The sequence below is a fragment of the Haliotis asinina genome, chromosome 2, assembly GCF_037392515.1.
Source record: "Haliotis asinina isolate JCU_RB_2024 chromosome 2, JCU_Hal_asi_v2, whole genome shotgun sequence".
Classification (NCBI taxonomy): Eukaryota; Metazoa; Mollusca; class Gastropoda; order Lepetellida; family Haliotidae; genus Haliotis; species Haliotis asinina.
The window spans coordinates 87,061,718-87,350,075 of NC_090281.1; the positions used below are offsets into that span (position 1 = coordinate 87,061,718).

Consider the following 288,358-nt stretch of genomic DNA (forward strand, 5'->3'; position numbering starts at 1 on the left):
GGTTACCCAGCCATGTAGGAATTTCTAGGAACACAATGGCCGATCGTGCCGCCAAGGCAGCACTCAACAAATCTGTGACACCACTTCTTATCCCTTATTCTGACTACAAACCTAGTATTAGATCTTACATCCGTGACCTTATGCAAAAGAGGTGGGACACCCAAGTAGGTATACATAAATTACATGAAATAAAAGCGTATATTGGTTACACCTACTTGGGCTGTCAGTCCAGATTTGAAGAGGTCATTTTGCGACGATGTCGTATTGGCCATACCAGATATACTCATGCATACCTGTTAAAAGGTGAAGATCCTCCGTTTTGTATCCCTTGTGATCAGAGAGTCACGATAAAGCATATCCTGCTTGACTGTGTTGAATTCTCCATCACAAAGGAATAAATATTTCAATCTCAAAACCATCAAGGATCTTTTTAACAGTGTTAGTTCTCATTTACTTATTGGTTTTTTAAAAGAAATTGATTTCATGATTGAATTGTGATAAATAAATGTTGTAGATAGATATATTTTAATGATTGGTAGTGTAAATTAGCAACTGGTATTGTTAGTGGCTGTATCCTCAAAGGGGGTTAAAGTATTGTAAAATTATTGTCCTCCTGAGAGGTTACGTAAGTCCCAAAACTTTCACAGTTTAATTTCTGCTTACCCGATTTTAAACGTAGTATATTTGGTCTCTTAAAATTTGGCTAAATTTTTTACCATTCTCTATTACGTATGACATTAATGGTTCTCGTCACGATATGGCTGAAATATTGCCGATGTGACGTTAAATGTTAAATCACTCACTCACTCACACACACACACACACACACACACACACACACACACACACACACACACACACACACACACACACACACTGCAATGTAACAAGGAATAAGCTCTAAAAAGAGCCCTTTGGTGGAAGATGGAAGATGCTAAAAGATGACAAGTACCATAAGGATTATGTCAAATTTATGGACACTATCTTGTCTAAGGGATATGCTCGTGAGATCCCAGAAGATGAACTGCACAGGCATGATGGTAAAGTTTGGTACTTGCCACACCACGGCGTCTATCACCCCACAAATCCAATACGATTCGGGTCGTATTCGACTGCAGTGCTAAATTTGGTTGTTCACGTAATGATGTTCTGCTTAAGGACCAGCTTGACTTGGTCAACTCTTTAGTTGGTGTTCTTACGAGATTCCGTTCAGACAATGTTGCTTTTATGGGTGATGTAGAAGCAATGTTCCACCAGGTAAATGCCCCCAAAGAACAGCAAATGTTTATGAACCCATAGAAAGAAACTTTGATGTGGACGACTGTCTCATGTCTATTGAAAATGAGCGTGTAGCTCTTAAGTTGATAAATGACTTGCAATCAGCATGCGCAGAGGTTGGGTTCAATCTTACCAAATTTACCAGTAACACCAAAGCTGTTTTGGTATCCATTCCCCCTGAACATTGTGCTGAAGAAAATCAGACCACTGATTTGAATTATGACGACATTCCAATGGAACGGGACATAGGGCTTGATATTTTCAAATGTTCTGTAGATTTGCCTAAGAAACCAATGGCAAGGACAGGAATTTTATCCACTATGTCTTCCTTGCAAGATCCTTTAGGCCTTGTATCGCCAGTGTTGCTACATGCCAAAAAGATTCTTAAGTAAAGATAAGTCACTGGGCTGGGACGATGAACTTAGCGCACAACAAGCATGGGAACATTGGCTTCAAGACTTGGAAGCATTACGAGACTTAAATGTTGCATGAAGCCTACCTCTGGAACAATTGTTTCCAGACAAATGCACCTTTTTCTGATGCTAGTACCACTGGGTATGGATGTGCAGCTTACCTGAGACAATGTTATGACAAGGATAACATACACACAAAGCCAGGTTAACTCCCTTGAAACCTCTGACCATTCCAAGACTTGAACTGACAGCAGCAACAACTTCGTTGAAATTAGACCAGATTTTGTTGCATGAGGTGGATATTGGCATTGATAGCCTCACTTGTTACACTGACTCCACAACTGTTTTTCACTACATCAGTAATGAATGCCGCAGATTTCCAGTGTTTGTGACAAATCGTGTCAAGATGATCAGAGATTACAGTACGCCCCAGCAATGGAAGTATGTTGACTCAAAGAATAACCCAGCAGATATTGCTTCTAGAGGCTCATGTTCCAGGCAATTTCTCCAGTCAACATTCTGGTGTAATGGACCGCAGTCCACTAAGAAACATTCTTAGATTTATTCAAAAGAATGCTTGCAAGGACGAAATAGAATTTCTAGAGAGCACTCCAAATGGACGAAATCAAGCATATGTCAAAGGACAAGTTCCATTCAGAAGCTAAACTCTTTTGTCAATGAAGGTTTACCCTAAGTTTGTGGTCACATAAGCAAGGCAAATGTGCCTGATTTGATCAAACATCCAATTATCTTGCCTCTTAAAAGTCATGTGGCTACCTTGATCATTCAACAGATCCATGAAGCAATTGGCCATGCAGGTGGCAATCATGTATTATCTGCCTTGAGAGGAACAAACTGGGTTACTAATGGCAACTCTGCTGTTAGGTCAGTTCTCAGCAAACGTGTTGTGTGCAGAAGGTTCAAATTGTCGACATGCGTACAATTTATGTCAGAACTTCCAGGCAACCATGTCAACCCAGCACCACCTTTCACATACTAGTATACAGGTACTGACTTTTTTGGGCCGCACATTGTGAAGGAAGGGAAGCATGTTAAGCGCTATGATGCACATTTTACGTGTCTAGTCAGCAGAACTGTTCACATTGAACCTGCCAATTCTTTAGACACAGATTCTTTCATCAGTGATCTTCTCTTCTGTATTGCACGTCGAGGTCCGGTTAAAGAAATTTACTGTGACAATGGAACAAACTTCAAGAGTGCCGCCAGGGAACTGATTTGGATCTGTCAAAGTTACATTGTCAATCCTTCTCCGGCAAGCCACATGAGCGGAGTCTGTCCAAAGAGTCCTGAATCTACTTCATGAGTTCAGGGAACAGCTGGATGATGGAATGTTCAGAACTCTTTTATGTGAGGTGGAAGCAATTTTGAATTCAAGGCTTCTTACTCCGGTTTCTAGTGATCCGGATGATCTCGATCCACTCACTCCAAATGACCTTCTCGTGATAAAATCAAAAGTTTTCATTCCCCAAACTGGAGAATTCAGCATGATGATGTTTATACTCGTCAACGCAGGAGACGCATTCAACACTTGGCAAATGCAAATTATTTTGGTCACGTTGGAAAAGGGAATATCTTGTTTTGGTACAAGAACGTCAAAAATGCGCAATTTCCAATTAAATGATATTGTGCTCTTGAAGGATGATACACTTCCTCGAAGTGCTTGGTCGATGGGTCTTGTTACTGGAACTGAGTAACACTGAAAAACACAACACACAACAGTTTGAGCTGAGCACGAGTTATGTGAAAATGTACTGGTTCCTGAGGAAATCAGTTTTAATGATGAAAATGTAATGCACGAGCATCACATGATCGAAAAGGTAATGGGTGTAAACACCCTGCAGTCAATATTCCAAGACTATAAACACGAAGAATACTTTAACTGACATGCCGAGAATAACCGCAGAACAGCGAGAGAGGGAGATTGGTGTGCTCCAAGTTGGGGCCAGGCATCCTCATGTGGCAAGAATCTTTGGTTCCACTCGAACAACAATAACAAGGCTGCAGACAAGACTGGGGCAAACAGGTAGCACTGCTAACAGGCCAAGGAGTGTCAGACCACGAGTTAACACTGACGATGAAGACCGGCACCTGCGTTTATTGCATCTTCGTAATCGCTTCGTCACTGTGACGTCATCAGCAATATCGTTGAATCATGTGGTCAGTCGAAGAACAGTTATCTGACGACTGAGACATTATGGTATTCGTGCTAATCGGCCATTCCGTGGGATGACCTTGACCCCTGGTCATCGACGTGGCAGTCTGAGGTGGGTCCGCACTGTGCAGCGTTAAAAATATCGGAATTGGCAACGAATTCTGTTTACTGATGAAAGCCGTTTTCAGTTATTCCGTGCAGATGGTCGGGTTCGAGTCTACCGTTGTAGATGTGAGAAAACAGCACCCTGCTGCATTCCTTCTGGGGGAGAGAGTGTCAAGGTTTAGGGCAGCATATGCAGAGATTTGAAGACACAGCTAGTAGTTTTCGGTGCAAAGTTAACAGCCCAGCATTACAATGATCAAGTGTTGCGTCTTGTTGTGCTGCCATTCTTACAGTAACATCGGCGTGTCATGTTTCAGCAAGATAACGCCAGGCCCCACTCTGCCAGGATTGTACAGGCCTTTCTCCAACATCATAACCTGAATATTCTTCCATGGCCATTTCGATCGCCACACCTGTCGCCGATTGAACACTTGTGGGATCATTTAGACAAATTCGTTCACGTAACCTACCACCTGCGAATCGTCAGGTCGTGGTAGATGCATTGATAATGGACTGGCCACTGGAAACAGCGTTATTCGGCGATTGATTAACTCTGTTAGACGCCGTGTTCAAGCATGCATCGGTGCATATGGAGGACTCGTTACTGACATTGAATTGTGTCTGATAAAGACTCTTCTGGTCTGATCTGAGCATTCCATCAAGATCCAATAAGTCTCTAACCAAACTGGAAATTTACAAATCACACCATCTTCATTTCAACTTCTGTACATTTCTCATGTCAACCCAAAATTCTGTAAATGTTATTAATATCCATTGACAAATGATTGGCTGAACAATGAATTGCATAACTTTTGACATTTCTTCTTGTTATATTTTCCCAGAGACAAATGTGTTTTGGTATAGTTTCTTTTGCCCGTCCGTGTGTGTGTGTGTGTGTGCGTGCTTGCGCGCGCGCGCGCAAGTGGGAAATTCCATCGACCCCGTTAGTAGCCTCTTACGACAAGCACAGTCGCCTTTTATGGCAAGCATGGGTTGCTGAAGGCCTATTCTACCCCGGGACCTTCAGGGGTCCATCCTATCACAGTTGCGTAGATCGATGCTCATGCTGTTGATCACTGCATTGTCTGGTCCAGATTCGATTATTTACAGAACTCAGCCTTAAAAACTGGCACATTGCTGAGTGGGGCGTAAACCTAAACTCACTCAATTAACATCCACAAATCCGGTAACTGTGTTTGCATTCGTTTCATAGATGTAAAATCCTGCTCTTTGCCACGTGTATAATGGTATGTTTATTTTGCAGCTGAACACTTCCAACGCCAAACACGTCAGTATGAGACCACTGAAATATTAATCGTCTCGGAGGAATGAAATTTCAATAAATCTTAAATCACCATTCTTCCCTGATTTGAGGTGAGAACAGAAGTACAGCCCAATGTAATAAAATGACAATGACGCATGTTCTCTTGGGAACCTCTAGCTGATGACAGCTCTAAGCAACACTGCCAGGACTGATGGGACGCCTATTGAGGCAGTGTTTATAAATGATGAGTAAAGCAGAAATCAAATACATCACTAGGGATAGATAAATGGGATTCACACATTGTATCAGTGTGAATGACGGTGTGTGTGTGTGTTGGGGGATGGGTGGAGCGTGGGGGGTGGGTGGGAGGTGGGGGGATTTTGAAACCATTAGTCTACACAACCAAATCCAAATTTAACATCCTAAAGTTCCGAAAGCCCACAATCGACAGTTCTACTACAAAGGCATCGAGTAAACATTACTCTTTTTTGGCAAGTGTTTGTTTGTTGCTGGCAATGTATTTTGACACGTTAAAGAACAGTCACCATACGATTTGCAGTAAGTATGTAAGTAGTCTCACGCAGTAAACAAGCAGGACACTCAAAATCACGTGTGTGTTGCAATAAAAAAATACTTAGGGTAAGTGACAAAACGTTAATCAGTTACTACAGCAACAAGTAGGAAATAGCTCTAATTCTTATGTGAATGAACACTTGTCGAAAACATTTAAACTGTTAAATCTCTTGTCAAATGGACTGAATAGTGAATAGTGCTGGAAGATGACAGGAATCCGGTGTTTCAAAATGGGTATCCAAGCTGCACAATTTGAAGCAAGTCAAGTCGCGAAGTCCTCGATTCTCTGTCTTGTCAATGTTGAATTCAAGTTCCGTCACTGTTTTAGAAAATATCCTGCCTGAAACCATTTTAAAGGTTCAGGTTTCCGTGGTTCAATTACACACAGTGGCTGATATCAATGTATATCAATTCATTATTAAAGTACGTTTATGCACCACAGTTATCCATATAACATAATCTCCTCAAATGTGGTGTATCTGTTTCCCAATCAGTTGTAAACCTCAACTTTCTGACTGTACATAATACAACCGAATCTAAATACAAGAAAAATTTCCATCTTTCACATGTATCGGATCTCCATTTCTTACTGGACGTGGGGCAGATTTCAACTAGGTTGCTTGCACATGCCCTTGCAAATTAGTAATGTTTAACGTAAAACAATAAGATATTTTACGGTGTTCAGGTTCGTTTTCTGCACTTGTTTTGTTCTCACAAAGGGTCACATAAATGGAACTGAACTCATCCATTCTGCGATCATTTTGAAATGTTGGTTCCCCAACTGTTTAAGACCGCTTATGATGTGTCGTATTCGACTAACGCGATTTTTAACCGAAATCTCACAGCATTCAAATGCAAATAATGAACGTTTGAACCTATTTCGAGTGACGCCGAAGTCCTGGCTTCCATTACCAACACTGGTACAACATGTGAAGCCAAATTCTATTGAACTTGATATGCAGACGGATAACTTACTATGTACATATATGTTGGGTGTGTGAGGGGTATGAATGTTATGAGGAGGTCATTCACATGTTACCATTTTACATGCTTCTCCACATCGTCACACGTGCACATACACGCACACGCACGCGCACGCACACGCACACGCACACGCACACGCACAGAGCCATAAATTATGACCGGTGCCCAGTTGCACGAATAAGTGAATCAACATGGGTGCATGTCATAAGCGAATGAAGGAATTATCAGTGAGTGAGTATCGTTTTACGCCGATTTTATCTGCAGTCCAGCAATATCACGGCAGGGACACCAGAAATGGGCTTCACACATTGTATCCATGTGGAGAACCGAACCCGGGTCTTCAGCGTGACGAGCGAACGCCTTAACCACTAGGCTACCCCACCGCCCCTAGAGGGATTTCAACCATATAAGCGTGACATCTGGCCTTTCTCCTACCCCGGCAACTATCATTAATGTCCTTCGTGAATCAGAGTTGTGTTGTTTTCACAACTTTTATGCGTAAACAGTGGTAAAAGTGGCCAATCAGAAGACGAGCCGTGTTATCAAACTATACTCACTTGGCTCGGTTAAACAGGTGAAGGTGGAGGCAGCCTCCATGGCAACACAGGTCTGTCCTACGTCCTTCACATGTTTGATGCTTACTCTGTGGACAAGAGATACATTGATGGACAACATGGATTTCTGCATGAAATAAGTACTTATTCTGAGTACAAAAGGTACAAGAAGGTACAGGTTTTTAAGATTAGGAAACTGTGCGAAATGAATAATTTTACATTTTCTGAACGTTAGATTATGAGAGGTATTCAGAAAAAGGATTGACTGGCCCAGATTCGATTATTCACAAACCGCCGCCATATAGTTAGAATATTATTTTGGCAACGTTAAAAAAAGCAACACACATATTTGTATTTGGATGTTGCAACTCTGGCAGATGCATTAGCGTTGTAATCAGTTCAGTGCCGAGGCTAATGCAGAACAGCGCAATCCTATTCAAGCTATGAGACGGGACTTCCAAAGATCTTTCCTCTTTTTGTGGTACTCTCTTTGTTGCTGTATGCAAATAACACTGTTGTGTCGTGAAATATGAACTGCTCTTAAAACACCACTTATTGCATTTACTGTTATTATAACAAATGGAACTTAATGCACATATTTTTAGGCTTCAAAAGGTTATGTTATTGTAGTAGACATGCAGATGCTACTATTTTTTCAAATGCATCAATATGGTCTAAACGAGACTCGGTGTATCGCTGTCTTGTTTTACATAAAAACAGACGCAAAAAACCTTTTCCACATATATAGGATGTCCGCTACAATCAGAGTCGATCGGACTATATTATGAATATGTGTTTGACTTTCTGGCATCTTTCTGTAGAAATCGCGCCTGGTACAGATAGTCCAGTGATTGACGTCATACGATGAAATATATTGAACATCAAAATAAAATAAGAAAAAATGAAATTTCACAATCTCATGTTTACGTCTATTCAAAAACTTGACAGAAACGAGAGTTGACAAAAACAGCTTTTGCTGTTTAGTATACTATCAAATAGTTACGTCATCCGTCTTGTTTTGTTTTTGTCAATGATTTTCTGATGCAAATACCCCAAGACCAACAATTCAGATCAGTTGATCACACCGACTGTTAATCATTTGGAATAAACAAGAAGCGACCACACAGCCGGGTGTGTCATAAGTTATCTGATACAGGTGAAAGGACGGTCTAATACACACTCTTCCTACTATTTAGTCATTACGAGTATTTACACAGAATGGTATTTGTCGGGATAGATTTATGACTATGACTATGTACTATCAAGAACACATATCTTTTCTGCCCGCATTACCTTATTACATACATTTCATGGCACAATTCATGTTTTGAAAAGCTAGTTAAAAAATTCAAGCTTTATATGATATGGCATTACATCAGATCAGAAGTCAAAAATCAAAATTAATTTTATTTTCATAAAAAAACTTTCTGCCAGAAATTTCTGGCACATGAACGTTTTGGGTTCACCTTCTCGAGATCTGTGCAATGATATAAAATATGCCCTTGTAGCTTGCTCCTTTATATTTGTCAAGTTAGGACTCGCTGGCCATTCCTAAGCCTTCCCACCGGGCCTTCCATGCATTGATCAGAACACGACACACATGACGCAAACCTATTCGATCCCTATATTGGATAAATCAGGGGAAGAGTATTGTCTATCTGATGGTTATTGAACGGTATTAGATCGTTGATAAACCCAAAGCATCAGTTTGGATTGTAAAAAAAATTAGCAAATCCCTTGGGATTTTGAAACTCCACAAGGGATTAAATACCCCTTTTTCTTAATTATGTGTTCTGTTAATATGGAGGAAGGCTTCCTTGACAGTGTTATGGACTATGACCAATCTTTGAGACATTATCCTGTTGAATCAATAATAATAATAATAATGTACACCTCTCCGTGGTGGGCCTAGATATTCCCTGAACCAAACCTACATCATCCAGTTAGGGCTGATCCCCCGAAGCTGGTTATTTTACTGGGTTACTGATAGACAAGAGGAAAATATTCTTTCACTTCCGCAGCCCAGTCAGCCTTCCTCCGGTAGTCAAACCAACCACATTGGAGATACGACTTGCCCCCAGGGAAGGCATAGAACCAGGCCAAATATATTTTTGTAAAAACATCTCAAATCCACACTACTTGAGTGTGCGATGGCGACTGGATGGCCTGATAATCCACGTATCAATGGCAAGTTGCTTAAACTGCATTGGGACAATGCCTTGCCCATATATGCTTACCTGACGGAGCAAAATCTCAGAGACCAACTCCGGCGGCTTAAACATCTTGTGCCCCGTGAGCCAGTTCAACCCACAACTGGTGCCCGTCAGGAATCTTTGGTAGAGCAAAGTGCTCAAGTGGCAGCAGACCCAAAACGTCTCATGAACGTCCTCGTGAACCTCTTTCCCCTTCCCGAAACAAACTCTTCCGGCGTAGAGCCAACTGACCCCGAAATTGTGGACCCTCACTCTTCCTCTTCTTCAGCTGCTGATCATTCCGAAAACCCTGTGTATAATTTGTGATTTACCTTTAGAGAAACGTAGGCCAATTAAACAACTAAACGTGTCTTTTCCCAAAAATGAAATTGATTTACTTAATGAAATTATCTCTTTAAAACTTCCTGCGGACTGTTCATTACATGAAGTAACTGTCTATGCTGCCGCTCGAACTTTGGAGGAACTTCACAGTTTCCAAAGAACAATCTCCCAATACTAAGAACAATAAGCCAAAGAAAAACCGGTTTCAAGTTAAACTAACAGAAACAAGAAAACATATTTCCTGGATAGAGCTGTGCCTGAAATTAAGATCATTAGGGAATCCCATGTCTAAACGACAAAAGGCAATTTGGAGAAAATTAAAATTACAGTACAAAACAACAAAAGAAAAGGTACTGCTCCAAATTGTCGATTCCCTTAAGGCAAAACTAAAAGTTTGGACTGAAAGACAGAAAAAATGGGAAAAGAAAAACAAATTTATCAAACAAAATAAACTTTTCAAAAATAATGAAAAGCAGTTCTATAGGCAACTTAAAACAGGTGGTGATGGTGAGCATGATAAACGGCCTCCCATACCTGCCAATGAAAGGTTCTGGAAACAGTTGTGGTTTGTACCCGGCGACTCTAACCTGGAGGCACCGTGGGTCAGTGATTATGACCATACAATGCATGAGAAAGTAACTAGGTCGTTTGTGTGTTACATCTCACCAGATTGCCTGAAAAGTGTCATTAAAAAGTCCAAATCTAATACAGCTCCAGGGCCTAATGACATTCGAAACCGCTATTGGAAACTATTTCCCTGTGTCCAAGCATCATTACTTCACTGTTTCAATTCTCTTGTGGACACAGGTGATGTTCCTCCATGGTTCTGCAGAGGTCGCACAATACTCCTCCCCAAAAAGGGAGACTTGACTGATCCCAAAAACTTCCGCCCTATCACGTGTTTGAATACTCAATATAAATTATTCACAGGGTGTTTGACGAACCTCGTGTCATCTTACTGCTCGTCCAATGAGATAATTTACAGAGAGCAGAAGGGGGCGAGAAAGGGATGTTGGGGGTGCAAGGATCAACTTCTTGTATAGAAAATGATTTTGGAAGAGGCTAAAACATACCACCGCAACCTCTCCATGTGCTGGATAGATTACAAAAAGGCATACGACTCTGTCCCTCATGAATGGATTCTGAAGTCTCTTCAGTGTATTGACCTCCCTGAGCGACTACTTGATTTACTCAAGTCTTTAATGAGTTGCTGGTCGACTCAACTTGAGATGTACTCGCAAGGCAGGTGCAGACTTCGGAATCTATTCCAATCAGAAGGGGAATTTTCCAGGGGGGACTCCTTCAGTCCTTTGCTTTTTGTCTGTCTCTAAATCGTTTGAGTTTCCTGCTCAATAGGGAGGAAGGTTACCATCCCGGACCTCCTCAGCACAGATCCCCAACACCTCTTACTCATCTCCTCTACATGGGTGACATCGAGCTCCTTGCCAAAGGAGATACCAATTTGAAAGAACAGGTTCTCCTTGCCGAGTCCTTCTCTAATGATATTGGCATGACTTTTGGACTCGACAAATGTAATACTCTTCATTTGAAACGTGGCAAGGTAACTAGTGATGCATCAGTCAAATTACAAGGGGGAGGAGTTATTGAGCATCTTGTGGAAGATCAGGAATACACCTATCTTGGAATGCAAGTTCGAGACAAGCTCCAGAATGCCCAGATTCAAGATAAACTTCGAGCCGAGTATAAATCTCGTTTAAAGAAAATCTGGAGTTCAGAGTTAAATGCTCGAAACAAGATCAAAGCCACCAATACCTTTGCTGTACCAGTCCTCTCCTATTACTTTGGAGTAGTTGATTGGACAAAACAAGACATCCAGAGTCTTGACCGCCTGACCAGAAGGATCGTGTCTGATAACAGAGCACATCACCCTCGTTCCTCTCTTAATCGTTTATACATGCCAATCAATTCTGGAGGTCGAGGTTTGATTAATGTGGAAGCTCTTCATGATAGAATTCTATTGTGAACTTTTGCACATATTTATTTATGGGATGATCCTCTGGTGATGTACATCAAGACTCATGATGAAAGCAAGGAATTCCACAGCTATTTTATGCGTGCCAAGGTTGTTGGACACAATCTGAAATTTGAAGTTGATTTTGCTCGTGGTGATGTACTGCTGGACGGTACAGCGAGGGGTGTAAACCAGGTGAAGTCTTTCACCAAGTCTGCCCAGAGTCGGTCCTTTGTGGAGAAGCTTTCTGAGAAGCCATTGCATCGAGTGTATATGCAGTGTGTGGAACAGAACAGCAATCGAACCGACTCCTTCGCCTGGATGAAGTCAGCTGGTCTCAAATGTGAAACTGAGGGCTTCCTTTTTGCTGCTCAGGACCAGTCACTTCCCACTCGCAATCGCCAGAATGTGATTCTTAAAGAAAATATCAATATGAAATGTCGTCTTTGCAATGAATTCACAGAGACTGTCCAACACTTTGTCAGTGGATGCCCTTCCTTGGCACAAACAGCATATCTTAAAAGACATGATGGCATGACTCGCTGCTTTTACTATCGTCTCCGCCATGCCTGTGGCTTTGACCCCGAGGTCCATCCATGGTACGACCCTGAACATGTCCAGGGCGTCCTGGAAAATGATGCTTTTAAACTTCTCTGGAATAGGCCAATATACGGCCTGAGACGAATTCCAGCTAACAAACCTGATCTTGTTCTTTTTGATAAAACCAATGAAATTATTTATATCATTGAATTTTCTGTCCCTTTTGACAGCAATGTGATTGGCAAGATTCAGGAAAAGCATGACAAATATGCGGACCTCGCCTTTAAAATGTCTCGCTTGCATCCCAAGTACACTGTCGTCAGGCTCCCCATTGTTTTCGGTGCTCTTGGTTTGTTACCTCCTGATCTCTTGACGCAGATGAGGAGAGTACCCGGGTTCTCCACCGGGAGCACAGCCCTTCTGACAATCTGGGTAATGCAGAAGGCTGCAGTGTTGGGGAGCCTCCATATTCTCCGAAAAGTTCTTGGTGGGTTCGACTAGGCAGTGTTTCCTGGGAGAAGTCCCATTCGCTGTCTGGTCTGTGTGTAGAGGGGGCGAGGGCCCTGAGCTGATGATGAGCCCTACCGACCTGACTGTGCCAGGATCACCCAAACCCTCTCTACTGCATATCAATCTTAATCTGTAAAATATAATAAATATAATAATGATTTTTTTCTTAATACACGTTCAAAAGTATTATTACTAGATGTCCAATTCATATTCCAAATTACTGTTAGATACTGGAGAGGCCCGGGTTCGGTTCACCACATGGGTACAATGTGTTAAGCCCATTTTGTGTCCCATGCCGCGTAATTGCTGGAATATTGCTAAAAATAAACTCACTCGCTATCATTACATTTACTGAAATGTCGGAAGCGCACGTAGAATCTCCAAAGCATGCCCGCAAAGCGTCCGAGAAAATACTTAGTTGGAAACTAAGCAGAGCCGTTATGTAAACAGACGTATGTGCGTGTATTTAAATCTCTCACAGTCCATTATTCTGATTAAATAAATTACATGAGGCAACACAATTCCTTTAGCTACGTTCTTTGTACTTTCAATATGACGATATATGTATCTCATAACTTTCTAAGCAGTGGCCTATTGCCATAAACGATTTAAGTACCCATAAGTATTTTTATCTATTTCGATGTTTTGATGGCCATGCAACTGCCTAATCAGCGCGGATTTACATTTCCTGATTCTTTTTGAAATTCTTATTGACAAGAAGAAAGAGATCAATTGTTTATAGTCGTCGTGCGCACTCTCTGATGCGCAGCCCTTTGTGCGCAACAGTTTGCCTGTGGTTGTATAAAGCAACAGTTGAGAGATTGGGTGTAAGGTGAGTGGGTGTGTGGGTGTGCATGGACAAATGAGAACTTGAAACATAGGGGTGGGGTGATGGGAGTGAGCACATAATTGGTCATAAATAATTAAAAGTCGATCATAAAAAGGTAATTATCCAGGGACAGGCTCCATACCATGTTAAAATGATATGTGAAGTATGGTTGGGGTGCAATTTTAAAAATGCCACTTCAATGCTATTTTTGTACATGGCAGCATTACACATCAATGCCTAACAGCCTAAATGTCACTGACCAAGACTGAAAAACTCCACTGGGCAATCAGCTACCCCAAAACCAAGAAGGTTTACATCCTCAGGCTACTGATCATAATCGCTCTGTTTGCTCGGTTATTGAAAATAGAAAATGTAAAAGAAAGCATACTTTTGCTGCTTTTATTGATTGTAGAAGCGTATGACTGTATCGGTGGAAATGTGTTGTGGGAGAAAGTAAGTGATATTGGTGTGAAAAGGAAAATGCTTTTAGCTGATCAACCTCTGAATAATAAGGTGAAATCTAGTGTTCGCATCAATGGTATGATGATATTGTGGCTTAAAGTAAGGATGTCTACTTTCTCCAATATTGTTTATTTTTTTCATTAATGATCTAGAACTAGAAGAGGGTGGTTTGGTATTTCTGTTAATGGTACTGCTGTTGTTGGCTTAGCTTTTGCTGGTGATCTCAGAGAGGCAGAGGCATCAGAGAATTTAAATCATTTCTTGTACATTTTATACAAACTGGTGAATGGATAATGGCATATGCATTAATAGCGATAAATCTAATTATAAGATTGTGCATTTTAGACATAGCAGTACACATAGAGCAAGTGCTGATTTTACCGGTTGTAGCTCGGTTTTAGTATTGTTGACAGTCATAATTATATAGGCCTATTGTTCAAAGAACATCTTGACTATGATTCAATGACTAAGGCAATAGCAAAGTCTAGCAACAGAGCTTTAGGCGTTCTTATCTGTAGATATAAAGCACTTGGAGGAAGGGAATCCGCATTGTTATATGGTACGATGGTGTGGGCAGTTTTAAGTTATGGGGCATCTATCTAGAGACACCGTGAGATTTTTCTTGGGGATGGGTAAAATATGCTCCAAACGTTGCTGTGAATGGAGGCATTGGATGGATTCCTCCAATTGTTAGACATTGGGTGTGTATTGTTGGACAACATTGTTGCTTTACAAAAATGTCTTTTAGAATATGTAAGTGTGTATTTATGTGATTAGAGAGATGTGCGAGTAGACGTGTGAGAAATTGAAATTCCCGAGTGAAAGCAAAGTTAAGTGAATGGGGCCTTAGAGTGGAAGCTTAATGTGTTTAACAGGAATGTGAGAATGTGCGAGATGTTTGTATCCAAGGGTATATGAATGGGTGGTACGATTCAGGCGAAGCGGTAGAACGGTACGTGACATATGCTCTTCAAAAACAAAAGTAGGGGAACTGTACTTTCAATATACGATTGTCGAAATCTGGAGGTATATGGGATTGAATGAATGTTGATACAGTAATAATAATGGGTGTTCTGAGAATGAATCACCGCATGGATTTCAAAGCAAAGCTGTTCGTTCAGTTATCCCCCTTGCTAGGTGACTTGAGTATGACATGGAAATTTCAGGTTTGCAATAATCTTGTTGTCAGTCAGTGGTGTGTGATTTGACCGTGAAGAGTCACACATTCATCCAGACGTCGCGGCATAATGCGTATGAGTTTCCCAGTAGCCCTTTAGTGGAGTCTGTTCCATTCATCCTGTAGTGCCAGGCTGAGCTCATCCAGCCTAGTCGGTGGCCGTTGACGTTGGTGCACATGTCTCCCTGTCATGTCCCAGACATGTTCGATGGGGGAAAGGTGATGGCTCAATGCTGGCCATGGCATACGATAGATGTTGTGTTGCCGGAGGTGGTCATTGACGATACGTGCACGGTGTGCACGGGTATTATCATCCTGACCGATCTGCCTCGCAAAGTGGACAGCAAAGGGTGTCAATATGTTGTCTCGGTCGTATTGCCCTGTGACCCCTCCCATCCTTGCGCAACATGAAGAGGGGTTCGGTCAGTGATAGTGATAGCACCCCATACTATTACTGGGCCACCTCCAAATCGATCGTGTGGTTTCAAGTTGATGTTAGCATGGTGTCCATTTCTTCTTCGCCAGACCCGACGACGCCTGTCAAGGAAGCCCAGGTGAAAACATGACATGCGACCAACGACGACTTCTCTAGTGTCTATGTGCCCTACACCGCTGTCGTCTTTGAGCCATGTGCCGTGCGATGCACAGATGCAAGAAAATCATCGGAAAAAAATGGTCTACAGTGATGTATCAACCTGCCTGAAAAACGTGAAGGGTTTATAATGAATGCACGTGTAGGAGGCTCCCACGTTGTGCACGTGTTTCTCATGCATTGTGTTTGCGTGTGGTGATAATGCAGTAAACAGTGAGTGGGTGAGTTTAGTTTTAAGCCACACTCAGTAATATTCCAGCTATATGGCGGCGGTCTGTAAATAATCTAGTCTGGACCAGACAGTCCAGTGATGAACAACATGAGCATCGATCTGCGCAATTGGGAACCGATGACATGTGTCAACCAAGTCAGGGAGCCTGACCACCCGATCCCGTTAGTCGCCTCTTACGACAAGCATAGTCGCCTTTTATGGCAAGCATGGGTTGCTGAAGGCCTATTCTACCCCGGGACCTTCACGGGTCAATACAGTAAACAGGAAACGAGACTGTTCTGTGTACCCGTGAATTGCACTTACCAGAATTGCGTATGTAACAAGTTGGTGTGATGATGATATCCGTCGATTACTTATCCTCAGTTTAGTATGTTTAAGTCGAAATCATCGTAGAGACATTCAAATTCTGTTTTGTTGTGGTAGCCGTCGCCTTAGAGAAATCTTTGTATAGCTCTCTCTCTCTGTCTCTCTGTCTCTCATTCTCTCTCTCTCTCAATCTGTGTCAGATAGTTCAGACTCTTTAAGTTACAAGTTTTCTTTAAAAAACAAGGAGAGTTCTATGGATTTACAACTTCTTCAATATAATATGAGCGACTTTTGTTGTAGCTTCTAACCCCATTATCAAGCAAGTAGTGTACAATTCTGAGTGCTGTCTTTCATATGCATGCATGGTATGGTTGGTAGAGTAAGTGATGATGTTTACACAATTAATGAAGTTGATGTACAAGGTTGTTAGGGGATATTTACACTGAGAGGCCATTGTTACACAAACAGAATAAGCTGTGATGGGGAGTTTTCTTTAACTGCCCGAAACTTGACTCCAGCTGGCAGCACAGTGGGTGTTGGTACGTTTAGTTACATGACTGGAGTCGACCACTGTGCTTTTGCACTCATAGTAACAAATTCAGGTTAATATACTGGACAAAAACAGTTGAGGATTTGCATAAATTTTGAAATTTAGAATAACGATGTATTTATTCATTGACACACTGATAGAATATCAGTCATAAAAATACAATATCATCATCCCTAACTTATTTTGTCCAGCATACAATCCGAGACTGCGTTGGGCGTCTACATGTCTAGAAGCAGTCGTGCAGCCTTCAAGGAAAATATTTCCTGTCATTTTGCTTTGGTTTGCCAAACACTTCTGAGGCTGCACTACGCAGCTGTATACACTACATTACTTTAATCATTCTACAGACGAATGTGAAATCTGAGAATATCTTTTCAGTGTCCACTTCTACAACTGTTTTCCTTCATTAGTTTGTATGAAATCACAACAACATAGAAATACGTGATTCCGTCATGTAGATGTAAAATATCAATGATGGAGAATGAACAAAAGGTCATGTTGTGTAAATCGCAACTACGGTCCTGGTTCCCTCAGGCATGGTTGTGGCCCTTTAATGTGAGGGGATCCTGTGGTTATATCGCATCTGAAATCATTAAATAAGTTGTTATTGTGTCACAGAGAGAGAGAGAGAGAGAGAGAGAGAGAGAGAGAGAGAGAGAGAGAGAGAGAGAGAGAGAGATGCCAGGCACCGGAGACGTATGCTAACCAACATAACCGAAACGACGTTCAGCACAACACACAACCGACTCATCCCTTAAGCTATTCAGCATCGAGGTTTCTCAACTATCGAGAAGGAAGTGCTGGCGATTAGGTGCCAGACTCTGAGGACGTAGGTTCGAATGCCGGATGGGACTCAACCAACAAAAGTACTCGAATCTGTACTTTACTGAGAAAGTGTACTCCCGAATGTAATATTATGTGATATGAACATATGTGAATACATATCGAAAAACATTTCAGTAATATTGTAATGCACTGATTTCCATAAAGTCGAGATATTGTTTGTGATGTTGCAGCTGTCCGGCACTCACAAACATTGTACAGTCGTTTAATCCAGTAACAATTGCAAAGTTGAACAATGCCTGGCTTTTCATGCCCTACTCGCAAGGCCTGTACCTACTGATTATAATACGTGGTATAGTCCCTCCAGTACTGGGAAGTATAGTGACGCTGGAAACCGCTACACCTCACCGCTGACATACGTGGACGAGCTGAGGCCATTATATACACGTACTACTAGCCAAATAGAGTCACAAATTCATCAAAGTTCAATTTCCCGTCACCGTCGACGTCTACACTGGCAATGAGTCTCTTCACCTCCAATAACGTCAAGGGACGTCCACATTTCAGCAATACTTCCCTCAGCTCGTCAGCGTCAAGCAGACCGCTGCCATCTGTGTCTGTCTGGTCAAATGCCCACCTCATCTCACCATACCTGAAATGTTAACACGGTGAATACAAGCGACACCTTCCTGTTAATGCAGTTGTAAACATGAAATCAACGATAACCTTATGTAAAGAAGGTAATTGTTGAATAGGACAACTTGATTTTGAAAGTCTGAATATATTTCTACTGAAATTTCCTGAAATTTCTTCTTCCAAAAGCTCCTTTATATTTATGTGGAAACATAACGGAGTTTTTGCAAGAGGAAAAACACACACACACACGCACGCGCGCGCGCACACACACACACACTGAAAAAAAACGAATTAAGTCTGGAATGGCATCTAAGCTTCTTTTTTGTGTCTTGTGTCTCAGCGTTTCCGAGTATATGCTGGCTACTGTTGAACGACATTCTCATCCAATGTCACTAGTTGGCCTCACAACGATGTTGACGTTCTTTATGAGTAGTAGTTTCTGTGGTGTAACGCCGTAACGCCTCCACCCTTTCAGGGCACGACGTCTCCTGTTTCCAGGTATGATTGATTGCATGATCCGTCGAATGACACGATAATATGTTGTTATTTACATTTATATGCATCACTCTATATGAAGCTATTTTTTTCTGTTATTGTATAATCGCCATTGCTAGTTTGTCTTTTACGGATAATTAAATCTGTTTCGCCATGCATTGAGACTCCTGTTTTCTCTGGCTTTATTACACAAGCAGTACACATGTCTCCACCTATGCACCCGAATAGGGCCTAAAGATAAAGGAAGATTAACAGGCACTCACGAGCACTTTTCACTTTCAATGTTTGGCATTGCGGCCAGAAACTCATTTAGGGTAATGGTCAAGTTGCCGTTGGTGTCAATGCGCATAAACAGGTCCTGTGAAAGGGAGAGGATTGCTAGTTAATATTGTGCGGGTTTGATGAATGAATTCTGTCAAGGTCCTTTATCTCCCTGCACACATCACCAACAAACTGGTGTGTGACGTGAGGCTATTGGAAGAGACATCTCCTTAGCATCATGCCATTCCCGACAAGGTGTTTTCTAAGTGAAATTATGTTGTATAATGAACCACCATGAGTGGTGATACCGTGATAACATAACACTACAGAGTTTTGAACAATGACAATATAACATTAACGACACTCAAACTAAGGTGATGTAGCATCCCCTGTCTTTAATAATCACGTGAAAACATTAATGAATCAGAATAGGATATATACCATTTACTGCATCATTGACGATATAACATGATTTAGTCATAAAGAATGACAAGATAATATTACTGATCAGGATGAATCTAGAACAATCACGATCTAACATTACTCTCTACTGAGTCACAAACAATGCCGATATAGCGGATCAATGAAGATCCAGGTTAGAATTGGTCTTCAGGGCCCAGATTTTCGAAGCTCGTGCCATTCATTAACATTAACTTACGACTATCTTAGCGCTAAAAAATCTATGTTGTTGTCGACACTCACCACAATCTGTTGTCGCGTCAAGTCGAGCTTTAGTTTTTTGCACAAAGCTGCCATTTCATCCAGGGTGATGTAACCGTTCCCATCGATGTCCACCTGGTGGAAGAACCTGGTATACAGCTCATTCCTCTGAGTCAGATTGGACATCGTGCGGACTCGGACAGACGTACAGATATGTTTCACTGTTGTTGTTCAGCAAGAGACTCTAATGCGCCGTTGTCTGCTAAATATATATCTCACTTCCTGGTTGTGCAGGTATGTCCGTAACTGCAGTTTCTTGTACTCGGTAGATAACACGTACGCGCTGGTTTCTCGGAACAGCTTACTCAGGGACTTTTTCAGCAGAGTACCTATTCTAGTACATGTAGTTTCATTGTGGCTTTGTGGGTTAGACGGCTGACTTGGTGTGCCTGACTCTTATGATGTGGATTGGAATCCCTGATGGAACTCTTATCCTCAAGGACATTTTTCAGAGAATTGTTTGAACGAAAGTAAACAGGACCAACACGCTTTGTCACAGGCGGAGAAAGATAAGAGAATGTATTCACAGCAGTTCAACCCGCTGACATGTTGACAGTCTGTTGCGAACACAGAGTAGAATACGTGGGTTGAGTATGTAAGTTCAACCCGCTGACATGTTGACAGTCTGTTGCGAACACAGAGTAGAATACGTGGGTTGAGTATGTAAGAAAAGTCAACACAGACACACAAAAGCTCATTTCGCCGTTCCAGTAGGTCATAGAAACAAGTAAACAATCATGATCAAGTAGGCATATATATGACTGCATATGCCCGCCTGGCCTGCATATATGAGATCAATACACAGCCAACAGTTGGGCACAATTTAGAAGTTAAATCCTGCTTTGGCAGGCTGTATGTGTAGAGTTAAAGATTTACAGACGCTTCCAACAATTATGAATGTGTCAGGATTGTTCTTGCAATTTGTGATACAGGGGTGACGTAAAGTCCCAGTGCACGGCAACAAACGCTTTACCATAGAATGTATGTATGTACGGCGTCAACTTGTCCTGTTTATATCGTGGTTTTATTTGTTTTTGTTTCACCTCTCAATACAGACATTATGAACAGAAACATATTGATTGGAAAACATTACACACAAAATGGAGTGTCGGCGTCTTCGTCTGGAGGTTTACGAAAATCCTATGAGATACATGGCTTGAACGTGTGCGTGTTCTATCTAGCTGTACCTTGAAACTCTGAACACTCATATCTGTGATTTCTTTATTTTGATTATTGTATATGAAATTCTTGTTTGTTTGTTGTTTAACACTCGCCAATACTACATCTCTATGGCGGCGGTCTGTAAACAATCGGGTTTGGGCCAAACAATCCAGTGATCAACAGCATGAGTATCGATCTACGCAACTGGGATACATTGACATATGCCAAATACGTCAGCGAGCCTGACCACCTGATCCCGTTACTCGCCTCTTACGACAAGCATGGTTTGCTGATGACAAATAATTATCCTGATCCGGATATTCACAAGTCCTGTAATTAAAAAGAAGTGGGAGCATTACAGTACATATATTAAGCATGAGGTATGGTAAGTTTTATATTTGGACCCAAGAATCTGCATTCATAAAAAATCATATTACATGATAGTAGTTTGTGGGTAGTAGTAGGTATAGTGAATATCCCCATAGCAACTGTCGATAAATTATGTAAATACGACACTGCTAATAGAAAGCCAACACACGTGTTCAACGGTGGCTGGAATGAAACAAAAACCATTCGGTACTCAGATGGCGTTTTGTAAACTGGTGGCATAGTTCTGTTTTCGATCATAAAAACGCAGAATTCTTTATGCCTGATGGCGTTTTGGCGTTACATTTTTGTATACATTCACAGATTTGATTTCTCCAGATAAGGCGCGAAGTGGCAGATGTCTCTGAAGACATGACCTTGTCATACCAACATATCAAGGATTCTGCAACTATACCATATTGCAGTTCCGTACGGGCAAAGTCGATTATCCAGCTTGGTGTGCTGTGAAATCGAAGCTCATATGATGTAACGCGGAGTATATTGGATGAGAACAATCAGGACATGATCCTTATATATAGTACAAGTGTTTGTCAGTATTCAGTCTGACAAATACAACTCGCAGACCAGATCATAGCCGCCTCATGAAAGAGTCAGGAAACACCATGGAACTACCGTTGTTTTTAGCCATACGTATTACACGAACGCCACTAATACTATCACCATCGATATGTGATTCGTATTGAAAACGCACTTCTATGCCAAGTCAATCACATTCAGGAATTCTTCATAATTCAGGCGTCCATCGCCACTTTTGTCAAGTTTCTCCACGACACCCTCGACCATCGACATCCGGAATGGTCGACCAGAGTTCATGATGACGTCATATAGCTCCTCCGTTGTCAGATAGCCGTCACCGTTCTTGTCCACTGTCTGGAAGATCTGTCTGAGGTGGGCACAACTGTAGATTAAAGAGCAGGATAGTCAAATCCAGATGGAAGTTGAAATGATAACAAACTGATGATATTTAGATGGAGCTTAGCTGGAATACTTTTAGATATGAGAACAGTTGCGTATACACAGAGCAGTTCTACGTTTATATTATTGATTGGATTGCCACAAGCTGTGATTTGGAACCACATGCTCTTCCCAAGTCTTTTCAATAAAGTTATTACACAAAATAGTCCAAACCCCGTTGTGATTTCTACTTATCCGTGCGTTCGCCACATCCCTCAGCATAGAAATGTACCACCATGGCCAAGGTACTTACAAAATCGTTTTGCTACAGTAATATTTATTTAGTAATAGTTAATTATGCTATATCCGGCTAGCGGGTTCGGAGAGAGCAAAGTTTTTACTGTTGAAAGGTCTACCTACGTCCTTTGCCCGTTGCTGATGTTGGGCATCCTGTTCAGGAACTCATCCAGGGAAATCACCTTGTTCCCATCCACATCCAGAGCACGGAAAAGCTTCTGGAACATGAAGTCAGTTCATCGTCAGTTCAACATTCAAGGCCCCAGTAAACCTTTCACATCCGCGGTATGTGTGGACCGATAATACCACACCATAGTCCCTAGTCTAAATTCAGAGACTGGCAGGAGGCTATATACAAGGAAACAGGTAAAGCACCATTTACCACATGTTTATATATCAATGATAAATGCCCATGTCGCAATCTGTGTAGAAATACAGAAACCAATCATCTAATCCCATGACAAGAGTTACCTCCCTTCCACCTGCTTCCCCGCCTTCTAATACTACATGATATCACTCAGTGCACGCAACCGCCTAGAGAAGCATAGTATTCGTAAACAAGCGTCACCATCAGATATAAGTCACGTGTACATATTTATTGGTACACATTTAATGGTACATATACATAACAACGATGAAATCACAAGGACCAATTTCATGAAAGAATATAATTTTATTACTATTAATTAATGCTTACTTATAGCAGCACAACACCAACCGAGTGACCAAACATGAACATCGTTGTTTAACCTCAGTATTTCCAGTTGGAGGAAAGGTCTGTTGGCAAGTTGAAGAGACATGTGTAACTTGAGGACTAAGTCTGGTATCTATTGGTTCACACATAAAAGAACAAGTGTGAGAGGTCTTCCAAAATCATTTATTCCCAGACACAAGGAGGTATGGGTCATGGAATTCTGAAGGCTGTGTCTCCTAGCAATAAAACACCTATATATCTCTGTGAAATTACTTTTTCTGTCTTCTCGGGCATCCAAACTCTTTTAGAGCAAGACACAATATGGCGCCAAGCAAGGGAGTGCTCATTAAAGATATCTCTGGGAGAAACTATAAAGACCAAATGTTATCATAACTATTCAGTCTGTGTAAACCTAGTCTCGGTGTCATTCCTTACACTCCACCACTGAGTCTAACAAACCCTAGTAGAAGGTCGCGTCAGCTAATCTTTGAGCGACCTATGACCGTCCAATCAATAGCCAGACGGTTAAACATATTTAACCAATCAGACAAGCGCTACTACTTAGGGATCGGAGGGACAAAATATTCCGGTCACTGACACAGATCTCTCCACAAACGAAAATCCGCATAAAGCACAAATATTTGACCTGCAGTATCAGCCTTTGGTGTTTCTGTTGACATGGTTACCATTAACTAATATTTCCGCAAAATGACATTTTCGAATATTGCCAAAAACACTATTTTCAGCGACTGTTTGCTCACATGGTTGTAACGTGCGCAGTGTGCGATCGTACGGTATGTAGCATTCGGAATCGTTCGTGTACGAACCTTTTCGAAAGAAAAAGTTCAAACGGTATCTGCGAATGTCCACTAAAGCGATTTGGTAAGCTGTGTTCTGATTGGTCGAACTCAAAGGTTACCTCACGTGACCTCTCATAAGGTTTTGTTAGACTCAGTAGTGGAGTGTAACGAAAAGTGCTGAGGCTAAGTTTACTTAGACTGCATGACTCTTAAAAGCACCTGTATTTTCAACACAGAACATACGTTGTTAGTAACTAGAGCTTTATAGCCTCGGGGTGGACGGACATACAATTACCGAGCCAGTTAGGACAGAGGAGGATGGAAATGGAACATCACGACATATTTATGTCTTGTCAACATTCTGAACAGGCATGTATGATATCACGTCACATGTCCTTGTGTGTACCGTGAATAAAAGAAATAATTGTCAAGCCTATCAATATCAATTTGTCTGTTGATTCTGTTATTGAACATCCATGGCGACCAAATCCAGCTCCATTAAAGTTCTGAATCGCTTACGAGTCACTGTTGCAGAATTTCTGCACTTGTGGAGCTGGAGATTTGCCATTTTCAGTAACCTTCAGCCCAATCTTAAAACAATGTTGTATCATCGCCATGTACCCGTGTATCACGTGTGGGAGAGTGATTGCTCCATCGCCCTTTTCCACAAATTTATGTTATTTCGTGGTGTGTTAAAAGGAGACAACTACCGTTGATCAAACTCCGTATGAAATATTGATCCATCCAACAATCAATGGCTCATCGTGCCTCAGGGATGCAATTCGGTACGCATCTGTCTGCACATTTGATACCGGGGCCATGTGGCAAATGGAGACTAAAAGATGTTTTGTGTAGTAGTAAATATGTCAACCAAGTAAAAATAGTAACACTCATTAATGTGTAAATATGAATTAAAGTGAGACCGGCGCATACACAGTTTCTCCAAACCGCCACATGTCCTAGAATTATCACCAACCTTTAATTCCTTCCTACTGAGTTTAAATCCGAGTTGTTGACACAAGCCTTCGAGCTCTTGAAATGACAGGCAATTGTCACAATTAGAGTCCGCCTTCTTAAAGAAGTCCGTGTAAAGCGCCACCTCGTGGTCATGAAGGCGACAAGATGCAGACGACATTTCTTCAGACATTGCTGCTATCAAATCCAAATGGTCAGTAAATCCCAAAGTCCAAAGTTCTGATATGCGAAAAGCCCAATATGGCTTCGAGCTCATGCATACTACCTCATGCAGATTTCACAAGGCCTTTACATACGATCACACCAGAACACACATACACAATGACAGGTCATTTCAGAACCTGCTCAAAATCCACACCTTTAGCTATTGGCAATAAAGCGAAAAGGGACATAAATAGTCCAGATGGTGAAAAGTCATACATTGAAAATACTCTGTCCACAGAAAGAACTGTTGAATTCCTTTGAGGTGCAACCAAATGTGTATAATTATCATGGTTTGATCTGTTAAGTGCTGTCATTGTACGTAGCAGTGGCGTTGGTCATTGTACACAGGTCATTGACAGGCGTGAACGAGTGGTTTTCAATATTGGTTTTATACTCAGACTTGATCAAATGGCGTTACAAATCATTTACTAAGGTCAAGTAATGCTCATTCCCCTAGGCCACTTTCAGCAAGGTGTCTCTAGAAGACTGTCGCACGACTTTTGCTCTGCGGTTGTTTCACAGTTCAACTTCAGTGAAACTGTGTTTTATTGTACACATGACATTTGGGAATTTATTTCATCAGAAATTAAAATGGTGTCCGATGCTGTTCCGTTTTGTGTGTTTTTGTTGTGTTTGTTCTGTTGAATACATGACCTGACAGATTTAACTTACCTATACTTGACTTATAGGGGTGTATAGGGTGTTTTTTTACACTCGGACAGCAAATGCAAATATAGATCTTGCAATTACACAAGTATTGGAACCGCTCGTGCAATCTTTAAAACACCGATACGTTTATACTACGATCTGTTTTTTTATTACAAGGGCATGATACAGTTCACGTAGTTTCACGAAGGTCAGTCGGTTTACCGTCGATCGTGCGATGAGAAACACATAGATATTTTTGTCCATGTGCTTTGTTTGGTGTTGTATGGTGGCGCTTTGGACTTATAAGCCTATAAGGGTAGTATTTCAGCAAGCTTTGAGGTGTACGGATCGTGCCCACCTATGACCGGGTGTAAAAACCTGTGTGTTCAGACTCTTTCAGTGTTGTCACAACCCCAAGTGTGCAGTACACAACCAGGGGCACTTAAAAGTACCCACGAATCTGTTGGTATATGACATATAGTGCAAGCACTTACTTGCAGGTGCATCAACTTGGACATAGTATCGTGACTGTGTCCCAGTACATGCAGCTGTGACTGGGTGTCTCGTAAGGATGGGCAAGCCATATTAACTCGGTGCCCCAAGTAGGCAGCAAAAGTTGTATGATCCCCAACGAGTTGAGATTGAAAGTACGATTTACCGTTGGGATGGACATCCAGTGATCTAGTCATAATTGATACCTTTGTTGTTAATTTAACGACACATTGAACAATATAAATGAGAGTAGCCAGCAAGTAATCGAGTCAGGACGAAACAAGCAAATGAACAATGCCCGATATCAGACACGCAGTCAACAAATTCACTGAAACTGATCGTAGGATCCATTTACTATTGACCATTATAGACCTGTATCATGTTTGTGGCATGAGACCATGAACGGTTAATCGAGTCGAGCTAAATGACTTCGTTCATTCATGTCATTGCATCCTGTTTGCTCAGATCGATGCTCGTGATATCAGTCAGTCGTCGTATTGTCAGATCCACTCAGTTGTTTAACAGACTTTCGACACATAGCTGAAATATTACTGAGTTTTTACATATCAACGAAGGTATTTTAAGCATTTAGTAATCATATGTTAATACGGTAATGTCTGATGTGGTTGGAAACTTAGTGGCCCTTTCTGTTCATGTTTGTCAAGGCGACAACCGATAAAAACGATGTTATACCCGACACTGTTTTTACCCAACGGTGTAACCATACATATCTCCCTGCGGGCGTCACGTAATCTGGATAGAAACACGAACGAGCATGTCTCAACTTAGGCATGCTGGCAAATAATCGCACATTGGCGTGTAGCTTATAGAAGGTTATTGATATGGGTTTACTGATGTACACGTCCTGAGGATTCCGGTACATTTTGCACGTCACCGTCAGATGACAGTAGTTCCCTCTTCAAACAGCACGCCAAAAAATCCCCTGAATTTGAGTGAGCACACTCTTAGTGGAATCTATTTAGGTCAATATCCTGTGAAATTGCTGGCGTACTGCCAAAAGCGACGTAAAACTAAACATATTGTAGTGATTATAGCTGACGTTTCTATGACATTATCGTGTGATATTATATTTAGGAAATACATTCAGACTTTCAAAATCAAGTTCAAATCAAGTGATAACATGTGATAGATAGATAGATAGATAGATAGATAAATAGATAGATAGATAGATAGATAGATAGATAGATAGATAGATAGAGAGATAGATAGATAGATAGATAGATAGAAATTGATGAATAGTATAAACGTTGTGACACTTTAAGGATCAAAAAGTATTTACTATATTATGATGCAACTTTTCGGTATAAATTTTTATACCGTTGTCAAACAACGGTCAAAATACCTTTATCCGATTTAGTCGCTCCGATCTGAGTTTTCATTGACCTACCTTGAGTTGGGACATAAACTTTTACTACTGAACTACGATTGCCTCTTCACAATTCAGGAATGTTCCCCACACATGGAGAAATTGGATCACTTCCAAGCCACAGACAGATACACCCCGAGTTTGGAAGAATGACGTTGAGGTTAAATAACAGGTTATATTATGTATTGACAGTGCAGGAAATCCACGCCCTAAATCACACAGAAAGCACTGAATATCACACAAGTTGGTAGATCTGGATTGGCATTTTGAATAGAGACTAGATTATTCTTTCAGTCATAGATACAAAACCTAATACATTTCTAAAATAAATACATATAGCATGAATCTACACTTGAGTTTTTAAAAAACATCTTGCAACAATGTACTTTGGTGGTAAAAAATGTCACCAATATGGATATTAATTCTACACATGTATGGGACAGTTGACCTTTTTGCGAGTCCGAAGTCCAGGTAAAAAGAACCGGACCTCTCTGTAGACAATGTAGGAAAGGTACAGGAGGCGGAACTATAATGTGGATTATAAATAACGCTGCATCGTCTTAACTGTATATTGAGTAATATACTAGTATATGGTCGTTGGGCCTGACTATAGTCCCTGAAGATGTATAATTGTAAAAGGTACCAAGACCCTTGGTAAATCTAGATTTTGGCCGTTGTCTTTGGTAAACCCGAAGGACAAATATGGTTTCATATTATAATATTCATAATCTATATAAAGATTAATTCTTTCTGTATACAATACAAGTCATATATCCTGCAAATCGAAATGAACATATCGCAGTTTGCTAAGTTGTATAAAGCAACATTCCTTTCATATAGTATCAAGCTGATAATTTCATTCTTGCTAACAACATAAATAGACCGACTGTACGAGTCTGAGACAAAGCTACGAAGCGAACAGACTATATACCTTATACTTTGAAATTTAAATTTGAGGATGGGAAAGATGATATGAATTAATTTCAAAGGCTGGAAAATTCGGTTTAAAATAGGTCCCTAACAACCTATGGCTGTCTTACAATGTGACGTAATGTGCCGCCTGTCGTACCCAGTGGTTTGATTCTCATAATATCAATCACTGGCTCATTGGCCGATTATCAGCATGCGAACGTGATGTATTGATATGTTGCTGTGAACAGTGTTAAGCAGCAAAGAAAACGAACACCCTGAGTTTTATCAACATTAATCATGTTTGTCTGTTTTCTAACCATACATTTGGAACATTTCCAGAAAAGAAACACTACTGATACGCGAGTTGTTAAGACTGTCCATCATGTCGAGATTGTAATGGTGTTCAATATGTATAGCTCCCGGCATGAGTAACTCACGAACAGATCGTGTTGATCGAGGGCATAGTGACAAGGGTTTTGTCTTCTCGACAACAGTAAATTGAACAATGTTGCCACATGCATAGCTCTTGTGTTTTGATTTATTGCTCTTCAAACAGCCTTCCTCGTAGGATATGCATGTTTACATTGTTGCAAGCTGTGGACAGACTGTGCTTATAAAACCCTTAACGCATGCTTCAGATAGCCAACAATGTTCATTCTAATTCAATCTTCTCGTGGTTTCTGAAGCATGTGAAAATGTAAGGTAACTACCTAAATGCACAGGGTGTGGAAATAACAAAGAACATGTCCTGGTTACCTTGTCAGACTTGCCAAAGTCACAGATGTGTGTCAGTGACATGTGGGAGATATTCAGTATTACTGATTGTAGGATGAGTATAAGTTGCATAAGTTCACGTAGCCTTCACATAGAGGGAGATGTTCCTGTGTATTATATACACTGTTTAATGTATGTGTACATATAGTTGTATGGAATCTGCTCCCCAGCCACGCCTGGTATCTCATATGTCATAGTCATGTGTAGTCATGCTGAACAGTCTCCTCAAAAACATGTTCCAGATTTCGTGTCAGTTTCCACACCAAGCTTAACATACTCTATTGTGTTCAGTTTTCCTCTTCAGTCACACCACACCCAGATTGTCCGGTGTATGTATCAAGTTCATGTGTCAATGTAGACAAATTTAGCTAGTTCAGGATACACACTTATCCGTCAAAAATATCATATAATTTTTCAGTGTCTCAATAACTGAAATATGGAAAGCACAGATGTTTTGTGATCACGTCCCAAACGCGAAGAAACATCGACTCATCCGTGCTAAGAAATAACTGAGGTTAAGACCAAGGCGTCCTCAAGGATTCTATCAGTGTCATTAAAATTTGGTAAAACCAATTTACAAAAGTGCATGCAGTTTAATACATCCCGACCTAACTAATTACTCGTAGTTGGCACACTGCCTCGAATAAGTGTCTTAAATATTACTAACTGCCATGTTAGGGGTATTGTTCTTAGCCAAGTAAGCTTATACGAGAGTATATTGACTGTGTACGCCAACGGCAATGACGGACGTACCTACCGACCAGGAAGTAAGATATATATTTAGCAGACAACGGCGCATTAGACAGCCGCGCTGTGCAACAGAAGTGAAGCATATATGTAAGTCTGCCCGAGTCCGCACGATGTCCAATCTGTCTCAGAAGGAGAAACTGTTGTATACCAGGTTCTTTCACCAGGTGGACATCGATGGGAACGGTTACATCACCCTGGATGAACTGGCAGCTTTGTGCAAAAAGCTGAAGTTCGACATGACACGAAAACAGATTGTGGTGAGTATCGACAACAACATGTACATGAAGGGGAACTGACGTGAAGCAGCCAGTGTATCGTACATCGTGCCATTGTTATACAATTGGTGTTATATCAGTAATGTTACATCAGCATTTTTAGATTTAGTAGTGTTTCATTGTCATTGATAGAACAATCACTGGCATTATATCGTCTTTTGTTAAATGAAGCACTGGTGTTATGTCGTCATGGTGAAACGAAGCACAAGTGTTATATCGCCTTTGTTAAAAGCACAACTTTCATGGTAAAACTAAGGTGTTATATCTTCATTAAAGAAAGCATCAGTGTGTCGTCGTCTTTGTGACAGAATTTGTTACTCAAAGCTAAACAAAGAAGGGTGACAATATACAACTTCTTGACATTATCAACCTTCCTTGCTAACTTCTAAATGCGTCTCAAACAAGTTTAACCAAGAAAATGTTTGATTTCCTAGGATCTGTTCTTGTCCATGGACACAGATGGAAACTTCAAGATAACACTGGATGAATTCCTTGCTGCCATGCCAAACATTACACCAGACAAACGCTCGTGAGTACCCTTTAATATATCATGAGGGGTGGTCCACTCATATAGAAACAGGCTGACTGCGTGTTTAGCGAATAGGGTAAAGTGGTAAATACGAAGCTTATGGTGGAGGCTTTGGTTGATGTCAGTGCCAACGAGCTGCAAGGTTAGGTGGATGGCGCATAATTGTCCAAGGCATCCAATCAATGAATTGTCTGGTCCAGACTTGACTTGTTTACAACACCGTACGGTTGTAATACTGCACAAACACATATATATTCATGACATGGCCACAACTTTACAATCTCTGCTTTTAGCAGAGATTTCCTCTTTCAGGACCCTGTTTTTGACAATGTTTCATTTCACTCAAAATCAACGTTACTGAATCAGTTGCTTCACTGCAACAGTCTTGTAGAGCGTCCCTTAAGCACACAGAAAGTTGTATTTACCTTAGAGTTTACATGACCTCAACGCGTATACGTTTATATCTGACTATCAAATTTTAGGTTGTTCCAATAATTTTGTTTGTAGAATACAAGTTGTATTCCCTCGTGTTATACAGTCTGATGTACGCCCCTTTGTTACCCGAGCCGGTACCTTCTACACCAAGGCGAGCATCAGACTGTATTACCGGGAAAGATGCATACAACGAATTTATCTTACCACCCTTTAAAATGTACAAGGTCATTTTATTTCATTTGGAAGATTTGCTACCGACTATATGATATGTAAACAAATGGCGTCTGTCTCTCGACTGGATTTTTAAAATCCGTGAAACATATTCTGACAAGCTTAAAACTGCTATGAAAATGTTAAACTTTAATTATGTTTAATTTAGGTCTGCAATCGAATCAATGCAAAACATAGTAGTGATCAGTCAAAGCAGTGAAAGGCGATGAAATAAATATGTACACTGTGAACCCTAGAAAGTTAATCGGGTTAAAAGTTTAAAAGTTAAACTCCGGGTACTGCATGCGTCATATCATGATGTCATACGATTGTTAGCAAACCAGCTTCTCGGCGGGGAGTTATTCCGACTGGCTAAACGCTCTTCTATTACTTTCAGTGTACCCCAATTACAAGCGAGGTACATTTCAATGTATGTATGTATGTATGTATGTATGTATGTATGTATGTATGTATGTATGTATGTATGTATGTGTGTGTGTGTGTGTGTGTGTGTGCGTGCGTGCGTGGATAGATAGATAGATAGACAGACAGATAGATAGATAGATAGATAGATAGATAGATAGATAGACAGATAGATAGATAGATAGATAGATGCATGCATGCATGCATACATGCATACATGTATGTATGATGTTAAGTTTGTCTCGAAATATATGGCTGGTCGCTTCGTATTTCGTTGCTTCGTTCGGTTGTGTAGAACCTCAAGTAACTGAATATCTGAGTGGGTCTCTTCAACTCCGACTATAAATGCAACTCCTGAAACATGTATGCGGTACTCCACACTGTCACTTTCAACAAAGACGTCTACTTTCCACAAACACCAGCTCCTGCACAACTGCCCTATTGACGGAATCCACTGACCGTAACCACCAATAAATATGTTCCATTACCCAATTAAAACGACACTCTTGACAGTACGTCCTTACCTGTATACAGTTAGAATATTTAAATGTGTTAGGAGAAGTAGTCAATTATACAATTATGATCATGATCATTTAATGTGTCTGCACGATCTCTTACTTTTGTGTTTGAGTATATGTCAACATTTTCTTGCCATTCTTACTTTTTCCATTCTAAGGCTTGAGAAAATTAATTGTCAGACGTCAAGACACACATACTTAAGCTGTATATAGAACAACAGTTTGAGAGTTAGACGTACTATTGAATGCACCGATGCATAAATGCTTTCGACACAGACATTACTGTTTGTGTTGCCTACAGTCACATCCCTACAGGCTGTCACTTTGTGACGTATTGATACTGATAGGTATGAGGATAGATGAGTAGGTGCGACTCTTTCAGTACTATTAAAGTATTACGTTTGCTATGTCTGAGCTTCATTAGTCTACAGTCACTATGATCAGGTGGAATATTACTGTGGAGTCCATCAACCTACAAGCTATTTACACGTGGCATGTATTCATCGTGTTTCAAGTTATTTTGTATTACTGTTCTGGGCCCCATTTCACAAAGCGATTGTAGCGCTATGGTGGTCGTAACTCCCAAACTTTAATCTAGACTTACGACAATCGTAGCGACTTGATCGCTTTGAGAAACGAGTCTTTGGTTGTTTGGTATTTTCACACAACAAACATTTCATTGTTTTACCTCATACTCCTAAAAGATTAGACCCCACCCATTTCCACGTATTGGGTATTTAAAGTCTCAAATCTACTCACACAATAAACCCCGCGATAATGCACCACCAAGTTCGTTGTGGCTGGATGGAGATTACGTACAAGGTCAATACAGGGCTGCGTTTCGCAGCGAAGTAGTTTATATTGAAGACACAGCGCTGTCAATAAAGTTGAACCTTTGTTATTCATGTTCTCGTAAACAAGCGATATTGCACTATAGGGTTTACCTCTGCTGCCAGTCGGGTAAGTAGTTTATTTAAATAAAAGGATCATGAGGCGTTGTCGACTGGGTTTGGCATCGGGTGTGTGTCTGTGTCTGTGTATGTGTCTGTGTCTGAGTGTGTGTGTGTGGTGTTGGTCTGGGTGGTGGTGGTGGTGGTGGTGCGGGTGACTGACTGACTGACTGAGTTTGGTTTGGTGCCGCTCTTAGCAATATTTCAGGGACATTCATCAGAAATGGGTTTAACAGTATACTCCTGTGGGGATTCGAATCCGGGTCTTCGGCTTGACGAGTCAACACTTTAACCACGAGGCTACTCCAACGCCACCGATAAAATTGAAACAAGAAAATGTCTTCCTGTTTCTTTCTCATCCTTGATTTTTATGTTCTTAAATATAAAGACTCACTTTGAAATGTTATTATGCTGGTTTACAAGGTTGATCTGCCGTTGGAATTTTAGAATATCCTCAACAAGAATATCATAACCAAATGTAAAGGAACACTCAGTTTTTTTCTCAAATGTTTGTGATTAGGGCAGTTTACCATAAACTTCTATTACATTTAACCATTGGATTCTGTTGATTTCATATGAAAATCAGCTTCACTTTTTAGGATAATGGGGATGTCACCAGTCCGACAGCACTGTACAATTTTACCGAGGACTGACTAAGGGCATTTCTAAAGAGAAATATAGCATTTTATCATTTCAGTTGCAGGGTTTGAGATTTCACACAAGGTATTAAGAAATGACAGTATATGTGTATGGTGCAGGTAGTTCCAGAAGGAGTTAGTATGGTTTTACGCCACTTTTAGCAATATTCCAGCAATATCATGGCTGGGGACATCGGAAATGGGCTTCACCCCTTGTACCCATGTGGGGAAATGAACTCGGGTCTCCGGCGCGATGAGCGAGCGCTTTAACCACTTGGCTACCCTAGTTTGAAAGGAAGGGGAGGTGTGGGCAGTATTTACTCTCACTGTGAACATGACTTTTCAGGCATGGCGAGATGAGGCAAGCTTTTGACCAGATCGACAAGGATGGCAATGGTCTTCTGGACGCTGACGAACTTCAGGCCGTGCTGACCAAATGTGGACGTTCGTTGTCGATGGTGGAGGTGAAGAGTCTCATTGCCAAAGGTGACGTCAACGGTGACGGGAAACTCGACTTCGATGAATTCGTCACTCTGTTTGGCTAGAGCTCGTTGTTCCGGATAGCGATCTTGCACTGAAACGACCGTACGCTTTTGTTTAAGACACGGGAGTTACTACGTCTCCGTGCTAAGATCTCTATGTGGGATGAGGCCATAGTGGTGAGGACACTGCTGTGGTCAACAAACACTGACCATACCACACAAAACAATCAGCAGATTTAGGTCTAACTGGTACACTTATAGTCCAGACTATAAGTGTTTCAAGAGAGAGACATTTCGGAGGCAGACAAACCGAAATTGGCTTCTGTCGGCACCAGTTAGAATAGATACATAAATAATAGCATATGAGCTTAAGGGGGTTCTTGTATTGGTCTATAGAAATGTTACTCTTTCACCGCTTTAGGAATATATATGATACTATAATGCTGTTTGTTATATAGACTCATAATACTCAAGTATTGATAACAATATTGCATTCTGATCAATATTACGTATATGATAAATGTTATTCCCCTTGATCAAATCAAAACGATTTCCCTGGTATGAATAATTATGTGAGTACATCGATTATGGTACCTAAAGGAAAAGTTTAAAAAGTGGCAGGCAATGTAATATGATCCACCTCTGTATTAAAGCTTGTATTAGAGTGCAGCAGTGAGACGAGAGACGCGAAGTCCAAACAAAATGTTTTGTCACTGCAGTCGTGTACAGTAAGGGCATTCAGTAAGGATATAGTAAGGGCATTTCATTTTGAATCAGAACTGGATTTGAATTTTATAACGTGGAGTGTAGATTCGTGCTATTATCAGCCGAAATGACTTATATCCTGTCGGTTAAAACACATTTTTGTCTTCACTTGGATGAAAACAATAGCCGGAATATCAGTATACCATAACCATACGAAATCCATCATTATTGCATAACCACCATAGCAAGCATTTAAATGCCAGTGGATAGTACTGCTTGCTTTTTCCGGCAGCGTGTAAATTTCAGAATATATTTGTCAAAAGGATATTGTGTTTGTAATATATGTTATGTCACTAAACGTGCATAAAAATACTCTTGCTGACACCGTCAATCTGCCCAGGTTGAAGCCAAAGTGGGAATGACCGTCTGATAATCTTTAAAGTATGAAAATATGACTGTTATCGCCAAGTTAAAAACTTACATACATTTCTATATATCCCCTAAAAATACAGGTAGAATGGAAGTCCAAATAGAATTTGGAGTGACATCAGTATTATCACGTGATTTACTCCAACAACCAAATAATAATCACCTGCTACTCGAGTTGAGTGAGTAAGTTTGTTTTTGTGCCGCTTTTAGAACTAAACCAGTATATCATGACCGGGTACACCAGAAATGCTCTTCAGTCATTGTATCCATGTAGGGAATCGAACCCGTGTTTTCGGCGTGACGAGTGAACGCTTTAACCACTAGGCTACCCCACCGCCCCTGAGTTGAGTATGTTAAGCAGCAAAGAGAGCGAGTGAGAAAATAATTCCTTAATCTGTATCAGCAATATTACATTACAGAAGTAAACGGCACAAAAACTCATATTCACTGACTTTAAACCTGTAGCGTATCAGAAACCTTTATTCCCTTCAAATAATTACGACAGGTAACCAACAAGGACTAACGGAACGATGACCTGTGTGTTAGAGAGTACACTCCAGCCAAGATTGACAGGGGGCTACGAAAAGTGATGTTTCACGGTTTCAGCGGAGGAGAGGTCAATGGCATGTTTGATAGTGACGTCATGGCATCCAGTCACTGGAAGAGCAGAATCCATGGGCGATTTTAGTTGTGCTTCCTTCGAGCAACAGAAGCCGCCACAGATGTACGAAATTGGCTTGGGTGATTCGCTCCCGTGGCACGTTTTCCTAGCATCAAAGTTTAAACTATTGACATCACCGACAAAATGCTATATACCATGGGAGATACACACTGTGTACTGGAATCACTCGAAATATCACTGTGTTACAACACAGACTTCCTGATGCAATGCATTTTCGCAGGCCTAAAAACTGATCTCTGATTATGTCTGGTACACGTGTACTCCCAGTATATTCGGCTTTCAGGTAAAGGGTCTAGTACACGTCACTGTTTACGGGCAACATCCATCCAAATGCTAAGTGGTGCAGGGGTTGAGCTGCACCACATCGTGCTCATGGGAGGACCGACATACGGCCTCGGTCAGGGGTTACAGCAGAGATCCTCAAATCAGACACACAGGCGACACGTTAGCTGCATGAGTTCAGTTCCTGCTTCTTCAAGTGCACGTTAGTGTGGTCAGCCCTAGCTGTTTCTTGGCTAGAGAACTGCTGTCTTTCGCAGACGCTCGCAGACGTTGATCAGGCTCTGATACCGGCGCTGATAAGGATGTATGTTCCGGCACGTTTTGACTGCATGAGCTGGCGTCCACACCTCAGTACTGATGAAGTATACCCGTTTCACAGTCTAAAAATCTGTCTCCCTATAATGTGTCTTGTGTGATTACTTTAAGTAATAAAGCTGTACGCCGAATAGCACAAGATGCGAAGCATATGAATTACACGACCACACTGCTAACAGACATACATGTGTTTCATAATGGTCTCCCTTGCAGTAAATACATAACACATTATCTACGGCTTAAGCATGTCGCAAGGCAAGCCACGGGACGTACGGTATGTTTATTTAGAAAGGTGCCTTGACCACATCATCCGTAACTGTGGAGAAAGTACCACTGTTAAGAAGACATAATATTTCGTTTCTGACATTCAACTCTTCATCCACAAGTTCACAGATTCTGCATCATTCTTGACCCCGAGTTAGGTACACAGTGTCTCCGGGGGGATTCGGTTAGATCTGCTAAACGATCAGTGATGTGTCTGGAGTAAGAAGCTAGCCCCAGAAGCGCCAAATGTCTCACAGAGGCCATCATGGGGCCAAATGTCTCACAGAGGCCATCATGGGGCCAAATGTCTCACAGAGGCCATCATGGGGCCAAATGTCTCACAGAGGCCATCATGAGGCCAAATGTCTCGTGATAAGTTCACATGCGTACATACCTCATCTATATGTAAGATTCAAGCGGACGTACCCCAAACTAGAATAGATTTTCCACACACCAGCCTGTGATTACATTATCGACAGGCACATATTACCACATACTAGTGGTCTGAAGTTCTTTGGGACTCTATCTTTAAGCCATTTACTCACAATAGACACATCCCAGTCATCTTGAAACGTTCCTAAAATCTACCAATTTCACTCTGGCGTTTTGGCTGGTTGTTATGAAGTCGGTATAACATGTCTGAGCAAGGTAGCCGAGATCGGCAGAAATGAGACAGAACATCAAAACTGGCTTTGTGTTTGGGACCGGTACAGACAACCTCACGTTCACACAGACACACATAGACTGCAATCGTGTTCAGCCTAACGTTAAATCTGACTCCACAACTGCATTGCACTTTTATTAGAGATAACGGCGAAACCGAGTTTCCTAATAGTACGTTGATGTTCACGTAAAACACCCTCTAATTCCAGAACGCCCCACTTCTGGGAAAAAATGCCAAATTCACTGAAGCGGTCGTATAATATTCATATTTAACCCCTGCATTGCAATACTGCTTTTGAAGAAATAATCGCTTCCTTAATATGTGACAGAAAAGTCGTAAAAGTTTTATTTTGCTCAGACTCAAAGATGAAATGAAGCCGTATGGAAGAAGATTTGTTACTAGTACTATTGATAGAGCTCGGTCACAGTACCGGTTTATGAAACTTCAGGTTTCAGGGATCAACGTTATATTCAATTCCTTTTACGGAGCGACCGATCTGTTCACTCTTAACACAACACAACACAAAAACACTTTCCCCAGGCCGCCTCAATAGACTACACTACCCAGGGCCGTGGTTCCATTCACGACATTGTCCAGCTATTGGAAACGGTCTGTAAATAATCGAATCAGGACACACAATCTAGTGATCAACAGCATGAGCATCGATCTACGTAACTGTGACACGATGACATGTACCAACCAAGTTAGCGAGCCTGACAACCCGTTTACATTAGTCGCGTCTTACATGCATGGGTAGGTGAAGATCTTCACGGGTTGACCAGTGTAGATGCGTTTACGTAATATCTGTTGAGGTCACGAAGAAAATTCGTTTAAGAATCATGTTGTAAATCTCTTATGAGGAAGAAAAATCAGATCATTGTAAAACGTGAGCAATTCGTTTACAGTATATTTCGTTATTCAGAAAGACTGACTAATACCAGATAAACAGAGCTCCAATCAAAGAGAGAAAAAAACCCAGCATACCTAAGATAAACATGGAGTACATTTGCGTGTGGGTATATATGGTAGATTATAGTAGTATCAACATCTTCAGGCATTTATAGTTCTAGAACTTTTTTTCAGGAAGAAGGGGAAATGCTATTCCATCAAAAGCGTTTTTCTAATACAGTTAGTGCATGTCGGTGTCTCGTGCTTTCAGCGAGCTTTATATGTAGTACTAGCCATGTCATGACATCGAAGGTTCGAACTGCAGTAATCCATGCTTGTAAGAAGCGGGTGGTCAGGCTCGCTGACTTGGTTGACACATGTCAGTGTATGTAATTTGCAATGTTCGTGATGCTGATCACTGGTTTGTCTGGTCCAAACTGGATTAATTACAAATCGCTTCCATTTAGCTAAATGTTGCTAAATGCGGCGCAATACAACAAAATGCAGTTACGCTGAACAGGGGAGGAATATGCACCTGCTGGCTCTCTCAGATGGGCATCATGCTACAGGGTTATAACGGTGTTCATGTATATCAAACATACATAACTCACAAGCTGTATGTCCTCATCATATCAGTGTTGCAAGGAAGATATTACAGTCATAGGCAAGTACACGTGAGCCGGATTGTACCTTGAGCCAAGCAAAGAAAAGAGATGTGAATATGTCCCGTAATATGAAATTCAATTCAACATTGCGATCATTATTTATGTAAGGACATGTAGAAAGCTAATCAGTACTATCCACGACACGAGCGTGAAAACATTCCATCTAAATAATTTCCTTACAGAATGTGTTTAAAACCTAAAGCTAAGCAGCTACATTGAAGACTGTATATCAAAACCCATCTTTTCCGCCAAGCTTTCTTCTGATCAGTTCTCACTGTGCTTACGTGATGCTGGGTTAGGTGGGAAAATCTATAACATGTTAAAAACAATGTATTCAAACGTAAAATCCTCTGTGCGATGTGGCTTGGATGTAACGGATTATTTTGACTGTCCATTGGGACTACGGCAAGGATGCATTGTAAGTCCGATTTTGTTTTTCATTAACGAATTTTATTATGATGTTATGGAAAATGGCAAACATGGTGTGCAGTTGCTTGCAGATATGATAAAACTGTTTATGCTTCTGCTTGCAGGCGATGATATCACCTGTTATCCGTAACTATTACTAATTTGCAAATTCAGCTAAATATTCTTGAAAGTTGCAAACTGCAAACTGGAAACTATCAGTTAATTTTGACAAAACTAACATAGTCATATTTAGAAAGGGGTGGTGTCGTTTGTTTTCACGGAAAACCTGTTGCTGTTGCCAATCAATATAAATATCTGGGAACAAATTTTCGCATACGATGAATTTAAAATGCTGTGTCCATGGCTTGTTTCGACGTGGAAAGAAAGCTACGATTTCAATTTTATCCTTCTCCCGGGAATGTAAAATTTTTCTCCAAATATATTTTTCAGACTTTTTGATGCCCGTCTTATTATATGGATCGGAAGTGTGGAGATTTCAACGCTACGATTACTTGGAGCGATTACATCTTATGGATTGCAAAAAGATTTTATTTGTCGGACCCGCTACTCCAAATTGTATGGTTTATGGTGAATGCGGGAGACACCCCATGTATATTCACGCATACGATGCCTTAAATCGTAGTTTAAAATTATGATAATGCCTGAAAGTCGTCTACCAAAAATATCGTATAATATGATGGTTCATCTAGATAATATTGGTAAAACATCTTGGGCATCACATATAAGAAATCATCTGTTTTCTCATGGGTGTAGTCTGGTATGGATAAGCCAGGGTGTTGGGGATGTTTTTACGTTTTTAAAATAATTTCGTGATCGAGTGGTAAATATGTTTTATCAGGAATGACATTTTACTCTAGACTCAAAGATAGAGTAAACACCCCCAGGCTCCGTTTAAACAGTCAGTAACTTGTGTACTCTGTATGATACGAAGTATCGTGTGTTTGTTTCATATCTTAAAATTTTACATAGTGTGACAGAGATCAAGCTTCTTGAAATCTTCCCGCACACGCCTGGAATTATGCTGATAGTGAATCCATGTTCGTTTGATCGCTTTGTTGTTAAACTCAGCGGCGGCGGTCTGTAAACAATCAAGTCTAGACCAGACAATCCACCGATCATCATTATTAACGATGACCCGTCAACCAAGACAGAATACCTGACTACCTGGCTAGCTATTCTCGAAAAGTTTGTAGCCCTACGAACTTCTTTAGCCCATTCTTAACACACTGGCTACGATCAAAGTTAAGAACTCGTAGGGCGACGAGCGTTTCGAGAATAAGGGCCCTGATCCCGTTAGTCGCCTCTTATGACGAGCATGACTTACTGAAGATCAATTCTGACTAGGATATTCTAGACATTCAAGCCATTCAAGAAACGATACTTTGTATTTGAAGACTGCATGGCAAAAAGCGACGTATTTCTTGTTGATATTTTCGCTATTGGACCACCGACTATTACCATAGCAGTTTCTCAAGAAATTAATAGAAATGTGGCATTGCCATATACTTTGTTACCTGTCATAGTTCAGTAGCCTGTTGTGTTTGGTTTCTGAACAGCATCAAATGATACACCACGTAAATGCTATATTTTACAGTTCAGGGCCTAGATATCAGCGCTGATAGTCATAGGGTTATGGCACTTACGACTATCTTAGTGCTAAGAGAACGTCGAAATTCTAGGCCGAGGTATCTAACATGATATAATATATGAATCGCCGGTTATGCAACTGTTGCATATATTTCATGCCATTATGATCAAATGAGCGAATGACAAGGGCAGGTAAATTTTAACACCAACAAATGTCGACTGGTCCCTTGCTCTCATCTTTCGGCTATAAACCTGCACTTTGCGGAGCGTGCTCATCTGATACAGAGAGGTAAAGTACATACTGCATGCGATCAGAATTTTCCCGACTATCATCACTCGTACACAAGCTGACGACTGAAAAGAACCAACTGTATTCGAGGTGATCCGAGTGACTTTTTACTGAAATGAGAAAAGCATTGTTCAGCATCATCGGTCCATTGCTTCCACTGTACATGACGTCATGTGTCTTATGACGTCATATGTAGTGTCCTGTACTTCCGGACTGTTGTAAATATGGCTGACGCTGTTCTTGGAAGATTTTTGTGAGTACAAAGGATTATTCTCGATGATACTAAACACCGCGGATTCTCTATTTTGATCTGAATGGGTGCCAACATTTTCCTAATCATTTTCCTTCATGGATATATCATTTAGGACCACAATCATCTTATTTTTTATTTGCAGCCAATGCCAATGATTTGGGGGAAAAGTCCACCATTTTTCCCAGCACATCCATTGCTCATTTTGGTCCGGACTCTATCAGTTATGGTTACCTTCTGAGATGCACCTTGACACAAAGGCATCAAGGACATGTTTCCAGATGATGTGGGATCAGGCAAACTCATTCTGTAAAGAATGAATTTAGTTTTATGCGACACTCAGCAATATTCCTGCTATAGTATGGCAGTAAAGAAAATCAAACATGAGAGGGATCACTTGTTATCTTAAACAGGTTTGGAATGCAGAAAACTTTTCCAAAACAAAAAAGAAAACCAACTCTCCATTTGCTTCCTTTTTTTTATCATTCTGTTCCTTGAAACCTCTCATCATGAATAAAATTTGCATTCATTATTTTACTCTAGACGTGGTGATTATTCGTTATACAAATCCTGAAAAAAAAAATCCCAAACAGCAACAGTAACTCATTGATCAAAAATGTTTACAGGTGGCATGGCTGGGTGATTAACACCAGACATAAAGGTAAATAGGTTACAATTTCAGTTCCTGAATATTCATTCAGTTTCATAACTGACATATATTAATGCAAAAATCAATGTAATCTTTCTTCCTTGAAAGGGTAATGAAATGTAAATAAGAAACCCTATGTGAGTATTATTGATCAAGGAGAAGCTCATATTGAGTTGTAGATTTCAGAGCTCTGTTAGATGCTGATTTTTCACATTTCAATTACTTGATCAGTCAAATTACTTCTTCATAGCATGACATGATATATGTAGATACTAAAATAAACGTACAATATTGACATGCATGTTCACTTTTTAAATATTTCTTGTTCATTAACTATCCATGGACATAATGTACAGAATGAAAATAACCATGCTGTCTTCAACACCAAAATATCACTATATAATTTGCACTTTCTTCAGTGCTGATACATGTATACAGAAAATTGATTAGTGAGTGCATGAGTTTTGTTTTATGACATTTTAGTAATATTCCAGCCATGTACCCAAGTGAGGAATCGAACCCGGGTCCTTGGTGTGACGAGCAAACACTTTTCACCACTAGCTTACCCATCTGTCCTTAATGAATACTGATGAATGTAAGAACAAAACCAAGAAAACAAAATAAAGCAACATTCAGTTGAGGATACAGAAGTATATATTATTCAGTAATGCAGATCGGTACTAACATTTTATAAAATCATACATTTAAAAAAACAATAGGGGCTTTTGAAAGTTAGGATCGTTAGAATAGTTAGAACAGAGAGGTATGCACAACAACAAGACGTGTTGGTGAGTATACAGAAACATCACCAAGTTCAATAAACAGTTCATGAGTTTGAGCCCTCTAATTGCTTATATTGTTTGATGTAAGACATTCATAATGTTGTTAGACCTCTAAGCATGGCACACAAAAGAAAGTCTGAATTTTTAAGTTTTAGGTGAATCGAACTATTATTTTCATAGAAATTCAAGTGTAGATGGCTTTCAAAGCTTACCTTTATGATAGTCATATTAATTGTTGTGACAGCATGATTAAGCCAGATTGCAGCTCCAAGTGGGGTCTGACTGTGCAAAGGAAATGGAAAGTTATCTTTTCACCTCAGTGTGAAATTGCTTTCTGTCAAGAGTATACTACTTTTGGCACATTTTATCTGCAGAATCAAGTTGTCGTTTTTGAAATGGTCTATTTTCTGCTCCAGTAGTAAACTTCAGTCATACACTGTAATCAGCCATGCCTCTGTGTTGTATTCAATAAGCCAGGGCCTATCATGTAGAGGTACATTGCATGTTTGTGGCAATCATTTCTGAAATATGATATTTGATACCCTTGCAGTGAAATATTATACCGTCAGCTGTCTCTGGTAAAACAACTTAATGTCATGAATCATGAAAGAATTGATTGGTTTGTCTACTCTCTTGGATGGTCTAATTTTATGACCTTATTCACACTGGATATCTACCTGTCTACTAATTGTTTTATGAATATATCTATGGAGAAATGTTTATGATTTAGAAGCCATTCCAATTCCTTTTTCACAGTGATGATATGCTAAGTAGTGCAGGACAGTAATATCGTGGTGTAAAACATTAAAAAGGTTAAGTGAAAGAAAAATGGCGCTTATAAAATCTGTTTAAACCTATGGAAAGATATGATTATTTAAATGATAAACTAATAAATATATCTCATGTTGGTTTTTTTTTTTGCATTTTTTATTGGTTTGCATAAAATTGTTGGTTTCATCTCAGAGATCTGTGAAATATAGAATAGTTATCCAGTAAGTATTGAACAGTAAGTATTGAAGATGCTTGAAATGGAATCACAACTGTCATGTAATTATGTTGTATTACTATTATTTGAGAAGATATAAAACAATTCCTAAATATGAGCAAAAATAATCAAATAAACCCTTCTGAAGAAATAGGACCTTGTGTGTATAAACAGTATTTGACATTTATTACAAGTATGAGGAAATTACTTCTATCTGTTATGTCAGTCTCATGAATGAAACTCATTAGACTTCTAAGACAAGGTTGGAATTCTAATCCTTGGCAGTCACGAAGTACAGAACAAGTACATTGCAATCTTTTGATATTATTTCCATATCATGGATTACCATCTCAGCGGAAAGTTCACATCAGTGACGTAGGAGAGACCCAGGAATCAGGGTGATAAATTTCAGTGTTTGTGCGTGCCTAACTGGTTGCACTGTGGGTATTTCGACCAGCTGAAATAAATAGACGAATACTGGTGACATGGAATGATATGTTTGTTGGGAAACAATGTGCCTACCGGATTCAGTTTCCACATGATCATTGTCTGGTTACTTTCCTAAGAATTAATAGTGATAATGAGGGTCATAGGAAGTCAATAAATGTGAGTCGATAAAGGTCGGATTCGAATCTTTTGTCAAAACCACCACCGTTATCAACAACAACACTTTGTATACTGTTTTCATATTTGTGAAGAGTAAGATATAAGATTAGATGCAGCTGTTAAAGAAAGCCTGGGACTAAGTAGTGCACCCTGTTGTACACCATGTTTTACGTTGTCTGAGTTTATGTATACACAGGGAGGGGTGAGTACATTAATAGGAGAGTTCCTTAAAGTGTTCAGTCACTTTATATGCTTAGAGGACTTGGAAACACTGTCAATAAGTGTAAGTGTATACAATAGATTTGGGGCCACTGGCTAAGTGGCTAGTTACATTTGTGTTTGCATACACAAAGATGTTGAATCCTTCTTCGTCAGTACCTTTGTAGAACAGATAACTTTGATTTACTTTGACCCTCCACAAGGTAAGTTGGACCTTTTTGTTTTTTCTGTGTCTCTTAACTGTAATTACTAAAATTTATATTCTCGAAGAGTTTATATTTTTAAGACCTTGTGTCTTTGGCTGATGTTTTTTGCAGTTGATCTTATACAGCTTGGAAAAGATTTTCTTTCCTTTGTGTAGTTTTACAAATTGTTTCATGAATATGAAAAACTATATGCTATATGACTCCAGGCAATTTATTATCCTCCTCCTGCCCAGTGATCCTCCTGTTGAGGATTAATATAATTTGATCAGACGCGATTCTTTTCACTGTCTGCTCTCAGTTTCATTGCTAATATAATGTCAAGTGTCAGCTAGACTATTCTGTAGAAGGCGACATGATGACTGACAAACTGGTTAACTGACAATGGGGCATTTGGCAAACAAAGTGATGTGTAACTTGCAAAGTTTTCAGTGGTACCCTTCATTCAGTGAATAAATTGATAGTGTGTTATTGGATTTTTCCCTCACCGAGACCCAGTTACCAAAAGTGATATCAGGGCTAAGGTGATCTAACTCCTGTGCTTCAACATAGAATTACAACAGTCATAGCATAGCACTCTGGTTACCATAGCAAAAAGTGTGCTGAGCTTATTTGTGCTGCCATGAATTTTAGTTTCTTTGATGAATATTGTGATGCCAAATATCCCTGTCCAAGCTTTGTTGAATATAGGTGAACATCTAGGCTGTATTTGCTTCAGGTCTCACCTGTATTCAGTATTATAACTGCGAAGGTGTCTGTCTGTCCAGCATGTACTGAGTATAGGTCTCTATCCAGGCAGTATGTAGTACAGGTGTCTGTCCAACTGATTTTGAGTCTAGGTATCTGTCCAACCTTTACTGAGTTTAGGTGTCTGACCAACCTGTATTGAGTCTAGGTGTATGTCCAACTGATTTTGAGTCTAGGTATCTGTCCAACCTTTACTGAGTTTAGGTGTCTGACCAACCTGTATTGAGTCTAGGTGTATGTCCAACTGATTTTGAGTCTAGGTATCTGTCCAACCTTTACTGAGTCTAGGTGTCTGACCAACCTGTATTGAGTCTAGGTGTCTGTCCAACCTTTATTGAGTCTAGGTATCTGTCCAACCTTTATTGAGTCTAGGTGTCTGTCCAACCTGTATTGAGTCTAGGTGTCAATCCAACTGATTTTGAGTACAGGTATCTGACCAACCTGTATTGAGTCTAGGTGTCTGTCCAACCTGTATTAAATCTGGGTGTCTGTCCAACCTGTACTGAGTATAGGTACAGATGTGTATCCAAACTGTATAGGGTATAGATGTGTATTCAGACTGTATTGGGTATAGATGGCTATCCAAACTGTACTGGGTTTAAATGTCTCATGACATGTGTCAAACAAGCCAGTTGCCTCTAATGACAAGCTTGGGTTGCTGAAGACCAATTCTAACCCGGATCTTTATGGGTTATTGTGAATATGGGTGGTTTAACAGTTTCTACATGTTTCTTATGATAGATCAGTGTACGGAAAGCCGACATCTAGCTACATAAGTAAATATTGTATAAGAGAGCTGTTTTTGTAGTCCATACAATCAAACATTTATGCACCTATTGCCAGATGCATGACGTCTTTACGAGAACTGACAATATCCTTTCTGTGCTAAGCTTTACACATTTGAATATGTTTGTATGAATCTCCTTATATAGTAATAATTAATTCTATGGCACCTGTTCAGCCTTCTTAAGCCTGAATTGAAGCAGTCGATGTTCCACAAGCTCATTTGTTGGAGCACAATTCACTTGTTATTCACCGTTATTCACTACTTTCAAGTCGCTATATCCACGGAGATGATTGATATAGTAAAAAGTTCTATAGTGGCGTTTAGTGAGGTTTACAGGGTCATTGTCATCTCATAACAGGTGCTTGTCTACAAGCGATATTTGATGGTAGAGGACAGATTGTTGGGAGGGTTTGTTTGCTGTCTCATTCAATTTGTGCACGACATTGTGATTAGTATTTGCAATCTGAAGAACATGCATACATCTGGCTGGTTGTTATGTACTTTGGATGGTGTGATTAAAAATGGAAAAGAATGTGTGGTGACTTGCTGGAGCGGTTTAACTGGGTATGTTAGTGATTGTTTATAACGTTTTTTGCTAAATTTCAAATCAAGGTGTCTATTGTCCTGAAGATGTTTTAACCAAAACCGTATGTAGAATTTCAGTGTCTATCGGTTCACAATACATGTATATGTCTTAATGTTTCTCTGAGCCTTATGTAATGTGTGAGTCTCATGAAATATGTTGAGTCTTTAATATATTAGGGTGTGTCAGGTTGACATGGAAGCTAGAACTTTATTATGAAACTGACGGGAAACAGATCACATACCAAGGTTTGGTATCAGGTGATACCTGGGATGAAGGTCAGTTGGTGATTAGTGATTAAAAAAATTACTTTCTCGTGATGAAGGCATGATTTCCCACCTTGGTACTGTGTCAAGCCTGTTTCTGGTATTCCACAGTGTAAGATATTGCTGGAATCAGAATGTCAAATAACTATTTAATTATTTGTGTTATCAATGATATTAATATATCGTCAGTATTTTATGGTTCCTGGTGGAATGTTGTTGAAGCAGTATAAGACAACAAGCACTCACTCACTCTGGGATGAAAATCTGAAATCATGCCCCGCAATCTAAATTTGTTGTCATTTTATGTTTGGACGCTCTAGTTATTGTGTGAACCAGAACATTGTTACTGTATCATGAAGATGATCTGATGTACTAAGATATATCACAATGATATGCTGAGATATATCACAGGGGTTTCTAGTCTAGCTGTAGGCTCAAACTCGTAAGTGATCATAGCAGTGATTGGTAGTTTGTGTTTGCACAAAATACCATTTATTCTCAGTTTGACATCCATTAGGAATCCTAGATCAGAAGATAAATGCCTCATTCATCACATTTTGATTTAAACTAGTCCCCCTTTAATTTTTTGTGAAACATCTCAGAGAGGTTCAGCGTGTAAATCTTAATGTTTTCCATTTATCTATTATCCAATACCCTGATATGGCTTGAACAAACCTCACTCACTCACACACTCACCCAAAGACAGTGCTACATTTTCACTGTTGATGAAAGGTTGCCATACTGATTAGCCATAGATTCATTTGAAATGCCCTGGTTATGTAGTTATTTATTTGTGGTAGCCCTAGGAAAGAGAGAGATCATTTCTCGACACTGTTTAATCTGTACCCACTCACTCCCTGAATAATACAACTGATCTTTGCACTTACGGACCAGGCAGAAGACTGTGATAAGTGTTCCATGTTAGAATCAGATGTAAATCATGTCGCTGTTTGTCTTCATGGACAAATCATATGAGATTGACACGTTTTGATTGATATCATGTCAGAGCAAAAGTACGGTTACTCATGGATTATCTCCCTTGATTGCACAACATCAACACCAATGGTAAACACGCCTAAGACTAAATGTTTTATTTTCAGTTACGTGTGAATCCTGATTAGAAAATGACGACCAGTGATTCATATATTTGTGTAGGTAATGTATTTGTAAAATATTGGTTTATCATGACTTGAAGATTTGATTTGTTACAACATTTTCAGTTTTGTTGTTTGTTTAAGTGTATGATCAAAAAGAATTAGTTCACTGAGTATTAATAAGCCAATGTTGTATACGTGATGATGCAGATACAATTGCTGTTTCAGTAGAGATTTATGTTTTATCAATAGTGCTTGATTAAAAATCAATTATTTTTGGTGTTGTGCTCTAGTACTTGTTTCATGATGAGAGCTTATTTGTGGCTACAGACTCTGGTACAGCTAGGTCAGAGTGGATTGTGAGTGGGGAATGAGTTATGGAGTGAAAGAAGGAGTGATAGGTGAAGGGGGTGGATGAATGAATGTGTCACAGATTGAAGAAAGCTCACAACTTTATGAATAACAACTTTTTGTTTGATGCATAGAGCATATCCATGTAGATCATTACACTGTTTTAATTGTTAAAAGTGGGTTAATTTTAGCCTAAAAATGATGTAAGAATCTACGCTGAAGTGTCACTAAAGTGGTTATCGATAAAGTTGTAAGTTTTGTCACTGACTCACCAACTTCGAAGATGAATGAATGAAGAATGGAGTGAATGAGTGAAGGGAAGTGAAAACAGGAGAATGGATTGTGAATAAATCTTCCATTTTGTGAAGGAGGAATCTTGACTTGTCATGACATATACATATTGAAACAAATGATTCTCACAAACAAAATTATATTTTGAAATATGTCATAACACATTTTATGGATTCAACCAGTTTTTTTTACTTGGTTCATGAAAGTACTTATTCCAGTTCTCTCTATAAAAAATGTCAGCTTTTTTCTTATTTCATACAGATACATTTGACAAGTCCTCATGGGGAGGGAAAATATATTCATAGCAGTGAAATAGTGCTTCGTTTGTGTGCCATGTCACAGTAAATGTTGTAATGGCTAGGAAATATTTTCAGTGTATCCTGGTGGCATGCATAACATTATAAATATAATAATATGAACACAGCATGATTCATTCAATGCAAAATGTGACAAATTTGACAAACTGAAATGATTCCAAACCTATTTCTAAACCCCACTGAACTGTCTCACAGCTTAAACAATACCAGTGTATGAAACAGGAAATCCTGTTTTGAATGAGAACATATTTTACAGGTTACTTGACAAATGAGACTGAACTATTCATTTCAGTGTTAAGGAAATCCATCTCTACAGTTTAAAGGTTTACATGATCTTTACTGATTTATTAAACAGTAAATTGAAATGGAGTAATTGTTTAATTGGATTATCAAACGGTATGGGCACACATTTTTTCACAAGGACATTCCCAAAATAGCTCTTTGCTGAGCTATAGTACTTTTAAAAACAAATGCATCATATCAATATTAATCAACCTTAGCGTTCAAGTCTTAGAATCAGTATGTTTCCAAAACATATTTGTTTGACCACATTAGGTAAGAGTATCTTGATAAACATATAAAGTTAATGGAAATTAAGATTTCACTTTTATAGCTGTTGCCTAGTCTATGTTGGTGCAGCTGTGTGAGTTTGCTTCCCTTTGGCATGCAAGAATCCTGTGATTGTGGGCTTAAACTCCAGATTCCGTATGTTTCTGTGTTTGTTATTGAGGTACTCATCAATGTAATAAAAGTATCTACAATCTGTGTCATTTTGACATTCTTTTCACATCATAAGCAAAGATCACTCACTGCATAAGAAAACACTACAGGCATTGAATGTGAGAGTGCGATGAAAGTGAACAAAACATCTAGCATGAAGTTTCTCTTTGACAGATAAAGTATCGTATACCTTGTAATATGTTTATGTGCATGATTCTATTAAAAAGTACTTAACGTAAATATAGTTTGATCTTTGTATACCATCTTACTTTTTTGGACATAATTATATGTATTAAAAAATATATTGATAAAAACGAGTATTTACCCCAACATTGCAGTTTAAGTTGCAGTATAGCACATGGCCGTTTTGTTATCAACCATCAACCAGCACAAGAAATAAATTCTGATAAAACATGTCTCTTGATGTTTTGAAATAAAAAAGATGGATTTCATTAAGATTACTTATAATTTATGAGGTTTATGTGGACAAATTCCTTTACATTAGATGTCAAACGGTTAAATGAAATGTGAATGATATTATAATAAGCAAAAAACATGACATGAACAATTCCGAACAATTCGAATACATATGTCAAGTGGTTTTATACTTTTAGAATTTCTTTCTCACACTTTCCAGATTTCCTTGCACTGGATTATCTCTGCCTGAAACACCATCTCATGTTAGCGTGATATAGCTGTTTGAAGTCCTGACAGATAATAGGTGTAATGTGATCGTTTTTAACGCCAGTAATTAACACCTCTGGACCATGAAATAATTGAGTCACATGTTTTTCATCCCAATGGGCTGGGTTTATTCCTCAACACGAGTCAGGTGTTGCTATAAAGACGGTGTTGTGTTTGGCTCAGTCACAAATGTTACATACAACTGTAAACAATTACACTCTTACCTGGCCTGACAATTGGTAATTGGATCTTGTTTTCTCTCTATTTGTCATGTGTTGTCAGAGAGTGGTCAGGACAAGAATGACCGCTGACTGACCTGGGTGAGTCAAGAGTAGGGGTGGTGGGAATTAAGTGTTATTTGAAAGGTACATATGCTAAAGGAAAAGTCGTCAAGTTTCATATCGTTGAGAGAGTGAGTCTGACAAGACAGGAAATTGCTTCTGGGCATATGAGGTAAGATCTTTCAGTTTTAGATCTTTCAGTTTGACACCTTTGTGTCAAACTTTGATTTGTTAAGCATTTGCCTGGAAGTAAAGCATAGTCCCAGTGTAATGCTTCTTTAGTCATCATATAGTGCTTGTGACAAACTATGGATAATGAATAAATATTCATGTCTGCCCCTTCATCTTTGACACAATGGTATTGTCTTGTATTTTTCTGACAGATTAGGGAAAATATGGAAAAACAACCTGTCCATATGAATATATCCCTTGCTTTCTGTGTGGTTTGTTACAGCATTGAAATGCTTTACTTTTCTTTTCCACTGAATCCTTTAGTAAATGTGTTTTAGGAGTAAATATCAATATATGTGCAGTATTGATAGATCTTTGTGAGTGTATGTGTATGAAAGTTTCATTTCAAGAAATTCTTTCTAAAAAAAATCTCAAGTCAAACCATGAATATCCATCAAAGTTTTCTTTGTCTGACATTAGTGAGTTTCCTTTCCATTCATATTTCTTGCCTTTCAATAGGTTCCATGTACCTAAAACAAGATGGTTATATGTATTACTGCAAATGGCTGTGATGATGATGATGATGATGATGATGATGATGATCTGTTCTTTCATCATAAATCCCACTTTAAAGAACAATCTATCGTGCACAACAATATCAGTATGACTTCAGTAATTCTTTCATGACGCAAGTGGGGAGGCAGTATTTATAGGAAGGATAATAATCTTGGCAAAGGGAAAAATCAACCATAATGCCAAAGGAGGACAGCCAGACACCCGTAATATTGCTGATCAGTGACGTAAAAGCTTCCAGACCTGGCTGTTAGTCGGCTCCCAGATGATTGATGGATTGGCACCATTATTAGAAAAATAAGAGGTTTTGCTCTCGGTCTGGAGGGGTATGCCATCTGTAGGCAGGATCATGGAGAGGAGAGTCAATACACTTCATCAAGTTTTATCTTACCCCTGCCATGACGGTACAAATGCCAACATGTTCATAATGACAAATTGCAGGCTTTGAAAACATGTGAACCACCGCTGTAGTTGTAGATAACCAGTTGTTGGCAGTGTGTGTGTGTTAGTGTGTTAGTGTTAGTGTGTGAGTTAGTGTGTTAGTGTGTGTTAGTGTGTGTTAGTGTGTGTGTTAGTGTGTGTGTGTGTTAGTGTGTGTGTGTGTTAGTGTGTGTGTTAGTGTGTGTGTGTTAGTGTGTGTGTGTTAGTGTTAGTGTGTGTTAGTGTGTTAGTGTGTTAGTGTGTGTGTGTGTGTGTGTGTGTGTGTTAGTGTGTGTGTGTGTTAGTGTGTGTGTGTGTGTGTGTGTGTGTGTGTGTGTGTGTGTGTGTTTTCTTCATTGGTAGTGAGTGATGTGGATTTTACTCAACTCTAAGCTATATTCAATCGGACTTGCAGCAGCTATTGAACAAAGAGCAGGTGGCATTTGTATATGATATTTGTATCGATACACTGTATGCCATTTGTGTTCAATATGAGCAAGGATATTGGTTACTGTACACATTAGAGTCTACTAGCCCTGTACTCTTGTTTCAGTAATTGTAATTTTAGGGTGGACTGTTACCAGAATGAAAGGAATGTGGTTACACCTTGTCTTGAGGCTAATGGCTAATGTCAGACTGTTTTATGATCATGTATATCAGGAGTAACCAGTAGGGGTTACAAGCAGGTGCAGGTTATCCCTGAGTTGCAAGAACGTACACCCTTCTGGGAATCAAGTGTGTGTCACCTTTCTTCTTGAAGAAGACTCGCAATCAAACTGGTAGACATGACTTCAGCTGCTGAAAATGAACACCATAAAACCAATATTTACTGCCAATATTAGAGTAGCAGGGCGTGCAGTCATTCCACAGATCACACCCTTACCATGTCAACTTTGCTGATGGTGTTAATGTGAACGAGACATCCAGCTTCGGATTAGAAGGTCCCAGCTTGGGACAGCTACATTTGGTACAGTTCACATGAACCCTTGAGTACCTTGAGGAAAATAGTTCTCATGTGCACCTTACTTGTATCCCCTTGAGGTTTACAGGTTTTGTAGCCTAGTGGTTAAAGCATCTGCCATGCTGAAGACCAGGGTTCAATTCCCTGCATGGGTACAATACATGAAGACCTGTTTTGGTGTCCCTTGGCTTTGATGTTGCTGCAACATGGCTTAACAAGGCATAAGACAAATTTTATATCTTCTTGGAGACTTAAGGGCCTGAAAAGGTCTCATATTTTGCTTGTGTCATTTCAAGATTTCAGTGACGTAGGTTTCTGGTTCAAATGTATCCCTTTACTAGGCAACCAACCAATGAGGAACTGAGATTCAGGACATGATGGACTTAGTGTTTTCAGACCATGATACATCTCATAATGTTTGACATAGTGTATTCAGACCAGGATACATCTCATAATGTTTGACATAGTGTATTCAGACCAGGATACATCTCATAATGTTTGACATAGTGTATTCAGACCAGGATACATCTCATAATGTTTGACATAGTGTATTCAGACCATGATACATCTCATAATGTTTGACATAGTGTATTCAGACCAGGATACATCTCATAATGTTTGACATAGTGTATTCAGACCATGATACATCTCATAATGTTTGACATAGTGTATTCAGACCAGGATACATCTCATAATGTTTGACATAGTGTATTCAGACCAGGATACATCTCATAATGTTTGACATAGTGTATTCAGACCAGGATACATCTCATAATGTTTGACATAGTGTATTCAGACCATGATACATCTCATAATGTTTGACATAGTGTATTCAGACCAGGATACATCTCATAATGTTTGACATAGTGTATTCAAACCATGATACATCTCATAATGTTTGACATAGTGTATTCAGACCATGATAAATCTCATAATGTTTGACATAGTGTATTCAGACCATGATACATCTCATAATGTTTGACATAGTGTATTCAGACCAGGATACATCTCATAATGTTTGACATAGTGTATTCATAATGTTTGACATAGTGTATTCAGACCAGGATACATCTCATAATGTTTGACATAGTGTATTCAGACCAGGATACATCTCATAATGTTTGACATAGTGTATTCAGACCAGGATACATCTCATAATGTTTGACATAGTGTATTCAGACCAGGATACATCTCATAATGTTTGACATAGTGTATTCATAATGTTTGACATAGTGTATTCAGACCATGATACATCTCATAATGTTTGACATAGTGTATTCAGACCATGATACATCTGATAATGATGGACATAGTGTATTCAGACCAGGATACATCTCATAATGTTTGACATAGTGTATTCAGACCAGGATACATCTGATAATGTTTGACATAGTGTATTCAGACCATGATACATCTGATAATGTTTGACATAGTGTATTCATAATGTTTGACATAGTGTATTCAGACCATGATACATCTCATAATGTTTGACATAGTGTATTCAGACCAGGATACATCTCATAATGTTTGACATAGTGTATTCAGACCAGGATACATCTCATAATGATGGACATAGTGTATTCACACCATGATAAATCTCATAATGTTTGACATAGTGTATTCATACCAGGATACATCTGATAATGATGGACATAGTGTATTCAGACCATGATACATCTGATAATGATGGCCATAGTGTATTCAGACCATGATACATCTGATAGTGATGGACATAGTGTATTCAGACCAGGATACATCTCATAATGTTTGACATAGTGTATTCAGACCAGGATACATCTGATAATGTTTGACATAGTGTATTCAGACCAGGATACATCTCATAATGTTTGACATAGTGTATTCAGACCAGGATACATCTCATAATGTTTGACATAGTGTATTCATAATGTTTGACATAGTGTATTCAGACCATGATACATCTCATGATGTTTGACATAGTGTATTCAGACCAGGATACATCTCATAATGTTTGACATAGTGTATTCAGACCATGATACATCTCATAATGTTTGACATAGTGTATTCATAATGTTTGACATAGTGTATTCAGACCATGATACATCTCATAATGTTTGACATAGTGTATTCAGACCATGATACATCTCATAATGTTTGACATAGTGTATTCAGACCAGGATACATCTGATAATGTTTGACATAGTGTATTCAGACCAGGATACATCTGATAATGTTTGACATAGTGTATTCAGACCATGATACATCTGATAATGTTTGACATAGTGTATTCATAATGTTTGACATAGTGTATTCAGACAATGATACATCTCATAATGTTTGACATAGTGTATTCAGACCATGATACATCTCATAATGTTTGACATAGTGTATTCAGACCAGGATACATCTCATAATGTTTGACATAGTGTATTCAGACCAGGATACATCTGATAATGTTTGACATAGTGTATTCAGACCAGGATACATCTGATAATGATGGACATAGTGTATTCAGACCATGATACATCTGATAATGATGGACATAGTGTATTCAGACCAGGATACATCTCATAATGTTTGACATAGTGTATTCAGACCAGGATACATCTGATAATGTTTGACATAGTGTATTCAGACCAGGATACATCTCATAATGTTTGACATAGTGTATTCAGACCATGATACATCTCATAATGTTTGACATAGTGTATTCAGACCATGATGGATCTCATAATGTTTGACATAGTGTATTCAGACCATGATAAATCTCATAATGTTTGACATAGTGTATTCAGACCAGGATACATCTGATAATGATGGACATAGTGTATTCAGACCAGGATACATCTCATAATGTTTGACATAGTGTATTCAGACCAGGATACATCTGATAATGTTTGACATAGTGTATTCAGACCAGGATACATCTGATAATGATGGACATAGTGTATTCACACCATGATACATCTCATAATGTTTGACATAGTGTATTCACACCATGATAAATCTCATAATGTTTGACATAGTGTATTCAGACCAGGATACATCTGATAATGATGGACATAGTGTATTCAGACCAGGATACATCTCATAATGTTTGACATAGTGTATTCAGACCATGATACATCTCATAATGTTTGACATAGTGTATTCAGACCATGATACATCTCATAATGTTTGACATAGTGTATTCAGACCAGGATACATCTGATAATGATGGACATAGTGTATTCAGACCAGGATACATCTCATAATGTTTGACATAGTGTATTCAGACCATGATACATCTCATAATGTTTGACATAGTGTATTCAGACCATGATACATCTCATAATGTTTGACATAGTGTATTCAGACCATGATACATCTCATAATGTTTGACATAGTGTTTTCAGACGCTTGTCTTGTGGATATAAAGTTTTCTATGATAATGTGAGATTTTATTGACCTATGAAAATAATGGAATCGTGATGGCTGTTAATGGTCTACCCTGAACCACATTTCTTGTAATGTGACGGTGTATGACTCCGCAATAAAGACTTTTTTTCAGCAGACTTGTAAATAAATCACTTAACCTGAGGCTAATTGAGCAGGTGTTGGTCTAATATCACCAAGGCATTGTTTGTTTTATTGACAGGTCAATCAAACCTTGTATTTGGTAGGGTGGGAGCCATAACTGTGGTATAATTTCATAATCCAATGAGTGGTTTTACTGATTCTTCATAGCCAATTAAATCAAGTTGAATTTATGGGTAGGGTTTGATGGTTTATTGGAGGTGAATATGACTTCCTGGATACTGGCGGAGAGCATTTCAGAGTTCTTGTCATAGTTACCATGCGTGGGGAATGTTGGGTAGTTATTGAGAGTGTGTAGTTTGTATGTTGGTTGATTTTCTTTGTGGGTAAAATGTCTCACGAACTTGATTGGTCACTCACCCACTCATCCACCCAACAAGCCACTCACTGACTCATCCACTCACTTACCCACCCACTCACTCACCCACTCACTCACCCACCCATTCACTCACCCACTTGCTCACTCACTCACTCACTCACTCACTCAACCAGCCACTCACTGACTCATCCACTCACTTACCCACCCACTCACTCACCCACCCACTCACCTACCCATCCACCCATTCACTCACTGACTCACTCAACCACTCACCCTCCCACTCACCTACCCACTCACTCATTCACTCACACCTCATTTGCTTAGTCTACAAACATGCAAAATTTGACCAAGTTTTTATTCTTGTTATATCATGAAAAATAATCATCACTGATGTATTGTCCTGAACCATAATACTATATATAGCTACCAGTAGATTTGAAACTTTCCCAAATACTCCCTAATGGCAGTTTAATTATTCAGCTATTAGACTTGATAAAGAAACTCATGGTGATCCAGAGTTAGAACTGGTCAACAGTATCTCATGCATGTTTTAAATGTGTCTGGGACCAGTTGCAAAGACCACAGATGACCTTCATTAGAGGGTCACAACTTTACAGAGTCACAACCCGTCAACAAAATCATCACATTACCCATCAACACCTGCGAGATCTGTTCTTGTCAACTCCTTCACCTTTCCAAAACTGATGTCATCAGTGTTGGCAGCCAAAAAAAATTAAATTAAATTAAAAATTACACAGCTTTATACTTGACTTGCATTACTTTTGTGTGTGAGTATATTTCTTTATTGAAAGAGCCCAAGGCACAGTGAATTGTGGCATTCAACCCTGTTGTCATGGACAGTGCTCATAATATCAATCACTGGTTTATTGGCTGCGGGGTGAGTATTTTTAGGCTGTCATTACTAAGCTTAAGCGTTATTGCCTGATGCATTAAATACAAGCAAATCATGGATATCATAATACCTACACGCCCACAGACCATAGTGCTTATCTTACCTGAGTCATCATACCTGTATAACAAACTACAGGTAAACTGATGACTATTTGCTGCCATGCTGCTCAGTCCCAGAGCCGTCAGGTAGAAATTGACTAGGTATTGATCCCATTGCTCCAGTAGTATGTGTGTAATAGACGTTGTGCAATGAAATAAACATGATGCTGGCCACGTTAATTACACACGTTAATTACACACCAGCTCCTGTGTTATTGAATGAGGGCGGGCTTACAATGGCAAGGAAGGTATTGGTTAATGTACATAGTGATTTATAGACGTGTAATATCCGAGATCCAACTAGGCAGTGACTGTCGCTTCTCTCTATGCCCAAGGTTGGAGAATGGTTCTGCTATAGTTTTTGTGGGTGTTTGCATGCTGACTTGGTGTAAAGTATGGCATATATCACCTTGTCGACAGCCATCTTTCAGCTGTAATGCCGTGTTTGAAACTCAGAAGAAAATGTCAAGACGCTCTAGTCATACTGATGAAGTTAGTTTAGTGATGTTGAGATATCGGTTTTATTTAGTGCTGCATCTCTTGAAGTAGAAAGCTAACAGAGAAGCATATATATTTTCCTGTGTCAAAAAGTCTCCAAATGAATAATTAAGTAACATTTCAGATCCAGTATTGCTATTTTAGCCCAGATATGTTCCTAAGATAGAAATGCAATTTTTAGAAAATAAAATCTGAATTAACCCATTATCAATCACATAAGTTTTATGCAAGTATAAATCAGAAAATAAAATACCAAAGAGGGTCCATAGACAACATGTTTATCTAGCTGCACTTGTAATATAATGGCATAGATGCCTTGGTGCCAGTCTTTCAGAATCATAGTTAGGCTTTTATTTCCAGGATTATTTCTTTCACATTAACTAGATATAACACGCTAAAGAACACAGAAGTTATACTATTTTCACCCACACCACCAAGATGGGTGTTTTAACCTAGTGGTTAAAGCATTCACTTGTAGCACAAGATCTGGGTTCAGTTCTTCTCAATATGCAATTCCCATTTCTAGTGTCACTCACTCACAATTATTTTGTAGACCGATGCACATTTTGTCAATCTCTGGATTGTATGGTCCAGACTAGATTATTTACGAACTGCTGCCATTTTGCTGGAATATTGCTGAGGGTGGAGTTAAACAACAGACAAGCATAGAAGGGGGCACCAAACTACCCACAAATCTCATTTGTATGAGCAATTAAACTCAGATGTTCAGTGCTATGAGCTATACAGTTTATATACAGGACTCTTCAGTTATGTTGGAGTCTGTATGTGTGCCTGCTGTGTGTATGGTGGTCCCTCTGAGGGGAATCAAGGAGGGATATATAGATCCTGATATGCATGTATATGGGACTAGGAGAAGTGTTTGGGTTTAATGTGGAGCAAAGGTCAACATTTATTGCTGTAAACACCTCACTTGAAGATTGAGCTGGTGGATGGAATGTGAAACAAGCTTGTCCTTGTTTGTCACAGAAAGAGTGCCCCATGTATGACAAGCTTACAGGCACAACAGGGGAGCATGCTTTTCACTGTGTGCAATCCTGCTGGGTCATCCACCTTTACAGCAAGCATGGACAGAGATGACCATACTGTCTGTGACTCATGCCACAAAGCTACTGGACGATATAATTTCATAGTTTACAATGCCTGTCATGATCTGAAAGGAATAGAGAAATATAGGATTGAAGTTGATATGTGGGAAATCTCCTTAAAAATGTAAAATGTTCGAATAAGAATTGTAAAAATTGACTTTAAGAAGATTTAATAGTTTTGTGAGTTTATTTGACTTCATGCAAAGTTAATGGTAGTCTAACCAAACCATCAGGAAATTTATATTCTGTCATGTGCGTGTCCATGTGTGTGTGTGTGCATCACTCTCCCTCGCTCTGTGTCTGTTTCTCCCTATCCGTTGCTCTCTCTCTCTTTCTGTCTCTCTTGAAATGATAAAGGCAGAATTTTGGGTATTTCTGCTATCAATCAAACTTTTACTGTTGGTATGGACCAGAAGGTGGTGTAAAGAAAGGAGACATTATTTTCACTAGCATATATCTGTCAACTCTCAGCTAATGTAACCTGACTGACCTGGGCTTGAATGTCATGTCTATAACTGGCTTAATCTAACTCAGTCGTTAATGGTCTGTAGCAGATTCATCTGTAGAAATGATAAATGTTTCTCCATTCGTTGATTTGATGTGCATGTATTCCCACATGTATACTTGTTGATAGCATGGGTTAAATCTGTCAAGAGTCAGTTGATATATTACTTGTGGCTTTTATGCAATATCTGGAAATATCATATGAACCATTGAGCTTGCTTCAGTGCTATTATTAATATTGTAATTTGGAGGGGATAAAATAAGATATAAGGCAAGGCTGTCACAACCTTGTAATCTATCATATTGTGAAATTCATACTGAAATATTTTCAGGAAATTCTGTGTAACAATTTTGATGAAGTAGGCTTGAATGAGGTTGGTGATAACAATTTCAAGAGAATAATGTACAGGTAGGTTTTAAAGTTGATGGAGGTTTCTGAGGGAAACTGTACAAGCGCTGAAGCACTCAAATGTGTGTGTTCAGCTTATTCTGCTGTCAACAATATAATCCAACAATATCACAGCTGGCGACACCAAAAATGGGTTTCACATTTTATATTCATATGGGGAATCAAACCCAGGTATTCGATGTGACAAGAGAACACTTTAACCACTAGGCTACCCCATGGCCCTGTTATGTGTCAAATGTACAGTCATCTCAAGTACTCCAGAGATAGAGAGAAATGTCTTTGGTAGACATCAAAGGGTGTGGAGAGAAGTCCATCCATCAACAGTGTAGCAATGGATGTCTCAGACACTTTTAACAGGTAAAGATTGATCCCAGTGTATTATTTTTCCAGTTAGGTGTCCATCCTCACAACATTCACCAATTTTTCAAGAATTTAATATATATATCTATATCTGTGATGTAACCACTACACTACTATTGTATCTTTTCTCAGTATTGCCGATGTGATGTTAAATATCAACTTACTCACTTAACACACTATCTGTAGACTTTAAAAATGATACTAGTAAGCAAAGACCAATATCCATAGTTAGGAATTATTTTGACATGTAAGAGTTTGCAAGATTCAGACATTTTTTACAGATATACTTCCTGAAAAGAGACTGATATGTTTCAAAAGTAGATACAATTTCTTTTTGCACATACATTTTCAATACTGAGAACAAGTTCTGTCATTTAATATATTAAGTGTACATGTACCTACTTCTAGTTATAATACTTGATACATCAATGAAAGAAAAACTTGGACAAGGGTAGAAATGTGTATAGCTGGTTTGAATCTCATATAATCTCAAGTGATTCTTACTGACTTGCACTGTACACAAATACAGACAGTCAGGGTCACTATATCACCAGTGCAGTCACATTGATTGATGAATAAGCGGATGGAATATTCGTGACCTGTCGTTTCAGAAAGTTAATCAAGGTTCCCAACAAGGTGAAGATTGCATTGTCAACATAAACCAGATCATAACTCAAGCCCTCTTCTTGTCCAAGATTGAATATGAATTGCTTATCAGTGGTTGTGCTTTTTTTTAGACCTATATTTTGTCTGAGTGGTGCCATGTCCATTCCGTTTGAATAATTGTGGAAGGGATTTTTGTTTGGATGTAAGACTTGGATATGGGTCGGTATGAAATGTATACCTTTTGTCCTGTTTCTTTACTTGAATGATTGCGAGAGAAAAAGTCACAGGGATTCCTTCTTTTGTATTGAGATCAGACTGAATGAAAATATAAAAGTGTTTTATTGGTGAAGTTTGATTGGCAGTGAAATTTCCTGTGAGTTGTATGTATGCTGAGGGTTGATTTACAGCTTGTTGTAGCGAAGCTGAAATATTGCCTATTGTGGCTTTAAGCAATACACAAACAAATGAATAGGGAGTGTATAGGTCAGATCAGAGCAGCATGGTAGGATGGTGGATCAAGCAAGGATTAACCTGTAGATTATTGTGTTTTGTATTATGAGGGAAGCATGCTATATATTTTGTATTACTCACTGAACAAAACTAATAGTGAAGTGAGGTAAAGTGCTGCATTCTAGTTGATTTATGATTAGACTGGATCTGGAAAATCTTCACTATGTATGAATCATTTTCTTTCTCTTGTATCTCTTATTTTCCCCAATATTATACACAAAATATGCTGTAGAAAGTGACTAATGATCATAAATAATATTTGACTTTGCTGTTTTTTGTCTGAACTAGTTGCTAGGGAAGCGTATGATGCCATCCATTGTATTTGCCATCATATTTGCTCAACAACTATATACAGAATTTGGTACTTATTATTATGAACTTTCTTGTACATGCTATGGGTTAATGAGTTTGGAAAATGATCATAGTGATATAGTGATATATCCATTGTATTTGCCATCATATTTGCCCAACAACTATATACAGAATTTGGTACTTATTATTATGAACTTTCTTGTACATGCTGTGGGTTAATGAGTTTGGAAAATGATCATAGTGATATAGTGACGTTAGTTTTACGCCGCAGCAATATTCCAGCTAGTGGCAGTCTGTAAATAATCAAGTTTGGACCAGACAGTCCATTGATCAACAGTATGCGCATCTATCTTGCACAACTGGGAACCAGTGACATGTGTCAGCCAGTGAGTCTGACCACCTGATCCTGTTAGTCTTACGACAAGCATAGACACCTTTCATAGCAAGCATGGGTTGCTGAAGGCCTGTTCTTCCCCCGACCTTCATGGGTCGAAAATAATCATATCTTGTACGTATGTTAATATGGAAATAAATGTGAAACAAGACTTTCTTGCTCATATATTTAAAGTAATGCATCTATATCTTGACATATCAGAGTTTGTTGTCCTGTCAGGTGCACAACATGTCAGAAATAGATGTATACTACAAGCTGCAGAGTGCTTTAATTAGTCCTTATAGAAAAGTGTAGTGTTCTGCATGATCAACTTGTTTACACATATTTCAAGTGGATCAAGCAGTTATCATAGTCACCAACCATGTGTAAATATGCTTTTGTTCTTGTTCTTTATCTTGTAATTAGAAATAAACATTTATTTCTGAAAATCTCAAAGGTTGGTAGAGTCGCATTAATTTCATTATCCAGTATATGAAAATTTGAGGCTGGCACAGTGATTAATTAGGTGACATGTATTTGATGGTTTACTGTACCTGACTGAGTAAACAAATGAAAGAATGTTATCCTTTAATATCATGAATGCTAGACTAGTCTTACTTAGCCAAACAACTTGGATAAATCAGAATGTCCAGCAAGGCATAAGTGACACTAATTAGCTTCTTTGGGAGGGTTTCCCTCACTGGACAATAATTACAGCCCAAGTTTACTGATTAGCTGTATACATAGTTAGTGAGTGAGATTTAGTTTTATTCCATGTAGAAATAGGCTTCACATGTTGTAGTACATGATTTTTTAAAGTTTTACACTGCTTTTAGCAACATTCCAGCAATTTCATGGCAGATTGGACTTCACATATTGTACCCATGTGGGGAACTGAACCAGGGTCTTTGGTATGATGAGCAAGCACTCTAACAACTAGACTACCTCCCACCCAATGACTTGATAGCTCAGCAGGTAGTGTGTTTGACTGAAATTGATTTATCAAGTCTGATTTGTTTTGGAACCATTAAACCACAAGACAGGATGATTTGTTTTGAGGTCCCTGCCTCATGTCTTTGTTTTGGAGCTAAATGAAATTTAGAATTTTATTTTTTTTTGTGCAAAAATGTTTCTCAACGAATTGAAACTTCTCATGGTGCACAAATCTAGTAGTCAGAATTAAGTTTCTCAAAGATGAGACCAGGTGTTCTAATCTCAGCAAAATCAAGTCTTCCACTATTAATCGATACCTGTCTGTGAAGTTGTGAATAACCTCCCCTGGAGGTCATCTCAGGTGAACTTTTCGATCAGATTCATGATGGTAGTTTCTGATTTCTTTGTATGAGAAATATTTCTGAGTTCTGAATGTTCAAAGGGTATCACATTGGAGTGAAAGATCAGATTTAATGAGATACTGGGTGCTCTTATTTTAGATTTAGTCCTGAATTTATTAGTTAGAGTGACAGGCTTGTATTATTATTATTGGAAATGACTAAGTTCTTCTATTCTAGTGATGTCATAACTAGTGAGTAAATAAATCTTCAGTCCCATCCTCAAATCCCAGCATGGACTTATACTAAAGTAGGCTTACTTCACATCTCTGCAGCATGAGACTTAGTCCTACAAGGACTAAACCGAGAACCAATCCAGTCATTCAATAGCCATGCATGTCTCCAGGACATATTTGGACATAATTTCCACCAAATCAATTATTCTTACCCGCGCACACTAATGCAAACATACGGTGATCCTCTTTTTCTTGGTGTAGCTATTGCCGTGGAGAGATTACCCCAGCTTAAAGCACTCTACCTGTTGGCTGGAGCAAGAGTGAGCTGGGGCCTGGTGGACTAATCCTCTTGTGAGGACGGCTAGTGAGGATTTCGTTTGGGGTATTATGCTTGGATTTGTTGGTCTGGAAACAGTATATAAAGGAAAGTCACTTGGCAGTCTGTTTGAAGGATTTTGGTCGCTGTAAGTGGTTGTTGGTCTCATCTCTGAGGAAATATAGTCTGTAGAAATAGCATGGCTTTGTGGAAACGGCAAAATCTGATAAACGTTCATAAGATGAGGTTCTTAAGGTGTGTGTATGAGGTCACTTGTTATTCATTAATCAATATATTTTCAATATTGAATGGAAGTTGTTCCACAACTTTGGCAAAATGTATTGATGATAAGATTTTGGAATATATATGTAGGTTATGGTTTTGTGATAAAACTGATACTTGTTTCAGGGGTTTTCAAAGGAAACCATTAGAGCAGTAGAGCCCACAGAAAAAGTAAAACAACAAATAACATTGGGTTTTCCTTATTGCTATACATCATTAAGAACAAATTTACTAATTCTGTTCTGGAATGTTAACAGTTAATATGAAAAATGTATTATTCAGTTTTTTTCTAAAGATTTGGCCAGTAATTATCTATAATGAATGAAATAGTTAAGTTTCATCACTATTTCATAATAATTACTAGCAAACTGTTCATTAACTGTAACTAGTTTTGTTAATATACATAAAATTTGTGAAGTTCAAAGTGATTTGACTGTTGCCTGTTTATGACACATGCATTGAGAACGCTTTTTCTTATGACATGGGCTGTTTTTATACACATGTGCGGAGCAATATTCTGTAGGCTCCAAGCTTAGCGTAATCCCTATATTTTCATCAATGTCTAGTGTCAGAATTTCAATTGATCCCATGCAAGCCTCGTTGATACTTCTGAGAAGCGCACCAGTATATATTCCTTAAGCCACACTTGTACAGTCAGAGAGATTGCTTTGTATGACGGGGTTCCACTATTAGGGTATATTACTTATGAAGTGATAGTGTATATTCTACCCTGTTAGCGACAGCTTCACTGGAGCAGATGACAGTATGGACAATGGACAGCTTATCGCTTTTTGTGGGTTAAATGTCACGGTCTGACAGTAGGTCTCTTGGGGAACTTCTTCTTGTCTTAAGGATTGTTGTTTGTTTTCTTGTAGATAAGGGCAGCTGTATTGTGAATCACCAAGCGACACGCTGCATCACTGGGTCGTATTGATTGAGGAGCTACTTAGACTTGACTTAATTCACTCCAGGATCAGGCATTGACCCACCCGTCTGCCCCAGCGATTGAAACGCACTTGATTGAATCACATTGCCGATTGCTCGATGGTCTACTGAATACTGATTGACACAAGTGGCCAACCCTTCTGACCAATCAGCTTCCAGGCTATCATCACCTTCGGGAAAAACAGGTAGAGGTGTGAGGGGATGTTGAGAATATAATGCCACCTACTACAGAGAATGTTTCCTACCAGCAGCAGGGGTACAGTGGAAACAGAGGGCACCACTTCCAGGGTTCTGGTCAAGGAAATGACCAAATTTTAAGAAATGGAAGAACAGTGTTCCCAGATAGTGACAGCCAGGCGGAACATCTAACCAAAATGACTGACACTCCACAGAGTCATAATGGCTACATCTCGGATGAGAGTAAATACCGCCAGGAGTTCTTCTACAAGGAACCTACTATTTACTCTCATCGTATGTTTGTTCGTGGGGCTAAAATATACTCAGTGTTGAAGCAGGACCCCAATGAAGGAAGTCCCTACCTTCGCAGGAAGCAGTTGGCCAATGCTCCCATCCAACCACCTGTGGCAGATGAGGAGTTTAAAGATGAGATTGAGAAGAGGAAAACTTACGAGCTGGCCTTTGCTGCACTGAAATGTAAGTAGAATATATTTTCTGCGTTTAAACATGTAAGACAACTTTACAGGTTTCAGATTAACTGGAATTTGCTGCCTTAACTAATATTGTGTGAGTATAATTTCTGCGACAGTCTGCCTTATTGCACGCTTTTAAGTACAAGAACCATTAGTTGTTTGGTTCAGAGGCTCATGTATTTGTGTGGGTCAAGCTGCTGTTCTAAAACAGCAGACAAAAAGCTTTATTTAGATTTATTTGTGAATACAAAATAGTTTTGATGGATGTTTGCGTACATACTCTGAAAACAAGGGAGATTCCTGGGCATTATTGCAATTGTAATAATGTTGACTACCTGATATCGGAAGTAATCTAATTGATGATAATCTTTAAGTGTTTGCAATAAAGGTGAAGGTCCTTGGAATATTGACAGAGATTGAAATTCCTTGCATTCACTGCTTTCAGTGACTCTGTTGGAAACAAAATGGCAGTTTGGCATAAGTTTCTTATGCCTGAAGGCCACACTTAAAAAAGCTGTAATAAGAATACAACACATTTTACAAGTGTCAATACTTTTTATTGGAAGTGGGGATTCACACATTATGGTGATATGACATTCACTGAGTACCAAGATAGCTCCACAATGTTGTTCTTGTTCCAAACGTAATGTCACAAGGGAACATGTGTGTTGACATCTTCATGACTGCCCTCTGGTACACTTGAAGAATATTCAGAGAAAAAATGATTGAAGGTCAAGGTCTCATTCATTCATGAAGGAAAGATGTACTGGTAGGTTATTCTATATACTTACTACTCTCTGATACTTTTAGAAAAAAAAATGCTATCAGGCTTACAGTAGTCTTGGTGCTATAACAGTCATAGCTACAATACTATCAGGCTTACAGTGGTCTTAGTGGTACGACAGTCGTAACTACCATACTATCAGGCTTACAGTGGTCTTAGTGGTACGACAGTCGTAACTACCATACTGTCAGGCTTACAGTGGTCTTAGTGGTACGACAGTCGTAACTACCATACTGTCAGGCTTACAGTGGTCTTAGTGGTACGACAGTCGTAACTACCATACTGTCAGGCTTACAGTGGTCTTAGTGGTACGACAGTCGTAACTACCATACTGTCAGGCTTACAGTGGTCTTAGTGGTACGACAGTCGTAACTACCATACTATCAGGCTTACAGTGGTCTTAGTGGTACGACAGTCGTAACTACCATACTATCAGGCTTACAGTGGTCTTAGTGGTACGACAGTCGTAACTACCATACTATCAGGCTTACAGTGGTCTTAGTGGTACGACAGTTGTTACTACCATACTATCAGGCTTACAGTGGTCTTAGTGGTACGACAGTCGTAACTACCATATTATCAGGCTTACAGTGGTCTTAGTGGTACGACAGTCATAACTACCATACGTCAGGCTTACAGTGGTCTTAGTGGTACGACAGTCGTAACTACCATACTATCAGGCTTACAGTGGTCTTAGTGGTACGACAGTTGTTACTACCATACTATCAGGCTTACAGTGGTCTTAGTGGTACGACAGTCGTAACTACCATACTATCAGACTTACAGTGGTCTTTAGTGCTACGACAGTCGTAACTACCACACAAGGCAATAGTCTTAGTGCTAAAACTGCTTTGTGCATTCAGTTGATTCCGTGAGTTGGTGGAACATGAACATTTGCTATGTTATGACAATGACTATGGTTGGTGTCATATATATTTCTAATAAAGCACTGTCATGTATTGTGGTTTCTGCAGGCCATTATGTGTAAAGATTGGGGTCAACGTTGGTTTTCTGTAGCCCATGCTTGTCATAAGAGGTGAATAATGGGATGGTGTGGTCAGGCTCACTGCCTTTGGACACGTCATCAGTTCACTACTATGCAGATGATGACAATGCTCACGCTGTTGATCACTGGATTTTCTGGTCAAGACTAGGTTATATACAGACTGCCATCATATAGCTAGAATATGACTGAGTGCAATGTACAACTAAACTCACTCACCCTACTGGCCATTCAATACTGAAGAATGCCTAAAGAAATTTCATATATTTTGAAAGGTTCTTACACTCAGGCAGTGTATCCTCATGAGTAGTATTACATTTTGATCCATTATTGATTTGTGTATGTAGATACTGTCATAATGGAAAATATGATAAAACTGACCACATAGTTTTCATTCTCGCACTTGAGATGAAATATTTCCACATGAGTCCCGAGACATTACTATGAGACAGTGTTCTGTAAACAAAGAGAACCTCCATGTCATGTTTGTCACAACCTCTTCAGACTCCATCTGGGAGAATGGGGTTTGATAAGGATAACCTCACACTGTGCTGCAGGATAAGCTGCTTGAACTGATAATCCAAGTTTTCCTCATATCTCTGTGACTTTAAGTGTTTGTGTTATTTATGAACCCTTCTGTATATCTGGATCTATTTCCACATTATGATATATCCATGATATCCTTAACTTGTTGTCCTTGTTATTCCATTGCAGGGAACGTTATTTAGTGCTTGCTTTCTTCTTCTGAAAACGACACATTGCCCCAGTAGCACCACAAAACTTTGTCTTGTTACTATATGGCTGAGAAAATGGTGATGCAATGTAAAGCTTTCACTCATTCACTCACCTTCCTGATAACTTTGTCTTAATATCTCATTTTTATCCTTGTATGATTTTAAACTGCCACAGTTACTCTCCCAACCCTCAACCCCCATGCTCACAACTCTCCCAGTCCTACAGTACCTTCATCGAAATTGAGATGCCCATTTCAAACTACTGAATCTGCCTCCATGGGACAAGTATAGACAGATAAACAAAGAATGAAGATTATTCACTGACTAAATCTTTGAAGGTGTTTAGGTATTGTTTAATTAATGCTAAGTACGTTTTTCATCCATTATTGGTTCATGGCACGTCACAGCTTGTATGTTGGACCTAGTTTACAAGGGCATAGCTAGCCCGACTGGCCAGCAAAATTTGGAAACTATTTGACGCAGTATGTCAGACTGTGCAGACCTAGGATAGAATTAGTCCCAAGAGGTTACTATTGAAAGAAGACTCTCTGACTTGATTCATGCATAACCCAACTACAGTCAATCACTGGATCAGTTGATCCAGAAAATTTATGATGTACTGACTGTCATCCTGCGGCTGGGTACAATCCCAGACAAACAAATATACATGCTATAGTGAAGCTCTTGGTGACAGTCACTGACACATTCACCAAAGCCAACAAATTGAAAATCAAAATTCAATAGTTTGATAAATTTCTGTTCAAATGGGACAAACCAATTAATTTCAAGAAAAATAAATCAATATCAATGAAGATGTATAGTTCTGTTTAAAACCCTAACCTGAACATGCTTAATGAAAGAACATGTATGAGCGGATGAATTTTGTAACTTTTATAACAAGTGAGGTTGATCCTGGGTTTAGCTTCCCCGAAACCCAAACAGACTTATGTGACCTTTTTGTGTTGCTAATAAGACATGAGAGGATTACAAGTGCCAGGGGGACAGATATTGGTGGGAAGGTTCCTGAACAAAGGTACTCCAACCAATCCCTGGGGCGTGCAGGGCGTCAAGGGTACTTGACGACATGTTATGTTGCTGACGGTGATCTACAGAATACACATTGAAAGTGACGCAGCAATTACAACAGGAGAGAGATTATCTCAATGGAATCCATTCATCAGTCTGTAGTTCTTTAAGGATAATATGATCTAAATTAAGGCAGAATAAATTAGAATAAAGTAATATTGTTATTAGATACATAAAATAGCATAACTGTTTTCATAAAAAGATTATTATAGAAGGGTTATGCAGTCCAAATTCTTCAACACATTAAAACAATAAATTAGAGTAAAGTATGTTAGATATATATGATAGCATAAATGGTTTTATGAAATAATGTTAAAGAATGATAAGAGGAAATAAAAATCATCTGTTTATCTGTGAACTGATTGAGAACTAGTTGTGTAAGACCCATCATCTTGGTGAAGGCTCTTCGATGGTAGTTCATATTGGTATAATAACCTTGAAGTCTGAGTTAAGTAAGCAAGTGGTGGCTATATGTGTATGTCACAATAGCGGGCAACAATATTGGAATTCATGCTTTTCGTACAATCCCCGAGAGCAAAATAATATTTTGTCATGGTGACATGACATCATGAGCAATGCTATGATGTAATGTTTCTCCTGTGACGTTGCGTTCTACATGTGGCTATAGCGGGTAGCCAGCCTATTTATGAAAGTGGATCTGTGTTTTTTTTTTCTTCAAATTTAATGACTTTGGTTAAAAAAAAATTATTATATTCGTGCCTATTATATTGTGCCTAAATATTAGTTTATCCCTCTCTCCTGCTTGGGAATACCAACATTTAGGCACTCGTTTCATAAACATAGTATATGCGCACTCATATAATATCCTCTATTTATATCACAGCAACGTATATCACTGCATACCAGGTTAGCCAAACAAGTGACTGAAGTGATGAGCAACAGTCAATTCCATCATTTCACAAGAACACACTATTGGCAAGTCACTAAACCTGACCAATTCATTTTGGTGAACTCTTTCGACAATCACGTGTTAATTGCTACCAGATCTACAAAGGAATGTCCTTGGATGGTTATATGAAAGGGCAATGTTGTATTATCAAACGATGGATGAGTATGCTGAAGTGTTTTAGTGGGTTAATATCTTTGGCCATAATATCCCGAGTGTCATGGTCTTTACTTGAGGGAAGTTAGGAATGTTTGTAGATCACACTGAGATGTTTCCAGTGGGATTCCAGTACAGAGTATAATTACTTGGTGAGTACACACTCTCTAGTTTATGGTTGTGTCCTTGATGTGTCCTTGAAGGCTATATGTAGGTCAGGAAAGGTGACTACAGACAGAGTGTCAGTTCTAAGTATTTATCGTATATTTTATGTTCAGCTAATTGGAGGAGAGATTGGTTTGATATGGGAGTATACATGACAGGGTGGTTAGATTGATGTCGCCCCATCACACTGTTGATTGTGAGAATATCCGCAATGTGTACCAATGCCAGAGCAGGTACAGGTCAGTGGGGTGGCTTAGTGGTTAGAGCATTCGCTCATCATGCAGAAGATCAGGGTTTGATTTCCCATACGGGTAAAGTGTGAAGGCAGATTCTGGTATCATCAGGTGTGGTATTGTGTAATATTGTTAGAATATTGCTGAAGGTGGAGTGAAACCACCCACACACTCAAAGCAGGGACATTCACATGTGACCATGTTATGGGTGATATCAATGTTGATTTTACACCTTGAGGATAGACCATTTAAACAGTTCAATGTTAAAATCAAAGTTAAAATCAATCCATCAAGTGTGAAATTAATTGAAAAGGTCACATTCTGGAATTAGTGAGTAACTATGGTTTTATGTTGCTTTTAGCAATATTCCTGCAATATCACGGTGAGGGACACTGGAAATGGGCTTTACACATTGTACCCAGGTGAGAAATCAAACTCGGGTCTCCTGTGTCACGAGGAAACACTTTAACCACTAGGCTGCCTCACCTTCCATATTGTGGAATGAGTGTAGATGGGAAGCAGGTGAGGTCATGGCTAATTTCATCCAGCATTTTGTTATCTTATATATATGTCCAGGGAACAGTTTTCCAATTTGCTTCAAACATATGACTAGAATGCTTTTACCATTGTGTTCTGGAACAAAATAAACCAAGATGAAATGGTCAGTCCTGATGTAAAGATAGTCATGTCAATATATATGTATTGATTCCGGTTTGTTAGCTGCTCTTGTTAGCTTAACAGCAACCTCCCACCAAGAAATTCACAATTCAAAAATGTTTTGCCAGTTTTTACGGCCACCATGACAAACTAGAATCATTTGAAGTCTTCCACTGAAACAGTGACTCAGTATCCATAACAAATGGTGTTGTCCATTAGGCTGGTCTGATTCATGGGTTACGGTGTTGGGAGAAGGCAAAACATCCCACTGACCCATCTCAGGGTCAGCTGGTGAAAAGGGACACATAGCTGAGCCATAATGATTTGTTTGTTGACGACTGTTGCGTTGTTGACGTTTAGAAGTAATTGTTCAATGGGCAGGAAGCTGTTAGGGGTTGACTATTAAGTGCAAATCTGCCATGTAGTGCTCAGATATTACGTATGTATGTAACAGTCAGTGTTGTGAGTGTGATTTACTTGGTCAGTTTATGTACAAATTGCCCAAACAATCTATCTGTTTATTTGACAGGAGGAGGATTAGACGCCTTCTAATCATACACATGCATGCACAATCACATGCACCCATGCAGAAATGCACGCACACACAGACACATGCAAGAAACACATGCATGTGCACACACATACACAAACACACACTTTTCATTCTCTCAAGGACATAATCCAACATCCGTGTTTGGAACATAAAATGGAATATATTGGATATTTTAGTCAAATAACAGCTGAAATCCATTTAGTAAATTGCCTGGTGAAAAATCAGTCATTTCATACATACAGATATGGGCTCATTATTATACCTGAAATTGTATTTAGTGATGAAATATAATATTTATCTGAAGATATGAAATAAATATTCCACTGGTATTAGACAGAATGTTGTTTCAGATACAATGCAGCACTTTTTGTCAGAACTTTCGCTGTTCCTCTATGTTTATATTTTTGGCCAATGCAAAGCAGGGAAAATTATTTTATTTTTGTCTTATGCTTGAAAAAATATAATCAGCAGATCTGTAAAACAAGAAGTAAAGTTGGTCTGATCTGAGAGAAATATGTAAAAAGTACATTAAAATGGCCCGAAGAATGTTAACATTTCTCAAAACCCCACATATTCTTTGTATGTATGTATGTTCACTCAACATCACCTTATATCACAGGTAACACAGGTAGCAAAGTAACACAGCGACACAAGTAACACAATTAAAACAGATAACACAGGTACCATAGGTGTCACAGGTAAAGCAGATAGCACAAGTAGCACATGTAACATAGGTGTCACAGGTTAAACAAGTAACAGGTTACGTAGGTGTAGCACACAGGTAAAACAGGTAACACAGTATCACAGGTAACACAAGTGATACAGGTAGCATAGGTGTCACAGGTAAAACAGATAACAGAGGTAATACAGATGCCACAGGTTAAACAGGTAACACAAGTAACACATGTAACATAGGTGTAACAGGTAAAACATATAGCACAAGTAACAGTATCACAGGTAACACAAGTAACACAGTAAACTAGGTGACACAGGTAACACAATATCACAAGTAACACAGTTAACATAGGTATCAAATTATGTAACACAGGTATCACAGGCATGTCCCCACCCATTCAACATTCTCCTTCAGTCAGTCCATCGGTCAGCTGTGTGTGAAACTGGTCAGCTGAGTATAATCTCACGTTTCCATCATGTCTGACTGGCATGTTTAGAGAATCACAGGAGTCGATTTCCTATGAGAAATCAACATCTGGCCATCAATAAACAATACTCAAGTCACACTGGATAATAAAACAGACCCATACAGCAGTGAGAGCATCTCATCAGCTGAAATAATGGACATTTCATTGCAGCCCAGTGGGCTATCTGGTAGATAGTGATCGACAATGATAGCCAATCAGCAATCAAATATGTGCATTTGTGAGTAACAGTAGATATGGTTTGGGTACCTTTGATATGTGATATGTGATTATACTCCCTTTTACCAACTTAGGAAGCATCTAAGTGTGACTGGTCACAGGCTGTGAATTTGCCAGCTTGACTTATTCCATGCAGACCAAATGACAGGAATGGGTTAATTCATTTCACACGATTCAAGCAGGGACATGCAAAATATGGATCTTGTCAGATGACTGATGCTGTTGTTTTGTTGAGATGAATACATTTAGATTTCATCTTGAAGAAATACTGTTATACATATATTAAGAGGAATTAACAATATAAAGTTATTTGATTTATTCCCAATATTTTCAGGAATTTTATTTTAAAGCTTTAAAGTTCCACAGTATAACAAAACTGAGAATAAAAATTTCATGAGACATTGATTTCAGTGTTTTTTGATGTGTAAGGATGTGTCCCTTAGGTAGGATGTTAGTAGGATGTGCTGAACGTAAGTTTGAATCCCAGATTATCCCTGAATATGGTCCTTATACCTCAGCTGATAACTCTAAGTAACAGCTTGTGACATTTTGGTTTTTCCTTTCCTTGCATTTCCTTTCAGTTCCTTTCATGCATGCACTCAAAACCTATTCGTTAATACTTTACTTGCCCATGAAGATCCAGTTTGGAATTGATCTTCAGTAGCCCATGCTTATACAATGTCATAAGAGGCAACTAATGGGGTAGGGTCATCAGACTCACTGATATCAGACATGTCACTGTATCCCACTTACACAGATTGATGGGTACACTGTTGATCACTGGATTGTCTGGTCCAGTCTCAGTTATTTACAGACTGCCGGAATATTGCTCACTCACTCTTTCCTACTCACTTATTCATACCTAACTGACTCACAAACTCACTAATACCCTACTCACTCATTCAGTGACTTGCTATATTTTCTGATGACATTGAGCAACAAGCCAACCAGCCAATCACTCTTCCCTTCTCAGGAAGTCTTATTCATTCCCTAGTGACTCACTTGCTTATACCCTACTCACTATATTTTCTGAATAGCTGATTTCCAAAGTACATCCACCTTACATTTGTTTTTATCAAAGGACACATTCACAACATGCACTGGGCAAACATCTCGCTGTTGGAACATGATTTGTGATGTGGAGACATGTACAGTGTTTACCATTCCAGGACCTGTCAACATTTTTCAAGTGTTTATTTTATTAGACATGTACTTTTTCCATGCACTTTTCATGCACTGGCTCAAGATATCCTTAATGGAATGTTTTTTTCCTGCTTAAAGGAGGTCACGTACACAACATTACAACCTGTTCAAATAGATGCATGTATGAGTAGCTTTGAAAACATTTAATTAATAATTCTAAAAACTGCATTTTAAATCTTGATTGCTGTTCACCTACATTTTAAGATGTAAGATTTACTGATCTTGAGATGTGGCAATTGAAAGTAACAGACTAGTCTGTTTAATCCTCTAAAATGGCCTATCTAAGCTGTAGTTAAATATATCCAACGGATCTTAGAGTGGTCCCATTAAAGAACTTATGATTTAGGTTCTGACTGGGTTCAACCTGCACTTGTATTATCATGTTGGCTACCTACACTTGTATTATCATGTTGGCTACCTACACTTTTATTATCAAGTTGGCTACCTACACTTGTATTATCATGTTGGCTACCTACACTTTTATTATCATGTTGGCTACCTACACTTGTATTATCATGTTGGAATGTTAGTGATGAAGGTGGTAAATGTGTGCAGGGGATTACCAATTGTCACAGTTTGATGGTGGATACGTCCACAAACAAACCTGCTGTTTGAAAACGTATAATTGTGTGTGTGTACATGTGTGTGTTTCTGTGTATGTAGGTGCTTGTATGATGAAATTTTGACCCCAACTCAAGCAGTTTTGAGCTCTGAAATAAGGCAAGATATGACTAGTTGTTAGTAGGCATCGCCAGTTTGACAATAGATTTCATTCTGAAAAAGCTGACTCCTAAGAGTTATGTGAAATCTGATGTTTTTACATGTACGAAGAATCAAAATGAAAAGATCGAATTGTTGTCTTGGTGAATCGTTGCAGTCCTACCCAGTATAGTACATTCTGACTGACTAGCCTTTGGTTAAACAGGGGTCCTGAGGTAGCCTAGTTGTAACAGTGTTTGTTCATCATGCTGAACAGCTGGATTCTGTGTGTGAAGCTTTAATGTGTGAAGCCCAGTTCTTGTGTCCCTTGCTGTGATATTACTGGAATTTTGCTAAAAGCGGAGTAAAACTAAACTAACTCACTCACTTGTTTTAACCTCTTAAAGCCGAGTTACCAGTCAGGGAAACATCAAGTACCATAATTTAACCTCCATCTGCATGAAGCAGATGGGTACTGTCAATCCCTGACTTTAAACTCCTTCCCATAAGTGGTCTAACCTTATACGCTGTACACTGTAAGCTCAAAGTGCACTACTGCTGTTTCAGATCAGAACATTCTGGAAGCAATAACGGAAGAATCCAGCTTCTTTAGCTACCATCCTGAGGTGAGTATATGCAGAAAGAATTTGTGCCACAACTGTTATGTTAAGTCATCCCTTGCCACAACATGGGGCTTGGGGCCTGTTTATTACCTCCCTGTCTTACACATAACATGACATAATGGCCAAGTAAGATCTTATTTTTCTTGTATACAGCACCACTGCTTTTTTTAACTGTAAGCCAGACCCATTATATTTCTTGTTTTATGGATATGGCGGTCATATTTTTTGAAGAATAAGAAAACAAAACATAACAACTTTCCCTGCTTAAAAAATAACATCCAAAAGTTTGTATTGGCCATAAATATAAACTTACCTAATTCTTTTTAAGATCTCCCCATACACACTTAATAACTTGCCAAATGTATGATACTTTTAGTATTTAAGAAGGAATATTACTTTGACCGGTTATGTTTTTTTATTTTTTTCCTTCCTGCATTTGGTTTTCTGAGGGCAAAAATCCATGAAATAAGAAATAAAATTGGTCTGGTCTTAGAAATGAACGTAGTAACTGTAACAACCAATCACAACCAATCATATTGTACTGTGAAATATACCTAAGTTGAGGTGTATCACCTGACAGTGGTCGTGTGTCCGACTTCATCCCCAGGGGAATGATACTGCCATGTCCATACTTACAAGCTAGTTACTTTCTTATGTGACTGCAGTTTGATTTATAAGGAGGATGTATGTTCTTTTTCACCAAGTACTGTTGACTATGGGTCAGTATATTGCCTAGTACAAGATATGGGTGGTAGTGGTGGTGGTGGTAGTGGGGATGATGATGATGATGATGATGATGATGATGATGATGATGATGATGATGATGATGTGTGTGCTTATATAGCGCTAAGTTCCATATACCAAGTGCATGCTCAAAACGCATACAAATTCAAGATCATAAGATAATCTGAAAAGATGTGTCTTGAGGTGAGTTCGGAATAAATCAAGTGATGGGGCATACTTAAGTTAGAGGGCAGTTCATTCCACAGTTTTGCTGACAGGACAGGAAAAGAGTTTCCACCGAAAGTTTCATTCTTGAAATCTGGAATTGTAAGGCACTGGGATTGATCTGATCTGGATTCAGTGTTGGATCTGACTGAGCTGCCCTTAAGTCTTGCCCTATCATCTCATTCATTCACAACTCAGCTCAAGACCAAAAGTTGCTAACTTGATATTTGGAACTGTATGACGACGCTGGGCTTGTGAGCTGACAGGAGAGGTACTATGCATCTTCACCATGCTGTATTGTTTGGAGTTGAGGGAATCTTCCCTTTTGAAGACAATGTCAAATGAATATTGATAAATGACATCATAGAGAAATAATGGAGATTTGGTTAAATATTGTCTTGATCTTTTGAACAAGAATCAGTCAGTCTATCCACTATATCAACAACACTTTCAGGCATTTTGAAAATGGTCTTAATTTAGACACTGACTTGAGTATACAAGCTTCAAATATGTTATCTTTTCAGTTTGGTCAGCACTTAATTGAAATATGTTGATGATCTTATCAGTGGATCGATCTTAACACTAAGATGAACATAATCAGTGTGCTAAGATGGTAGTAAATCTGATATTTGACATATCCTGATGATGATCATAAACCTAGCATTGCTTTGTGGGACAGAGCCTAGATCTAATGGAGAGTTCTCATTATAAATAAGTCATAAAAATCATGAAGAAAACAGCCATAGAATTCGATTGAATTTTTAATATTTGAACTGGATCAAGTCTTCTGGCTCTATTTATTTGGTTCTCTATTACAAAGGATCTCCTGTTGTGTCTGTGAAGCAGTACTATAGACAAGATACCAGAGGCTAATATTCAAGATGTGTCTAGAAGTCAGTACAGACTAGAATACGACACACCAAATTCATATCTTCTTTGAAGCCACACTGGGAGTTAATATGGATCTGTGACAGTTTAGAAAGAGTCAGTCATCACTGGCTAGACACTGATGGATTTATTACAGTGACTTGGTCTTTGTGTTGGTTTGTAATTGGTCCTGGTGTGGCCATTGACGGAAGAGTGCATGGACTTTGTGTGTGTGTATGAATATAAATAAAGGATTTATGATGGGATGGGCAATAGGTTCAAAAGGGAAGGTATATATGTGATTGTGTTTATACAGAGTATTATAATTCTTTTATGGGGCATAGTTTGTGATCAGTTTGAATAGCATTTGGGGTGTTTTCAAGAGCAAGTGTTGTACCTGGGATTACACTTTCACAGTGAGGTACAAATTCTTGTAATTTGGGGGTTAAGTCATATCATGGAATCATAACTGTACTCACAATTGCATCTAACCCACTCAGCCTAAAATCCACTACAGTTATGTAAGTCTGACAGCTTATAGTTGGGTGTATGCTGGGTGAACTGGCTATGGAGCCAGGCTTGTGATTCAATGAGCTTTAGGTGTACAGACTGAGCCCACTTGTGACTGGAAATGAAAACCTTGATGTCAACTTTGTGTGCAGACTTTGTGTGTTCCAGTGTTGTCACAACCCTTAGTGTGTAGTACGCAACCCTGTGCACTTAAAAGGACCCACAAATCCATTGGTAGATGACCAGGTGGTGGCCACATGCACATGTGCAAACATTGTGGGTACATGCAGTAAACTTGGATAGAGTAGATTAACTATGTGTCCTAGTCCACCCAGCTGTGAATGGGTACCTCATAAGGATGAGAAAACCACAATAGCTCATAGTGGTTAGAGTTGCAAGAGTTGCATCATCCTCTTAGAGTTGAGATTGTTAATATGATGTGCTATTGAGACTGACACCCAACGATTGAAGGGAAACAAAAAACCAATGCCTTGAGTATGTATTAGTTGCATGGACGTGTGTGCTATGTTAATGTCCTACAATAATGGTCAGCACAACTGTTCCAGGGATAAACAAAGTAAATGTCCCAAAAAGTTAAACTATGTTATGACTACAGGTGCAGTGGGGTAGCCTTGTGGTTAAAGCCTAACTTGGCTCAACACGTAGAAGAACTGGGATCTCCCTCCATGAAGTGAATTTTTTAAATGAGTTGGAAAACTGTTCTCAGTACGGAAAACATGCTAGATGAAATTAGCCATGACCTCAACTGCTTCCCATCTACACTCATTTCACAATATGGAAGGTGAGGTAGCCAAGTGGTTAAAGTGTTTCCTCGTGACACAGGAGACCCGAGTTTGATTCCACACCCCTGTATAATGTGTGAAGCCCACTTCTGGTGTCTGTCAACATGGTATTGGTGGAATATTGCTAAAAGTGGTAAAAACAATGTTCACTCACTCACTCATGACTGCAAATATGTTGGTATTCATATACTTGAAGAGGAACACATTTTATGGAATAAAGAAGTTGTCTTACGCTTAGGTATAACGCTTCATCATACTGACTTCTGAATGCCACGTAAGGAAGAAACTTGTATGCTTTTATTTTATCTTGAATACTTCCTTGACTGTGCAAGACAGAATTCTTTGTATCGGGAACCCCAAACAGCCCTTTTGGTTTTCATGTTTGGCTGTTTGAGACAGACCTCATTGTCTGCAATTGAATGTCGTTTTTAGGAGCAGTTCAAATTTGTCACAATTTCTTTGTCACTTTTGGTTTACAGTTCCATGTAATTGACTTGGTTCTATAGAAGTAGTCATGCAGACGGGTATTTGTGGCAGTGGCTATCATGCAGAGACATGCATTCCTGGCTATTTCCAGCAATGTACAGCATTGTTGTAGGTGTACTTGGACATGGGTCTGTAAACACTCCAGCAATCAAGGGGGACATGTATTCAATCTTATGTTATTTACAGACAGTAAACACTCATTTATTTCAACAATGGGAGTTTGTGTTTGTCATTTAAGACCAAGGGGTGACAGGTTCATGCCTGTTGATATCATTTGTGCTCAGACCGTTGCTGATCCTTTGAACTTCCTTTTCTTAAGAATGAAAGTAATTCTAGTCATAGCCATAAATTGTGTTGAAGTGTATTTCTGTTGTAATTTTGCAATTGTGTCAATAATGAATACACAATGCCATTTCAAAAGTGGTCAAATGTAACATATTTTATATTTGTGATTACACTTAATTAGTAAAGTACAAATTCTAGTACTTTTGTTAGTTTGAGTCCCATATGAGATTCGAACCCACACCCACACCCCTAATCACAGGCACTCAGTTACCTAACCTGCTCAGCCACTTATGCTTCCACTACGGAATGTGACCCCAAATATAACAAATGTTGTGTCAATAATGTCTCAGAAAGGAGGGAAACAAACTAAAAATCACATTTTTTTAATGTGGCCTGCCATTTATTTATTGTTCAGTAAATAAATGACAGTTTATTTTTTTCAGCAGCTTTGGAGACCACTTATGTGTTAAGACATTGTTTTTACCCTGAACGGAAAAACTTCATTTAAGCGTTATTCATTGTACCCAAATGTTCCTTAGCGTATCAATCACTGGATTGTCTGGTCCAGATTATTTATGGCTGTTATCACATAGCTACAGTGTTGCAAACAGTAAACAGACCTCAGTAATACTGAGAGTACATCAACGTACAGAAACAAAGATTGGACATATTCAGTTCTGCTTACCTACTAATAAGAATTGTAACAACAGGCATACAACTTTGAGGGAATGTGTTATAACTGTTGTAACTTTGTGCATGAGAAAATTATTTATGTACTTATTTCTCCATTAACGTCAGATGTTGAAATATACCAGTCAGAATTCAAGGTGAATGTTTCAATTTCCAAACAAACCTGCGCCCCCTCTGTCCCAGTGATGTCAGGTGAGGTATAAAACTGTCAGCTAGGACCATTTGTCACGGAACTGATTAGATTGTCGATTGTTGTGCCCACAAGCCTAGATCTCTATAAACAACACTAGTGAAGCGAAATTGACAATACCAGGTGTCAAGTTGTATTGTAGTGAGGTGGCCTGTGGCGTCATGTCACCCCAGGTGTGGGTTATGGACATCTCGAGTGGAAGGAATTACAGGCTCGATTGCCCGTCCCTTGGGATGTAGTGTATCAGTCAGCACTGTGTCTCTATACCAAGGAGTGCCATGATGGTAGTGATCACTATTGATGTCTTAGAGCAAGCACAGTGAAACATACTCCCATTTCTTTTTCATTCTTAATGGACATGTTGACCATTGTTGTCTTTCAGTATCTTCCACACCATTTGTATCTCCAAAGTTTGATGAGAGAATTTGAAAAATATTTTTGGGAAATGATTAGGTTTGTTTATTGCTGTGAGGGCTGATGATCAGCATGGCAGTGTGCAAGACGGATGATACAACAATTTTTCTTTTAGTGCTTGAATTAGATGCTTGTATGAAATAGTTTGTGTACTATGTGAAAAAAAACCCCACCCAGCATTTAATTTAAACTAAACGGTTAAAGAACGCTTTGCTTATTCCTTTGTTTGGACATGGTTAGAATATGTCTCCAACATTCTGTTGTGTATTGATGATCTTAAAAAGCAAAGTAAAATCCACAAAGTGTGTGTAAGGTTAGGATTTGTTGTAACTCAGTAGTTTATCACAGGCTTATGAATGTCCTAATGTTTTATGGATGGGGACCCACACTCTTTCACTTGGTTTGTTGCAGGTCATTGTACCCTGATGTCAGACATTGCTCATAATATCAGTCACTAGTTTGTCAGATATGACGTATCTGCAGGTCAATGTAATAAGCCTCCAATGTTGCCTACTGTCGTGTAAAATATTTTCCAATATATTCCAGGTTAAGCATGACCAGAGTCTCGTCATGGTCATACTCTTTGACTTCCAAAGCCGGAAGTTTCAGCACCGTTCACCCTTCCCAGACGAGGAGCTGGACGAGGTATGCCAAGAGGTAGAACGTGCAATACTTGACTTCAAGATCAAGCTAAATGCCTGTCTGGCTCGACATCGCATCAAGGCCAGGGCACCCTCTATAGAGTTTCTGCTACCAGAACAGGTTCGGCAACAGGAGGAAAATAACAAGCTCCAGATGCCAGTTTACATGTGGATCAACCATCACAAGACGAAGTGAGTCAACAGGGACAGATTTCAGTTCAGCTACACGAATGGCAAATGTTTGGTCACCAGCCACATTATACCAAAAAAAACACAGGAAGATGATACTAGTTGTTAACATGGGCCTTGTTTCACACAGCAGTCGTAGCCGCAAGTCCTTTTCACAGTATAGGAGGTACGACGGTCATAGCACGACAATAGTTTTCGGAAACGGTCTATTTTCTGTGTTTTGTATGTCTCAATGGCAGTGAAACAATGTTGAATATGACACATGATATTGTGGAGTGTATTGGACATTTCATGAGCAATGTTCAGGGACCACAGTGAGCTTGAACGAAGGGTTCAGTTACATTATCTACTGTAACTTCTCTCCCTTGGTTTCATATGCCCCATATAGAACTCAAACATTTCCTAGCATGGACATTCAGGAATAGATGTGTGTGTGTGTGAAAACAACTGCACAAATTCACATTATGACAGGTGCATTATGAGCTATGAGCTATGTGCTATCTAAAGATGTTGCTGATGTGATTTCTGTTTCTCACCAGTTTGACGGATGTGATCAACAAATTGAACGAAGAGGGTCATGAGCAAGTGTCGTGTTCAGTGCTAGATTTGAAGGACAAGAAGTTTGTGGTCGACCATCATTGTCCAGATATGCTTGTGTTCGCTCCGGGTGCTGCTGAATCCCTCCATAGCCATCCGCTAGTGACTTCAGGTCACATCGTCATGCAGGTAAGTGTTGTCAGCTCACATCATCTTGCAGATAGGTGTTGTCAGGTCACACTGTCATGGAGGCAGTTGCTGTCATGTCATCATGTCAGTTTTGCTCAGTGGTAAATGCCATCAGGTAATATTGTCTCAATAATAAATGTTATCAGGTTATATTGTCTCAATAGTAAATGTCATCATGTTATATTGTCTCAATAGTAAATGCCATCAGGTTGTATTGTCTCAATAGTAAATGCCATCAGGTTATGTTGTCTCAATAGTAAATGCCATCAGGTTATAATTTGTCTCAATAGTAAATGTCATCAGGTCATTGTCTCAATGGAAGGTGTTACGAAGTTATATTATGACAATACAAGATGACATCAGGACCCAGTGTTAGAGGTTATCACATCACATTATCATAGAGAATGGTCCACATTTCAAGACTGAGCCCACTTCGATTATCTATCAGCGGTAGGTATCCCAGCCACATGGCATATGACGGCTGTCATGCACACATCACATCTGATCACATGTCTGTGCTGATAGATCCCTAGATCATTATCCTGCATTAGAGACTAATCGTCACAGAGGTGTCAACTTGGGCCCATACAATGTTTAATTATAGATCGCAGTAACATCCATGTCTTTACGATGTGGTCGGTAGTGACACAGCTTGCAGTGGGGGCTTTAATTACTCACATATTGTCATTAAATATAGACATGGCCATTAGTGCTGGTTTGATTGACTCTGGTGGTATGATCCCCCTGAAGATCAGATGGCACCAGTGTACTAACTGATTCATGAGCCTGTCAGTTCGATTACGGCTATATCAGATAGATCCTTATGATGAATTTTTTATGATTCTCTGTTTGAACCCAGGTAAAGTCTGTATGCTTATATCACTGTGTGAGGTTTATTTAGTTCAAATCAATGGAGAGTCTAGCCTTTAGCATCATAAGTATGGTGTCAGATGAAGGTAGCAATTTGAGGTCCAGGGGCTTTATGAATCAGCCTTTACTAAGCTTAACCTCAACTCCCATTCTTTAACACTGCACTGAGGTTGCCTTAGTAACTTATGATCTCCTTAGCGCGTCGTGAAAGGGGCCCTGATACAATGCATGAAGTCATATGTGTAGAAGTGTAGAATGTTGACAAAACTGTTGTTCCAATTAAAAATTTATGAAATGTGATATTTGATTGACATGTCTTTCATTTAAACCAGTTACTGTTGCAAGTGTTTTTTTGTAATTTGGGATTGAGAAAAACTATTTTGAACAGAATCCACAATGAATCATCTAAAGCACTTTGTACATATATGAAAGAGGATATCTGCTTAAAGGTATCAAAACTGGAGATATAAATTTCAAAATTGACTGATGCTTTTATGGTTTTCTTCTGATTTGAGGCATCCTGGTCATGCTGATTTTGTACAAGTTTAAGGCGAACTGAATTAGGTTTTCAACAAGACAATGTGTCGTAATTACTGAAATAAATTTCCAAGGAAAGTAAAATTCTACAAATGGAATCCTTGATGTCCAGTCTGTGAAATATTTGGGGCATAAAATAACTCTGTTAAAAATGCAGTGCAATATTTACTGCTAACGGATGTGAAAATCACCATCTGTGCTTGAGTTCCCTGCACACCTCTAAGGGCAGCCAGTGTTGACTTGGTGCTGTTAGCTGCCTCACGGCGTGTGCAGGTCGATACGACTGAAGATTAAGTGACAAGAGATGCCGGTATGACACAGCACCATGCACACAATTTGTACTGATAGCTGATGAAGGGGCCTGTTAGATCTTTGATGACGCAGTTTTGTGGTATTTTTGGAATATTTATTTTGTCCTTGATAGATCAGTTAGTTTGTTTTTTATTATTTCAGACTGGTTGATTTCCTTTGATATTTTTAAGCAATCAGATATGATTTAGTTGTCAAAGGTTGATGCAGTACTTTGGTGCAGGATGGCAAAATATGGTTTGCAAGAGCTAGTTCTGTTGGTTAAAGTAAAGATAGGCTTTAGGATATTGTAAATTTGTGGCTCCATGAAAACATGGTGACATGAATTACAGTGAACTAAAGTAAGTGTTACTCAGTTCACCAATGCACAGTCAATTTCTAATCTGGCCCTGATTTCTTGAAACAAACTAAAGTTTTTGCTCAAATTTCAAACTGCGTTTGACAATATGAAACAGCTGAATTTTTAACTCAGCTGCATTTTTAAAATATAAAAGCCCAAACAGCTTAATTGTTCTATTCACCAAACTCGAATAGTCTACTACATTTAGAGTTTGATATTAATTTCAGTTCATTCTCACAGAGAAATGTGTGTTCTCAAGTTTGAGTGAAAACTCCAACTAGAGCAAAACTCACACTCAAGTTTGTTTCAAGAAATCGGTGCCTGCTCACATATGAAGGCTACTCACTTTGTTTTTTTAGCTCCCTTTGTTAGGACTATCACTTGTAATTATGGGTTAACTAGGACAAACACAACCAGTCAGCATCCAAATATTGATCATGGACTCACATCAATAGTCATCAGGGTTTATGTTGCTGTGGGCATTATTCTATTAATATAATAATAATGAATGCATAAAGTTAATATTTATGCAGTTCCTGTTTAAAGAAATTACTCAGAGGCGCTCATACCAAGGCTGCTGGTATCCCTTGAACTGGTCGAGTTCACATATGATGCCTGATCCACAAAGTGTTGTTTGTTGTTTGTGAGACTTTTCAATAATATCGATCATGATATACATGTCCTGAATTGTCTGGGGTTATGACTGGTTTCACCATTTACTGCCCAAGTGTTCCTTTCGCTGTCAGTCAGTTTTAACAGGATTTGATCTTCATTGTCTGGAGCACCTCCGCAGACTTTGGGGCTGGTTGTTTATCAGATATTAAAAGATGGTACTTCCTGTTATCATTTGTGGCACTCGGCATCAAGTAATCACACACACATGCATGTCATTACAATATAAATGAAATCACTTTGAATGTGATGTAAAACTGTCAGTCACCTCACCTCTTCAGTATTATGTATTATTGTGAAAATGTCTCAGTTAGACCTGCCTCAGATAGGGGCTTGTCACAAATCTTGTATTGATGAGCTGATGTTCGATTTCATGAAAAGTATGAATGCTGAAAGTATATTATCAGAATATGAGTGAAATATTTTTTAATGTGAGGTTAAACTTTGTGTCACGTCACTTCTTCATTATTTTTATTATTGTGTGCAGATCGTAATAACATTTGCCTTAGATAGGAAATATACTGCAAATCTGAGAGCCATGGACCTTCAGTGAGCATATTCTATGTCATGAAACATAAAGAGGTTGAAAAATATCGTACTGCATGAGTCTTGATCTTGATGACGTTCTCATATTCGAATCTTACTGCATTGGTTGATTAATAGCAAATTACCTTTCCATGTTGTAGGTAATGCTTCATTGCCACTCGGTATCCCTCTATTAGATCAATCAATCAATATTTGCTTATCAATTTCACAAACACAGCACCACAGGAAAGATCTGGCATGTGATTGATGAGTGTTATAGACATTCTACCAACAGTGCCATGTACGGTATTGCATACGTTGATACTCATCCTCTGTCACCATTGTTTGCCAGCATGTAAAGAAAATGGTGGTCGTGGCAGACAGTGATCTGGCGGCATTGGTGTTCAGGGGACAGGATGACAAATCAGAACCTGATTTGTTTATGTGTTAATAGATTGGTGATGTCAATTTTGATTCTGTCTTGTCAATATCTGAAGGGTGTTGTCACATGAAATGCAAGACCTGTCAGAGCTTTGTCCTAGCTGTTTAACACAATAGCGATTGATGATCAAAAGATCAAATTGTGTTGGGCATCCACATATTTCCTCTTTACACAACATGTTAAACATTGTGAACAATTCAGTTCACTGGCAGAGTATTCTGAAGGATTGGTCTTGTGCCATCATGGGTTTTATTTGTTTTTATGTCTTGATGAAATCATGTCAAGCATTCGGTTTCCAGGCCTTTCTACTTGTATTGGTGAGGAAAAGAATTGCATTTTAATAATGAACAAAAATGCAGACGCAGAAATATTTTTGCAATGACATAATTCTAGGATTACAAAGTTTATATGCACAAGGAGGTTCTTTTAGCAGTAATTTTTGACAATTTACACTGATTAAGCAAAAAAAAATGTTAGGGTCTGTCACACCACAAGCTGAAATTGTGTAGAATTTTAAATACAGACAGCATAATGTCATTATGCAGTTATGACTGTAGATAGCCTGAAAAATATAAAACATCAGGGATATCATTGTTATGATTTTGAGAGATTATTCTGAACAAGTCATAGTTTTTGTCCTTGCTGTCAGCATTTAAGCTGCCTATGCTAATAATTTTTGTAAGTATCAGTGTTTGTAAATGTCTGTCTGTCTGTCATGTTTTTCCTGAACAAATGGCAACAAACGAATGATATGTAATCATTAAAAAGTGTAAGTAGATTTTCATCTGTTACCATTTACTTACTGTGATCATACTTGTTACATTGATGTTATTTTGGAAAAAGAACAATGGCAACTTTTACTGATGTGAAGTTCTTGTAAGAGAAACTATTGGCGTCTGTCACAGTGGCTTTAGTCTTGCTGGCTGCATGCCCTAAATTTCATTGTCTGCCTGTATTATGTTACCTCATACTTAAATCTCACTTGTTGTGTCCTGTATCTCAGCTCCTGATAGAGACCTTCCATTGCTCTGCCAATTCACTAACTTACCCTAAACCCCACTGCTGACTAAAATCTTCTTTGTTCCTGGTTAAAGATGTTGAATATCACAGCCGCCTTAGTTCCTGACACCCCGATGTTTATAGACTGTATGTTGTATGTTCAGGACAAGTCCAGCTGCTTGGCACCCCACTCGGTCAAGCACCTGCTGAATGAGGAGGACGATGTCATCCATGTCAACATCGGGTCTGGTCTGACCACTGCCCATTTGTCCAGTCTCCTGAAGGGGTCAGGGTCCCACATCTATGCTTTTGGTGCCACCAGCGATGCCGACTCATACAGAGTGCATCACAACTTTGACCATCTTGGAGTAAGGAGTATCCTTGTCTCTTGATTGCGTATGGTGTTATTGGCAATCTTTAAATATTTTTCTAGGAACTAGAGTGAGTTTGGTTTTACGCCACACTCTGAAATATTCCAGCCATATGGTGGAATGTAAATAATCAATTGTCGAACAGACAACGCAGTGATCAACAGCATGAGCATCAATCTACACAATCGGGAACCAATGACGTGTCAACCAAGTCAGCGAACCTGACCACCGGATCCTGTTAGTCACCTCTTATGACAAGCATAGTCGCTGTTTATGGCAAGCATGGATTGCTGAATGTCTGTTCTACCCCGTGAACTTTAGGGGTCATAATGATGAGAAAGGATTGGTTGGTTGGATGCACTAACTTGCATAATGTATGTCATTTTGTCCCTGTTATGTAGATAAATGCTCATGACATCAATCACAGGTCGGACAAGGCTGTAATATAGCTGGAATTGCGCTGAATTGGCATCAACCAAACAATAATGATGAGGACATGATGCTAGTTCATGCGTCGATCAATGTACACACGAGTAACATTTACTTGATTCAGATTCCTTTGACCTAGATTGATAGTCTCTGAAATGAAATGAAAGGTTTAAAATGAAAATCAAGTAAAATAAAAAGGTGTCAAGAGACTTTCTTCATTTTCAGAAACTCTAGACTTGCCACACATTCTAGACTTGCTTGGGCTGCAGTAGGTGTATTTGTTTCTTGGTCTATATGACAGACTACCATAGCCTCTATGAATTCCTTACGATGGTGTGGATCTGCAGATCGTTTGCTGGAATCTTAGATTCTTGATGGTTATGAATTTTGACCTATGCTTGCCATGTGGGTTTTTCAAAGTATCAAATCCCATAGCATTGGCCTATTTCCTTGACCAAGAATCAGATATTCGCATGATGGCGGATTCCTTCATGGATGTGGACACAGATGACAGCCGCTTCAAGAATGTGCGTGTTGTCCTGGTAACAGCGGAATGCAGCAAATCCGGCATCACCAATCCTGTTGAATTTGTCATCAGCGAGGGAGAAGGTAGGTTTATACTACATACCCCCACTACCACGATGGCAGACATCCCATCCTGCAGCCATTGATTGACTTTTATGTGGTGTAGAAGCTCCCATAAGAGACTTATGTCTGTGCATATCAGAATTTAGAGCAAAAGCAATAAAGAAGTTGCCCTGTTTACCCCATAAGTGAAAAGACCTTGCTCTTTCAAAATAGCCATCTTGATTCACCAGCTGATTGCTGAAGTTATTCTACATTCCTGGGGAAACTGTTGGAAATAGACTTATCCGCAAGTTCATTATTTGGTAATGACGTGATGAAGGATATACAAACTCCAGTTCTGAAATGTTGAAATAATAAAGTAACTAAAAAATATCACTTAGTCTTTAGTCAATATGCATTTCAGTCACGATGTCTACACTGGCTTGTCTCCCTTGTTTCAGATATGAAGATACTGCGAGACCTGTCACTAGGGGAGTCTAATTCATCCCGACTTGGGGAGTTCACATCACGTCACAACTTGTGGCTCCGGCAAGCCATGAAAAGTAATAATACAGCATTGATAAGAATGATATTTTCTTGATTGTGTTTTATGTGTCCAAGTACAGCGACATGGTTGATGGTGTCTTTGTAGCATGTGCCACTGTTCATGATATCAATCACTGGTTTGTGGAGTCCAGACTAGTCTGTACAGTGCATTAAGCAACAAACAAGCTTCAGTTGCTCTGTGCAAGACAATTCAGTGTCACATCCGTAAAGAGAGGAGACCTGCTTGAGTGTGGGGCTGGTTCTTTAGGATGACACTCATGCACCTTGATAATAATTAAATACTCCTCAAACTGATATTCAACTATCCCCTTTAAAGACCCTTGATTTTGACTGGTCTGTCAGATGGAGGCTCCAAAACTAATACAGTCATGTCTCGATAATCCAACCTCTGTTTATCCAACAATAAGCTTTATCCAAAGCTTTTTGGGGTAACAAATTGAATAAATGTAAGTCCAACATTCTCGTTAATCCAACAATTTGCTGTGCAAAAGGCGATGTTGGATTAACAAGACTTGAATGTATTCAGCTGATTGTACAGCTGTATTTTGATAGAAGAAAACTTCTTTTCAAAACGTGCCTGTCTGTCGGCATTTTGAAATACATGTGATGAAGGTTTCAGATTGATCACACAGTGGCTTACTGACTGGTAAGGTATGTGAGCATCAATGACACGCAAAGACTATACTGCTCAACTTTTGATAGGGATCTATGCATTCTGGTAAAGCTGGTGATGGTGATGACCAGGGTCTTGAGGCGAAAGATTCCTTTCCCATGTGGGCACATCATGTGCCACCCATTTCTGGTGTTCGTGATGTTGCTGGAATATTGCTAAAAGTGGTATAAAAGCATTCTCATTCACCTAGAAAAATACAATTTCACTTATATGACTTTTTATTCTGAGAATGTTTATTGTATGGTGCCTGAAGAAGCCTCACATATTCACATGCTCATTCATTTAATTTGTTCCAGTGCCGAAAGTGCAAGCTGTTGTGTACGTAACCCGGTCTGTGTTTGAGGCGGAGAATGATAATGTGGTACTGAAAGCCGTGGAGTACATGAATATGGTACAGAACAAGAAGGCTGTACCATTCCGCCTTGTACCACCTGTCTTACCATTTAATGGGGAGGAGATTGAAAACAATGAGGGAATTGTGGGGAAATTCATGAAATTCAAACCGTCTGCCAAAATGAATGGCTGTTTTGTTGCAGTCATTACAAGAGAGGTAAGAAATATTCTCTATATTTTTCATAAAGTAATACCCACAATAATACAAAGATTTGGTCGTAGTTTACTAAGTGAATCTGCTTACTAGTTAAATATATAAAATGAATAAAATCAACAAATATACTTGTTAATAGTGGTAACATTTCTATGGTTAAACAGATGATTTTGTAGAAATATACCTTGATATGACGTTTTGGTTGCACCTAAAAAAAGCTGTATTGAGTTCTGAATACAGAGTGTCATTTAGAAATGGTCAAATGTAACTTTCGCAGTCCTTTTGATGGGTTGAGTCCTGTCCAGGATTTGAACATGCACTCTCAGAGTCAGGCTCCTAGTCACCAGCACACAAAGTCAGAGATCTAACCCACTCAGCCACCATAGCTTAAAGAAAGGTGCAAGTTGGACAACTGTTGGTCAAAATCACAGACTTTGTTTACCCCTCTGACAAGTGTAAGTTAGGATGACTCCCACAGTTGACAGCTGCGAATACACAATGCCAATAAAAAGAAATGCCATTTACCAAGAAAGTGTAATCTCAAATACAAGGTTACATTTGACCACTTTCTAAAGATGAGAAAGTGTAAAATACATATTGTATTGAGTTGATTAATATTACCATAATTGATTTAACGTTTATTCTTAAGTATTTGGTAAGTACTGTATGCCTAGAAGTGAACTACTGTAGTTAGATAGTTGATTGAAGGGTAGATGGATGATCAATAGAAATGACATGCAGTATCTGAGTCAGTTAGGTTTTACCATGTAGAATCACTGTATGTTTACATCACTCTTCATGAATGTAGCATGTTTCATTAAGCACTCATGCATGTTACTATGGTTACATTATTTTTATTGTTTTTAAAAGAAGTTTCTTTTGTTTTTCACTTGGGGAAATCTTACATTATGGTTCTGTCCTGAAAATATTAAATGACCAAAGGCGGATGTTTAGAGAAAACCGAATGGTAATTCAAACAGGTGCTTTAGGTTGTTTAAGTGTCACATATGGGTTATGATAGCAATTACGATTCGTCAGGCGATTATGTTGTGACATGTTCTGAAGAATTCTAATTTACAGATTTGATCATTCCTGGAAATTTAAAGACATTCTCACAGGGATTCAGTATAAGCATGTAACTGGTACTAAGGGTAGGTGTGACTGATTGGATGGTCAGGTTTGGTGACCTATTCGATTATGTATGACATGTCACATTGTTCATTATATCAGTCAGTTTTTCTCCTCCAGACATGACGCTATTGGTAGTCATTACGTAGCTGGAATATTGCTAACTGTTCAAGCTGTAAACAAAATATTTTAAATTTATCCAAGTGAAGTGAATTATTTCTTGAAAGACTATCACTACTGACAATGTTTTCTATGTCACTAGCCGGAAGAAGTTAAAGAAACTGCAAGGGATATAATTGCACGTGCTGCGGCGAAAGGACTTATGGGTAAACCTGCCCTTAAAGGGGAAGGGGCAGAAAATGGCCGAAGACGGCGAAAATCACCAAAGAGAATTCGGGGCACAACTTCAGCACCCAATAGTGTCCCAGCATATCCAAAGCACAATATTTCTGTCAGCAGTCCTGTGTCAAAATATATCAATTCTGCATCACGTTCACCTACACGCACCAAGAAAATGTTGATCGGAGAAAGGTTGCATGCCAGTCAGCCACGGTTAGTGTCACCAACATCACCTCAGAAGCCACTCAAATCACTTGTTCCTGAATATGCACGTGTGGTGAAACATCCTGCACCTTTTAGGTGAAGGTCATTTGGTTGAGGTGAAGGTCATAGCCTTTAAGGTAAGGGTCACATGCTTGTTGGAGGTCATGTGATTATCCTTTTTATTCTGTTTTTACAGTAAAATTATTGAAGTCTATTTAAATCATTGTTTGTGTACTGTTGTTTTGGGTATACTTTTATATTCTGTACATTCACATAACAACCAACAAGTCATGTGTCTCTTTGCCAAGAAATGCAATATGTATTTTTGTACAGTTAGATAGATCACAAAGCAAGATTATTGCTGAAATTTTATACAATTTATGTTTACCTCAAAGACATTTTTTCAAGAAATTGTATTCTTTTTGAAACAGTTCATGCCAAATGCATGTTTAAGCAATATTTGTGATAACAGTAAAATGTTTATCTAACCAAAACTCCACATTAGATTCGAACTTGTGGTTTCAGTAAATCTTGCTTGCATGCTATCACCACTTGCGAACTGTGCATGGAAACTTAACTACATCTTTACAATATTTTCAGATTGTGTGAAAAATGTAACAGTTAACAGTTAACATGTGTATTGATAAATACAACTATGTATATATGTGTTGTTTGCTAGGACAGTCTACCTTACCCTACAGTAAGTGCTATGTATGTGTAACGTAACGCAATATTCAACAAGGCCACGCATTTCTTGACTTTCCTCCTGCGCAAGACGTTGATGTTGTCATGTGTTTGTGTGTTGTATATTTGACTATCACAAAGGCTTCTGTCAAGATTTGCTCGTAGATCTGGGTTTTGGTCATAGTTCTGTAATTTAAAGCTCCCTATCTCCTCAAATCATTTGTCAGGGAAGATCATGTTTACTCAATAATTTTAGAAAATAAAATAATTGAACGAAGTGTTATTTATTCAGTGTATTCGATGATAGGCTATTAAATTTTGATGGAATATGTACATCATTCAACACTCTTGTACCAGGTCAGGATAGGAGTTTTAAACTGCATATTTTTATTTTTTAAAGGGTATATGGGAATTTCAAAATGTAACATTTTATGAAGCAGAAATTAAGAAATTTTCTCTAGGAGTGCCATTTGAGCCAGCAGAGAAAATCTGACAGAATCCCTTTGTTACAAGATGTTTGAATTCAACTCATTCTCATCACCTAATACACATGCTTATTCGGAATTATTACTGAAATTAAGTGGATATCTCAATTTTTCAGGCAAAGTGACTATGATAAGGTGATGGACTTGCAGTTTGTCATCATTTTCTTGTAATATGCATCATGTTATCCTTGTTTAAATCTATGGTTTAATACAGTGAAACCAGTATCTGATAATTATCCGTACTCAGGGCCCAATATGAAATCATCTTGGCCCTGACGAGGAACAATTCCAAATATTGGTCATCCTGAAACGATGAATTTGTCATTTCTTTCACAGTTCATTTTTCATTCTGCACAAAAACTTCTATTTTTAATTCAAATCTCCAATAACAGATTTTCTTTCTTCAGTATATGCATGTGGTGACTTCTTCCTCTTCTTCATCTATTGCTCTTCCTCGAGACTATGTAGGCACTACGATGATCATACATTTATGATAAAGCATGGGAGTTACGATGATCGTAGTGCTAAGATGTTTGTGGAATAAGCCCCTTATCACTTTACATATGTTTACCTTACATGTGGCTCTGTCTGTAACGCCATCTGTTTCCCTGTAAGGCTGTTTGCTTCATGTGGGACTCTTTCCACAACTCCATGTGTTTGAAATCTATTTTTATCCTACATCTCTACGGGATCTGTTTCTGGAAGTTTTCTTCAGATGTTGGTCATATGCAACTGAAATTGTTCAAAATCTCAAAATTGTTCAGTATCACAACAGTACCAGATTATTGTTGGGCTGTACAACTGTTCTGTGACTAGGAAATGCCAGGATTCATTCCCATGGTTATCATGATTTCCTGATTTCCAGGACCAATCACATGTTGAGCCACTTTTGGTTGGCATGTTGAAGTCTTTTTCTTCAGAAAGAGGTTTTAGGAATTTTCCTTCAATGGAAATGAATGGAATGGAGAATGGCAACCCTGGGAGTGAATCTGGGGTTTGTGTAGATACAGAGATATAGAAGATGGTGTTATTTGTAAGCAGTGACAAAAGTTATATATCACAGAGTGACATTTATACAGTTTTATCACACTGAGTGACCAAATCTGTGTTATTTTCACCCAGATTTATTAGTGTTTACTCGCCTGTCTGAGTGAGAATCCTGCACTGCCAACATGAAGACACGCCAAGTGTCTTCTCAGACAACAGCGCTCTGCATGTTTGCTTCAAACTATACTCAACCCTACATTCATGCACAAACTTTGAAAAAAAGAAATATAAAGTATTTTTGATATCAAGTGATTAAAAGTAATATTTCAGCAGTAGTATATGTAGACTTGTGGGTTCTAACTTCAATGATCACTGAATGTGGTGCTGAGACTAGATCCAAAAAGTGTACAAGCACCTGTATCAAAAGTTCATATTGAAAGAAAAAGGAAGTGAAAATCCCAGCCTATGTCAAAATTTAGTCCACAAAATTCTCTTTTGATAAAGAGACCATCTTTTATTGCAATACTTGCATGCCCAGGGTTTTCATGGGAAAGTATATATAAACTCTTTATTTCTATGTATTGTAGATGCAGGGAGGAAAGGTTTATCTTCATTCTCCCAAAACTACATGAATCAAAAATGTTTCAGAAATTTACTCACCAAGGATAGTTTTTGACCTTATGAGTTCAGTAGAGATATTCCATCGTAAGTGTGCACTGTAATATAGTTGTCAACGGTGTATTGCGCAATGTACGTTCACCAGCCATCTTATGCTGTCAGCTTTCTGCGAATAAAACTTGGTAAAGTGCTTTATCAAGTTTATGAAGCATGCACAACCCCAAATTTGCCAATAAAGATTATCATCATATGTTTAAATCTGTCGAGGCACTATATCATTTCACTCAGTAATAAATTATACAGTTTCTTCATTTAGAAAAAAGGGACTTTAGTTTTACATGGTTTTTCAAATATTTAAAATATAATTTAGTTTTTGTTGAAAATTGGTTTTGAAATTCAACTTGAAATTGGGTAAATAAATGAATGAAAGTTTTGTGAGAATGTCAAATTGATATTTCACTTTGTAAAAATATGGTAGATTGAATAGCAGGCTACAAGTCTTTTTATGAATATTTAAGAAAGAGAAATAGCAGAATTGTAAATGACCTAAATATATGATCTGTCTGTGATGTCACCAACTATTGCTGTACAAAAGTGCCATATATATTGTTATTGCCTGTCATTGAATGACAGTCAGTGATGTATACGGGTTATATCACACATGCTTCATGTTGGTGGTTGGTGGAAAGATGTTTGGTAATTGGCAGAACCTGTGATAGGCTGATATCTAAAAGTGTCTTGTCTATTTCAACTTATCATGATGGCTAGTATATTGATTTAATATGTAAATTTGTTAAATTGTTTTAATCAGGTCCTTTTTGCACAAAATGATTTTAGGGCAATAAAAAGTAATGATTTTCATAGCACTGTATAGTTATTATTAGTATTATTATTGCACTAACATCACTCTGTGTATGTGGACTGATCTGGAAAGTGAAAATATGCTACTCAGAAGATAAGGACTATTCTTCGTGTCACTAAAGTTAATCTGTCGTAATAGTATGGTGGTTCTTATCTTTTATAATGTAGTATGATTAATTGATGTTGATTTCTTTAATGTGATTGAGTAGGACCTAAATCAGGAGTTGATACTTTAATCCTGCCATGATGATTCATGATTACTTTTCAGTCTCAGATATTATATTGTGTCTCAGTGGCTTCATTCGTATTTATACATATTGATTGCCAAAATACCTCTCTCTGGCAATAATGTAGGTGAAGAGGAAAATCTCTTACAAACCTCTGTATCAGTCTTAATTATAAGTTGTAATCTTGTGATAGCTTGTAATGAGTTTTGGGTTGGGTATGGAAAAGGGAATTGAGCTAGAAACAGGTGACTGGATGAGAGGGAGGGGACTTGAAGAGGGGGTAGGGGTTCATGGTTTGTTTACTGTAAAGTATGTAAAGTATGTAAAACATGTTAAGGACGCGTGGGGTTTGGAATTTGAGCTAGGATGCAGGATGAGAGGGTTTACGATGAGGAGCTTCATAATAATGGGTGTTTTATATATTTTGGGACATTTTCAGCTGTCTTATCTGTGTTGACTTGACAAGTGAACTGCAGGTGGTGGGTGGCTGGTTGATAATAACAAGGCATGACTATAGGCTGGTAATAAATAATAGAGGGTAATGTTTATAAAGGGGCTGGATTGGTGCCTGAAGTCAATAACTGTGCAGCATATTCCTGTTATTATCTTTGTTTCAACACTGTTCTTTTTCTGTTTAAATGATTTCAGGTGATAATATTGGGATATGTTGTTGTCTGTTTGAATTACCATGAGCACTTAATGAACTAATTTTATTACTGAATAAACACATGAATAATTTCACCTTGCACTGTTGTTTTTGCACATATTCTACTATTTACACTAATAACAGAGCCCTGTTGATATGAAATATGACATGTATTCCGTCTTCTGTTTTTTTCATTTTGATTTAGTCTTGCCAGTGTGGCTTTGTGGAACTATGGGCAAATACAAGTGTCTCGCACTTCCGTAGATAAGTTACATGCGTAAATGGGGGTTAGTACTGCTTTGTGAAGATGGTTCAGGGGATGTGGTATACTCAAAAGGGATGGTATGTCAGCTTAACTATAGACGCAGGGCAAATATGGGAGTTCCTTATTTTCTTTTGCGACGTATGACGAAAAAGGGAATTTTTTAGCTTCTGTTGAGTGTCATACATCAGCGCTATAACAATGGACACACCATGTGTACCAGACTTGAATACTTTAAATGCATTATGCATGATATAGTGAAGCCACCTTATAGGTTTTACAGCTAATGTAACTCACATACATCAATAGCGCTAGGGTGCTTAGAAAACAGAGAAGGAGCTTATTTGAATCATACAGAATGAGTTACGAAGTTTCAACAGTTTTAGTGGTCATAAACAAACTTGGGTCCAATTGCTATTCTCTTTCCACATTGCATTTTTCTGCAAAAAGTCATGTATTTATTTTAAATGTATTCATACATAAGAAAATACAGACTGTAAGGTTTCAATCTTTGTAGGGAATGTTTATGATGACTAGTCACAGACTGGTCGAGACGTTGGTTATGTGCTCAATGAAGAGGCATGACTAAATCTAGCCAATATGGACCTGTTGCATGGACGAGGTGCTTCATTGCTTTGGGAGACAAAGGTCCTTGAAAAGTCAGATTGACACCAGTTAAAAACACCTTGTTGAACTATGTGACAAATGAAGATCAGATATAAAGTAGCGCCCAGTGTACCTTTTACCAACCATTGATGTACCAAGTTAGGGATTTATGTTTGACATATTTGTTTAACAAAGATGTTATTATTAATCTTAATTATTTTTTTTTCTCTTAAAAGAAAGGCGACAGAAAAGGGAGGAAGTAAACCCAGGTGAGGTTCATTATGGTATTGTTTGTGTTTGGAGTTCAACACTAACTTTTGTGGTGTGGTAGTCACGGATATATCTGAAAAAGCTGAATGTGTCAGGTTGCAACACTGGTGTTGCAGTTTATTATAATGCATGAATTCAGTGGTTATTCCCACTTTATAAAACCAGCCAAATAATGGGTCATTTTGTAAGTGAGTGAGTTCGATTTTATGCCCTTTTTTAGCAATATTCCAGCAATATAATGGTGGGGGACACCAGATATAGGCTTCACATATTGTACCCATGTGGGGAATTGAACCTTGGTCTTCAGTGTGATGACCAAACACTTTAACCTCTAGACTACCCCACAGCCCTGGGTCACTTTGTGAAATCATCCGGCATGGATATAGGTCTGTTCTTCATAGGAATAGTTTTAGTCTTAGATGAGGCACAAAACTGACTTGTGGATGATGTGTCAACTTACTGGAGTGTTGCTCATAAAACTGATCACTGGATTTTCTGGTCCAGACAGTATTATTTATGAACTGTCATATGGCCAGAATGTTGCTTCATGACATGGAACAATCATGCTGGTTCATGCCTTTGTTTTCCTAATATTTGGAAAGCTATCTAGCCAATCCCAAATTTAAAATCATGAAGAAATAACTTAGATTAGCACAATTCAGAGGTGGGTGCTTGAAACTGCTTGCTTGAAGCTTTCGCACATCGTTAGTATCTAACGGGAGAATGGCCAAATGAATTAAGAGAGTTGGTTCAAATTAAATTAGTTTAAACTGGTATAATTCTGAAACTGAAGTCTCTTGTGGTGGTGTGGTTGAAGGATTGCTTAAAGCATTGTAAAATATTTGCTGACATGACTCAAAAGTGGATGAGAAAATAACTTGACAAGAAGCAGTGAGCAGCACAGTGTATCCTAACTCTGGTGTGTGTTGTCTATTGTGACTAACTCATCTGTCCACTGTTGGTACACAGGGGCTGCAGAAGAATGAGCTTCTGACTCATACAGGTATGACATGTTATATCATATGCAGAGGTGTGACAGGTCACATGATATGCTCTTGCATGAAGATTCACGTAATATGCACAGGTGTGACAAGTCACGATATGCACGGTATGACACTCTATACACCTAAGGCGCTTCATATGACACAAAGGGATATTTAATGACATATATGGGCAGGTATCAGGTCACATCAGGTCATATGCTCAGGTTTGTCACATTACATATGTGGGATGGTATGCATGGGTACAATGTATATGACCTGCACAAGTATGAAGTCACATGACTTGCACAAGTATGACTTGGAACAAGTATGAAACAGCATAGGTATGACACATCACATTACCTGCACATGACATGTAACATCTTATGAACCGATTTGAAACAATACATGGACTGCATGTGAATTACATTTCAGATGAATGTGCACCAATATGCCATGCTACATGACGCATGCTGGTTTGACATGTCACTGTATACTGGTACACTGAAGAAATCAAATGGGTGCTCATTCAGTTTAAATTTTCTGTTAGCAATACACATCAATACATAAATGATACATCTTCATAAAACAATATAAAGATAACTTTATAATTGACTCATGACAAAACACTTTTACAATCGACATGGTAGAAATAACAAGTAAACTTTGACCTTGAAAAGAGATCTAAGTAATCAGTAACTTTTCCTCTCAGTGCTGGTGGACCACATACTGGAAGATGAGTTACCTCCCTTGTGCTGGCTGACGACATGTTGATTCTTGCCAAACAACCTGACGAAATGAAGACAAAGGAGTTTCAGATTTCACCTCTGGATAAGACTTCTCAATCACTGTACACTAGACGGCTGTTCTCAGTTATTTTTAAGTCCTTTCACATTAATGCCTAGAGACGAGACCTTTCTTTGTAACAGAAGAAATGGTGAGATTCCAGAGTTGAAATCACACATCATTTTCATGTTAATAGCTCATGTTTATAAACAGTGTTCAAAGTCGCAATTACACCTGTGAATAAAATTCACTATACAAAGATTGGTGTTATTTATGTTAATGTTGAAAGGTGTATATCACTAAATGGCATTCATATGGTGTGATAGAATACAGAACAATCTTGATTCTCAAAGGGTTTGTAATGTTACGACCTATTGTAACCTCTTACTTTTCTAGCTTACAAATGGTATACTGCTACAAATGTTTTGTAGATCAAGCCCCTGCCCCTTGGAACAGTATTTTAGTCATTTCACAGCGTTTCAGATAGAAGTGGGAGATAAAATTGGAGAAATGTGGTGTGGTTCATAAAAAAACAAAGTAAGTCTGAAATATGACTTAAGACTTATGTTTTGACTTAGCAAAATTCTTAGATTCTTCATGAATACACCTCAGGTTGTAGATACCTATCATTTACACATGGTGGCAACAAACCCAGAGACATCATTAGGATGAAAGGGCACTCGAACACATGACCATATCTTTGAAGAGTGAATTGCAACTCCACTGATAGTTGGATCATCTGGGTTGTTTCAGTTCACAGTCATGACAAACATAAGCCTGATTCCATCCTGCAAAAGTCTGTTTCATACCTGAGACTTGTCAGCATTACCTCACTTTAAGTGTAATTGAGGGAATCGTTGTCTAAAGTGTGAGGTGTGTCATATACCAGGCAGTTTAAAGAGGCAGGTGTTTGGTTGAAGCCCTGTTGCTGCGGTCTGGAAAAAAAAAATTCCTGCATTATTTGAAACCTTGTTGATCATGTCTTAGTACGAAAGAGGTGTTTGGTTGAAGCTCTGTTCCTGCCTTCTGTGACATCACTGTATAAGAGTTGAAGCAGGCATGGATAAGATGCTGATTTACCAAGGATTGTGTAATGGGAGTGAACAGGAAGCCAGCAGATCCTGGGTCAGCTAAGGGATCCAACTCAGTGCTACCTATACCAATAACACTGATAATGCCTGACAGTGATATCCTATTCAAAGCAGTGTGAAACCCAACTGACTCCAATGACTATCACATGGCAGTTAGTCCACATCGTACACAAAACACAAGTCATCATTGCATAATATATTTATTAGCCTCTGTCATCCTCCTGTGTTGTGACTTGCACAGGTAATTATCAGCAAAACTCAGATGCCAACAGACCTGCAAGCCATACCTATAGGTAGATCTACTATCCAACATTTGCAAGGTAATGCAATGGACAGCAACCCTTTCTCTGCTAAGTACTGGATGAGAATGTGTGTAAATTTAATTGATGTTGTGAGTTATACAGCTCCTTTTCCTTTCAGAAATCAAAATGCTGGTTAAATTCAAACAGTCTAAAATTAATTTGAAATTTGTTTCTGGAACAAGAAGTTTTGAAATTTGTTCTTAGGTATGTTACTTTTTCAAATTAAAGGTGCAAAATCCAGACACAAGATGGGTTTGTTTAGATAAGGTATCTGTTCAGAAGATGCAATTCCTTAACACACATTCTCATGAACATGGATGATGCCTGAGTAAGTTGAAATAGAAAACTTTGAAAGTTTTTCTGACATAGCCACATTAATAAATTGTTTTCTAAGAGGCATCTATAATTTTGCAATCACAATGGCTCACAGAGTTTCCTTATCAGAAACCTGTCACTACTGCAAATTTTCATCTCAATAAAATGTACCTTATGAAAGTAAAGTTTTGTAAAACGTTCACATGTACATACAAATAATGTACCATAATTCATCAAGTGACAAATACATTTTACCCAAACCAATAAACCATCTATCAAATTTAGCAGAAAAAGGGTTGACAATCTCTTCTATTACAAGCTAAATTGTATCGACAACTGTGAAACACTTAAATAAAACAGTTTTTATGCACAAACATATTTGAGTATTTGAAGAACAGAGACCCATGGACAAGCTAAAACAGAAATGCGTTGTAACGAACTGTTCAGAGCTGCTGATGACACAAAGTAAGTCCAGACAACATCTGATCATCAGTTGGCTGTGTTATAATCGTAAATACAATACAGCATTTATAGCCATAACACTTCATAAAGTGCTGATATTATGTGTTAATAACTGACATCTACCATAACTATATAACTATTAATGATTACACCACTAGAACTATCGATATTGTGACTAGAATACCTATAGAGATCAAGAATAGTACTGGTATTTTCATAGTATTGTATTAATATGCATGATATGCTTAAAACACAATAATTGATGATACAAAACATTTGAGTTTTCTTTTGATGTAAGGTTTTGAAGAAATAGTTTGTTTTTTTGAAGAACTGATTCTAATAATCGATGAATGGAATCACATCTTTGTTTCTGGCAGCAGAAAGATTTGAAAACAAATGGTACAGTCTTAATAGCAACAAATGTATAACATTCAAAACATGATAACGTGCTTCAATTATCACAGAACACACACACAACCGACACTGACTTGCTGTAGCAAATAAATTAAATAGTTCTAAAATAATCAGGAATGTTAGATCCTTGTATGGTGCAAAATGCCTGGGTACCACCAGCAGAGTCTATCACGTAAAACTTGATTACTAACACTGTTTACATACAAATACAGATATGTTAAATGTAGTAAATATCTACACAATACTCATATTTGCGAAGGCTGGCATGGTGAATTTCATCCATTTTCCTGACTGTAAACTGGTAGAAGTGTAAAGCTAGTCTGGTTCAGTAGACAATATTCATTTCGTTTGATCTCTTTTGATGAGTGACAGGGGACAGGTTTATGTAAGTTTCAGCAATATTCTAGCAAATATTACTGTGGAAACATCAGGACTTTGGAGAAGCAAGGAGAATTAAACGTGGACATTTGGTGTGACAAGCAAACACTTTAACCACCAGCATACCAAAATGCCACCTCTTTAGATGTGATATACTGTTTTGATTTTAACTTATATAAAATGTGGCATACATTTTGATTTAAGAGGTATAAGTTAAAAAGAGATGTGTATATCTATGCAAATTCATTTGACCAAATTTAAAAATTTGAATACTTGATCTATGAAAGAAACATAAGTATTTGTGAAATGTATAAATACATACATTTTCATGAACTATATGAAACAATCCATTTGTCTGTGACATGTTTTAGGCATATAAATAGTTGGACAAAAGTTATCTGAAACTAGAAAATGGATAAATTCACAGAAATTGCAAATTGCTGATGACTGCCAGATTCTTTCTATAGAAAATGTGACAAATTTGTACAGTTAAAGGGACTTGCATGTTAAAAGTGCTTCCTACACAGAAATTACAAACAGGTACTGTTGAAAGACTCAACCTGTAGTTCCTAAATACTAAACATCTTCATGCAGTTTGCTATAAGTGAAGGCTGAGAAAGGGACACAGAAACCAACAACATTGGCACATTTCACAAATAGACGTGTCACTGTCACAAAGCTGACATAGACATCCCTTCTGCAGCTAATATCATATTATTGCTTTGAGAGGACACAGAACATGAGACAATGTCAAGGACACAAGACAATGTCAAGGATATGAGGCATTGTCAAGGACAGGTGAGACACACAACTTAACAGTAATTAAAAAGCTGGAACTTGTGACTAAATTCATCACTGAAACATCTTGAGCAAAGGTGGGGAAAAAAAGGCTATACAAAGGAATGGTAAATTTTGAGCAAAGTAAGTCGAAGCTCTTAAAGACAAAATGCACAGTTCCAACCACTTTTAAATATGATCTACATATGAATTTTAATGATAAATACTGATATTAAAAATGTGCATAAATTTAAATAGAATGTAAAATATAAATGCACAGGGATGGGAACTTTTGCTGCAGAAGGGATCATTGTCACCATGGACCAGCCTGCTAAACAGACCAGTGCACAACAGCATCTACTGTTTGTACACACCACACAGCCAGAAGCAATACTGGCTGATCCATTAAGCAAATTGATTCAAATTACAGCTTCAGACAAGACATATGACCATTGAAAAAAGAAGAAAATGAGTGTTAAGGCCACTGTGATCAAAGGGGGCAAAGTCAAAATTTTAAGAAATTCCATATTCATATATTTTAAAAGTCAATTTGATTTTCTCAACTGATCCACATGGTTCAATTACAGAGTATCTTTAGGAAAAACAATCACCTAGAAACAGTCTGTTCAGCAGAACAGTTTTCTCATTTGTTTAACTGCTTACACATATAAATCCTTTTCCAAGAGTGGGGTTCCAAAGTTCTTTAAGCCCATGATATCCAGTTTCAAATAAAATTGGTTTGATGAAATTGAATTCAAAATTTAAACAATGTCCCTCTCAAACGCATGCTCACTCATTGTAAGTTAGCATGAGAGGGTAGGGTTCATTTTCTTATTAATTTGCTAACATGGACACAAAACAATGACAAGACGAGACAATTAGGAAAGGGAAAAAGCTCAGAAAAAAACATTTATGCATGAATGCATGAAGATGCAGGGAGACATCTACCATTCATAATAATCAAGTCTGAAAATGGTATTAATTTTAATGTAAGTAAATTCTTCAGCAACCTTTACATGTCGACCATAGCTGGTTTTACTGAAACTGGGGATGTAACTGTCATTAACAACTATTCAATGACGTATATTGGTTGGATACCTTTAGTTAACAGAAATCTGGTTATGTAAACCAATCATTCATAAATATTGTCTCCAGCCATGAAGGTGGTTTCACTAATAGCCAACATTTCCCTGTCATATGTAACACAAACTTAAGATGGAGAATAGTCTCAGATGCCAGACCAGTTTAAATGTTCTCATATATATTAATTTAAAGCAAGTTTTCTGTTTTGCTTTAAATTAATTTGACAACTTTCATATGTTAAAAATAACCTCAAATTAGTTTCTGAAAAATAGATGCTTAGTACTTCTTTCTTCAGTTTGGTAAAATCGACCATATTAATCAATTGTGCTGAACTTATACATAAATGTAAGCATTCAGAGACATACTGTTACCAGTTAATCCAAACAGGTTATCCAGATATATGTGTCTAGTTTCACTGCACAGTGATAATACTAAGACAACAGCAACACCACATCTGGATTAGTTATAATTATGCAAAGTTGCTAATTGCTCATTGAGACATCTTTCATTCAACAAGTTTAGACTATAATTTACATCTTTAGGATTTCTAAAAAAAATAAATGAACAGAAAACAAAAATGTGACTGGTTTAGTTTTCAAAGAACCTTACAATACAGAACTTGATATATTTCATCTTTGAAAATAACTCTGTAACCAAATACATTGAATATATTTTTAACACAGAACACTGATATGTGTATTTCAAAGAACAAAATAATGTATATTATAAAAATGGATATAAAAATCAATTCAAAATAAAAGTACTAAAAGGATAAAACATAGCTAACAAAAATGCAGTGATCAATAATCGAGAGATCCCTTAAACATTATGAATAAATATATCTGTTTTTCTATGACAGAAGTGATACATCAAGATTTATAGTTACCATTATTACCACAGCTACAGAAAATACCAGCAGTAACTATTGTCATATACACATTGCATTTTCACAATTACAATTTTGATTTGATGAACAAAATATTTTTATAACTATTCATCAGCAGGAAACCATTGATGTGAAGAAAAGCAAAATAGTTTAGATGAATGGCAGTACCAGGAATATGATGCAAACATTCCTATTAAACTTTAAATGCCTTGACACAAGAACATTTTTAAAAACATTTCAGTTGAAAAAAATGGCTAATACAGAAAACAATACTACAACTGAAGAGACCTACAACTGGAACAAACTAAGGTTTTATGACATCAGTATAGTATGAATGCAGTATCAGCACATGGCTGTTATCATCTATACAATATTCAATGGTATACCGTCCTTACATATAAATTCTGTCGAAAGTTTGTCATATACTAGGTACCGCTTGTCCTGAACATACCCAATGTGTTGCAACCAACTGTTTTGTGGTCTGACTTGGTTGCCATTACGATCCCATCGAAGGGGTCTGCTGATGTACGAAACATACCACTTTGATATCGATATACGGGTCAAGTTAGGGGGTCGGCTTATCTATGGCATATCTACAGTAATATAAAATACCTTGTATTTTGTGAAATGGTTTGTAAGCTTATGAATCCGATGCAGCACCTGATACACTGACAGAATAACATGGTACCGCAAACTTGTGACAATAAATGTGTTCCTGTGGTGTGTGTACCCTGCTTAATAGAATGAAAACCTGACCCTACACAACATCAACCTCTAAGTAAATGCACAGATCATCTTTCCCTAAAGCTCCCAACCTCTCATTGCACAAGCCCATGTACAACCCAGGGCAATATGTAGGACTTTGGGGTTGCTGTAGCACTATTACTGCCATGTTTCAATGGCACAATAATCCAAACATTTACAATTTTACCGCCTTGAATTTATAAAACTGGTATATATACAATCACAAAAGAAATTACATCCACTTTTTGTCCCTCCCCTTTTTAATCCTATCTAATTGTGTCATCAAAACATTTCATCTTAATACACATGTATAGATTGGTATGTGCAATACATTGTATTATGATATACGTGTGTATTGTTAACAGGAACGGTCTTACATACAAATACAGGCGACAGCCATTTATCTTGGAGAGTAAAAGGCTGGCAACAATATATCATGCTTTGTTAAAATCACACACAAAAAAATTTGCATTAACTTGACAAAGGCATAATGAATTGGTTTTCAGGCCTAAAACAACAAATAAAGTATTATCACATTCTAGAGTTAGTTCAGCCATTTTGTTTCTAAAACATTGCAAAACAGATTGTAAAATACTGTGTCAATTCTAATATGACCAACAATATACATAAAATAACAATTAACTCTTACTACTGTCTTACAATAAAACATATATTAACATACTTGAGTAATCTTTCAATATATCTGAACAAGTGGTTTGGAAAATCATATCCACTGAACAAGCTCTAATTACATGTAAGTTGGTTGAGTCCAAGGCAAGTCAAATGGGGGTGTCAGGATCTCACTACAGCGAAACCATGCTCACATAGGTGGAGAATTCCAAACGAAATTATCCCAATCTAAAAATTTCAAGATGAAAGAATCATGGTCACTGAGTTATGTCCCTTTGTATAAATGTAACTTTTCCCTGTACTGATCTTTTGGAAGGTGGGTTTTCACATGAACAGATTTGAAATAACATGGCTTCACTGAACATCCCTCACATGAGACTTTGATTGACTTACAGTACATAAGCAAATACAGTCAATGTTGATTTGTACCACAGGCTAATGGTGTATGTATAACACAATATGCAGGTGTAAACGGAGACACTGACATACACACTTGTCAGTTGGAACATTTGCAGTGATGGGCATCTTTTAATCTTGAACATGTTTTAAGAACAAGCTCATTTCAACAATACAAATACCACTTATATCTGCCAATCATCCTGACTGACAGTTCACACATGCACATTTCAGCCAATCAGATCAGTAGTGTATTAACCAACCATTATCAAATGTACAAACATGTAAGTTTCATATCAGCAAATGGCACTTCCCAACACAAATCGACAAGCTGTCAATCACTTTTCATACATGCATATCGCTTGAGTCAAAAGCTTCTACCCAATTAACTACAACTGAAATAAATAAATCATTTTGGGCAAGATCACCATTGACGTAGTTAAAAATGGTCGTAAACAACAGTGAATGATTGAAAAGAAACGTGTGCTCAGCTGATATCAAACGGGGAGAGTTTTCCACCAGTCTCTACACGAGGTGCTGTCATTAGTGAAAGGCTTTGTGAATGTTGTTGTTCTCAGCATAATATAGTGACGAGTTTCATCGTAACATTGTTTCTCCAGCCCTGTCTCCTTGGGGCTTCAACACGTCCATGTGAACAACATCACCTCACTTGGGTGATGCCAGCTGAGCGATTGACCCGAGGACTGACTGCATACCATTCTTGAGAGTGGAGCCAATGTTCTGGAACACAATAACTAAAAGTTAGACCTAGAACCAATGATCAATAAAATAGAATAGTCTTGGACAAAAGAATCTTACAAAGCGATAACATTCCGCATTTATTGGATATAAGTAAAAACTACAGAGACTTGACACATAGAGGAACCTTGTTAATTTAAACTATTTGACTGCCCACAAAATTTGCCGGACGGACAATGTTCCTGAATTTTCTTTTCAAGGAATCACAATATGTAGACCCAGTAAACATCTAATATTTCAGGCTTAAATCAAACATTTCTTACATACATGTCTCAATAGTGATGTTACATAAGTGTTAATCATCTACATGATAAGATATACCATATGATACTCAAAACCTTGACAACTGGTACTATATTGCACCTTCATCAGTTAATGTCCAACTAAAAATTGTGAGTAAAAACATGATATCAAACCAATGGCTCCAACCCTCTTGTACCTAAAGGGCAGAAATATACTTTACAACCGTATCATACATACGTCTCTTAACATACAATATCTTATTACTCATACCTTTTCAATAACTTATTACATCCTTAGATCTCCAGCAAGAATCACTATCATCTACAAGCTGTTCAGCTACAGCCAACCTTTAATCCCCATCGGCTCTAAGGATGAGATGGGTAAGTGATGTTTCCAGTAGAAAGAAGATTAACAAGGCTCCAATGACATTAATTACAGAGTAAAAGCAATGTTAGATGGATGAAACTATAGGCACTAAAGATGAATCTGACATTACTGAAAAGCAGTCATAACTAACCACAAAAACTCAAAATAGTCTCAAAAACTAATTCAAATTCAACTACAGAAATGACTCAAAGACTGAAAGAAATTCCTTTCACTTAAAAGCTACAAATACAAGATATTACATGGAACATAACAATAATCAAATCAGTCTGAATACACATGCTTAATGAACTTCAAACAATCAGTTTCTTTCCACTGATGGATAAGTTTCTCCACAGGATATATATGGGTCTGAAGAATGAGGAGAGTATAAAGAGGGAGATAACCCTTGGTAAGGGAAGTAACTCTGCAGGCACCCAGCATTCAAGTGATAGAAGCTTACATGGAAGGAAGTTAGCTTCTTTTGCAGCTGGCAGTGAGTGGGTACAACATGGAAACAATACATGCACATGAAAAGCAGTGAATAGAAGCCAGGAAACAGTTTAAGCAAACACTTTAAACACTGAACAGATTCTTTTATGGATGCAAATTCAGCAAATTTGAATACATTGAATACATTAACGACAACTGGATATGTGAAAAATAAAGAATGTAAAGATTTGATAAATACTGCTTTTTTCTTGGTATGATAGCTTCATTACAAAAATTCACAGATCCAGTCAATTTTAAGAGTACTCAGAGCAAACAACAAAGACAGATGCTGATCATATATCCATCTAATCTGTTCAGCACTTTTCTGACTGAGCACATATTACATGTACACATTAAGTCAAATATGAACACAGATGAGTCTATGCATATAGGCTTATAACTGCATGCCAATCAGCAAAAAGCATCTTATTGCCACAACACTTCACAAAAATATGCTTCACTCAAAGCCTTCAATGCCCACTGATAGCTGCAAAAGGTAGCCAAAGGTCAGACAGTACAGTCTGTCCTTCTGACTGTTACCTAGACAACAACCTCAGCACTGTCCTGCTCTCTTGCTTTTAAGAATTCCGATGACATTTTGAACACTTTGCACACTGGCTTTAACTCCAGCCTTTAAGGTTGCCCCTAGTCCCTGGGAGAACAAAAGAACGTAAAACAAGAAGCAAATCAAAGAAGTCTACTATGGTTTGGGAAGTCTGTATATACAGTCTTTGCCTCATACCTTGAACACGCAAAATACATCAATTCTCAATCTCAAGATTGAATCCTTTTCACATGAGCCATAAACTAAAGGACTACAAACAATAAAGATTAGCTTCCGAGTTTGATTAATTATGAAAATGAAAAATCCAAAGGAATTTGTTTTTTACATTTTCATTCTTGTTAAATAATATAAATAATTGATTCAAGAAAACAACTTTTTATTATATGATTCTTGACATAATTACACACTCCATGTGCATTGTCCGAAGGAAACAAGTAGTCTTCCCTGACATCAAACCTTGCACACTGCAGTGTCTGCGTTAAAAGGTAAAAGCACAGACTGAACAGACATGATTCAAATGGAGTTCTTGTACAATCATGTTTGAAGTAGTTAACTTTCAACAAGGACAATAATAAATGTATTTTCCATGATAAGATACAACTGTGACTAGTTACTACTGTGTCAGTGTTCCATGGAAAGATGGCGGTGAGATATCTGTCAACTTGTTGCCACTTTAATGGAACAGTAAACAGTAATATCAGCTAGCCACACATTACAACAATACTTAGGAGATGTATCGTGAAACTGTGAGCAGCAAAAGACATCAACAGAGTTACATTTATCACGGTTGTCACTGGAACCTATTTCTTTTTATAAGTATCAATACTGACAGGTGTCCATGTCAGTCACCAGGGAAATGAGAGAAAACTTTTTCATACATGCAACAGGGTATATATTTCAGGATCTTAAGAGAAATAATGTTTACTTTTAACTGTATTAGAGTTATGTCAATAGTGTAAAACAAGTATGTTTATATCTTATTGTATAAGGTATTTCTGTCAATAGTTCCACACAATTCATGTTTAACATTGCTTAGGAGAAAGACATTTACAACGTTTGATCAGACAATCTTTGTGTGAGTGGTTTTTATATCAACTTGAACATATTATCTCAATATGCAATTACATATATATATATACCAATGTATAATAATATCTACATGATGCATGATGCAGGCCGAGAGAAGATGATGCACACTGAATCCTGGTTACTATCCAGGAAAGGGAATAACATATTAAATTAAAAAATGAAGTAACAAAAGTGTTTCATATAAGATGACATTGGACCTGTTTTAAAATGAAGCTAATGGAATCACTGGGAATGACAACAGTTGAAGAAACATCAAAGAGGAACTGATACCAAATGACATAAAAAAGATATGAAAAACATATGATAATAGAATCTTTGAGAAGGACCAACAGACTATTGTATTCTCCACACAAATGTATCTCAGTGATGTTTCCAATCTACATCAACTCCAATATATTCTCTAAAATTAAACATATTTGTGTGATCAGAAGAATATCATAGAATATACAATCAAAATATATATGATTAATTATACTTGTTGCTGCACATCTTTTAGTAAACATTCATGTATTTTTTTTCAAGAACTGACCTACTTGTGTGGAAATGTATTTCAGGCATATTAATCTTATAATTAGCACTTGGAAACTTTCTTACATTATTGTGTTGGTAATTCTAAACAAATTCTATCATCCATATGATGTGATTACAGAAAACACACAACCTTAAACAAACAAATAGGTAAATAACTGAATAACATGATAGGAAAAAAATTCTGAAACTATGCGACATGCATCTGTAGCACCAGGAATGTGAAGTATTTGATGAAGCATAGTTGTCCAGGAAATAGCATTGTTTAGAAGGAATATGTAAAATGTAAGCAACAGGCATTATGCTGGAATGATTCAAGAAGTTTTGCATGACAACACTCTCCTGAGAAAGTGAATAAAGCAGTGACACAGAATTTGTGGCTTGCTTAAATCATGTTATCTAGTCTCTAGTTGCCATACTGAAAATGTTGGTGACAAACAAGAGTTCTCTTCCTTACCTTTCCACCCTGTGATGGTGTCTTTGGCGTCTGGGGATGTGCATCCAGACATTTCTGGTAACGGAGCTGAGGAAAATCAGAAACATATCCTATTTAGCTTCACTTCTTAACTCTAAATATCTGAGCCCACTTGCAAGAAGCCATCCCAAGTATGGAAGCTACAAAGGCAAAGACTGCTTGGAGAAAGTTAGCCCAGAAACATTTGGAAGGATGGCTAGCTCAGGCCTATTAAATGAGAAAGCTTTCCCCTGTGCAGAAAAATACAGAAAAGTCCACATTAATCATGGAAATAGCAACAGAAAGATATTACCTAGCTAATGAAACAGTTAAAACAGAAACGAAAGACTGTGAAACTGAAACATTTCTACATCAGTGAACTTTGACCTATATTGCGCACATGCATCACGATCCGGGCTTCTGTCAAATTTCTGAGCAACTGTGTGTTGCCTAACGTAGAAAATGGCTTGAATATGTCGAAATAATTAAAGTCATTCATTTCATATGAATGGAAAGTAAGCTAAACAAGTGTGCACACAAGCATGATGATGATATATGAAAAATAACACAACAGGAATACTTTTAAAAAGGAAATGTAACCTTTGTTCAAATTGGAAAATGGCAGCATGTGGTTGAAACTTCCTCTTAAATGTGTACATGCGCAAAATTGAACTTGCAGGCTTTTAATTTTTTGCTAGAGTTTTAACGAAGTTGCTGTTTTTCCTCTTTCAGTAGTGAGGTATTATGTTTCTGCTTCTATTTCCATTAATGTGGGTTTTCTGTGTTTTTCTCAACAGTAGGAAAGTTTTCTTTGGAAGTCCTGTATATATTCTTGAAATGTTTGTAGCCCACTCTTCAGCTCATTTTCAACACATATGATCAAAGCTAAGATTTCTTGTCGCTATGAAAGTTTCAAGAATAAGGGCCCAGCTAACAATGGCCAATTCCTTACAATTCTAAAGGAGGTGATATCACTCGCACATATTTATTACTCAAAATGCTGGTTGTGGTTTGTTGTTTAACATCATACTCAGCAATATTCAAGCTGTAAGGCGACGGTTTGCAAACAAGTCAGTCTGGACCATTGAGTGATAACCGCATGAGCACCAATGTACACAGCTGGGATACAATGACACTACTGAGATCAAATCTAACCTGGATCTTTGGGACCTACCAATTCTTCCATATAGTCAGTCATAAGGTTCTAATGCACAATGAAGGACATTGAAGAAGATTGTAATCACTCTAAATTATGTGTCCAATGATCCTACCTTGCAAGCAGCTTCAATAGTTTTACACAGAGGACCAGCTGAGGGCTCACAGTGGAACACATGGGCGTAGAAGTCGTCCTGCGCATTGTGCATTATGAATGCACACAATCTGGTGAACAAAGAAGGCTTCCTTAAAAACTATATTTGTGAAGACATTTTATCAAAGGCAACTGTTTTTCTATATATCATAACGGTATAGTGGACAGCCAAATAACCACAATTTTTTTAAAAAAGAAAGAAGAAATCTCATAGAAGTGAACGTTCAACATCATGTCTTCTATTTAAAAACTTGACAAAAACAGTTGTTTCTTTTGCTGTTCAGTATATATTCAATTGATTCTGTATACATTTGACTACTGAGTTAGAGAGTTTGGTTTGAGTTTTCACCCCCATTTCAGTCATGTCATGGAGTTTCAGTATGATGTGATGGGGTAGTCTGTAGCACTCTTATGAGACTTTCCACATTGGTAAAACTCACAATGTTACTGCACTGACACATTTAGCAATGTTTGAACCTGGTGTTCAACCAAAAATGACAGATTTCAATGACATTCTTCTGAGTCGCATGCATCCGGCTGCAGTCAACTACACAGCACAAGTTCAAGCCCTGGGCCACATCCCCAAAAGAGACTTCTGTACTTTGACTGTTGTTAGTGTATGATCAGTTAACAGATGATATCACAATATTTCAGCAATAATTCCTCAAAATCCCAGCTTGTCAGATGCTGGTAGACACCAGAAATGGGCTTCAGACTCAGTAATCTTGTGGGGAATTAAGCCCGAGTCTTCGGCATAATGAGTGAACATTTAACCACTTTGCTACCCCACCATACCTTGCCAATTTGAACCTTAATGCTAAACAGTTAGTATCAGACACTGTTCTTCAAATGTTTTGTGAACAAGTTAAATAGTTAATGAATATAGAATGTGTCTAAACTTTAAAACGAGTCTCAGTTACTCACTTGACATTGCTCATAGCAATACCCATGAAGGACAAGAAGCGGACACGACATTCATCAATCTTATTCTCTGGTCTCTGAAAGAAGAAAAAGATATCTAATGTGAACACGAAAAGGATGGCTGGATCATCAATAACAAGCATCATCATATCAAGGTCTCACATAAAAATTCATTTTTACAGTTCCAGGATACTTACAGGAAATATGAGGCTGATATTTACAGAACAATCAATACAATTTCTTCCACGATATTAAATATTCTAATCTATATATCGAAGAAAAATCCAAGAGTAAATTACTTTCTGGGGTGAATATAGGTGTCAAAAATGCAGCAGTCTTTTTCACATACCCCATGTTCAGAGATGGTGAGTGTTGAGGGAGCTATGGCAACATTGACAAAAAGCCATCTCTCAGGGGGCACCTTGCGATATGCTCGTTCTATTGCTTCATTCAATGTATCCATACCTGAAAAATTAGGAAGAGTTTTAAAGTTTCCCCTTTACACAAACATACATATAATTATAGGATATCAAACAAGCTTCCCCTTTCATATCAAGTTTATGTCCCAAGTGAAAGGGGAATGAGTTTTGTATCCTATTTATTATCCACGTTCTAAAAAATGAAAATATTGTTAAAATAATGCAATATTTTGCTTTCCTATATAGAACCATGTAATGCGGATTAATACATCATATTGGTGATTGGAACATCAACCGCTTCACTGCAGGAAAACGTACGCTGCGTAGAGGCAATGTATTTCCCATATGGTGCCTAATCACAAGAAAATATACAAATTAAGACAGAATCAAGTCGTAATCAGAATTTAATTCTTTTCAGTTGAGGATTTGTTTTCAAAAGCAATAATGTAATTCATCAAAACACTTGTGAAGTGTAAATATTTTGAACTTGACTAAGTGACCTAAATTTTGCCTGAACGTCGGTCGGCCATCACTGTCGAGCTAGTCGTCATGTTGAGAAGTGTTCACAAAGAAGAGGATTATAGGGAGCATTTAATTAGGATCGGCAAAATCAACAGCAAGGATGAATGTGAATAACAGGGAACTGTATGTCTCAAATAGTTGAGCTTAATGTTCTTCATCGGAAGACGAGTTACTGTAAATAATTTGGCGACGCTTTGCGCAGGATGCCAGTGATGCCTTCTCATCTCGACTTGGAATTCCCACTTGTCGAGATTTGATGTTTATGTTGAAGACTCCACTGAAAATTCGGTCTGAAAACACAGCCTTCAACCTCGAACGAAGACGATTTCAAACCTATTGTGTTCAGATTCTGGGAAGTGCTTTTAACCTCTACATAAGAAACCACGGGAGGCATGGCAGTGACAATATGTTTGTGCGGGAGGATGCGATTGGAGGAGGCAGACAGTGGCAGTGATAGAGATACAAGAGCGCCGCTCATCTTTTGATGTTGTGTGTTACTGTGCAGTCCTGACAACATACACGCAGAAGGTATTCAATCTCTTGATAATATTCACAACTCTTCCAACCAACTGTCCGTCAATTTTGAGGAAATCAGTAACTTTTATGGGCGACGCCATATTTGGTTAAACTCATGAGAGACTTAATAGACGTATTTGTTTACTTATTTTTACGGATTGTTTAATCTTCGTTTTTATTACAGAAACTTGAGTTATTATAGAATTGAAAATAATGCTATAAACCACAATAAATGAAATAAATTTTATCTAATTCCATAGAAGTGTTTTCGTTTTACATGCACTCAGGTGTGAAAACTTTTGAATGAAAATCATGAATGGAATGAGTGATGAAAGTAGTACCAGTAATGTCAAAGTTCACGTATTAGCCAAGCAAATCACTTGAAGGTGTTATGACACATATGTGTTATAACACTTTGTTATGAAACACCTTTACGAAGTACCACGTGGGTAATAACAATGGATATGGTATAGTTTCAATCAGTAACAGTGTTTCTGGATCTCCAGTGTTTTGCAGGTTGAGATAATTATGAAGATAATGGCAAGCCATTAGCACACTTGTCAATCTCTGGTTTAATCCAATATGATGCATACCTGAACAGCAAAAGAAATGCAACTTTCTAAAAAATGAAGTCTCTTAAAAGTAAGTATTCACATTTATGTCATCTCTTTAAATAACCTGACAAAAAAAAAAATCCTCTGAACCCTAAAGGTCAAGACTGATATAATCAACTAAAGAGAACATATACCCTCTGCTCATCAATGACCTTATGACCACAATAATGAAATGTTTTATGAAATGGTAGCATTCTATGAAACTAATGTCTCGTAGAATGGTACCTGTGGCTCTGTCGACTTCCATCTGGCCCAAGTAGTGGCACCGGATGTTCTTTTTTGGTTCCTCCATTGGGGTCGGGAACGATGCATCTGCAACAATGGATGGTCAAATGGTTGCACAATGATCCCAAATATTTCTGAGAATGAGATTTTAAACTATAGTACCCAATTTTTCTCATCTTTGACATATACCTCAACTGTTAGATAACACAGAAAAACATTTTCAAATAAAAACATGGTTTCTGATTGGACAGAAGAATGTTAAAAATGTAAGAAAAATTAGAATCTGTCCCACTGTAATTTGTTTTAGAACAAGTTACTGAATAAATACCATTCCACACGTATTTCAAGATTTTTTTCCCCAAATATATAATAAAAATGGACGTTTTTCTCAAGGTTTATACATCTAGCACCATTTACACTGGCACTCTGCAATCCTCATCTCTAAACTGAAAACCACTTATTACTAATGGCCAAACACAAGATTCCAGACAAGCCCCTACTGGAGTAAAGACTTTGGAAGGAAAGCTTCTGTCCATTTGGCTGGTTGGTCTTCTCCAGATTGGGCAGGTCCGTGGGACGACTGAGTCTCTGCATAGCTGTCCTCTCCACCATGATCTTCTTGCAGATGTCCCTCAGTGTGTTGGCTATCTGCCTTGCGGGGGTGTCGCAGCGGAACACGTGGCACATGTGGCGCCGACTCATCTTATCCCGTGCGACATACGCAAAATCTCTACAATTCCAAAACAGTAGACCATTAAAACTGAAAAGACACTGAAGAAGCAAAGGTAACCTGTTTCTGATTTGCATTTATTGAAATAAAAATCCAGTATCAGGAATGTTTTTAGGGGAACCGGAGTAAAACAGCATAACTGGCAAGAGTCAATATTTAACATTTACCATCAGGCAGGACCACACAAACCAGAGGTTGATAAAATGAGCACTACCAAACACTAATCTACTTGGTCCCACTATTAGAGATGATTCTTCCCAGTGGTTACACATGCACAGAGCTTTCATTACAAACTAATTGTATCAAGGGGTCAATAAATGTGATTACTGTCTCTGTTACTTCATATTTGATCAATCAGGCTATAAATACTGTCAACAGGTGTTCCTTGGTGGTCCGAGTAGTAACTGGTCCGGAAACTGAACACTGATTCACATGTAGCAGATAAATGGAATCACTGTCCCCAAGGTCATATCCCCAACTACATTTTTTCCTGAAGGTCATCTAGGAAAGCTCAATGCAAATTCAGCACCAAGTTGTTGAAAACATGAACCTTCCATCAATGTATTTGGCTGTGATCAGGTCAGTTACAATGACATAACCAGTCAGTCAGGTCATTGCGGGGAGATGACATACCCTGCCCTGTTGCTCAGTAGCCATAGAGTCCATAGAAGGATCATTGATCTACATATCCAGACCATGACACACACTGCCTATAGTACTATGACAAGTAACTACAGAGTTTCTATCTGGAACATAACATACCTGATCAGTCTAGTCATAGCCTAGACATGGTATCTATCACCTGCCATGGAGCTCAGCAGCTATAGTGCTTGAGCATAAATTCACATAACTTATGTCTGAGACAAGTGAAAATCAACACATTGTTTTATTTCAAAATCTTGTCACAACTTTACATGACCACTCACTCAAAGTAGGCTCTGGATGAACCTGACATGACCACATGATAATGAATCCAAAATAACAAATAGAAGCACATCCCTACACTGCACATGAAGTGAGAAGGCACTAAAGCAGATGTTTGTGGGTGATGGATAAATGATTGCATGAATGTAAGTACTCAAAGAGAATGCAAAGAAAACACTCAACAAAAGTTCACAAATAAATGTTCACTTTCCAAATCATAGTTTTCACCTTGACACCAAATACTATGAATTAAATGACACTATATGAATACAGTAACATATATGTCAATTTGCCTAGTCCTGTTCTTTTAACTGAGACTTTTTCATTAAAATGACATAAGTATAATCATGAATGCTGTTTGGCAATGAATGAACTTTTAATTTCTTCCAAAAAGTTTGGTCACTCACTTGATTCTGATTAACACACCAAACTAAACACATGAAGATTTCTTTTCATGTTTTTCTTTTCACTAAGAGATACAGCAAGATTAATACAAATGAATGAATAAACATGTTTCATCAGAAAATAAATGAATGCAGACAGAAATACTGACAGGCCAGACTGAAGAGCTACGCAAACATGGAGTACATCAAGAGTTACCTTTCCCTGACAGATGAGGGAGAAAGGAGACAAAAGAGATGTTAGAGACCCAAGAAAACAAAATCTGTAATCTATCAAATTTATCATCAATTAAAAGAGTTATAATCTACATATGAAATGAGTGATAGATTAATACAAATTAATTTCACATTCCAAATCAATTCATAAGTAAATAAATACTGAAAAATGATTTCAAGTTGACATGTACTGATGCTGACTGATTAAAACTAAGTCTGCAAAGTGTGGGAATTGTTAGGGGAGGTACACTGTTTACTAGAAGACTAGCGATAAGATGGAGATAACGATGATAACAAAGGCTTTACTAAAGATGACTGGTACCAAAGTGAGAGAGTGACTGAGAATGGATTATGCCGCTCTTAGCAATACTCCAGCCGTATCACGGTAGGGGACACCTGATATGGGCTTCACACATTGTACCCATGTGGGGAATTGAACCCGGGCCTTCGGTGTGACCAGTGAATGCTTTTACCTTTAGGCTACTCCCACCATCCCTCTGGTACCAGAGATCTAGTAAACATTCCAGAACTACCAAGAAATATAGATCCTGTTCCGGGAACAAGGGATGTAACAATATAGTGAGGTGCGTTTTTGATAAACCAAAAGTACACATACATGCCACTCAAGAACTGCAAAACACCAGATTAGTTTCTTATGACAAAAGTTCACATAACGACTCAAAGAAGTGACAGCTAAACTTCTAGTGAGCATTATATTTCATTTTAGAATGATGTTGTGTTTCTTAATAACCCGAAAGTACAAGACATGATGGCAATTACAAATGATAAAAATGATTAGCCTGACTGTTGAATTTTTCAGTGAATTGTAGCTGCTTGATTTCAAGAACAAAAGTACATGATCAACATGCCCCCAAGCAATGACATTAACAAAAGGGGTAATTTGTTTTTTTTTGATTTTTTGTTGTTGTAGAATAGACCTTCTTTTTTACAAAATTAACGTCATGGAATAATGGACTCTGGCTGACCAATGGCTGATCATGACCAATAACAATAAACAAGTAATTTTTAAAAAAAACAAAACAAAACCCCAAACCCCCAAAGATGAAAAAACAAAATTAACATGAGTCACTGCCTCAGATGGACTCTAACTGAATTGCTCTGATAGGGGTAATGTCAAAATAATATCACACTCATGTAGCTCCTTGGCAAATTGACCAAGTAAAATGTCAGCATAATCTCAGCTGTGGTTTGATAATCAATACGCTTTATCAGCAACTCAGTATCCCGGTACATCCTCTAAGTTGTTACATCCCTATAAGGAGCAGGTGCTTGCTGGGATGTTGGTGGGAGACTGGTGCCCAGGCTTACCTGCCATTGTCCCGCCCAACTCCCCACACTCTGATGGAGTGGATTGGTTGGCAGTTGAGGAGGCTGTAGTCCTGGGTGTCCATGAGGCGTAGACTGGTGCTATCCAGATCCATGAACAGGTCTTTGCCCTGAAACATTCATCATGTGCCCTGAAATTTCAAGTTCAGCCTGTAGATATTCACCAAAAGTTTTGAAATACTGTTTAAAAGTCTTGAGTATACAGGGCTCCAGATAACTTTTAAACCTTAGGAGTATGTACTTCTTATTTATACAAGAGTACTGGAAAAAGTGCACACTTTTACTGAATAGAATTAAATCTTGTGTTTCGCGTCATACATGCACCACAAAAAAGTTAACATTCCTACACTTGTGTAAACAGGTCACCAAACACACAGATTGAGGGACTTATGCTTTCTACAAAATGGTCTAAGTCTGGCATGGTACACAGGACCATACTTTTTGTATCCCTCTGATATTTTGGGGGTTATATAATTTTACTTCCCACTTCGTTAAGTGATGACCTTCAGAAGTCAGGGATTTTGGCCATTTGATCAAAATCTGAGTCCAGCAAATCTGAGAATCTGAGAATCCTACCACAATCTGAGAATCTGCTATAAATCCAAATCCTGTTACAGAACTGAAAATCTGTTACAGATCTAAACCCTATTACAATCTAAAATCTACTATATATCTAAATCTAGATAAAGATCTGAAAAACTGATGTAACTCAAACCACAGTTTGAGAATCTGCTAAAAATCAAAATTGTGTAAGAATTGAGAATCTGCTATAAATCTCAATCCTGTTATAGAACTGAAAATCCCCATAAATCCACATCCTTTTACAGATCTGAGAATCTGTTGTAGAGCTGAATTCTGCAACAGATCAAAAAAAAATATCTACCTAAAGCTGAAAAGAGATATTCTCAAACACAAATTTGAAACAAAAAACAAACAAGCAATACATTTTTCAGACTTCAAAGAAACAAATTATTTTGTTGTAAAATGTGGGACATGATTAGATTATGATTGTCAGTGCTGGAAGGTCGGATTAAAGATGTCAAGTGTAAAATCTTGGAACTGTGAAATTTGTAAATTTGTCAAAATGGTTTGAAATCTGTGAGTCTTTTCAAAGCACTTAAATCTTTGGCTGTCATGCAAAGTCGTTATAACTTTCATTTTATCAATAATGTCTTTAAAATGAACACACAAAAAACGTTTTGGATTCTAAAACTCTTTTAGTACTGGAAATATCAAAAGTTATCTGCACACATCATAAAAGTACATCATAATTATTGAAAGCATAAATAATCTCTAGAGCAGAGTGAGATCGATGCTATGATGCTTAAATGTCACTCAGCACTTTAAGACTATGATAAAACAATGGAGTGATAAGGATTGTTCTGCAGCAAGCATCGTAACACTCCCAGTGATGATCAATAGTGTTGTCAAACTATCAAGATCACATTATTTTATCAAATTTTACGATGTGATTTATTCCTCACAATTTTCTGATGATAAATAATGCCATGTCAGTGTGGGAGTCTGACCACAAATACAACCACTGCAATAGATCAAACATGGATGAAAAACCAACAGATGTTCGTCTGTTTATGTGCTTAGAAGATCACTTGGCCCGACATGGGGTGGAACTAACCAAGACAGCAGATGGCAGACATTTGCCATTATATATATATGAAGTTTGTTTGTTTGATGTTTAGCGCTACACTCAGCAATGTTCCATTAAGCCACTTTAGAAATATTCCAGCAATATCTCTGCAGGGAAAATCAGAAATGCATTTTTCTCACACACAGCACTCATGTTGGGAATCAAACCTGAACCTTTGGTGTGACAAGCGAACACTTTAACCAGTCAGCTCACTGCCCCTCCCACCTGGTAAAGCTGTATATGACATTTTGTGTTAAATTAACAATTGGAGCCTAAGAATATAATGCTTATAAACATATCAATAGGAATGTAACTCCACTATCACTGTTTTCTTGCCTGAAGAGGGATAAACAAACTCCCCATAAGATGCTTGAAATGCTGCTAGCCTCTGCATATTTTGAACATCTGATAAACTAAGGCAACAGGTATCCTTCATGAATTGTCTGGGTTTTAAAGTGTCTGAAACATGTTAGTTCAGTTTCCTCAAAACTTAATTGGCCTTTTGAATGACAATCAAGTATGGCATGCTTATATTTTTAGTTATGAAGTCCTGCTACATGTGACTACAATTGCCTTATATTTCGACACCAAATCGAAGGGTAAATCCATTAAACATTTTTGGCAATTCTCCTGGATAGCTTCAAAGCTTTTCTTGATATTTCTAAAAATGAATGGTTCATCAAAATGAACTTTCTGAGATCCAGTTCCTAACTATAACACCAGAATATAAAAGACCTCTCTCCAAATATATTTAGGCAATAGAATGCTTCAACAATGGGCATGATGAAGCCATTCCTGTGGTACAACAATATTAATCCCTACCATGTTAAAAAAAGAGCCATTTTTTTTTTTCGTATGATTCATAACAAACTGTTAGTATCAGTTTCAAGTTCGATACATTTATAATGGATGAATCTTAATCACATTTGTCACTTCAGGGTTGCCAAATGTTGTGCTCTGGGAATCAGCAAAATATTCCAATCTTGGGTGTCAGGTTTCAAAATTACTCACATCTCCCCATCTTCCAACAACATCGTTAATATCGTTCCTCCCCAGGGAGAGATCAACAATACATTTGTTGACAGCTTTGCTGCTTCTTTCGGGCGTGAGGTCTTCTTCTGCTATTCCCACCCAGCCTAATGACCTCACCGCAAATCGGATCGGTTTCTCTGTGAGTTCATCAGGCAGACCTTCTTTTCTCTCCAGAGGGGAGCACCTGTCAAAAGATTAATCAATATCCTAATTGACACAATCAGACACGGTGATTAGAAATGAACCGGAGATATCTCCGACCCAGCTCATTTGCATACTCATATTTGGTGTCCAAGTCAAGTCTCTAATATGAGAGGCAGAATAAAAATTGGATTTCATTTATAAAGTATTGAGCATTGACCATTCTCGGAACTGTCATGGACTGCAAATGCTCCTTGAAGGAAATGAAAGATCCTTATCAAATTAAGATGTCGCTTTTTTCCCTTCGACTTAAAAAACAGATTCCTGAAAGGCATTCTGATAAGGGCACAGTTGGTCGTTTCATTGGGGATCTTCGATCAAGGGAGCCAAAACCTTCAAGTCTTGTATTCCTGTCAGTCATGCCCTTGCCTCCATTGAGACTTCTCATTGCCAACAATTTGAACCTGTCCAAAATACTTTATTTTTTCCTGGACTGAGTGTGAAAAAACTCTAAGTCTGGATTAGGCTTTCAATTTTGGGATTTTGAGAACAAATCCCATAGGAAGTCATGTAGAGAGCATATTATTCATTCTTTACTGCAGTTTGATCGACAAAGGTCTCTGCTCATGCACAATGACAGGAAACATATTTTGGGTTTCAGAGTCGAGTATTAGTCAAGTCATAAACACAGGTGATGAATGTTATTATTTATCTTAAATCTACATGAGCTGTATGCTCAACATTCTGCACATATGACTTTCAACTGTAACGGTTACTTGACAACAACACCTCTGATGACTACATCAATTGTCTGCAGAACACTGGGAACAGGGACTCAGAAATGTTGGCCAGTGGGCAGGATAAGGACTTTGTGAAACACTCATATCTTTACAACAGTTCATTGTTAAAGTTTTGCTATAAATTTGGAAAACCAGTTAAGCAAGAGATAGTATTTTGATGCAAATGCCCGTCTTTTATACCCTCACAGTGATTGCAATATGAAAATATGCAGTTCTGACATGGAACATAGCAAGTAAACATGGCGCCCAATGCTGTGAGTTTCTATGACCATGATCAGCCACAATCCATGGCCATTCCTGCCCATGAAGAATACTCCCTCAAACTTAACAAAAAACAGAGAGACATTTGGGTCTGTTGTAATCCTCACTATGCCAGGATCATATTAGGGATATATGTAACAGTTTTTGTACTCACAAAGACTGGAGTGACTTGGCGGCGTACTGCAGGGCGTGGCCCTCGAACTCCTGCAGGTGCTCCTCAGTGTTGGAGGTGACACTGGTCGGGGTGGAAGGGATGGAACTGCTGGTCCCCAGAGTACTCTGAAACGAGACAACAGAGTTAGTGTGGAGAGTTTGAGAGTATGTGAAGCTGAGAGGTCTGACGGGAAGACTTAGTGTTTAGTGTTTTTGCATTTGTAAAGGTGATGGAACTGGTTGTCCCAACAGTGCTCTGAGATGGGACAACAGAGTTAGTGTGAAGGTTTTGAGAGTATGTGAAGCTGAGAGACTTGATAGGAAGACCTAGTGTTTGTGAGTTTATAATGGTGATGGATGGACCTCATAGTTCCCAGAGTGCTCTGAAACAAACAAGAGGGCTAGTATAGAGGGTTTCAGAGTATGTGAAGCTGAGAGGTCTGACGGGAAGACTTAGTGTTTAGTGTTTGTGCATTTGTAATGGTGATGAAACTGGTAGTTCCTAGAGTGCTCTGAAAGAGAACAGAGTTTGGTGGATGGTTTGAGAGTATGTGACTGTGATAGTGTACATGAGGTTGTGATGGAGAAAGAATGACTCTATCTGGCATGGATGTCACTTGATATAATGGCTTGTGAGAATATGGCCTGATTTTTCTTGTGATTGGATAAGCGTGCATGTGAGAACATATAAGAGTACATGTGAGTGTGAGTGACTATGCAATCACTGTGGGTGAAAGTGTCAGTGACTGCATGTGAGTTTATGTGAGTGCATGCAATTTCATGTGAGTTTGTTCTGAAAAAGAACTTCCATGTCAAATGGGGATGCTTTGACACAATGCAAGTGTATGTGAGTTTACGTAAATCTGCAGGAATGAAATTGAATGAAAATTGCTTTGTTAGATAGTAACAATGTTACAGGATGGAGGTAAAGAAGTGGAGTAGTTCTGTGAGCACTTCCCAAAGAGAATATATCAGCTAATGTTCTGTACTCAATGTGAGTGATTTTGTGAGGCTGAGAGTTCAAGTGACTGCATAAGAGTATATAAGAGTTCATGTGACTATGAATGTGCCAGAGTTTATGTGACTTGACAAGAAATGATGTGACTCACTGACTGTGAATGAGAGTGGATGTGAGCTCATGTAACTCCATGTCAGTGTATGTGATTCTGTGAAAGCATAAGTGACTCTGTGAGAGTGCATGGAAGTGTATGTGATTCTGTGACAGCAAATGTGAGTTCATGAGTGTGCATGTGAGTATATGTGAGTTTATGTGACTCCAAGAGATGTATGGATTGGGAAGTGAGAGTGGTAAGGTTATCTGTTAAATAAAGCACCGACATCCATATATCATGAAACACTGTGTCTCTGACCTCTCCACTATATATTAATAGCAACATTTTCTCCATGAATGGTCCCTGTTGAAAAAGTCAGTGACATTGGTTGAACTCCTGTTTCAAACAGAAACCACTTTTCTCCTGAAAAATCATTTTAATGATTATAAATAGCTACAGTTCCATTATCTGAAATAAGATAACAACATGCAAAATATAACCAATTTTATTCAGTTTAATCATTATTGCTAAAGTTTTGAAATATTTGATGAATATTCATGAAGATTCTCTTGAGAAAATGATCTACCAAATTCCTTTTGTTGAAACTATTCATGAAAATAATTCCGGTTCTACTTTGAAGTTGATCTTCCAAAAACTGTCAGTATTGGTCATGATTCCATCCTGGATGAAGAATATGAATGTTACAGATTCGTAAGTTTGAAACTGTAAACTAGACTGAAAGTGCATCAGACAACAAACTGCATCTAAAAAATATTCCATGAACAATGATTTATAAACCTACTGGACAAAATATGTCAGCAGAAAATATGGGCTACAACTACCTCTGGTGCCAAACAGTCTCAGTAAAGACTGCTTTGGCAAGAAGAATCTATTTGAGACTATTTCAGGTGCAACTCTAACAGGGCCATTTCAATAATATGACAGACTTCAATAAAAAACTCTTTTGTCCTGGACAGCATGGAAAAGGAAATGTTTCAAATTCAGAAAAATATGGCCTTTTTCTCCCACTGAGAACAAACATTCAATTATTCCCTGCATCTGCTTACACACTGACAGGCTTAGCTGTTAATCTTCTATGTCTATGCACCATCATTTGCTCGTTTGCCGTATGTCAACTCTGGCAATAGATCCTTTAAATTTTGATTTTGCTCAGACAAATTGCCGCAATATTCCGGTTTGGTAGGAGTCAGTGTGTCAGTTGCTAGTTATAACGGAGGGTGATTACTAGCGAAGGCTGGACGCGTTGAGTGATTAGCCTGGCACTGAAAGGGTGCAGGCATTGATGTTTGAGCTTCATGGTTAGAATACAAGCTATGAGATTACGAGGGGAGAATTGATCCTGCTCTACAGCTTTCTATCCTTGCCGACATAACCTTGTCTGGTGATAGGCCAGTTTTCAGGCTGGTCAGTGCTGTAAGGACTGTGTTGGGATTGTGGAGGCAGTGTGCATGTAGAGAGAGGCCTACAGTCACCGCTAAGGTGTCAACACAACAAAGCCTTTGCTACACACTGCTACATAGAACATGTGTTTAACCGAGATGGTGCAGGAGTAGGAGCTCTAGGGGAGAGAGAGAGAGAGGGTTGGAAAGATGAGGGGGAGAAGAAAGTAGGTAGAGGGAGAGGAGGGAGTAAGCATGGTTTTACATCACTTTTAGCAATGTCTCCACAGGAGAACACCAGAAATGGAAGGAAGGAGAAAGGACATAAGGGAAGGTAGGAGGGAAAAGAAGGTATAATGTGAGAGGCTTGGGATGAAAACTTTGGAAAGGAAGTGGGAGATAGTGCTAGGTACTTGGGTCAGTATTGAAACAGAGAGGATATGACGATTTAGAGAGGGATGAGAATTAAGGTGTGGGTGGGTGAATGTTAATATTGGAGAGGCAGAGGACAGGGCCGTGGATATCTTATACCTTGAAAGAATTCAATGACACACAGCTACAATCTTAAGCACCACAAAACTTGAAAAGAAAAAAAATACATCTAGGAATCAAAGTTTTATTAACAACTTTATGAAGCAACACACAAGGGTTAACAAACTCATTTAACAATGTTCACTCCAGAAAGATGCCAGAAGACCTAAACAGTATTCTTCTACAACATTTCCAATTTACAATCACTGACATGCATACCGACAGAGATCAGACCAAAAATCCAACCATGATAACAAAAGAAAGAACAAAATCAAGATTGAAACCGAAAAACAAATATGGTATCAGAAATCAAATTTCCAGATTTATTAATTTTTTATTCTGACAACACAGCAGCCTCAGGCATCAAGCCACTGGGGCTTAAACTAGCACTATGGAAGCTTAATTACAAACTTGTTGCCAACAATTCTGGAGAAGAAGCCAGAAATTGTTCACCGCATTTCTACGAATATTCCTGTCGACCAAAATCCTGCAAGCAAGTAATTCGTTCAAACGAACAATTATCACAAATAAAACTGGCTTTAGTTGCAAGTGGTCATGACAAATGATGGATTAGCATGATGAATTGATATCTAACTTAAGAACAAACTTTAGAATTTGGCAATTAAAACAGCAATGTTTGTATTCAAAACAAAAGCTGGAAAAGCCATTTTACATCTGAGAAAGAATCTTGAAAATGCTTTTGAAAAAAAACAAAAACAAACTTTAATGACAGACATTGAGCCTCATTACAAGGCAAAAGGGTGAAAAAATTCACTACATCAGCTACAAAATCAATCTGTTATTACACCCCAAGCTTGAAAATGGTGACGATAAATTGCTGTTCTGAGCAACAGTCCTAATTTTACCCATGTCGTGCTGCAGCTATTACCAACAAAATACTGTTCCATAAACATCTCTGCAATGGCCATTACCCCATCGGCTGTGAGAAAAACCTTTTATCTGACAAATATTTCAAAGAAGGTGCTGCAGTTAAACCAAACCAGCACTGTCCCAAGACAGCATTGTGTAATTCAGCAGGGTATGTTATTTTCAGCTAGAGCAGACCCTCACAACGAGTTGCATTTTATCTCAAAATCCTTCTGTGTTTGGATTTGTCTTGTCTGCAGAAGCCGCAGGGATTCCTTTTTTCCCCTCATTTATCAAAGTGAACGTGATACTTAGATTATCCGTTTCAGACACTGTATTTCATGTCATCTGTTTTGTACTTTACACTCCCCAACCATGAAGACAATTTGTCAAAGACATTCTTAACAAGAAGTCATGTGATGTAGAGTTTTACTGTGTACTTTAATGACCTACATAGACTTTTGCTGACCAAATTCTTACACTGAAGCTCAAACTTGCTGGGGCTCATATTTAGCAGCAGTCTACATATGGCTGTGATTAAATTCTAAGAAAACATAGGAACTGTTTGTGTATCATAGAAAGATGAAAACATTCCTATCCAAATATGAGAAGTATTTGTCACTCAACTTCAGCTAAAAAGTGAGATGCCAGAAAAATCACCAACAGTCAGCCACTGCTTGTGTTGGATCTTGCATGCAATTTGAATGATTTCAAATATACTTAGCAACTGCAGACTGACTTACTCCATCAACATTTATTGAGTTTCAAAATATTTTCAGTGTCCTCTTAGATATTTAATTAGCATTATCAACAGAAGTCTTTTTCATGGCAAGAGAAAAACACTGTCACTCCAAAAGGAGATTCAAGTCATATTCAGATGGTTTTGTGTTTATCATAAGATACTAACATTTGCTGCATACCACTCCTTTCACTGATGGAACATTGAAACATAAACAAGGTTACAATCCCAACTTACCGATTCGCTGGCAATGGAGATGGATCTTATTGTTGTTTGCTCAGGGGTCAATGGTGAAGGTGGGTCCCGCTGAATGGTCCCACTCTTGATGTGCCAGTAGTAGGCGCCATCGTCATCTAGGAACACACAACATCTCATACAGCCAAGCCCTCTCATTGAAACTGTGTGCATTAACAAACTTCCTGTGGTATGTAGCAATGTCCAGTGTGCGTAATTATAGGCTGGTCCTGTGGTCCCTGGCTAGTAAAAGTTCATCATGAAATTAAATAATACGTTTGTAGTGGTCCTGGTGGCCTGTGAATTTTGTTTTGATAGTTAAGTAAATCTACAAATGTTATTTTGGACCAGTGAAGTACAGATGGGACCACTTATTGGTGTCCACTCATTTGTCCTGTGGTGTAGTGGAGCAGTTTGAAGTGCTCTTTTCCCTTGAATGTCCTTTGCATGGATATTACTCATATCAAGTTAAAGAACGCTAACCACTGGATGGATGTGTCAGATGCTTGAAGGGCATTTAGAAGCTGGAAGGTAACATAACAAAGTATAGTGCTGAACAACCACCATCCATCACACCGTTATCAAGCAAGTCACTTGCTTGATATCAGTGTTTGTAGCTACACCAAAACATCACTTGTCTGATAATGGTGTCAGTACCTACACCAAAACGTCACTTGTCTGATAATGGTGTTACTACCTACACTGAAACATCACTTGCCAGATAATGGTGTTACTACCTACACTGAAACATCACTTGCCTGATAATGGTGTTACTACCTACACTGAAACATCACTTGCCTGATAATGGTGTTACTACCTACACTGAAACATCACTTGCCTGATAATGGTGTTACTACCTACACTGAAACATCACTTGCCTGATAATGGTGTTAGAACCTATACTGAAACATCACTTGCCTGATAATGGTGTTACTACCTATACTGAAACATCACTTGCCTGATAATGGTGTTACTACCTATACTGAAACATCACTTGCCTGATAATGGTGTTACTACCTATACTGAAACATCACTTGCCTGATAATGGTGTTACTACCTATACTGAAACATCACTTGCCTGATAATGGTGTTACTACCTACACTGAAACATCACTTGCCTGATAATGGTGTTACTACCTACACTGAAACATCACTTGCCTGATAATGGTGTTACTACCTACACTGAAACATCACTTCCTTCATAACAGTGTTTGTACCTACACCAAAATGTCACACTCACTGCATTGAAGCAGCTAACTATCCACTGAACTTGGGTTTCCCACCCAAAAGAAGTTACAGAAGACTTTATTGTTTCAATATCCTTACAACTTCTAAAATGCCCCCCCAAAGAAGTCCTCTTGGGTATTATATGTTGTAACTCAACAGTAACTGAGGGCTTTACAGGTGAAATGGCTCAGGACTAATTGTCTTCCTTTCTTCACAGAAGTAAACTAGTTTCATAAAATACCCATTCATCAAAGAATCTGTAAGAGGTTGAAGGTTTTCTGATACACATCATCACAAAGACATGAAGATGTGTATAATTTCTACATGTGTTTTTGCAGCTCAGGTCAGGAAAGGGAAAACATTAATTTTTTTCTACAAACATCTAAAAGCTAAGAAATACCCAGTACTGGCAAACAGTATTAAAGTTATTGGCTGTATTTGTCAAAATTTATCAAAGTTTGTTTGATGAGCATGGGCTGCACAATCTCAAATCTTTCATTGATACACGTGTCTTCTCTTATTGTTGTCAGAACTAAGCCTTATCTTGAAAATATTGTGGATCCTATAAGAGAAAAATTTGCATATTTTTATTTGTGCAGGTTTATTTTCTGGGAGAGTCTTCCAAGTAAATACAGTTTCTGTTTGATGATAAGTAACGCTGAGGCATTAGGAACACAGGAACGGCTTTGATCCCTGTTTAATCTAGCTCAGTCTGTCCCTAGAGGCCATAGTGTTTCATGTCCAGGTTGAAGATTAAAAGAACACAAAAATAACAAGTTTACATGGACATATCAATATGAGGAATAAAGAATTAAAACAATAAATGAACTGTCTTATCTGTGATTGTAAAGTTAAGATACTGACTATATGTTCATAACAATTGCTGCTCCTTCTGTCGGAAGGAATAGGAAAGAATTACTGATATAATTAAGTAACTTGGTAATGAGGAAGACTGTATAGACCAGTGTGTTCATGTTTGTGAAACAACATTCTAGGCAGAATTACTACATTTTCATATATTGCCAAATTCTATATTTACAGATCGAAATTAGAAATGAAACCCACTATTTTCATGTTTATGATAAGGAAGATTTTTCTATGATAATACAGTGATGCTTTCAAGACAAATATTCACCAGAAATTCTACGCCTTGTCAGAAATATTTTGAAAATAAGGAACAGTCTTTACTAAAATATAGTTTCAAACAGGGAAAGAACCCTTTACAAATTTAACACTAGACCATAGGACCAGTGAATCGACAATAATTAGTGGTCCTGTGTGTCAATGTCTTTGACCCAGCATATCCCAGCACAACATAGCTGAGATACATGCAGTATATTTGCATTACCTGAGAGAACATCATCAGAGAAAGAAGCTAAAAGAAATCTCTCAGAGTCACTGACAGGATGTGAACCATTCTTCTTATGAGATGAGTTTTCTGCATCCCTGAGCTAAGTCTGTTTTGTGTGGCAAGTACTTCTTTTCACACACAAAAAAACCCCTTCCTCCCCCAAAAATACAAGTAAAGTATATTGCATTGAAACTGTAATCCCACAAACAACCTGAAAGGAGCACATTATATATACTTAAAGGCATGAAATGGTGCAAAAACTGACATTAACAGGTAACATTTTTACACAAAAAATGGCACCACAGCAGATCATGCTACTTCACTAAAGCATTGCTCGAATAATTTCATTTATAGAAAATTGACTGGAGGCTGCATAAGGTAAAATTTAATTTTTGTCCCTTTTAGAAATGGAAGTCAATAGTAATTCTGGACTGAAAAGAACTTGACTAAATACAAGTCCATGCTACACTCCTTGTCACAAGTAATGAAATGCTTCCATTTTGGGCCAAAAGAAAATGTCAAGAGGTATTAATGGACTTGCAAACTGTTTTCAAGCCCTGTTGAGAGAGCTTTTTGTTAGTGACATTATGCTAGGGCACTTGCTAGGAAGACTGTTCCAATAGATGCTATAGCTATCTTAACAAAATCTTTAACATCCGGCAGTCTCTCAGACAAAAATCAAGAAAGCTTGACATTGCAAGCTTCGATTCTAATGCTTGAAAATCTTGCTTACAAAGTTACAGAAAACCTGATAAAATATTAACTAAAATATTCTAAAGCCGAATTTATACTCAAAACGATTTTGAGATTTTTATCGAAAGGATTGTACGTGACACTCCCTTCTCAAGCAATGAGTATGGATGGCCCTGTAGGCTATGAGCTGAATGTACTGTGAATGCTAAGGTTATGAGTTTGAGTCCCATTTCACCAACTGTCTCTAGGTTTATAAGCACCTTTCTCTTGTTTGCACCATTTCACAAAGTGATAAACTTCTAGGAAATGAAAAGGGGTGAAACTATATACCGTGGCATTAGGTATTTTCAGTTTGGCATTTTAACCTTTTCTAAAATGTCTAGAAAATGAATCATGTTGTCAAAATCTATGCATTTCTTTGCAAGACAGAGGCATTTTTCCTGGAAGTATGTTCTGGTATACCAAATCAAAATGGAACCGAACCAAAGACTTTGTACCATATTACGAGCCGTAACGTGGTAAGAGCATTCTATTTCACCCCTAGACGCAAGCTACTTCAGTCACTGGGACACCATTCAAAGAGATAATAAACCATCTCACTCACTCACTCATGCAATTTCCTAGACTAACGCGAGGCTTAGTGATGAGGTTGTTTCGTGGGACAGGTCTGGAACAGACTTTCATGGCACTCCTTAAAAACTTCACCTGTGTCTCTAGGGCCCATTGTCCCCTAAAATAAATGAGAGGCCCTAACCATCTCCACTGCACAGACATTTGTTAAACTAATACCCCTCATCTACTGCTGTCTAAATACAAACTCCAAGCAACATATCATCAGTTGTGATTAATGACCCCGAGGTATACCTCCCAAAAAACAAATTACCCATCACCAAACAAAAACATGTCGTTCTTTCTTCACAGAAGCCACGTATTGACTCTTCTTTGAAAGTGTTTTCAGTAAACAAGCTACAAAGAAGGTTCACACTGCTGATCAAGAAGACAATGGTATGATCAATCTTTTCTAAGTACTAAAGCATAGTCAATTACAAAGAAAACCCTTGGGCGGAAAGATTTCTCATGCCATTATTGAACTCTAAGGTAGCAACATCCTATTTCGTTGTCGGGTCTCCTATCACAGTAGTTCATCTCAATCTCAAGGTCCATGCATCAAAAGGGTATTTTTTCAGGCTTGATACAGACAAAGGTTGTACGTCCTGGCCAAAATGGTGAGCAGAGATTTTCGCATTTGTTGATTCATCAAATTATCCAGCAATGTGATCTGATTCACCTTCCTTTGATAAAAAACATGGGCTTACACCCACAGGCTTTGTTTCAATGCAGAGATTAGAATCTAAAAGCCTTTTTAAAATCTTGGAATTTTGGGAGGTACAAATTATATTGATCACTATTTCTGGTGTTAAACAATGGATCAGATCTGTCTAGTTGCACTGACTTCCCCAAACAGCTATTTGTAAATGTCTGTGAAGTGACATAAATTCCACAAATACAGCCTCTAATTATGCAAGCAACTTGCAATGAGGATTGAGTGTTTTATTTTATGTCACTTTAACAATAACGTAGCAATACATTGACACAGGGACACCAGAACTTCATACATTGTGTGGGGAGTCAAACCCAGGGGTTCAAAGTGAGGGAGATCAATCTATCCTTGAAGGTGTAATGGCATGCTATTGTTTCATGTCTGGACAAAAATGTGTTTTGAGGTGGCAGAATGGTATTGTATTATTTCACTCCAATAAAAAAAATTCCTTTTTCTAGAAAACTGCAGTTCATGTACTTAAAGTGTTCAAAAAAGCCCTTAAAAAAATATTTAACAGTATGGTAGTTGTTTTATCCTAAAAATGTGTCCTGTGAAAGTGTTAACAAATTTTATTTATATTACATGGTAAGATGAAAAGAAGCTCTTCACATTGGTAAAACAAAATTCTTACATAAAAAATAAACATAGATGTCAAAATAAATAGGCCTTTTGTGTTCAACAATAATGTAAATTAAATATTTTACACAAAAGTGTCCTTCACTTTGGTAAAAAGGGATTCTGGGTTTTTTTAATGTCTAGACAACAGTTCCTTTATAATGTTAAACCACATTCCAATATGAATGATACGTCCTCACCTTCACACTTCTCCCAGCCAGGGGGCAAGATCTCGGAGCTGCTCTCGTCTGACTCACTGGTACCCGATTCTTCCGTGCTTGCCTAGCAGAAACACAACAATGAACATCAAAATCTCCATCTTTGAAATTATTAAGATCAAACATTTTGAATAGCATTGAATTATTCACGAATACATTATCACTATCAAGGAATGTGTGGGAGAGTTGTTCGTGAACATCTGATCCTAAACCATTGTTCCTTCTCCTTCCTGAAAAACAATCCATATTACTGGAGACATCATTAAATATTAACGTGAAAAAAAAATATGATCCCCACCATTTGATTACTCACATCCTGAAAACCTGAATCTTGCTTAGTTTTGTAATGCAATTTTGGAATTTCTCGCCCACAACCTGTCCGAGGTCCTAAAATAGGCTAAGGTAAACATCATAATAAACATTTAAATTAGACTGATTAGTTTCCATGAGGGTAAATGTCCATCAAGGTTTCGGTCTGCTGCTCTTGGCACCATGCCTGGAATCTGACTAAACATCTAAATCCCATTTACGACAACAACAAATGACAAGGTCGTCAGCCGAGGTCTCCACAGACTCGTTATGTCTGCTTGACAACGCATCAAGTCTAATTGTGTTTGGATTCAATATTTCACTCAGGACATACAAAAACATGACCATGTTCTTAAAGAACACATATATTGGTAACTTCTGTTCCCAGTGACATGTTCAATTTCTCTTGAATAATGAGGTGTAATTGAGGCATTTGTTTATGATCCAGGTCGAACAGTTTTCTGTTATTTCCTGGAAACTTTGTTGGTTTAACACACCTGCCTATGTTTAGCCAAAAAAGGTATAACCATCCTAACGTGTCTTTGAAAAGAAATGAAATTGAATTCATTTGATTAAAATAGATTTTTTAAAAAAATTCTAAAAAAGGAAAGTTTTTCATTAGGTGGAAACGACAGCCAGTCTAAAGAGCATGAAATTCATATATATCATTGACATGGAATAAAAGGAATTATCCACCACGTTGAGACAGTAAAAGCTGTTTGCTCCAAAATCACTGGCAGGTTAGTACATGCTTACCCTTTAGAAGGCCTGGTATTCAAGGATACAATCTTACAAAATTTCCCTGCAAATTTGCTGTTGGAGTCTTGTTTCCTTAATTATTTATGACTGGCTATTCTGTTGTTTCTTGTCATGTTACATTCACAATGCCTCCTTCTGTGGTTTGATATTTATTCACTCAAGGAAAGAGGATATTATGAAATTGATGCAGCATATATCCATTTTTTGCTGTCTGTACCTGCTGTGCATGTAACAGACATTGACACAGGGATCATATTCTTAAAGGTTAAAATTTCATCTTGTTTTCCATTTGGGGGTTATTTCTTTGCTGGACTGCAACATGAATCAAATTTCTATTAAAAAAATCTAATGACAAATTTCATTCATGGTTTTACTTCTTGAAGTGTAAGCTTAACACAGATTGTCATAAATGATCATGACCATTTTCATAAACAATCTTGAGGTTGGCTATGACAGTACTTTTTCTCTGTGATTTGCTGACAACTTATGGTTTATGATTTCAAATATACATGGTTGAAGATGCAAATAATATAATGCAAAAATTGATTATTCCTGGTAAATAAGTTAAATAACTGTTCTGGATTCAGCTTCTTTCAATCACCTGAATTCTCCTCAGTTCAACTGCATACATGTGGATCATGGAGAAGATGTACCACAGCCTATTGTGGGTATCATGGGCTTAACTGACACTAGACTAAAACCACATCATGAAAGACAATAATTAAATACAAACTGTAAATAAAACACTGCCTAACATTACGAAAACGCTATATCATCAAGTCTGATGATGTCATATCAGTCTGATGATGTTCAATTATCAAAAAAGGTGCCATTTCTTGTTCATTCACCAGAAACAATGTGATGCAATATCTTACTGTGCACTACATATGGAAAAACACTTTTCACCAAAAACTGGTTACTAGACATAGGTTTTAGGTTGCACTATAAGCTAGTAAATACAGAAAATTGTCCCTACTGGTGAAGTGGACTATTTGTACTGTCCTGATTTACAGCTAATTACTGGATCACATTTCCTTTAAAGTAATCGAATATTTTGTCTTGTATGGCAAAGACGCATTGTTCAAATGATCAGTCAAAACTGATGATCACTGTACTTCCCATTTGCGATTCAATGATTCATTTTATAGTTGATAACCATAGTTGACTTTGGAAAGAAAAATACCGAATATCATTTAGAAAATTCACCCAAGGATAAATTTATCAGATAAGAGGGTGAATGATAAAACATAAAAATCAGAATATAACATCGTCATTAATATATTCTTAGATTTTTAGCATCACAATAGGGTAAAAGGGTACAAAGGTTAAGCTGGTGCAAAGAAAACTTAAATAATTAACCAATAATTAATGACTGCTTGAAGGAAAAACCCATATCTGACTATGAAATCTAAGCCAACTATAAAACTGGGGTTACTTTTACTGCCAATTTGTGAAACGTCTTACACCAATGTAACCAATTCTATTAATCACCTTGATGATGGAGCGCCAGTCTATTTGCAGATGCCATACATCTCTACTGTTGAGCATTGGGCACTTCTATCTCCATCTAAAGCTACACCATGAGATGATATTTTAAAATCTTTGACTAAAGAAAACACATGGGTTAAAATGTAATGCAATTTGTTTCAATCTGTCCTCTGAACTCTGAAACAGTTCCTTTCTTAATAGTGACAGATCACTACTGCATTTATCACCAAAACTTAGGGCCGTCCCCCAATACAAGGCTCATTCTTTAGAAACAATATCAACCTCTGTGCTCCAACATTCCATTTTGTCCCTTGAAACCCCTCAATTCTTACTTCTTAAAATCAGTTTGACAATACCTTTTAAAAATACTTTTTTAAATAATCTCAAAATCTTTGGCATTGACTGAAACCATGGACTGAAACTGCCTTAATACACGTACTTGAAAACTGAAATAATACATGACAACTTCAGTGTGAAATTTTATTTTACTTTTAAAAAATATTTTGTTTAAATCTTGAGACTCTGTCAAGTCCTTCAGAAAATCTTTGACAGCAATTTTTTCAGTGTGACAGAAACATTTTTTTTTAACTGAAAAAAAATACAAATTCCTCGAGGAATCTAGGAACAAACCTTTACTTACACTGACACTCTTTGTTCCCTTAGTGACTATTGAAATTGGGAACAAATTCCCCAGCAGCGGATGTACAACTTGGAAAAGTACACATACATTCACACTGTCTGAATACAGGTAAGCAAAAAAGACTTACTAACATCAACATGTTCTGAAAAACACTGACAGCAACTTGTGTACAACTCTAGTAATGAATATGACCAAATGCATCCACACGTGAATATACTTCTTCAATTCTTGCACATTCTTTCTTCAAAAGTTCCCACCAGTAAACAACCCAATCATGTAACAAAGCATTTGCTTTGAGGTGAACTTACATGCACTAGATGACAAGTTTTTTTGCTACTTCACACTAGAGTTGAATCAGAACTATTGACATTGAGCTACTGGTATTTTGGTGAAAAGCAGGATCGAAGCAATAGCTGGAAATATTCAATGCTTTGGTAAAAACTTGAATGTTACCCATTATTAGGTTCCATGTCCTTGAAAAGAAACTAGGAATATGCAAGTAAGAATTTAGAATAATGTGTTTCCTTCATTTAGGATTCAGTGTACGAAGAAATAGATGACTCATTACACTATGACTTTGAAAAACATTGGCTTGTGAAACTGTGACACCGGACCGGAGTATGGTGATTGGACTGAAGGGTAATACCTCTGAAGTTTTCTAGCAACAGAGTTTTAACATTGTTCAAGCCTTGTTTTTGGTGTTGATTTGGGAACATCTATTAACTTAACAGCATAAAATACAAAAAGAATAAATCTGAGAAAAGTTTTTAATTTTTGATCCAGATTGCTCTTGTTTGCTTCATTTGCGGTCTCCTGTAAAGAATATTCAACGGCAGAGGGAGAAGGTGTCATGTAATGATGAGTTAGTTTATGGAATTACGTAGTTATCAAGGCTGATGTATTTGTTCTGTTACTTGCTTTATCCACCACTGTTTTGGCTATCAAAATGTAAATGCGTTTCTTGAAAGTCAAATAAATCACAGTGATACGTCTTGCAATCATAAACTACTTACACTTACTGACCTATGCTTGGTTTAGTGTTGTACTTAACATGACAAATAATATAGCTTGATACTGAAGGAAAACAGTTGCTTTGTGCCATTCCAGTTAGATTTTTTACTTTATAGCTATCACTATGGCAGGTTTTGCCAGATTAGCCCCCAGAAAGCTTTGACTGAAGCATTAGATCAGATATTTGATTTCTAAAATAATAAGGATACGGCTTCATTTCTTCAACACAGGGTTTAAGAAGTTTCTTTCTGACAGTTAAAGAACACGATTCTAATCCTATTACTATAGTTAATCTACAGTTATGCCGAAGAATCATGTGTGCCTTATTATTTATTGCATAATATATCTACAGTAAAGCTCAGCAAATTTGTGATAGTGGCATAAAACACATATGCAAGACACATTCCATAACAGGATGAACAATGAGAAAATAGGAGCTGGGGGCTCCAAATTAGAGTTGGTTGACAGCCCACTCGGAACATGTCTTTCAGGTCTTGGAGGACCAATCGCACATGAAGCTGCTGGTCCTAAATGGCTTCCTTATCCGAGTGTCAATAACTTGTGAAGTGTTAGTTACAAACAAAACACAAATTTCAGTGGTTACTGAAACATCTCATAATAACCAAAGGGACGACAATTATCAAAAACATCTGTCACAAAACCAGCCATTAAGTACGCTTGCCTCATGTTCCAGGGATTGCTAATTGATCTGATCAACACACTGCTCATGTCTAATCATGTGGAAATCAACAATTACCAGTTGGATATTCACATCCACCATAACCAGACCTTGCAAATTAATTAGGATCAATTTGGTGAGATTAGATTAAGGACACATGAGCCATTATAGGGCCAGTAATCTGTAATTGATGATTTGGGAGATGGTCATTTAGAAGAACAATAACATCTGTTCAGGAAGCTGGGCTGATGAAGGATTAATCAAAGGACCAGCAGTGTTTGAGAAATTAACATTAACAATTAAGATGTTGGTGGACAACTGTATGGAAACATTCACATAATTTGGCCATTTTTGACAGTTTTGTTTGACAAGATCACCTGTTGTTATAGACCCTCTGACATTTTTTACACTTGGCAACTCTCAAGTGGAAACTAATGGAATGCATAATGTTATAAACACCATTCAAGGTACACTAAAATTTCTTGGCTCTTAATTTCAACTAAACCACCTCTAATCAGAGTGGGTGAGTGAGTGAGTGAGTGAGTGAGTTGAGTTTTATGCCGCTTTTAGCAATATTCCAGCAATATCACGGCAGGGGACACCAGAAATGGGCTTTAAACATTGTACCCATGTTGGGAATAGAAATCTGGGTGGAACCTGAGGAGTTAATGCTTTAACCACTAGGCTACAACACCACCACCGATCTCTCACCAGTGGACATGTTTAATTCCCAAAACACTTCAGGAGAAGTCCTTACGTCCAAAACAATTCTGTGTGAAAAGGAGTGATAAGACACACTGTCTTACATGGAAAGAGTAAAACTGATGACAACATGAATCAGCCATCCGCCATTAAGAATGGACCATCATGGCCACAATAAATTGTTTGTCCTTGAGATACTAACATCCACTGATAGAAATTATGCCAAAAACAGTTTTGTGAAAGAAGGGAATCTGGCCAGGGAGTATAACGTAGACTTCAGATGTACTGAGACAGTTCAATAATGATCAGATAGCTGATTCCCATCCACTGAATCACCCACTTGAACTAGGAATAACACAGATCAATCAGTGCAACACCTGATGTGTTACATGTATATTCACGTCAATGCATATAGACTGAATGACAAAGGGACGACTTCAACTTTCCCTTCATGTTGAACAGTGCAGGTACATGTTTTGGTGTTAACATTTCACAACTATTGAGGTACAACTCAAGTTTCTTTACCTGGAACTTGTTTGATCAGGGTAACTACAGTCAAAGCGGCACTGTAAAGCTTTCCAAAAGTGACAAAACATTTCATGTTTCACACATCAGTGAAACCCGAAATAAAGTTGATGTCATTCCCTATTTTTGATTGTTCCACATTTTGCTAAGATTTTCCAGGTGAAGAATTGACCTTCCTTTGCATGTGTTTGTGATGGGTGCTACTGGTGGGACAGAATATGCTTCTGTTCTCCCAAAAAAGTTAATTTTTGTAAATATTACTTCAACTACTAAAAGCAAATAGGCTCACATCAGTATCGACACAGGTACATGATGAGGTTTACATTGTTCTTGGGTCGACAAAGTATTGGGCATAACTGATAGGGTAAATTCATCACTATTGTTTTTCAGATCAAGTGAACACCTCACCTCTCCCTCTGAAGAATCCTTCTGTGGTTTGTCCACCACAAGATTATCATCATTGACCGGGCCCGACACATGACTCACACCATCGTCCGAGCGGGCATCTGATTGGATACCACTGTCATGGGAATCCGGGGAGTTGATCATGGTGCTTTCCTCGAACCTGAACAAGCAGGAATGAATGTGCCAGTTTTAACCTTACTTCAGAAAAACTACACCTATATTAGGTAAGGAACACCACACCAAGCTTTAGACTCTGAAACATTCTGCAATTTGACCTGGGTGATACGCTCCTGAAAACCACCCTGGTGGTCCAGTGATTACTTACTAAATTAAGCTGAAATTGTTTTTTGACAAATTACTTTTCAAAAAAGTAATGCCAGAGCCAGCCATAACCTCTTTTCCCTTCCAGATAATGACTACCCAAATGTGAACAAATTTATTTAATCTGAGACGCTAAAGAATGACATAATAAAAACATTTCTGTTCACAAACTTCTGATGTACTCAAATGTGTGTAAACTTATACAACCAAGAGTGGCTTAATTTAACAGATAACTGAGATATATTCAGAACATATATCTTACTTTTCTTCTGGAGCCTTTTCTTCAAGAGGAGTTTCCTCATCCTCCACAACATCCAAGCCATCATCAGGACTGTCAGGGCTGTCTATCTGTGTGTTCTGCCGCTCACGAGCCTTTGCCTCCAGAAGGGAGTAGTACCCCATGAACCCTTTTGGTTTGGAAGGGATGTTGGTGTAACAAGTGATCTCATCATCTTCCTTGATCTCGCTCCCTTCCAGCAGGTCGTCCGACTCATCAAAATGTCGACGTCCATACGTCTCATCGTCGCTGTTCTCATCGCTGTCTGGCGAGTTCAGCTTATCTAGAATGAAGGTTTTATCCGGAGACAGTAGTTTGACAGGGCTGGTGATGATGCCCATGTCAGATAAGTCCATGTTTGCATATTTCTTCCGGTTCAGGGTCACCTTGGTGTCAGTGAGGGAAAGGTTCTTGTCATTTTCGCTATTGACGTTTTCATCCTCGCTGTTGTTGTTGTTATTGTTGTTGTTGGACAGGTTGGAGTTGAGACGATCTTCAAAATGGTAGTTGGGGTTGGCAAAACTCAGATAGGTGGCGTCAGAGTCTGAAAATAAACCAAATCAATGAAGCTTCATGCCCAATCTAGTATCCTTGTCTAGTTTATACTGCTTAAGATTTATAGCTTGAAAAAAAAGTATGTTGTTAATCTTTGCATTCCATCCTTCAGGGCTGATGTACAATTTGGTCCGACTTCTCTGGGGAAAATCGACTTGACGGTAATAATTCATACGAAAAGAACTAATGTGATAATCATGTAATATCTTATTATAACATGAACAAAACGTTATGCAGTTGGTACAACACATGCAACAATGATGAATATACCAGCAAGATGAAAACTAGAAAAAAAAATGAAAGAAAAATGCTAATCCTGCCAGTGTGAACCTGACAAGATATGTTTATGACAGTCCCCTGGGGAAGAGACATGTATCCATGACTTTTTAAATACTTCAGCTTTTAAGCATGTACAAAAGGATAATGAAAGAAGACACCATCAGTTTTCCAACATCAGGCTAAAAACACTTAACCATATTAAAGCCAGAAATAAATGAATTTTTGGAAAATGGTGGTGACACAACTGACAGCAACCTATCTGCACCAGCTAACTCATTTTATCCATTTTGTCTTCCCACTCAAAAATGGCATGCACCCTGAAGACTGATCTTTTTCAAATAAAGACTGCTCCTTCTGAATTTACTCTTGAAACATGGATAATACGAAACTGAAGAGTACAAAGCAGTTATATTAAGGCACAAAGTAATGTCTATCATGAACACTGGGTGAGTCTGGTTTCAGCAATATCCAAGCAAATATCACAGCGAGGGACACCAGAAATGGGCTTCAAACATTGCACCTATGTGGGGAATCGGACCCTGGTCTTTGGCATGACAACAAACACATTAATCACTTGTCTACACCACCACCCTCATAAGCATTGTAACAAAATACAAAATGGAAACTACTGACACATTACACAGAGTCAGGTTTTTATTCCACAATGTCAACCATTCTATAACAACTTGAGTCAAGTGTCAGGTCACTTTGCCACAAACGTGACTACAATAAGGCATGGCTTTTCAACACAGCTATCAACACAAGCTGACAGAAAAAACACAACACATCAAAGGACCAGCCAGAGTGCTGGTGATGAGAAGTTTTGGCTCTATTTTCATACAGACAGATGCCGTTGATAATAAATGACACTCTAAAATGAATCCTTTTCGGACAACGATGGATTTCCATTCCAATTTAAAGAGCACAACCGATTCATCTGCAAATCAGTAATCCTAAATCACTATGCTTCCTCAGTTTATTTCTCTATTTTCAATGATTAATGAACATGATGTTTTCCTCCTGTCCTTCACTCCATCAATCATAACATGCTACCATCGAACCAAAGCAAAACAAATCTCCAGCTGAACAGAAAAGCGTTGCTCTACCATCCTTCCCATTCCACTACAGCGCCAATTTTGGTTTTATTCCCTTTGGTCACCTTTGGCTATTTAGCCAATAGACACAATTTCTGATAACACGAGCGTGAAACTCAGTGAGTAAGCGCCGATTGGTCATTTATAGCCAAGAGCGTGAAATTGCTCACCTTTAGCGATGGCGTAATAGACAACAGGTCGGACGAAATGACAAGTTGAGTGTTTCTGTAACGACACTGCAGGACGTATTAGACCATTGGATGACTCACAGAGTCAGATTACATTTAACCCTTTATGGTTTATAGCCTTCCAAAGGAGAGGGGGATTAACCACATGACAATAAAAGTCACTCAGACACAACTAATGTGTCACTTGTCCCCAAAGAAGCATGATGGCTATGGATCTGCACTTCACGGGATCTCCATGGCCACTTCAGAAGCTGCTGTGTTCTGATGACTGCTGCAATGAACTGCACTTCACAGGATCTCCAAGGCCACTTCAGAAGCTGTTGTGTTCTGATGACTGCTGCAATGAACTGCACTTCACGGGATCTCCATGGCCACTTCAGAAGCTGCTGTGTTCTGATGACTGCTGCAATGAACTGCACTTCACAGGATCTCCAAGGCCACTTCAGAAGCTGTTGTGTTCTGATGACTGCTGCAATGAACTGCACTTCACGGGATCTCCATGGCCACTTCAGAAGCTGTTGTGTTCTAATGACTGCAGCAAGGAACTGAAGAAATTGCTGTGCAAGCTATTGGTATTCAAATTTTGCCTTTCATGGCAGTCTGTAATTTGATTCTCAATGTACTGTGACAGAAGTGATGCTACTCATGAAATATCATCCAAGGAATAAATGCACCGACTTCAAACTTTCTTTGATAGAGTTACAAGAACAAGAACTTATGAGTGAGTGAGTGAGTGAGTTTACTTTTACGCCGCACTTTGTAATATTCCAGCTATATGGCGGTGGTCTGCAAATAATCGAGTCTGGACCAGACAATCCAGTGATCACCAGCATGAGCATCGATCTGTGCAACTCGGAACCGATGACATGTGTCAACCAAGTCAGTGAGCCTGACCACCTGATCCGTTAGTCATATCTTACGACAAGTATAGTAGCCATTTATGGCAAACATGGGTTGCAGAAGGCCTATTCTACCCCGGGACCTCCATGGGTAACAAGAACTTATGGTGGAATTGGGATAGGTTTATAGGACATCATCAGAAACAATGGGTATGCACTGAAAGCACCAGTACATCTGGTATTAACACCTTCGTAACAAACAGAAGTCTTAAAAATGCATGATATGGTTGGAAACAAATCAAGTCTGAACCCAGCAACCCAGCGATTGTCAATGATAGAGGATGTATTTTTGAATCAGTAAGAAATGCAATGATATCCCTTTAGACCCGTGAAGGTCTGGGATGGAATAGGTCTTCAGCAACCCATGCTTGCCATAAAAGGCAACTATGCTTGTTGCAAAAGGCAACTAACGATGACAACCAATGTCATCGGTTCCCAACCATGCAGATCTATGCTCAAGGTGTTTGGTACCAGTTTCGATTATTTACAGACTGCCACCATATAGCTTGAATATTGCAGCATAAGACTAAACTCGCTCACTCACTGATATTCACTTAACCACTTGAAGGTCTTCAGTCAGTCATTCAATACTTGAATATGTGAGGTTTGTTGTATGCTGCACATTCCAACATTTCATCTACATGTACTAAATCAGATGAACCAGAAGTAAAACATATTCCTCAAAGAAAAAGTTCAGATTCTGTTTTAAGAAACACAATCTCTTCAAACCATGCATCCACTTGAAGTATTGAAACCACTTTCGACACATAAGAACAGCATTACAGTAAAGCGAAACAGACATTTTGCAATGAAAAAGGCCTGTGTTTCAGAACAAGTCATCAAAAGCGTATTACATTATCAGAAATTGACACGCAAATCAAGCTAAATCACAGCTGAATGCCAACCGACTGTTTTTAAACCTATATTTGTCTTGGTGTGGATATACAGCCTGTCGTAATAACTCATGTTAACTGTCAAGGCAGCGGCCAATAATGTCAGAACAGGCCCACTCCAACTCAGGACAATCTCATTAGGGCTCATAATGTAGGCCCAGACCTAGACTTGTTTGCATCACTGGACTGCTTTGTAAGCTTCAGTTGAAATGCTGATCTAGCACAGTCCTTGCAGGCAATAACATATTTTCCAAACTGACAAAATGTCATTAAACACATAATTATCCTGATCAATTGTGTGGACTAGCAACTAACTAAGGATTCACTTGCATTCATACAAAAAAAATTTGGAATTGGAGGAAATGTTCAGATTAAAGTAAGTCTCCCCCTACTGTTGTGAGTGTTGCTTATAGTAATATTCCAGCAATATCATGGCGGGAGACCCTCCTTCCACAGAAATTATGCAGGTGTACACTCTTGGAAATGTAAAAAATTGAGAATAATTACCAGAAAATGGTTCAAATTGTATTATCAATTTTGATGATGATGATGGTGATGATGATGATGGATGTTCATGGAATGGGGATGAGATTGATGGCAGAACATATACAGGTGGTCAAAATGGTAATGGTTTTCAAGACATTAATTGTGAAGTATAGCACTATATCTCAAGACATCAAAAATGATTATGTGAACCAATTTTGAACCAATCTGAAGTGTAACTCCTGCTAAAAATATTTTGAATTTTCCAGTAACCACAATAATTTCGCCAAAAAATAATTTTTGACATCCTCAAAAATGTTTTTGTGAATCTCTTAAAAGAAGCTCCTAGTGGCAGAGGGACGCAGCTCTTCACAGAAAGATCCACAGTAACAAATAATTCACAATAAATCAACACCACAGCCAAAAACACCTGGAGTGGAACATTTCTTGACATGTCAAAAACAAAGATAGGTGGCATCAAACTATTCCGAGATAAGCTTCAAGCTTCCCCTCACCATTTCAACTGTCAACCACATGGCAAATGATCCTAAAAATGCCAACCATTTTAATTTCAGCAAGTGACAGGCCTGATTAGACAGGTATTTATGCCATGTTACAGCCACAGAAAGACTCCCACTTTTGATCCCAAAATGACAAGAAAATAGTGAGCATGCTGGGCGCTGTGCTGCCAAATTTACTGGAATCAATGATGACTCTCAGATGGAAGTGTCACTTTTAATTAGCATACCATGTTTAACTACACAGGCTATAAACCACCTGATCAATTGAAAATTCTTCATTTAAACCATATAGAGTTTCTACTGGTGAAACTGACACACAAATAGCAAGGTGGTATATAAAATCATTAAACTTTTTGGAACTATAATTTTGAACAATGACGCTAAAACGGAGTTTAGTTTCATGCTACTTTTCGCAACATTCTCACAATATCAAGCCATGGCACACCAGAAATGGGCTTTACACATTGTACACAATTCACACAGTCATAATTTCTACTTCATCCATGATATCTGTTTATCAGTAATTATAAGATCTCAAGGGCTCAATTCTGAAAAATACTAAGGTAAGAAATAGTGCCACAAATCTGTAAGTGAAACCCTTCATAAAGAACTTCACATGATGTTCAAAACTGTACGTTACTGCTTGACAAATATTCAAACATCCATCACTGTCATTGACCATTCCATGTAGATTTTAGCTTTGACCTGCAATAACATTATTAAAAAAAATATGATAAATACATAAAATATTTAAAACTCCCTTCTTACATCGCCAGTATTCTTTTACTTAAAAGGGATAAAACAGTGCTTCGGGTCAGATATATGTTGGCTGGAATATCTTTTGAGAACTTCCTCATTCACTTAAAGGTCACATGCAACGTAAAACACAACTTTGCAGATTCTGGTACCTTTCGGTATGCACTTACCGAAACAAATCATAAAAAATGCCAATTCAACCTATAAAGTTGAAAAAAAAAAGCAATGGAAAAAAAGCCTGCGAAATCGGATTTCAAACGTTTCACTAAATTCCCCCCAGCGCTGGGGGGGAAAACCGGTTTCAACAGCTGCGCTGCGTCCATAACGCATGCGCAGTAAATAGGTTTGTGGAGCTTGAAACAGTATGCATGCCCAGCGTCTGAGGTCGTGAGCAGTAGTCTAATCTTGGTTGTGTACACAAACAAGTAAATAATCTACTCGTTACGTAAAAAAACTTGCTGATTGTGGTAAGCAGTCTCTGCCACAGAGAAAGCTCAGTGTCTGGTTTATTCACACCTATATGTCTGTCTGCCTGTCTGCTAAAGACAACATGCAATACACAGCTTCAATCATTAACCACGTGCAATTTGAACTTAACACCTATCAGACTATACGACATAAAGAAAATCAGTTGATTTATGACTTGTGCACCCGAGTCCCGTGTCTGCCACATTATGTAATTAGGCAGGTGTGATACACATGACATGTTATGTCTGTGGGTTGCAAACAAACTACATTCATTTTTTTCGGATGACTGGATTTAACGGAAACTGGTGCAAACTCTTGTCAGTTTCAAGTCCTGCTTTTGTACTTGGACGAATGACAGATTCCAGCCACGCAGTAGTTTACCATCTCTACTGACATGATTTTTGATTGGATCGAGCGCAAATTCAGAGAACATGTATTTTCAAAACCCAACATCTCTATATACATTTTTCATGGATAACGACTTCTTTTAGTGTATATGATTTTGTTTGACAACAGTATATGAATCCATACTGAAACGACGCATGAAGTACACAAAAAGAAGTTGTTATCCATAAAGAATCTTACTTTCTTGTGACTTGTTATACTTCTAAAATGCCCATCAAATAGATCATCTTTCTTTACACACAATGAACCCTCAGCATATTAGCAAATGAACCAGCCAATATCATCTCTAGTTGATCCCATCAAACTGACAGCCATACCATCTTGAGCAAATTTCAGGGTAACTTCAATCCCAAATCCCAGATTTGTCAAGATCTTAACACTGTTCACTTACTTCCTGGTCTATGCTTACAGAGTAACCCAGAGTAAGTATTCTGTAAATCGTTTCCCATCTATCTGATGAGAGGTCCATTCCCACAATGTCTCAGTCACTCTCTAAAAAGTCCCAGCAAATTTGCTCTTGTAAATCAGGCTTGTCAAGGACTCTCAAAAAGAATTGGTGTTAAAACCTAATTATTCATCAGTTATTTGAGATGTGATCAAGAATTGACAGAAATGCCACCATGATGGACAGCCATGGGCATTTGATGACCAGGTCACTGCCGAAAGAGCGTCCATTTCCCAACAACCACTTCGACCTTCAATTGTCTTGACAGATCACAGCTTCAACTGCCTTTAATAAAGAGAAAGATTGGAAGTCCTCCACCCTTTACGAGATTGCTTCTTTAATAATGGTCACCAAGAGGCCACAAAGGATGGAACCATGAGCAAGCAGGCAGTGATACCTTGGGGAAAACTGTGTAGGGTGAAATCAAACAAGACGAAAGAGGGAGGGACAAGACAGTTTGGACCAAGTGAAGAAAGTCTGGAATGGGTTCGTACAGTGGCTGACATCACCACCAGCCAATCAGGTTACAGCACTATTGCTTCGTCTGTACCTGTGGCTTGACAAACATTGAAATCAATATCTTTGTAGCAAGCCAGAGGCCTTATGATGCCCTTCAGCCTGTGACCGAGCAGAATCTGTTTTGGAGATTGACTCTCACTTTCGGTGGTATTATTACAGCCTTGAGTGACAATAAACCAACCTGTGCACCTCTCGCGAAATTCTCATACATGACTAGCGAGGCATTTAGACGAAATCCACAGTGGCGGAATCGAAACTGCTCGTGTCCCTAAGGGGCTCTAAGTAATGAATGCTTGGAAATTACTGTGGGATGGAAGCAGTGCAGCGAGACGACAGGATCACGACATAAATTGCATTAAACACCCTCTGCATTTGTGAGTAAGCTCCTTCAAGATGTATTCGGAGGAAGTTTACGAGCTTCAGCTTGTGAAAAAGAAGCCCAGTGCATGAAAAAGTGGTGTATCGATAACACTGAACTGTTTGAAATGCTCTTAACAAGACTCAGATTGTTCGTGTTGAAGAAAAAGAATCCTGATACTTGGCTCACACAGGATTACACTGATATTCTTGTTACTGTAAATATTGGCAGAATTACATCAGCCTTATGAATCATACAATAGACTCTGAATCAATAAGAATCCAAAGCTATAGAATTCAGTATAACAAGGGCACTTTTTTTTTATCCTTTCTGCTGAGATATTTCCAGGTATTACAGAAGAGAAGTTAAAAAACATTAACACTTCAATAAATAGACTGGATAACAAAACCATGTACCTTTAATTATGTTTTCCGAAAAATATGCTTGTCTTGTTCATTTGATGAAAAAATCATATGAATCATAGAAGATCAAAAGTAAGATCATGAGTTAAGCATTGTCTAGTATAGTATTTGACATATATCACAGTGATGTCAGCTTGACATGAGAGGAAAGCTTGAAGCGGAGCAGTAAATCTGTAGAAACACTTATGGTGCTTACAAACCTGTAAAGACGGTAAACTGGGATTCAAACATACAATCATAGGTTCCATTGATGCTTCAAGAGAGGCAACTCTGCATGGCAAATAGTGACACTTGGGCCAACTGTGCCCAGGACTATAAAATATGCTCTCCAACATATTGGATCCATAGGGTGACTACATCATATAATCCTTGACATAATCTGGATCTGAACCTGAACACAGAAGACAAGATAATTCAGAGGAGTAAGAATGATTGTAAAAGGAAGATAAAAGCAGCTACGAAAAGACGATGAGTACATGAATATATCCAACAGACTACAAGACTCCATGTTATATCCATTAAGCTACACGATGCCACATTATATCCAGTAAACTACATGACTCCACATTATAACCAGTATTCCACATGACATCATGTTATATCCAGTGAACTATGTAATACCAAATTTATCAATGCACTCCAAAACAAAAACCAAATGAAATCTGTTGATCTGTTTGACTGGCATTTTAGAAGTTGACAGATAATAGAAAAGTCTAATACTTTATGGATAACAACTTCGTTGTTTCTATGATGTGACGATTCGGTATAGCTTCTTATACCAATATCAAGCAAGACAACATAAGGGAATGCATCAAAGGGATTAACAATAATGACAATGGGATAGGTAATAACACAATAAAAATGTTGAGGAAGCAGAACAAGGTATACATAGCAGATAGAGAAGGTAATACTCAATACCAAGTGTAATCCAACACAATGTAACCCTGACCTATAACATTTGTAACTTGAAGAAGTAACTGGAATGTGAGGGACACTCAAAAAACACTGCCAAATGCTAAAGTTCTATTTTGTATTACAGGCAGAGAATACTGTGTCTCCCTGAAGTTTTCCAGTAGTAGTAAAGGTGATGCCACAGGACCAGACAAGGACAGACAAAATGAAGCCTCAAAGGAGTTACCATTGGAACAATTTGTAGACAACATTATTCTGGAAGGAAAGCAAAGGAATTTATTCCTGGTCTAATCTGGCAATGTAATGTGTAAAGGAATGGTAGTGTTTGACAGGTTTAGGCAGGAATGTATTAACCTGTCAACAAAGTTAAGCAAAACTGTCTACACTTTCTATAAGCACAGGAAGCAGATAGCGGAAGGCTCATATTCAAACATAACAACCTGACAGTATGACGACATTCAACATTTACTGAATGTGTTCCATATAAATTCATGTATATGAATAAATAATTGCTTGCTGGACAATGTTTGCTTGTGATTATGTTTCTGAAAGAAAAAAAAGACCCAAATGTCAGACAGAATGTATCGCTCCCCAATTTCCTGAGCTGCTTGAAAATGGAAGTATGGTGATGGAATCCATGTAAACATAATGCTTTGGAAAGTGCTAATTTACAAAAATTGTATGCTCACATAGATTCTGACATCAATCTACAACTATCTGTAAAACTTGACAAGTATGAAAGTGTCCTCATATCTATGAGTACAGAAGCATTTATCACAATATGGAATCTGCCAAATACCTCAGAATCAGCCCTTCATATTTTCTCACACAAATCTAAAAAAGATAGGCATATATTTATATATACTTTCTGATTAATACCAGATAAGATATGAGGAAACATGACCCTGATAAGAATAAAAGACAGCCTAGACATTTAAGTATGCATGTGCAAGTAGCACAAACTCTGGTGATCTGGGCTCTGGGCACTAAGTTCTGGTGTTATCCTGACAGGATCTAAGTTCTGGTGTTATTCTGATGAACTCTAAGCTCTGGACTAAGCTTTGGTGTTATCCTGATGGACTATACATTCTACGCAGTAGGAGTGACAGGTCTGTAGATGCACTATGTGGTGGGAGTTTACAAAGCAATCAGCAGCCTCATATACTATGTTCTTAAACAGGATCTACAGAACTTTGTATTTTTACTTGTCTGAAGAAACGGGAGCTGTAACTGCCAGTACAGTTTAGATCTCATACATCAGCAGACTCTGAGTTCAGTCAATAATCTGAAGCACTGCAGCCAGTAAAATTCTGTTCAGTCTAGCAGGTTTGTCTAACAACCATCCACATAAAACATTGAATTCTACAGGAAGTGAGGCAAAAATCCACATGAAGGCTTCTAGTTTCAAAAGTTTTGGGTACAGACATTCTGTAGACTCCATTGGCACAGTGACACTCCAGAGTTAAATTCATTACTTCTTAAATGTGCAAATGCAATTCAATTTGTTTGCTTATTAACATAAAAAAGTATCATCTTTTTGAACAGATATAATCCTATTAACATCAGAGAAAACAATTTCTACCTGACCCTGTCAACAAGCACACAATTCATAGCTGAACTATCCTAACAATTCTCATCACCCAGGTCTTAATTCATCTGCCATCAATGGAGGCATTTCTATAGAAGAAAATAACCCATATTCAAATTAAAGTCAATATGAGGCTACAAGGACACCTTAAAATCAATGACTAATTCCCTATTTCAGAGGAAAATCACTGGATATGGTATAAAACACAACTGAAAATAATTCCAGAATACCCTTCATGCAATTTTCCACACCATTCTTGTGGATAAAGTCTACAGTTCAAATATGTGACTTTCACTGCAGCTAACGATATCGATTTAGACCAGTGAGATAGCTGACAATCATATTCTTTTAATACAAATTTACATGCCCTTGCTATGCTATGATCCATATTTCAGTAGTGTGATGTATTCTACATGGAAGCTAATAATCAGTTAACGAATTCAAAGTCAGATATGTATGGTTTTAGAACTTGGAAGGTGTCTACATATGTTTGCAAAAATAGATTGACAGAGTCTTATTGTACCACCAGCTACTCCAGTTCAAAAATACTCCTTTTATACACAACCACTTCCTAAGAACTGGGTATCCACCAATGTCTGAGGATTGTAGAAGTACAAGAAGTGTCAATAACTAATACGGCCAGGTTTCATATTCATATTGACATGGTTAACACATGTCATGGTATGCCCAATTACTGACATCGATGTTCATGATGTTGATCACTGGATCACTGGTTCAGATTCAGTGACTTACAGTCTACCACCATATTGCTGAGTGAAGCTTTAAACATCAAAAAGACCAAACAACTTTTGGGGGGATAGAAGCCCGCTGAAGAATCTTTAACGATACCAAGAATATTTGAGAGGCGGGCAGCAGAAACACATCAGCAGAACTTCAATCAGACAAGTCCCTGAGGTGATATGACCACCTTATCAAATCAGTCACTTTGTATGAATATCAAAGAAGATCTTCAGCAACCCATGCTTGTCGTAGGTGACTAAGGAGGAGTGGGTGGTCAAACTTGTGCACTTGGTTAACACATGTCACATTCCAATATGTCTCCAGCAGTTTCAATAAATCACTCTCTCCATCACTTAACCTTCACCACTGAAGACAGTATCTCATTTAGTTTATTTGGGTCACAACCCTTATTTCTCAGTATTAGTCTACATTTAACCACATGTACAGTCCGTTTGAGTCTGAAATGGACAGATGAATTGGAAATTTAATCATTGTACAAAATTGCCACATAAATATATATAATAGTACACATGTTTATCATTTACTAATATCCAACAGCTTTGTGATATTTAAACATTTTTAGGACTCCACCTTAAAGGTTGTTTATGAAACTATCATCAATGAAAACGCAAAAGTTGTTGTCTGTCAGGCAGGGTGAAACCACAGAATTAATAAATGACATGTGTCAAATTTGTACAAGATTCACTGGTCTGTTTCTGACTCAAATGGGTTGTAAAGCAAAAGACATCATACAGGTCTGTAACAGTGGTTCCAAGCAATGAACTCATCGTAATATCAAACACAAACTTTTTCCAGCTATAGGTCCATTACGCCATTAATGAAGTAAATTTCTGCAACCATATCTTTAATTAAATTTGTAAGAAATCCAATCATTTCATAAATCTAATCAAATCTAAGTAACTGAACAATATTTGAAACCAGGTTTTAGGGAAATGATTAATTCTGTAACTTCTTACCTCTCAACAGCACTATATAAATTGGTTTGTTTCCATTCCGCACAAAAAGAGAGTGACATGTTTCTTCCAATATAGATTTTTCATGGAAAGAACTCACACACTTAAATCATAAGTGTCAGAATTCAAATTGGAAAATTTGATTATTTAGGTACATGATGTTTTTTTTTTATTTGCCTGTTTCCTACAATATGATATGAAGATTAACAATATTATCAACAACATACTCAGCAGAGATTGTACAGCCAGTGTGGGCAATGATCGATATAACATGCAGTGAAAGCAAACAATTTTAAGATTAAAATCCAGAAATACTTTTGAGTAAAAATTTACAGGAAATTTGTTCAATACAAATATGCCATTCAGTGATAAATTATGAGGGTAAGACAAATGACAGCAAACCATGAGAGCACAAACTGCACGAGAAATATGTCAATTGATATGAGTACAAGGTCCCCAGATCAAGAAGTAAATCCATGAAACTACCAAAGAAATATATGAAGAGGCGGTGATCACATGCAGTCAGCGGTGGACAAATGCAGTCAACAGTTTAGTTCAAAATAGTTGCATCCATTCAGCAACATGCATACAAGACGATATGTTGATGCTGGTCTAGGTGGAGTAGCCTAGTGGTTGAAGTGTTCACTCTTCCCACCAATGACCCAGGATCAGTTCTCTACAAGGTAAAATGTGTGAAGCTCAGTTCGGGTGTCCTTCGCAGTGATTTAGCGGGAATATTGCTAAAAGCAGCGTAAACCTAAACTTACAACTAATACTGACTTTGAGTCATAGTTCTAACCCTCAATGCAGTGGAAGGCAGGGCAAGAACAAGTTTCATCTTTTACAGCTAAGATGTGGATGAGGATAGAACCTTCAACAGTTTGTTCTCAATGCAAATGCTTAAACAATTAGTGACGGAGTTGAGTTAAATGCTGCTTCGAATAATCCTAAGGTACTACGAATTTAAGGTAGTACTGACATCAAGACTGATAGCTTGTCTATTCATGAAAAGAGTTTTTTTTCGTATTATGCAGCAGATTATTCTATGTACTGAAAGTTAATGAATCTTTTCAAATGACTGATCATGTACACTGACGAGTCAAAGAAATTCTGTACTTTACTGACAAAAATAAAAGACAGAGAAGTAGAGCCTACCCTTGAAACCTGACCAATGTGATGTTGAAGAGACTTGTGTCTGTCTGTGGAATTTTTCACAGTTGAATGAAAAAAAATACAACATATAGTAAAGAGTGAAGCATTGGTGACTGGCAGCTCTTCTTTGGAGAAACAAACTGATAAGTCTTTTTAGATGAAAGCTCTTCAAGAGGTAATCCATATATGATATGAACCAGATACACTGGTGGTACTAACTCAATACATCAGCCAAGAGACAACAGGCTGCCAGTTTACCACAGCCATGCAGACTAAATAGGAACTTTCTCTATCTCTATGCCGCTAAGCATGGGGTATGAAGTTCAATACGTTGTGGTGTTTGAAATTGAGAGGATGCAGGGGAAGAAAGTGATAAAGAATGAGAGGGTGAGAAAAAGGTGAGAGGAGAGTGAGCAAAGGGGAAGAATGGGGAAAGTGGTTTGGTTGATTTTTGATGTCATACCCAGTAATATTCCAGCTATATGGCTGTGTTCTGTATATAATGATTAATCGAGTCTAGACCAGACAATGCAGTGATCAACAACATAATCGTTAATCTACACGTGGGATATGATGACATGTAAGTAAGTGAGCCTGATCATCCGATCCCGCTAGTCGCCTTTTATGACAAGCATCGGTTACTAAAGGTCAATCCCACCCAGATCTTCATGGGTCAAGTGGTAAAGAAAGAGGAAAAATAGGTGTGCTTTTAATCTGCTTATTTCCTGTTTGAATCTTGTGATTCCTTAAACATTTTGATACTGGAGCAAGGACCAGTTGATGTTTTGGGTTTATCTCAAACACAACCTTGCAACAATGTTCAAAAACAACTACCCTGTGAGTAAATATAATTCATACAAGTTGACACAAAGGTGAGGGTATCAAATGAATGAAAGCAACAGGGGTTCCAGTTCAGCTAAGAGTCCCAACACAATTGCTTGACAGTGTAAGGAATGAAAGACTCTTTGGAACTTACAACAACATTAAAGAATTTATTGACATGGATTAACATCCAAGAGAATCGTTTCTGATGCGATTATGGAACTGAAATGCCAAATGTCTGTTCAACATTGTTTGATTCTCATAGAACCAACATCAATTTGACAATAATTACATAAAGCCATTTCGTTCCATAATCATATTTTCTAATTCCTTCTGGGCCCAATAAAAGAAAGAAACAGACAAGAGAGAAAGAAAGGGTTTGCTGCTAAAGTCTTCAGATGCTGACATAAAATGTGATTGCATGCAAATTGAATTGTGACAAAAACTGCTGCCTCAGGCTGGATTTATGCATCATGATGTTTTTAAAGATGTGATTAATAACCAACAGAATGAATTATTACAAAATTCCATCAAACAAATTTTGCAAATATGATGTAAAGGAAACCAAACAGCTAAAGTCTGTTTCCAGCAACATAATTATTTCGTAACATTGCAAAGGTGCAGATTACACATTGAAAGTACTTCCTAGAGAATGCGAAAGAGAATGTAAAAAAAAAAGTTACAGAGTAAACAATATTCTGACAGTAAATATTTCAAAGCCACCAGTCTCTGCTGAATATCCATTTTAAAAATTCTTTCAGTCATGTTATGTCATGTCAAAAGTTGGAAAGCTTTTATTTTTTTCATTAAGGGTGCTTAACATGCCCCAATAAGCACCCCTGATGCTTAAAAAACTAGAGGGGGTGGAATCTATTACATCTATTTTGAAATGGAGAAAAACACAAAGGCAAAACAAAAATCTCGACTTAGTTATCTCCCTTGTCTCCGTACAACTTACCCAGAATTACCTGTCACATTCAAATGTGGTACAATCTGTTTTGTCTCATCTGCCATATATTACCTTAAAAAATCAGTCACAGCAGACGTTCGTTTTGCAAGACATCTGCACTGATGACTCACAACTACAACATATACAGTTATAGAAAATTCTGAAAGACATCTAAGAGTAGGACTGAACAGTTGACTAGACGGACATTATTACATCAGTCTGGGGCTGATTGATTGACATGTCTCCAGTAGTATAGAATGGTCGTTCCTGAACAGTAATAACTACCAATTACACCACTGAAGGCAACAGGAGAAACACAAGCCAGCACTTCCCGATCCAAGAATACACTTGATGGTGGCTTCCTTGTGGATCGTGGTTCCTTCATGAAACCAAATACAGTTTGTCAGACAACCACAGATCACAGTCTGGATCCTGTTGCACAAAACAATCTTATGACAACAGTGAGTATGGGTTAGTTCACAAGGAACTTGGGTTGTTTTGTAGAAACAGTTTAGATTTCAAGGCCTGTGTGCTCTAACTTGATGCCAACATTCAAAGAACCAATGTGGCAAGAAGGATGCCTGCATCTAAAATGTTGAGCATTGTATTGATAAAGATATTACAAGATGTTCAAGAACTCTATGACAACATACTTAACACTGAGAAACCTGTACGAGTTAGCCCTGTGTGATGCTTGTGCTGTGTGCTCCCTCAGCCTTTCCCCAGTGCATCAAGAAATACATGTCCCGGGGTAAGTATGCATTCATCCAGGACCTTTTAGTGTATAATCATTGACCTCATAAACATAAATGTGCTCTTGTTCAAGGATCTGTTAAAAGCAAATGCAAAGTACTGATCAAGATAGAAGCAATATATTTTGTAACATATTTTTCCTAAGAATACATGTACAAGCAACGGAGAAAGCCATATGACATACTGTATAAAACATTTCCTTCATCATCTGCATTTATACAAATGACCAGTAAGTATTTAGCAATCACATTCACCATGACAGACTTAAGCTTCCTTCTGTAGCTATTGAATCTTGAATTCTGCTTGTGAGACACATTTTTCATGAAAATCTTCCATCATTAAAGACAATAACCTAAAAAAATTCTATCGCTGTAAAGCTGCAGTTGACGGACAGTTCAGCCAGTTAATGGCTGGACAGAGATAAGGGAGGTCTGCTTTAAGTTTGTGTTAAAGGATGGGAGTTCAAGAGCAAACAACATTGGTTCTACAGCATTTAGAACAGTATTATTGAACATTACATGCGCTGTGAATAAATATCAAGTTCATATCCTCAGATAAATCACTGCAACTTTGGCCAAAGGCTGCTCAGTGCAAACTGAAACATTCTTAGCAAAGGACATAAACTTGATATCAAAACTGAAGTGAAAGTAATATTCTGTTTATTACCACAGATGAAATTTGAAAAGCAGTCAACATTTTCAAACTGTCTGTATAGCAACCCGGAGAAAGGTCAAGGTTACAAAGTTTGTGCCCATATCACAGTTGAAGTCACTGGGGTCACTGCTCTGTGTGGAATTGTTTCTCATTTTGTTTCTCCATGTAGTTGGGGTAAACACCAAAACTGAGAGTTGTTGGCTTACAAAAAGTCTATATAAATGTCTCAATACTGTATTGTCTCAATGTAACTGAGAACATCCACAGTAATGCAAGTCTTGAACAACAGAACTAAGAATATGAGCAATGTTATTGACCGTACTGCATCTTTATATACAAAAGTGAGCTTCATCGCATCTATGTTACCAGACATGGTGGAGGGATGGTTGTGTATTACTCATAAGCTTGACATTTCATCTGGTGGAACCAACCCAAATATACATAAGTTGGAATTCAGTCTTGAGGTCTATTTACCATGCAGTCAATCTACCTATTTGTCTGCGCTCAACAAAATCTCTTTATTTCTAGACACAGACAACTTTACGCAGAGTTGAAAAAAAATGGAAGATCATCAGAATATTGCTGTTTCCAAAATATCATGCGTAACATTCTGATTGTTTTTCGCATTACAACAAAATTGAGTCTGTTTAATAAGATTATTATCATGTAAAACAGAAAAATCTTTTAACATGCTTCCATTAAAAACTCACTCAGTAATGGATACTTACACCAGAGATAACACATATAAGTCAAAAGGATTAATCTTATATGCCCTTTGTACCCAAATTGGAAAATCGGCTTTTATTTCAAAATTGGTATTTATTTAAAAAGTTTCTTTCACTTGATATAGGATTTATCTCTCAACTCTTCAATGGAACAATGCAAAATAAAATGTCTTGCACTCTGTTGGTCTTGTCAGTCTACTGGGCCAATACCTTTCTTTAAAGTGTCCATTGATATTTGTTCAACACTGAGGCTGAATAGTGACCTCTGAGGCCTGAATTCATCCACTTACCAATTCCTTCAAGCTATCTGGCTGTTTAGCTGCGTAGCCTGGGCAGACCTGAATTCACTTCATCACTAACAACTGTATCTATTGGCTTCTCCATGTCCTGGAGAGACGCGAGACAGACTGCCTGATGGTTACTACTGCAATGTTCAGTAATTGGCCTTCTCCTGATGTTTTCCTATGTGATAAAAGCAACATTTGTACGAGTTTCATCTGTCCATGATCTGTCAAGGGAAATGCCCATTCATCAGCTTGGACAAGGCTTAATTCAATACTTGGTCAGTTTCAAAGAACCATTTCTGCACTTCTTCCTTAACACAATGTTGATAAGGGTACACCACCTGCACAGACTTGCTTATTGGAGAATACTCATTGTAGGTACAATGAGGTTTAGAGAATATCCTCACAGTAATTACCAACTGAAAGTACTGTCAGGCATACAAAGAACTTTTCAACCGTCTGAATGATCTTCAGACAACTTGGAATATACATTGCCAATCTGACCTCTCTCAGGTGCTACAGGAAGACCTTCATCAGAGCGTTGTCCCCAATGAATTAGACTGACTAGGTTTGGGTGGAGACAGAGGCTCTAATTGCTGGATGATTTGCGCCAAGCTGTGGCTGTCATTAACACTCGAATCACCTCTTATAATATGGTGCAGAATTCCAGAGCAATTTACCTTAAGATACATTACCTTTTTGAAAGAACTTTTATATTATCTCATTGATAATGGGTAAGCTTTATTGATTACTTTCATCTCAAATTTCATCTTATGTTGTGTAGCTGTTTCTTGATGCGTTTGTGTTTTCCAAAACAGATACTGGCTAATTATAGCTCAGGACAATGTGGAGATAATATCACACACAGTTATATGCTGGATTTATTACCATATGTCAGAAGACTTTCGATATCCAATGCATGCTTCAGCGGAAGTAATATACAAAGCATGCACATCAGTTGAAAGAGACACAAGCTGACAATAATCAAATGAGTGAGGTATCTAACTGGATGTAAGGGTTTCATGGATGTCTACTTCTTTACTATGAGTAACACAACATTTCGGAGTATTTCTTTACTCCTTGGCCTTTATATTCTGATATGTTGTGCTCCTCATAACACGGAGTTGACATCCATAAAACACCCTTCCTTACCTGCATCATTTCTAAATGCCAGTCATAGACCTCACTGGATGTGCACAACCACACATTTTGTCTTCTTGAACCACAAGCACATGAATATTCTTACATCTATTTTTGACCTTGCAGTGACACAATATGATCGCGAAAACCTTTCATAAAGGACTACATGTATTGTGTTTCATAATGTCCCTTCAGCCTTAATACAGTCTGGCACTGGGTTTCCAGCACAGGACTATACTACAGCTGTTCACTCGCATATTGTAATTGTATCCCTTTGTGAATTCAATTTGCTATTCCTAAACATTACAATAGAATATGTATGACGGTTTTAAAAATCAGGAAGTTTCCTACTTGGACTTATCTGCTATCTATCACAGCGAGACATACGAAATCAAAAATACAAGTGGGAGCATAACTTATGTCACTTTGAAATGGCCCCTAATATGGTCCTGTTGACCTAAATATTATTCAGCAAGAAGCAAATTTTAACATTGTGATACATTAAAACAACGTTTTTACCATAAATTTTCGTTACTGTCCCAGTGAATATGATAAGTAATACATATACTAACTCAATATTGTAATCGTGAATATACAATAATGTATTCATTACCCTACATTCATGACACACATAATATTCACCTCATAGTGTATTTGCTACACTCCTAGACAGTATGAAACAATAGAGATCACCTTGAAGGCAGGGCAACAGGCACATCTTAAGGACAGGTCACAATCTCTCAAGAAGCCATTTTAGGTCAAACGTCTCAACAACATATATTCCTGGCTAAATTACGGGTTCATTAGTACCAAATGCCCGAGGAACACCACAGATAACAACCTTCTTGGTTCTACACACTTGCAGCTATGGTGGCATGAAAAAAATACAGTTAACTGTTTGTAAGTAGCCTATGTTTTTGCTAATTAACTGATTTTTTTGCAAATAATCCCTAAAAGGTGAGTGAGTGAGTATGGTTTTATGGCTATTTTAACAATATTCCAGCAATATCGCTAGGCTATCCGACCGCCCTTTATTGTCATGAAAAATTAACACTGTCAACAAGATCTGAACAGGTCAGAGAATATATTTTGTTCTTGTTTCACTGAATACAATGAGTAATGCATACACTGCTATTGTATCTGTTGCCCAATAATTGTGACAAGTATCATATTTGCCTCATAGTGGATTCACTGCATTGTGACACTAATCTTTATGCTATCACGAAATAGTCTGTTCCCAATTGTATTACACTATATTACATACAGACCATATGTGTCATTGAAGTACAGCTTAAAATTTACTAACTGTGACATTAAGTGTCAATCAGACAAACTATACGATTCACAGCGCTTAGAAAAAGCTCATCAATAAAATATTCAGATTCATCCACTGTGTTGCCGCAAGTACAGGCAAACCTACCCTACATTAAGTTTGAGGTCATCTCTGTGCTATCCCTATGGTACTTAGCTTGGTGATCCTAGCATTAGCTGCCTTGATGACAAGCACAGGGACCAAGGGACTATTTCCTCACGTGAAACCTCAAGGGGATGAAACCCATTTTGAAATGTGAATAAATGATTCTTCATTAATTTGAAACAGACAGACAATTACATATACTACTCTGGGTAATTCTTCATAAAACAGATGTCCACCATTATGGAACCAACTACCCACTTTCAAACCTTCAAAACCAGCCTGACCTGAATTGTACAAAGCATTGATCAACTAACATTATCAGAAGCCATCAAACGCTGAAATTCTGAGTATCACTTGCCATGTCAAAGAGCAATTACCCTATACATCCTGGAGATTTTTTATGTAAATAATGCGAGCTTGGAATGCAAGGACAGGCAAACACATGTACTGCTGCCATAAATGAGAGGATCACAAACAAGGCAGCAATATCACACAGCGACATTGGAACTGATGTATTGGCAGTGAGCATGAATATTCCTCCCCCACACCAGCTCTAATTCCACCTGATGAGATGCTTAATTCACGCCGAATCTTCCATAATGATGTCAGTGGTCACCTGGTGGCCATGTTTTCTGGACGTGGAATGATCGGGGAGGTGCTGGACAAAGGTCATTAATCACAGATTAGGAAAGAGGTCATGACTCTCTGGGTCAACAACGTTTCTCCTTTCGTTACCAATAGTCAAGAAATGGTTAGTTCTAAAACAGAAAGGATTAGGTCATGGTGCTGACCTTTGATGACGTGAGAGGTCATCAAATTCATAGAGCAAAGGGTTACAAGATTTAATTCACTGCAGTGTAATGACATCAAATTTTGGCAACTAATTGGTAGAGTACAGGAGGGACCTACAGTAACATTAATCAGCTTACATCCTGAGAAATGAAAGGCTAAATGGTCTCAGCACCCAAGCAACTACTTAGTGAAATATTGTTTTTCATGCATTTCAAGTCATTGTTAAGTGATTTGTATCTTGTAGGCAAGACTAGGCAAATTCAATGACAGCAGTAATAGAGGATGAAACAGGGCCTAGTTCCTAAAATTGATCACAGCACTAAGGTGATCATAACTCCCACACTCAACATATACTTAAATCTTGTTGCTTTCTTATTATTTCTACTAATTGTTTTCTTAATGAATAAAAACAAGTAAGGGGGATGAAACTGAAGGCTTATTGTTTCTTACTTGAACAGAAATGTTCTATATACATACATGTCTCTATGATAGGATCCGGTTTTAAATTAATTACTGCATATTCTCAGGTTCACATGGAAGTTCAAAATCGTAATCATACTAAATCGTAAAGGAATTCAGTCGGTTAAACTTGTAAAAACAGTTACAAAATTGGTGAAAAGAGCTGGTTTTAGGACCTCTATGTTAAAGTTCAGGTGAAGAGTGCTGATACTTATATGGCCATGGCTTGATGCAACCTCTTGCTCTTTATTTCAGAGAGAAAACTTTGTACTTTTGTTAAACCAGATTGTCACAAATGTGCTTCAACTTTCTCCAGTTGAACATTTACACTGTGTAAATATACTTGTACCATATAACTTACAAAAACACACAAATTCTTGGCAGCCAGTTGTATGATGCCTTGATAGCCTAGGAGGAAGTCTAATAGATCTGACATCAAACATACTTTTCTTGCCAAATTGCTGCAAGCCTAATCTCACAAATTCAGGGACATTTCATTTTGTTCAATGGAACCTAGACAGATAAGAAATAGCCATTAAAATATGATCTCACATCAAACTGATATACAAAAAGAAAAGGACATTATCCTTTTTAGCCAAATAGAGTCTCAACCAGGAGGTGAAGACCGAATAAAATCAAAGGTTCAAGCTGGCCATCAGAAATAGGATGCTTTTAGTAAGAGGTGACTAACTGGATTGGATGGCCAGGTTCTCTTACTGGTTGATCCAAGTCACTGTACACCAGCTGTGTAGATGGATGCTGAAGATATCAATCCATCAACTGTCTGGTACCGACTCCATTATTTCCAGATGGCTGTCATATTGCAAAGTGCTGAGTGTGATGTTAAAATTCAAAATTAATACAGCTTGCATTTTATTTCAAACTAAAGGAATGGGGCTGCTTTAAAGTAAAGAGCTAGTACTTCAGAAGTCAGGGAATAAGTGAAAGCTGTTTAACTGTGCTGTCAAACTTAATAAATGAATTACAGGTTGTACTAAGAGAAGCTATCTGAGAGAATAAAGTCAAACAATCTAGCAAACTGGTCAATGACACCATTGTGTAGAATAAACATGGGATGTCTTGGTCTTGATGGAACTATCTTACATATCCTTCCTCAGCTCAGAGGGCAGTAAGGTCAAAGTTCCTAGATGTTGCTTTGAAATATATTGTTAACATAAATCTTTACACTGTAAAATTATTTCATAAAAGTATTTCTGAATACATTTGAATTCTTTTGATGTTGATTGTTTCACACTGTTACCTTTTAATTCAAACTTGAGTCAGTCATATCACATACATTATCATAATTTACATGAAATTCATCAATTCTACAAGATTTCCTGTAAATAAGAATCTGCGGAAGCATGCGTTCATTCTGTCAGCTTTTCCCCATACAATAATGCAGCTACGGCCGGGTTAAGCTGTATGTATGTCTTAACTATTACTTGTATTGCAACAACGTGCATGTCGCTGATGCCCCAGAAGCCCCATCAAACAGCAACATGGGCAAACTATGCCTGCAAGCAATGTATGTTTGGGTCATGTGCAAATTAACCTTAGTTGAGTGAGATTGTCAGATCATGTCCAACAGCACAATGGCTTAGATGGGACACGTCCCAAAGCATCATGATCAAGCAATGTCCCACAACAATCTAGACATGTGACTTCAAACAGCAACTATGTCAGATCATGTCCAACAGTATGATGGCTTATTAAGTCATGTCCCACAACATTCGGGACATGTCAGTCAAAACAGCAACATTGTCAGATCATGTCCAACAGTATGATGGCTTATTAAGTCATGTCCCACAACATTCGGGACATGTCAGTCAAAACAGCAACATTGTCAGATCATGTCCAATAGCAACAACGTCCAATCAAGACTGATAAGAGTCTTTTCAAGAACTATATGTTCTTGGAGCTGCTGGGTTAAAACATGAATCACCTTAGTGACAAATGGGACATGTTTCTCATGAAGCATTCCCCTAAGGATTAAACATGTTTTTGTTGCAGCAGTGAAATGTAAGATGCTAAGAGACGAGTTCAGGAAATGTTTTTCGTAAAAACTCAACTGTTTATCCTGAGGCATAGCAAAATGTTAAAAATTCTACACTGCTCGGAATTGTAAATCTGTTTCAGAAACTTAAAGACACTAAGTAAAAAACCATCAACCTTCACTCAAATTAAATGTCGCGTGGCAAAGCCTGTGCTTGTATTCATAACATCCTTTCCTGTTCATATCTGAATCTGTCTCCAGAGTTTCCTTGTGTTCCAAACAATGCGTTAATTATTACATACGTTTATTTTTCTCAGGATGAAGATAATAGCCTTTATTTGTCTGTGTCAGCTGGTAACTAGCTCCACTAAATGTATTCATGCCTCATCAATCAGTTCCGGAGATGCAATTACACCACAATGGAAAACACTCACACTGGAACAAGTTCATGTTGAAACAAGAAACATACATAACAACTCAATCAATTGTGAAAATAGAATATGCTAATATTGATGTATTAACCGTTGACCTTAATATGAATTGCACAGAAAATATTATGATAGAATCTGCTGATGTGAAAGAGACCTGAGTGTGTCAACCAAACACTGCAATGTATAATGGTGAAAGCAGGCATAGACATGTATAATCCATCACAAAAAGGTCAATGACGCCATTGTGTAGAATAAACATGGGATGTCTTGGTCTTGATGGAACTATCTTACATATCCTTCCTCAGCTCAGAGGGCAGTAAGGTCAAAGTTCCTAGCTGTTGCTTTGAAATATATTGTTAACATAAATATTTACACTGTAACATTTTTTCATAAAAGTATTTCTGAATACATTCAAATTCTTTTGATGCTGATTGTTTCACACTGTTACTTTTTAATTCAAACTTGAGTCAGGCACATAACATACATTATCGTAATTTACATGAAATTCATCAATTTTGCAAGAATTTCTGTAAATAAGAATCTTTGGAAGCATGCGTTCATTCCGTCAGCTTTTCCCCATACAATAATGCAGCTACGGCCGGGTTAAGCTGTATGTATGTCTTAACTATTACTTGTACACTGCTCCTTGCCTCTGTTCAGTCACTGTATCACCTTATCGTAGAGGAACCCAGATGGTCACCCAGTACACTGTGATAGCTCCTGCAATTTACATTTGCCAGCAGTTGACAGTCAGTGACATATGACATACACCATGACACCTGAAAGCCATTTACCAGTGTCATTTGTCTTCCACCCACATGTGGAAACTGGTAAAAGAAGAAATACATTGTTATTGCTGGCTTGTTGCCAGAGTTACCATCTGATTTATTTTTAAAAATTCTGAAGACAATCGTGATGGTTAAAATGACTAAATTATAGCTCAAAACAACATATTTTGATTGGTTAAGAGGTATCAAATTACTCCAAATGCCATCTACACCTGTCATTCTTTCCCCTTTGCATTTGAAAAAGTAAAACAAAAAGAAACACGGATATTGTAATGCAATCATTCCAATTTGATCTTCCAACTGGAATAAAAACTGATTTTTGTGGAATAAATCAAAGCCTTACACTTAAAACAAAAGACACTCTAATAGTATCTTATCTAAACAAGGAGCTTGCAAATTACATGTTTCTGACTGTCTGATCCGAGGTGGCACATCAAGGTTCATTATGTCTTCCTGGTGGTTAAAAACTGCACCTTCAAGTTAAATGTATCTGCTACACCTCATGTAATATACCTTTGCATGAACAAATTTTCAAGTAACAATACGTGAACAAGCCTTTCTGATCTAACTTTTCATGTGGGGGTGCATGTCAATGTGCATGTGTGGTAGCATGCATATCTTGTTCTGGTCACTTGATTAATAAATACTCTGTTCTTTTCAAGGACAATTAAATTCTTTGACTGTCAATAAGCTCTCACTTACTGAGAAGGTTATCTACCTTGAATCCAAATGTTAATTAACAAGTGTTCTCCAAAGAGTGACAGATCCTATCTGTAATCAATTATGGAATCACAAACATGCTCCTAATTACATTCATAAAGTGTACTTAGGAAGGTTGTAAGACAGTAATGTTCTTACAGTTTGATCCTCTGTCCCCAAATGAGGAGATAATACTGGCCATTAATCAATCTTTTGTCTTTTAATTACATTTTAAGTGACTTAATGAGACAGAAAGCATGGAATTTGGGAGCAAATATTAGCTTTAATTTGATTTACTGTAAAGTTATCGCTTAGCATTTAAAAACAGTTGCATAAAGTCTGACTATCATCAAACAAAGAATATAAAAAAATCCAAAGATCATGTCCAACAAGGGTTTTAACTGTTGCAGGAGTATGTCAGCAATCAAAACCATGACAGTGACAGGCTTTTTTAACATCTTAATTACACACAAACACTGCTCAATAACGTGACACTACCCATGCTACATTTCTATAAATGTTTTTGTCGTTCTTTAATGCTACACACAGCAGTTTTCAAGCCTTATAACGGCGGTTTGTGAATAATTTCATCTGGAGCCAATAATCCAGTGATTGAAATCATAAAATCAAGTCATGTTGCAGATTTGATAACCCAATCATGACAGTCTCCACAAGCATAGGATGAAATAAACATTTACCTGGATCTTTACAGGACAGGGAACATACAACTGATACTAACAAAGCTTTGAAATGTGAACATTTGCTTTCAAAATAATCACTAGCAGAAATCAGGATTTTCAGATGTTTTGCATGAGTAAACCATTTAATTTTGCAGGTAATCGATCAGCAGTTGACACTGGGCCCAGAGTAAACGGAGATGTAATGTGTTCAATTTTGATCACATATGCTTGTTATACAATACAAGAGTGGTTTATGACAGTAGGAGCGTTTTAAGCACGATTAATGTGTGTCTCAAAGGTCAACATGATTGTGTGTGGAAAACACTGTAATCACTCATACCATTTTTTCTCATTCTCATTATTTTTATTCATTTTCGACAAAACAGAACAGAACATATACATAAACTGGAACATTTACATTCAGCCACTTATTACTTGGAATTCTCTTGGCAGCTGTAAGTAACTGCTTCATAATTGAATCTCAGGCAGTCTAAAAACATTGGCAGCTTGAAAGCATTTTGTAATGAAGTTGCTTGAAGATGAAATGATGAATTTAACTTTTAATTCCAAAAAGTATTGATATTTTCTCTCCGCAGATCTCGAATCTCTCCTACTGTTAAAACATAATTGATTAGGCTAATTTTTTTCACATAGCACAGATTTTTCAGATTTTCCAAATATAGTATTTGTTTGCTATTCTGAGTGAAGAAAGAGTTCAGATTTCCTGTTTGTGAGATCATCCTGGGGAAGGTTTCCAGATCAGTGAGTGAGTTTGGTTGACGCTGCCTTGAACAATATTTCAGAGTTATTCCAGAATGATTCGGGACATGACAGTCGCTACTCAGAGCTTGGATATTTACCGCTTTAGTGAAAGCCTTATGCATGGGTATAGTGCACTGCTTGTTGGTTTTTTGTTTAATGCCACACTCCAATATTCCAGCTACTTGGTGGTGGTGTGTAAACAATCAAATCTGGACCAGACAATCCAGGATCAGCAGCAAGAGCATTGACCTATGCAACTGGGATACACTGATATGTGTCAGCTAAATCAGCGAGCATGACCACCTGATCCTCTTAGTTGGTTCTACAACAAGCGTTGGTTACTGAAGATCAATAAAAACCAGCATCTTCATGGGTGTACAGTGCTGATATAACCAAGAAACGTAATCAGGGCAGATCTGGGATTCGTACAAATGATCAGGGTTTTTTCAGTTTTCAAAGGAAACTTTACACACAGGAAATCAGTATCTTGGAGACTGGTCTTCCCATAGTGTTGGAAGCATTCCAAGACTGTATCACTTCGTCAGCAAAAGTTTCAAAATCACTTTTTCTTGAAGTTTTTCCAAATGCCTGCAATCAATCAGTTGGGTGTAGTGTCAATCTTATATCAAACTTTCTTACCTTTGTCTCGCAAATTTGTCATCGATTCATTTCAATAATGGAACACTGAGAAAACTTCTGGAACTTGCTCACCCAAAAGTTCTGAGAAAGATTTTTTCTTAACTGGAATAAGCAATTAATGTGTCTAAGCGTAACTGTGGCTGACTTCAATGGCACCTTGCTTGTCCTGAATTAAACTCTGCTGATGATAATAACATGCATGACCTCCTACTTTCAATGCATGTAAAGTTCATGGTGACATAATGATATCGCATGCAGTGAAAGCATAATAAAGTGCTTCCCTCACAACTGATTGCCCTTCTCATCAACAGATGTCTCCTAGAACGTCAAGTGTGAACCAGGATACATAAAAGTGGGGTTGGGATTACAAACAAACCATATTGACAGGATGAAGGGGGATTTCGCTTTGAATCAATCCTCAACTTATGACAAGACACAATTCAGGATTCCAATCCACAAAATGTTTATATTTATAAGCTAATGATATAGTTACAAAATCTTATCACATTATGAATGGTTTGTGGTTTAAGAACCAGTACAAGTAAGATAATAACAATAATTATCATACTGTGCTCTTTGAGCAGGATACGTAGTCACTAAAGGAGCACTATAGATATTCTTATTCTTCTCATTCCTATAACCGTTGGCATCCTGTTGTAACAACCTTCAGCTTTCAGTACAGGGACATATCATTATTTGGTCACCACCTCTGGACACCATGCAGAGGCCACCACTGTTATGGGACTACAGCTTAGATGAAAAACAGTTCTGACTATTGACAAGACATCTAACCTGAGCCAACATTTTGATACCTCATGTCAAGCTCATCAGTGTGTGTAATTGATCACTATCTTTCCAACTGATGTAAGCTTTGCCATGAACTATAATAGACATATGAATATGGCATGATGCTAGTATTCCATGGACGACACAGACTTTCCTCTTCCTAACGTGATCAGACATTCAGTGTTGTATTCTGATCAGTCTATATCTCATTGATTACCTACTGGTAATAATGTTGCCAGACACCTGATAGATTAGGTTACTACAGACTCAGCCATAACTGATTTTGACATTGAATGATGGCCCTGTTGATAGCCTAAATAATGCAGAGTGTGTGAGTGAGTGAGTGAGAATGTGTGTGTGTGTGTGTGTGAGAGAGAGAGAGAAAGAGTGAGTGAGGTGTGTTTTGTGTTGCTTTTAGCAATATTACAGCAATACCACAGTGGAAACCCTTCCTCTGCAGAAATTCTGCAGGTTTACTTTATTGGAAATGTATTTGAAATTGCAATACCACATTGGGGTACATCAGAAATAGGTTGAACATACTGTACTCCTGTGGTGAATTGATCACAGGTCCAAGGCATGTGTGAACACATGCTTTAACCATCAGACTACCCTACTGCCCAACACACCAAAGAGCATGAAAATCAATCACAAATGTTTAGGTTGTTAATGCTGGCAAACATCTTAATATTTAATTCTGACTTTCTAATTTCAGTCAATATGCAATGGTATGAAAACCTTTTTTCCCACACTATTTGCCGAAGAATCATGTTTTGACCCTATCAAAACATCTAGTTCAGCTTATGAGCCAACAAGAACCAACTAAACTGAAGAAGTCCTTAACACAGACATTTGGTTGAAGTCACACAAACTGTAATGTGTTTCTACAGAGGATCAACATACTGAACACTGGGTGTTCTTCGGCCAGCTGAAACATTTGATCCTGAAAAAAATGAAACAAGATTTTCTTATGTCAACTGAAAGATTTTAGCCTCATGTCAACATTGTTGCCCAAAGCTTCACTGAAAGGAAGCCATGAAGTCCCATGGTCTACTGAAAGGGAACCATGAGGTGCCTTGGTCTACTGAAAGGGAATCATGAAGTCAACTGGTCTATTGAAACATGCTGTGTGTGTGAATAGTGAGTGAGTGAATTTAGTTTTACGCCACACTCAGCAATATTCCAGCTATATGGCAACAGTGTGTAAATAATTGAGTCTTGACCAGACAATCCAGTGATCAACAACATGAACATCGATCTACACAATTAGGAACCGATGACATGTGTCAACCAAGTCAGCGAGCCTGACCTCCCGTTCCTGTTAGTTGCCTCTTACGACAAGCATAGTTCCCTTTTATGGCAAGCATGGGTTGCTGAAGGCCTGTTCTACCCTGTACCTTCATGGGTCTGTGTGTGAACAAATGATGCACATTGGCCTAAAGTTCATCAAAAGTGAAACATTAATGATTTGTATTAGATAACCCATTTTACTATGGTGAACAGAATAGATCTTGTCTCTAAATATGTTCCTTAATAATGGTGTTGCTAAGTTCCCTAAATTATGCAGTCACCATGTTACCTGTAACATTTTCTTACCACAACAAAAATGTTGTCCTCTGGCAGAAATTACGAGAGGCTTTCAAAAGCGCCATGGTATGTCCATACAGTCTGTTGAATCACCTTGCAAACATGATTTAACCTGTGTTGCCCAGTTAACAACATGATTCCAAGCAGATAATTTTGATATGACTGATTTGTGTGCAAGTCTCACCACAGGGGGCACAAGTGAAACTTGAACAGAATTTGAACAGCGCCACTGATACAACAGCCAGTATCAAATCACGGCATCAGCAAACGTGATAGGTGGCAAACTGAAGCATTGGTAACACCAACATAACAGTTGCCGGGGAACCAGTCACACATTCATCACCCATCTGCCGTCTGCAGGTGTTTAGTGGACACTTGTTGACGTGTATTCCAAGACATTTCTTGTGATTATGGAATGTAACTTTGCAGCTTTTTTCACATAAAAAGACACTTGTGGACTTTATTTTAACATGTCAAATTCAGATTCTTGTTTAACACTGCCAGTATAGTTATTTCATTTGACCAGTACACCATGATGGAGTTAGATTTGTTTATTCACAGTACTGTACTGAAATAAAGTGTCCTCACAGGCAGGTCTGACCATATGATATGCAGAAGTCCAAGTCTTCTAACTTTTGAAAGTGACTTTTTGAACAACAAAAAGGCGGGAAAAATATATTCCATGATAGAAAGAAATCTGAATTAAAGCAAATTGTATCATTTCAAATGAGCTGTTGATTCCAAAGACATCAATGATTCTTAGTGATCTAGTCATGTCATTTTCCTTTTTCTGCACAATGGAATCTGTTCCAATGGGTAATCAAGACAGGCTATTCTCTGCCATTGCCATTTCTTATTTGTTATAATCTTGGAGATTCACAGGGTTAATTTATGAGTACCTGATGTACAGAAACTAGTTCATGCTCACAAACCAAACAAACCATTAGCCTTGAGTCTAGCAAAACTGCTCCCGAGTCATTGTTTTTGCTCGTGGTCTGTAGAGAGTGCAATTTAATTCAGACAATTTCAGACCAGAAAACTGAAAAGTGTTCGCCAAAGAGTGTAAATTAGTAAAAGTGGGAACGTAAAAACAATCAGAAAGATTTTTGTCCAAAGATCAACAAGATTGAGTCCACAGCAAGTAGATAGGTCCTTGTGTTTCACTTTCAGGGTGTCATCTAAATCACTATTACCTATAGGATGGTGGACACAAAGGGGGAAGTACAGTATAGTCACTATCTGCATCACAATGGCCTTAGTGATATGACCAGCAAGACAGATCTGAGGCTGCAGTTGTAAGTAAAGCTACAGGACATCAGTATCTGTGATGACACATGGTCAGCTGGTGTTCCCTCGAGGGCAGTAGCCCGCACAAGTACCGTACATACCACTACCAATGGTCCCAAAACATTCCGTTAAATTACCTTTTTCAAGAAAAATTGAACCACCTATTCTTACTGTACAATATGGCTTCATCAGATCATCTGTGTGCAACTTGTTATCTGCTACCCTTATATTATCCTGCTACAATGTTGTTACCTTTAATCATCTCTCACTACCTGATTGTAGTCACCCATTTTATAAGTTGGCAGGTAGAGGTGCTATCTCATATCTTTCTGTTCGGTTCACTCTCAGTTAGTCAGACTCTAACCAAAAAGGTCTTGTTAAAACAACATTGCACCATGGCTGTTAGAGGGATATGAGCCAGGTGATTAGCATAAGCCACTGAAGCGTGAGCCTTTGTTTGAGGGCTATAGTCTGTATCTACGGTGCGACACGATTTAGGATGTATGCAAGTGTTTGCGCGTTTGTTTGTAATATTAAAATTCAGTTTAAACATATTTGTTTCTGATTTATTGTTCACAAACTGGATCGGCAAGAAGCTTTCTTTAGTGTCTATCCAGACAAAATAACATTTAAGCAACTTGCATTCATAACATGATTACAAAAGTACATAACATAATAAATAACATGAAGGATACAATGTACATGAATGTCAACATCCATACAGCATACATACTTTTAGTTGATTGATTACCTCTTCTTGAAAAGTAATAAAGTTTTTGCATAAATAATCCTGTCACTGATATCACTAACTGAGCATTTCCTGATATCCTCCAAATCAGAAAATATATAGTCTATTTTATGGTCTCTGTCCAAATTAATTCAACTAATGACATGTCAATGTGCCTCACTTTCACACAAATGTCACTAATGCCACCATTTGAGCATTTCTTCAAATCCTCCAAAAAAAATTCAAATATTACTATATCAATGTACATGTATCTCACTTCAATACAAATTTAACTAATCTTACTAACTGTGGATTTTGTTGATACAGACGATGGCTCATCTGGACTAAGTGTTGTGAGAACACTAACCCTAGTCAGCCAAAACCCTCTCTGGCTGTGAAAGACCTGTCTTGACAGAATCTGGCTAAGTAGAGGACACCTGTTCTGCAAGTAGCTGCTTCATTCACAATGTAAACACTTCTAACACCAAAACTGTTAGATAGTCTTTTTTGAGAAATGTATGACATTGGTCCAAGATTAATAAACCTGAACTATACAGTCTACACCCAAATTGATACTATTTACCATGAATTCTCTTGGAGATTAGAAAGAATGATTCAAAGTCTACCCTCTCTTATTTTACCTAACATCACACAATTCATACCATTTGTGGAGCCCCTATAACAATATATTCATATCAAAGAGACATCATTCTGACCAAAAAAAGAGAGGCAGCTGTTTTGCACTCTGCCATGCCATCTACAAATGTACTGCCAAGAATAGACATTAGTCACCAACATAATACCTATGTTTACTGGAAACTGCTATGACATTACCGGGAGATCTACATGGAGATAACAAACAAAGCATAAATCACAGTTTATCATACACATCACTCAAAACTTGCACTGGAGTGATTTACAGAATGTGACAGAAACTCAGAGAGCACAATATGAAAAAGCAAAACACTTTTTGTACAGGAAAAACCAATAAATATGTCAGGAATAGCCAACTTTGTAGATTACTTGTCCATTTCTCACTCATCAATCATACACAGCTGACAGCGTAATTGCAAACAGAAGCCAGGAAGGATCTCAATGCAGGCAAATCTGACTGCTATCTCGATAAAGTATGGAGCTTGTGATTTCACATCCTTTAATGATACCATTATATCACTAACTGGCTCTTTTCTTCCCCCATGTCTCAGAACTCCATACATGTAGCAAATAATTTAGAGCATTTTATGTAGATCCAAAAAGTTTTAAGCAAATTTTGTAACTTTGATTTTCAGGATGAGAGTGAAGTACAAACATTTGGAAACTCTTTTGCGTTTGATCATTAAAGATAAAGTTCAAATGGCATGTGGAGAAATCTGACGAGATTGAAAAAAACTAATGAAGAGTGTAATTTTTAAGGATAAGCTAAACCTGCAAGAGGCATCATATATATAAAGGGTACATCATCTCACAAACTATTTAGATCAATTATGAGTAAGAAAATATTTCATATTAAGATGACTAATAGATAGAAAAAGTTCATAAGACGACATAAAAACATGAACTATTTCAGTAACTGTGGTAAAAAGTAAAATCATCAAAACAAATTTACAAGTTTGATCACTCCGACTTCATACACCAAGTGGTTAAAAATACTGATTTTTACATTTTTTTTAGGGCAATAAAGATCAGAGTGAGGCCATTTTTCATGCCTAGTCAACAACATATAAAGTGTTTCTTGGTAGTCCCAGAATAGATGCGGTGCTGCATGTTTCTCTCTGGGGAGAACCTACTTCTTGCACTCCCCCCTGGCAGTTCTAGCGTTGATCAGTAAATGTACTTCATAGTGTAGCTCACACTTCAGATAATAGTTTCGCACACAGAGGTTGCCCGGTCTGGAGGGAATATCACTACATTGCACATGCGATCACAAGGATGTAGATAGAGCTTTAGGCTGAAAATGACTTTACATTCTTAAAGCCTGATTAAATATTAAATATCAAAGTCCTCGAAAACATTTTGATGAAACCCTATGAAACCAGCAATATCTTATATGAACAGAGGGGCAAGTATTCATTTCTTTTTCTCTGGAACCACATCTTTTCTCATGGTCGTCTTATCTCTTTCAATATTACTTTCCAAGGTACCATTTATCTAGTAAGTGCTGCTGCCATAAATGTACATATTGATCCTAAATTCGGCTGAAATTGTGCCAAACTAAGAAAAGTGCTATCAAACGTTTGGGACACAGGCTGCTGTAAAGCAGACTCTTAAGACTGATGTAGCTAATAATAATCTCAGCTCCTTTTAAAAAGTGACTTAAAGTAATTTCTGTTTTTCTGAGGAATATTTTCTCAACATGACTGAAAGTATACTATATGAATACAATAAATTTGCTGAAAGTCGTAAACCTTATTCTGTAGCCCTCTTTCCATTATGTATTCATATACAACATATTCACACATGATCAATAATCACATCACACCTCTTTCAGACAAATGTCATAAAGGTCGGGTTTTCTCACCCACAGTTCACATAAATTTCAAAATTATAGTCTGATATTTCTTTTAAACCCCCTTCAAATGATGGCATCTCCACAGACAGAAATTGTCATTACAATACCTTCCAAAAATATTTGAAATTCTTGCCCTTAGGATACTTTGAACATCAAAAAAAATTCACAGTTCTTGTGGGTTTGTGCACATTCTGTTCCTGAAACTTCTTCATATGTGTTTTCAGAACTAATCCTAAGATGATTCTTCAAATAAAAGGTACACTTGTCAACACAAACACGATAAATATAACCTATTTTGTCCTAGTGCTTAAAATGTTTCTCAATCAAGATGGAGAAAGTTTTAAAGGAAAATGAGAGTCAGCATGAAACATTTATCTGAAGCATTGTGTCTGTATGAATACTCATGCACCAGTAAAACATCAACATGGGAGAAGAAAAGGCCCACAAGCTTAATACTGTTTCAACCCTCGAAGGGTTAATTAACCTAGGCATTAGCACTAGTGAGTGTCAAATGAAGAGGAACGTACGCCTGAAAGGGGAAAACATTACCTTCAAGTGGATTATGATGTAAAATCCAACAACTTTCCCATTGATTCAGCTTCCGGTATAGAGCTCCATACATAAACAAGCTCAGATTGAACTTGGAAGCCTTTTGTCGTCGATGACGCCTCTGGTACGTTTCCGCAGTTGTAAAGTTGAATTTTGGCTTTGGTGTGTGCGGCATGAGTTTATTTTGCTCACTCATCAAAGAAAGGAAATTTCCACATGGATTAGATTAAATGGCTTGCCTGGATCATAAATATTTTGGTTCTGGTCGAATCTGATCCATTATTTCCCAAACTGCTATGCATCATGCAGTAAATTCAGTTTTTGCCCTTCTGCCCCGTTTATTCTTTCTCCCAATGAAGATGGAGAGTCCAAGGAAATTCTTTCTCAAATTCATGTAAACCTGCAATGAAATCCTCTCATCCCAGACAGATCTGTTTTCATTGCCTGTGAGAGAATGTATCAAAGAAAGGGTTTGTGCAATGGCCACTTGTTGCTCTTAGCAGACAGAAAAATTCTAGAGAGCAGACGTCACAATGCCCAAAGGATCATTCCATAGCTTTCTTCAGTAGTTCTTGAAAATCCATCACTTACAGGCAGTCTTGGTTATATGTAGTTTGAATAATGCCTTGAGACAGTTTAGTACCGTCAATCATCACACTTCTAGATATCTCTACAAAAATATGTTTCACAGCACCATTTCTATCATACTTTTAGAAAAATAGTGTTTCATAATCAAAATAAAATATATCATTCATATTCAGTCCTAAATGATACATGGGTTACATCAAAATGTATGATGACTTCTATACTCTCCAACTGGGTTTTTTTTAGAGAGGCTACTGCTTTTCATCTTTGTGGATATCGCAACTGCGATCGAAGAAGTCTGTCATACACAAGTAAATAGTATGGCGGATATCTCATTGATATGCTTTAATTGCTTGAGAACACTTGGAAGAACAGGGAAGTGGACACAGGGCCATCCATTTGGAAGACAAGAAACCACTCAGTACATCAGTTCTGACAAGTCCAACCTTCAACAGTTTATCCAAGAATAAAACATTCACATTCAAGTTACGTCACACTTCTTGAAATTCTGTATTCCAACTTTATCCACTTTGATATTTTGGCAACACTCCGACATAAGGTTTCAAACAACAGTATCTGGACACAGAGTCTGCTGTAACACGAAGCTTCAATAAATAATCTTCAGAGCTTCCAACATAAGTTTTTAGGCCAGCACTTCCAGTCCGACCAACAGCGACAGGAAATGTTCAGTCAGTATTTAGACCAGTTGTCACCTAAGCAGTATCCGTGCCATGAATCCAACTGGAAGCCAGCTCCGATGGAAGCAGACACACTCAGACTTATCAGATCAATAAATAAACTTCTATCAGTTACTGATCACAACGGTGAAGCCTGGACTGCCAAATATGCAGGATCGGACTGGACACACAGCCATTGATTCTCATGTTTTCTGTGACAATAAGCCTTTTGTCTCTTGAATATATTAATATGGCATGTTGACCAGTTGTCTGCTCTTCAAGAAATGTGACTGAATACTTTCAAGGGTTTTTAACAGCCTGGGAATATTGCCAAATTTCTGTTCTTAAAATTTCAACTTTCTAACTCTCAGTACAAGAAAAAAAGTTAATGCAATTTCCATTAACCAGGTTTTACTACAAGAAGAAAACAATCATTCAGTTTTGTCAGAATTTAATGCCTGACAGGACAATAATTCTGGAATGATTCAAATTATTGCACATTCAAGAAATGTGCCCATTGAAACCAGATTTAGCTGTCACAGCTGCATCAGTACTCTTTGCAAAACTTGCTACTTCATCAATGCCATTTTTGCAATCATGATCAAGTATTAGTATGTCCGTCTGAGGTCAAACTATCAGATAGAGACCAGAGAGTTAAGTCCATAGATAGCCTCTGTCATTTACAACCTAACTCAATTCCTCTTAAGACAGATTCAAGATGGAGGTTGTGATATTAAAGCTGCAGATCAGAAGACTCTCACACACAGGACTTCTCATCTCTGGATCACGCCATCAATTGATCACTATGTCACCTGGAAGAGTCTTGTGCTTGGTCAGTTACTCCTAAAAGTCATCAAAATTAAATCCCATGTATCTTCCGGCTTCTGCGTCTGCTTCTCCGTTGACATCTGCTTGAGGTGGCGTTTTCTAAACACTGCCGTCTACTTGTTACAATGACACTTGAGGCTTTTTTAAAACAGAGTGTGTAATTGAGGAGAGAAGTTGTGAAGGACATAGAGAGCCGACAAGGAAGTTTAAAGGACTTCATCAACGTTGAAAGGCGTTCATTCCTGTAATAAACCCTTCTCAGTTGAACAGATCAACATGAATAGCAGATGAAATACGTACAGAAAACTTTACGTGAAGTTGATAAATTTTACATGGTGCAATCTATTTCTAGTTTTCTATGGTTAACTATGCCTACTGAGGCAATGTCAGTTCAATTAAGGAATCACATGATTAATGTTGGTCCCTGTCACATCTCTGAATGAATTGTCGGCACAATAATGTTCCTGACACGACTACCATGAACACCAATTTCTATCGCAGTAAACACAACGACATGAAATGAGAACAGTTTCTCTGCCACTTTCACAAACACTGTGATATTCCTGGGAGAGGACCTAACAACCACCTCGTCCCGAGAAACCTGTTGAACAAACGAGCGGACGGCATACGCGTCACGCACAGATCAGGCGTCTGGTTCCAGTGACTGATCAGGACTGGGCAGGCACCTCCCCTGTAGCTCTCATAGCACCAACACACGCTGAGTTCAACACCGATTCTGATTTGCTCCCAATAATGAAATTATTGCTGGAGCCGGCAGCAAATACATTTAAACTTTCTGACATCATACCAGTTCTGCAGAGTTGTGGCAGACACTTGTAGAGTGCTATCACCATGTCATTCTTTTCTGCCAGCTTTCAAAGTTTCCTTCATTTAGAGGATTAGGGATTGCTGGTGGACCCTGTCAATTAATCACTTGGTGTGATCAGCTGTCCATGCATCGTGATCGAAAGAATGCATTGATCTGTGTTGGTATTGGCTGCAGAGACTAGGCAGATTTGAGGATCAATCTTCCCCTAAGCTCTATCTTCTGACGAGCATCAAGTGTAGGGTCCTCGCACGTTTTTTTTTTTCACATTACCAAAGCCATGACAGCACTGTTGCTCTAGAGTACTGGATAGGTCATTGTCTTCTGGGAGAAAGATGATGAACGGTTCTAAGGTAGATTACCTACAGAAGTACCATTTAGCAAATGCGGCAGTAACATTTATCTCATTGGAATTATGTCAGTCTGCTTCTGGTGTTCTGACTTTGAAAAATAAATTACTCCCAGCTTCCTGCTGTGACAATAATTACTATCATTAAGTCAGGAGGGTGTATATTATGTATGTATAATATTATTTTATTACTCACATCATATCATTTCTGGTAAAACTTATCCCAAACATATGCACCTAAATTATAACAATGGGGAAAAAAACACATATATTTATTCAGGTAATGTGATCTGATGGAAAGGGGATACAGGCAGATGTCTTTCCTCATTTATATCATGTATATTTCTGTTTTCATATTGCCTTTCCCCAATACATGTCCAGTGCCTAAACAATGCTCAGATGGGAAAGACTTCCTCCTGTACCCCCTACATTTTATGATGGGGAAAAAGACACATACATATATATTCAGGTAATATGATTTGATAGATGGGGGATATCGGCAGAAATGTTTCCTTAAAATATTATGGATATTATTAAATTTTCATATCACCCTCCCCCAATAAATGTCCAGTGCCCAAATAATGTCCAAATGTAGAATTTTCTTTTTACTTGAAATAATTTTTTTTTGTTTTCTCATGGCCTCATGTCCCTTAGTCTAGTGACAATTTTTTTCTGACCCTTCTTTGCTGTCATATTTCATGACACACTCATTAATCACACAGGACCTCTTGGTGTCCCCCTGCTAGCCACCCCCAATTATATATGACAAGCTCTTTACCAATTCCATTATTCCATTAAAACAGAAAATATTTAAAGCAGACTGATCTTAAAGAAAGAGAAATAATCACTGACTTTCACTTCACACATCATTTCATGAAATACAGAAAAAATATTTCTGCATCAAATAATGGCATAAGTGAGCTCCAAGAGACAAAGTCACCAAGACTTTCACACTACTCTTATTAATATTCCGGCAATGTCACAGTGGGAGACAGAAATGGGCTCTACACATTGTGCCCATGTGGGTAAGCATGAAAAGCAAATGCATAACCACTGGGCTACCCCACTGTCCGCTACTGTTTGACCCATGATTCAATTCATGATATATAAAGGGTACTTGTGAAAACAATGACACATCTAATTATCTCTTTCAAAAGAGAATATATTCTTTTGACTCACATTACAGTGGACAGAGAAAGAGCTGGATCCTTAAACACATATAAAAATTTCAAAATGTCCACTATAAGACAAAGGCGCCAACATTTCTTTGAGAAAACGTGATAGTATTATACTATCAAAGAGCAAAGGTCACCACTCTTTAAATACTGATTTGATATGACATTTAAGAATAGGTCACAAAGATATAAAGCTTCATGCCTCAACAGTATCACCAATTCTTGTTCTTGTACAATACATCCCAGACACTTTAGTGATTCCACATAGACATTGCCAGGAATTTACCAAACTTGCAAATGGTGAATGTCTATATTCATCTGTCAAGGGGAGTTATGTCAGGTTAACATCCTCTTGCAAATCTTATAGAAATGTGTTTTTCTATTACAAACAATCTCATGAAAGTCCACGATCTTAAATCAAACTCTGCTGGTTAATTCCTTCCAATTACATTGGTAGACAATGGTTATTTCAACAAATGGATACAATTTCTTAATTAATGAAACAAACCTACATTTCACTCAAGAAACCATATTTCAAATTCAATAGATAATTGTAAATAAACGAGACAAACAATCACTGATAGAAAGAAAATAATCTAACTGCTTTTTTCCCCCAAAAAACGGAAAATTACTTTCAGTTAATCACTGAGGAAGCATGTTTGTGAACTGAATATCAAATAATTAAGTATAACAAATCATTTTAAGTAACAAATTAAATAAAATGCATTATGCAAAAGAACTCTCAAGACTGCAATAATGACATGGTTTAAAGGCCTGCTGCTGTGGCATGACAATTATGAAAAATTTGTCTAAGTTTGCCATAAGCTTCAGCTTTCCTATTTCTAGGCCCAGCTGAAGACTCACTCATACAGTGGAGCATTCAATCTGTAACTGTTGCTCGAGGTGTTTTCCAAGAACTGATGTACTTCAGCACTTTGGACCACTAATTATATTATATACCACTTATATAATTATATAGTTCATTTCAATCAAAATTTGTTCACAATATGTAGTTCAACCCAAACATAACACAAGTAGGCAGGACATTTAAAGCAGTTCATCTGTCATTTTGTTTGAAAAAATCTTGTTTACTGTATTATTTATCTTTCACACTAAAGATGCTGTCATATATGATTCTATTCTCATTCATGGACACATAACTGTTATGAGTGTGGTTTTATACCACTATCAGCAATATTCCCTCAATATAATGGTGGGGACAGAAATGGGCTTCACACATTGTACCCATTTTGAAAATCATGATGAGAGAACGTTTTAACATTAGACTAACCTATCACCCCGACGATGATCACAAGGAACCTCAAACACAAAATATTATATACATGATATGATAGCGTTTTTTTAACAAGCATAGGATGAAGACTTGTCGAAAAATTATTGGAACATGTTCTGGTGAGAAAAGTGAATGTATTAACCACTAGGCTACCCACAACTACAAGCCAAGATGCTTGATGAGTTTTGGTATAAATTTCTAGAAACATTTTACTGCTGCAGTGTTCATCAACACTCCAAAACTAATTCTCTTCAGCAAGAATAATAACCTCTGTATTTCCACATGGATCACAAACATTTAATAATTAATTAATCAATTAAATGCTAAACGTGATTGGATAGTAAAAATCAAGCACAACATTTAAAACAGCCTTAATGAAGTCCTGATGATATAACACCGTCCCTAGATCAAACACAGCAGACGTAACTTAATTACACTTTGTCAAGAACAATAATTCGCCCCACAAAAAGAAAACATTAATCCAAACGTATTTCATTCCCCAGATGGGTCAGGACTGAAGTTAACACCAGTTAAGGTCATTAGATAAATGGGAATAACAACATCAACTTCTGACCAATCGCTATGTCGGATAGAAGGATGAAACAATGAAGGAAAGACCTATCGGAAGTTCAGCTGGAATCTCTGCCTATCAAAACCTATTAAAACCAACCCACTAAGTGACATCCCGCCAAATCAGGGAGTCGAAGAATGAAAACATGTAACAAACCCGTCCTATGTTTGCACAGACTGCTCCACAATTCCCTCACTGAGGTTTTATATTTACCTTCGTCAACTCGGGTCAGGTTTATTAAAATAGGCCGGAAATTAGAAACTGAAGCCGTTGTTCATCCCAAGACTAGATTGAACTCAATGGGGCTAGTACAAATGGAGTTTACTTCTGGGTTGGAGAACCAGTTTCATGACACTTTCTAAACATGTTTTTTGCTCAGCAATATTTGATTTGCTGATGTGGTGATTTTATGAGTGGTTGAGTCATGTTCAAGTTGATTTAATCCAGGAGGCATTTGTAAATTGCATGTTCATTTTGAGGCAACACGGACACTTCTGCTTAATTACAGATGAATAGATCTTGTTGTCATATCTAATTAGGGTAATGTTGAAAAATAAAATTGAAAAACAGCAACATTACAATTAGATATGAATGATGTCTAAGGTTTGGTTGAGCTTGTTTCAAATCTTAGCTGATCAGCTCCGAAGTGTGTTTGACATTATCATGATGCATGTGGTTTCTTTGGGTTTTCAATCAGTGTGCTGTCATCTCATGGAAGGAATGACTCCTGTCACAGTTACCACTTTGGGTACAGGTACCAGAATTGTGCTGAGGCAAGTGGACTGCTTTTCTCAGAAAGTTTTACTGACAACCACTCAACCTCACCAAAGAGAACTGATTGTGTGTACAAGTACGTGTGCATGTTCAGGTATGAGTTCACATGAGTGCACATGAGCATAGCTAAGTGTGTGAGCACACTTGCCTCTGTTTGTGCCTGTGAGGTTCTTTTTAAGGACCTGTTTCTCTTGACAGCAATGTAGAAGATTGTTATGGTTCGCACGTGGGGAAAAGAGCAAAAATAATTAAAGGCAACATATTTGATCTGATCAACAAAAATAATTAAAGGCAACATATTTGATCTAACAATCTCAAAGTTTCATCTGAACTGTTTGCTGATAGAGTCCTTATAAGAATTGTAAAAAAAAAAATAAATATCAGATTTCAGAATTTGTGTGTCTGTCATCTTGGAGTATGTTTGTAAAGTGGACTTCACCACAAGGGGTAAAAAGAAACTCTGTCCTGGGTTTACATCTTACTTTCTAACTTTTCCAGTTTCACAGGTGAGAAATCTGTACACCAGGCTAAGTATACAGCCTGATAGCAGTTCAACAAAGACTAGCAGTAACAACAAGCCCTAACTAGTTTGATAATCCCTATCTAAATCTGATCTATATAAGATGTGTCAGAAGAGGCAAAAATCAATTCATTTTATGGATTCAAAGACTGTTACACTAATCCACTCTTCGGTTCTGATTTGTTATAAATCAATTGCCTGAAGCTAAAATTATATGCCCCTGACCTGCTTTGGCTACAATCATTACATCAATTCTTGGAGGCTTTGATTCCTCAAGTGGAAAGTGTTTGTTAAATGATTCTGAAAATGGGATAACATTTAATAACAGCCCAACCAAGCTCTTTATTTGTTCTTCCTCTTGACTAAATCTGATGAGCTCATTAATTGATTAATTGCAAACTAACCCTTATGTTCAAAATTGTGGGAATCTCCTCGTCACAAGTGAATGAGCACAATGACTAATTTTAGAAATACATTTTTTTGTCCTTTTTTGTTCCCAGGAAAATAATTGTCAATTATGTGTATGTCATGCAAAAATGGTGCTTTTTGAAAGGCGTATGACTTTCTGATTTAAAGCCAAACACTGGGGTTTCTGGTCAGATCAGCAATCATTACTGATGTAATGCAGCATCATGAACAAATGTCTGAAGACATCAAATTTGAATAGTTTCTAGTCTGGAAGGCCATAATTTGTATTATATATGGGGTCACCATCACTATTCATTCAAATGAAATTGTTTTATGCAGCATTATGCAATTTGCCAGCTGCATGAGTGGTCCATAAGTAACACAGTGCTGACATCATGGACATTCATCTACTAACTGTGATAACATGACATGCATCAAACAAGTCAGCAAGCTGATATCATCATTCATACAGACATACTGACTCAAGCTCCTTGGGAGCGGGAGTTCCATGTACGACACATGTCTCATGGAGACAATGTCACACTCAAATACAAAAGACATGATATGATTGTTAGGATTCACACCAGACAATAGATTAGCAGTCTGTCAGGACATTATTTAAGGTGTCTTCTAAGAAAACGGGAGTTTCTGCAAAATGTGCCCTCATTGGTGGTTAAAGCATTTGCATGTCATCCTAGAGACCTGGGCTCAATTCCCCAAATTGGTGCAATGTGTGAAGCCCATTATTGGTGTCACCCACCATGATACTGCTGAAATATTGCTAAAAGTGGCTCCCTCATTCTGAGATGTGTATTGATGCTTAAGTCATGTGAGCCAAAACTAAATAACACAGCTTCAAGGATTAATACAAAATAAGTCATAGTTTCACAGGCGCATGACTAACGACAATTCACCATCTAAAATACTCCTGTCACTATCTTAGTAATCAGTAATGTCATGACTCACAGCCCTGGTGACCAAATTATTTTCAAATTTCCACCCTCAAAGAATCAACTTAGAAAGCAAATTTGTAATCTGTACTGCCATCTCAACTGAAAATTGTTTGATAATACCTCATCGTTTCTTCACAAAATAACTCCACAAAAAAATCTGTTCCAAATCTCTAAGTTAAATGGAGCATCAGCTGCTGTTATTACCCCCAGCTTTGTTGTGAGCTTCGATAATGCCAGTCTTAACTTTCAGAAGAGGTCTTGATTGGAACATTGTACAGCTATCACATACTTGTAATTCATTCAAATCGTAAAAACTTCATTGGTGTATTTCTATTTCTGAAATTTATTGCTGAATATTTGTCCGCTTATTACCCTGCTTGGTGAAGAGCTTCTTACCTTATCAAATATATCAGTTAAACTGACACAATGAAAACTTTTGTAGCTCAAAACATATATTCAGTGTCTGGCAAACAATGAAGATAGTTACAAATTGTTTAGTGTAAAAATTTCACCTGATCTTCACATATAATTTACATCCATATCAGATTTTCAAAATGTGCAATAAAATCCTTGTCATTACTCAAATTTTAACTAATATATTATGGGGATTTCAAGATTCAAATACTCTAGCAGGAATACTAAAGCATTCCTTGCTTCATATTAATGCAGTTAAAATAAAAATATTCAACATAATTTTCACCATCAAAAGCTGTGGGGCTGGGGTTTTTTTGTTTCAGAACAAACTATAAAGTTATTAAAGCCTGTGTGCTAGTTTTCATATCTACTCAACTGAAAAATTGCAGCTAAAACACAAACAGGACCGACAATATTCATGTCATGTTTCGAAAATCAGTTGCTAAATGAAATCAGACAATGCAATTGATTTTATTTCAAAAATCGATATGTTATCAGCAAGTCTTCCCATAATGTGTCACCATACCATTCCTCATTACGGGACACCACATAACCAAGCGTGAAACCATCGTCTTGTCTCGTACACGTGAATCTGATTATCTTCATCATCCCCAGCCTCTTTGATTCGACAGGTACACGATTATTATCATCAGGCAGCCGTTATTCATGAGGAACTCAATCAATTAAGATGATTATATTTCATTAATGACTACGCACAAGGAGGCTCGCACTGTCTTTGATGTAGCTCACGAGACATGAGATTGGACCAGGTTTGAGCCTCTTGTTTTTGCTCTCCGAGTCAAAGAGCCATGCATAAGGACTTCAATATCTTTGAAGTGACAATAATTCCTGCACCTTGCCATACAACTCCACATGCAACATTCTGCAAAACAGTGAAACAATTAAAGTTCTGTCAGGATAATAGTAATACAAAGCTTAGCCATTTCTTAATAGCAAAACCATGGCAGATCCTAATCTGGGCTTGTGTTTTTCTATGAATTAATCTGTTTCTGAATGTTATTGCTAAGTCCTCTTGACTGATACCACTATATGAACAGATCCTGTTAAGGCATGTACTTCTCGGTTTTCATTTCAAGAATTCTTGTCATCATCATAAGAACTGTGTGCCAAGTGCTCTTCTGTGACAGTGGAACCTGTGATCGCCCTGACATAGAAGTCTTCAGCATATGTTGAAAATACTCAGGTTAATCTGACACAACAGCAAGTCAACCGATTCTCAAAATAAGCAATGTGAGTGAGTGAGTGAGTGAGTGAGTGAGTGAGTGAGTGAGTGAGTGAGTGAGTGAGTCTTTATACGCAGCTTTCAGCAATATTCCACCAATATCATGGCAGAAGACACAAGAAATGGGCTTCAAACAATGTACCTATGACCAGAATTGAACCCGTATCTACGGTGTGACAAGCAAACGCTTTGACCACTAAGCAACCCCATCGTTGCTTATAGCATGAACAAAAATGCTACAAGAAGTGCTCACATGTATGCATACATGCATTTGGCTACTAAAGTGCACTCTTGGCCATGACCTTAAAACTGCACTTCACCTTATCTCATGTTCTGAAAACATCCTTCTAGTATAAAGTTTTACCAGGTTCTATTTTGTGTTTTTAGTGAAACAAATCACGATAAACCTTGCTATTTCATGCTTCTGCAAAAGTTTAGATTTTTTGACATGAGACAAATGCCAAGTTTGAGAGAAAACTTTTGCAAACTGCATGAAGTGTAATGACACAATCACATGCAGCAGCCCACAAATGTCACCTTGCTCTACCACATTCTCCACTGATGCCAATATCCCGCCCATCTGCCCACAGTCATCAACACACTGAAATGGTTGAAACTACACCAAAATCACTGAACTGCCAATAAAGAGGATAACTGCTCATCACTAAATACTACTTAACACACCACCATTTACAAACAAATTGTGTAACTTGGGCCAAAAGCCTTGTTTGCAATGAGCCATCTCCATCAAACCTGGGAACTACAAGCCAACTTATTGCATGCCTTTGCCCATAAGATTATCAAATGAAGAGTCATTCTGTCCTTTGGCCAAAATCTCTCATTAAAGTCCACTTTACACGGGTGCCTTTATGGGCTTTGCCAGATAGTGTAACTTCATTATAGACTGTGATTGTTTGCGGCATCTCTCACTAGCAGACTTTTACGATTAATGGAACAGTAAATGTTACATGTCTTTGCAAGAAATACCACAAAAATCAAAATTAACAAGGCAGTAACAATCAAGAAATGGTAAAAAGATGTGATAATGCTGCCCACATACCAATCTGACTTGTCAATACCAGTCATGCTTGACACAATAACATCAAATGTTATTACTTTCCTGAAACTTGATATTACACTGAGTAAAAAAGGTGATAAATCTAGTTAGACCTGTTTTGTGGGGTAATTATTATTCACATAAAACCTAATTTACAATGAACATGTTGACTTCTTGTTTCACTGACAAATAAAACCAAGCTGATTTTGTCAGAAGGTATTGGATTTCATCAGATATTACAACATATTTGCAAAAATTCATGGCAACATACTGTTCCAATTTCCCCAAAATACCACTGCTCTTTGCAGTTTTTCTTTCAAGGTGTCATTGACACTCGAAGTAAGATTGCAATTAATTGTATAGTCAAAACACAGATTATTAGTTAACGTAAATAGTTGTAAGTAAAGACACCATCAATGTCAGATCTTCCTCAGCGAGTGAGTAGGTTTTACTCTCTCCATTTAATAATATTCCAGCAATATCATGGCTGGTAACACCATAAATGGGCTTTACAAATCGTACCAATGTGGGAAACTGAACAAAGGTCTTAACGTGACCAGCGAACGCTTTAACCACTGGGCTAACATATCCTGACATCAGTTATATGATGGTGGACATACCAAAGTGTTGCAAGACTTAGAAGTTTACAACTCTGAGCTGTCACTCGGATGGAGCTGAAAAACATAGCAACATATTCATGGCAAAGCAGGTTTCATCATGGGTCTTTCATTCATCACCTGGTCTAATGATGAACAAATACTTTAATCATTTAGCTATCCTGCCACCAACAGTGACCATTCACAGACAATAACATTGCATTGATCTGGTCAAAATGCTTTCCATCCAAATGTGAACAAGTGCCAAACAAAGGTGTGTAGACTCCAAAGTTCTCCGCATACACTGCAGGGATTGGCATTCACACTGAACCAATGTGAGAATCAAACCAGGGCCATCAGCTTGATAAGCAAGCACTCCATCCAAGCACTGGCCATACCTAGGAAACAAATTCATGTATGAGGGATCTATTTCCCGTGAATCCCCACTGAACTCCTCATAAAATGCCTTCTAATAACGAGTGTTGTGTACTGAACACTTACACCACATTCAATCCCCCAAAGGAGCCATTTCAGAGTAACAAATCTCTATACTATGGACCAGTATCATATAATGTTTCCTATAATCAAACACAATCAGATCTTAGGTCCACAAAATTAATAAAGTGTAAGGGGGGAACTTTGTTTTAGGAATAAATCAAAGAATTGGATACATAAATCTCATTACAACAGCCATAAAAGGAAGGCAAGCATAAACACCTATCAACCTACCGGTGAGAAAAGTCATTTGATCTTCATGTGATTTTCCGAGGTTAAGTGTGATGCCTGGAATTCATTTTTCATGCTTGGCTCTGAACAGTTCACGATAGTGATACAGATTCTAAAGAGGTGTCTCAGAATAGACCAACATTGACCATTACTGCCGCTTGGCCAAAAATGTAATAACGGATACATCATGACCTTCGATGTGATAGTAGTCTACAGTTTACCTCCAAGACCAATCAAGCTTAAAATCACAGCATTAGGTTTCATGGACCAGAAGAACCTGATTGCCAGCATCAGACAATTCAGAATTAACCATGAAATTGTCCAAGTTGCCAATTGTTGGTATTGTTGAAATAAACATGATCTTCGTGAAGCAAGAGGAGCATTAATCTTCCGGGATGGAGCATCATCAGTGTAGGTATTCCATTTAATCTGATGCAACTGATGAAGAATTGAGTTAGTCTGAGATATTGGATGAGATCGTGTTGTATCAGAGAAATCAGCAAGGGACAGGCTACACTATTCCCTTTGAGAGAGGTAGAAATGGAATAATGTCCTTTTCAAGCAGGGAAATTGGTGTCACGCTATTTTGCACTTATGATCAATATGATTTATGGTGTTAGTCATAATAGCATCCATTCATCAAGTTCTCTGGCAGAGGTATCTTATAGATATATGACAATTGCACCAACTTCATTTAATGAACTGACCTTGAATAATGCTTGTAGTTTTTTTATTCTCTATGTTGGAATGAAAATGGGCCTGTGAAGATCTGGGTCAGAACTGATTTTTAGTAACCAATAATTGTCAGGTGGCCAGGCTCTCTAACTTGGATGACACCCTGTCAATGTATCAAAGTTGTGTTGATTGTTGCTCATCTTGTTGATTACTGGATTGTCTGGTCCAGACTCGATTATTTACAGACTGCTGCGTAATAGCTGGAATATTGCTGAGTGTGGTATAAAACTACACTCATTAACTCATAATGACACAACAGATGCCTACCTTTATTTTTTATTTATGAATAAGAACGTGTATTAGAAACAAAATAATCAATACTTTAAGAAATGAATGAACAGTCTACATTTTTTCAGAAAACAACTATAATCCACTTGTCAGTTTACACCCAAAAACTTTGCAGGACAAATGCCCTTGAAGAAATTACCCTTGAATTCCTTCGTCTGTGGCGCAAAATACTAAAACCCAAGAAGCAGTTAAAAGTACTTCTTATTACCCTCACAAACCATTCAGAAACTCCCGTAATTTCATTACATATAAATCTCCATTTAGTCATTCAAGAGACACAGTATTTAATCCCTCAACGAGCACGAACAATAAAAAAATGCAAAAAGATATTAATTCGGTGTAACATGTGATATATAGAGTACTTGGAGCCCTGCCGAGAGAAACACCTTCTGATACTAAAATCTTCTCAACTTCTCTCAATGTAATTGGATGACAGTGGCCAACTCTTTGGCACTGAATGGCCATGTGACCTGCTCCGAACAGCGGCAAATTTTATTGAGCAAAGCCCAATAATTGTCCCTAATCAAATCAAGCTCAGCGAAGCAATGGAATACAGATTCACTGTCCTTTTCAATTAATTACACCTGTGAAGACGGTACTTTCCCAAGTCGGATAATCCACTTGGAGAATTCCGAGCAGGGGTTGCAATCAAAATCAAATCCTCCTTGATCTTAAGTTGTTCTTCAAACTGCTGAGGAAGTTTCTTGATGGTTTCAGCATTTTGATTGGTTGGTACTCCTGTACAGTAAATTTGATGTACCTTCATCAACTATTAGACACGACGACATATTACCGAGTACTCCATCGGCATCTCTCTTGATCAGGTTTGGAGGAAAATTATCTGGATAACAAGTTTTCTGGGGACAATTACCTGGATCAGTGGTACAGCGATCGCCACCATTATCTGCACAATTCATCACTAATTGTTTACTTCTAACCAAACCCTCAGAAAAATCAATTGTTCAATGGCTATCACGATGCAATACTTTTTCATAAAGTTTCAGAAAATCGTTCCATTCTTTAATTCTTGAACACAGTTGAAAGTCCTGTGAAGCAATTCTGGGAATTGAACGCAATTTCATACATCAAAAAGATCAAAGATACTTAATTAGTCATAGAATATTTTTTATTCATCAGAATAAAATCTGGGATTGAGACAAACGAAATGAAAGCTCTCAACTGCAATGAGTCAGAATTAGTTATCAATTCTCAGAAAGGCTCTTGAAAAGAACCTTAATGGTTTGAAACACAATACAGTCATGAACTAATGATGACTGATCAGGTCTGATATTGACAAAACACTGTGTGCATTGTAAATCGGATATCTAAGACTGCTAAATAACAAACATAATACCACTCTAAATTGTTTGATTTCGTAATTTTCCTGAATTTTTTTTTAATTTTATAAAACAATATTGAATTAAAATTACTTAATCATGAAGAGATTGGTTTGGCGTAACAGTGCTTTGAAAAACATTCCATTTTCATCATGGTGTTCGTGAATGAGTTTACTTTCACGCTGCTGTTAGAATATTCTAGTAATACCACGGCAGGGAACATCAGATATAGGCTTCACACATTGTACCCATGAAGGGAATCTAACCCAGGTCTTTGGCTTGACGAGTGAACACTTGAAACACTCGGCTAATGTATCCTGGTGTTGGTTTCACAGTGGACAAATTTTGAAGTTTAAGACAATTACAGCTTCAGTGAAACGGGAGCACAGATATGGTGTTGTCCATCCTAGCAACATGTTCAAAAACACAACAGGATTCAAACTCATCACAGATTTCTAGAATACCAAGGGGCATAAACTCTTCACAGAAAATTATTGCATCTGAAAGCACAAGTTACACATGTTAAAGTCGTCTTATTTCTGTTTATTTAAATATCATACAGAACTGGGTACAAATTTGAAGCAAGTGATATCAACTGATCAGTTCGAAGAATATATCAGCTGCAAGAAGCTGAACCAGTACAGCCTTACAAATGAGAAATCTAAACTGTGTTGATTGATGCTCATGCTGTTGATCATTGTCTGGTAAAGTCTTGAATATAGGTGGAATATTGCTGAGTGTGGCTTACAATTAAATTCACTCAGACTACAACCATACAGACACATCAGCCTGTACTTGGAGACAAATAACAAAACCATTACATATAAGTTACTAACTCATTTTGTCAATGTTGACCGAAATATGACTGTAACAATGATCTGAATCTTAATTTATCAGAAATAAATGTCACTGGAAACACTTGTAACACCAATAAAAACTGCAATGGATTCTGCCCTGTACTGTAAAAGATTTTGGAGAAACATATCTATAACCATCACCAAGTACATACTAAATAATACTGAATGACAAGAAAGACTCATCAAAATCATCCTGGACAAATTCTGGCATGGAGATAGGAAAGACCAGACACATTTAGTTCCAATTGGCCGGAAAGTGTGGGCTGTTGCAGTCAGATGTTGCTGTTTCAAGATTAATAGAGTCATATTTCAGACATTCGGCAGCTTTCAATGTGTGTTTGTACACATATATATAGTTTGGATGACAATAAAATGTCAAACATCTACTGGTAGAATTAGAAAATGAGTTTGAAAGAATTAATCAATTCTGTACAGATATTCTGTATTTATGATACCAAATGAAAAAATACAAGACATATATTCTGTCATTTATAGGTTATTGCGTGTGTTGGTTTGGGGATGGTAACTTACTAAGGCTGTATCAGGAATATTTTAGATTCAACATAGCAAGTCTTGGTAAGCTAGGAACACAGGCTATAAACCACATTAAGACACGAAAGTTCCATGTGTGTTGTACGGCTCATCTCCTGTTCGTTTCTTTAGGGGTCATCTTGTAGTGTACCCTTGTTACGCCTAAAAATATTACATGGCCCACTGAATATAAACGACTATATTTACACATGGTGCAATAAAAAACCTAGGTGCTCACAAAAATATTGATCTTATTTAGGCCAGATGAAATATATTTCTTACTGTTGTAAAGCTATGTTAAGGCATGTGAGTTTCCATCACCTTAGTGCTAAGTCTGTGATGTGTAGGAGTTACAATCACCTTCTTGGCACTAAGACTCATAAGTCTATGCAGAGGTATGTGAATTACGATCGCCTTAGCGTTAAGAGTAATACGACAGCTGTGAGTCTATGCTGAGGTATGGGAATTATGATCATCTTATAATGCCTGTACACCAGCATAGTTTTGTGTGGTATACACATTCCAAATACTTCCACAACTGTAGATCTGGCAAGGCTACCTTACCAAGATCATGGCTCAATTAGATTTTCCTTAGGGTACAACTAACAGTAAAGTCTTGTGAACACCATGACTGAATTCTTCACCTTCATGATGCTGTAAAATTACTCAAAGTAACCAAAAACCACACTCGGTTGCTATTCAGCCATGCTACCTCTCCCCTGGCTAATGGCCTCTATTTATTTAGTCGCAAGCAGACGTACTGCCATAACTTCTCCTGCCGTCCCTGAAACAGGAGACCTGCACTAATGTACACACTGATTTATCCTGATACTGCACTTTGAGCTGCACTTCTTAAACCTGTATACTGCAGTTAAATCATAAAATCCATGTTTATCATGGAGGAAAGTGCGAACGGCTAGTTTCACCATTAGGTAGCTGCCACATCAAATCTGATTCATGGAGAAGACAGTGATTAAATGCAGTAATTATGAGGTGTTTTTTCACTATCAATCAGTTCTATATGTCACAGAATCGACCTCAAGGTTGTCTTCAAAACAGTCTGTGATGACACAATACCTTTAAAGTCGACCAGTTGTCCAAATAACTTCACACCAAATGAACTTTTTCACCATTAACAATCACATCAGAGTACAGGTCATCATAAAATTCTTTGCTTGGATGAGGCTTAAGAAAAGATCAGCATAATCCTAACGAGGCAAATTTCTGGCTCCTGAGTTCTGGAAAGGACGGTCCCAAGGGGCCATGATCTCACATGTAGTGATTATCAGAAGAAATAAGTTTGCATTGACTAACTCAACACGGAGACAGAGGGAGCTGGTGGTGATTAAAGCATTAACCAATCATATGCTAAGATATTCCCATCCAACATCAAAGATGTCACACAAAATACAGCAAACAAGGCTCAACGTGATCAACATTATTCAAAAAAGACATTTTTCATAAAATCTAAACACCCTTGGGAAAAAGTCATATGTTTTTATAAACAACCCGCATTGTAATGGTTAAGCTTGTCACAATGACAGTGGTGACACTGGTCTACAAACCAACAAAGCATACTTGATAATGAGGCCTTGCACTAGGAGTGGGTGTGAAAGTGTGATATACTGTGGCGATCTGCAGAGCAAGTAAAAGATCAAGATGATCTTTCATATATGGAAAATGAAAATTCAGGTTTTTTTTACAGCTTGTATATTCAAGGCCTTATAAGTGCATTTCCTCAGTTAGTCAATATATTTTTTAAAACCAAGCATACTTTACATCTGGAAGAACCAAAGAACAGTATTAACATTTCAGATTTTCCAAGATTTTCCCAAAATCAACAAGCAAGATATACTTAGTCTGTCCTGACCTTCAGCATTAAGTATACACAATTTTGTACCAATTCAATGCCTTACCAAGAAAAATTGGTGATTTTCAAGGTTCTTCAGGCATAAATCAAGGTTTTTCAAATGGGACTTATAAATTCCAAGTTGTATAAATTAAAGCCTGTATGCACCATGGTCATAGATAATTGTGTTTTCAGATTCATCCCAAACTGACCCAGCATATACTTCCCCAGTATGAGAAAAGGGAGTTAAGCCACTGAGTGCATGGACAGAACTTCATTGGATCTTTGAGAGCCTTAGCTGTCAACAAAGTAATCATTTGTTCAGTGACCAAGTGACCTTTGCACCTCTCTGAAATATACTGTGCGATTGAGTAATGTCCATACTATTTCCAGATGACAACTTACCATATCAACCTTCTACAGAGCAAACACTTGCTGGTATATATTTCAGGACAGATGAACTACTAAACGTGATGTGATGTTAGTGCATGTTATTAGATCAAACATTACCTGCTCAAAATGGCTACCTAATAAAATTTCAGTGGTCAGAGGATTAACACGATGGATAATTCACTTGAATCAGCCTTCCTAGTGCTGACAGTTATCTCAGTCAGCTTGTCAGAGTTTAAAGTATTCTGAGGCATTTCTGGTTTAAATACCTCAACAAATTGTTGTCAAATTTCTTGCTCAATATTTAGTATGGTGGTCACATGCAATAGCCAGGACAGAGCCGGTGAGTGATTTTGCTTTTCTGACACTTTGAGAGTGATTGAGTTTTGCCCTTCTTTCAGCTATATTCCAGCAATATCACGGTGAGTGGTGCACACCAGAAATGGACTTCACACATATACCCAAATTGGGAATCAAACCTGGGTCTTCAGCATCATGACTGAATGCTTTAACCACGAGGCTAGCTAATTGCACCTGACAATTTGAACAATATTCAAACTTGAAATTTATTTGTGATGATTTGAATGAGTGGGTTGAGTTTTATGCTTCTTTCAGCAATATTCCACCAATATCACAGCAAGGGACACCTGAAATGTGCTTCACACATTGTAAACATATAGGGGAATCAAACCTGGACCTTTGGCAGGATAAGAGGACACTTTAACCACTAAGCTACCCCATTGGCTCTCGTGATGATCTGAATCTTTACATCTGTTTCCAAACCAGAGAGACTAGGATTCATTCATCTTAAAGTTTTGAAAGACACAGTCTCAAACAATGGACGTAACAGACAAAAAGGTGATGATGGTAATATACGGGTCATGTGGATGGAGAAAGAATACCAGCTTGGAATGAAACAAAATAAAGATACACAAATTTCAGACATCTTTTCTTGTTCATCAAAATGATATCTAAGAAGCCATGAGTAAAGTGGGACACTTTCCTTGCCAAGACTTCAGTCTAACCTGTTGTATAAAGTGAACAGGCAATTTTGCTTTTACTGGCACAAAAAAAATCACTTTCCAAATTTATTGTTCTTCATTTCTTTAGGATCGACAGAAATCTGTAAACCAACCCAAAAAAGTCTAGCACAAAAGGTCATTCCAATTAAGATTCTACCACTGTCTCGGTACTTGTACCATCAATGAGCAGTCCTCGACAGACTAACTCCACATCTCTAGATCACAGTAAATACTATGTTCTCAGAGGAAAGCACCAGTCCAGACAAAAAGTAGCCTGATTGGTCCCCAAGTCAACGACTGTAGATCCCCCTCCATTACAGTGTCCAATATCCCAGGTCTACTGAACACAACTGACATTTAAGTTGTACAGCGTCTGGCACCCATCATAAACAATGATGGAACGAGCCCCCAGAGTGTGTTATTCGGGCATTGCAATAAAGCTGGTCGGATATGTAAGTTCTAATTCCAGCAGTGTGGTTCCATTACGGTAAAAGCAGGACATTAAATAGTTTGCCAGGACGAAATTGAAAACCGGTACTTTTGCTTGGCGTCTTTCCTTTTTTATGCTATCAAAACTCAACCATCAACTTGGTCATGGAACGTATCAATTTCACAATGATGAACATTGGTTTGGATTTATATGACTGTCAATTTAACATGATAGTCTGAAGGTAAGTTGGTTTGTCATAAAAACACATCTTGCTGCAGTGTACAAAGTTGGTTTTGAGACCCTAGAGGTTTGCAACCATAACATTTGGATCAATGGACCTCCTAAACTGTTAGCATTAGAGCCAAGACATGAACCCCATGACACCATGCTCTACCTCCACACCGCAAGGTGTGTCTCTTGTCCACAATGGTGTGACTTGGTGGTCACAAAACTATGTCTGTCAGCAGTGTTCGAAGCTGGTCTTTAGACCCTAGGGGTTTGCTTCTGAAAAATCTGAATCAATGGACTGCCTAAAGCTTATAGTGTTAGTCATGACACTGACCCTAAGGTTGTATATGTTTGTCATCAGTGAATGTCTGCATCATGACACTGTGTCTGACAAGTCAGGAGACAGATTTGTTAATTAGCCATGACATTCTACAACAGTGAATGAGTTGAGTTTTATGCCACAGTCAGCAATATGCCAGCTATATGGCGAATCCAGTCTGGTCCAGACAATCCAGTGGTCAACAACATGAGCACTGATCTGTGCAAATGGGAACCGATGACATGTGTCAACCAGGTCAACGAGTCTGACCAGCTGTTCCTGTAGTCGCCTCTTGTGATAAGCATAGTCACCATTCTAGAACAGTGAGTTAGTTTTTATACCGCTGTTAGGGAATGACAGCTGTCCAGGAATATCATGGCAGGAGAAACCAGAAATGAACTTCACACACTGGACCCATGTGGGGAATGAAACCTGGGGCTTTGGTGTGACAAGCAAATGCTTTAACCACTAGGCCACACTGCCCCCATAATAAAATAGTCTTGCTAGGATAGGAACATGATCAACGAAGAACCAGATGCATCACACTAGGAGTTCAAGAATAGTGAGTGATGTCAATGGCTGAACAAATTGTTCACTGGCTTGTGAGCCAAAATTCTTTAGGGAACTGGATGTAGGATTTTATTTCCATTTTGCCATAAAATCATCTGAGCTAACACCAAGCAGCTTTGGTGTCTCAGAAGTCAGAATTTATTACTAAAGGATATCAATGTCTTACAGGTAATACCTGTGGTGTTTGAATTTATGGACGCTGTAATTGTCTTTATATCAGGATCATGGTAAGGACACACTGACATTCAAGTTTCAGTTCAATGTTGAACATTGAAAGTGACATGTACAAGTTCTGCTTTTATGCCCTTATTCCTAATGCAATGTACACTTATTGATTATTCAATTAGTACTGCCAAATACTCGGCAAAGCTGGTACATATACCCCAGTAATACAGATAAAACATGAGAATGTTAATGAAGAAGCTGTCATAATTCAAATGTCTGAATAATGTGAATAATGTAATCCCCATGACTCAAGAAAATACTGTTTTCTGATTGGTTGTTCAGAAAAATCAGATGGCATCAATTCTGGATTGACACTATCTGATTTTAGGCCATTACACCGCGCATTAACAAGTCTTATTATGAGAACAACTTCCATTTGACCACGATAATGGTGGGTCATAACAACAACAACTCCATGGTTTTTTACGCTGACTCGGGAATTTGCCACAAAGACCTATGCAGTTCGAAATTTTTGGATTGAACATGCGTCCGATTTCACGGCGCTTCACTATGCATGTATATACAAGACTGCTGCACTACTTCAACTTTATCACCAACATGACTGATATGAACACAACAGACGTGATGGAAATGCTGATAAAAAACATTTATTCAAACTAAAAAAATACAATTACATGATATTTCCTCCACAATTCTATGGGAATGTCACTATCATATTACCCTCTATTATAAAAACATTCAATTACAATACACAGCCCCTAACATATACAAGATCTAACACATAAATCAGAATGCCTTGCCAAAATACACCTTTATCTATACAAAATAGTGCAGCAAAACGTTAGTAAACATTTACCAACCTGGAATATGGTATATTTGTTTACATTTAGCATATGGGAAATTCGCAAGATAATGGTTTTGGTGAAACACCATGCTACTCATACTCCATCATGTCACAAAAATATCTATATGTAAAAAAATTGAACCACTGGAGTTCTGCTCTGCCATCATCCCCGCAAGGCAGTCACTGTTATGTTCATACACTTTGAGAAAAGCTTGGTCTCAATACATCCATGATGAAAAGTTAGTCGCATGTACACACATTTTGACAAAACGGCACTGTCACTCTTTTGCCGCATGTCGGGGTGGAGGCAAGTACATGAAAGCACAATCGACACATGCTAAGCATAAAAATCAACAGTTTTTGATGAGATACAGATCGTAGGTCAATCACAAAACGATCTATTCTTCGATTTTGGAGGGTTCTGATTCGACATCCAGTCAAGTATTTTCCACTTTCACTTCAACTTTCAAACTTTCGCAAAATGTAAACACTGTCTTGTCCGCCATTTCAAACTGTTGCGCAAATCTACTTCCATGAAAATAAGTAGGTTAGACGATTCCATTATTGTGTAACCAAGGGGGTAGAGTATCACAGCAAACAAAACAATAGGTTGGTTTCAGTCGTTTAGAGTTGGGATGATAAAAACAAGCTCTTAGGCATTACATTATTGCATTGAATAAATGGTTATTTGTTTTCTTTAGACAGACTATTTTTTATGTTGAAATGTTTAAAAAATAAGAAAGGCACCAATCACTCCTTCACAGACGAGATTAACTCGCCTCTCATCCCTTGCCAGATCACGCAGTGTCTTCCGCAGAGTGAGGAAGTTTGATTTTAAATGGGTCATGGTAGAATGGCGATAAACCTAATGTGTTTGAAAATCAAAGACATGCTGTACTGAATTGATGGCGATAAAATATTACAATTGAAACCTCATGCTGTGCGTTTGGTTCCAACTGAAATTTAGTTGCCATCAATTCAGTACAGAATGTGTCTGATTTTCAAACACAGTAGGTTCATCTGCTTGATATAAGTGCAATCTCAAACATAACATATATTATGCTTGAAAGATTTATTTGATAGGAACTTGGATTTTAGGCCAGATCAATGTTTTTTGTTTTACAGATTTTTTGTTTTACAGAAAACCTAAAGGCAAAAGAAAAAAAATAAGTACAAAGAAAAAAATTACTGGTCAAAGTAATATTTCTTTTGAATAGTACAAGTATTTTACTTTTGACAATTTAGGAAGAGTATACAAGGCAAAGAAACACAAAAAGTTTCTAGTAAGTTTTTGGTAAAAAAAAAAACGAAAAAAAAATCCATGGGGATTTTATTTTTTAAGCAAGGAAAACTACTTTTTATTCTTATTCTTGAAAAACTATGATCAGCAGATCTGTAAACCAAGAAACCCTCAAATCAATATGACCTCTAAAATGTTTAACACTGAGAAATATTAAAAATATAAATGATTTGACAACTGTTACTTCAGTAAAACAGAACTCATTTGTAAATTTTTCACTATTTTTCAAAATTTTAATTGACTTGGAACACTGCAAACAGCATATGCTGCAGGGATACAGTCAGGCAAATAAAATATAATGAAGGCTGCTGTTTACTAGCTGAAGGCAACTGATATTTACTTTCATGGTAATACAAGTTTTGCTGAATAAAGATAGTTTCCTTAGTTTTCAGTTCCATCATAATATAAACTGTCGTGAAACTTGAGGCATCTTTCGAGGATCTACATTTAAATCTTGAAACCAAGTTTTATAGGGATCATCCGTCTCAAAACCATCCACGCAAGAAACGATCCAACTGATTTTAATTTTGTCTGCCCATAAAGTTATTTTCAGCACCAGTCTTCACAAGATGGAGCCCTATTTGATGAAAGCTTGTAGGGAGGAAGAAGATAAATAGACATCAATACCGAAGTGGGGAAACCAGTGGACAATATACCTCGCACATCGACGTTTCCCCTAACAAGACTATCACAGGGATAATGACTGGACGAAGATAAAATGAAACTATTATGAACCATTGTCAGCGAATAAAAGATAATGAAGACCCTAAAACGCCTCCCATTATCGGGCATTCATGGCTGCGCGTATCATCGGGACAAACATTTACACTAAGGTCACCTCTAGCTCAATAAGACGTTCAAAGTGTGGCATCGTACCCGACTCACTACTCGGTATCGCCCTGCACTAATAAACACGCTCCCTTGAATGGCAACACTTCCACTTCTATCTGATCAATAGTATGAGTCATTAATAGAGGCGACTTATCAAGACCCTGAAAGTGTCCACCACGTTCGCTTTAGCAACGTCAATCGTCGGTCAATTTCCAATAATTTGATCACTGTGGTTCCATTTCCTATTTGAAGTTTGTCTACATGGAAGTAGAAGATCCTCCAAGACAAAGTTGCTGTGGTTACATTCATCGCAGATTCAATTTGAGCAACTGATTCAGTTTCCATGACAACTGAAAGGATGGTGAAACAAACGGGACAGAAAGGGGCACAGCAAAAAATGGGGGAGGATAATGGAGTTATTCCTAGTTGTCTGTTTCAATCTGCAGCATAGATGACGTTGTCAAACTACCTTTTTTATTTCATTTTCTTTGTCACCAGTGGCAAGAAATGTAATAAGAATGAAATTGAGTTCATAGCGGCAAAGGCCAGTGATGATTGCGAATTCAAAAAGCTAAGTCAAAAATGTGCTGCTGGCAAAAAGGATGTCACTATGAGAAACTATTCAACTCCACACAAAACACATTCAGTTTCCAGCTTGAAATAGGACCATTCTCCAACTCAATCCATCTTTATTATGCATGTTCCGATGTCATAAGGGTTGCTTGAACTTCTCCTGAATGGCCTGCAGTTTAAGTACTGAAAGCCAAAGGATAGGTTCCACAGGGATTGTACAGAACATGGATCACACTAGGAAATGTGACATATTGTGTAAAGATATACACTGAGGTATCACATACGGAAAGATATTTGGACATCTCAAAATAATTCTCATTATATGCTGTTTCATTGGCACATAAATATTTTGGATTTGTAAAATATTCAATCTAAAGGAAGTATAGGATCATCTGATTTTCTCATACAGTGGTGGCTATTTGATATGAGATGAAATGGGGCTTAAAATCATTCTTAAGAAGATTTTGCTCATATGACACACGTGTATGTGTGGCTATGGTACTAGCCCAGACTTAAGCTGTTTTTTACAGACCTAGCACCCTGAGATACCATGAAGCAGTTCAGCATGAATACCATATTTCAATGTCCTTTTGGTAGGATGCCGGATCAAACCTGCAACCTTCAGCTCTCCAGTTTAAGCTCTCTCTAACCACTACACCATGGAGGCAGTCTATGGTTATTTTAATACACAGTGGCATTTACAGTGAGTGAGTGAGTTGGGTTTTATGTCACTTTTAGATATATTCCAGCAAAGTCACGACAGCATCTGATCCATTTTACACAAGCACAGCTTGCTCAGGACAGTTCCAACCCTGAACCCTTTCCAGAGTTTAAACTGCAGTCAGGATTTGAAACTTGCACACTGTACTTGGATCCCAGCTAAAAATACCAACTTCATTTTCCTTCTTAATGAATAGGGTGTAGGTTTAGCCTTGTGGTTAAAGCAAGAGCTTGACATGCCAAAGAACCAGGTTCAGTTCTCCTCACTGGCACAATGTGTACAGCATATTTCTGTCTGGTCTTATTGCTAGAATACTGTTAAAAGTGGTGCAAAACTAAACTCACTCACTTGTAACAACAAAAAACTAAACCAACATTATTCTATTCACCTGAAATGTTTTTCACAAAACTTTCTTAGTTATTAGATTTCTGTCTGCAAGAAAACATAGTTTTCCTGATAATCTATGATTAGAAAAAGCTCAGTTATTCATAACACTGCATCAAGGAGTGGTGATAAGCCACACAAACATGTCATGTGGACAGCACACCTAACATGACTGTTCTGATTAATGTCTACATGAAAGTCATCTCTCTGTAAGCAGCAGGTGTCAGCATTACTAAAGGCAGCATGATTAATCATTAAACACAAATAATAACAGCTCTTATGAAACCCTGATGAAAATACACTCCCATGAAACAGTGTTTGGATAACACACTGCATCATCACTGCAATCAATAGAGGTAGAGGGGAGACAACTCTTGACTCCTCTCATGTTGCAATTAGATTTTATGGATGATTCTATCAACACAGATAACAGGTGAACTATGACATCACTCAGTTAGTTACTATGAAACATATTGTGACAAATACCAATGATGAATTCTTAGTCAACGGTACAAGATTGGAGTATACTATTTTGACATTCCTCCATTTTACAAAATTCAATGACTGCAAAATCATATATTCACAACCAGTATCTTAAAGGGGTATGAATATACATCTACTTCATGCTTGCGAAAGCTAAGTCCTAATTACATTAGTGCTGATTGGAGTAAAACTTTCCTTTTTGACATGATAATGAAGAGGTTGCTGGCATCACCCAGGTACAGGTTTGTATCATATAAGTGTTATGTATTTTGAGGTGTACAGTGACACATATAACTAATATAAATCCTTAATGTGGTCTGTTCTCATTAACACATCTCAGCATATCATGATTTCCTCTTTATTAACCACATGGTTGGTCTTCCAATAACAAACTCATAAAAATATCATAAATGACAGTAAGTGAATGTGAAAGAAGAGCAGGAAGACAAAACCACTGTTGTAGTATAAAGGTGGAGCCTACCTTCTGAGAGGGAGGTTGGGGAGGTTGGCGAGGTTGGAGAGGTTGGTGTTTCCGCCATGGTTGCAGGGTGTCGTCGTCTCCTACACGTCCATCAGATGTCTCAACACGTCCGCAGTAGGCGATCTTAAGCCTGTACAAATGGATGACAATTAGACATGCACAACAGACACAAATGTCAATAAATACAGATAAAATAGGTACTTTGTTGACACAGACATCTAACATGTACATCCTTAACATACGAAATGCATAAGTTGTTAAATATTTTATATTTTTCACATTAAGACTGATTTTAAGAAACAGCATGACAATGTTTTCATACACAAACATACAATAGCGTCCTTTTCCCAAACTTCAGAACATAACAACTCCCCACTGCTTCTGAGGAAGTGATGAACCTTTGTTAATACCACTAACTGAAGGGAGATAACTTTGATTAAAAGTCAATAAATCCTTGATCAAGGCCACCCAAAGAGCTCCCACCATAAATCTGACAAGGTTGATAATATGAGCAGTCTCATCCCCAGCAGATTATCTGTCTGAAGAATACAGAAAATGTTCCTGTCTCCTTTGATGTTTCTAGAGACAGCTAATCAGAAATGAGATAATGGTTGTACATGAATAAATATTGTTTCTTTGTTCTTGTGTTCAGGTGTCATAGGAAATACTGTACAACACATGGGGTAAAGGGCAGATGAGGTAGCATTAGATCCAGATGATAAAAGAATCACTTCTACTGCCCATATGTAAGACATAGGAAACAGCCCACCTACCACATACAGATGATTTGGGTAATGTCAGAGAATGAAGAATGGTTCAATGCAACAGTACAAGATGACAGACACTTTGTTTGCTTGCTCGTTCCTTAGCCAAGGGATGGAAGAGTATTAGTAATTTAGTATGTTGTGCTGATACTGCAAAGCAGCTAAGCTTGAGAAGTAGGTGGTGCAATGAGCAAATCCATTTGGTTTGTCAAAGGTAGAGTAGATGCAGGCTTGTACATGCACAGTATATCATGGTGTATGATGAAATTGATTGCACGTGCATGTGCATGTGCAGATGCATGTGCCTTGCTCAAACGATTCTCATGTGGTTGGTGTAGCATGTAGGTACAACCTGCAGCCCCTTCAAGCATAGTGGACAGCACTCATACATGCTAATAGAGGTCAGCTGTCAGGTAGGTACTCAACCTGTCCTTGTTTGCCAGTGGATACTGTTCCTGCAGAACTGTTCTTAGATATGGGTCCTGATGGGATATGATTGGGGTCCTACAATTCACTCATGCATTTGGAAAATTGAATTGTTTTGATTCATTACTAGAATCAAATAGCCATAATTCAAAAAAGAGTGTCCTTAGTTGAATTTGAGTGTCATTGATAAAAATATGAAGATGAGCTAAATCAAATATATCCACAACTGCATGCAAGATATCTACTCCAACCAGAAAAACAGTCAACGCTCATATAAACTGGACAAAATAAGTTAGGGATATTGGTATTTTTATGACTGATATTTTATCAGTGTGTCAATGAATAAATACATCAATATTCATAATTTCAAAATTTACAAATATCCCTAACTATTTTCACCCAATATATTTAATTTAATCGAAATGTGGTCACTAATCACTGTCATGATACATTAACATGTCACTGTAAAATGTTTTTGTCACTGTTTATACTGAAAACATATCATCTCTCTTGTTACTGCATTCCATTCCCAGAAGATCATCTCAACCAAATTTTGATCACACAGACTAGACACAACTCTTAGCTGAGATTATAAGGCTGAACTGAATCTTGGTTGACATGGTATAATCATGAATAGTAGAGTGAGGATTAGCTTTATGCCACTTTAAGCCATATTCCAGCCATATCACAGTGTGGCACACCAGAAATGGGCTTTACACATTGTACGGATGTGGGGAAGCTAACCCAGGTCATCATCATCATGAGTGAAAGCTTTGACTGCTAGACTACTCCACTCCCTACAAAGGTAGAAGAAACAATCGTAAACAGATATGAAACACCCACAAATTTCAGCAAGACCATGAGGCTGGCTAAGTGTAAAACTTGACAGCTCGAACCAAAACTGTCTTCACATATATGTTTAAGTTTAACCCAGAATCTGAGAATCTGGCAGTCAGTGCTGAAAACCCCTTGTCCTGAGTGGCCTCAGGCAGGCATAAATTTTTTTATTGCTGATGTAAATCATAGTTTGATATACCATCACACTCTTTAACTACATAAGTGTTGCGAAATCTCCACATAATGATTGTTCTATAAAGGTGTGTGTGACATTCCTGTGCACTGAGAGTCCTCCCCACCAGCTGTAGCTGATGCCAGACAGCCAGTAGTGCATGAGGAGAGATGCATATCTGTGACAACATGCTGCTGCCTCACGCACATCCTTTGTCCTGTCACAACGCAGGCCACAAAACGTGTTTCACAGTACAGAAGGATATAGTAGCACACATACACAATGTAATATATGTTATATATTACAACATAACATCTTCATTTTAACACTTTCTGAACAAATAGTTCTTTACCGGTTGGTATTTGTTAATAGAGAGGAAAATCAAGGACTCTAACAGTTCTTGCATAATGCCAAGCTTGTCGGGCCATAACTCATTGCTGAATATTGACAATGAATATTAATGGCTAATTCATTTGATCAACTGTCTAGACATAAATATCAAATACTGAGCAATACAATAGAGTAAGTGACTCTTTGTGAGTTAAGTTTTAGGAATGGGCTTCACACATTGTACCCATGTGGGAATCGGACTAGGGATGAGCGAACACTTTAACCACTAGGCTACCCATACAAACAGTACAAAAATACATGTAACCTACAACATACTATGATAGTTTCTAACGAACATTAAGGTTTGATAATCATAATAACCAATTTGACAGAAAGTACAAAAGTATAGCGACCAATGACTGGCCTAAGAATTGTGCTCTTATCATAACATAATACACAAAAACAACAGGCCATCCTGATGATAAATAATTTCAGAACTAATACCTGTTTGCTTGTAACTTTGTGGAAAATAGGGGTGAAAATCAAGCCAGTCGTTCAAACCTGCTGGTGAGTGAGTGAGTGAGTGAGTGTGGTTCTACACCAGTTTTGGCAATATTCCAGCAATATCACTGCCACGGACACCAGACATGGGCTTCACATATCTTAACCATGTGGAGATTCGAAACTGGGCCTTCAGAGGGATCAGTAAATGCTTCAACCACCAGGCTACCCTACTGCCCTGCTGGTTCACATTGAATGACATTGATAATGATATTGACTTGCTACAGGCAGACACAGATCATTCCAGTTTATTCCTGATAGATTCTCAATCCAAATCTGTATCTCTTCTTTTTATTTTATTCTTCAGCCAAGTGCATGCTTTAAGATCAATGAAGATCTCACAAGAAACTATGCAACATAATTCACCTCCTAAACGACCTGCCTTCAAATATGAAAAGTTCCATTACGGATTGCACAAAAATATACTGACTTATCAACTTGGAAAGCAGACTGGATAAGATTTTATCTGCCACTGCCCTCAGCGATGGTTGCCCAGAGCCAAGAAGTCTGTGTACTCCTGATGATTACAAGCCAATATGTACATTGAAAGCAGAATGATGTAAAATGTAAGTGCACATATTTGAAGCAAAGTGCTTCAAGAAGTGATTTCTGATGCAATTTTGCAGGCTATTATGGAGGATTGTCAGTGTTTTGAACCAGGAATCTGCTAGTATGAATAGGAGACAGTAGCTCAGCAAAGCCAATGGTCAATATCAACATCATTTATAGAAATATGGTTACTGCACCTGTGCTGGTACATGCTCAATGAAAGAAAAGTATGTGCCCCACACCCACAAAACAAACGAACAAAACAACACAGAACAAAACCAGCACCTCCTAAATTAATTTCAATAAAGTCAGCATGGGTATGTTTGTCTGCACATACTGAAAATTCCTCTTGTCTTTCCCCTGCCTGTCAAGAACAAGTCATCTCCCTCAACTTTATGGGCTGGTCATCAAGTTATTCACATAGGTTTTATAGTGAACGACACACATATACTAAATCAGTAATTTATGTTTCACTAAAGGTTCAGCCAGCTCAGTATTGGCTACTGTGGAAATGAAACGTGATTGCAAACTCGAATACTTGCACCAACATACAAATAGAGTAGCTCTTACTTGTCAACATGGTTACACATTGGGGTGACATCATACTCATCTCAATTTGCAGATCATTCGGACAAATGGATATATACATTTGGATTAAATAGCCCCCATAGGCTGCTATTGGTCTCAGACTTATAAGCAACTTGATATGTCTATCCTTGTTAAACCACATCAATTCCTAATACACATGCAACATATCAACACACATGAAGGCTCCAGGCAAAACATCTCCATCAAGACTATCTAAAATCATATTGCACAAACCTCAAAACTTCCTTGAACAAAAGCACTAAGCAATTTTCCAAATTCCTTGAGCTCAGATAGATCAATGTACTGACTTGCTCCTCAGAATGTCTGACACAGTACAATACATGTGAAACACTAAAATGTTTGAACCAGCTGAACAACCCTCTCTAGTTTGGCTCTGGAGCCTTCCTAGGTCGACAGTCTTTGAAAGTCAGTGAACAGTGTAATGACCCTGACAAAAGGTACATGAGCTAAGTCTATAAGAGGATCCAATAGACAAAGCCACTTACTCCTCTATGGAAGATACTTATCAATGTTTCATGCATGTGACCTACATCGTGGGAGGTCTCTGTGAAACTATCTGATGATGTAATGCTTGTTGTACACACACTGCTTTGTTCATGAGATACCTCAACATAACAGTGTCAATACTGCCATTATACCCAGTCAAGCTATTCACCCGTACACACAATATTTGGGAACTGAGATACCATGTTTGTAGGACTTCCATGTTTGCCATAGCAAACTACTTTAAGTGGCATTCAGAAGCTGGGAAGTACAAGGTTCATAGTTTTTAACAGATAATACCTTTTCTTTCTGGGATTTGACATTTTGATAGATTCTTGTACCAATGTCTAGCATTCCTGTTTATTAAGGTTGTTACAGATGCAAAGTCATCATTATCATAGTAAACGGTGTGTAATATTCGTGACAATTCACTTTCAGACCCTTCAATCACATTGTCAAGGCCCTTAGGTTCAAGATGATGATGATGATGATAGTTAGGACATGTCCTTTGATCAAATTTTTCATTCTATCACTTTTGGATAAGAAATTCTTTTGTATGATCAATACAGGAAAACAGGAATTTTATACTACTGTTTTTGGCTGTTTAAGTGATATCTAGCACACTATGCTAAGAAAACTCACATGATCAGCTGGTCAGGCTGTGATGAAAACATGAGGCAAACAAGAATTGTTTTCCAAATATATAAGTACATTACATTTAGAAATATTCATGAATACTTTATGTCTAATGACAAGGAAGGAAAACAAACATGTCATGTAATTACTTAAATGAAACATTAAAATAATATTTTCCATAAAGCCACAACAAAAAAACCCCAAACAATTACTAAAAGAGCAATGATGCTTAAAGACAGTGCTGTAACGAGCCTTGGTAAAATAACACAAGTTATGCAATTATGTGGTTTGGACATATTCCATTTTGCGATTCTCATTTAGATAAACAACAACATAGCTCAAAGTAAAAACATACTCTTAAAACAAATCTATATATATATATTTGATTCTGTTGACCACTAAAATGAATTCATGAAGGGATACATACCAAAATAAGTGAACTGTTTGAGGATTTGTGGTCTGGTTTGCTGACTTGGTTGATGAACCTTATCGTATCAGAGTTGCATAGACTGATGTTCATAATGTTAGTTTATGGAAAGCACACCCTATTAATCACCATGGCTGTTTAGGCAGAATATGATTATACTGAACAATGACAGCACCTGGTTCAGTTTTCACCTTGCGGTAGCTATTCACAAAATGCCTGATATAGGACAGTATTTCAAACCAGGGTTTTGTCAGACATACAATTCCATGTACAATAAACAAGACAATGGATGTAAATAATATCCAGTGTGTGTCCCACTGGATGAGAATGCAAACTGGAAAGTGGAATGATAAATTGAAACAAATTTGATCTACATATTTCTGTTCTGATATGAAATCAACTTCATGTTCACCTAATCCATGCTATATCTTCTTCACTATATCATCATGATCATATGGTTTCAATTCAAACAAGAAAATGCCTTTCTGGAAAAAGCATCATCATTTGAATGCTGAGGTAGAGGACATGGACTTCACACATTCTGGGGTACTGAACTCAGGCCATCGGAGTGATGAGCAAATACTTTAACCACAAGGCTACCCCACCGTCAAAGTCACCAAAGTAATCTTGACGCGCCAATGTTCCATAATTCTGATTGGCTGAGAAAGCGATTCACAACAACTCATGTCCTCCCTGTCTGCTGGAAAGATATGAGTGGTTACGACTAGTTTTTAAAGCACATGTCAAATGTCAACTCGAAAGCAGACAATACTGCCATATTTTTGGTAGCGGTGAAGCTCATTCGCCGGCACATGCGACTAACGAAAGTGAGGAAGCAACTGGTGAGTCAAGTGGTTTAATGATGACAGTTTCATCATCATGAATTTTGCTGGCTTTGTTCCAAAAACAGTCAGAAAGGGAGACATTGATGGGTTTGAATTGTTCTTGGTTTCATATGGTGTTTCTCCTTTGTGACCTAAATATATCATGTCTTGTTCATTCACTGATATCTATTTTGTACTCTTGCTATTTCACTCATGTGGAAATAATGCCTTGTATTTGTAAAACAAAATAGTTCATTCATAACATTTTATGAGGTTTGCCAACTGTTGACCTTTATTTCAGTTACAGTATTGTTCTGCATCCATAGATCACAAAAATCTAACCAGTAACACCAGATTATGTAAGGATTATAATGCTGCAGCAATACATCAAGTAATCCTGTTACCTGTGCCTGTGCCTGAGAAGCAGAAAATAGTTGAATATTCTGTTAATGGACTGATGTTATTTCTGTGAGATATTTCTCAAAGGTGAAATTTTTTTTTTGAAGCATTAAGTGTGTCTGACGCATCAAAAGAGGAATTGCAAATTCTACCTGCCTGTCAACACAACAAGATCAATCTGAATGTATGATTTACCCATTTATATATTGTCAGGTGTTAACGTCCCATTGTTAGCAAAAGCCATTAACACAATTCTGGATGATATCGTCAACATTCCACTAATCACATACAGCATCCAGGTGAAAATAATCAATACCACAGAATGGAATACCATGCTTGCATGCAATGGATGATGTTCATTTGTAGGTCACCACAATAAACGTACTGCTGTCAAGTAAATCGCATTTACAGAATAAGATAAAGCTGATGGCCATATGGATTGGAACATAAACAATAGCCTTAGTTCAGAAATACAGAAGGAAGACCTTTAAAAAGGAAACTATGGCGAAAAACGTTACAAATTAATTTAACCGGCAGTGGCATCATTATCATAATTCTTTGAAACGTCATTCTTTCAAGAGTCCCATGGGTACGTTTGACACCATATTCCACTAGAATCAATGGTCATTTTCGCAAGGAACAGAAATTTTACTTAAACTAATGTCATATGGATCCGTGAATAGTATTAATTTGGATTGGTAGCCGGTATTTGTTAGGAAAAGAACTGTCAAACCGTGGATAACAGCCCGTCCCACTTCAACTGTCAAAAAATTCTAACTGGTTTTAGCGTTAATATTTCAATTATCATCAGGCCAAGTGTCTGTTCGACCGGTCTGGTTGATAACAAAGAGTATATTGTCACACATTTTGAATTAAAATATGCTCAAATTGTCAAAATATTCACTCACACCTGATAAATTATGTACTCACCTTCTCGGATTTAACCAGCGCTGTGCTTCCGGTTGAAAGGGCACTTGCGCAGCGAATATTTTCATGTTGTATACACCTAATAACTACTTAGATAGGCAACGTATACTTGGGGTGCTCTAACGATTAGTTTGAAAAAAAAAACGTTCCACCATGTTGACATGCCCTGTCTCATTATCGAAGTGACGGAACATTTATAACATAACCGTTAATGAGAGAACACGTGATATTTTTGGGGCAGAAAAGAATTTCATTTCTTCTTTGTAAATGTATTACAGTGAATCAAAATGAATTAACCATATCAAAGAAACAGACCAACTGATCACCTTAGGTACCTCTTGCGACAGGCGTGTGTTGTTGAGTATGCAAGGCCGGAAACAGATCATGACAAATATATACAAAGTAGAAACCACATCATGATGAAAACATTAGATCAGACTATAGATGACAGGTCACTGAGCCAGGTATGACTACGGAATGTCGACTCACCTGGCCTGAAACGCATGCGCTGCCTTTTGGCGCAAGGGACATCTCATTTTGTGCCTTTTCACGTGTTTTAAATATGTGTCATCTATTGATTATATGTCTTTCATTCTTAATGTTTATGTTAAGATATGTGAAAGGTATGATAGAGAAGTTTAAATCAGACATCCTATTAAATGTCACAATATATACAGGCGACATGGCCACCCGATGATCAACTGGACTGGATATTATTGTTAAATTGTTATGACATGCCGTTTATCACCCCAGTTTAATTCATCCAAAGGATTATCTTATTTGATAATTTGATTCCTTACCCCCAAACCAGCGCAGAAATGGTCTTGCGGAGCGACCACATATATTGTTCAATGACATTCTCCTCCTCCAATCCCCACTCCTTCCACATTTTATGTACATAATGTATGTATACCCTCCATCCCACTGAACAATATGGGCGACCCCGCTTTTATTTGGGTGTTTTGTTTGTTTTTGGTTTTGTTTTTTATTTTGTTTTTTTTGGGGTGGGGGGTGATAATGTTGATCGTCAGTGTTGCTCATTTCGAGTCAAAGTCGGCGAATCTCTTAACTATTGGTCTATTGGAAAGTATATTCCACAAAAAGCGACTCAAATGTTTTTTAGCTACATATTAATTGATGTTACATCCAGTCATATGCTGTATTATTCTAAAACCATGCAACTGCATCGATGTATAAAAGAACAACTGTTTGTTGTTTATTTTAGTGCGCACCTGCTAATTTGCATATGCCCCAGGGTTCCGAGGAAAATCAAAGATGGCGCGGGTATTTTGAATTTTTGTAAACAATCTTGTATGAGGGTTTATGAGATCGTGTTTCCTTCACAATTATTTGGAAAACAGTCAAATACAGGAATGCCCAAGTATCCCGGTGTTTGAAACAAATGCATTTGCTATATCTGAGGAGGTTATGCACAATTTGTGGTTGCCTTTATCCTCGACCAGCAACGATCACGTTGCTTTCACGTTTTCACTGCACAACAGTAATCTCGGACTCAGTGTAACCGAACGGTCGTAATGCATGTCATTTTGACATGACATTGCCACTGATGGAAGTGAGGCTTAATACAATCCGATTTGCCAGAGTTATTGACGAATGTCGTATGTTGTCCCACGTGAAAATAAGAATCTATTTACCATTTTTACACCACAGGCACAGCGTGAGAGACCGTGTTTCAGTAAACCTGTTTCGACAACACACAACAAACACAGGTGCCTGACTCTGATATATGCATATTTATGACCTAAATATGTAACATAAGACATTTAGATCATGCTTATACATATATCAGAGTCCATCGCCTGCACCACACAACCGACGTACTGTTAGACCCGTAGTTTTAATATTGTTTTATAGCAGAGACTGTGTTTCAACCAGCATGCATGAGATAAAATATTTAGGTTGTGTTTCAAATTTTCCCCCACGTCCTGTGACCTCCACAGGTCCATCTGTTTATTCTTGTTTATCTGTACTGAGCTGTATCCCTTATACGAGCTAAGATGATATGAATTATAAATGACGTTGAACATTAGGAAATGTTATTTTTTTTCTCAAAAGCAAACTGCCAGAAAATATTCAAGTGCTGTATCACTCTGTCTCCTACTGAGAAGGAAATCTTGACTTCACTGACTTCCTTTAAATTGAAACTCAAGAAGGGAAATTCTTAGAGTTGATCTGCCATTTTAATTACCCTGAATAATCACTGCATGGCAATTAGTGTTAGCCACCCATCAGCAAAAATATGTCAGTTTAGCTATATCTCTGTATTGTATACTAGCTCTTTGTTATGAGATCTTCTTACTCTTCGATTACCTCATAGGGACTGCTCTGCATTGTGCCACCTGAATTGCTGTTAACACAAGTAAAACCTGTTTTAGTCCATTATAAGCAAATTTGTAAATTCTGTGAAGAAACAAACCCTTATTGCCATGCTTTCAAAGTTGAGGTTTTGTTTCTTTTGAAAAAAGATGCTACTGTTTTGTCATTGATGGTGCCAACTAATGTTTCAGGAATGAAAATATACTTTAAGACTTGACTTTGAAAATTTATTGCCAAGTTATTTCGCTTGGTAGGACTGATTAGCATCACTGTCTGCAATGCTATAAATGAAATATGTTGCTTCCTATCTCAGTTTTGTATAATCAAACACAAATGGAGCGAGGCTCCACCAACTACTAACTCTGTGTTGTCTATTCCATGCACAGCATCTTTGAAGCTGTGTGTTTTTTTCAGTGCTAGAGTTATTCAAGACTTAAGATGGCAGAAGGTTTGAGTACACCATCAAAGGGCAGGAATCAAGATGTGGAGCTACTGTTCCAAAAGATGGGAGAAAAACTGGGATGGTTCCAGCACAAAGACATTGATACTGCCTTGAAAAGTGTAAGGAAAACAATAGGAGCATCAGTGCCTATCCTTCTCTCAGCTTCAGTTATCTGTCTACTGCATCACATTTTGTTTCTTGTGTACATGTAGTCTGGGTATCTCTTGCATGTTGCTTGTCACTCCTGTGTCACCTGGGTCACAGGGTAGGTGGAGTAGCCTAGTGGTGAAAGCATTGGCTCGACATGCTGAACACCCAGGTTTGACACCCCAGATAAATACATTATGTGTAGCCCTCTTCTGGTGTTTCCCACCGTGTTGCTGGAATATTGCTAAAAGCGTTGTAAATCCAAACTCAAGCCTGGGTCACAGTGTGTATGTTGACCTTGAGGCTAGTATAGCAGACTAGCACTGTGGAATGGGCACTGATCTGTGACTTGGAAAGTGAAGATGGTCTTAAAAAAAGTGGATGTTATTGCAAGTGGTGGCACGGATCACTCTGGAGCAAATGGTCAATAGGGTAAATTTCTTTCTTAATCTGAACAATGGGATTTTCAGAAGACATTATTGGATATTTCATTATTATTACATAGTGTAAGCATACATAAGTAATGGGAATTTCTCCCCATGTTAAAATTTAAATGCGTTGTTTTGTATTTCAATGGGTAAAAATCGCCAAATCCCTGACCAAAGTGATCCCTGTGGCAGGGGACATTCAGCATGATGCATGAATGCTTAAACCACTTCCCTACTGCCCAGACAGAATTAATCATTAGCAGTCACTGCTCAGGATAATAATGTTAAAATTATCATAGCAATATGACTGAGGACACCAACAATGTGCTTCACATGCTGTACCCATTAGTTGATTCAAACTTGCTCATTCAGCATGATGTGTGAACACTTAATCCACTTCCCTACTGCCTAGACCGAAATAGGTCACTGCTCAGGACCTCCTTTCACAAAGTATTAGTCACTAAGGAAACTTTAGCACAATGTTAAAGAATGGGAGTTAAGGTTATCCTCAGTAAAGGGTTGCTTCATGACAGGAGCCCCAGGATAATAGTGTCAAAATCATTATAGCATTAAAAACACATTGTACCTATTAGGGGATTCAAACCTTCTCTATTGTCAAGATAGAAGTAGTTAATTAATACTGCTAATGTTCAGTATACCCAATAGCCATGTATTTATGAGGAGCTACATTTTGTGAAGTGTGTCACTATTCCCTTTAGACTGGATTGCTGCTCATGCTATCAACCACTATTCTTTCTGTCCTACATTCAACTGATCAGGTTCATGATGATGATAATGATGATGATTAGTGCTGGTATTGGCATACAACCTGTGACATGATATATCATGATAATTTTAGTGATGATTATATGTTGCCAAAGTATTTTGAACTATAGCTGTGATACAATACAGTTCCCAATATAAGGGTGTTGATATGATACATATCATGATACTTAATTTCAACACCAACTGTATAAGCATGAAGATCGAAACAAAAACATTGTTTATCTGAAAGAAACTTTAATTTGAAATAAAAATAGGTAAAACATAATACAGTTGTGAACAGAAAACATTAATCAAAGACATCTTTGATATCTGCATGTTGCTGGATGCTGTCACTGTAGTCTCATAACAGAATGAAATTTGCGCTGATTTAAAACAGTAAACCTTGACAGATACCGTAATTCGTCACTGTTCAATGTTGAACATCAATGTATCATGGCCCAGTTCAAGTATCATATCAGGATATATGACAATGTAAACCTTTGTATTGGTGACCCATGGATTGCTGAATAGTCACACCAATGATGATGATGATGATGATGATTGTGGTGGTGGTGGTTTCAGTTAACCAAGAGCAGCAAGAAGAGGAGCACCAGGAGCAGAGTGAGGTCTGAAGATGTTAGCAACAAGGAAAATCAGGGGGAGAAGGGGACAAACAAACATGGTGATGCCAAAAATGGTTTGTTGTTGTTGTTGTTGCAGTTCTTCTACTGTACCTTGCCTTTTCCCTTTTCTGTCCAAGACAAATTTCTACGTTGATTATCTAATTATTGTACATTACAAAATATCTAAATAAATGCTAGTTAATCCTTTGTTACTACTTCTTTCTGGCTGTGAAGAAATACCCAGAAAATGCTATTGTGGGATAAATGCCTCATCGAGATGGAGGTGAGACACAAACTAGGATGACTCTTGAACTCACTGTGTCACTGATCACTCCAGGATTTGTTTCTCTTGATCGGAGAGCAAGACGCAGGGACACTTCTTCAGCATAGTCTTGAAGACTTCTGCCATGTTGGAAGTTGTCTTTGTGGCTTGGGGTCTATACTACCTCAGATTCTGGTACATCTGCCTTGTGATATGTGGTATTCCCTCTTTTCTTCTCAAAGGGACAAACGACCTGATCATATCTCAGCACAGGCTTTGCACAATAGCCTTGTTCCTGGCATTTTTGTTATGCGGGAAGTTGTCCAGAGGAAGGGACTGTCAGGTGTGCGAGGAAGCATGGAGACAGCACAGCACAGGTTAATGAATATATAATTTTCTCAGCACTTGTACATGTGCTTCTCAAACACCTGGCTGTGCCTTTCTCTGCACTCATCCCTCATCATGTGTCAATATTTTAATGATAGTTTGTTAAACAACTTTTTTATCATTTCGACAAAAATTCTGCAAAAACCTCACAGAGTTAGAATGATGCTTTGATCATGATCATCGTTTCATGGAGTATGTTATTCTTATCAGTTTTTGAGTTACATGACAATTCATCAGTCTGCTTTTGAGCCAAACGGACTATAGTGAAGAGCGTGGATGGTTTGGAGGGAGAGTACTTGACGGTGTCTGAATGAGTATGAAATAATAGTTTTACTCTAAATGATACACATTGCTTCAGCTTTCCAAACAAATGTCTTTGTTTGACTTGTTTACAGAATTGACCAAGGAAAGAACAAAGAGGACTAAAAAGAAAGTGTGCAAAGCTGTTACTGAGAATAATAATAGGATCTCACAAGAGAGTGGTGATGGATATCCTCTCAAGGCATCCAAGGCTTGCACCGACCTCACGAAAGAAAAGAGGAAGAGGAAGAAGTCTTCAAAAGCCTCTGAGAGTCCACTGGAATGTAATGAACCCAAGAATGAATGCAACCAGAGACTCTCTGGTGGCAATTCTGAGAATGCAGATGTGTTTCCGGAAATGCCATCACTGTTGGAGGATATTGGTGCACCGCTTGTCGAATCAACTCGAATCCACAGCCGCGAGAGTCTCGGCCTGTATAAACTTCAGGACAGTTTCATGTCCAGTGAGAGCGGTGATTCTAGTGTTGTTCATGACCAAAGCTCATTCAATAAGCTGGAAAGCAGGCCATCTGATGGAGCAAGGTATTTCAGGACCGACAAAACGCTGATCCGAATTCGCAACAGTCTCAGCGCTAATGAGCTGATGAAGAAGCAGCTGGATTCTTCCACTGAGAACTATTACTCTGTAGTGGGTGAGAGCATCATTGAGGAAGAAAAGGAGGAATACTACAGTGTACTAGAGGAGAGCCCTGTAGGTAGTGAGCCTGTTAAATGTAAGTCTGAACATGAAGCTGGTCTAATCAAGGAATCCGAAGATGGTGAGTCAAGACATATTCTCCAGACACAGATGCAAATGAAGCAGTGCCTGGATACTCAGGTCACTGGTTCTTTACAAGAAGACACAGGCTTTGAACCTATCGGGCAACATCATAGTGGAGACGTAGGAACAAGGTATAGGGACGTGTGTGATGTTGGGACTGATGAGAGTGAGGGGTCGTATTATGAAGTTGAGGATGCCTGTGCACAGACTGACCTTGGTGACAGACAGTTGGGTCAGGGTGTCAAGGTCATTGATTCAGTGAGTTCAGATGAAGGCAGCAATAGTGACAGTAATTTCGGAGATGGTGATGCTGCTACTGTAATTGATAACAACCTTGGAGTCACAGATTTGTGTGACAGACTCAAGGGACTCCAGCATGGATCGAGTCATGATGATGGCAGAGTCAGCAGCTTTGAGAGAGAATCTGTGGATGGATCGCAAAAGGAAGATGATGTACTCTGTGAATCGTCACCATCAGATTCAGAGGGAAAGATACTAACCAGAAAACATGTCAGACACATAGGCGAAAGGGAGAGTCCGGGCAAATTTGAAGGATCATTTTATGAAGTTGTTGATCAGTGTATTCAGACTGATTTGAGCGCATCTCAGACTGAGCATGATGCTGATGTTGTTACGCCGCATACACAGACTGTGGCTGGGGCTGATGGAGCATGCACCAGTCCATACTTCCCACCAAGTACTCATCAAGGGGAGAGTCAGCCTTGTGATCTGAAAATGTCCAACAGTGGAACTCCAACTCTGGCTGAACTGAAGTCAGCTACTTATGAAAAGTTACGAATGTCTGTGAAACGGTTCAACAATACACCTCAAAGTTCAGGACGATTGATGGACAATGTGTTGAAGAAGATTAACCTGTTTGGATCCAACACAGGTAGTTCTAATCTCAATGTTTCTTGTGGGAAGGAGGGGAAAAAGGTTGAAAGTGAGAAAGATGTGAAGCCATCACCTAAAAATTTATATAAGAAATTGTCAAAGAGTGATATATTGGAAGTGAAATTAGTTGATGGTGATAACAGAGATGCTACGACCGCAGATATTGTTGCTCGGAAGAGTTGCACTGAAAGGCATTTCTCTGATATTATCAGTGGACATAACAGTTTGTCCTCAAGGAGGGATGACAGTAGATCCACTAGCAGTGAGTCCTTCCATGAAAGACACCAAGGACAAGTTGCTCAGGACAAGGCTGTAAAACCAGCTCACAAAGACAGGATGGCTGTAGAAAACATGGTAGAAAATTTAAAACAAATGTCGTTTGGGAGTAAGATAGGTTGTAAAGAAGAAAACAGCGTGAGAGGCATACCAGTGGAAACACCTAGCAGACGGTTGAAATTGTCTTTAAAGAAGAACATACCAGTGAAGACAGTTTCATCTTCCTCATCATGCAGCACGGATGAGCATTCAGGGAGGAAGGAGTTGTACCAGACTGGCTACTCGTCACCTGACTACGGTACAGAGTCACCCAAGAGGTTAGATAATCAGTCAAGGGTGATATCAAAGAGTAGCACATCAAAGGAAAATGTTAAACCAAGTTTTACTGTTCCGGATTCACCACCCAGTCATGATTGTGGACTGAATGAACAGGCAAATGAGGAGTTATTTTCAGGTGAGGAGACAGGGGTGCCTGAATCCCAACCCCCCATAAAAGAAACTAGACTCACTCTTCAGGCAAATGAAGAGAATCTGTTTTCAGATGAAGGGGAGGAAGCCGTGCCAGATTCTCCAGCTCCAGAAAAGAAAGAAAAACAATTCCAAGAAAAGAACGAAAAAGTTCTGATTTCCGATAGAGAGTCAGCAGTTGTGTTGGATAGTGATTCTGATGAATTCCACAGCATTTATGTACCTGAAACATCCAAAATATGTAAATCAAACAAATTTGATACAAGGAAGACTCAAGCAAAAGAAGAGAATTCTTCGGACAGCTCATCTGATGACTACGAGATGTTGGTGAAAAGGGCTAAGGAGAAGAAGGGGAAGAGAGTGATGGAGAAGAAGTCAGTGAGCCAGAGTCCTGACGACTCCCTCCCAGACCTTGATGCCAGCCCTGACCAGGATGATAGATATTGCGTAACTGTCGGGAATGCAACAGCTTGGAGGTAAGATCATATTCACAACCATCTTTACTTATCTGCTAACCAAGACAACATAATATGTTCTGGGATAAACATTGTAATATTGAACTAATATTAGCTTATCCACTCTTTCTACATCAGCTGAACTTGTTAAAAAAGGCTCATCTTAGTTGTTGAGACCAACATGACTGGAGTTGTGACGATTAATCGATACGCAAGTTATCGCGATTCAAGAACTGCACGATACAATACATCGATATGAATGTTGTGTATCGATTCAACACGATACTTACATACTTAGCAGTCTACGAAAATACCGTCTCCCCTTCTATTTAGATTTTCGTGGAAAATATTGCCATGGACATGCTCCGACCGAGATAATTTTCACAAATTTATTTTGTTTTTTGTGCAAAAAAGCCAGTTGTGCCAATGTTGATCCCTGCTGTTCCATTTTTTGGGAAAACACTACTTTACTGACACATGCTAAACATTTTTAAGAAATGATGACATGTTTTATTTTTCTTGGGAGAAATGAAATCATAACGTAACAGCACATTATTTCCAGTACTTTTATTTTTCTGTATACAAGGACAAAATATCGTGATACGCATCGTATCGTATGTATCGGACTACCAGTATCGTGATACTTATCGTATCGTGGCATGGGCGTATCATCACAACTCTAAACATGACTACTCAACTTGCCCTATATTTTACTAATTTAATCAAAAGCGAAAATGAGATAGTTCTACCAAAAACTACACCCTGAGAATACAATTATGCTGTTCTCAAACTTCAGAAGATGCAGACGAAGACGAAACTCTTCTTTTTATCTCTGTCTCATTTTTGGTGAGATAAATAAGCATACAAATTTACTGTAGGCTGTAGGGAATCTTGTACAGGGTAGAAACAATTGGCCTGACTCGTAATCTACCTTCCAGGGCAAGAGCATATTTCAAATACTGTGCATGAGTCTGTTTTGTTGATTGTATTGATAGGATTAATTAACTTTAGTTCGTAAGGGAAACAACAAGCCTCATCTATATATTTTTGACACCACGATAGAGGTGTGTGTTAGAAGGATCCCAAAATGTAGTCTTCAGTGTTTTAATGAGGGAGTGCATAGTTTCCCTTCACAAAGGAATAAAGTAAAGTCTCAAGAAAACACAGATGGGTCTTCCTTGATGGAAGAGTAAGGCTGTTTTATCATGATATTTACAAACATGTATTGAAGTTGTTCTGCTCTGGGGATGTTTGTTGCTGTAAACAGTCAAACAAATGAAACATGCTGCTCCTTACTAACATTTCATGCCAATATTTCGGTTCATGAAACATGTTACTGCAGTCGCACAATGGTATAGATACATGCACAGGACATTTCTTACAATTGATTGGAACACTGACATTTATATAGCATTTAAATAGCAAAGGCATTGGCACCAATGTCAGTAGAATCAAGTGTTTATTTGTTTCATATATCTTTCTATATGGGCTCTAGGGTTACCTAGCATGGTTGTAGTTAGATGGCTTGTTTATCTTCCAGGGTGATTTATTTAGAACTTACAGAAGCAGATAAACAGCCAATTTGACGATCATTTTCAACACATTTTATTACTGCAATTCTAATTGCATTGACTGTACTAAAAAATGAATTTCGCATCAGCATATTAAAAACTGCTCTTCATACTTTTGTTCTTATGTTGGTATTTCAGATTTTGGAGATTAGATAAAATATGCATGATATGTGAACATGATGTGTTCATGGAGATATATTTTTCAGAGCATGGTTGGGTAGCCTTGTGGTTAAAGTGTTCTCTTGTCATACTGAAGGCCTTTGTTCGATTCCCCGCATGTGTACAATGTGTGAAGCCAATTTCTGGTGTCCCCCCACTGTGATATTTGATGGAATATTGCTAGAAGTTGTGTAAGACTAAACTTAGTCATAATATCAGAACCTACAGAAAATCACATTATGACTCTGATAACATGTCACAATCAGACAACCACATCTTTCTGTCCACAGACCAAGCAGATCTTCAGGGAAGTCAAGTGATGAGGAGGAAGACCTTGAGAACTGTAAGTTGTAATGTGGTAGAATTCCTGTAGATTTGGACACTAGGATCTAGTCCCCAGCAGAGTTCTGAGATGACTGTAGCTTCCATATGTTTACATGGATTTTTGACTGTCATCATCCATCATTTGGTTTCTGGAATGTGTTCTGTGATTAGGTTCAGTTAGTTTCTTTGTTGTTTTATACGGTGCAGTATTCAAGCTGTATGCCGTCGGTCTGTAATAATCGAGTCTGAACCAAACAGTCCAGTGATCAACAGCATGAGCATTGATCGGCGCAATTGGGATATGATGATGTGTTAACAAAATCAGCGAGCTGACCACCTGATCCCATTAGTCACCTCTTATGACAAGCATGGGTTGCTGAAGACCAATTCTAACCCAGATCTTCATGGGTGCAAACTGGTATGGAGGGTATAAAAGCCATATTCTGTTTACAGTTTTCAAGAAAATGAAAAGCCAAAAGACGACCAAGAAAACAAAAGTGTCCTCAGAAACCTCAGATTCAGACAGGTAGGAAATGGATATTTTCTGTCTGTATATTCAGCAGTATTGAAAATTAGAATGTGTGTACAGGTCTTTGAGATTTGTTGTAGGTGGGTTTCAGATGAACAGATAAATGGGTGGATGCATGAAATCATTTTGATGGACGAAATGATAGATGGGAGGGTGGTTGACTTAATTATGAAAAATTACTATAATGTGGTCAAGTTGGACAGATGTCGATTGTTAAGTGTGTGTTTGGATCAGAGGCAAGAATTCATTGTCATGTATCATCATGATCACCAACATTCATATTGTTTCACATAATTAGGCCCTGTAAGTTTAAGATGTAAGCATTTTGAAAAGTGGCCTTTATGAAAGTATTTTTATCCTGAAAACATGAACAGTCATCTTGTTTGTTCTTTGTACTGCAATTGCCAGCCATTTGTCAGTGATGGGGGGGAGATGATATGATGGAAGCACCCCATAAATCACTGATGCACCACATTGTGGTTCTCATAAATAAGTTTCACCACCACACTGGAGGCCCTTAGTAAGTATTCTGTATGACTGCTTTGTAGTGAAGGGTCAAAACTGAGTCTGATGTTTTGTTTCCATTTATGAACCGACTGAAGGAACACTTTAGATATAATTTTAATGTTTGGTATTTATTGTTGAAATCAACTGGGATGCGACTGGCAGCTGATACTTGCCTTGCTCGACTCGTCTTGTGAGAAACACATGGTACTAACTGACTAACAGTCTCATTCTAGAACTTAGTTGATAAAACTGACAAGCTATTAAACAAAGGGTTGCAATTTCAGAACAAGGCATTGCCACAATATATTGGATGTTTTCAGTATTGTGATATTTTACATTTACAATTGTATTCAGTAATAGCAGGGAGCCTATATAGAGACTCTGAGGGAGAAGAAACTCCTCGAAAAGCTGCTGAACGTATGCCTTGCCTCGTTCCTAGTTATTGCTTCAAAAACATCTTTCACATACATCTTTCATTCTTATGAGGGGAATATACTATCAGGTGAAATGTGTTTGCATGTAATAGTGATAGTTTCATCATCTAAAAAAGCATGTTAGGGTGTTATTTAAGGTGTGTGAAAAATGTGACAACGCTGATTTGATCTGATGCGCCATTGATGCTGGTGATGCTTGAGGGTTATAGTTCTGTAACCTCCTTCTTTCTTGTTGATCTTATTATTTGACAAAACAGGAAAGGTGTTTATAATGTTTTGTGAAATTTTTACACTTTCTGATTTTGAGGGATGTATGACAGTGTCAGTTAACATTTTGTTAACGTCCATGCCATTCCCCACGTGTGATAAGATATCTTAATTAATTATTAATGTAAACAAAAATGTCTGAAAGTAGATTTTTGTAAAACGACAGCTGATGTTAACACACATGTTCTAGCGATACTTTTGCATTCTTAAACATGTTTTGGGAGGGATGGCCCTGATGTATCATTTATTCTGGCATTCATTCACACAGGTACTTCTTTTTTTTCTTTATTTCTTTCATTCATTTACTTGTAATTCTTGCCCTTAATTATTGCTATAATTCATTCATTCATTGTAATATTAGACTGATACAATAAACAGGCTGCAGTACTGTTAAACACAGCTGAAGTTGCTCTGGGAACGAGCCAAGTTACTGTGTGCGTTGGAGCATGACAAGGCACACGTTAATTAGTACAAATGGTACAGAAAGCAAGGGAGTGACCTATCCCTGTTGTAGATTATCCCTGGTAATAGCAAGACAAAATATATATCACCCTTCGAAACAAGTAAAATTATAAAAGTCAAGGGCTTTTGGTCAGATAGTTCTGTAGAAAATCCAGTGGCTGCAGGTAATTGTTTAGGAAATCCCAAGGATATCTTGGAGAATGCCTGTGAAACTGCCTGTAGAGGTTTACTTGGTGAAAGGTGAACCTGTGGAGACAATAGAATGATATCACTGAAGGTTCGTGAAAAAGTGCGTGGCATTTCAACAGTCTCCTCAACATCCATTTATAAGCAGCTTCATGCAGTGGTTCAGTATTGTCATTTTATGTACCAGTATATGTAGACGACTTTCAGTGTGCAGTAGATAATGGGCTCGCATAAAACTTTTTCCTGTCAATGGATAAGAGTACATTTCCAGAGACTGGGATATAGAACTTTGACAACGGGCCATTTTCAAGATTGTTAGCTATTTTCTGAATTTGGAATGAGCCACTCCCGTTCTATAAATAGTAAACTTCAAAATTTTAATGGGCCATTTTTGTAAGTAATGTGCAAAATGGCCTGTGTCCCCTGCCTTTCCCACCCCCTGCATTTCATTACCTTCTTAACTCCCAATATGGATATCACTGTTGAAGATAGTAAGCATACATATAACCAGAATTTACTGGTAATTCATGTTTTTTTTGAAAGGCACACAGTTACAGGATTCTTGATTCTCCAAGTAATGCCATTCAAGTCAGTGGAATGCCATTCATAATTTTTTTATCATTAACTTGATTAACACTGCGCTTAACAGAATCATTTAATATGATGGCAGTTTATAAACATGATAAATGTTTCAGTCCAAGCCAGTCGCACTAGTTATTCAAATTATAATCTTATGATTGATAATACGATTATACATAGTCATCTCATTTTTCAGTCCTGACCACCTGATCCATCCAATTGGGTCACCATTTACTGCTGTTAGCAGACATTAGAATGGTCTATTGATCCACGCATATCCAAGAGTTTTTGTTTCATTTTGAAAGTTTTTGTGACAGATGTAAATCTGTTCTCATGTCTGTGTAGGAACCAGTTCTAACCTAGTCTTGACATTTTCTATTTGCATAAACCTGAATGTGAATTACACCTAAAAGAGGGATTATCTATTCTGGGGTTTGCTTGTGTGATTGGTAGAATGTCTCATGATGTAAATGTGAGCCTGTGTGCACTGTTTCTATTGCTTCAGTATGAAGGAGTTTATCAATGATGACTCCATCGTCAGCAGTGGCTCAGAGGACGATGTCTTCTACCTCAAAGTGGACAACAGTCAGAAGGAGAAGCGGCCACTGAGGTATATTGCAGCACCTGGTGCACGGTTCGCATCTTTAGCAGCTCTGGATCTAATAGTCATTCAGTTGATCGATCCCCATGTATCGGCGATTATCGATGAGCTCGGGAAACTGGTCAATATTCATAAAAATATAAGATCAAATTTAGCTTAATAAAGACTTTCTTATTGTAGTGTTTATCAAATAAAGACATAAACTAATAAACTACTGATGCAGTTTCCCAGCATGTAAAACTGCATTCTTGTGTATATCTCAACAGGAACTATCTGAATGGTCATCATGATTGTGGTATTAATCAGTGTCTGTTTGCATAGTGTTATCACTGTATCCTCCTTTGCGATTACAGCTAATTATTGACTGATTAACTCTGATGATCTGCATATTGTCAGTGATAGTCAGCACTAATCCTTGTAAATTTTCTGGTTTGGACTGCTTGTGTCAGTGTATTCTTGTTTGTGGATGGGAAGAATGATCATTCAGGGACGCTTGAGTATGGTAGGTGGCAAAGCTCTCTCTGCCCACTGATTGGTGTTGTGTCAGATGAGAGGGTGCGATTTGTGGTTGAATTGAAAATTGCTTACATTAAATGGGCCAGAATCCTGTAACTGGTTTCTTTATTTGCAGTTTCCAGGTGATTCTTGGTTACCTGTTACATATAACCTGTTTCACTTTAGTGGAACATGTCCTGAATCACTTTCCATCACATTAACCTGACGTGCCTTGATTCAAGTGAAAAACTGTTCAAAATGGCACACAACCAACTCACTTACTCTTCAAAACAGGAGGCCAATGACCACTCTCCTGAAGTGTTAGACCCATGAAAGCCCTGACTGTTGCTTTCTCCACACTTCTTCCTCATAACAAATGGTGAACTGTGTCAATATTTTAATGGTAGTTTGTTACACAACATTTTTTATCATTAGTACAATAATTCTGCAAAAGCCTCACAGAGTTAGAATGATGTTTTGATCATGATCATCGTTTCATTGAGTATGTTATTCTTATTAGTTTTCAAGTTACATGACAATTCATCAGTCTGCTTTTGAGCCAATAAGTGTTATGTCTTGCTGTGAAGTGTTGTCTCCCTTACCACTGCTAGACTCTAATGGTCAGTGAGTTGTTCAACTTGTTAAAATCTCATTTGATAACATTCTTTCGTTTTGATTACCCACACAACAGTATTTGAATCAAGTGTTCTAATGCACATAGGTATATTTACATTACTGATATACTGTGTAATCATTATTACCCTTCAGTTAGGCAGATGTTTAGTGGTTAAGGTATTCGCTCATCACCCCTAAGACCCAGGTTTGGTACCCCACATAGGTACAATGTGTGAAGCCCATTTCTGGTGTCCCCAATCATGAAATCCATCTTGGAATGTGGGATAACAATGTTTCCCCTTTTGTAGGATTCCAGAATATCACACCAGCAGTGATGAGGAGACAGATGCAGATGGAGATGTGACCTATGATGACAGCAATGAGATTGATGATGACAGCGATGAGGACAAAGAATATAGACCAAAGACATCTCGGAAACAAGAGACAAAGAGAAAAGCAAGTCTGTACACATATTGATTGGCCAAAATTATATAAACTTTCTATTTAGTAAGAAATTGGCACAAGTCCCCTGTTTGATACAGGCTTCCTACATCACCCATTTTACAACAATTTGTTGTTTCCATAGAGACACCTCTACCAAAGATAGTCCACAGGAAGTACGAGACTCCCAAAGCTCAGATTGTGTCATCATCTCGGATTCCCAGCTCTGCAGAGACCAGTGTCGGCAGCTCAGCTAGTCATGTAAAAATATGCAGCTTCCTCCAGTCCCTGACTGCCAACCTGCCTGACCACAGGAGACATCCAGAGGCCTCCACGTGAGTTGTTGCTGGACCATATATTGGACATGCTTATGTGCCATGAGGGACTGAGTGTGTAGCCATATGTTGTTTTCAGCAGTGGTGCATGAGGTTAGTCTCGCACTTTTTGCTATATTCCAGTGATATCATGGTAGGGAACACCAGAAATGGGCCCATGTAGGGTGTCAAACCCGGGTCTTCAGTATGATAAGCAAATGCTTTAAGCACTAGGCTACCCCACTGCCTCTTGTCAGCAATAATTCACATGACGTGTCAGGTATGATTTAAAAAATCCCAATGTGACGTTTACCACCTTAGTGAAATTTTGAGCATGAATATGGCTGTGCCAAATCAAGGATCGTTATTGGTCAATAGGATATCATTACCAATCTTGATCAGAATGATCACAGTCTTGACCAAGGGTACAACATTGCACCTTATTCTCTTTGCTTTGAAATGGGAGATAACTGTCTTTGGTAAGGACAGTTAGATTTGTTTTATCCCAAGACATGCCTCTGCTTAAGACAGTCCTCAGGAAGTATGAGGCTTGTTACTTGCACAATTCATTTACCTTTTCCACAATTTTGTCTTGGCACTAAGCATTTTGTGCAACACATTTGATTATGATCCTCTAACGTGTTTAAGTTATAAATACTCCTGTCATTCAGGGGAACCTAGTGATCAGTGTTCACTCATCATGCTGAACACCCAGGTGTGAGTTTCCACATGGGTACAATGTGTAAAGCCATTTCTGGTGTCCTCTTCTGTAGTAATGCTGTAATATTGCTGTAATATTGCTGAAGAAGGCGTAAGGCCCAACTCATTCACTCACTCACTCGTGTGTTTCAGATATGTGAAACAGTTCAAGAAATACAAGATGGAGCTGACTCAGCGTCTTTACAAGCTGTACAACCAGACAGTGTTTGATAAGAAGGTTTGTGCAAACTCTCATACTAATGGAAGGTGGTGGGGTATCCCAGTGGTTAAAGCGTCAGTTCATCACACCGAAGACCCGGGTTTGATTCCCTACAAGGATGCACTATGTGAATCCCATTTCTGGTGTCCCCTGCTGTGATATTGCTGGAATAATGCTTTGAAAATAGCGCTGACATATATTTGATTCAGTGGGAACTGGTTCCACACAACTGAAACTGAAGTCATGCAGGTTATCTGGGACTGTGCCTTTGCTACACTTTTAAAGGTACACATGGTGTTGTACATGGCAGCCAGTGCTGGTTCGTTTGTGACTTGAAGCATAGTAGTGATACTTTCTTGGCAGCTGTGAGATGTAATGTTTTGGTCCACACTGTTTACATGCTGAATGATTTCTGAGTTAAAGGCTGCACACTTTGACAATATCATATGTATATTTATGCCCACAGCTTCCATCATCCCTGGAGATTGGATGGAACAAGCGCCTGCTGAAGACTGCGGGCTACTGTAAGTACATGAGAGGACACACGGCCAAGGTGGAGCTGTCTGACAAAGTCTGTGACTCAGCAGGTATGACTTTAATTTTTCATTTCGCCTTCTATTTTGGAATGATGCCTTCATTACTCACAGCATTATGTACTTATTGTTCATTAATAGACACATAGATGTTGGGTAACAGTGGAGTATGCTGTTGGCAGTGGCATGCACTGTCGTGCCAACAGTTGATGTTTGACTTCTCACATGAAGGAAATATCTGCTAGCCCTTGCTTACTATTCCTGGAAGATTCATAAAAACCAGAGTAAGACATACTTAAAAGTGGTGTAACCCTCTTCACTCACTCCGATTTCACATTCATGGGAAATTCGATAGAAACTTTGGTTGCACTAAGAAGTGTGTGGGTAACACAAATGACCTTTAATAATTCAACTGTCTCCATGGTGTTCTGGACAGAGGTTCTTCCCACAGAGGGAATGCCAAGGTTTGACCTCACACCAAGAGATTCCAGTAGCTAGTATTTGTTGTTACCTTTACTAGTGCTTGACACAAAGGTGAAATCAACAACTGGTGCACTTCATTATTTTTTATAATGTGCCCGAGACAGTTGTCCATTTTGAATTACGACTGGCTTTTTAATGGGCTTCTCAGGACTAGTAAAAGCAGCTACACCCACATTCATGTACATTACTATGTTAGTTCAGTAATCTATATTTCAGCACATTTCAGTTTCATACAAGGAAAGACAGATAGACTGTTGGCTGCAGTGTTTAAAGTTAGTGAACGATTACAGCCATACAAAAGTAGACTGCACCACACGTCCTTACCATATTTCATCTATGTAGACAGTCACAACCAACACTCTACTTTTAGATTTAAACCCCACTCACACACTAAGTAAGACACTTTACTGAAGTGCAGGACATTGTGGCAGGCAGTGTGAATGGGTCTGTGGGGCTGTAGAGTTTCACCCACCAACACAACAGAAAGGTTGCAGCCTTGATTGCACAAGATGATACTGGAGATAAATAAATTTGCATCCAATCTGAAAATATTTTTGGCTTCTCATTTCAGTGAAAAGATAATGTATGTTGTTGTTTTGCCAGAGCGAGTGAGGGACACCCTCATCCATGAGTTGTGCCATGCAGCATCGTGGATACTCAACCACAAAAATGATGGACACGGGCCGTACTGGAAATATTGGTAAGTCTCACTCACTCCTGTCATATTATCAGTTTAATTACACTGGATATACTGGTAGGTCTCACTCCACTTGCTCATACATGAGTTAAAGCCATACTGAAGAAACCTGTAGTATAAGGTAAACCATTCAAGTCTCCCCGAGTCAGACAGGTGATTAATGATCATATCTGTGGACATCTGGGAATCAAACAAAGGAAGATGTTCACAATCACTTGTTAAATGTTGCAAGTTTGGAGATGTTAGGCTGTTGTTAAGGTTACATGTTTCAGATCTTTTCTGAAACTACAATTCCCAGGAGCTGTATGAAAGATAATCCATTAAAGTGTCTCCAAGTTTGGAAGCGTATTGGAGCCATATTCCAACACAAATGTCAGATATGTGAAATACTGCAGCAGAACTAGAAATGATAGAGATGTTTTATATTGGTTGTGTGAGCAATATTTTAGATAAAAGTAGCATCGCTGTAGAAGTGATAAACAAGTTCTTCACAGTTTTGTGTTGTAGTCTGTAGTTGTGAATTTGTCGTACCTGTCTGATTGTTTGTGACCACAATACTAAAGCATCAGAAAACACATTCTGCTATATTTAGGCTGGCTTCAGATCTGGTTTTATTTTTGAGGAATTCGTTTGTTTTGCTCAGAAAGATATTTGCTGTTTCAGCCTGGACTTTGTTGCCCAGTTCCACTTATTTTGTTTTTTAAGATAGGAATTCTTTCGACAGTACAGTGGAAGCTCTCCACTCCGGCAGCCCTCCAATCTGGCATGCTCTCAATGTCAACACTAGGAATGGGTGCTGGTAGAAGCTAATTTATTATTTAATTTATTAATTTTTTATCATTTACACACCCTCTACTCTGGCATCAGTCTATTCTCTATTTTGGCACAGCAAGAGTTGACAAATTGACTGACTGTTCAGGAAGTAACACTCTCTAAACTTTCATCCAGTATCTCATATCTCAGCTCTCCTGTTGATTGGCTGATTGGTTGAACGTGTATGGATTAAGAACACAGTGAAAGACAATCAGCATCTAGCTCCTTATGTTGCCTGATAAAAGGAGTATGGACAAGGATTTGACAAATTGGTGAATAACATGTGTCACTAGTATTTTTAATAAATTGTCATGTCACAATTTGCCAGTCTCTCATTGTATCAAAATGGCTATACCAATTAAGCAGGCTAAATCGGAAATAACTCTTGAACATAAAAGATTTTGATGCAATTCCTAAGCCTACTGAAAAAGGCCTTGCATTTAAGAACCAATCTGGCAGGCAAAGACTTTGAGACATTTTGAAGAAAGCGTCAAGCGTATGAGACTGAATTCGAACAAAACATCAATTCAAAACCACAGAGTGTGAATGCAAACTGTAAATTTGACAAAATCAATACACTGATGCATGATTGTTTTTTGAATATCAACTCATAGTTCAGTCATTTATCTCACACTCTCAGGTTGAAAATGGAAAAGTTCTCTAAACAGGCACGCCCTCTGTATGTGCAGTTTTCACTGGTCCCAACAAATGCCAGTTTAGAGGGCTTCCACTGTAATTTATTTATGTTTGATCCTACTAAACATGAAAATTTACAGGTAAAAGGTTTGAATGTGATACACTTACATCTTTACACTGCAAAAGCTAGCAAAATTACAAGATGTGTTTGGTGCAGTGATCTCCCTTTGCAACTTCTGAAGGTATATGGCAATCAGTTTCGCAATGGAACAGGAAATAAACTAATTATGAATTTCCAAAATGTACCTTTTAGGGAACTAAAACTGAATCTCTTAGTAAACTGATGGAATAGTTCAAGTATTTAAAAAAGAAGAACTCAGTGTGAATCTCTTTCAATAACTGCAAATAGGACAAAAGCATGTGGTCTCGGGAAATGTCATGCTCTGCAGAATATGTTATGTTTACGCAGCCTTTCCAACCATCTTCTCTTCAGATGACAATCAATTCAAGTGATACATTGTGCACCATGTTTTTGTTCTTTCCTTGCATTTGGTAAATATATATTGAGCATAAATTTGCCACAAAAAATAATATGCAAAATAAATTTCATACATAATAACTTCTAATCTACTGCAGTAAGTATTACAGGTACCTGCAACACTATAATACACTTGCCAGCTCACAAACATATTAATTACAGTGGAATGTACATCCTGATTTTTGTTTGTGCAGGGCACGGAAAGCCAATCAGACCTACCCTGACATCCCCGTCATCAGTCGCTGCCATGACTACACTATCACCACCAAGTACACCTACCAGTGTGTCAAGTGTGGGTACAGGTATGTAGCTTGTCATGTATGGTATCAGGAAGAATATCCATTGTTAACACTTACAGCAAAATCCTGAAGAACATTTTCTGATGCATGTGGTACTGGTAGTATTTGAATATTAAAGAGGTCGGATGGAGGTGTAATATGTGAAACAACCAGCTGTAGAATGAATGACATGCATAACAGTGTCTCTCTCTCTCACATGCATGCATGTATGCACGCACGCACGCACGCACGCACGCACGCACGCACGCACGCACGCACGCACGCACGCACGCACGCACGCACGCACAGAAATTTGAAAACAGTGAGCATGAAGAATTCTTTAACCACCAGCATCTCCATCCCTCATCCACAGCCAACCTGTGTTCATAAAGAGCTTTTGGCTTGGAAGGCCTGTTTATACTTACACACCCACACATTATAACATTTCAATTCATTCTCTAACATGAAATGTCATACATGATGTGAGTGATAAAATACTAAAATTGTCTGCAAAGACAATGTTTATTTTCTTTCACTGAGGATAGAATTTTGTAGTTTGTTTTGAGAAATTCTCAGTACCCCAGATAATTAATTAAAATTGACGACTAAAACCCCCAAACAACCAACCAACCAAACAAACAAAAAAAGGTTTGGTTAGTCTTTCTTACTGCAGACGAAGGAAATAAATGACAATGCATGTTGAGCTGTTGTGGATTAAATCTTTTCTTACCACTTGTTTAAGGCTAGGTAAACCTTCCTGTTAGTTTGTTGAAAAGGTACTATACAGATAGTTGGTTTCCTGTTATTTATCATTTTGTGGTAGGACCTTGGTTTGATCAAGTGACATTTTTGGTTCAATGTTTCCCTTTTTCCACCTACGCAGATGTTTAAAGCAATGTCATTGAAATATTATGAAATCTTAAGAACTTCACTAAATACACCAGGGCCATCTTTGCACCTAAATGTGTTTTCAACTTTATCCCAAATGTGCCATGATGGCACAACAAAGATAATCCCACTCAAAGCAGACATTTTGGGTAGAATAACTTTTGACCGATTCTTCAGAATTGTTTAATCTCATTTGAAGTGTTATTTTAAGTAAATACCACTGTATTAGTGTCTTCAAACAATGGGAAAGCGTTGTTATAAAAGGGAGTTTTTCATTGGGTAACAAACGGTTGAACTTCATCCATGTGTCAACCTATGAACATGGACATAGAATGACATCACAAGGTCAGGCCACAACGTTGTGTCATTTTAACTCCTCCTCTAGTTAAGAGTTATTTGATGCTAATGTATTTTAGGTTGTTTCTATGAAGTTGAATAACTTTCCCCGTAGAGAACAGTACATAAGAAACAAAGCATAAATTCACTTCAGTGGTTGTTCAACAGTATACATGTTGTTTTCACCGTGTGTTTTCCGAAGTTGTGGCTGAATAGTGAAGAAGGAATCTCTGGAAAGCTTTTACAGAAAGCCTGCGACAGCAACTCATGCAATACCTTATCTTGTTGCGGGAAAGCCTACTGTAAAGCATAACGTTTCCTCAACGTAAATTTGCAACTTCGTTATTACTTGTGTCATAACATTATGAATTAGCGAAATACGAACGTTGTGACAACTTTGTCTTACCCTACCAATCCACAGCCTGGGAATGTGCCCCGATTCTTTCAATGCTGAAAGGACACTTGGAAGACGGTTCAGTGACCTCGGATGTGGCATTCTCCCCTGCACCAACAACTGTTTCTTAGAGACTGCAGGTGTTCCTGCACGCAACGTCTTGGCCAGTGTTATATTCATCAACCTTATTGTTTCTTTTTTGAAGGGGGCCCTATATCTTCAACCCTCAAAGCCAATCCAAATATGTCTGGTGTACACGACTTTTCACATTTTTGTCAATTTAAGGCAATCATATTTTCAAATATTTTTGTTGGAAGGTTTATTTTTCCTTAACGTGAGTACCATTTTTGTTTTGGCAAACTTTGATGACATAATGTGGGTGGTGCTTACACAAATGTTTAATACATTTACGAAACTCTGATTTCTCTGTTCAGTAATAACAATGGAAACTTCCACCCATGATTGAAAACAAGCGATCTCGTCAACCCTTTCGCTGTAATAGTGACCTGCAACAAAGGAGAACGGAACGAATTAGATTTCGATACCTGCAACTGCTAAGACAGTTTTGTGTGAGAAGAAGCCAACAACCTGTACTGGTTTAGTAGACAACTTTCCGGTGTGGATTACCATCCACATTACTGTTTGCATCTACATCAAAATGTCTCATCGATTGCAATACGAAAGTTACCGCAGAAATGATTCCAATAAAGAAGCTGTTTATTCATAAAAACGCAATCGATGCTTAGGTGTATATGCTAATTAGTAATGCAGATGCTAATCTACACTGAAACGTCGCATCGATTGCCATATAGAGATTTCCTATCCCTAATAAATCGTTATTGTTTGTCGTGCCACCTTCTGAATGCCACTCAAAGAAGACCTAGTCTTAGTTTCTCAACTGGCCACGTGGCTGTTTCAAGATTTACACATTGGTGATTTGTCTCATTGGTCACCCAAGACAGCACAATTGGCAACTATTTACATGGTTATTGAAAGTTATTTAGTTACACAACAATAATCAAACAACTAACGTTAGTCCTTCGAAGGACGTTGTTGTTTTGGGTTTTTTTGTTTTTAGTTGTTTTTTTTTTAATTATGAGTTTGGTTTTACGCTGCACTAAGCAATATTCCGGCTGTATGACGGCGGTCTGTGAATTATCGAGTCTGGACCAGACAATCCAGTGATCAACAGCATGAGTATCGACCTGTATTATTGGGAACCGATGACATATGTGAACCAAGTCAGCGAACCTGACCACCCGCAGTATCCGTTAGTACATCTACATACACGAACACTACCTGCTCGCAAATCCGCTTCTTCAACATAAAGGTAATTAATCAGCCAGTTATCGATTAGTCCTTTGATCAGATTATAATTTCTCTGATGCTTCACAATATACGTATATTGCATAGCACGTAATAGATTTATCACATGGGACCTTGTATTTACTCTTGACACAACTGCTAACGGGTAACATGTGTCGGTAATCTGAGGGATGTTACTGTTAATCATACCTGTTGTGAATTCATTAACTGACCATCAAGTGAATGATAAATAAACAGGTGTAGGTTTACACCAGACATCAAAGGAGTAGTAAAGGTGAATCTACTTCGAAGCCCCACTCTCTGCAATAAACAGGTTATTCATGAAGATTTCTATTTCATTGTAGTACTTATATCTACATGAAAAAGTAGTGATTTTCCGTTATTTATTTCGTTTGAAGTTTTTTTCATCGATCGTTTCGTTGTCATCTCGACTTGTGCCAATTCCAGAATACCCAAACGCCCTCCTCCCAAGAAGTGTTCGCGTTGGTGATGCACTGGATTTCAGCCTCGTCACACATATGGTCTATTTGTCGTATTTCCTGACTGCATATATTTTCTATGCCTGTGGGCATGGGTTTACGCGCCACACAGTCATACCGGAAGTATAGAACATAGTCTGAATAAGACTTTGTGTATCATGATATTTCATCAAGGATAAGTTGCGGTAGGAAGTAAGTGAAAAGAAATCAGTATTACTCACAGTCACGCATTTTCACACCACTATCACGACATAATAAATAGTCTAAATGAGATTTGTAGTCTCCTGACATCTGAATGAATTCTACAAAATGTCAAAGTGGAAAACTTACCAATCTGTGTGTTACCTGGTCTTTCAGTGTTGACATTAGATTGATCGTCTTCAGTTGAAAGCTACTCCCATAACATCAAGTCACGTGAGAACAACTTTGCTAATAAATGTTTGGTAGTTCCTAGAGTGGGAGTAGTATTATGTGACATTTTTTTTCTGCAATTTAATATTGACTTTTGATAAAATAACCACCTTCAATTTACAAATTTTGATATATCCTACAGACCCGTGAAGGTCCCGGGGCAGAATAGGCCTTCAGCAACCCATGCTTGCCATAAAAGGTGACTATACTTGTCGTAAGAGGCGACTAACGGGATCGGGTGGTCAGACTGGCTGACTTGATTGACACATGTCCTCGGTTCCCAATTGCGCAGATCGATGCTCATGTTGTTGATCACTGGATTGTCTGGTCCAGACTCGATTATTTACAGACCGTCGACATATAGCTGGAATATTGCTGAGTGTGACGTAAAACTAAACTCACTCACTCACCCACTGATATATCCTACAAGTGACAAAACATTATTGTTTTTCTCCTTTAAAGATGCATTTTGTGACTCACTCATCTTTTCACCTTGCAGGGTTGTGTCCCTTTGGGCAACGATTCTGGGTTTGAATCCTGGTTTGCCCTGTGTTCATCAGCACAATACCCTGATGTTTATAACATCACCAGTGACTTCACCACTGATGTTAACCAAACTCTGTATGTCATCTGTTCTTTCTTTGCAGTATTGGTCGACACTCCAAGTCTCTGGATACTGACAGGAAGGTGTGTGGAAAGTGCCATGGGAGGTTTGAGGTCCGTCTCTCCAAAAACTCTGCCAGCTCATCTGTCTCAAACACACCCAACACACCTCGAACACCTAACAAGTTTGCCTTGTTTGTGAAAGAGCAGTATGGTACATATAAGAAGAACAAAGACCTGAAGCATAAAGACATCATGCAGCTGTTGAGCCAGGAATTTGCAGCAAAGAACAAACTCACAGCTTAAAATATTTCATGTTGTGAGACACAATTTTGCAATAATTCTCATGTGATTTGCACTTACTTCGAATGTACAGCAATGTGATGGGTTGAACAAAATAATCATGAATTGTTGACATATAACTAGTAATAAACACGTCCTTTGCCAGAGATGATGTTTGTACACATGCAAGACTTCATGATAGCCACTGATCTGGATACTGCTGTGGTGCCTGGATGTTGTGAGGTTATGATTTTACACTTGAGTATTCATGTAGGCATATTGTTGGTTTGGTTGGTTAGCATGTGTTGTCATCAATAGGGTACATCTATCTATCTTTCTATGCCCAGCTGTTTGTGTGCCAGTATGCGTGGAAAGTGCTACTGAAAATTAAGGGGTAACTCTGTCTCTATATGAGGACCATGGATGGCAAGAGGATAAAGTCTAGTGGATGGAGTAGAATTTGGATCCAGTGGTCAGAGTACTGAAGGTTTTACTAAAGCTTACATAACTTTGGTCAATAATAAACCTCCCTCCCTCACACTACCGAATTACGAGTCAGCGCGATGACCTCGTATTAGAAGTAAAGCCAGAGTGTATTGATATAATATCTTCTTTATGATTTTCAATGCTATATATGCAATAATCAGAGTGTTGTTTGATGCCACAGTTACACAGATTATATATCAGGGCAACTATACATAATGTGGAACCCGACAAACGGGTTGTTTTAAACAGAACTAACACCTACTCTAAAAGCCTGTCTCCTGAAGTTTCCTTCCATTCAGATTCAAGTTAGCCACGGCTACATAGCATCAACATAGTTTAATCAAGACAAGCAAGTAATTCTTTCTTAAGATACACGGAATATGGCCTCTGGCATGCACCTTTACTGGTCGCTGACTCACTCTGATAGTCTATAGGTGATAGTGTTCTAGGCTAACTGCTTTAAAAAAGAAGGGAAAAGAAAGGGAAAAAAACCCAGAAAATTCATATATAATGTACCCAGTGACTTCCAATTAGATTTTCTCAGACAGTTGACCTTTTTGTATAAGTTAAATACTGCATAAAGCAGCTAAACTAAACTGACTCGCCCCCAGATTTGCCAACTCATTGTCCATTGATGTGACGAAATCATCATCTCAATGTTTGTATAAAAGCGATAAGCATGTAGGATCAGCATCAATGATTCCCAGCCACATAAATATAATTGCAGGATCCAAGTGATGGGTAGAAACTATTGCACATAGTGACTGCAGTGTACCAGTTATCAGAAACGTGCACGCATGACATGCCCCAATTTCAACATCTACTTGCTGTCAGAACTAAAAAATCATTCTTAAACGTGCCTTTTAATTTTTAATTTTATACAGTTGTAGATTATCCCTGATCATAGACTGCTGTTAATATAACATGGAATGAGTGAATTTAGATTTACGCAACTTTTAGCAATAATATTCCAATACTGTAATGTCACGACAACAGAAATGGGCTCCGAGATGGGCTTGGGGTCATGTTGTCTAACGTGTCACAACTAGCTGTACAGAGCAGCTTCACTTGTAAGTTCCGCCGCTTGTAGGTTGAAAACCAAGAGATACAGTGATTGTAGTCCGTGTTTTGTAAGGACTACTGTACGGCATGATTCATGTTGGTTGTTAGTCTCTAGGGACTTTCATCCTACGTTCCACCACATCCATGGTCCAAAGGATACAGCGTATGGCGGTCGCACAATACGGGAAGATGATGGTACTTCTTGTTGTCCTTCCTGGTGTTCATTGTACCAGGGTGATATATATATATATATATATATATATATATATATATATATATATATATATATATATATATATATATATATATATATATATATATATATATATATTGAAGAGAACAAGACACGAAAAAATAAAATCTAAAAAAGGTAAGCGTTCATGTTTGTCTTCCATTTTAAAACTTTACAGACAAGTTGCGTTTCTTTTGCTGTTCAGTATATTAATTTCTGAGGCAACTGACGCTAACACTGGAATCAGTTACCCTTAGTTCGACCGGTCAGTCAGTCACACATACGCATGCTAACATATTCCGGGCGTTTCGCCAGTATCAGCCTCTAACCGGTACAGTTTCAATAAAATGACGACAATTTCTCAACCTAGATTATGACATGGTCGAAATTTAACATTATATGAAATTTTTAAACGTTTACTTCAAAACCTGGGTGTAGAAATGATCTGTGAAAAGTCACGCCAGAGGTTTACCCGATTCTGGAAGGAACCTTCACTGCATAGAAAATCGGAGATACTGTTTGACACGTATTCGATGAACCTGCGCACTGAACGCGTTTGTGACAAGTGGGCGGGGTAGGGAATCTAAACGAATACACTTGGTTCTTACGATTACGCTCCACGAGGCCTGAAATTCACACCTAATAAATTCCACAAGGCCTAATTACAGTTTGCCACATGACACTATTGAGGTAGTTGGGGAGTGAAACCAGAGTGGGAGAGGCCACTGATCAGTGGACGGGGATCACCCTGTTCGGGATAGTTTTGTAATGAGACTAGTCTACTGTGAAAACATTATGGTTTGATAGATGAAAGCACTTACTGTTAATCTTAATAAAATTTGATCTATTATTACTGGAGGAGTATTTTTAGAAGTGGATATTATTCAGTTTCCTTCTCCAGGTAACACGCGAAAGTACGAAACTTGCTGTAAGTATGTATGCTTGCAGCTGTGTGCATATCTACGTAAGTGGTCCCAGAAGATAAGGCGTAACTCGGGTCATGGAATATGTGACAACACCTTGGGTGGAGGGAACGTCAAGAAGGAGAGAGGAGCCACTTCACCAATGATGGACACCAAACAAACAACAACGTGGAAGGATGGCATAACAGTCTTCACACGTTATCCAAGTGTCACCCGGACATATTTGACTTTGTCAAGCTGATCAAGCGTAAGCAGTCCAGGACCGAAGTGAGAAACAGCAGAGAGGTCACCCATGTGAACCAGCAAGAAGACGTCGCTATGTAGCAGCTGACCAGGGATTGCTGCGAGCCAAGACCAGGCTACTCACCTGCACCATCACTGTTCTGGAGCACACAGACTCAGTATCCCTCTTGTTTGGTGTTTGGGAACAGTGAATAACAATAAACATAAACAATTTCACCTATGATAACATGTTACATGATACAGATTTTCTTGTGATAACATTGTACAAGATAATGTGTTATTCCTGTGGTTGACCCACCTTATCCTCGAACCAGTGATACGGATGTGATAAATCACTGTTAAAAGCATATTTGGTTTTTGTTGTTTCTTATTATTCACCCCTTCTGTGGTCAATAATGAACCAGTCAACCCTAATCCCCTAAAACCATTGAGGCATGAAGTCCCAGATAACCGAATGAGCTGTACATACGTAAATGAACAGTTTTAGGCCTCATGGGACCACAGCCTTACTACAGGTAAGCACTTGAACCCCCACCCACCCCCTTTGGATCCGCCTAAGCATATATACAAGTTGGCGTCATTTGTCAGATTGTGACACATCCAATAGTGGTTCATAGGTAGGTTTACAACAATCAGATGAAATGAGAACTGGTCGCTGTGGTGTTTCCCCGCTGAAATGTAGCATGGTCTATCAGTGCGCTAGTACAGTAAAACACGCATTGTTTGCGTATGAACTGTTGAAACTAACTGTTTCTTAACTCATAAGCAAACTACCACCAGTCCTGATGAAACGGGTACTGAAGAAAGCTATCTATTCTATTGTATATCTCGTCAGCCTCCTTGTCCTTGCTTCACGCGTTTCTTATAATGTCAAGCAATAACCCACTTTCAGCCTTAATGGACACAGGTGCAGCACTTGAATTCCTTCACATCACCAAACAAAGAAAAATTCCGAGCCTTTCGGGACCATCCAACCTCGAAAAACGAACGAGAGCGCGTTGTAAGATGAGATTTGTGAGACGCCTCTAAATATAGCATTTCACAATGTATACAAACTCAGTTGTTTGAAAAGGGGAATGCCCATGTTTGTAAAGGAGAACGCTGATTCTAGCATCAACAGCAAAATAGTTTTACTGACAAGGATCATATAGTGTAGGTGTATTGCATTCCCTAACACAGAACGAGTTGTGCATTGTATCGTGAACTATGTGGTATTAATTTTAAGACGTCCAGAGACAGTAAATGCGAGAGAGAGTACAAATCGGATGGTACCTTTACTTGACTGACTTAATACAGGCATACTAGAATACGAACACACATGGCGTGAGAGCCAGATTGTACGAACTAGTTGGACTCTCACTCTAGAGAGGTTCATCTTTAGAAACCACACACAACGTTCTTCAATAAAGGTTACATTCTGAGTTATGTGACCGGCCTCTGGTCCAGTGACAAAGATATATTTAGCCGAAATGCCAAATAAGAAATATGTATTGTGTACGTGTTTCATGTTTGATTGGCTCAAATGGATCCATACATCGTCTCCAGTCAGATATGATATGAGTGGATGACGTTGGTGAGTGAATCGTGTTAAACGCCGTTTCAATCAGGTTTAACTCAGTGATGCATAGCCAAACTGTTTCAGATATTGCTCAGGGTATCGATTAACTCCAGACACTTCGTGAAGTGAAAATGTGTAAAGGACATAGAATAGAATAAATATCAAAATACAATTTGTGAAATACGCGGTCAAGACGTATTAAACATGTCTACATCGTAATCCCCCCCAATACTTTCTTACGGTGCAAACGTATTTGACACCTCATGATGCAAACATTTTAGAAGACGCACAAAATAAAATCTGAAAATGATCAGCTAAAATGGGCAAAACGTTGAGCTCTTCTGTATTTCAGGGGAGTGTGACTTGCAACTTGTGTATGACGCAATGACTATAAGCATTGATGCAGATTGCTGTATTGGGATGACCAAATGATTCTGGTCCCACCACATGGGTTGCTCCTACTTAAAATACTTTGATTAATCCGAATTTGGATTTATATGTTAAACCAAGATCATTTGACAACCGACAAAACCGTTTAATTCTATCAACAGTTTTCTGATACCTTTTAACATAAGCATCCCTTTTGATTTTCTTGATATAAAAAAAACAACACGAACATGACACATTTTATTCATTCTAAATATGTACATGACTTTTGTACATAAATATGTACATGATTTTATTGCACTCTGGATAGAATTATAACGGCACAATGTAATGACTGACTTATTATTTTGTGTTGTGGGCATGATAATGGGGAAAAAACATCTGTATGAAACTATTTCTTGAGAAAAAAACCTATTGTCTTTGAATTTGGACCTCCAAAATACCAGAAACAAGTGCATTCTCTTTCATTTGCTTTCATCTGACCATTTCTGATTTGAAATATAGTAACGTGTTTCCCTTGAATAACGATAAAGAGCGTGTTCTGATGGATTAAAAAATGTCTGCGTGAATTAACAGACCGTCAGAGACCGAACAGCGTGGTTTGTAAGTAGTAGCGACGGTGTCTACAATATATTTCCAACAAACGGAAAATGACACACCCCAGATAACACAAGGTTTGTATTGGGTTTCATAACTAAAAGACTTTCTGGTTTAAATTCCAGAGGTGTACTGACATATGCCTCCAAGAACGTAAGATGTTTATCAAAGGGTGCCAGTTCAAAATGGAAAATAATACACTCCACGAACCCAGGAATCCTCCACGTTTGAATCCATTCATGACACACGATATATACACCCATACGACGTAATCACCACTGGTATCATTGGGCGGAAGATCACGACAACCGATTGCCATTAGCTTGTTTTGCGACATTCACATTGCAGCTCAACTTGTCGAACGACATTTACATGCATATTATTTACATTGGGTGTAAGGTTCATGCCAAACACAAACACAATACTTAAAGCCACGAACCAAAAGACTTGAGCATTATTGTCATGGGATCGAAGTTTGATGTTTGACATGTGGAACCTCATATATTCCTATGACCATGAATACTTGCAGGTTGTTGACAGTGGGCCCTTTTCCACATTCCAGATATGGACAATACTTCACATTTCACATCTAGCTGGCCCAGTGTAACTATAGTATCAACCACTGATATCAGTTGTTCAGAAACCGAAACGCCATTGAGTCAGGTTCCTCAAGGCCTCTGGAACTCGGTAGTCAAACATGAGAAAATCGGAATAATACACCTGAAACAGCTGATCCAGAAGGCCAGGGGGGATTTCACGGTAATAGTGGTACAACAGGTGTTCCGTGCCACTGTGCTTATAAGTCACAGAACGGTCGGGAAACTTCAGGTGGGTGGCTCCAATCCTTTTCAATACAAAAGCGGAATCTGCATCAATGTTACTATAGGATCCAATAAAATCATATTTAACTTTGCAGGGGTGACACAAATCTACGATCTTTTCCCAGTGTTCATTAAACGGCTCTGACCTTGAAGAATCTATCAGATATTGCACAAATTCATAGAATGTCAATTTTAGGCCTGTTTGACCTTTAGTCCGGAATCGCTTCATGATGTTTTTACCGTAATGATTCTGAAAGAACTGATTGACGTTCTTGCCTTGGAACTTGTTCCTGAAGGCTGATAGCACACGTTCAAACGGTTCACGGGTAAACATGAACTTGTAATAATGTTTCAACCTATATTTGATCTGTTGTGGTGTCATGTCCTTGAGATGGGTCAAATGACGATCGTATTCTCCATGAACAAGGGGGGACCTCAGCTTTAGAGGGTCCGTTGCATTCATCTTCCCTGTCAACATCAACATCATCCTTCGCCAGTTGGTGCAAGCAGCCTTGGGTACCTGGCAGTATATGATCTTGTATTTATCGTCAACCAAAAACTGTTTGAACATTGCTGGGTTCACGCTGTCGTCGTATTGTTGGCCTTCACAGTATTCATCCTTTGTTGTGGGATGAGATCCAGACGTCTGTGAAACAACATCAATTATTTTACTAGTTGACTGCTGCACGTGGCAATGACATGGGAGCATTTTTATTGAAGTATTAAAAATATAAAAATATTTTACACAGAACATATTGATAAATACTTGAACGGGGCATGTCAGAGCAATGTGGGCTCATTGCAGCTAACTACATATTATTCAAGTTTCGCGAAGGCCTATGCGTGCCTTATCTGCAAAGATAAGAACAGTGTAAGTGTGATCAGCACCATGAGGATTTCTACACAATCATGATTCGATGACTTGAGTCAACCTAATCAGCGACCCTGACCATCCGAATCCTCCTAGTCGCTCTCACGACAAGCATGGGGTACTGAAGATCAATTCTAACCCAGATTTTCACTGGAAAACAGTGTGAATTGGTGTATCCGATCTGAAACATTGTTTGCATAATTAACTCAGTCGGCAGTTACAAATATGTATTGGGGGCCTGATGCTGCTTCTGCAAGCACTTTTTCATTTTATAACTTGTGACTTTGTAATGATCAGTTCGTTACAGCGGTGAATCTTGGATCGGTGAGTGGCTGGGTAAGGTTTAATGACGCTGTGGGGCGAGTGAGTATGGTTTTATGCCACTTTAAGCAATACTCCAGCAATATCAAGGCAGAGGACACCAACAGGGGTTTCACACATTGTACCCGTGTAGGGAATCGAACCCGGGTGTTCGGGATGACGAGCGAACGCTTTAACCACTAGGATACACAACCGCCCCGTTAATGTTGCAATGGAAACATTATAGGTTATATCACGGCATGTAAGCTTAATGTTTGATGAAGCATAAGTACTGCAGGTCTTCACTTAACTACTTTGTTGAAACCTACGACACATGTTTGGTTCCAGGGAGCTGAAAAACAACAGTTGCCTGGCGTGCCGTGGGGACGCAGCTCCGTACCGCAAATTATGATGTACTCCCACACGTAGCATGTATATAGCGCAGCATATGTCAAAGGACGCTTTTTCAGAAGGGTGTGGTGAATGTGTGATGCTTTCAGTCGAAAGTCTTTACATGTCGTATTATCTGCGCTTCTACTTACTGAACCAGGTTTAGAAGGAGACTTGGCTGTCACGTGACCTGAAACCAGAGAGACAGGTTGCCTGTAGAAACAGTAGTACATTTTACGCACATTTTGTAAACGTGTTTGAACAACAATTATTCCACAACCTCCGGTAGAATATATGCACCATTGTTTGATAATAGCTAAAAAAGAAGCAAGAAATAGTAATTCTATTGTAATGTATTTGATACCATTATCATGCTTTCGTTTTGGGTCGTAAATACAGTGTTAGCTCTTATGTAACGTTTTGGGTTTTAAATAACATGTTGGGGTTTAGATAACGTCTTGGGTCTTAAATAACGTTTTGGATGTTAAATAACGTTTTGGATGTGCTCCAAATTTGTTGGTCGCTTCGATGTTTATGTATTTTCTTGTACCCGTTCGCTGCAGATTTGTGGTGTTGATAATAGTTACACCCTCACTCACTCTTTGGCTCGAAAGTTACAAACTGATCGATATCTTAGGCTAACCTTGAACTTGTCTTCGTGTACAAGCCTTTTATTGATCAGGTTTGGAGTGATATTTACATACAATGAAAGATGGTGGGAAATGATGAAAAACACTAGTATATTAATCCATTACTAACAGCCATATTTGTAACTCTTATCTCCGAGGACTGTAAGGACGAGAAAATACTTTACCAATCGTTTTCGTTTAACATAACATCTTGATGTCTTGCGCTGTCGTTGCTGAGTAATTACATATCTTATGTACATGCGTTTGTTTGTTGATGCAATGTCAGAGTGAACTGATGATGCGCGCCGCTGAACAGGTATTATATTGTTGCCTAGTTACACAGTCGTATTTGTCTTGATACCAACACACCATCTCACTTGTGAAACAGATGAAATATTACTAGGTCGATGAATGGACGCAATATGATGATTAAAATACTTTTGTGATGAAATAGTTAAAAAACTGAATTGGATCTTGTGAGCAAAATTAAATCTTCATTTGAGGTTTGTTATCCATGGTCATAGCTTTTGTCGGACAGGAACGTTGCGGAACCTCTGGTGTCGTCACTATGTTGATAGTGATAAATATACGTCGATCTCGTACAATTGGCTCTGGTTCTGTAGATGTTTATACTTTTATCTAAACATGAGCAAATTATCTCGCTCTGATGCTGAGTCGCCTCAAGGGATCGACTAGTCCACATGAACATATGGTTTAAATCGAGTAGTCCAGACTCAGATACAGATTTAATAATAATAATAATAATAATAATAATAATAATAATAATAAAGTGCCAGGATCACCCAAACCCTCTCTGCTGCATTTCTATCTCAATCTGTAAAAAAAAATAATAATAATAATTATTAAAAAGTCCAAATCTAATACAGCTCCAGGGCCTGATGGCATTCGAAACCGGTATTGGAAACTGTTTCCCTGTGTCCAAGCACCACTCCTTCACTGTTTCAATTCTCTTGTGGATACAGGTGATGTTCCTCCATGGTTCTGCAAAGGTCGCACAATACTCCTTCCCAAAAAAGGAGACTTGACGGATCCCAAAAACTTCCGCCCTATCACATGTCTAAATACTCAATATAAATTATTCACAGGGTGTTTGTCAAACCTCGTGTCACGTTACTGCTCTTCCAATGAGATAATTTACAGAGAGCAGAAGGGGGCGAGAAAGGGATGTTGGGGGTGCAAGGATCAACTTCTTGTACAGAAAATGATTTTGGAAGAGGCTAAAACATACCACCGCAACCTCTCCATGTGCTGGATAGACTACAAAAAGGCATACGACTCTGTCCCTCACGAATGGATTCTGAAGTCTCTTCAGTGTATTGACCTCCCTGAGCGACTACTTGATTTACTCAAGTCTTTAATGAGTTGCTGGTCGACTCAACTTGAGATGTACTCGCAAGGAGAGGTGCAGACTTCGGAATCTATTCAAATCAGAAGGGGAATATTTCAGGGGGACTCCTTCAGTCCATTGCTCTTTTGTCTGTCTCTAAATCCTTTGAGTTTCCTGCTCAACGGGGAGGAAGGGTACCATCCCGGACCTCCTCAGCACAGATCCCCAACACCTCTCACTCATCTCCTCTATATGGATGACATCGAGCTCCTTGCCAAAGGAGAGACCAATTTGAAAGAACAGGTTCTCCTTGTCGAGTCCTTCTCTAATGATATTGGCATGACATTTGGACTCGACAAATGTAATACTCTTCATCTGAAACGTGGCAAGGTAACTAGTGATGGATCGGTCAAGTTACAAGGGGGAGGAGTTATTGAGCATCTTGTGGAAGATCAGGCCTACACCTATCTTGGAATGCAAGTTCGAGACAAGCTCCAGAATGCCCAGATTCAAGATAAACTTCGGGCCGAGTATAAATCTCGTTTAAAGAAAATCTGGAGTTCAGAGCTAAATGCTCGAAACAAAGTCAAAGCCACCAATACCTTTGCTGTGCCAGTCCTCTCCTATTCCTTTGGAGTAGTTGATTGGACAAAACAAGACATCCAGAATCTTGACCGCCTGACCAGAAGGATCATGTCTGATAACAGAGCACACCACCCTCGCTCCTCTCTTAATCGTTTATATATGCCAATCAATTTGGGAGGACGGGGTTTGATTAATGTGGAAGCTCTTCATGACAGAATTTTATTGTGTACTTTTGCACATATTTATTTGTCAGATGATCCTCTGGTGATGCACGTCAAGATTCATGATGAAAGCAAGGAATTCCACAGCTACTTTAAGCGTGCCAAGGTTGTTGGACACAATTTGAAATTTGAAGTTGATTTTGTTAATGGCGATGTACTGCTGGACGGTACAGTGATGGGAGTAAACCAGGTGAAGTCTTTCACCAAGTCTGCCCAGAGTCGGTCCTTTATGGAGAAGCTGTCTGAGAAGCCATTGCATCGTGTGTATATGCAGTGTGTGGAACAGAACAGCAATCCAAGCGACTCCTTCGCCTGGATGAAGTCGGCTGGTCTCAAATGTGAAACTGAGGGCTTCCTTTTTGCTGCTCAGGACCAGTCACTTCCCACTCGCAATCGCCAGAATGTGATTCTTAAAGAAAATATCAATATGAAATGTCGTCTTTGCAATCAATTTACAGAGACTGTCCAACACCTTGTTAGTGGATGCCCTTCCTTGGCACAAACAGTATATCTTAAAAGACATGATGGCATGGCTCGCTGCTTTTATTATCGTCTCCGCCATGCCTGTGGCTTTGACTCCGAGGTCCATCCATGGTACGACGCTGAGCATGTCCAGGGCGTCCTGGAAAATGACAACTACAAACTTCTCTGGAATAGGCCAATATACAGCCTGAGACGAATTCCAGCCAACAAACCTGATCTTGTCCTTTTTGATAAAGCCAATGAAATTATTTATATCATTGAATTTTCTGTCCCTTTTGACAGCAATGTGATTGGCAAGATTCAGGAAAAGCATGATAAATATGCGGACCTCGCCTTTGAAATGTCTCGCTTGCATCCCAAGTACACTGTCGTCAGGCTCCCCATTGTCCTCGGTGCCCTTGGTTTGGTACCTCCTGATCTCTTGGCGCAGATGAGGAGAGTGCCCGGGTTCTCCACCGGGAGCACAGCCCTTCTGACAATCTGGGTAATGCAGAAGGCTGCAGTGTTGGGGAGCCTTCATATTCTCCGAAAAGTTCTTGGTGGGTTCGACTAGGCAGTGTTTCCTGGGAGAAGTCCCATTCGCTGTCTGGGCTGCGTGTAGAGGGGGCGAGGGCCCTGAGCTGATGATGAACTTGACCAGCCTGACTGTGCCAGGATCACCCGAACCCTCTCTGCTGCATTTCAATTTTTAATCTGTAAAACATAATAATAATAATAATAATCTTTCACCATATATACCATGCGGTAAAATATATCTACTAGGTACCAATGGGACCTCATAAGGCCTAGAAGTCACCAAATGTAAAAAACATTACTATATATAGACAAAGTAAATAAATAAATAAATAAATAAATAAATAAATAAATAAATAAATAAATAAATAAATAAATAAATAAATAAATAAATAAATAAATAAATAAATGCGGACAGGCACACCAACTCCATCGGTGGACACACCAATTCACTCAAACAGACAGTCAGTCCGACACATCAACTCCCTCGGACAAACGTATACTCGGACAGACACCGACTCACTTGAACAGACACACCGACTCAATAGTGGTGAATCTTATATAGCACAAAAACCTATATCTAAAATACAAAACTATGCGAATACAGTACAACGGCAGAATTGTCTTAATCCAGTTTATCTGCTTGTGTGGATAGCAGACATGTCGTGGGCGTGATAGAATGTATATAGTGGGCGGACAATTTTACACCCAAAAGAGGAAATGAATTTTACATAGAAAAAAGGGTTGTTTGAAAGGTATATGCGGTGCAGACTGACAAAATCACTTATTGAGATCTTCTCCCGCGTACCCGAACACGGGTCGTGCCTCACTTAGTTTATAAGGACCTGTCTCATACAATATTCAACCGCTATCAGTGCGGGTGACAGTGTAACACGGCTTTACATGTTTTCCGCTGAATACCGAACCTAGATATGTGGTGAGCGAACGCTTTAGCCACTAGCTTAATCCACCGATAATCTAAATAATGGGGTGATGAAGGTTTCAACGTTTTCGTGCTTGCGTGCTTGTGTTCTGGGGAGGTGACGGGGGCCATCAAGTTTGTACTCATGAACACTGGGTGAGCGGGATGTCATTGATTTTGTACATTGGGGGTCACTTACTTTGTACACATAATTTGGGGGAGGGAAAGGGGAGCATTCTCATTGTGCATGCTCCTCCATAAAAGTCATCAACACCCTCCAAGCCATAACTTATCAACGGCCCCTAAAATCAATATGTATTCCTCACCTTTCTTGTCTCTGCCCATGACTACCACACTGTCATTAGTCTTCGAAAAAATGGCGCTGCTCAACAAGAACGCCAAGCATATGAGCGTCCCCACTACAGCACGGCGGGGATGGAGCCTCATCTTTAGGCCAGTGTGGCTTCAGTAACAGTCGTCACAGCACGTCCATCTGGAACACATACGCATATACATCTTTTCCATCTTCCTTGCAATGTCTTACCCTCACCCTGTCAGACAGAAATTATCAGTTCATGTACATTGTTGGTTTCGTTTTCCAACCAGGCGGAAAGATGTACTAGATTCACTCGACGGTAACGGGTATAGATGCGGGTGACTAAAGCAAGCCTTCTCAACTTGAGATGGCAGGTGCCCTTAGTGTGACCTTTCAATCCTGTTTAATGAGGTTCATTGCAGAGACCGATGATGTTTATGTTTTTGAGACGTGAATGTTTCACACAATACATGTATGTATTCTTGCAAAACATTTACTTTTGATCCTTCCATTTTGTGAAATGTAAGTGATCCAGGATTGCTGACGACTTTTATAAAAAATACATTTTCTTTCGTTGCTGTGGTTGTATGTACGTCGTAACACGGCCCCTCTCGTTCCGTGCGTACATTCTGTACATGATAGTAAATGTACTCAGGTTTCAACTCCCAAGGTAAATTCTTATAGCACTTTCTACATATGGATAGCACACGACGCCACGATCCTCAGCTGGCAGACGAGGTAACTCAAAATGATGATGACAAAAGTTATATAGAACATTTAGACATGTTAATATAAAAGATAGGGGTGGTATAGGTCCAAATTGTTTACCCGGATACCCCATCACATATAGCCCCATCTTACCCAACCCTGATACATTATGTTAATTCCTGACATCAAATTTGTAAGAAATGGCAACATATTCTTCAGGTTGGAGGCTAACATTTAAGTGTTTTTCAATATCTTAATGCATATTCGAAACAGGTGACTGTAAATTATGCCTACATCTTCAAAGACAATACAACCTTTTAATCATGAAAGAATAACATATTACCTTGTTTGATCAATCATTGATCCAAGGTATCCGGGTATCCGGGTCACCCGTCCCAGTCCTAGATGCTAGATGTTTTACTGTCGGATACCCACTGTTCGGTGAACAAAAACACCCCTTGTAGCAAATGCTTTGGTGCGAGGAAGATTCGAAAGCATACAAATCTAGGTCAGCTTGCCGAGCAACTCTTTATAACATGAGCGTTGTATACATAAGTGACCTGGTACATGAACACATGTTTTTAAAAATAGCCATAAAGTACATATATAAAAAAGTACTTACACAGAAAAGCAAATAAGAAAAACGGATATGCTTGTCACAGGCCTGTGTAAAACGGCCCTTTGCTTTGTCATACCGGCTCCCTAAATTGCCATTATCAAAACTTTCCGTGTGAGACTAGAAAATAAGTCGGCAGTTCTTGCCTATTATATCGACACTTCTGTAACATATACCTTAGCAAAGTCCGACCCCAACTCTCTGCGATTCCCCATGTCCATCTAAGCGTTTCTGTGACCAACGCGGACTGCGGGGTGTCGCCGAGTCTATTTTCCAATCTTCAAGATGAAAGTAAAGTTTCATGTCCATTGTGCTGTGCTGTGGCGTGCGGTACTGATGGATGGGACCTCACTGCAACAATACAGGGGCACTTCACAGGCCATTGACGACTATCTTCAGGTAGAACTCCTTGCGTGTTTGTCGTGACATGTTGAGGGTATACAGGCGTGGTGAACTTAAATCTTAACCGAAGGACATTTCCGCCAGTCTGATTTCAGTGACGATAACGCCGCGGCATTTAGAGCGGTGTCAGTTCTTTTCAAAATCAGGTAGTTTGGGAAAACTCAGGTGCGTGGTGAGCCTAAGGTACGCACACGTGAAGCAGCAGATTAGCATCCCCACAGATTAGCATCCCCACAGATTAGCATCGCACGTCTAGCTATTTCGTGCAGCCCAGCAGATCGTCTACAAACAGTCTGCCTCATATTACTGCACAAGTTGTTGAATCTTGGACGCGCCAAGTCACTGACTACTCGAAAAAATAAATACCCGGTTTACTATGTAAATATCATATGCTTAACGTACACAGAGATTAGAACCCGGCTACCCCGACGAGCGTGTTTCCATGGACAATAAGTAGATGGTTGGACGGGGGTTGGTTTCCTGTAATCTACGCTAGGTGGGGCCCCGTCTTATTGAACGCACGAACCTATTATCATGTATCATATATCTTCAGGCTGGTTTGTGCCGAGCCGCAATGTTGAATATTGTACATGTCAGTGTTGCGAGGCGGGTTTTGATGTACTGGTTCGGTGCGCTGTCGTTAAGCGGGATATTCGGGCCAGATCACGGTCATATGTCGATGAGGGCACCGCGACCACCGAATCAGTATGTCATGGCCAGGTGACGTCGAGTCGTAGTTAGTTGAGTTTGGGTCAGACAACCCAGTGACTGATAACATCAGGACCTGTACCTGCCATTAGGATACAAAGACGTAAACAACCAAGTTCAGGAACCTGGCCAGCCCACTCCTATGTAACTTTATAAACATGGGTTGCAGAAGGCCAGTTACAGAACGGCATCCATAACAGTAACTGTCCACTGATAGGTACAAGTAACAAACAGCAGCGATTGAGGTTAACAGGCTAATCACTGACATGTGCGGAGCAGACATGTATTTAAGCAATCCCGACTTTGACCATTAATCACATTTCATGGCTGACAAACGATTCTGAAGACATCCAATGATCCAGATTATGTTAATATACATGTACGTGATTCATACCGCTTGATTAAACATATTTTACACTTCAAATGTTTTCATAAAACATGAAATACCAATGCAATATACAGTACGGTGTAAAGGGTATACTTATGGCTGTTGCTGCTCTTGCGATCGAGTTGTAATGTGAAATGCTGGGAGATGAACTTTGAACCTGTCTGGGAATATTGGGTAGAATTACTACCTCGAGGTAAGGCCAGGGACTAGTGTCGTGTCAGAACGACGGCATAAGAGGCGTCGGCATATTAGGTATCAACAGAATGCCATTATTTTGACGTCACACATTCATGAAAGTTCCACTTGAGATCTTTCGAATAGAAAGAAGATGAGCGGCACAAGATTGTTCCCTGGAGCGTATGTCGTGTACAATTTTTCCGATCAGAAAGGTGCCCATGGCGCGTCACGCCGAATACCTGGGTTCGATCCCCACATGGGTCCACGCCACGCCATGATACCGCTGGAATATTGCTAAAACGGCGTAAAACCATATTCTCTCGCTGAAGCTCTCACTCACTTATCATTCAGAGCCAGAGACACGTCTTGACTGCCCCTGGAAACAGATTCTACTTTGTGAAAAAGGTAAAATAACAGTTGAAAAAGATGTGAATGAATCACTGAAAATAAATCATTCTGAATTGTTGTACTCGTATTGTCTGACACACCGTTGAATTGGTGGGGTAGCCTAGTGGTTTAAACCGACCGTTCGTCACGCTTATGACACAAGTTTGTTCCCCACATGGGTAAATGTGTGAGGCCCATATCGGGTGTGCCCCGGCGCAGCTGAGGCGAAAGACATACGATTTGTCTTAATTCAGCGTTTAAAATTCCCATCTGCCTGACCGTCCGGTCTGTTTTCATCTCGGACGGTCAGATTTCAATAGTGGCCTGTCTGGTGGTTTGGCAGGTTTGTTTCACCCCAAACATCTCTGACGGATGTTATTGTGTTTCAGCAGCATCCAACTACAGATGATGAAGACGATGGTGTCCTTGATCCTGCTGCTGAGAAAAATGACAATGGCCATAATGACTCAGACTCATCTTTCTCTGATCTGTATTGTGAGGCAAAACGTGCCACAGATTTCTGGTTTCTATATCAGGCCATGTAGCTTATCCTTAACGTTACAATACAAGCAGTAAAATATTCAGAAACCCGATTTCTTTGTTGTTGCATATTGTTGAAACCCGGACAGGCAAGTTTCAATTCCGGACTGGTAATTTGTTAAAGTTACCAGACCGGCTGTCTGGCTTGGGATTTTGGGAGTATTAAACACTGTTTTATTCCTTTTATAGGTGCAAGCTCTCGACCCATCAAATCGCGTAGATCTGTGTCCACCTCAAGAGTGACGTCACTATGTTGACATCGTGTCAGCATCACGACTGTCAAAATCGACTTAACAGAGAAGAAAACCAGCGATTTTTCGGTTTCTGCTTGTCCCAAGAATGCTTATGGAATGTACAACGTGCTACCTCAAATGGACTAGCCTCGCAGTGAAATATCGGGGAACAGAATTATTGCTTTTGTCATTTACCGCTTTTCTCTTTAAACTCACAATGAGACTAGTGTTTCTTCTTCAACCGACAAATCCACGCTGCTGGGCCACACGCGAAAATCTCGCGAGATACGAGTTGTATGGGAGTTTAAATATACACAACTAGCACATCTCAAATACACCTGTACATGAATTTAGTTTTAACCCAACCGCCTCTTGACTGACTATTCTAAACTGTTTTTAAATTTACGATGGGCAGGAATTTGCGCAACCGCAAGCGAACACTCAGCGCAGAGCCATTTACGTTCTATGAAGGACCCGGCTCTATCCATGGAAGAAGAACAAAGTGGTACTGTGATAACGCACCTTTACGCTATGTACACCGGGTGTGTAAGTTACTTTGATAATGACAGATCTTTCTGACTCAGTATGGATTATCTCCGTGTGCTTTCTGGAGTGTCAGTACAAAGATGACTCACAATGAAAATAAAAATATGCATCCTACATCTCTGAACCCGTTGGCATCGAAGCGTGAAGACAGATGTGTGACTATGAACAGGTTGCGGTGGCTCCAGGGACGGAAAAACAAATTTTCAAGATGCATTCATTTCCCTCTTCAGGAACGCTATGTCCACACCTATTATATACGTGCACACCTTCACTTGAACATATCTGTGTACTGACTGAAAATAGTCAATGTAAGTAAAGTATGGTTACCTTCTAGTCACATGGTTAAGGTGATGGTACAAACTGACATTTGCATACAGGGTAACATGTTTTAAATACTTTTTATAGTACTCGAAATTGTCAGTTTGTAAACGCTCGTTTATGAATTGTATGTGGTGATCTTCATAGTCGAGTTCAAGAATATATTGTAAATGTTGCATATGGTGTGTCTTCACTCCCTATTTACTTGTCCATCTTGTCAGATAACAATCGCCACAAACGGTTGGGTCTCCTCACATAAGAACAACATCCGATAAGAACTGCAGAAGTTAAAACAACGCATGCCATGTCCACTGCACAGATTAACTATATGCTGTAACCTGCGTCTGCTTAATGGGATTGCTCAAAAGGAATGAAATACATAGTGTCTGTCTGTCTATCTGAGTGTGTCTGTCTGTCTGTCTATAAACTTACGGTAGCCGATAGGATCCCATTTTGACAGAGTCTTGGTCACTGATTCGTGAGAGTTTTGATGTCAAAACTGGGACTAACTGGGGGCTAACTGAATGACTACTACAACAAAAAGAGTGTGTATTTGAACAGTGTTGTGTGGTAACAGGAATTAACACCTCAACCACAAAATATAGGAAATAGTTGTGATTTGTACAAAAATATATATCAAACTTCATGAGTGATTTACTGTAAATTTTGCATTTTATTCGTCTTAAGCCTGTGATGTCTATACCAGTATATAGAGTAATTAGTTAATCCTCTTTACCTCTCAGATTAAAATGCTGTTGACATTGGCCCTGATAATACATGAGAAGATTCAAATTTCATCTCATCACATATATACGACACACTGAAGCCACGTGACTTGTGAAAACTGAAGTCAGGTAATAAATACCCGTGTTGAGCTGTGAACCTGTTGATGTCTCCGATACCCTGATACGAATATACGTTTCGCAACGTTGTCACCTTCTCGAAGGACGAATACACTTCTTGTTCACACGTACTGCGTGTGTGGTAGATGCTTCGTATATCAAGGTCTAATTCCTTCTCGTATCCTTAAACATTAGCTTTGTTTTTCATAAGGATGTGTAAGATAATAACGAATAGTAATCAACAAAACACCAAGGTGAGCAACCGGAACATTATTACAAGACAAATTGATGTAATACCCTCAAACGTTTAAGCTTGACGCATGGCGGCTTACCTTGCAGTCGCAGTATGACTTCACTTTCGGGAAAGTATCCGCTCTATGATTTAATAAGATCACGTGTTCAGCTGACGAATAAATATAGAACGTAGTAGAATCCTAGTTACCTGTCCATATCGAAGTTGGCAAGCTTACTACTGTTTGAACGATATCGACCCGACAGTCTCGTGACTTTATAGGGTGTGTTGTTTACACAGTAGTAAAACCCCAGGGGTAAACTGATCTCCAAAGAACGGCGGTGAGTTTGTTGGTTTTATGGCAGGATTTATAACTCAGGTGTCAAGAGGATTATCTAGGGTTTGAAAAAAGCGGTAGCATGTTTCAAAAGATTCTAAGCTGTTAATTGGGATGCGAGTGCCAGCGTTAATTAAATGTTTGGCAGGTATTGTTGGCAAACAGGTGTGTGGCCATTATTAGCAGAGCCGTTGAAACAAGCTCCAATTGACCCCTCAGTCTATTGTGTTATATGCTTAAAGAGAATAAATATATACTTCCATGCTTTCATTTCGGATTTTGGGAAATGAAACTGTGAGTGGCTAAGGTTTGGAAGTTCTGACAGACATGAATCGCGTTTACCTACACGTTACCTACATGTTTATATTGTATGTGAAGTTATAGATGTTTGTTTACGTATGCACTACGACTGAGCCTTTAATAAGCCTGCTTGTCTGTCACACGTGGGATGACGTTCTTTTTCTTTTGAAATGTTCATTGATTTACATAAAATTGCAATAACTGTACCGAACAACTACTTAACATTTAAAATAACAAATTTAAATCTGGTGTAAACGCTTACACATTTGGAAGACTCGACATGTCTTCTCTTGGAATCCATACTTCGCAAGTGGCCAGCAATATGAAGACCTCTACCATTTTTCTTTATTTGTCCAAATGTTACTAAATCCATAATGAGATGTTCTGTTGTAGTGGTGTTCACATAAGCGGCAGCAATATGTTCACCACCCCCAGTTATTCACTGAATATAAAAGTGTTTATGTCAGTGTGGATATACTTGGTTTACAAGGCCATGAAGTAAAAGAAAGTATTACCAGATTTACACTTTACCTGAATCGCCTAAACTTTTAAATGTCTTCCAATATTCAGTTTCGTATTTTGCACACATGGATTACTGCGCACGCCATTTGACTGTGAGCACATACATCGGGGGATACGCCCTGTTTTCGTAGATTCGGTAGTGTTTCAGTATCCGTGGCATGATCGCTATATTTAGATAACGTTCTGTCTATATTAGTTTCATTCAGGTCATGCTGACGTTGAAAATATGCAACGTGTATTGAACGCCCACCTCACATGCTTGATATTCGAATGTTGAGCCAGGAGTGAAGATATATAAACCCGACAAATAAACATTTATTTAAAACAAACGTGATTATTGTCTGTGGTGCATTATCCATCTTTCTTAAAACTGCCCTTCATAAATCGTCTTGAAAAGTGAGTTTCCAAAGATCAATGATCTTTGGCATGTATTGAAGATTCGACCCGATAATGTTTTCATTGTCAGCATCTAATTTGGATAAAAGTCATGTTCTATTCCAAATAAGTCGCTTCGGACTTAAAACTGTATTGTTAATTTCTTCATGAATCGCTCAGGAACGTCCATACAGACTGTAGTTAGGCCGAACTTGGTATGGCAGATCTTTCATATTTTCTCACATTAACTACATAAATTGAAGATATAAAAGCGAAAAACTTCCTTTTCTATGTTTGACAGTACTTTAGAACTTCAGCAACCCATATTTGTTGTTAGAGTCTACAAACGGGATCGGGTGATCAGGCTGACTGGGCTGTTTAACACATGTCAACGTATCCCAGTTGCATAGATCATGCTCATGCTGTTGATCACTGGATTGTCTGGTGTTGACTCGATTATTTACAGCCCGCAACCATATATCTGGAATATTGCGGCGTTAAACTGAACTCACTCACTCATAAAACAGATAAACGTCTAACACCAGCATGATTCGGGAATTCCTCCACATCAAGTTGACATGCTGTGACTCATCTCAAACACTGCTCAACTGCGTCACGTCTTGACATGCTGTGACTCATCTCAAACACTGCTCAACTGCGTCACGTCTTGACATGCTGTGACTCATCTCAAACACTGCTCAACTGCGTCACGTCTTGACATGCTGTGACTCATCTCAAACACTGCTCAACTGCGTCACGTCTTGACATGCTGTGACTCATCTCAAACACTGCTCAACTGCGTCACGTCTTCCTCTATGTGCGTCAACACTATCCAGCTACATACACTGAGGACGCGTATCATTTGATCTGAAGGTCACGCATGCAGAACATCATTTACCATCACGTCTCACACGCCTGACTGACATTTTATTCAACGTTGTGATTATGTACCCAGCAGGATGGGTCGCGACCCTTGGTGTCACCATGTGTCTGGGGTCCGATAACTCCTAACAAAACATTTTAGAGGGTCAAACCGATACAGGGGTCAGACTGATACAGATGCGTATCATTTTACGGTTCAAGGTCAGTTTCACGTTGTGAAATGTTCACAATGTTCAGGGATGTCATTCTCCCCAAGAAACTTTAAGTGTGTAGACCAGTTGTACACTTAGACCGTAGAAGTCTGCGCATCTAGCTCAAATTCGGTATTCGGGTTTGCTTTCCCTAGGCATGCTAGAACTAAATGCTAGAACTGATAAAAGACTCGGGTTGCTTTTGATGTTCAGAGACCCACGCTTGTCCTAAATGGGCAGGGGGATCAAATGCTCAGTCTCGTCTTCTTAGTCGATGCAAGCAACTGTGCTGATGCAAACCCAACACAATCAATCACTCCCTTCCTGGAATGAGTTGTAGAGTGTTGATTTTATAGACCCCGGAACATTAATGGAAATTAAGTAATGTTCATTATTGTAAAAAGAAACAAACCAACAATGAATTAAATCAACAAACAACAACAACTGACGGGTACCTGTTCCGTTTTCGGGTCTTCATCCAACCAGAAGCTGACACCTTGTAACAAACCAAGAATTCCCTCACTTGTTTAAGCGGTAATATTTTTTAAGGTTAACATCGTTATTAAGAGGTTATAATGGGTTTAACGTAACGACAAACATCAACTGCGGACGAAAGACAGTAGTCGCCCCTTTTTGATTTGGTCACAATGAAACAATCAAGAAAGGGATACTCACTGTTGATGAATACGATAACACCCGTGATAATCCGGATTAGGGTTGGTCTTCGTCAAACCCATGCTTGTCGCAAGAGACGACTAACAAAATCGGGTGGTCAGGCTCGCTGACTTGGTTGTCATGTGGCACATATCCCAACTGCTTAGATCGATGCTCATTCTGTTGATCACAGGGTTGCCTGGTCCAGAATTACCATATGTGGTGGTAGTCCTGTGCTTAGAGCTCAAGTCACAATCAGTTGAAGCTACGCAAGGTGTGGTGCGGAGAGCCTGCAGATGGGTGATTGTGTTTGCCAGCTTGACTCCTGAGCGTTTCAAGGATTTCAGTCAAGTCCCACAGCGAGACACATGTGATACAAGTGGCCTCACCTCTATCAAGTGAGTTTGTTCAAAATTGGTTTTGTTCACCCAGCAGTAAATCGGGTACCTGATATGACACTGTGGTAGTCAGGATTGAATCCTTGAGGAACTGATAGGCGACCAGCTGTGGCAGCGCTTTGAGCATGCAAAATGCATGGATAATTACGCATTATTAAATGACTATTACTCATTCTAATTATATGAGTGCGGAGTACCAACAAAGAAGTGCATTTAAGTGTATTTATTTATACTTCTCATAGGCGATATTACGCGCATCATATGATGAGTGTCTTATAACAGGGGACTAGACCTAGCAGGGAACACGCAGACAGCATTTGTCAGACACCTCATTAGGTTATCACATGGTTGCGTGAACAAATTTGGGAGGGTTGTTATCCACTAAGTAAATGGACTAATCCAACTGTTATTCCAGGAGTGAGCTATAATGAGATAATTGAGATCTGATCCGAACATCGCACGCGCAGAAGTAAAATTATCACATTCTCTAACACAACTGGCAACTTGTCCGCCTTCTCAATCTTCTTGAGAATCTCTATCAGTCTGAAGACATTCGGGTGACGACTCGAGAGACTGGAATTCAGACGGCTGCTAAGTCCCTCAAGGCAGTTGTTGGTCTTCAAGCCGAAGGTTTCATGATGCATTTACAAGGACAGCCTAAACAGAGAATCATCACTCACGCTCGTAGTGATCATGTAGTCGTTTAGAGCAACAACGGGTAACAAAGAGATGACGGTAGGCAGCAGTAGTTCGGCAGATAGACCGAGGGGTATGATGATGGCTTGCGTGGATGATGTGCAGCTGCCTCCTCAAGACAGGGCTTGCTGTAAAGGTTTCATCCTTGTATGTAGCGTAGCTGACTTGCCTTTTTATTGTTTATTTGTTTGCCCATGATGATAGGTAAGCCACACTATCAACTATGCACGAGAGGACTCTAACTGTTATGTGAGTAGGATCAATTAAAAGGGATTAAACACTGACATTCAAAGCTTACCAATGGGAGTTTGATCTTAATGTGCAAGACAAGCCAAATAGATAGGACTTATTATGTCCTGATTACATTCAAAGCAAACACCTATGTTCTGCTAGTCACTTGATCCAAATGAACAGGGGATGTACTTATAAGGCCTGATCTATTGTTACTGTAGGGATGAGACTTCTTCACCCTCAGTCATGTCTGACCAATGGGATATCATCTTTCATAGTATTCAATAATGCCCAGGGTGAAGCAGATAATGTCATGGTCTGTAAGCATTCATTCCAGACTACACAACAATGTATGCCACTGCATGTCCAGACACGTAGCCACATCGATGTCGTTCGCCCCAGAATGACGTCATGGGAAGCCAGTGCCAGTAGTCCACCAGGGCGGTTCCCAGCTGTTGGCGTATCTGTGGTTGATGAAGACTCCACCTGATCTCATAATCCAGATGATCCCACAGGTGTTAAATAGACTTTAAGTCTTGTCGTGACGAGAACAGTGACACGTTAACGAAGGAATGCTTCTTCAAACTTAGCGTACGGCTTGGCGTTACCGTGTTGTGAGAGTCCCTGTTACTGCTGGAGAAAGAATGGTCATACCAACGTCATTCCTGTAGATGAGGTCCATGTGGTAGCCACGAATAATGATAAAATCCATGCTATGGCTGCCATAAATGTCTTTCCCAAACCATCACTCCACCGGCAGTACACATATCACTTCCTTACTGGAGCAAAACTTAGCTCAACATCACTCAACGGGAAACCCGATGCGGTCATTATACTGAATTAAGCTTCCTGGAAGTCAAGGGACTTCAGCGCTGTAGTGTACTGTTATAATGAAAAATTGCGCACCTAAACCACCTAAACCAATCAGATTTTGTATTTCGATTTGCAGTTTGACTCGGGACTGATAACCTATGACTGATAAGATAACCTTTGGATGAGAAAGTCGCAATAACATGGTGTGCCTTGTGGCTGGTTGTATACTCCCCGGAACTGATAATACGATGTGATCGAGTGAAAATACCAGCGCCTTGGGTATACTAGTTGCGTGGATATGTGCGCTTTATAAATATCCCATCCTAATCCTTATCCTAATCCTGATAACATCATAGCTGGGACCAGTGAAACACGGAATGGAGATAGAATAGCAAGGGTTACAGGGAAATCGATAGAGAGAGGCGATAGAAAGTCGGAAATAAGAAAAAAAGTGAGAGGGAGACTTGATTCCATATCCTTCTTGAGTCAGGAACCCGCCAAGGTCGTCAGAGGAAGATTACGAAACACATGAATAAGGAAACAGTGGAAAGGGGTGTCAACGAACAGTGCTGCCGACGTTTGTCCATATATGGCACACGTGCGTGCAGGGTCAGATTTATTTGTGACCGAATCAATATATATCGAAACATGGGATTATTGTTACTTCAGGTCAGACTCGAAACCATTTAAAAAGACATGTTTGACATAAGGAGCACAGTATGTGTAGTACTACACTCTCGGAAGCCAATCCACGTCACTTGGTTGCCGTGTTTGGTGGTGAAGTTGTAGTGAGAAGAATAGACTGAGGCAGTGTAAACCTATGTGAGTACAGAACTCGGTGTTGTGTTTTTCGTTGACTGTATGGGTGCCAGTACGGGAATGTAATGTGGTGAGCTAGGAGTCAGCGTTGCTAGATCTCTCACTCTGATCCTGAAACAGACGAAGAGAGTGGAGCCCCTGAATCACCATCTCCCTTGAAAACGTGAAACAGCCACTCTTAGTAGGTAACAGTTGTAGGGTTTCCGGCAGTACTGTCATTTCCTAATGCCATCTTAGACGGTGATGTTCACTGGCCAAGGTTTCTACCGAAGGGGCGTTAGGTTCGACTATCTACAACACGGAGATGTTCCTAGCTGCGTCGACTGTGTTCGGGAAAACCTGTCAGTATATTACGACAAACATGTCATGAAATCATCATTATATATCATGCTACTTACATACGTTTTGTAGATTTACATAGCTGAGAGGGAGTAGAGAATAAGATAAAATATTAATGCGGGACATTTGAAGGCTTGAAATGACACTCCAAAGGAAATGTCTGTTCAGAAGTCCTGTTGAGCCTCTGCAGAATTTCTGCAGAAATCTTTCGAGTTTTCACCGACCTTGCTTGCCTATCCCATCACATTATTTACACTATAGACAAGCGTTAATTAGATTATTCATCGCAAACGTTTTTGTCAGAAATGAAGCAGTCAAAGCCCTGGTCTTAGAGGTTTTCATATTTTATATCTGACACATTCCTTGTGACATGACACTGGCCCACATTTCAGGGAAGCCTTGTCTGCCAAGAGATAATATCCTTAATGAGATGAGACCTGACATTACGACATAATCAATAAATAAATATCAATGCATATACCGAAATGTATTCCACTAACTATACAAACAGAAATAACAATGAAAAATATAGGAGTGGATCTCTGAACATCACTAGCGACCTAAAAATATTCGTCATCTGTAAAGAGCTAATCTACTAAACTGTACCTTATACAGGCTGATGTGTGTTTGAGATTTTTGAACATTGTATTCTGTTTCTTCCCACACTTACCTGAGAAGGCCAAACGTTATATTACCTTGTACAAACTGTTTGTTATGATCGCCTTTGTGTACTTAACGTGTGAATGTCTTTGAGCATGGGAATGTGACGTGATGGCGGACCCCAGTTATTTACACTGAACCCACTTTGAGCATGAAATCTAGGTTAACCGAGCGATACTTAATATGATGCATTACCCATGTTAAGGCTAGCATACACCCCTGGTCGATATCAGAACTATTTTACGTATGATCAAGAGAAAATGATTACGATCTTTTTACGCAACAAAGCTAATATACACTCAAAATGAATGCTTATATGTATGACATTTCATTTTTGCAAAATTTGCGTTTCTTTTGCTGTTCAGAATAGACTTTGTTTTGTTGTTTAACATCAGACTCATCAGTTTAACTCAAACAACACAGTTAAATCGCTATTCTATGTTTATGAATGCGTCACTCCATGTGCGGTTGTGCTGGTGTACACAGCTACAAGTAGTTTAATGGTATCTCGGGGTATGTCATCTGAGTTGGTAGGATATCCTTTGGCTAATTTCATTCCAGTGTTAGAACCATCTTTGTATAGAAATTTATGGACAACTGGTACAAACCTTTAAATGGAAGTTCATTTAATTGGTCCATTCGTAGTAAATGCTGATACTCTCCAGATGATTCTATTCGATAAAGTATTTTATTACGCTGCGAGTAATCGGTCCTTGATTATTACATTTGAAATATGAAATGGCTGAAAGTTGAGAAAAGTGAATTGGTGGAATTTGCAATTACTTGAAAAAATTATTTCATGCATTACAACATGACTTCAAACATGTTTTCAAAGGCAAGCATCAAACAAGTACCTATAGTTACCACACCTTCCTGATGCCTGACCCTGTGTAACTGTGGAGTGACAATATAAACACATTTATCCCAAGGACTTTACATATTCCCTTTCGGCGATACAGTGAGAGACGAGACTTATAAACATTCAGCATTGTCTACCAGTGTGTGACCCGGGAAACCGGAGACGTCGTCTTCTCTGAGTCCATTCAAACCAGATTTTCTCTCATGTGATACGGTTGCATGCATTTGGGGCAACATAAAGCTGTCACAGATAGAACATCTGACAGTAGTGCAGTGATTCAGTTTAGAAGTAAGTCTGTTGAATGATAACGACCTCTCCAGTGCTTTGTACAGAGACACGTTTATGCACCTATGATCTACACCAAGACCGTTCTTAGCGATAACAACATCCACCAGGTTTGATACAAGCGCACACGAAGGAACCAATGCACATGGACAGGTTATACTTTGTGACAACCGACACATCGACGTTCGACATAAAGGTGTTAAAAAATATATAACGAGGGTCTAGTCATGATCTTTTCTGGCTGACAGCACAATTCACGTCTGGTACAATGTACAATGACAAGCAATCAGTTTCGTCAGCGCTCTACCACCCGATCTTTATTTCAGTTTTATTTCTTGGGGTTAGCGAGGTTATGCGGACGTATGCAGTTCCGAAAGCTCCACGGCAGCAAATGTCCACCCTGGACAGATGTATAGAGTGTGTACGTCTTGATAATAGGAGAATAGAACTGAACATTAGGAAGCGGCCAATATGAAAATGTACTATTGGCAAGTCTTTAAATCAGTGTTGTTGGTTGATTGCTGTTTAACGCAACACTCAGCAATACCGCAGCTATATTACTATACAGCCACAAAGAACTAACAGTCACCTCTCAACAGAATCAGTTTAGTGATATAAAAAGATCACAGTCAAAGTTGTCAAATTTATTATTTTTTAACAAATACTCTTCAGTTTATTCGTGGGTATTTGCATTGAATCTTGAATTAAAGACGCAAGAACACATGGTCAAACAACGCTGTGTTGAAGTTTCAGTGGACCTACAAGGTACCCAAGATTGACACAAACACAAAATGATGATTGAAGAAGGAATATATAGGGGTCCAGCTTTTAGTTCGAGAAAACTAATTTCGAACTAATCAAAACTTCGACACTGCTGGTCCGATTTAACCAAAGAATACATGTCAATAACATCCCTTTGTAAACCCATGAGCGATAAGCATTTTTAACATGCATGAAAACACTCACTGTTGTAAATCACCACGAATGGTGGTCCTCATAATACAAGCAAACGGAATGGTGCCGAAAGCAATACACCTCCGCGAACGGCACTAATTCTAATGCATCTCCAAAAAACGGTGCCCAAAGTCATATGGTAACCATTGTAATACTCATAAGTGAAGGCAAAAATTCAACACACGATCACTAACGGCACACAGCTGTTAAACCCCTCCTTGAAAGGTAGAGACTGAAAGACAAAGATTGCTGTCCAAGTTCACAAAAGGTAGAGACTGCTGTCCACCTTGGCGAATGGCAAAGGTTGCTTTCTATCTCCACGAATGCTAAAGATTGCTGTCCTCCTCCATGAAAGACAAAGACTGCCGTGTACCTCCACGAACGGCAAAGAGTACTACACGACGCCACGAACCTTTCATAACACACTTATTCTAGAAGCTCACAGCTTCACTTTCCAATTGGTGAGATTCCGTAGACTGTTAGGAACCTTATATCTGAACATGAGAAAGTCTGAATAATACACTTCCATAAGCTGATCCAACAAGACTGGGGGGATCTGGCTATAGAATTGACGAAGAAGTTCCTCAGTTTCCGCATGCTTGTAGGAAGCGGATCGTTTCGGAAACTGGACTATCTTTGACGCACCTATCTTGTCTAGAAGGCGCACCGAGTCCTCCTGAAGGTCATCATAGGAACTGACAAGGTCATAATTTATAAGGCAAGGATGACAAAGCTCTGTCATCTTCTCCCAATGTTCATTGAGCGGTTCTCGACGTGTATAATCAGTCAAATAATGAACATATTCACCAAATGACACATCTTTGCCATCAGGATTTGTATTCCAGGAGTTGGCTCGATACTTTCTGACGATATTTTTTCCATAACGTTTGTGAAAGAATGGATTCTTCCCTTTAAACTTGTTCCTGTAAGCTGATAATATTCTTTCAAATGGTTCTCGAGTGAACACAAACTTGTAGTAGTTTTTCAGTCTGTATTTAATGTCCTCGATTGACAGGTCACTCAGGTAGGTCAAATAGTCATCATAGGAACCATGGACGTCGGATGCTTTAATCTTCATTGGATCTGTTGTGTTCATCTTACCTGTTAGAATCAACATGACTCTCCGCCAGTTTGTACAGGCAACCTTGGGAACGGAGCAGTACAGAATCTTATATTTGTCGTTGACGATGATATGCTTGAATATATCCGGCGTGATAATTCTATTCCCGTTGGCTGCACAGAAATCTTTTCGATTACGGTACCTCACTGCCCTTTGACTGTCATGTTGTCTTGAATCCTGAAATATACAATGACGTCTTTTGTCAAAATGGTGCTTCGTGAAATAGTTAGTCAGGGATTAGTCTGTCAGTTCCATTACAGTTGGGTAGTTATTCTTCTGTAGATATACTCTTCAGGAGAAGTAGGTGAACTGTACTTTCAATGTACGAGTGTTGAAATTGGCAGATATATGGGATTGAATCAATGTTGATACAACATTAATGGATGTTTTGAGAATGCATCACCACGTGGATTTCATTCAAAGCAAAGCTGTTCGTTCAGTTATCCCCCCTTGGTAGGTGACTGGATTATGACATGACAATTTCAGGTTTACAATTTTCAGTCAGTAGTGTGTGATCTGACTCTGAAAACCCTGACCATGCACAGATGCAAGAAACCTATCGAAAAAATGGTCTACAGTGAATTATCGACCTGCCTGAAAACCGTCAAGATTCATAATGACACCCCCTGCAGTTGTTGGAGGCTCCCACGTTGTGCACGTGCTTCCCATGCATTGTGTTTGCGTTGTGCACATGCTTCCCATGCACTGTGTTTTGCGTGTGGTGATAACGTGAAATAATGCTGCATACACATGATAAATGTCATTGGAACGTTCCTCAATGGGTTTTCTTTCTACCAGACGGTTTCCCTTCTTTTTTAAAGAGTATGGTGTGGCCTGTGAAGTTACTTCTATTTGTGCCACCCCAAAAAGGGAGAAACAACACGTTTAGAGTTTATCAGAAATAATTTGGAAATGGCTTACCGTTTCTGCTACTGATAACAGTTTCTTAAGTCGGCTTGCCTCCACAAACACCCCTGAAATTGACATAATAATGGTTGTATTGTTTTATGTATGAGCAACAAACTGAACATAGATTGAAACTGGTGACACACTCTCGTTATTATACATTATGCTGATATTTGTGCCACTGGTATCCCAATATTTTGTATTACAAGTGTGTTTCGAGAGCACTGTAAAATACTTTGCAAAACATGGACCAATCATCTTACGTTGCATGGCACCGCTCGAAGTATCGGGGCGGATCTTGGATGTGAGGACTAGACTCAGTGGCAGGAGCACAGAAACCACGCCCACTACGATAAGAGCCGTCTTTAGATAACCAATCACCCACGACCTCATCCTGACGAGCAGAACAGAACATAAACAACTGATTTGGTTGTTATTCAAGTCTGCAACGAAAATGCAAAAAGGTAATATTAAACACATCCAATAATAAACGAATTGTTTTGATTAACCATTGAATGTAATTTGCTCTTAGAAGTGCAATTCGATCTTTATTTCGGTAGTTTGTGGTTTTCGTCTGAAGAAACCAATGATCAAAAGCATGAGCATCATGTTATGTAACAATGTCATCACATTTGAAAAGTTTATCACACAAACACGTGGTTACTCTCATGACATCACCAGCAAGTATATTAAATAACTACAGTGAGAGTTGTCTCATCTAATTTTATGCATTGTGTAAGGTAAATATCACTGCACATAATTAAATTAAAGTTCACAGCATACATTTGCTTTCAGGATAACAGACTGCAATGTTTCCCAGATTGTATAACTATAACTTTGGCTAACCAGAAATTTCATAACAAAGTGTTATATCCTGTGCATGTTGACAGTATCACAAACTAAAGTTTCCGAAAAACATGGATGGTGTAAACAAGGCACTGTGCTACATATGAATATCAATCAATATCTTTAACCTGACCACGAACAATGAAATATCCTGTTTCTGTGTATGTGTCGCGACACAGTTTAGCTTCAACTGTGCGATGCTAAGGTTATCCGGTAACATTATATTTACATTAAGTAAGTACCTTAAGTGGCTCCACACACCTTCGTGCCAATATCATAACTAAACCTAACAAAACACAGCAGTGTTCATTCCAGGTCAAAACAGAACAATGTGATATTTCCACACCTTAGCTGAGCTATTCAGCTCACCTGAAATCAAGAGCATGTGAACTTGCGTCGCGAGAACATTTACTGTAACAAGATAATTTCAAAACACTTTATTCACAGAAGACAGATGGGTATGGGTTAGCCAAATGGTTAAAGCGCTCATGCCGAAGACCCGGGTTCGATTCCCAACATGGGTACAGCGCGTGAAGTCATTTCTGGTGCCCTCCGCCACGATATTTCTGTAATATTGGTTTTGGTAACGGTGGGATAACCCCTGAGCTACCCCAGCACCCCTATGAGAAACAAGATACAGGTGAACTTGTATACATGTAGTTGTAACGCATGGCGAGTAGCAGCTGCACCATTTAGAGCAGGCTACCCACACGAAGCATGACTTGTTAAAACATAATTCCCTTCATAGCGGATGAACCCAGAACTAGACAAACACCGACACACTAGATATGACAGTTGAACCACTAGACACGGTGTAGAAAACAGAAAGGAGGCTGACCCAGGAGAGCTTGACGTGGTACTTTTTCACCTTCGAATTGGGACATGTATTAGACCATGCAAAACACATTAGACACAAGCATGGTAGATAAGGCATTGCAGGTCAGTTTTAGGGCATGACAAGTCGGAGTGGGTGTGTTTAGTTTTATGCCACTTTTAGCAATATTCCAGCAATATCACGATGGGCCACGCCAGAAAAAGGCTCAACACATTGCAACCATATTGGGAATCGAACCCGGACTTTCATAGTGACGAGCGAATGCTTTAAGCACTAGACTACCCCAACGAGCCACAAGCTGGAATGAACATCTTGACATGCTAGACGGGAAGGGGCTTTTCACACCCGATAGTGCATGACATAGTGGACAATATACGACAGACTAGACAAGAAGCATGACACGTGATGGCACTTTAGTCAAAGCATCGCTGACAAGAAACATACTTGAAAAACGTACATGAAAATGCAAACTGTATATGTATATGTATGTATACCACACTAGACAGTGAATGACTCACAGGACAACACATTACTCAATATATACCACACTAAACAGTGAAAGACTTACAGGACATCACATTACTCAATACATACCACACTAAACAGTGAAAGACTTACAGGACATCACATTACTCAATATATGCCACACTAGACAGTGAATGATTGAATGGACAACGCATTACTCCACATAAAATAACACAAGGCAGTGCATGACTCACTAGGGAACACATTACTCAACATATACCACACTAGACAATGAATGATTGAATGGACAACGCATTACTCCACATAAAATAACACAAGGCAGTGCATGACTCACTAGGGAACACATTACTCAACATATACCACACTAGACAATTAATGATTGAAAGGACAACACATTACTCCACTGGACTACACGTTACTCAATATATACCACACTAGACAATTAATGACTGAAAGGACAACACATTACTCCACATATACCACACTAGAGAGTGAATAACTCACTGGACTACACGTTACTCAATATATACCACACTAGACAGTGAATGATTCAAAATATGACTCAACGTATAACACTAGACAGTGAATAACTCACTAGACAACACGTTACTCAATACAGTCGAACCCCATTGTCTCGAACTCGGTTGAGACGAATTCCCGGATGAGTCGAACTGACATCTCGGTCCCTGCCGATTTCCTTATATTTATCATTATTTTTACCCTGATGTGTCGAACTAGATGTGTCGAATTCCACACAAGACGGTGAAAGACTTACGGGACAACACATTACTCAATGTATACCATACTAGAAAATGACTGATTCACTGGACAAAATAATACTCAACATATAACACAAAACAGTGTATGGCTCACTAGACAGCACACAAACAAATCAGGACACACCAGACAAACATTAAAACTAAACCAAGGCTGTAATGAACACTCAGACGGGGGTATATTTAGTAGTTTCTGGTGGTGTATACCTATCCCGTCCACAGTTCAACAAGGCTGATCCCATAGTGCTTTTCGGGTGTGCATTAAACAGTCACAGCTTGCCTGCTGGTAATAAAACTACCCATTATGCTAACAATCGATAATACCCAAAGTGCACCTTTACGTCATGCAGAGACACGACAACCCAAGAAGACACGTTGGATATAGTGTGTATATTCTGGTCTTTATAACGGCTGGTCACTTGTGCGTGTCTGACCAGTAGTAAATGTACATTATAACAATTACTCATCAATGTGGTCATGTCGTCATTATCACGTGTATAGAAATTAGTATTATATGTTTGAAACTGATTTGAATTGTTTTAATGTGTTTTAAATTAACCACGGGAGCTATGTAATGTCAGGAAATGTCCTTAATTCTCATACATATATAGAGCGCAATGTGTCGTTATTGTGATCGAGTTTCAGTTGCCTTCTAAACAAGCGTAGTGCATAGTTTTCCCATCATGTAAATCATATGTTGTGGAGTTGGAAACTGACCCGTGTGTAATGTTGAAATGTGGTGTCGTTTATAAACATTCGGTCTAGTTCGCTGCCCCAACCCACTTTCTAATATTACAAAGAAAACATTTGTTACATGGTAAAATATTGGAATGCAGATATATCTAAATATACCTCATTTTCCCTTCTACATACGAACCGAGATGCTTTTCTGTATATGGTCCTGTTCTAGGTAAGATTTGTGCCCGTATCCTCCTATATCGTCATGAGGATATTCAGGTAATATGCATTGATAGGGGTTGCGAACGGAAATATTTCCCCCATATGATCGTAAATCAATATAAAAATCCTATACTGTGTGTCAAGATATCACAGATAGCAGTGTAAACGTAATGTAAAGAAAACAACGCTCCCACAGACCTACACGCATTCCTCAGTTCGTTGTCTGGTGTACAAAGTACCCGAGCCGCCATCAGGGGCTCTCAACGGTGCTTCACTGTATTAAGCATACAAAAACATTTACGTACCTTGATGTTTTCATTATAACATTCCAAAACCTCACAAAATATATTGAAACATGTGTACGACTGGTATCTCCCTGTTCGGCGTGACTGCTCCTGATCGGTGTGACCTCGCCGTTTAACAAAGATGTCCGTCACATCAAGCACCCAGCCTGGCTTGGCCGGGTAGGGTACTTATCGAGTTGAAAACTTGAAGCTCACTCAACCTACAATCGTTCAGTCGGCTGGATGCGCTGAAACGGTGGCTTGGCAATTGACACAGTCATGACGACAGCTGGTGATGTAATGTAATCGAGGTGTTGTAATTGTTCAATTGTTTGTTTTACGATTGTAAAGTTAAGGAAACTGGTGCACAACAATTTAACACGGGGAAGAGTATTACTGCTGAACAAACACTTGGGACTAAACTGCCACCAGTTAGCAGGGCTTTCATGTGTGTTTTCTCATTCGACTTTCTTAAACAAACTGAGTCGTAGGAAAACGCTCGAGCCTATATCTTGCCAACACTACTTTAATGTATTTTATTAAGTTTATTGACAAGTCCATCATGATATTGAAAACTATGGTTTAGTCAAAACTTTGCATGTGTGTTTTCTCATTCGACTTTCTTAAACAAACTGAGTCGTAGGAAAACGCTCGAGCCTATATCTTGCCAGCACTACTTTAATGTATTTTATTAAGTTTATTGACAAGTCCATCATGATATTGAAAACTATGGTTTAGTCAAAACTTTGCAACTTAGACCAGTTAAACGACTACAATCCCTTATCTGGTATTAAATCTTATATCTCGAGAACAGTTTGCATAATGTGCGATAGACCAGGGCATTACCTCCTTATAATTTTGGTAAAAACTTCTATGTTGATAAATATTTTACACTAAAATTATAGCTTGAAAAGAAACGAAATATCGAGTAGAATGTAAATGAAGTAAAGGGAGGTAATTCATTGATGTCGAGGAATGCAGCGAGTTCATTCATCAGATGAAGTAGGAGGAAAATACGTTTATCTCATCCCGTATGTACACATGATAATAGTGTTGTGTGACATTAAATAAACAATGAATAAACTTCCCAGGTCATAGGAAAATGCACATGAAGTTGATATCCTTTAAAAGTAAATAAATATATATTAAAACAATTTTACGTAAAGCGAAAAAGCAGGAATCTTTAGAAATTGTAACACAATACATAAAAATGTAAGCATATTTTAAAAATGAAACTCACTAAAATATCCTCCGTTTTCCTGGTACCATAAACAGCTCTCAGTGTGACACAGCTTTCTGTCAGTGTAAAGTAGCTAACTGCCAATGTACCACAACTCTTTGTCAGTGTAACACAGCCCTGTGTCGGTGTATTACAACTCTCTGTCAATGTAATGTACTAGAATCTGTACTTTATACAGAAAGTGTAATCCCGAATATGACATATGCTACATTTGATCACTTTCATTGAATAATCATACCGCAGTTAGTGTTACACATCTCTGTCAGTGTGCCACAACTCTCTGCCAGTGTAACACGGATCTCTGTTAGCCTAACACAGCTCTCTGTCAATGTAACAGACCTCTCAGTTAGTGTAATGGGCAGTTCTCTGTCAATGTTGCACAACGCTCCGTCGGTGTAACACAGTTCTCTGTCAGTGTAACACAGCTTTCTGTCAGTGTAACACAGTTCTCTGCAATGTAACAGCTACTTATAAGTCTAAGATAGCTCTCTGTCAGTGTAAACAGTTCTCTGTCAGTATAGCACAGCCCTCTGTCAGTGTAACACAGCTTTCTGTCGATGTAACAGCTGGTCGCCAGTCTAACACAGCTCTCTGTCAGTGTACCACGGATCTCTGTCTCCCTAACACAGATCTCAGTCAATGTACCATGCATCTCTGTTGGTGTAACACGCTGCTATCTGTCCGTGTTAAACAGCTCTCTGTCACTGTAACACAGCTCCCTGTCACTGTAACACAGCTCTCTGTCACTGTAACAGTCATTACTGTTGTGTAACAGGCAGCTGTGTGTCAATGTTACTTAGCTCGTTGTCAGTGTAACATATCATGTCAGCTGTGGTAATATTTTAACCGACAGCTGGATAGTTTAATTTTGGATTGACCCATTTTCATTAGTAGTATTAGACACACGATCATCTCAAAATTGTTTTGATCACACTAGTTCCCTATTTCGATAAGATGGGTTGCTGAAGATCAGTTTTGACCCAACGTATTTGTGAACCTGTGAGAAGGGTTAATGAATAAATGTGTTCAGTCAGTCTCATGATATGGATTGCAGGTCATTCAAAATGCTGATGTTGACAACACTATGAATGTCACCAACATCAGCTGGTCTCTACATAATTTGTACCTCATTTGTACCTTGCCAGTTGTCAAGTTGCGTTTAATTACTATCAGCTATTCAATACAAGCGCAAGTTGGGATATTCTTTGACATACGCTTTAGAATTAAATTTTAGAATTAATTTTTTCCTATATATATATTGACAATAGTGTGTGACCTCGTCTAATTGGATACTAACAGACCATCTGTCCTTCACTTCCCGATTTCAGTCTATATCACATGACTAGGTTGTCCTTCAAGCAGAGCTTTAATGAACTGACAATAGTCGCATCATGGAATCGGCTTCGTGAAACACTATCTTCGTCACTCATGAACGCCGACAATACAACGTCAGCTCCAAATACTGTCAGACCTTAGCTGTCAGAACATGCTGTGTCACGGTAATTTTCGCCTCAAAATGAAATAGACGAATTCAGAATAATGATAACATCACAGTTGCGAGCGTTCCAAGGTTTATTCAGATGCAGGGTAACTTGACAGACAAACTGTCCCTGCTTATACGTTGGAGAAACGCGTAGCGGTTGTAAATTGTTGTCACCGTTATCCCTTTGTTATTTCATGTGTTGTTCATGGTCGATACAAAACTCTCGTAAATTGTCTAATGTATGTTCCACTGTAGCCAGACGGTGGTAATAAAAAGCACAAAGGCTACAGTTTTTAATGCTGTCAGTCAACCCTCACCCTGTTTACAGTACCACCCCCAATGCGCTGACAGTGAACTCTCTACGTAGTCAACCTTCAATCCACTCCCAGTCAACCCTCTACATACAGCCCACCCTCAATTCGCTGACAGTCAACCCTCTACGTACAGTCCACCAATCCACTGACAGTCAACCTCCTACGAACCGTCCACCTTCAATACGCTCACAGTCAATCTTCTACGTAGTCAACCCTCAGTCCGCTTAAAGTCAACCCTCTACGTACAGTGAACCCTCAGTCGGTTAACAATCAGCTTCTACGTACAGTCCATCCCCAACCCACTGACGGTGAACCCTCCATGTACAGTCCACCTTCAACACTTTTACAGTCAATCCTCTACGTACAGCGAACCCTCAGTTCGCTGACAGTCAACCCTCTACGTAGTCAACCCTCAGTCCGCTGACAGCCAAACCCCTACGTACAGTCCACCTTCAATATGCTTACAGTCAACCCTAAACGTACAGTCCACCTCCAACCCACTGACAGTCAACCCTAAAAGTAAAGTCTACCAATCCGACGACAGTCAACCCCTACGCTCAGTCCACCGTGAATACACTTACAGTCAATCCTCTACGTACAGTCTACCAATCCACTGACAGTCACCCCCTACGTACAGTCCACCCCCAATACGCTTACAGGCAATCCTCTACGTACAGTGAACCCTCAATCCACTGACAGTCAACCATCTATGTACAGTCAACACCCACCAACTGACGGTCAACTCCCTACGCACAGTCCACCTTCAATACACTTACTGACAATTGCCTACAAAGTCAACCCTCAAGCCGTTCACAGTCAACCCTCTACGAACAGTCCACCCCCAATACGCTTACAGTCAATCCTCTACACACAATCCACCCTCAATCTGCTTACAGTCAACCTCTCACGTAAAACCCATTTCTGGCGTCTCCCAACGTGATATTGCTGGAATATTTACTCATACAGTCAATTTGTATGGTACTCAAGGTTTGTAAAAGTAATGTATTTTGTAAGAGGCACATTGAGGTACGATATTTAAGCAGTGTTTGCTATTCAGGGACACCCCGGCCATTCGTACAAATTGGGAAACTGATATGCTTTGCCTTGTGTCGCCATTGAAACTTGATCAATGACAAACAGAACACAGCAGTTTGAGTAACGATTTTGTCGAGTCACACCTTAGGCGTGTCCACAGTGATGCACCACGTTAGACTGTATCATTGTACGTTTCAACGAAAGATAAATGAATAGTGTTTATTGTTGTAATAAATGTATAAACAATAATATGGAGAAGATATCGGTGAAAACAGCACTAATAATAATACTCTTACAATGGCTGGGACAGTAAAACAATTGTCAGCTTCATACAAGCAAATGGCCATTTTATAGGTTGCATAGAACACGTTTAACAATTACTGGAACGCCTTAATATTATTTAACAGTAGTGCAGCATTAACATTCGGCATTATTATGTTCGTCGCCCTGTTCCTGTTTGAGCCTGGAGACGAGAATCACATACCGGTAATATAGCTAAAATAAAACTTCCATTTCAGCGTATCGGTAACCCTTTTGTGTAGGGGTAGTTTAAGAGTTCACGTTTGACAAAGCTCTTCGGACTTGCAGTGAAACCAGGCTCATTAGGTGTTTGTCCTACATTTTAATCACTCCCACTGGGAGTTCATATTAATAATAATTCACTTATATAGCGCCATCTGAATATTTGCTCATTGGACGCTGAAATCAGAATCTGATATAGTCAAATGACTTTATTTCACCGGTACCCATTTTCTGCTGGGTGAACAGAGGCAATTTTGAACAAACTCAAGGTGTGAGCATATGTACTGCATATGCTTCGTTGTGGGGCAGGACGTAAGTCCTAGAAAATCTGTAGTCAAGCTGCCAAACACTGTAACCCATCCAAGGATCTGACCGTGCTCGACTGAGTTGTGACCTGAGCTTTTTATTACCACAGGACCACTCACCACTCTATTAACGCATTAGACACCATTTTACTGAAACTTTTCTACAGGATAAAGGCAAGCTTTGTTCTGAACAATACTTTTCCATGCTGTATGTATCCTGTCGTTTCTAATCCAAGAGCAACGTTCTTAATTCTTTGTTTTATTAAACATTTTTAGCATTATTTTTTATATGACATTTGCAGCACAAATTGAAGCTGCGTGGACATTTTTAAGATTTCAAGCACAAAAATCAATAGAAACTACTTTCAGTTGAAATATATTGGTCATGTATTGATAATTATTGATTTAGTGGTGTATTTAAAGAAGGATGGTGTGTTAATAAATACACCTGACTCAGATGTAGGTGCAGACAAAAGGGCAAAATATATCATCCACAAACGGTTTGATCGAAAACGGGTTATCCGACCACTGTCGTATTTCTTATCTCAAAATCGAAATGTTGTGATGTACAAACTTCACCTTCCACATTCCCCCGCTTGGGTATTGTTTGCTTAGATCTTTACTTGTATGTTTGTTATCAAACTCAGAAATACTCCAGCTATACGGCAGTATTTGCTCTCATAAAAGCTACAAAACGTAATCTCATGTTATCCGCTGTCATTTTAAGGCTTACACCAAACACTGAGTTGCTAAATATCTCCCTGACAAGTTCCTTTGGGAGAACGTTTGTCTGAAGTTTTAAAGGATTGACTTGCTCACTTTGAAGACAGTGGTACTTATAACCATATAGGGTGCATGAGGTAGGCTACTGGTTAAAGACGTTGGCGCCATGCGATGTGGTCCTGGTCCGGTTCCTACATGGGAACGACAGTCAATGTTTGTCAGTCTTAATATGGCTGTAGTAATGCTTAAAGCGGTCATTCACAACTTAGTAATGGCATAAAAACAAAACATGTCAAAACGTAAAACAACAACACTGTAATTCCACATTTTATTAAGAAATCCCACTTTGTGAATATATCATAATATATCATATTATTTTCAAGCACAATCTGGCTCGATATTTAGATAAATGTCCATTGAGCATTGCACATTATGTCCACAATAAACACCCTAAAAACATAAAGACTTAACCATTTGTGACACCCAGAGAGAGAGAGAGAGAGAGAGAGAGAGTTGTTATCCCGAATGTGTCCAGGATATCTGTGATGAGACAATTTAGGACTTGATCGTAAACACAAGTTCTGCTCTAACGATCGCCCTGGTACTTTGTTTTACCTTTTCTTGTGCAATCTGTTCCTTATCTCTAATAACTTCGATTCCGAAAGTGGAAAATAATAATCACAAAAGAAACGTTTTCCTTCCTTCCTGTCCAAATCTGTACCTGCTTTGAAAGGATGAATATAATGAGAGTCTACTCTGAATGCTTTCAGGTTATTTGATCTGTCCTCCTTCCATAGACTCTTCCCTTTGAGATGAAAAGAGTCTTTGAAGTTAGCGAGACCAGCATGCAGCATAGGAATAGTTAATGCAAGCAGTGTGTTATGTTTCCTGAACATCTTCCCAAGTCTGATCAATTCTGCATTATAACGAGAAGGGACATAGACCACATCAATTGGTCGATGAACAGCTCTGCTAAGATTGACATTTTTATCGTACTCTTTCAAAAAATTGTTCAAAATTGCATCATTGGGGTTCATCTTGGCGGAATTTTGTACGTCATTCATGAAGAGATTCACAGCCCTTCTTCCTATGGGCTTATTCCAATAGAACCACCAATACTTGATTGTGTGATTCCTTTCGACATAGTTTATAGGCATTGGCATCCAGAATGTGTCTCTGGGCAGATCGACGAGATTCCAGTGGTTGAGGAGAAGGTCATCTCCCATGTAGAGATAACCCTTTACATTTAGCCTCATATTCGCTGCATGAATGAGGCATTTGTATATAAAGAACCAAGTGTTTTTATCCACACCTTCAATGTATGTAATATGTTCCATATTCGTCTCTTTCAGAATTTTGTCAAACCCGGGATAACTTGGCCCACAATACATAATATGTCTGAAATATCTCCTGTGAGAAAATTCTAGGTATGCGAGATTTTTATGAAGAAATTCGTAATTTAATATCACAACCAGCATAATATCTGTTATTGGTACATTGAGCCAGTCCGAGAGGGTATACTGCAGTTTAGGACACGTGTCGTATAGTTTCTTGAAAATGTGCTTTGAAATATGCTCTTGGGTTGTGTCAGTGCCTAACAAGATCTCTGCTGGGATAGTTCTTGACGAAGCATACGTTAACTGTGGGTTCCACATGGTGGGATTGGAATCAACATCGACAATAGTTCTTCGTGTTGGTTCTGTATAGCTGAACTTCTTCAAGTCTGTGACCCATGCGTCAAACAATGCTTTGTCTTTCTTGGACATGAACGAATGCTTCACTAGGTGATCAACAAGAGATTTTGCACAGGCAAACATGCTAAGACTAGAGATACATTTCCAGTTCTTCAACGAGTTGATTAAAATTTCAGTGGTCTTATCTGTTGACTGCTTACTAATCACAAATTTGCTGTTACCGGTAGGATGGGTTAAAGAGTAAGCTGTGGAGGATAGGAACCCAGTGCTACCACCAATTTCCGCCAACAGTCTTTGCGCAAAATATCCTCTTACTGAGCTACAAGAACCTTTGCATTTGGTGGGCAGGAACATAGTCAGAAATGATTTGTATAGAAACACGGTGTTCATGGAGCCGATTGGGCCAAACCTATTGCCCGACAGACAAACGGGTGGGGAGGACCGGTCAAATGTAATATTGTGGTCCTTGGTGAGTTTAAGATACGATACGTCCTGTTTTCCTAGTATGAAATTCACTTGACCTTGTTGGATGAGTGGAACCTCTATGTCCACTATGCGATAGCGATAGGGACCCTTGACATACAGCGCGTTGTCGGGGAACCCAAGGGGGAATAACATAGGATATCCAAAATGACCGTGTGGATTAAAGATGGGACCATCAGCGAATGCCAGACTGCTGGTGTTACCAGACATTGCGAAGTCCAACCGGTTGAATTTGGGGAAGATGTGACACTCCGTGTCGTAGATGACGTTGGCTCCGTGGGAGATCGCGTACAGGTAACCAATCATCTTCATGCTGTCTGAACTCCCTGAGAGGAGTTTTGAAATGGCATAACCGAGGGAGTTCGCCTCCCCAGAGTCGAGGTATGTGCAGTGAGAAGTGCTAGACGACCTGTGATGATACAAAGAAAATAATATAACATCATTTCTGGTGAGTGTGTGAGTGATATGTTGAACCGCCGCTATGACAAGTATCTCTTTATATGACCACATTGGTATTCCCTGACACGCAAAGAAACATAATCGTGAAGGACCCATGATTAAAGATTTGATCAAGCAAAAGTTTGTTAATTCTTTTGTAATAATATGACAATGTAATAATGTGAATATGTATGTGAACTTCCTACAATAAGCTATTTTGTCACATCCTCTTAAAATGCCCTGCTTGTCTTGTTCAACACTGCCGACCCTCGAAAAATGCTTCTCGTCTTAGAGATTAAAACTACCATTATTGATAATCATGATTTGGTGGGAAAAAATAGACTGATACATACTTGCATCCTTTCGGGGTCTTGCCGACGACGACCACTTTCCATCCTGGAATTTTGTTGAAGTGCGTGACGTCACATTCGTTTGAAGAAAGTACGACTATCCATCTCTCGAGTTTTGTCACGGAACTGCAAATGATATTTTACAATTTGGTTAGCAAAACATTTTCACCACTGACAAAACAATTATATCTACAAACACATAAGTCCAATTTAGACTTTGTTTAAATTTCTAGACAACCATCCATGATAGAGTAGCGGTGACGTAGAATGTGAATTTGTGTTCTACCTGGTCTTAGCGTTGACGGTTTTATTGTTGGTTGGGTAATCTGGATGAATTTGGACTTGCTTCTTCTGTTGTAGCAGTGGTTGTATCTGTTGTTTAACTGGTGCAGAACATGTGCTACCTTAACTACAGTCCATGTCTATTATATGATAACATGCCGAGAACAGGTTAGTGTTGAGGACACGTGAGTGTTATGCCGCTGTGAATAGTGTCTATCTATATCGTAACAGTAACACTTTGTGTGAAATAAATGCAATGCAAGTTGAACCCTTGAAGCATGTTTAACTATTTTATAAAAGTGAGTGTGTTTAGCCACATTCCAGTTATATTATGGCGGTGGTCTGTAAATAATCGAGTCTGGACCAGGCAATGCAGTGATCAACAGCATGGGGTCTACACAACTAGGATACGATAGCATGTGTCAACCAAGTCAGCGAGCCTGACCACATCAATCCCGTTACTCGCATCTTATGACAAACATAGGTTACTGAAGATCAGTTTTAATCCGTATCTTCATGTTTCATAGAAACCTTGAACCACGATGGAAACCTTGCACCATTATGGTGAAGGGAAACACGGAAACATGACCAGGGAGAACCGGAATTTGAACTGACCATGTGTGTCTGGAATACCGTAGGGACATAATTCTGTACAACCTCTACATCTGATGAATCCGTAACAACCCATTGAATCAAATATTTAGCAAATCAGCCATAGGTATTCTAAATTTGTTGTTTCATTTGAATCTTTGTTGTGTATTCTCATCTGGATTTCTTAGCATCAGGTTCAGTGTATTACACATATCCATGCTGATTAAATAACCCACAACTTCCTTCTGTGTTGAGTGCCCACTTTTTCTGGCAGCTTGAGCTGGTTGCTGTGTGCTTTGTGTAGGTTACCCCGGAGGTCAAGGTCTGGTGCTGGGGGCGTAAAACACAACCAGTCCTGCAGGAAGTAGGTCGCAAATGCCATGACTATCAGCAGCATCCATACTTTTTTCAATTCTGCAAATATAAACAAGTACTGATATCAGGAAAAAGCGTAATATTCTATAGAGCAAATTATGTAGATTGAGAAGCGAATAATATATATGCTGAAATATGCCATTCAAAAGACTAGGCGATATTAGATTTAGAAGATTAATAAAATGCAAATGATGAAGCCAGGGAGGAAACAGACGATAAAGAAATATTAATAGAAAATGTGATAATATATTTCATTCTTGTAGAAATGTTTCATTTGTACGGACACATCATATTTTTTCTCATGCCATTGGCATTGGCATTGGCATTGGCATTGGCAAACGATGTGCTCGAAAATGGAATATCCCCTATTTTCTTTCAGTTGGTATACAGTTGAATATATGACAGAGATTAATTTTGTCAAAATAACATTTTAATCTCAAATGAAATGACAGTTGAAAATGAAGCACATTGCAAATAACCGCTGAAATGGAAAATTTACATTGACTACAATATTTTTGACATAATAAGTTAAATACAAATACATATTACACATTCAAACAACAATTAAAATCATGTGATTTCCCTGTAATCTAAAAAAACCCCAATAATAACAGGATATTATGTGTGAAGGAGGTGTGTGTGTGTGCGTGTGCCTAGGCGCGCGTGTGTATTTCTTAACTCATTAAGCGAGAGGCACGAACTGTAGTTTCTTCAGATCTGCTCGTTCTTCGAACAAACCGTTATCTACCCCGGATGGAAGGGGCAGTCGTTGTAGGTTTCACAAGATGAAGTTGTTGAAGAATCACAATGTCTCTGGATCCATGACTGCTGATTATTTCAGCTATATTCCGTGTCTAAAGGATATGCTAGTGCATGAATAAATGTTGTTTCTGAAGCATGATTGTTTTATACACGTTTAGAACAATTATGATGTGATTGATAAATGTTGTCTTTGTAAGACATCTACAGAATATACTCTGCGTAGCTGGCATATTAGAGAGAGTGACAGGAAGGGAGGGGGAAGGGTTGTGGTGGTGATTCGGGAGGGAATCAAACATAAACGTTTTTGAAACAAAATGCGTAGACATAATGTACTTACTCCTTTTGCGCATATCGACTGGCCTGTAACGCTGCAGATTGCGGAAGGTTTTCGTCAACATCTTTATCCCGTACATGAATAATACCCTCAATGGTTACACTCCAAACTGATTTTGTCAAACGTCCACAAGGGTCTCCTTTTCCACAACAATCGTCGATAGAACTTTCTAGTTTACAATTTGCAGATGTATACTGTATACTTCTTTATCGCCACGTCAGAGACACAGGGTTTTGTTTTAAACAAGTCGTCTATGTCCCACACAGCTAGGGAACTTGCTATATCCTCGGTTTTGCGTTCAATTCGGGTTTTGTGTTCAATTCAGGTGTAGCTGGTGTAACCGGGTAACACGAAAATGGTGTCTCAGCTGAAACGACTTCCAAACGTAGTCCTGCTGAATCGTCTTGTCATTTCTTGATGCAGATCAATGTCCATACTGTGATATCCCTCTGTCTCCTGAGTCGACTGTTAAACAGCTACAACTGGTGCGCGGCCAGTTTTGATAGAGTAAACGTATGACCGTGATCGATTCCACAAGTCACAGAGGTGGCAGTGTACAATAACGGGGTCTTAAAGCGGATTAACTTAAAGGGCTACTTGACACAATTGGAGCTTGTTTAGTTGTCAACGTCAGCGCAGACAATTTAGCGCTATTTCTCGTTTAAGAAACTCTTGTTACTATGATTACTATGATGCCGTTTTCATCTTCATTATTGCCGAAGTGGAACAATGTGCTCTGGGGACACAAGAGCAATTTGTTTTGACATGCTGTTGCTGAAAGACGCTGACTGATGGAGGAAATATTTTCATCTTTAAAACCAAGTAAGGACATGTATTTACCATGGCAGTATATTGAAACCTGACACGTTGGTACGTTCATTTTGTGTCAAATCATTCGTAATTTAATATCCAATATACATTTGTATATTTGATCATTACCTTTAATAAACTGAAGCCTGAAAGTCTTATAAACAAATTGTCTTCTTAATAAATATTCCACGCATGTTGTATTTGGGATTACAAACATAACATATGTTATATTTGATGTCTTTCTAAATGGCACTGAGTAGCAATTTAAGTATATATTCTTTCCTCTAAGACTTACATTTTGGAAATATGTCTTCCTGCAAGATGAACCTTGTGGTTCATCCTTGTTGGTTTTGCTAAAAAAGGTCGTTGGTTTTCCTGGATTGGAACTCAAAACCTGCGTGTCTGAAGTCCCGCGCGTCCCATCTGCAAAGCGAGTGACAGTGCATCCATATGTAGCATTCCAGCATAGGCCTTCCTGATTCTGTCGTCGTCGGCGTTCATGATGGAATACATTTGGAGCAGTAACCCGATGTACTCTGCAATTGCTGTCTCGACACATACGTCCTTCATCTTGCCGAGCGCGTTTTTTGTTGACCGGATGCTCTTCTGGACAATCGCTGGTGTCCTACATATGGCTATGATCAGCTATGTCCTTGTACACGTCATCTGTTTGTATATTCAAGAACAACAAGTCAATGTCAGTGTACAAGAGTTCACGCTGCGGTTTCAGTTCCTTGTAGTAGAAACGGTACATCAACTCTTTGGATTAGTTGGGAATACACATTCTCACATGGTCTGTTGAGCTTGATGTAGCTTTCAGACATATCCCGTGCTGCCAAATCGTGGTTGAATAGTTTTACTCAAGCTGAATGCAAAGTCGCTGGTAGTTTTCGTAACTCCATGGACTTTGGTCGAATGCAAGCACCCTGGGAATATTTGTGAGTTTCATGTCCAACGATAAGCACAGAAGCGGGACCCGATAGTGCTCGACATATTTGTTCTTGTCCAGCAAGTTTGGGACGAGTTTTTCAACGTGAGCCAGCTTGTTCTTTCCCAATAAGTGTCACTGGTGACTTCATCGTCAACTGTTCGGGAGCGAGAGGATAACTTTTGTGTGGGTCACCCTTGTTCGAATCCAACGCCTACGACGTCTGAAACCTATTTGAACTCCCCGGTGGGTAATGACTGACTCATGGTCCAGCCGTAAAGATTGCTGACGTCAAGGTAAGGAATGTGACTGTTGGGTTTGCTCATGTCATAACCTTTGCAGTACTTGCTGTTGGCCTTCGCGTACCGTTTGGAGGTCATGGAAACCCAACCTTGTAACCCCTTCTCCGTGAGCAGGTGCATGTCATAGTCGGTGAGCAATGTCAGCTTCACACCGCATTTTTTCAACAAGGCATCCCTAAAGAGAACGGGAGAGGAGAAATGCCGTGTTTCGGGTCGTGGTAATCGCGAAATGTCTTGCAGCCCATTTTGTCCAACACGTTAAGGCCTTGCATGTAATCGTCCTCGGAGATGTTTGAGTTGGTCAAGTGGCTGTAAAATTGGTCAATGTGAGGTTATCAGATCTCGTTGAACCTGGAACGTCCATCCGTGTATTTGTATGGGGTTGATACACTTCTTTAGCAGCAGAGGTCGCATCTCGGCACCAGTGTATTGCTGGGTGAGGTCGAAGTCGTTGGACCATTGAGCGACAACAGCAGGAACTGAACACTATCGATGAATTTCTAAAGTACGCAGTCTAGACTACCAGTTGTCCGATTTTCATTTTGTGGAAGTCGCGATGGCTGAGCGGGCTAGGCGGCTGACTTTGTGTGCTGGCGATTAGGTGCCTGACTCTGAAGGTGCGGGTTCGAATCCAGGATGAGACTCACGTGTAGATGGAGACGCACGTGAGGCTGCCGTCGACCTTTGCAATGGCCTGCATGATTAGGTGAGCATCGTACCCACAAAGGTCATGAAAATTTTGATGGTTTGGGGGTTGCACACAGCATGAGCTGTGCCTCGGTACTGGTCGATGACGTGAGAGTGATCTCTCATGACATTCACGTTCAGGGATTCTTCGTACACGTGACATTGCGTCGACGTGTTGTGAGCTCACCCGTCATCCAAGGTCATGCGCATGGGGACGATGGAGCGGAGCTTTTCCCTGATGGTTTTCTCTTCGTGTTGTAAGGGCATGAGAAATCTTTGAGCTGTGTCAGCCCCTTAGTAGATCACGGGAGCGTTGGTTTGTTCGTTTGAACGCCCACGTACCCGAACCCACAAGATTTTTTACGGAGCAATGATGTCGACGTGTTGAACGAGGGCTTCAGTGTAGATGATGTATGGCACTGGCATTTGATGTTTGTGGTTGATGAATTTTAAGACGTTGGTAGGACATGTCGATTCGATCGTCTGTCTGTCCTGATCGGCAGTCCTAGTAAAGCCACGCAGACATCTCTTGCAATCGTGTTTGCATGTCTTGATTGGTTGGACAACGGTCTGCTCAGAGTTTTGATCCATGCGTAGAGATACTTGTCACCTTTCTGGACCATGAACACATTGGTCGTATTGAATCCATTCGTAGAGGTGATCCTGTGTACGATCGTTTTGTTTCCTACGTGTTGACTTCTATGTGTGTGTTCTGTTTTCCGATTTTGGTGATCTAGGAGAGGAGACTACGTTCGCCAATGAGTCCCAGCTTAGCCTGTCATAGTCGAGATAGTTCTAGGTTCTGTCTGAATGAGCGTTTATGCAGAAACAAAGCAGATCGGATTGCTATGTTGACGGTGACTTTGATGATGACATGTTTTTTCTTAGTCCAGGACATCTCTTTGGACAGTTCGTACTTGGCTGTGTCCAGATAAACGATTTCAATCCTGTGTCGGGGTGTCGATCGGTCGCGACTTCTTGTTTGCCTCTGAAGTAAGGCTGGATGTTCTTGTTGGTGCCGTCCATCTACTCTTTGTCCAGAGACAAAGTAGTGATTTGAAATTTGAGGCTTCCCAGGTCATTCATTTCCTCGTAGACTTTGTCAGAGGTCTTCCGTTTGATGTCATCGATGTCTATCGGTTTGCCCACGGTCATCTGCCAACTTCTCAAATACTTCCTGACTGAGGCACGAACTACTGTTCGAGTTGTTTGTGTTCCTCCAGGGGTACGATCATCCCGGCTTTCCTCAGGCTGGAATAACCTCCTAAATCTAAATCCTTTGCTTAGTGTTTTTGGTTGCGGGAGGCTTCTTGACGTTGAGTAATCTCAAAAGCTGGTCATTCATTCCATTGTCCAATCAGGGCAACCCGGAGTAAACGTTTTTCACAAAAATATTATATATCTTCATATGTGACAACGACCCCAATGAGCTCCTCAACCACCTCAACGACCAACATCCAAGAATCAAGTTCACCATGGAGACCGAGACCAACCAACACCTGCCCTTCCTTGATGTATCCCTCCACACCACAGACGATGGACTTAGAACCTCAGTATACCGCAAGCCGACGCACACCGACCAGTACATCCACTACAACTCCTGCCACCACCCTCAGATCAAGCAAGCTATCATCGCCACCC

General features: G+C 38.6%; 9 protein-coding genes across 19 annotated transcripts; 3 read left to right on the forward strand and 6 right to left on the reverse strand.

Moving 5' to 3' along the window:
- Window positions 1-16,752: 16,752 nt before the first annotated feature.
- On the reverse strand, window positions 16,753-20,164 carry LOC137272960 (uncharacterized). Its single transcript, XM_067805386.1, has 3 exons — window positions 19,926-20,164; window positions 19,226-19,320; window positions 16,753-18,483 (listed from the first exon to the last, which is right to left on the reverse strand). Exons 1-3 carry the CDS (start codon window positions 20,067-20,069, stop codon window positions 18,285-18,287), a joined length of 438 nt encoding a protein of 145 aa, XP_067661487.1. The 5' UTR covers window positions 20,070-20,164; the 3' UTR covers window positions 16,753-18,284.
- A 2,009-nt stretch (window positions 20,165-22,173) lies between these two features.
- LOC137272961 (calmodulin-4-like) lies at window positions 22,174-25,323 on the reverse strand. The gene is made up of 3 exons (XM_067805387.1): window positions 25,153-25,323; window positions 22,806-22,900; window positions 22,174-22,389 (listed from the first exon to the last, which is right to left on the reverse strand). Exons 1-3 carry the CDS (start codon window positions 25,321-25,323, stop codon window positions 22,185-22,187), a joined length of 471 nt encoding a protein of 156 aa, XP_067661488.1. The 3' UTR covers window positions 22,174-22,184.
- Window positions 25,324-30,291: 4,968 nt separating this feature from the next.
- Window positions 30,292-35,808, forward strand: LOC137274527 (uncharacterized). The gene is made up of 3 exons (XM_067807765.1): window positions 30,292-30,575; window positions 31,028-31,122; window positions 34,643-35,808. Exons 1-3 carry the CDS (start codon window positions 30,309-30,311, stop codon window positions 34,839-34,841), a joined length of 561 nt encoding a protein of 186 aa, XP_067663866.1. The 5' UTR covers window positions 30,292-30,308; the 3' UTR covers window positions 34,842-35,808.
- Window positions 35,809-66,745: 30,937 nt separating this feature from the next.
- LOC137272963 (putative methyltransferase NSUN7) lies at window positions 66,746-101,092 on the forward strand. 2 transcript variants are annotated; one of them, XM_067805389.1, is made up of 11 exons: window positions 66,746-67,184; window positions 77,307-77,365; window positions 83,102-83,388; window positions 83,925-84,111; window positions 88,970-89,180; window positions 90,071-90,214; window positions 90,634-90,735; window positions 91,709-91,962; window positions 93,350-93,639; window positions 99,243-99,275; window positions 100,969-101,092. In XM_067805389.1, the coding sequence occupies exons 1-11, from the start codon at window positions 66,746-66,748 to the stop codon at window positions 100,994-100,996; spliced, it is 2,034 nt and encodes a 677-aa protein (XP_067661490.1). In that variant the 3' UTR covers window positions 100,997-101,092. The 2 variants fall into 2 exon arrangements, with proteins under 2 accessions (XP_067661490.1, XP_067661489.1); XM_067805388.1 differs by lacking the exons at window positions 99,243-99,275; window positions 100,969-101,092 and having other exon boundaries at window positions 93,350-93,730.
- Window positions 101,093-102,320: 1,228 nt separating this feature from the next.
- LOC137274525 (protein Fe65 homolog) lies at window positions 102,321-212,998 on the reverse strand. Of its 3 annotated transcripts, none has more exons than XM_067807762.1 (17): window positions 212,946-212,998; window positions 204,999-205,128; window positions 142,542-143,100; window positions 141,962-142,118; window positions 135,423-135,504; window positions 130,019-130,134; window positions 125,194-125,318; window positions 123,817-124,021; window positions 121,140-121,267; window positions 118,040-118,269; window positions 117,540-117,626; window positions 115,593-115,708; window positions 115,247-115,320; window positions 114,285-114,393; window positions 113,017-113,082; window positions 110,918-111,029; window positions 102,321-109,261 (listed from the first exon to the last, which is right to left on the reverse strand). In XM_067807762.1, the coding sequence occupies exons 2-16, from the start codon at window positions 205,054-205,056 to the stop codon at window positions 110,931-110,933; spliced, it is 2,211 nt and encodes a 736-aa protein (XP_067663863.1). In that variant the 5' UTR covers window positions 205,057-205,128; window positions 212,946-212,998; the 3' UTR covers window positions 102,321-109,261; window positions 110,918-110,930. The 3 variants fall into 3 exon arrangements, with proteins under 3 accessions (XP_067663863.1, XP_067663865.1, XP_067663864.1); XM_067807763.1 differs by having other exon boundaries at window positions 109,231-109,261; window positions 110,930-111,029; XM_067807764.1 differs by lacking the exon at window positions 110,918-111,029 and having other exon boundaries at window positions 109,087-109,261.
- A 1,188-nt stretch (window positions 212,999-214,186) lies between these two features.
- LOC137272964 (germ cell nuclear acidic protein-like) lies at window positions 214,187-238,772 on the forward strand. Of its 3 annotated transcripts, XM_067805390.1 has the most exons (15): window positions 214,196-214,226; window positions 215,694-215,840; window positions 217,644-217,758; window positions 218,189-218,323; window positions 218,729-221,528; window positions 223,528-223,580; window positions 224,015-224,087; window positions 227,031-227,135; window positions 228,545-228,696; window positions 228,823-229,012; window positions 229,844-229,928; window positions 230,377-230,497; window positions 231,530-231,626; window positions 233,805-233,912; window positions 238,370-238,772. In XM_067805390.1, exons 2-15 carry the CDS (start codon window positions 215,718-215,720, stop codon window positions 238,629-238,631), a joined length of 4,419 nt encoding a protein of 1,472 aa, XP_067661491.1. In that variant the 5' UTR covers window positions 214,196-214,226; window positions 215,694-215,717; the 3' UTR covers window positions 238,632-238,772. The 3 variants fall into 3 exon arrangements, with proteins under 3 accessions (XP_067661493.1, XP_067661491.1, XP_067661494.1); XM_067805392.1 differs by lacking the exon at window positions 218,189-218,323 and having other exon boundaries at window positions 214,187-214,226; window positions 215,666-215,840; XM_067805393.1 differs by lacking the exon at window positions 218,189-218,323.
- Window positions 238,773-243,724: 4,952 nt separating this feature from the next.
- Window positions 243,725-257,851, reverse strand: LOC137272965 (carbohydrate sulfotransferase 11-like). 5 transcript variants are annotated; one of them, XM_067805395.1, is made up of 6 exons: window positions 254,410-254,447; window positions 252,995-253,169; window positions 252,546-252,636; window positions 251,505-251,671; window positions 246,630-246,667; window positions 243,726-245,562 (listed from the first exon to the last, which is right to left on the reverse strand). In XM_067805395.1, exons 4-6 carry the CDS (start codon window positions 251,623-251,625, stop codon window positions 244,732-244,734), a joined length of 990 nt encoding a protein of 329 aa, XP_067661496.1. In that variant the 5' UTR covers window positions 251,626-251,671; window positions 252,546-252,636; window positions 252,995-253,169; window positions 254,410-254,447; the 3' UTR covers window positions 243,726-244,731. The 5 variants fall into 5 exon arrangements, with proteins under 5 accessions (XP_067661497.1, XP_067661496.1, XP_067661499.1 ...); XM_067805398.1 differs by lacking the exons at window positions 252,546-252,636; window positions 254,410-254,447 and adding an exon at window positions 257,692-257,833; XM_067805397.1 differs by lacking the exons at window positions 252,995-253,169; window positions 254,410-254,447 and adding an exon at window positions 257,692-257,754.
- Window positions 257,852-265,417: 7,566 nt separating this feature from the next.
- Window positions 265,418-273,276, reverse strand: LOC137272966 (carbohydrate sulfotransferase 11-like). 2 transcript variants are annotated; one of them, XM_067805399.1, is made up of 4 exons: window positions 273,081-273,276; window positions 269,196-269,326; window positions 268,948-269,000; window positions 265,418-268,203 (listed from the first exon to the last, which is right to left on the reverse strand). In XM_067805399.1, the coding sequence occupies exons 1-4, from the start codon at window positions 273,092-273,094 to the stop codon at window positions 267,346-267,348; spliced, it is 1,056 nt and encodes a 351-aa protein (XP_067661500.1). In that variant the 5' UTR covers window positions 273,095-273,276; the 3' UTR covers window positions 265,418-267,345. The 2 variants fall into 2 exon arrangements, with proteins under 2 accessions (XP_067661500.1, XP_067661501.1); XM_067805400.1 differs by having other exon boundaries at window positions 266,549-268,203; window positions 269,196-269,375; window positions 273,081-273,243.
- Window positions 273,277-279,285: 6,009 nt separating this feature from the next.
- On the reverse strand, window positions 279,286-286,984 carry LOC137272072 (uncharacterized). Its single transcript, XM_067804439.1, has 5 exons — window positions 286,905-286,984; window positions 285,991-286,205; window positions 282,756-282,933; window positions 281,650-281,772; window positions 279,286-281,267 (listed from the first exon to the last, which is right to left on the reverse strand). The coding sequence occupies exons 1-5, from the start codon at window positions 286,982-286,984 to the stop codon at window positions 279,293-279,295; spliced, it is 2,571 nt and encodes an 856-aa protein (XP_067660540.1). The 3' UTR covers window positions 279,286-279,292.
- Between the last annotated feature and the right edge of the window lie 1,374 nt (window positions 286,985-288,358).

Excerpts from the sequence above, each read along its gene's own strand:
- LOC137274525 (XM_067807762.1), bottom strand. The coding sequence starts at position 205,056 with ATGGCGGAAACACCAACCTCTCCAACCTCGCCAACCTCCCCAACCTCC. Across the intron at positions 142,119-142,541 it reads GAAAAGGCTCCAGAAGAAAA|GTTCGAGGAAAGCACCATGA; the intron begins GTAAGATATATG and ends CTGCTTGTTCAG. Across the intron at positions 111,030-113,016 it reads CACCATCACAGGGTGGAAAG|GGACTAGGGGCAACCTTAAA; the intron begins GTAAGGAAGAGA and ends TTGTTCTCCCAG.
- LOC137272965 (XM_067805396.1), bottom strand. The coding sequence starts at position 251,625 with ATGAGGCTCCATCCCCGCCGTGCTGTAGTGGGGACGCTCATATGCTTG. Across the intron at positions 246,668-251,504 it reads CATGGGCAGAGACAAGAAAG|GTCACGTGACAGCCAAGTCT; the intron begins GTGAGGAATACA and ends CTCTGGTTTCAG. Across the intron at positions 245,563-246,629 it reads CTCCTTCTAAACCTGGTTCA|ACGTCTGGATCTCATCCCAC; the intron begins GTAAGTAGAAGC and ends GTTGTTTCACAG.
- LOC137272966 (XM_067805399.1), bottom strand. Across the intron at positions 269,001-269,195 it reads TTCGAGCGGTGCCATGCAAC|GGGTGTTTGTGGAGGCAAGC; the intron begins GTAAGATGATTG and ends TGTCAATTTCAG. Across the intron at positions 268,204-268,947 it reads TGTTATCAGTAGCAGAAACG|GATTCAAGACAACATGACAG; the intron begins GTAAGCCATTTC and ends TGTATATTTCAG.
- LOC137274527 (XM_067807765.1), top strand. The coding sequence starts at position 30,309 with ATGACGGACGTACCTACCGACCAGGAAGTAAGATATATATTTAGCAGA. Across the intron at positions 30,576-31,027 it reads TGACACGAAAACAGATTGTG|GATCTGTTCTTGTCCATGGA; the intron begins GTGAGTATCGAC and ends TTGATTTCCTAG. Across the intron at positions 31,123-34,642 it reads ATTACACCAGACAAACGCTC|GCATGGCGAGATGAGGCAAG; the intron begins GTGAGTACCCTT and ends ATGACTTTTCAG.
- LOC137272963 (XM_067805388.1), top strand. The coding sequence starts at position 66,746 with ATGCCACCTACTACAGAGAATGTTTCCTACCAGCAGCAGGGGTACAGT. Across the intron at positions 67,185-77,306 it reads GGCCTTTGCTGCACTGAAAT|ATCAGAACATTCTGGAAGCA; the intron begins GTAAGTAGAATA and ends CTGCTGTTTCAG. Across the intron at positions 89,181-90,070 it reads TGACCATCTTGGAGTAAGGA|ATATTCGCATGATGGCGGAT; the intron begins GTATCCTTGTCT and ends ACCAAGAATCAG.
- LOC137272960 (XM_067805386.1), bottom strand. The coding sequence starts at position 20,069 with ATGTCCAATCTGACTCAGAGGAATGAGCTGTATACCAGGTTCTTCCAC. Across the intron at positions 19,321-19,925 it reads TGACGCGACAACAGATTGTG|GACCTGTTTATGCGCATTGA; the intron begins GTGAGTGTCGAC and ends TCCCTTTCACAG. Across the intron at positions 18,484-19,225 it reads ATTGAAAGTGAAAAGTGCTC|GTATGGTGAGATGAGGTGGG; the intron begins GTGAGTGCCTGT and ends TTAACATTTCAG.
- LOC137272964 (XM_067805390.1), top strand. The coding sequence starts at position 215,718 with ATGGCAGAAGGTTTGAGTACACCATCAAAGGGCAGGAATCAAGATGTG. Across the intron at positions 221,529-223,527 it reads GGGAATGCAACAGCTTGGAG|ACCAAGCAGATCTTCAGGGA; the intron begins GTAAGATCATAT and ends TTCTGTCCACAG. Across the intron at positions 223,581-224,014 it reads GGAGGAAGACCTTGAGAACT|TTTTCAAGAAAATGAAAAGC; the intron begins GTAAGTTGTAAT and ends TTCTGTTTACAG.
- LOC137272961 (XM_067805387.1), bottom strand. The coding sequence starts at position 25,323 with ATGTCTGAAGAAATGTCGTCTGCATCTTGTCGCCTTCATGACCACGAG. Across the intron at positions 22,901-25,152 it reads TCAGTAGGAAGGAATTAAAG|AAGCTTTTCCGTGCTCTGGA; the intron begins GTTGGTGATAAT and ends TTCATGTTCCAG. Across the intron at positions 22,390-22,805 it reads ATCAGCAACGGGCAAAGGAC|TTGTGCCCACCTCAGACAGA; the intron begins GTAGGTAGACCT and ends TTTAATCTACAG.
- LOC137272072 (XM_067804439.1), bottom strand. The coding sequence starts at position 286,984 with ATGCCCTTACAACACGAAGAGAAAACCATCAGGGAAAAGCTCCGCTCC. Across the intron at positions 286,206-286,904 it reads CGCATGACCTTGGATGACGG|GGATGCCTTGTTGAAAAAAT; the intron begins GTGAGCTCACAA and ends CGTTCTCTTTAG. Across the intron at positions 281,773-282,755 it reads ACTCAACACAGAAGGAAGTT|TTCCGTGACAAAACTCGAGA; the intron begins GTGGGTTATTTA and ends TATCATTTGCAG.